The sequence below is a fragment of the Capricornis sumatraensis genome, chromosome 10 (assembly GCF_032405125.1).
Source record: "Capricornis sumatraensis isolate serow.1 chromosome 10, serow.2, whole genome shotgun sequence".
Taxonomy (NCBI): domain Eukaryota; kingdom Metazoa; phylum Chordata; class Mammalia; order Artiodactyla; family Bovidae; genus Capricornis; species Capricornis sumatraensis.
Window position 1 is genome coordinate 99,185,642 of NC_091078.1, and position 288,358 is coordinate 99,473,999.

Genomic DNA, 288,358 nt, shown 5'->3' on the forward strand with positions numbered 1-288,358 from the left:
GAAACGGTGGAAACAGTGTCAGACTTTACTTTTGGGGGCTCCCAAATCACTGCAGATGGTGACTGCAGTCATGAAATTAAAAGACGCTTACTCCTTGGAAGGAAAGTTATGACCAACCTAGATAGCATATTCAAAAGCAGAGACATTACTTTGCCAACAAAGGTCAGTCTGGTCAAGGCTATGGTTTTTCCAGTGGTCATGTATGGATGTGAGAGCTGGACTGTGAAGAAAGCTGAGCACCGAAGAATTGATGGTTTTGAACTGTGGTGTTGGAGAAGACTCTTGAGAGTCCATTGGACTGCAAAGAGATCCAAACAGTCCATCCTAAAGGAGACCAGTCCTGGGTGTTCATTGGAAGGACTGATGCTGAAGCGGAAACTCCAATACTTTGGCCACCTACTGTGAAGAGTTGACTCACTGCAAAAGACCCTGATGCTGGGAGGGATTGGGGGCAGGAGGAGAAGGGGACAACAGAGGATGAGATGGCTGGATGGCATCACCGACTCGACGGACGTGAGTTTGAGTGAACTCATCACCGGGAGTCGGTGATGGACAGGGAGGCCTGGCGTGCTGCGATTCATGGGGTCGCAAAGAGTCAGACACGACTGAGCGTCTGAACTGAAAAACTGTAAACAACTCAGATGTCTTAAAGATAGCATACACACCATGGAATGCATCTTAGTAATAAAAATGAACAGACTACTGATAAATGCAAAAACTTGGATGAAGTTCAAGGGCATTGTGCTGCGCAAAAAGAAAAAAAAAAAGCCAGTCCTAGAGGTTACATACCATATGATTCCATTTATGTAACATTCTTGAAAAGACAAAATTGTAGACACGGAGAACAGATTAGTTCTTGTCAGGGGCTAGGGATTGGGTGGTGATGTGGTAGGGGGTAGAGTGGTTATAAAAAGGCCACTGAGGAATCCTTATGCTCACTGTTCTGTATCTTGATCACGGTGGGGGACACACAATAAACCTACCCTTGTGACCAAATTGCACTCGACCAAACACATGCACACACACATACCAGTCCAACAAGTAAAACTGAGGAACTCTGAATAAGATCAGTGGATTCTATTAATATTATTATCCTGGTTGTGACATTTTACAGTACTTCTGCAAGATGTTACCACTGGGGGAATGGTACAAGATCCGTTTGTATTATTTCTCACAAATGCATGCAATTTGATTTTTTTAAAAAAGAAGGAAAAGGAAAAAGAACAGAGTACCAGAAGACTGTGAGAAAACATCAATGATCTAACATAAATGTAAGTGATATATCAGAAAGGGAGGGGAGTAACAAAAAGTGGGGCAGAAGAACTAAAGATTTAACAGTAGAGAGTTTTCCAAAATTGTTGAATGCTATCTCACAGATGCATGAATCTCATGAACCTAAGCAGGGTAAAAACAAAGAAAACCATATCCAGGGAGTGGGTATCCTCAGGGGAAATACCCTAGTCAACCACTGAAATACAGAGTCAAAGAGAAAACCTTAAAAGTAGCCAAAGGAAATAACATATCTTCAATGGAATAACTAAAAGAATGACGGCTAAAGTTCATCAGAAACAGTGAAAGCCAGAAATCAACAGAATGACATCTAAAATGTTGAAAGAAATTTGTCACCAAGATATCCATATCCAGTGAAAGTAGTGGGAGAACATTTTTTTTTTCAGATAAACAAAGGCTGACAAAACTTGACAGAATGTACTGCCAGCAGAAGCACTATAAGAAACACCAAAGAAAATTCTTTAGGGCAATGGGAAATCAGATCAAAAGTCAGATCTGCAGGAAGAATCAAGAACACACAAAATGGTAGGTATTTGGGTAAATAAAAAAGAGAATTTTTTTCTTTTTAAAGCAAAAATAGTAACCAATTTATGTGGGATTTATAACAAAATAATTTGACAGAAGGACAGGAGAGGATAGTTCTGTAAGAGTTCAGTCTGTCCACCGTCAAGTGATATAACGTTAACTCAAGGAAGATGATTATCGGTTAAGCTTGCACGTTGCAATTTAAGATACCCACGAAAAATAACAGAAGGAGTTATAATAAATACATTATCTATTAAATACTCATGACAACTAGGCAGAATGGGCATTACCACACAATTTCACAGGTAAATAAACTGAGGCTTGGAGAGGCGAAGGCTTTGCCTGCAGGCGCCAGATTGAAAACAGATGCACCAGAACTCAACCCAAGTTTTCAGACCCCTCAAACCCAATGTCCCCCCTCATCATTCTGAGGTTCAACAAGCTTTCTCAGTGCAGGACCAGACTATGAATATTTTAGGCTTTGTGGGCCACAGAGTCTCTGTCACAACTACGGAACTCTGCAAAAACAACCACAGAAAATTAATAAATGGCAGTGTTGTGATACAATTTTATTTATAAAAACAGGTGGAGGGCCAGATTTGGCCCACGGGTCACTGTTTCTCAGCCTTGTGCTACTGTCCAGAGGTTTTTGTTTTTTCTTTTTTGTGGCTCTGGCCCAGAGGATCGTTGTGACCGACAGTCCGAGCCCAGGGCCACCAGCATAGCGACAGGCTCCTTTTGATCTGTGGTTGTCACCTGTCTCCCCTGCCTGGCTCCCGTGGGCCCCACCCCGCCTTACGGCAAGTGGAAACCTTAGTTCCTTCTCATTCCGGAGAAACATCCAGCGAAAGCCTACTGCATCACATTTTGCTCCCTCACCCTTGCCAACCTTAAAGCCACAGTGCTCCCTCCAGCAGCAGCTCACTGCCTTCTCACTGTCTCCACGTGGCCTTTGCTTGAAGCTCCCTCTCCTGAGGGCCTCCAGTCCTTGGGTCAGCCCAGCTCATGACACGCAAGACTTTCAAACACACACACACACTGTATTTGCAAGAAGCTCATGTGTTCCAATAAAACCGCGTCACTTACCTTTATTGATTCTGTGGCAGCCCAGGCAACAAGTCTTAACTGACAGGCGGAGCAGGAAACCATCCAACGGCTGTCATTTTGTTCCCTTGGCAGAGAAATCCCAGGACTGTCATTTAGGGCGCTCAGCAGTTTCCAGTTTACAAAATATCCACAGACTATTTTCAGATTTCCCTTCCAGGACACCCACCCCACCCACTAGCTGGCATCACTGTGTCCATTTTGTAATTAAGGAAATGAAAACCTCTGCTGGGTTAACAAAGTGCTCAAGGTCACTGAGCCCACTCAGGACCAGAATCATTCATGCAAATATTTACTGAGCACCTACTGTGTGCCTGATGGTGTTCTGGGCCTGAGACACAACAGAGAGGAAAACAACTGTAAGTAAATAAAATAAGGCTACAAGAGTACCTGCCTTCACAAAGCTGACTTTCTGGAGGGAGAGACACATGATAAGATAAATATACAAGTTGTGTGGGTATTAGCTAGGGAGCAGGGCATACTGGGGGTGGAGTGGTGTTTTGTATAGAATGATCTGGGAGGACCTCACAGATTGGGGACCAAAGTGGGTGAGAGAACCAGAGATCTGGGGAAGAGCCTTCTTGGCAGAGTGACTCCAAGTCTCAGCTTGTGAGGCAGGCGTGTGCCCAGTGTGGCTGGGGAACAGCAAAGAACCCAGGGTTTCTGGAGCTGAGTGAGCTGGGGGCAGCATGCAGACATGGGGCTGGGCGTGTGTGGACCCATCCTGCAGAGATCTTGTCCTGTTCACTCCAGGTTCGCTTTGTTGAGCACCGCGGGGCACAGCTCGGCTCATCACAGGCTGACGGTAGCAGATGTCAGGGAGCTGGACCGTGCGGGGGACCCGGTGTTCCATCTTCACCTGGAATCTGTCCCTGAGCTCGTTCCTGCGAGGAGCAGCCTCCGACTCACATTCCTGGCTCTTGAGCTGAAAGATCGGCATGCAGATAAAAACAAGATGGGATCTGGAAGTGAAAAGCCACCCCCCAACCCCCACGCCTTGTCTCTGCTTCTCCCTGACCCCCAAGGTCATCCTCCGGGAGGCTCACATTTGTCATCACCCCAGACAGGCTCCAGTCCAAACCTCTGACCCCTGCCTCGGTCCAGCGCTGTGCCTCAGGTTGCCTGCCCCACCTGTGACCACGGAGCTCTCAGGGCCAGGACCTGAGTGAGCAGGGACTCCAACTATGCTGAGCTCTAGGGTCCTCCATCTCACCCGTCACTTGCCAGGTTCAATCTCTGCACAAAGTCAGTGCTCAACACACAGGAGAGCCCTGACTAATTACTATGCTTCCATCAATACAGATGATTCTCACCACAGGTGGGTACTGCCAGAGGAGGGGTCCCTGCAGTTGGACAGCTCTGGTGATGGGGTCACCTGAGCACAGGTGAGGATGGGGGCCTCCCTGTGTAACTGTCTACCCTGGCCCCAGCCTCTGGCCCTTCCCTGCCTGGCAGCAATGACTTGGATTAATCCTCAAGACAAAATTGCCCTCCCCACAATGCCCCCAGTCACCTGTGAGGCTAGTCCTCTGGCAAAAATAATTACCAGTTATTACTCCCCCCAAAAGGCTTTTGGCTTGGGTATGTGTGTGTGTTGCATGCTGGTATGTATGGTGTGGGGTGTGTGTGTGTAGTATGTGGTATAATGTGTGTGTGATATATAATGTGGTATATTTGGAATGTGTGTGAGGTGTGTATGTGTGTGTTGAGGCGTGTGTTTATGTGGTAAGTATGTGTTCTCTATGATCTGTGTGTCTGTTGGGGGGGGCGTATAAGAGTGTATAGTGTGTGTGTTTATGTGTGAAGAATATGTGTGTGGGAGGTGTATGTGTGTGTATGTTGAGGTGGTGTGTGTGAGGAGTATGTATATGGGGTGTGTGTGTGTGAGCTGGTGTGTGTGTGTATTGAGGTGGTATTTGTATGTGGTATGTGTGAGGAGTATTGTGTGGGGTGTGTGTGTGTGTGAGGTGGGGTGTGTGTGTTTATGTTGAGGTAGTGTGTGTGAAGAGTATGTGTGTGGGGGTGTGTGTTGTGGTGGTGTGTGTGTGGTGTGTGTGCGAGGTGGGGTGTGTGTGCGAGGTGGGGTGTGTGTGGTGTGTATGTGAGGTGGGGTGTATGTTTGGTATGTGTGGGGTGTGTGTGTATGCGGGGTGTGTGTGAGGTGGGGTGTGTGTTTATGTTGAGGTGGCGTGTGTGTGTGTGTGAGGTGGTGTATGTGTGAGGTGCTGTGTGTGTGTACGTGGGGTGTGTGGGGTGGGGTGTGTGTATATTGAGGTGGTGTGTGTGTGTGAGGTGGTGTATGTGAAGAGTATGTGGGTGTGTGTGTGAGGTGGTGTGTGTGTGAGGTGGTGTGTGTGTGTACATGGGGTGTGTGTGACATGGTGTGTGTGTGTGAGGTGGTGTGTATATGTTGAGGTGGTATGTGTGTGTGTGAGGTGGTGTGTTTGTGTGTGTGGGGGGTGTGTGAGGTGGTGTGTGTGTATTGAGATGGGGTGTGTGTATTGAGATGGTGTGTGTGTGAGGTGGGATGTGTGTGTGTGAGGTGGGGTGTGTGTGTGTGAGGTGGTGTGTGTGTGAGGTGGGGTGTGTGTTTATGTTGAGGTGGTGTGTGTGTGAGGTGGTGTGTGTGTGAGGTGGTGTGTGTGTGTACATGGGGTGTGTGTGACATGGTGTGTGTGAGGTGGTGTGTATATGTTGAGGTGGTATGTGTGTGTGTGAGGTGGTGTGTTTGTGTGTGTGGGGGGTGTGTGATGGTGTGTGTATATTAAGGTGGTGTGTGTGTGTGAGGTGGTATGTGTGTGTTGAGGTGGTATGTGTGTGTGAGGTAGGGTGTGTATATTGAGGTGGTGTGTGTGTTGAGGTGGTGTATGTGTGTGAGGTGGGGTGTGTATATTGAGGCGATATGTGTGTGTTGAGGTGGTGTGTGTGTGTGAAGTGGGGTGTGTGTGTTGAGGTGGTGTGTGTGTGTGAGGTGGGGTGTGTGTGTTGAGGTGGTGTGTTTGTGTGAGCTGGGGTGTATGTGTGAGGTGTGTGTGTGTGTGTGTGTGAGGTGGGGTATGTGTGGGTGGGGTGTGTGTGTGGGGTGTGTGTGTGTTGAGGTGGTGTGTGTGTGAGGTGCGGTGTGTGTGTGAGGTGGTGTGTGGGTGGGTGGGTGGGGTGTGTGTGAGGTGGGGTGTGTGTGTGAGGTGCGGTGTGTGTGTGAGGTGGGGTGTGTGTGTTGAGGTGGGGTGTGTGTGAGGTGTGGTGTGTGTGTGAGGTGGGGTGTGTGTGTTGAGGTGGTGTGTGTGTGAGGTGGGGTGTGTGTGTGAGGTGCGGTGTGTGTGTGAGGTGGGGTGTGTGTGTTGAGGTGGGGTGTGTGTTGAGGTGGGGTGTGTGTGAGGTGGGGTATGTGTGTGTGTGTGTGTTGAGGTGGGGTGTGTGTGAGGTGGGGTATGTGTGTGTGTGTGTGTTGAGGTGGTGTGTGTGAGGTGCGGTGTGTGTGTGAGGTGGGCTGTGTGTGGGTGGGGTGTGTGTGTGAGGTAGTGTGTGTGAGATGCGGTGTGTGTGTGAGGTGGGGTGTGTGTGGGTGGGGTGTGTGTGTGAGGTGGTGTGTGTGTATGGGGTGTGTGTGTGTTGAGGTGGGGTGTGTGTGTGAGGTGGGGTGTGTGTGGGTGGGGTGTGTGTGTGAGGTGGTGTGTGTGTATGGGGTGTGTGTGTGTTGAGGTGGGGTGTGTGTGTGAGGTGGGGTGTGTGTGTGTGGGGTGTGTGTGTTGAGGTGGGGTGTGTGTGTGAGGTGGGGTGTGTGTGTGAGGTGGGGTGTGTGTGTGAGGTGGGGTGTGTGTGAGGTGGGGTGTGTGTGTGAGGTGGGGTGTGTGTGTGAGGTGGGGTGTGTGTGTGAGGTGGGGTGTGTGTGAGGTGGGGTGTGTGTGTGAGGTGGGGTGTGTGTGTGAGATGCGGTGTGTGTGTGAGGTAGGGTGTGTGTGGGTGGGGTGTGTGAGGTGGTGTGTGTGTATGGGGTGTGTGTGTGTGAGGTGGGGTGTGTGTGTGAGGTGGGGTGTGTGTGGGTGGGGTGTGTGTGTGAGGTGGTGTGTGTGTATGGGGTGTGTGTGTGTTGAGGTGGGCTGTGTGTGTGAGGTGGGGTGTGTGTGAGGTGGGGTGTGTGTGTTGAGGTGGGGTGTGTGTGTGAGGTGGGGTGTGTGTGTGAGGTGGTGTGTTTGTGTGTGGGGGGGTGTGTGAGATGGTGTGTGTATATTAAGGTGGTGTGTGTGTGTTGAGGTGGGGTGTGTGTGTGTATGGGGTGTGTGTGTGTGTTGAGGTGGGGTGTGTGTGTGAGGTGGGGTGTGTGTGGGTGGGGTGTGTGTGTGAGGTGGTGTGTGTGTATGGGGTGTGTGTGTGTTGAGGTGGGGTGTGTGTGTGAGGTGGGGTGTGTGTGTGAGGTGGGGTGTGTGTGGGTGGGGTGTGTGTGTGAGGTGGTGTGTGTGTGTACATGGGGTGTGTGTGAGGTGGTGTGTGTACATGGGGTGTGTGTGAGGTGGGGTGTGTGTGTGAGGTGGGGTGTGTGTGTGAGGTGGGGTGTGTGTGTGAGGTGGTGTGTGTGTATGGGGGGTGTGTGTGTTGAGGTGGGGTGTGTGTGTGAGGTGGGGTGTGTGTGTGAGGTGGGGTGTGTGTGTGTGGGGTGTGTGTGTGAGGTGGTGTGTGTGTATGGGGGGTGTGTGTGTGAGGTGGGGTGTGTGTGGGTGGGGTGTGTGTGTGAGGTGGGGTGTGTGTGTGGGTGGGTGTGTGTGTGAGGTGGGGTGTGTGTGTGAGGTGGTGTGTGTGTATGGGGTGTGTGTGTATGAGGTGGTGTGTGTGTGAGGTGGGGTGTGTGTGGGTGGGGTGTGTGTGTGAGGTGGTGTGTGTGTATAGGGTGTGTGTGTGTTGAGGTGGGGTGTGTGTGTGAGGTGGGGTGTGTGTGTGAGGGTGGGGTGTGTGAGGTGGGGTGTGTGTGTGAGGTGGTGTGTGTATGGGGTGTGTGTGTGTTGAGGTGGGGTGTGTGTGTGACGTGGGGTGTGTGTGTGAGGTGGGGTGTGTGTGTATGGGGTGTGTGTGTGTGAGGTGGGGTGTGTGTACATGGGGCGTGTGTGAGGTGGGGGGCGGGTGCAAGTTTTCAGGACCAAAGCAAGAAGTGGAGCGTTTAGGGCTGTGTCACATTTCTACCCTGAAGAAACAGCCCTGACCCTTCAGAAAAAGGAATCTGAAGAATTTCCCAGGTTTCCGGCAGGGCAAGGGGAAACCTGCTTTCTTCTACCTTTTAATTAAAATGCCCCACTCCCTCCAAAACATCAAAATGCTCCAAACTGTCTCCATTAATCAACGTGTGAGCATCACGGAGGAAGGAGACTGGGGAGAACTGGAGACCAAAAAGCAGAACTCTGGAGTAAAAGTCGGCCGTTTATAAAGCGGCACAAAGCAGATCTGTGATTTCACACATTTCTGGAGCGAGGCCTGGAGTCCAGGACAGAGGGCAGGGCGGCACCGTCAGGCTGGGAGGTGATGAATGAGTTATTTCAGAGCCACAGCCTGCAGCTTTCACAGATTCAGAAGGCTCACGGTCCTTGCTCCGGGCAGGGGGTGCCTATAAATCCCTGTGTCAGCAGACAGCTGAGAGATTCAGAAGATAAGACAGACACCGACAACCAAGAGTCTGAAAACAGAAAAGATGGTTCAGGTGGTGCAGGCAGGTGGCTGCCCACTGAAGATCTGGGTTCCCTTCCCTCACGCAGACTTGCTGCTGGGGGAGGTGGCTGCCCATATTTCCCAGTGGGCAGAAGAGATGCATGCCACTTTAGATTCTGCCCCCAGAAACCTCCTTATGAAACTCCAGCTCTCTCTGACTATATCTGAGGGCTGGGTATCAATGTTCAGCCCTGAGAGCCAAGAGGTGAAGACAGAGGAGTCTCCTTCAGCATCCCCCTCCCCATCAAGCTGGAAAGGAACAGAGCGCCTCCCCTGCTGCCTTCTCCAGAGGGTTAGACTTACAGGGATGAGAACTGAAGTCTGCCGGGTGAGCCCACCATGGTTTAGGGGTTCATCTGCTACAGTTTCCCTGGTGGCTCAGATGGTAAAGAATCTGTCTGCAATGCAGGAGACCCAGGTTTGATCCCTGGGTCGGGTAGAACCCCTGGAGAAGGGAATGGCAACCCGCTCCAGTATCCTTGCCTGGAGAATCCCATGCAGAGGAGCCTGGTGGGCTACAGTCCACGGGATCGCAAGAGCCAGACACAACTGAGCGACTAATGCTGCTGTTATAGTTACATCAACAATTAACTGACAATTTAAAAAGAATATTGCTAAAGATGGCTGGTAGACAAGAAATTAGCAGATTGGGACTCCACCGGTGGTCCAGTGGCTGGGGCTCTGAGTTCCGGATGCAGGGGGCTTGGGTTCCATCCCTGGTCAGGGCACTAGCTCCTGAATGCTGCAGCTGAGACCCGGCTCAGCCAAATAAATAAAATATCTTTTAAAAAGATACTAGCAGACTACCAAGTTGTTAGTGCATAATTAAGGGGTTGCAGTGCAGGTAAGAACAATGTAACTGGTAACTGAGCTCTACTGCACTCACGAAAAGGGGAACTGACTCCTAAGATGGTAATTTTTGAAGGAGTTGAATACTGGCCAAAGCTTGTTATGCTCTTTCCAATACACCATATTGCTCTCCTGGTCCATACGGTTTCTAAGGGCAGGATCCCTGTGTTTTATCTTGGCAGTCTCAAGTGCTAATCGGTGAAATCACAGTGCTATACTTCAAAAGTCTCTCAGACCTAGTTAAAAACTAGATAAGATGTTCTGAAAATAATATGACACGTATGCTTTAGGAAAAATTTAAAGCAACAGGTAGGTCAGTGGTAAAGAATCTGCCCGCCAATGCAGGAGACTGGGTTTCGACCCCCTGGGTTGGGAAGATTCCCTCGAAGAGGAAATGGCAACACGTTCCAGGATTCTTGCCTGGGAAATCCCATGGAAAGAGAAGCCTGGTGGACCATGCCTGGTGGACCAAGCCTGGTGGACCATGGGGTTGCAATGAGTTGGACACAACTGAGAACATATGAAAAAAATGAAAAGATGTTAGTAATTGTTTAAACTCTTGCTGCTATAACAAAGTACCATAGACTGCAGGGCTGATAAATGACAGAAACGTATTCCTCACAGTTCTGGAGGCTGAAGCCTGACATCAGGGTGCCAGCTTGCTGGAGTTCTGTCGAGAACCCTCTTCGGGCTGAAGACTGCTGACTTATGTCTTCATGTGGCAGGATGCAGGGAGGAAGCAAGCTCTTCTGTGACTCTAATCCCACCCACAAGGCCCGCACCCTCATGACCTCACCCAGGCACCTCCAAAGCCCCACCTGCTAGGTACCGTTACCTTTGGAAGTACAGTCTCAACATATGCATTTCAGGGGACACAAACTTCCAGACCATAATAAAAATCCATTAACGTTAATTATTAATCAAAACTAAATTTCTAGTACTAGCAAGCTAACGTGTTATCTGACAACTAACAGGCAAAGTGATAACTGAGAATGGAGACGCTCGATGACGTCTGGCTTTTCAGCCTACTTCCTCGCGGTGGCTGCTCTGTGTCCTGCCCACAGACAGATACCCCTCGGGCACCCACCTCGCAAAGACCCACCGGCCCGGCCTGGCTCTGTTTCTCAAGAAGGGAAGGACGTGCCTTTTCCCTGATGAATGACATTCCAGGCTCAGAGAATGGTGTCACCTTTGGGGTGGCCCTGCCTCCCCAGCTGACCCCAGAGTATCCACTCTATCCACTCAACACTGACCCCTCCCCTCACAGGGTCTCAGGAAGAGGATTCCTGCCCAGGCCTGGTTCTCCTCCCAGTCCTGAGGGGAGCCCATGAGCATGCAGGTCCAGCGGGTGTGGCAGGCAAGTCCACCTCCGGGTGGGGCTGGGGCCAACCAGCCCTCAGCGATCCCAGAGGAGGCCTTCTGTGGTGGGAGGAAAGGATAGTCTGGGGAAGGGTGTTTTGGGATGCTGCGAGGCCAGGCAGCTCTCCCCATGCCCACGGGCCCAGGCCAGGTCTCCCCTGCTCCTGTCCGTGGGATTTTCCTCCTGGTATCCAGAGTGGAGCCAAGTTGACCCCCTGACTTCGAGGTTCCACTGATGGGGCTCAAAGGTGATGGCTCAGGACTTCCCTGGTGGTCCAGTCGTTAAGAATCTGCCTTTCAATGCAAGGGATGCTGGTTTGATCCCTGGTCAGGGAACTAAGACCCTGCATCAGACCCTAAGACTAAGACATGCTGCAGGACAACCAAGCCCAAGCATCACAATGAAGATCCTGTGTATCGCAGCCAAGACCTGACATGGCCAAATAAATCCATAACTATTAAAGGTGATGGGTCCCTGGGAGAGCTCAGGCCCGGGCTCAGAGAGAAAGCCGAGATCTGTCCCTGGGCACCAGGGAGGTGCTCGCCCAAATGTCCTGGGATCAGTGAGTGTGGGCTTGGCAGGTTCTTGACAACTAGAGAGAGAGTCAGAAATCAAGGCTGTGTTGGCAAACCCAGGAGGTTCAGGGCTGGTCTGTATCAAGGCCTGTGGGAAGCGGTGCAGCGGAGCAGGGTCGGACTCACGGCTCTGCCAGCCTCTTCTGTGGTAAGGCTCCCAGAACAGGGCCGAGCACACAGCTAGCCTTCAGAAAGCGGCAAATGTTCTTACTGCTGCTGGTACAAGGGCATCTCAGGCACACCCAGTGGGGTGTTCCACACAGGCTGGCTCTTTCAGAGGCCAGACAAGACCTGGAATCCAAGAGCAGAGCTGGAGGCGCACGGAGGTGAATCATGAGTGTCGGATTCCAGGCGCCTGACTCGGGCAGGCCTGGCCGCCACCTTCCCCCAGGGGCTTGTTACCCCTGCCTCCCCTCCGTCACGTGGGCAGACGTGATGGAGACCTGGCGTGAGGTCACCCATTCTGGACGATCGCTGGCCCCACCCTTGGATCCGGGGCCTCTGCCCACAGGACGGTCTTTCCCCAGCTGTTCCCCGCCGCCCACTCCCTGCCAGCACTGCTCACCCACCCACTCTGGGGATTCCCTCTTGTTCACGGCTGGCCACCCCGGATTCCGATCTCCAGACTCATCCGCTTGGAGGAGAGTTTCTGGCCACCCACCCTCTGAAAAGCCAGACAGGGATCAGCCCACGAAACAGATGTTTTCTCCTTGCTCGTCTCAGAGGGAGAAATGGCGGGGGTAGGGGGTGCAGACTCTTCTCATTTGGTCTACCCTGATGTCATCCACAGTTAAGAGCATTTACTTTCAGAGCTGAATTCTGTCTGGTGGTACCACCGGGCTTTTCCAGGGGTACCCCTGAGTGGAATGAACACAGAATGGGGTTGGAAATACTCCCATCACTCACTGTCGGGCCTCGAGCAAGCCTCGGCCTGGGTGAGTCATGGTCTTGTCATCTGCAGAAGGGGGATGACGGCTTCCGGTTTCACTTCATCACTGTCTCTAATGCAGTGGCGCTGCCCGGAGCCCCCCAGCCCAGGGTACCAGGGCAGCCCCGAGGTAGCTCGGCTTATCCTCACCCCATCCTGCGCTCATCCGCGTCTCTTGTGACTCGGCGTCTGTCTGGAGCCTTTCCTTGCCCCCCAGGCCGCCTGCTTCTCAAGCTTGGACTCGCACCCTCTCTCCTAGTGGTGGTCACCTTGAGCGCTCCCCCAGTCCCCCTCACGGGCAGGGGCGCCTAGCCCCAGCTCCCACACATGCTGGTTGCCGACGGCTCGGCTGTGCTCCTCTCCGGAAACCTACCCTGAGCCAGTGGGAGTCCCTCCATCCCAAGATGCCCAGAAAGTTATTAACTACCTCCCTCCACTCTGGGCTGGCCCACAGCCAGTGATGGACGGATCTGGGGTACAAAAGCCCAGCCTGCTTCAAGGAGCGCCTGTGGTGAGGTGAGTCAGGAGTGTCGGGCAGCATTCTGCAGGGCCGCATACACACACCAGAGCTCCAGTTTAGAATTCCTGGGACAGAAAGAACAAGCTGTATTTCCTCCCAAGACACCCCACTTCTTCCCTCCTGGAAGGCAGGTTGGAGAAAGCATGAGCCGTGAACAGGAAGGCAGAACGGGGGCTGAATCCTGGCTCGAGCGGTTACCAGCGGCGGGACGTAGGTAACTCGCTGTACTTTGCTAGGCTTCGGTTTCCTTCCTTAAAGACTGTGGGCCATGATTCTCACTTTGCAGCATTGCTGTGAGGCTTGAAGAGCAGCAGCAAAACCCTCTGCATGGTGCTTGGTGCACACAATGACCCTGGAGGCTTGTCTGCCTCCTTCCCTTCCCTCCTGGGAGGAGAAAGACCAAGAGGGCAGCAGGTGGTGGAGGCCGGGGCAGCAGGTGCAGGAACCAAGCCCTCTGGCCTGAGTGGTGGCGCAGCAGGAATGTCATCAGCCCAGGTGCATGGCTGTGTGCACTAGCAGCCTCCTAATTCCAACCTGGGCTCAGATCTGGAATCAAACCACCTAGAGATGAAAACCGAAGCCAACTTCAGATGCTCAGCTTTAGGTTTGGAGTCTATCCCGTCTGAGCACTGGCCTGCCAAGGGCCATGAGCGGCTTGCGAGGATCTCTGATAGACTTCTTCATGTGGCCTCACATCACCAGGCCATCTGCCCCCAGAAGTCTCAGGCCATCAATCAGGGAACCCTAAGCCAAGGCAGCACAGAGGCAACAAGAACAATGGCCACTCCATGCAGTCACGAGGCGTCCCTAGAGAGCCCCAAGCTTCCAGCCAACATCAGTCTAGTACTTCCAGCAAGACGGGCAATAAGGTGAGGGGACTGGTAGACATGGTGCGTGGCACAAGGCGATTTGCAGGCCAGAGGACCGGGGTTTGGATTTGGTTCTTCCACTTACTGTGGGGCCGTGGTAAAGAATCCACGTGCTGATGCAGGAGATGCAAGAGACTCGGGTTCGATCCCAAGGTTGGGAAGATGCCCTGGAGAAGGAAATGGCAACCCACTCCAGTATTCTTGCCTGGAAAATCCCATGGACAGAGGAGCCTGGCAGGCTACACTCCACCGGGTTGCAAAAGAGCTGGACATGACTTGGTGACTTAACAACAGCAACAACAAAAAGCTTCTACTTATTAGCTGTGCAAACTGAGCAAATCACTGAACTCAGAACCTGGGTTTCTTCATATTTATGACAGACACATTCTTTCCCTCTAGGGTTTTAGTGGAAATTAAATGACATAATGCAAGGGAACTTGTTCAGTCCAGGTTTTGACCTAATCAAGGCAGTTAATAAAGGACTGAGATCATTCCCCACCCCAGCGATCAGGTTCTTCTGTTCAATTGTTCCATTACACCAACTAGCTCAGTGATACCAACGAGCTCATTTGTTTTCAAAACTTTGTTCTCCTCTTGGAGAAGAAGTTCTTGGAAGCCATGCTGTTTAGTCCAGTGGTCTTGAAGCTTCACTCAGCCACTATTCTAGCCAGATTATGTGCTAATAAAGGGGTCCCTGCCCTCAGCTTACTGACAGACTCAAGATCACTTAGCTTACTTTAGGAGTAAGCAAGACAATGAGGCAAATGCGCTCACTCCCCTCCTTGAACCAAAGGTAGGTCCTCATGTTTGCTTGTAGTGAACCTGTGTTTGCTGGGACATGCCACAGGATTTGGTCCACTCAGGCCAGCTCTGGGAACATCTTAAATACCTGCTCCAGAGTTCTGGCCCCTGCCTTCCCTTCCAGTCCAAGTCCTTCCTGAATTTGCTTCGCTGTGCTTTGGTCCTGGACCAAATTCATCCCAGTTAAGCTGAAGGTCAGGGAGAGAAAGGACTAGTTAGACATTAAGGCTCAAATGAATCAATTAATCCAGTGGTTCTCAAACTTAGCTGGCCATTAGAATCACCTGTGGAACACCTGTGTCGGCTCCCCTTGCAGCTCAGACTGTAAAGAATCTGCCTGCAATTCAGGAGACCCAAGTTCCTGGGTTAGGAAGATCCCCTGGAGAAGGGAATGGCTACTCACTCCAGTACTCTTGCCCAGAGAATTCCATGGGCAGAAGAGCCTGGCGGGCTATGGTCCAAGGGGTCGCAAAGAGTTGGACACGACTGAACAACTAACAATCAACAATCAGTCAAGTGTGGAGATTCTATTAATAAGATCCCTGATGCCCAAGTGCACTTGAGATCAGTTATACCAGGATTTCTGGGCATGGGGACCAGGCAGAGTATTAAGCTTGAGCCAAGTGACTTAGCTGCTGTTTCTGAGTCAGTACTGTCTACCATGGTTGGTAAGTTTCCCATGCATCCCACTTTATAACAGTCCACATGGAGTCAGGCACATAGCCAGTGCTTCAGAGAATAACAGAATAACTCAGTGTGTTCCTGCTTAACTCCTAGAATTGGAATATGGTGACTATTCCAGGATCACACATTTGTCCCGAAGTCATACATGACAAACATTTTATTCCATTAAAAGAAAAGTCATCTGTTAACTGCTGAACTGCAGGGGACCACATTTGAGCCAACTTCAGAAAAAGGCGTCAGGGAACAAACACAGATTTTCAGCATCACAACATGTCTGGATTCTCCTCCCCTCCACATATTAAACAGTACTCAGTGGATTGAGGCCAGTTCTGTTAAGAGCACCTAACCTCTGACTTCACCAAAACCCAGGATCACCCTAACATACATCACACGGGGGTCTTCCTGGCAGCCAGCTGCTGTGGCTGGAGCACAGGAGGCAACACCCGGATGGCACCAGCCCCCCACCCCCACCGGCGGTGGGCTCGTTCTTCCTGACAACAGGCTCTGGGGGGCCACACCCAGGGCGGCACTGCCATCTGGGGCGCACATGAGCAGACGCCCTGTTAGCTGTGGTGGGCTCTGAGATGGGTTCCGGCCAGGCTGGAAGCAGCTTGGTTCCACTTCACTTCCCAGAAAACGTGACACCCTGAGGGGGCAGTCGGGAGGGGCTGCTCCCCATTCAGTGCCAAGCAGTGCTTCGCCCGAGGGCCTGAAGATCGGCATCAGAGCAGGCCGGGCAGGTGGGTCCAGCTGAGCCTGGGTGGAAACAGCCAGCCAGGCAGGGCTGAGGAGCCGGGGTGCAGGCCGCCAGACTAGCCCTGCTTGCCTCTTGATTCCCAGGGATTTCCTCTTCGTCTTCTTTTTGGCTGTGCCAGCCATGCAGGATCTTAGTTTCCCGACTAGGGATAGAACCGGGGTCCAGAGCAGTGAAAGTCCAAACCACCAGATGGCCAGGGAATTCCTCCAGGCGACTTCTGAAGACGCCAGTGTCCATGCCGCACGTGGATATCTGGGTCCAGCCTGCAGGCAGGAGACCCTCTGCCGTGAGGCTGAGGCTCCATCATCGATCAACAGTGACTGCTCGAGCTGCTCCTGAGCCCCCCGACATCCTCGGTGTAGCCTCACGCTCCTCAGACCCGCTGAAGGCAGTGCAGTTTCTGGGGTCCAGAGGCGCCCAGGCTGCTAGAGAAGCTTCACGTTCACACTTATCTGCTTCTCTTTTCACCTTCCTGCTCCCACCCGGCCAAATCTCTGGGGGCTTCACGTGGGGCTAGATGCTCCCCTCACCTGCAATGGCGGAGGTACGTGCTCCTCACCCCACTTCACTCATATTTCTCCTCTGCCCCTACCCGCCCTCACCCCAGCACCAGATCACACTGCAGAGTGCCCTGCGGATGCCAGCCGTCAGATTGCCAAGGCAGACATTCAAGACACTGGGCTTTTCCCTGAGCCGGGGCCCCAGACTCCTTCCTTCGCCCCAGACCTGGAGGAGGGGCCACAGCGGGCCTGTAGTCACTCCTGCACCAGGAAGTTGATGAGGGCGGTGCGCGGAGAGAGGAAGGCCTTCTTGATGCTTCGCCCCTGTAAGAGCCTGACACCCAACTCGCTCTGGAGAACCAGTTCGTGGACTTTGTCCTGGTCCTGGGCGACATTCTGAGGCACGGGGACTTTGCCGCAGGCTTTGTTGTTGATCTGAGAAGGCGAAGAGAGACAACCCATGAGGAAAGCCTGGGGGTGTAGGCAGCCTGACACTCACTGCCCCTAAAGGGTGTTGGTGTCTCTGTGTGGGGAGAGGGTGTGGGAGGAGAGAAAGAAAAGGTGGCACCCAGCTACCCAGAAGAGTGAAGTGCAGTGAGATGGGTGGGATTAATGCCTGAATACCGCAGAGAGGGCAGGGGCGCCACCCCGTGTTTCCTGAATACTGCCCCCATCACACTTTGGTGGGAATTATGTCAAAAACTCTCAGCATGAGATGGTTTAGGCTGTATTCAGGAGGAGAGGGATAATTGTGTTCCGGAAGATCACATCGAGTTCAGATCCGGCTATAGGGTGTTTCATGTGGACTAATTAATTTCTGCGGAACGTGGGCAACCTTCCTTCCTGATGACTGGCTCCAGAAAGGGGCGCTCACGTGTGACAACCTGGAAACAGGATTCATACCACCCTAAAATGGGCCGGTACAGTTCCAGATGTTCAAGCTGGATTTAGAAAAGGCAGAGGAACCAGAGATCAAATTGCCAACATCCGCTGGATCATCGAAAAAGCAAGAGGGTGCCAGAAAAACATCTACTTTTGCTCTATTGACTACGCCAAAACCTTTGACTGTGTGGATCACCACAAACTGTGGAAAATTCTGAAAGAGATGGGAATACCAGACCACCTGACATGCCTCCTGAAAAATCTGTATGCAGGTCAAGAAGCAACAGTTAGAACTGGACATGGAACAACAGACTGGTTCCAAATAGGAAAAGGAGTATGTCAAGGCTGTATATTGTCACCCTGCTTATTTAACTTTATGCAGAGTACATCATGAGAAATGCTGGGCTGGATGAAGCACAAGCTGGAATCAAGATGGCCGGGAGAAATATCAATAACGGATAATACCACTCTATGGCAGAAAATGAAGAAGAACTAAAGAGCCTCTTGATGAAAGTGAAAGAGGAGAGTGAAAAAGTTGGCTTAAAACTCAACATTCAGAAAACTAAGATCATGGCATCTGGTCCCATCACTTCATGGCAAATAGATGGGGAAACAGTGGAAACAGTGACAGACTTTATATTTTTTGGCTCCAAAATCACTGCAGATGGTGACTGCAGCCACGAAATTAAAAGATGCTTGCTCCTTGGAAGAAAAGCTATGACAAACCTAGACAGCATATTGAAAAGCAGAGACATTACTTTACTAACAAAGGTCCGTCTAGTCAAAGCTAAGGTTTCTCCAGTGGTCATATATGGATGTGAGAGTTGGACTCTAAAGAAAGCTGAGTGCCAAAGAATTGATGCTTTTGAACTGTGGTGTTGGAGAAGACTCTTGAGAGTCCCTTGGACTGCAAAGAGATCCAACCAGTCCATTCTAAAGGAAATCCGTCCTGAATATTCATTGGCAGGACTGATGCTGAAGCTACAATACTTTGGCCACCTGAGCAAAAAACTGACTCACTGGAAAAGACGCTGATGCTGGGCTAGATTGAAGGCAGTAGGAGAAGGGGACAACAGAGGATGAAATGGTTGGATGGCATCACTGACGCAATGGACATGAGTTTTGAGTAGGCTCTGGGAGTTGGTGATGGACAGGGAAGCCTGGTATGCTGTAGTCCATGGGGTCGCAAAGAGTTGGACATGACTGAGTGACTGAACTGAACAGTTCTAGACACCAGTGGCATTATTCACTGAATGTTGGTTCAATGATTTGATGTGAAGGTTAAATTTCACATCAAATATGAACTGATATTGTTGCTAAGGAAAGTGACATGTGATCCAGATGGCTTCTGAACAGCTTCCTCTGTCCCAGCAGCTCCTGTCAGAATGCTTACGTTTCTTTCCTGAATGCTCCAGTTTTTAACTTGGAAAATAAAGTCACTGTATTATGAAAAATTACCGGGAAGTACTTCTGAAGTTGCAACCAAAGCATATTATCCAGGATCCCACAGTCACCCATTTATCTTTTCAGATTTCTATAGAACTTAGTGGCATTTTTAGAGGCTGTATTGGCCTAGATTGCTGTGCTGGGCTGTGTGTGCTAAGACACTTCAGTTGTGTCCGATTCTGCGACCCCATGGACTAAGAGGTTCTTCCTGACTTGGATGGAACCCGCGTCTCTTCCATCGCCTGCATTGGCAGGAGGGTTCTTTACCACTAGCGCCACCTAGAGGACGGGATGGGAGGCGGGTTCTTTACTACTCACACCACCTAGACGACGGGATGGGAGACAAAGACGACATCACCTCAAACAGTGGCTGCTTGCCTTTAGGAAGGTCTCCAGGTCCCTAGCTGGTGGCCTTGCTAGCTTCAGCCCTTTGGTCTTGCCACCTCCACTTCACCACTCGGCCTGGGTCCAGGCCTCTGTGTTGTTCTCTAGGACTTTTCCAACAGCTACCTGGTGGACCCCTGGCCGCGAGTGCTGTCCCCCTACCCCTAAGCGCCCCATCCACTGCTCACTGACAGGAGCCCCACAGTGGCTCATGACAATAAAGACACTTGTTGTCTGAGCTCTCTCTCTGTCTCTGTGCCAGGCACCGCGCTCCACAAGCCACCTGAGAGACCCTGTCTATCCCCGTCACAGGCCCGTGAGGTAGGTCACTGCCATTCCATCCCCGATTCTCAGAGGGCCGAGCTGAGGGACAGGAATGTGAAGCCACAGACCAGGTCCCCACTGCAGCCAGCGCTGGAGATGGGATGACCCCCGGAGCCCCTCTTCCCTGCCAGCCCCCAGCTGCTCAGATGCAGTCCAGCCCTCTCTTGAGAGTGGCCCTGCCTCTCTCCAGCCCCTCCTCGGCTCCCGGTCCAGGGAGGGCTTCCCCCGCTGTGGCCCCTTCCCTCCACCAGGGAAAAGCTGCTCCTTTTTCAAAGCCAAGGTCACGTCCTCTTCCTCAGGACACGTTCCCCAACGCCCCAGCTGCCAGAGGCAGCGACGCCTATGCCAGCAGCGGTTACCATCTACCAAGCGAGCTACCAAGCCCCCCAAGGGACCAAGCCCTGTGCTGCCACTGTTTCCTCCTCGTGAGACGGGGCCTCGTCTGTGAAATGGGGAGAACAGCAGGCTGCTGGGCTGCTGTGCAGGATCAATGAGTTAGTATCTGGAAAGTTCTAAGGGCAGAGCCGGCTTCTTAGTCGATGCTCACTGCGTGTTAGTGGGTTTTGTCATTAGTGCCTCTAGAAGCAGGTTAAGCACTGCTGGCATGCTCCATTCAATTCTTGGCATAATCAGGTGAGGCAGACCCTGGATTTGCCTCCCATTTTCTAACCGAGGAAACTGAGGCTTAGAGAGATGAAGCATTTTGCAAAGTGAGGTGGTCCAAGTCCCAAGCTCTTATGTCTTAACCTGGAGGCTACACAAATTGTCAGTGTGCATGACAACGTGTGTGCCTCCCCAGACCGTTGCTCCTGGTGCCAGGCTCCACGGACATGAGGCGGTGCCTCTGGGCTCAGAGCACAGGGGCGCGGCTGAACTGAGTTGCGCTGGGTCACACGGTCTGTGCTGCAGCTTCTATTTCTGGCCTTGGCACTCAGTGAGATCACGCGGAGACAGGCCAGCAGGCCTCGACACCCCGACCCCGAGGTTGTTGAGCTGGGTGTGCTTGCAGGGAGCCCTATGCATTTTAAATCTTGAATTTTTATTTCAATGAACATCTAAGATTATTTTACCAATTATCAAAACTCAATTTCTTTTCCATGGTGGTTAATTTAAAATGGAAAGACATTTTCAGACTAGAACTTCAGCGTCTCAAGTTGGCATTTCTGGGACTTTCCTGGTGGTCCAGTGGTTCAGACTCTGCAGGGGCAGTTGGTTTGACCCCTGGTCAAGGGAACTAAGATCCCACAGGCTGCAGGGTGTGGCAAAAAAAAAAAAAAGTTGGCCTTTCTCAGCTGAGCTTGGAAGTATACAAGAGAATATACAAGCATACAAGAAGTGTATGAGTCCTTAGAAGTATACAAGAGAACTATTTCTTAGAAATGTTCATCAGATTAAAGAAATCGCCTCTCTGAGGCACAGGCTAGTTTTGAGGACTCTGGGAAGAAGCCTCGCCAGGCAGCCTCAGCTCCTCGCCCTCTGTGGGCAGGTGAGCAGGAGGCATTGAGGGACTGGGTGCCAGGGGAGAGGGTGAGGACAAAGAGTGGCTGACAAGGAGCCAGTCTCCTGGGGGCTTCTGTCCTTCCCAATGTGGACCTGCCTGCAGGGCCCAGGGTTGGCAGACGCAGCAGCAGGGGACTGGCAGGCCCGGCCACCCCTCAGCCTCTGGGTGACTTGTTTGTGGCACGTTCCACAGTTTGCAATCATTTTGTCTCTATTTATCTTTTCCACCAGGCTTTACGCTCCACCAGGGCAGGGACTCGGGTGGTTGTATTTGGGTTTGGGTCCCAAGAGTCTGCGTTAAGGTAGAGGAGGTAACTGGATAATGACTGAGGAATAAACAAATGTGGGCAAAGTGATGAGCTCTCTGAGCCTGTGTCCTTGGCTTAAAAAAAAAAAAACAATGAGGACAGTGATGCCTACCTTTCAGGGTGATGAGAGTTGGGATGTAAATCGGCTGGCCCACGTGTGGTTCAGACTAAAAGGTCTACCCCTTGTTTTCTTTCCCTCTTCAGCCACATCAGCATATTGAAGAGATACTCGTCACAATGGGTCTCAGATTAAGCAAACTAAAAGCATAAGGATAAACTAGAGCAGAATTACGTGCTCTACACTATAATCGACTACTTCTATGTACTTAAAATGATCCACGTTCCCCAACGCCCCAGCCTTCCTGAAATATATTTTGCAGAGTGAGGAATTCCATGCCCACCACCTCACTATCACTCTACCCTTTCCAAAAGCCAAGAGCAGTTGAATGAAACCTAGAGAGCCTGAAACACAATGGGAATGAAGACAGTTAGAACACCTAAGGCAGGACAGGTTGATTCTTTCCATGCTCTCAAAAGCTCGAGGGCCACAAGTTTTCTGCTCACAAGATTTTGGTATGTGGTGACCTCAAAACTGAAGGTGCTGGCAAAGCAAGACAGGCTGGAAGGTCGGGCAGAGAGTCGGGTGGGCTAGCAAGGCCTGGCGAGAAACCTCCAGACCCGGCCGTGTGTGTGTGTGAGAGTGTGTGTGTGTGTGTCAGATTCCCCCAGGTGTAGGGGGCCTCGGGAGGCACTCACCAGAACCGCCATCTGCACGACCTCAGGCTGCTGGAGGAACTGCGGGTCCACGGTGGGCCAGGCCTGAAGTAGCACGCTGGCATCCCAGGCGTAGTGGGCACACAGCTTCTGTGGCACCAGCGCCAGGCCTGCAACATGGAGACACGGAGGGTCACTGAGCACACACGGGCTCACAAGACCAGGTTGTACAGCATCTGTCCCGACATGGCCTGCCCTGGAGCCAGCTGAGGCCCCAGGGGCCCCACCATGGCTTTCCACAGCCCACCAGGGGCCCCCAGTTCCTTCGGCCTTGCTCATCATCCCAGCTTATTTATTAAATATATTTTGGCCATAGGAGGCTAGTTTTGGGGGAGAATGGATACAGTGCATATGTACGATTGAGTCCCTTCCCCATTCAACTGAAACCACCACAACATTGTTAATCAGTCAGACCCCCAAAACAAAAACTTTAACGTTTGGGGAAAAAAATTGTTTTTTGACTGCACCAAGCGGCGTGTGGGATCCCAGCTCCCTGGCCAGGGATCGAACCTGCATCCCCTGCACTGGAAGCGTCGAGTCTTAACCACTGGACCGCCAGAGAACTACCATCCCAGTTTACAGGTAGCTTTCTTTTTCTTTTTTTTCCAATGATACCCAGAGCCATAAAGACGGGTGAACACACTGTTCTTAAGTGTGCATTTGGAAAAGCAAGGCTGCTGACTTCCCTCGGTCTCTGCAGTCCCGCTGGTGAAGGAATCCTTTGTGCGGATCCCAAAGTAACGAGCTGTGTTCACTTCCTCTCTGGCCCAAGAATACTTGTGGTCTGAGAGGGCCTCCCACCCAGTCCTTTGACTCCTAGTCCACTGGGCCAACATGCTGAGAACAGCAGAGTGCTCCTTCTGGACCTACTCAGAGGGAGCTCAACTTCTCAGCTAAAACTTCCTCTCGTGAGAGGCTCCCGCCACTTCCAAATTGGAAAGAGCTGTCCTTGGCTCAGGGTGGGTCCAACCCGAGGAAGCTGGGAAGAATGAAAGCCTCTCCAGTCTTGAGTTCCCCAGTGCTTTGCGCTGCAGCCCCCACGGCCGAGGAGGCTCAGCACCCCAGAAATGCTCACGGCCAGTGGTCTGCGGTTTAGGGCTTCAACCAGGGCCTCTCTAGCAGGGAGGGTTCAGCCTCTGAGCCTCTGCTGATATCAGGAGTACAAAAGATGCCCCCAAATGTGAAGGAAGTACATGGGGCAGGAAAACCGATGCCTGGGCAATTGTGGCCTGGCACCTCACCGCCGCCTCCTGGTCCTCCCAGAGGCAGGCCTTGAGCGAGTGGGCACGTACATGTGGCCAGTGTGCCCATGTGGGGGCATTGCCATGGCAATGGCACAGCCCTCACACTGTGAGTGGTTTCTCCAGGGCTGGTAGAGGTGGCGTGGCCCTTGCATTCCACGGCCCCCACCCCCACCTCTTATTATCAGCCTTGAGACCAGCAGATACATTTGAAGTTTGAGTCTGGGACAGAGGAAAGGAATCCCACCAATGCCAGTCCTGAACACTGGGCTGTGAGTTAATAATGTTTTCTTTTCTTTGATGACAAAAGTGATGCATACTCCTTGCAGAAAATTTGCAAAAAGTCAACAAACAAACAAACAAACAAATAAATCATGTTCACATGGATAGCATCTATAAAACTTTTTATTTTGAAAGAAAGATAGTAATGTAATGTATTGAATGAATATTTGTATGATATTGTATCCACAGAATCAAGCCAAACCACCACCTGGATCACGCTAGAGACACAGTTTTGGATTCTCTTTTCTCCTATGTTTTAAACTAGTAATCAGCTTCATGGAAAATGATGACACACAATAGTATATATACTGTGGTCATAGTTTTGGCAAATGTTTACATAAACAGATAGAAAAGTTGAGGAAGAAAAACAGCAGAATGCGGGGGGCGTTCTGCACCTGGACTTCTCGCTCTTCAGATGGCCCCTCCGCCCCATTCTCGGCTCCTGCTCCTGCTGAAACCCCAGCAGCGGGCCTCAGACACCCTCACTCTGCCCTCCAGCAGCCCTTCCCTGTTTCCTGTCCCTCACCTGTCTTTGCTCCATTCTGGGTAACTGCGCGAGATCCGTTTCTCAGTTCTCTAACTTTCTTATCAGCTGTATCAGATGTACTGTTGAACTCATTCACAGTGTTTTATTTCCAAAGTTATGATTTTCAGTTCTTTTAAGTGCTGTGTTGTTTTCCTAATTTGCTGGACTTTTATAGCTTTTGTTAATCTTATCTTCAACTCATTCTTTTTTTTAACATATTAAACTTACTGTGCACTCTCTGACTGATAACACCAATGTCTGAAGTCTTTGCGGGTCTGACCCCTCTCTCCTTTTTTCTGTTGCCTCACTCATGCTGCCTTGTTTCCTGGTGAATTTTATGATTCTTGGCTGTGAGTTTGTATTGCTTGGAATTTACCACTGGAGTGTCTCTGACATGTCTAGGTTCTGGCTGAAAAAATGAATATTTGTTTCTGCCATATGACTGCAGATCTATGATCTAGGACCACTTTAAAATAAATTATTAGAAAAAAAAAAGAAAAACAGCAGAATAGCAGCAAGGATTATCCGTGGGAGATATAAGTATAGGCAATCTTTCTGTTAAAAAAAAATTATGGATTTTTCTACATGGAATACTCATGACTTTTGTAATTTGAAAAGATATTTATAAACAGTGTTCCCATACTGTGACATCAGTTCAAGAATTTTCTCCTGGTTTCTTTTTAAGGTTTCATTTTGTTTTCCATTTATTCATAATTTATCTATCTGTAATTTATTTTGTGTATAACACGGAAAAAAACACATTCTTAAAAAAAATACACAGCAGTTTTCCAAACTGACTCCACTGAATAAAGCGTCTCTTCCCTATTGGTTTGTGATTTTTGTTTTACAAAATACTATTCTAGAGATGGGCTTCCCTGCTGGCTCAGACGATAAACAATCTGCCTGCAATGCAGGAAACCTGAGTTCGATCCCAGGGTTGGGAAGATCCCCTGGAGAAGGGCAGGGAAACCCACTCCAGTATTCTTGCTGAAAGAATCCTCACGGACAGAGGAGCCTGGCAGGCTACAGTCCATGGGATCGCAAAGAGTCAGACACGACTGAGCGACTAATCACAGCACATTCTAGGGATGGTTGCAGAACTATTTACTGTGAAGATACTCAAAATGCCTGCGTGTGATGAGGTGACGAACAGGCCAGAATATGAATCAGCACACTGCCTCCTTCACTGAGAAAGTCCTGCTACCACAAATACGGGCGGTTTTACTGGAATGTGTGCTGAGTGACACGTGCGACGGGCCTGCTAAGCTCCTTACCTTGTCCTAAGCTCTGAGAGACCGTTCCCAGACCAGCCTCAGGTCTGTGGACTCTGAACGGCACTGGTGTCTGTTCTGTTGGCCGGCGCAGCTCAGTCCCTGTGCGGACGTTGCGCATTTGCCGAGCGGCCTGTGCTCTACTCTCTGGCACTCCTACTGCAACCCTGTGCTGCCAGATGACAGCCTGGGGGAAGGGAAGGCCCCTGGGGGCCTGAGAACCAAGTGGCATCGGAGATGTACTCCTGGGCCCCGTCTGGGCCCCGTGCCCTGGGCTTCCCCTGCTTCTAACGAACCTGCTCTGTTTCCAACAGATGTGCCTCTTGGCCGAAGCAGAAAGGAGCTTCCTGCTGGTTCCTCAGAAGGGTTCCTATTGAGACTCATATCTAAATACAGGACAGAGGTCACAGAGGGAGATAATCAGGCCTTTATTTTAGCTGGCTGGGCCAGCATGGCTTGTCCTGTGACCCAGCTGCCATGGGCAGCGTTCCAGAGCCTCCGTATGGCAGTTGCACAGGATGCCTGGGAGACGAAAGGACCCTGGACACAGATGATCTGCGCAGAAGCTGTTACAAATTCCACTTTAAAAAAAAAATGAGGAAGCCCAGCCTTCCTGGAGCAATCAGGATGCTTATTTATAGTGGTCGGCAGCCCCAGCCAGGGATTCCATATAGATGGGAGAGGGGCCCCCACCCCCCCATCCCTGCCCCCGTCCTGCTCAGCAGGGAGGAACAGAAACTCATGACCCCAGGCTCTATGCCATGTTTTTGCCTTCCTGCTCTCTTTAGGAAACTAAAAATACCAACTATTTGCATGGCAAATACAATGCTTTCTTTACGTGACACAGGTCAGGCCGGGAGCTGGTGTTTGGGAAGCACACAGAGAAAGTCTGAACATGGGCTGGGAAGCGGCAAGGCTCTGATACACAGACCATCGTTCGAGGCCAGCTGTCGCTCTCAGCCCACCCTCTTCCTGCCCCTCCCTGGAGAGCTGCTGTTGCTGACCTTCCTGTGCAAGAACCAAAAGGACCCTCTTCTCCCGCTCCGAGAGCTGGTGGGGTCGCCACGCCACCATGGCACCTGGAGCGAGAGCAGGTGGTCGTGGTGTCTGTGGATGGCAGGCCTCCCCTGATGACCAGTTTCACGCCTATCTCCACTCCACCCCAATCCTCATCACACACAGGGGAGGCCTGGAGCCTGGGTCCCCACCACGGCCCATCCAGCCCAGGTACTGCCAAGGAAATGGACAGGGAGAGACGCTGCTTCACACTAGCCTTTACCCACAGAAAGTGTTCTGGTGACACTGGCTCAGCAGTAAAGAATCCGCCTGCCGATGCAGGAGCCACAGGTTCGATTCCTGGGTTGGGAAGAGCTCCAGGAGAAGGAGGAAATGACAACCAACTCCAATTTTCTTGCCTGGGAAATCCCATGGCCCGAGCAGCCTGGTGGGTTATAGTCCATGGAGTCAGAAAAGAGTTGGATATGACTCAGTGGCTAAACAATGACAAAATAACATGGAAACAGCATGCATCAGTTCAGTTCAGTCGCTCAGTCGTGTCCGACTCTTTGCGACCCCATGAATCGCAGCACGCCAGGCCTCCCTGTCCATCACCAACTCCCAGAGTTCACTCACACTTACGTCCATCGAGTAAGTGATGCCATCTCATCCTCTGTCGTCCCCTTCTCCTCCTGCCCCCAATCCCTCCCAGCATCAGAGTCTTTTCCAATGAGTCAACTCTTCGCATGAGGTGGCCAAAGTACTGGAGTTTCAGCTTTAGCATCAGTCCTTCCAATGAACACCCAGGACTGATCTCCTTTAGGACGGACTGGTTGGATCTCCTTGCAGTCCAAGGGACTCTCAAGAGTCTTCTCCAACACCACAGTTCAAAAGCATCAATTCTTCGGCGCTCAGCTTTCTTCACAGTCCAACTCTCACATCCATACATGACCACTGGAAAAACCATAGCCTTGACTAGACGGACCTTTGTTGGCAAAGTAATGTCTCTGCTTTTCAATATGCTGTCTAGGTTGGTCATAACTTTCCTTCCAAGGAGTAAGCGTCTTTTAATTTCATGGCTGCAGTCACCATCTGCAGTGATTCTGGAGCCCCCCAAAATAAAGTCAGCCACTGCTTCCACTGTTTCCCCATCTATTTCCCATGAAGTAACGGGACCAGATGCCATGATCTTCGTTTTCTGAATGGTGAGCTTTAAGCCAACTTTTTCACTCTCCTCTTTCACTTTCATCAAGAGGCTTTTTCATGTATAAAACCATTGGAACATCAGCAGATATCTTACTGTCCCTTATAAGTATCACACACACACTTCTAGATGATTTGTGGATTTGCAGGTTTGTTTTTTGGTCTTTCTGAGTGGCTTGCAGAATCTTAATTCCTCAGCCAGGGACTGAACCTGTGCCCTTGGCAGTGAAAGCTTAGAGTCCTAACCACTGGACCGCCAGGAAAGTCCCAAGATTTGCAGTTTTGTTGAAATTAATGAATACAGCCTATATGCACAGCAAAACAATACAGCTACAGTATTTTACCACCATTTTTACAAAGAAAAAAATCCGTGGTGGTAGACTATACTTCAAGATCATGAGTTACTTGAGAAACTTAAGGGAGGCAATGAGTCACCATGCTGTGACCCTCATAATTAAGATGTTGATGGAAGACTCAGAGACAGCAAGAGGTAGAAGCAAGACGCAAAAACCAAGGTAGAAAAGTCACTGTTGAACTGCAAAAATGGCCAGAGAAACAGAAATGGGAGGTCTTATCACCACATTTTAAGTAGCTTATATTTGGCTAATTTTAAAGTAGCACACACACACACCCACACAAAAGACAAAGAGGAGAAATCACTCAAATGCCCATCAATAGATGACTGTTTAAAAACTGACAGAATATTCACTGGGTAAGACACCACGGAACAGGGTCAGCCTGTAAGTGTTGATATAGAACTGCGCTACACAGCACTCAATACGGTAAGGGAGAAAATTTTCACGTACGTGTATGGAGTTCTGACAATTCGACTGTCAGACTCAGCAGTGGAGGTGCTTGGGGAGAACAAATGAGCGTAGGGGTGAGGATGCGAGAGAACCCAGGACGCGCGCTTTGTAAGAGTTGAGGGTTTTACAGTATGTGTATAGACGTACTTTTCAAGGAAAACTCTAGGATTTGCTTTGCTTTAGGAAGCCCAGAGGGGAAGCCTTGTGTCCTTTGTCTGGAAACAGTGTCAGTGACTCCAAACATGCAAAATTTCCCTAACACCTTCGTGGACAGGACAATTTTCTATGATGGTAAACAAAAGATAACTGTAAATTCACATGTGGTCTCCTGACCTTCTCAGATCCAGAGCGTCAGGAAGGAAAAAAAGATTTCCTCATCCTGTTAACGTGCGCACACTGCCAAGACACTGGTTCCATTTCCCACTGAAGGTCTCCATCGACTCTTTAGATGATGGGTAGAGGGCATTATTAGGCTATCAAGTACTCTGGGTTTCTCTAAAGGTTTTCTTTTATCCAGAGCCACAATGGCCATTTTGCCCATGGACCCCGAATGGCCCTCAAAAGACAGATCTCAAATCTGCTGTCCTTTGGGGAGGATCTCTTCCATGAAAACCTGCTTTCCTGGGGAACTCTGGGAAATGGTAATTTCTGAACAACCCACCCTCACCGGCCACATTCCCACTGTAGTAACTGTGCAGTTACCTCAGATGCAGCAGGGAAGTCAGCTGTATGAAAGCTGTTTTTATTTATTTATGTGGCTGCGCTGGGTCTCAGTTGCAGCATGCGGGATTTTCTGTTGTTGCTGCTGCAGCACGCGGGTTCTTTATTTGAGGCGTGTGAACTCTTAGTTACATCATGCGGGATCCAGTTCCCTGACCAGGGATTGAACCCGGACTCCTTGCATTGGGAGCGTGGAGTCTTACCCACTAGACCACAGGGAAGTCCTGAAAGCTATGTTTATTTAGAATAAAGTCCCAGAGCCTTGAGAGAAGAGAGACTGACAGTGTGGGACGACGGCAATCATGTCCCCTCACAACGCGGTGCTTCTGCTTGCAGAGGACGCACTCCTGTAACACTGGCCCCTGCCGGACGCTGGGAGAGGCCGGAAGCGGTCAGGTCCCCACCGTCTGCAGAAGGCACCGGACAAAGACCCGCGAGCTAACGGCCAGGGTGCCGGGCCTGGGGTGCGGGACTCCTCACCTGACTGCGTCACGGCCCCGCTTCCCATTCGGAGGAGCCACACACTCACACACTCACGTGCAGAGCTACTGCTTCTGTAAATGCTTGAGGGATGGCCTTTCAAGGGAATGAACACAGACTGCAGTGCCCGCAGCTCGGAATGCCCTCCCCAGCTTTCCCACCAATGTCTAGAACAGAGTCCGGCACAAAATACACGCTCAATCAGTGTTCACGGAATGACTGAACGAGACCAGTTAGGAAAACTCAGATTCAATCTAGACCCACTCCTCCTTATAACACAGCTCACAAAACCCACTGGTGTCCTATGTGGGGAAAAACACAGAGCCAAATTTGAAACAGGCTAGTTTCTATCACACAGCTTTAGTGTGTGTCCTTCAGGAGAGCCTGCCACACAACCGAAAAACACACTAGCAGGGTACTACCGCAGTGTACACCTCTGGAAAGACCTGCCGGGAGGGGACAGGACCCTGGAGACAGCAGGCCCTCCTGCCACCCTCCCAATCCTGGCCCTAAAACAGAGACTGGAGGGGCACACAAGGAGGGCGCTTCTGAAAACCCTATTTACATCAGTCCCTCCTGGGAGAAATGAATGAAGGAGGCAGACAGATAATACAGGACTGAAATGATGCTAAGAGGGAGCGATATATGTATTCCAGGGTGAGAGTGAACACGTTTATTACAAATTAGATAAGCTTTGTTTTATAAGAAGAGAAGAGTAGGAAAGAATTAACAGTGTGCCACTTAAAAGACTTAATGTGATCACCAACTCTAAATGAAAGAGGCGTCTTTCCTGCCTACGGAGATAATGAAAGGGTGTTACAAGCTAATGTAATATGGCAGCAGCCTGGCAGGGCCTAATACCACCCTCCCTTTGGGGCATTCTGTCTATTCAGCAAAGAACGGGCGGATGTTCTTGTCCTGTGTGGTGTGTTCCAAAGCACAGAAGCAACTCAATTCACTTGGTGAAGGCAGTGAAACCCTCATTTCCGAACCTGACGAGGCACACTGAGGAAAAGCTGGTTTCTCCTAGGAGAATAATTGCAAAATTCTAAATAAAACACTAGCAGATAGAATTTATAGAATGTTAAAGGTTTACTACCCCATGGACAAGGTAAATTAATCCCTCAATAGCCTATTAGGCAATCCATTAATTGGACATAAGTCATATCATCAGGGCAAAGGGGAAAATTAAAAGCAAAGGCTACAAAACCTCAACAACTGAAGAATGGATGTTAAGTAAAATCTACCTCCCTTTCCTAAGGTGAGTTCTGGTAAACAAAGCTAGAGGGCCGCTTCCTTAGCATGACACGGAATATCTACCCTAACCAGCAGCAAGCCTCACAGGGAAACATGTTCCACTGAAATCTGGAAATGAGAGAAGACTGGCTGCCACCAGTATTCTTTAACATCACACGTGGTTTTCTAAGCAGTATATTAAACAAAGTAAACAGACACAAGAGCATAACCATTATAAAGGAGAAAACTTAGGCTTATTTGTTGGTCACAGACTCCTAGAAAATCCAAGAGGATTCTACCCCTAAATGAAGGAAGAGTGATTGATAGGGAATCTGGCTCAGCTCAGTTCAGTCGCTTAGTCGTGTCCGACTCTTTGAGACCCCATGAATCGCAGCACGCCAGGCCTCCCTGTCCATCACCATCTCCCGGAGTTCACTCAGACTCATGTCCACTGAGTCCGTGATGCCATCCAGCCATCTCATCCTCGGTCGTCCCCTTCTCCTCCTGCCCCCAATCCCTCTCAGTATCAGAGTCTTTTCCAATGAGTCAGCTCTTCGCATGAGGTGGCCAAAGTACTGGAGCTTCAGCTTTAGCATCATTCCTTCCAAGGAAATCCCAGGGCTGATCTCCTTCAGAATGGACTGGTTGGATCTCCTTGCAGTCCAAGGGACTCTCAAGAGTCTTCTCCAACACCACAGTTCAAAAGCATCAATTCTTCGGTGCTCAGCCTTCTTCACAGTCCAACTCTCACATCCATACATGACCACAGGAAAAACCATAGCCTTGACTAGACGGACCTTAGTCGGCAAAGTAATGTCTCTGCTTTTGAATCTGGTTACAAGTAAGTAAATAATTACTAAAATCATATGCCAGCTATTACAGTCAAAAATTATAAGAGAAAGAAAAGATTCCAGCTAGAAAAAATAAAATAAAATGAGCTATGGCAAGATGTTGGGAAAGACTGAAGGCAGGAGGAGAAGGAGATGACAGAGGATAAGATGGTTGGATGACATCACTGACTCAATGGACACGAGTTTGAGCAAGCTCCAGGAGCTGGTGATGGACAGGGAGGCCTGGCATGCTGCCATTCATGGGGTTGCAAATAGTTGGACCTGACTGAGCGACAGAACTGAACTGATGACGAGATGAAATATTTGAAAATAATCTCAAGAAATGTGCGGGATCCATATGAAGAAAATTACCAAACTTGACTGGGGGGTGAGGGAAATCTTGAGTAAGTGGAGAGATAGACCGTGTTCTGGGATGGAAGCTTAGATGTGGTAAAGATGTGAAGCTTTCCCAGGTTACTTCCAGGCTTAAGAAAATCTCAGTCAAATATCTCAAGGAGATTTTGGGAGAACTTAACAAAATTATATTTGAGTTCTACTGAGAAGAATAAACAGGTGAGAAGAGCTAAGATAACGATGAAAAAGAAACAAATACTACTTCTCAGAAACTCCCAGATAAAAGCATAGTGTAAGCACAGCATCCCTAGGCTGCTGCCTCCTGCAAGCGCCTTTAAAACATCCTCAGAAGTCAGAGGGAACCTCTGAACACAGGGTCTGGAGAACCGGGCCCAGCACAGCCATCACGTCCTCCTGCACTGCCCCTTCTCACTTCACTCGCATTTCCCCAGAGAGGTCCCCAGGGCCGACGCCACACACTGGGCCCCACGGCTGAGGACACGAGTCCCAAATCAGGCTCAACACGTGGCTGAAGCACACGCTGGTCGGTAGTAACAGGTCAAGTGAGGCCTCCGCCACCTACCTGCCCAGAGCTCCGAGGTTACGTGAGGGGCCATGGGGGCGGCCATCACCATCAGGGCACACAGAGCATCCTCGAACTCGGGGCTGTGGAGAGCAACTCTCTGCGAAGCTTGCTGGGGGAGAGAAGAGAACAGCGGTGTAACACACCGAGGCACGCGAGATGAGCCTGGGTGAGACAGGCCACGGAGGTCCCTGAAGTCCAGAGACAAGCAGGCGGGAAGAGACTCTTTTCACATCACTTTTGTTCTAGGCAAAGAACTTTCCCCGGTGAATCACAGTATTAAAAACAGCTGGAGCAGCAACAGCAGTTGTATTATTGTTCCATTTTATTTTTTTCTGGCTGTGCCGCACAACTTGCAGGATCTTAGTTTCCTTATGAGGGACTGAACCTGACGTGAGGCCCTCTGCAGTGGAAGCACGGGGCCCTAACCACTGGACCGCCAGGAAAGCCCCGAGCAGATATATCACTGTTGACTGAGCATTTAACCACGTCCTTGAGCTGATGCTACCTGGTTTGGGTCTTCCCACCCTTTGAGCGCAGTATTGTTAGCCCATCTGACAGATGAAGCAGCTAAGGGCTACGACAGAGGCAGAGCCCTGGACACACAGTCAAGCGAGAGATGGAGCCTAGATTAGAATGCAGGTCAGTCCTGATTCCTAACCACTGTGCTAGGTCCTGTATGTGCAGGACCAGCGGGAAGTGCAGAGACTCGCTCAAAGGTTCTGCACTGTGAAACTCCCAGGACTGGGGTCCTCCTGCCCCTCTCAAGGATCTCAGGGGTCCTACTGTTCTTTGCCAGTTCTTGCAAACACTCAGGTGTTTTCCTGAGGTGAGGCTGATCAGTTAACCTAGTCACACCCGTTCACCTGCCGCACACCAAACTCTGGAAATAAAACGTCCAGAAAGGCGTGGTCTCTGCCCTCTGGGAGCGGCAGGCCACCTCACCACGTGACTGGAAGCCACAACCCCCTTGGTCAGGAGCAAATGGGCACAGACTGGCCACTTACCGAGAGGGCACTGCTGAGTCCCATCAGCTGAGAAATCGCAGAGTTCAGCGAGAAGTCCTCTGTGAAATGGGCAGTCACCTATTGGTAAAAGTAGAATCGTTCACTTTGTTCAAAGTTCTGTTAAGCTTCTACACACACACAAAAAACCTGAATTATCCAAAAAATGTGGAATTAAATGCATGCCATAAAAGATACTTATAACTGTTTTCACGATCTCAAGTAGTCACTATAATGTTTTATCAGCACAAAGGATTTTAAAGTCAAAGTCAGTGTTGTTCTGCCACTCAAGACTGCTCCTTTTCCTCTATAGCTGCGACAGGGTTGGTTTCCCACAGCAGGTGCCTAAGAAAACACTGATCATTATCTGAAATGGAGGCGGGACCCACCTGATGGCCAAACAGCAAACAGGAGATGGGATAAAGGACGTCACTTCCCCACGGTCGCATGACCTTAATTCACATTGAAGATTACTGGTATATGGGGATAAGGTGAGTCTCACATTTTCAAATATAGAGTCAACTGTTAAGTCACTTCAGTCGTGTCCGACTCTGTGCAACCCCATAGACGGCAGCCCACCAGGCTCCCTCTTCCCTGGGATTCTCCAGGCAAGAACACTGGAGTGGGTTGCCATTTCCTTCTCCAGTGCATGAAAGTGAAAAGTGAAAGTAAAGTCGCTCAGTCCTGTCTGACTCTTAGCGACCCCATGGACTACAGCCCACCAAGCTCCTCCGTCCATGGGATTTTCCAGGCAAGAGTACTGGAGTGGGGTGCCATTGCCTTCTCCAATAGAGTCAACACAAGGACACAAATACTACTTGTCAGCTTTTTCTTATTGGCACGCTTTTCAATTTTGACCATGGGTAAGGATACAGAAAACGAACACATCCTTAAGATGTCAAGAGTTTCCAGCTTGTTGAAATAGCCCAATTCTATTATCTGACAGAACAGAAGAATTTGCCAAATTCAAAGAGAAAGTATGCGATACACAGACAATCATTCAAGCAGCACTCAGATGACTAAAGTCAATTCCATGAACTCTGTTTCTCTACAGCATGGTAGAGAGGATGGAAATAAAGCTGAAGAAGTGTCACTAAATGGGACCATGCTGGATCTGGGGCCACTGCAGTCCACTCAAACCAGAGGAAAAGCTCAGCTCCTTCAGTGTCCTCAGTTACTGGAGTCCGGAAAAGTGACCTCGGCTAACTTTCTAAGTTTGAATCAGCACATCTTAAAAAGAAAGAAAACATTCAGGCTAAGGGGAATTTGGGGTATCTGGTGCCCATTCAAAAGTGGCTTCAGACTTCCTAAGTGCTTTCTTTCAAAGACATATGACATTTCTCCACAAAGTTCTTAAAACGGTGAATGTCATGGTATTACAGCAGCCTTCCAGATGAAAAATTTACAGGGATGTTATCAATGGAGAATCTTTAAAAATGATTTAGACAATGATATGCTATTCTCTAAGAAGATAAGCCATTAATTTATTTGCAAAATTCATTCCACAATAACTTACACAAATACTGTGTAACAAAGTTTGAGTGCAAAAGTCTCCACTATGCTGAGTATCAGGGAACTCTCTGCTCAGTTCCTCATGGGCTGTGTGACCTTCACAGGGCATTTAACCGTTCTGTGCCTCAGTTCTGCCCACAGAAGCAAAGAGGAGGAGGCTAAAGATGAGGACAGTAAAGAACAGAGTCTTTTCAACCCCTTTCAACACTAAAACTCTATTTCTGTTTTTATAATATATATAGTGTGTCATCAGTATGACATTAAATTTGATTCTCTATCTGAAAATGAAAGTGTTAATTGCTCAGTCGTGTCCAACTCTTTGCAACCCCATGGACTATAGCCACCAGGCTTCTCTGTTCATGGGATTCTTCAGGCAAGAATACTGGAGTGGGTAGCCATTGCCTTCTTCAGGGGCTCTTCCTGACCCAGGGATCGAACCTGAGTCTCCTGCATTGCAGGCAGATTCTTTACTGTCTGCGCCCCCAGGGAAGCCCCAGGATGAGTTAAATATGGAAACATGGAAAGCGGGCAGCCTCCTCAGATCATCACTAGAGGGAGCTGTTTCCCAAGAGCGTCTCTTGCCCTTAGGGCGTGTGCACCGTTGCGCCTCCGTGGTGAAACACCCGAAGCCGCAGGATGCAATACTCAAGGGAAGCGGGTCCACCGTAATGAGACAGGAGGAAGACCCAGTGTGCCCACCCCCCAGGGCAGGCAGGCCACACAGACCACGAGAGCTCAGTCACAGAATCAACCAGTGTCCCGGGAAGGGTTCTGACCTGAGAGATGACCGAGTTCTTGTACTCCCACAGCCTCCTGGCCTCGGCTTTCTCCTTGTCGCTCAACAGCTGAGGCCTGGGCGCCTGCCCAGACGTCCTGGCCTCGATAAACCGAGTCACCAAGGACCATAGACGCTGCTGCCATCTCAGCACCCCGGGGAGCGCGTCGGCTGCGTGTGACGTTAGCGAACGAGAGAGAGAGACACGTGAGGATGTCTGGTCTGGTCACACCTAAGCGACAAAGCGCCTGTGAAGGAGGAGATGCTTCACGGGATCTCCCCGAGGGCAGGGAGAAGGGTCCTCCCTGGCTGCCAGTGCCTGGAACTCAGAGCAGGACTGACTCAGTCATTTCTTCTTAGGCCCCCATATTCTGAGCACAGGACGCCGAGGCTTACTCAAAGCGTTCCCGGCAACTGTCACCAGCCCAAAAGGAGCTTAGAAGTTTGGGCCAGGATGTGCAGGAGGGCATCGCCTCCTTGGTTAAGAAAGCCTACTGTGCTGTGACGAAAACATCCTGGGAACCAGCAGTGTGCGTGGAGACAGGGCTGACTTACACGGTGCAGGCTGACCTCTCACGTGGGCAGGCAGTACACAGAGGCAGCGCTGGCCCCGAGGCTGCGTTCAGAGCCACACTGCTACCCAGCCCGAGGATTTTAACACAAGCCCGGTCCTCGCAAGCTTCCTGTTTCATGTATTCCAGCATGCGCGCATGCTCAGTTGCTCAGTCGTGTGTGACTCTTTGCGACCCTGTGGACCGCAGCCCGCCAGGCTCCCCTGTCCATGAGATTCTCCAGGCAAGAATACTGGTGTGGGTTGCCATTTCCTCCTCCAAAGGATCTTGCTAACCCAGTTTTAGATGTAAACAACTCTGGAGGGAGGAATCCCCACGCCCCCCAACCCCGCCCCAACACCCCGACCATGGGGCTCTGCAGGCTGCTGTGGGTGACTGCAGAGGTCACAGGTAACGTCAGGGCCAGGCCCCACGTGGGGTTCTCTGGCCTGGTAAAGGGCAATGACACCATTCTAGGAAAAAACCTTACAGGTTACACCAAGAGGGGACTGACCTCTGTGGACCACAGTGGGCCCAGGCGTACCACAAAAACCAGCCTGGCTCAAGGACGTGTTCCCAAAGTGGGATCCTCGCAGAAGCTGCCGGAGAACAGCCAGTCTACGAAGGAGGCAGGCTCCCAGCCCTACCCTGGGGGCGGGGTCAGCAGGGCTGCAGTGGGGACCGGGGGTCTGCAGCCACAGCGCGCGCTCTCGGTGGTCTGGGCTCATTACGTCTGACCACGCTGGCCCAGGAACGGCCCAGGTTGTCGGGCAAACTGCTACCTGCTCCACAGGTGGGACCCCTGGGCCCTTCCCTGGACTCCCTGGGCGCGGAGGCGGGTCACGGAGGCGGCAGGCTGGGAGGAGAGGCTGACTTACTCTTCACATCCCACAAGATATCCTTCTCCGGAGGGGCGGCGAAGAGGATGTAGAGCCGGACGGTGTCGATGCCGTACTGCTCCACCACGTCCTCGGGCTCCACGCCGTTATGCTTGGATTTGCTCATCTTCTCCCAGCTCACCTCGAGCTTCTCCCCCGTGTTTGCGTGAACAGGATTGGAACCTGCACACCAGAGGGACGCGTCGGTAGGAGGGGATGCCCAGCCGGTTCTATCACAGCGTATCCAATCCGGAAACACTGAGGGAGCCGTTCAACGTGTCCACTTGAAGAATCCCACTAATTCACTTAGTGTGACGTGTTCTCTCCCTTTAGACATCATAACCGTGTTTTGGTTTTCAAATAAACGAGGCCCACCTCCCGCCACAAATCTGCCTCTCATGAACAGGTAGTACACTTGCCAGCTTTTTCTCAGCCACAAAACAAGACAAAGCAATGCCCTCTTTTTAAAATGTAAATCACTTATATACAAAAAGGACAGGAAAAAAGGATAAGGAGGACTCGCATACTGCTTTCTTCTTTATGGACTTGGGGCCTCCTCTGGCAGTTGGCAGCTGACCTGCCAGGGTCTCGGGGCAGCAGAGCGTGTTTGAGGTCATTTCACCCGGAGGGAGGTCCCCGTCCGTGTGAAGTCACCAGAAGGTGAGCTCCCCCATGAGCGGGGTCCACATGTGGGGTCAGCTCGCTGGGCTCACGTTACATGTGGGTCCTGCTGTGGAGCTGTTCCTTCTCTCCTCCCCGCTCCACACTCTCCGTCTGGATGGTGCTCACGGAGGAGGCCTTCCCTGGCCGTGTGTGGATGAGGTGGCCTTGCAGTCAAGCTCCAGCAGCTGGGACCAGGAAGGACACCTGACAAGGTTAAGCCTCCTTCTCTGCATTGGAACTGAGAGAGGGCGCTGGAGCCAGGGTTGGCGCTGTTGGGCACTGGAGCCGGGGGTCCCAAGGAGGTGAGGCAGGAGGTGGCCTTGCATCTGCCCAAGGTCACTCTGCACGCTGCAACTAGGGAGAGCGGGATCCAAGCCTGGCAGGGGAAGGAGAACGGAGCGGAGCAGGAAGCGGAACTAGAGGCTGGAGAGCGGCAGAGGAGACAGCAGCGGCCGCGGCGTCCTACACGCTGCCCCTCCCTGCAGCTGGGTTTGGGCGAAGGCCCTATGTCCTTGGGTGAAACCCGCCTTTGCGTGGATTTCTGTTCCTCCTAGCTAAATAATCCTTGGCTCCAAGAACAACCCGATGGGCCATTCTTACCTGTGAGGTCTACTTCCTCTCGCCGTAGATACTGTCCAGACGGTAGGCGGAATGTCTGCCCCTTGATGAGGCCTTGGGCCAGCAGTTTATGAAAAGGCTCTCTGAGGAAAGAAAACAGGAGAAGAAAACGGGTGGGGCGGGGACGGGAAGCATCCAGAGAGAGCGGTACAAACCTAACCAGCTGACGAGTACAGAGAACTGCTCTTTGTGAAAACTGGCTGACCGCTTGTCGACTCAACTTGCACAAATGGCTCCTTACACATAAACGCTAAGAAGACTAGGTCAAATCAGTGGAGATTTCCAGCGTGGTGAAGCGCCATGAGCACCAGGCCTCACAGCTGGAAGTCCTGGATTGGAATCTCTGTGTTGCTTCTCAATGAGCCAAGGCAAGTCACTTCTTTACTCTGCATCAGTCTGCTCACTGGTAAAACAGGGATTACAAAAACCTGCCTCAAAGGGTTGTTGGGAGGATTGAATGAAACAACTGCATGAAACTACTTGTAAATTTTAAAGGTATGTACAAACGTCAGTTGGGCTTCCCTGGTGGTTCAGCGGTAAAGAATCCACCTGAAGTGCAGGAGATCCAGGTTTGACCCCTGGGTCGGGGAGATCCCCTGGAAGCGGGCCTGGCAACCCACTCCAGTGTTCTTGCCTGGAGAATCCCAGAGGAGCCTGGCAGGCTAGAGCCCATAGGGTTGGAAGGAGTCAGACACGACTGAAGCGAGTGAGCGCACGCACACGCACAGACGTCAGTCATGCTGAGCCCGAAGTAATGAAAAGTGCAAGGTGATACAGAGAGGTCTACGCTGGGGTTTTATTCATGAAGATAATCCATTCCTTAACTTTCATACAGTGCCTGCTTAAATTCTTTTTAATATTTTTAAATCATGCAAATTATACATGACTATACCGTTTTTGTTCAAATTCAAACCCCTCTCCCCCTGTCTTCCCAGGCCTACTGCCCTCTGATGAGGCAGTGACTGTTAGTCCACACAGAGCTACTTCTTTTTTCTTTTGGTGGCACAGCCTGGCATGCAGGATCTTAGTTCCTCAACCAGGGATTGAACCCAGGCCCTGCCAGTGAAAGCACCGAGTCCAACCACTGGACCAGCAGGGAATTTCCCAGATTTTATTTCATTTTCAGCATCTATTCAGTACTTTATATGGGTGGATTATAATTTATTTATAGTACTTTTTTTTTTTTTTTAAAAAAAAGCAGTGTTAGTCACACCCTTACTGGCTGAATAGTGAACTGAAGACATTTTCTCTTAAGAGGACAAGCAGAGGTTTGACCCTCGAACTGAAATTATTTCAGATTTGAAATTGCTGTGCAGTTTTGAAGCACGTAAGAAAGAGCTACTCCACATTCAATTTGTGGAGACCTCTGCTGAGAGCACCTGTCCATATCTCACTCTTATAAAGCGCAGGGAGGAACATTTGAGTGAGGAGACAGACTGACATTCTCTGCCAACATCACCCGCAGCACAGCTCATCTATCAACATAAGAACCCTCGGGGGCTTCAAGCTCACTTACACGGAGTGGCTTTTTAGAGGCTCAAAGACCCGATAGATAGCCTCATCAACTCAACGGACATGGATCTGAGCAAACTCCAGGAGATAGTGAAGGACAAGGAAGCCTGGCGTGCTGCAGTCCATGGGTGACACGAAGGTGGACACGACTTTAGTGATCAAACAAATAACTCAAAGACCCAATAACCTCAAAGAGGCCAAGCAGAGCACAAACCCACCTCTAGTGATGGAGGCACAGGGTGCTGGCTTCGTTAATTAACAGAAGCTCATTTCACATGTGAGGCTAATACAGATGAACCCTGGTACAGAGAAAGAAGGCCTCTGGACAGGGCCCCTGATTTGTACACGGTGCAGCCCGTCACAGCAGCTGTGTGCACAGACGCTGTTTAAAGGAAATTCTCCAGTGAACTCAGAGGGATGGAGTGGAACAACGGGGATGACTGAAAATGAGGTGAAGGGCAGCTAGAAGAAAAGGACCCCTGGTCTCTGTGTTTTAAAATCCTGTTAGGAGCATGTGTATGTATGTGTGTGTGCACATGTGAGTTTGGTGGGGGGTGTGTATGTGTGTGTGTATGGGGGGGTATCTGCCAAGGTGTAAAACACCCAATATAATTAACATTAAATGGAAATTAGTCAAGTTACTCAGTGTCACAGGGCCTGTCCACCATGGGACCGTGTTAATTTGGAAGACGTACATGCAGAAAAATAGTCACCCCATTGTTCTGGCTCCAAAAGCTATCTTAATAATACGCTCTTTGAGTCACAAAACTGCCTTCCTTCCACCTCGCAGACATTCCACCAGCAATGTCACCACTGGCAGAATGACATCCTTCTGTACCACGTCCCAGGAAGATTCCCAGACAATGTGAGTGATATGAAAAATGATCTGAAAATACAGTACACTTGGATCTCAGGCTGCCTTTTAACCCAGAAGCACCTTTAAGGGGGAGCAATGGTGTCTGTGGTCCCCATTTCTCAGGAACACAGGCACAGAACCGCGAGGAACCTGGTGTCCTTGGGCCACACGAGCTGTATCCAGGGCAGGTTGGGGTTTGGATGCCCAAGACCCCAGATCTGCGTTTTCCTCAGGAAGCTCAAGGGCCTCTGCCTACAGACTGAGTGTGCAGCTCTCTGCCGCCAGCCCGTCTGCCCTCTGGGCCTCTCCCTCCACACCTAAATGCCCCTGGTCCTCAGAGAGGTCCCAGGGACACCTGGCTGTCCCCAGAACCGGCCACGCTCCCTAGGACTCGGCAGGAATGCCCATCTCGGCCTGAGTTCCTGGGGTAACCCGGACCCGGCCTTCACCACTGAGCGCAGGCACCCCCTTCTCTGGTGGGTGTCCCTGTCCCCTGCACGCAGCTCTGGACTCTCCTTCGGGTCCTGCCATGTCCAGCACGCTCGGCCATGAAGAGCACGCCCAGGCTGTGCACTGATTACAACATAAATACCCGTCTACCGCCGCCCTGCCCCCGTCGTGACAAGGGCTGTCGTCTTGTCCTTTCATCTGTCTCAGCGCTTAGCACTGTTTCAATGGACGACAGGCCCTTTAAACATGCTCGAAACACGGATGGTGGGTGAAAAAATACAAATGGACAGACAGACGGACGGCGGGACGGAGGGAGGGAGACGTGGATGTTTGGGGCTGCCAGCTCTTGAAGCCATCTGTGCCTTCCATCCAATCTGGGGTGGCACCTGGATTTTAACCTCATTACACAAAAGATACAACACAGTTTTAAAACAGGAGGAGAATATCATATGGTTACTTTTTACTGGGCGGACGAAGACAGTGGCTACAGAGCAAACTGAATGAGTGTCCTATGTGTGAGGGCGGCCTCCCCACACCCGGTGGGGCCTTCCCTGGGCATCAGTGGGCTCGACGGGGCTGACGTTTGCACACCCCCGGGGTGCACATTTTTGAGCACTAGCTTATCTTTTAGGAATCTTCCACAAATAATTTTACATGCTGCCGCCTCACACACAGAGACACACTGCAGCTTTCTTCCCGCTGGGCTCAGTGGCGGGAGGGTGAACTCGCTGTCACCGTCTTAGGCTCTAGTGTCCCTGCACACCAGTTTTTGCGGTTTTTCCTCTCCTTTCTCACTCTTGGTACATGGCTTTAGTCACTCTTAATAGAAATAAAAAATATGTCCTTGGGATGGAAGAAGGGAGGGCATAATTTGGATCCCAAAGGTAAAGGTTATCAGTAGGATGATCAAAATCAGTAGCTTTAAGCTTCCAGAACGGGCAGGGGCAGAAACAAGGAGCTTGGGTTTCATTCTTGCCGGTTATTAAGTGGTGCAATGCTGCCCTCTTCTGGGGATGGGCAGAATTACAACCTGCTGGAATTTTTTTTGTTTTTTTTTTTTCCGAACTAGGGGCAATACTAAAGAAGGTTCAAATACCATACAGTCGTGCTCATTTCACATACTAATAAGGTTATACTCAAAATCCTTCAAGCTAGGCTTCAGCAGTTCGTGAATGGAGAACTTCCATATGCACAAACTGGGTTTAGAAAAGGCAGAGGAATCAGAGATCAAGTTGCCAACATTCGCTGGATCAAAGGGAAAGCAAGGGAATTCTAGAAAAACATCTACTTCTGTTTCATTGATTATGCTAAAGCCTTTGACTGTGTGAACCATAACAAATGTGAGAAACTCTTAAAGATGGTAATATCAAGACCATCTTACCTGTCTCCTAAGAAACCTGTATGCTTGTCAGGAAGCAAGTTAGAACCCTGTATGGAACAACGGACTGGTTCAAGATTGAGAAAGGAGTACGGCAAGGCTGTTTACTGTTACCCTGTTTATTTAACTTATATGCAGAGCACATCATGCGAAATGCTGAGCTGGATGAGTTGCAAGCTGGAATCAAGACTGCCAGGAGAAATATAAACCACCTCAGATATGCAGACAATACCACTCTAATGGCAGAAAGCAAAGAGGAACTAAAGAGCCTCTTGATGAGGGTGAAAGAGGAGAATGAAAAAACCGGCTTAAAACTCAATATTAAAAACACTAAGATCATGGCATCCTGTCCCATCACTTCATGGCAAATAGAAGGGGAAAGGGCGGAAGCAGTGCCAGGTTTCCTCTTCTTGGGCTCGGAAATCCCTGTGGATGGTGACTGCAGCCATGGAATTAGAAGATGACTGCTCCTTGGAAGGAAAGCTATGACAAACACAGACAATGTATTAAAAAGCAAAGACATGATTTTGCTGACAAAGGTCCATATAGTTAAAGCTACAGTCGTTCCAGTAGTCATGTATGGATGTGAGAGCTGGACCATAAAGAAGGCTGAGCACCGAAGCATTGATGCTTTTGAACTGTGGTGCTACAGAAGACTCTTGAGAGTCCCTTGGACAGCAAGGAGATCAGACCAGTCAATCCTAAAGGAAATCAACCCTGAATACTCATTGGAAGGACTGATGCTGAAGCAGAAACTCCAATCATTTGGCAACCTGATCACTATGAAGAGCTGACTCACTGGAAGAGACCCTGATGCTGGGAGAGATTGAGGGCAGAAGGAGAAGAGGGCATCAGAGGATGAGATGGTTGGATGGTATCACTGATTCAACAGACACGAACTTGGGCAAACTCTGGAAGCTGGCGAGGGATGGGAAGGACTGGCATGCTGCAATCTGTGGGGTCGCAAAGAGTTGGACACGACTTGGCAACTGAGCAACAGTAACAACGCTAGCTGCGCTGCTCGGCTTCTCATTGCGTGGCTTCTCTTGTTGCTGAGCACAGGCCCTAGGGGGTGCGGGCTGCAGCAGTGGCAGCACGTGGGCTCAGCAGCTGTGGCTAAGGGCTTAGTTGCTCCACAACATGTGGGATCTTCTCAGATCAGGGATCACACCCATGTCACCTGCACTGGCAGGGGGATTCTTTACCACTGAGCCACCAGCAAAGCAAGCCCCTTTATTTTTAACTGGAAGATAACTGTTTCACAATATTGTGTTGGTTTCTGCCATGCAACGTGAATCAGCCATGAGTTTACATATATGCCTTCCCTCTTGAGTCTCCCTCCCACCCCTGGACCCCCATCTCAACCCTCAAGCTGTGGGACTCTGACCCTAACTCCAGCCTTTCTGCCTAAGGCTACACGCTTCTCTGGCCTCATCTTTTGTAACTCTCTGTCTTTTTTAAAAGTGAACTTCTAAATGAAGCAAAGTGCACATATTGAAAAGCTTGTAATTCCTACTGGTAAAACTTGAGGAATCTTCACAAGATAAACACACCGGCGTAATCAGTACCCAGGTCAACGATCAGAATGTGACCCACCTCCTGGAGGCCCCCTTCTCCCCTTCCCAGGCACCATCTCCCCACCACAGGCACCAGCCGCCTGGCTGCTAACACCATGGATCAATTTTGCCTGTTTCGAAACCACTTCTACCCCTTTCAGAATGAGGGAGTCTCGCAGCAGCACCCACACCGGAGGCCTTTCCCAGAAAGGCAGGCGATCCCTCTCAGACAGCAGAGCACCCAAAACAAGGCCTGCCAGTTAAATAAGTCTGAATTTCCGAAAGTTAGCAACAACGCAACTTGATGGTTGAGCCTCACGCGGGCTGCCTTCCCCCGGGGTTGAAGCACTGCAGTGGTGGCTGGAAGAGCCATCTAGGGCAGAGATGGCAAGACTGCCCTGGGGCCCCTGCCCCCATCACGGACCCACAGCTGCACGTCCTGGTGGACTTGGGCTGAGCCTCAGGATTCTTGGGACTACGTGCTCAGAAATCAGAGTTACCCTGTGACACCTATCATTTGTTTATTCTGCAGCTATTTACTGAGTGCTTACAACACATCAGGCATTTAGGGCAAGGCCAGCCTGCCTGCTGTCACTGAGCCAGACAGATGCCTGCCTACCCTCAAGGCTGGCAGGGGGGAGCAGAAAGTCCAGTCGGAGCTGAAGACCGACTCCTGCCACACCAAGTCCAAATTGCTCGCTCGGCCATGGAAGACTCCCATCCCTCCTTCCGCTTCCTTTCCTCTTTCTTACACACGTTCCCACAGGCGCTTCTGTGTCCTCACTCACTGTTCCCTGAAGCGCCATGGAAACTGCCCATCTGTCAGGACTCTACCCCTCCTTCCAGACTCCACTCAAACGCCAAATCCACTAGTAGGCGTCTCAGGCCCTCCTGGGCAAAATTAGTTGCTCTTTCTTCGGTGTGTCCGGTGTGGCTCCTAAAACTGCATTGGGCAGGTAGTAAATGCTACTGTGCATTCATGTGAGTTGCTTTGCTGCCTGCCTTCCCCGAGAGTGGGGAGTAGGAGGAGGCTTGAAGACCCCTCCGGCACCCAGTTCATCACAGATGCTCCGTTAAGGCAACTGGTTTGAGCTACGTCGAGTTTGTTTCCACGAATGAATAAACAAATCTGCCAGCAGCAGAGAAGGGGACAGTGTGGAGGGGACAAGAGATGAGGGAAGAAAGGGGATGAAGGGCGGGCACGGGATGCTACTGCTTCCAAGTAGGGCCAGGCCCTTTTTGCGGAGAGAGGCATGCTCAAAGATTTCAGACTCTGTCCACTTGAAGCCCCTGGGAAGATCAGCAGGGAACGAGCGTGGAAGGGGGACAAATTCCACAGGGGGGAAGGGGCCCCCAATTCCTGGAATCCTGCTCAGTCCCCAGTGATTCTCCCTCCACTCTTCCAGGGCCTCAGGGCTCTGGGAAGCCGGTTCTCATTCCATCCACCCTTAGGTGGAATTCAGCTCTGAATGAGGAGTCATGTTTGTATTTGAGCAACAACTCGGTACAGACCCCTCTTGCACTTAATCAAAAAGCTTACAGGAAAGTGGGTGGCCCAAGACACGCTCATAAATCACCAGCAAGGAGGAGGCGTGGAGTGTGATACAGAGAAGCAGGTGGCGTGGGCACGGTGGCCAAGGGGGGTCCTGCTGGAGTAGCCGTCACACCACACTGCCAAGCTCATGATTCAGATCCACAGCAGTGTAATTCGTGTACTTCCCATCTGTACATTCATCCACCAAAAGGTACCTGGGCACGAAACTGTATACACAACCGAGATATTCACGTGTCATAACGGCTCTGTATAGCAGGGAGCTTTATGATAAGAAAGTGAAAAGTCTGCCACTCCAAGCCACCAACAAATCCCTTCGGATTCCAAAGCCATCAAAGATGGAGGCGTTATGCAGGGCCTCGGCCTTGGGGAAGGCCTGGATGGGTTTCACGTTCATGAATACAAACTAGTGTTCTTTTTCTTGAGTCAGATTTCCTCTTACTCCTTCAATACCACCCTGAGGGTTGGACTACTTTCATATGCACCGAAGCACGGCTCTATGCAAGTAGAATGATGAAAAGTGATGGAATCGTCAAGTGTTTCCTTGACAGTCTGGACTACACTAACTCAGAAATTACAACTAATACCTGCTGGTCATGGAAAGACACCTTTGTCCAAAGAAGGAGAGAAGGAAGGAAGGGAGGGTGGATGTGAGGAAGGGAGGGAGGGAGAAAGGTTACTAATCATTAGGATTAACAAGGAATTTCAGAACACAGGCAGGCTATTTTATTAAGCATCCTTACAAAAATCACTGCATACAGGAATGTATTAATCACGACGTGGCTAAAAGAATCTCAGGATTCATCAGAGCCCTAACCAGTCACTGCAGGTGACACTGCCTGACTTATAAAACCCTGGATAACCTGCTCCCCTCTCTCCTGCCTGGTCAGTCGGCTGCTATGTAGATCTGGAAAGAAGAAAGCAGAAAGCTGCAGATCTCTGAAAACAGTTTCTAATTGGGACTTCTCAGACTAACTTCACCTTGCTCTTCGTCCCTGCCCTGCGTCCAGGGTCATCGTGCTCACATAATTGGCCTGTTTCTAAGCGTTGAGACGTGGCTGGTCTGAAAGTATCACTGTTTCCATTTCCTAGCAGCTAGCCAGGGGCCTGGAAGGAAGTCTTATTAATACCACAAGACTCAGGTAAAGTCTTTCTTTTTTTCCTTACCTTTTCCCACTAGGTCCATTTCTGGTGTGATTAGAAAAAGCTCCCTGGACCACGGATGGAGGCCTGCTGAGCTCACAATGGTCAGTAGCTGGCTGTCAGCAGGGGGAACAGCAGCTTCTGACGCCACCCCACCCTTTGATGACTGCAAACTGCAGACAGAACATCAATTCTGGGAATTTAGGGTCTCTCTGGGTTGTATGAGCAGCTGGGGCTGATGCTGACTCCCCTCCACCCCCCTACTCCCCCATGCTCACAAATCACATTTCACGCCCAGCATACTTCCCTGCTTCAGAATATAAACTGTAAATGACTTCGCTTTATTTTCTGCTATAGAGTCACACAGTCATTGGGAAAAAAAACATCTGGGGAAAAAACCATTAAGAAATAATAAAATCATCAATAAGCTCATCATCCAGAGAGAACTAGTGTTAACATGCTGACATAATTTTTTTTCTAGTCTTTTCTCTTGCTTTGTGTGTGTATCGGTGAATGTACATGTAAAGACAGAGAATCAAATTGTATCTACAAATTTCTGCCTTGTTTTTTTCACTTCTCATTACTTCAGACGTATTTCTCCTTGGTGTTCAACATCCTTTGTAATATATATAAAGAGTTGTATTAGGTCCTCCATAGAGATGGAGTATACTTTGCCCTTTCTCAGCATTTTGGGGCATTTAGGTTTGGGGTAATACTTGAAGTAATACTTACGTGAACGTTCTTGTGTATAAGTTTGTGTTTTAGGATAGATTTCTAGAAGTGTAATTAGTGTGCTCAAAACTATTTTTTTAAGGCACTATTTTAGGACTATTTTTAAAGCACTTCCTCTATACTGCTAAAATGCTTTTCACAAAGAATTGTTCCCAACTGTAGTGCATGAGAGACCCGCTCTCACTGGGATGCTGTATGGAAAACGCTTATTTTGTGTTCTTTTTGCTGCCAACAAGATAAACATTTTAGAGTATGTTTACTGATCACTTGCATTTCTTCTTTTGCAAATTTCCTGTTGACATAACTTCCAGCTTAATCACCAACCTGATGTTTCAGACACACAATAAAGGCACCAGCTGTCCTAAGGGCTGGCACTTCTAATCCAGAGGCCAGTTGCTTCTTATAAATGGTAAAGAGCCCTTCTGGAAATTCAAACTGCAGACCTAAATATGCAAGTGATGAAAGAAAGGGCCTGGGCTCTTCCAGGAAATAGGAAGATTATTAGAGCCACAGAAACCTTTGCTTTTGTATTTGAAGACATTTAACCAGAATCAGAGAGTGAAAAGGGTACTCAGAGGTGACTGAATCCCTAATCTATGAGGCCAGGGAGAACCACAGGGGTCAGAACTCTCATCTGCAGCACCAATCACAGGACCAAGTGAGCATGAAACAGGTTTCAGGACTCTCAGTCCAGACCTACTACCTGAGACAGCGGCCAAGTGACTGACTGAGAAATGAAAAGGGGACAACTGACGTCCCAAGTCCCTCCTGATATGATAGTGCTAACCAAAAGGCATACAGAAGTAGACAAGAAATTCCAGTTTATTCACATTTCAGGAAAAGGAGCTAATAAATAGAGACACACACGTGATTGACAGGTCTCAAAATTTCACCCTAGACCAGCTTGATAAAGTTGTTTGGGGGCTTTAAAATAAATGCTAATTGGAGAGTTCTGATTACTCATCACAGAAAGTGGATGATTTTCATTTCATCTGAGGCCAACTGGTTTACCGAAACACCTCCGCTAAAGAGCTAATGCTCAGAAATAAACAGTTTTCAGACGCTACTGTTGAACAGGAGCAGTGCTGACAAGTGTGCTGAGAAACAGCGATAAGATGACTTTCTGCATCTTCTTCAGAAAGGTCAGCTTTCTGAGGACTTAAAATAACTTTCCCTCTTTTAGGGAGAGTATAAAGGCATGGAATAGAATCGAACCATCTTGGGAAGAATTTTAAAAACATATATTGCATAGGTATATTTCTATTTATACCATGTAGTTGGCCCTTAAAGTTGATGGTAAGGCAAATTCCAGGTGGACCTCAGGCTTTGCAGATTCTCAATAGGTATTTAATAGAAACAAGTCACATCCAAAACAGTGTTTTAAAATTATGTCAGAATGCTACAAATCTTTTTCTGCTTGACTATGGTTTTAAAATGACGCAAACAAGTCGGAAAAGTAGCCAGGTCCTGTCCTACATCTTAAATCAGTTTAGCCATTGGGTAATTTATTGACTCATTCATTCCTGTTACAAATACTGGTTCCAAGGCTGAGAAATGTGCCCTGCTGCTAAGAAGCCAGAGATAATTTGTGGTCTTTGTTTCTAGACCTACATGCGTGCGTGCGTGCTCAGCCGTGTCCGACTCTTTGCGACCCCATGGACTGTAGCCCACCAGGCTCCTCTGTCTATGGGATTTCCCAGGCAAGAGTACTGGACGGGGCTGCCATTTCCTACTCCAGAGGATCTTCCCAAACCAGGGATCAAACACATATCTCTTGAATCTCCTGCACTGCCAGGCTGATTTTTTTTTCCCCACTGAGCCACCTGGGAAGCCCTAAACCAACATGAGAAGGAATTATTTTTCAGGTTGTACTTGATGTTTGAGCTTAGCCTTTCTCTATCCAACTTCCCCTATTCCAAGGAGAACATTCCCTTTCAAGAACACACATTTTACTCTGTTTATATCAATGGGGTTAAACTCAACTGATTGATTGAAACAAATATTCGCTGAGAATGTATAATGTCCATGAGACTGTGATAGTTAACAGGACACAGGTTCCATCCTCCAAGGTAGTCTAATCTAGTGAGGTGAAGAAGTTTCCACAAAGAAGAAATGCAAGGCAGAATGGCAAATGCTATAATCTAAGTTACAAGCATTGTAACTACAGTCAGCCCTCTTTATCTGTGGGTTCCACACTTGTGGATCCAACAAACCATCGATCCAAAAAAAAAAAAAAATTCCAGAAACTTCCAAAAAACAAAACTTGAATTTGGTGTACCCAGGCAATTTACATAGCATTTACACTGTATTAGGCATTATAAAATTATCTAGAGATGACGTAAAGCATTCAGGAGAGTGTAAGTTACATACAAATACTACACCATTTTGTATGAGGGATTTCAGCATCCACTGATTTTGGTATCAGTGGGGGTTCTGGAACTAATCCCTAATGGACGGACACCAAGGGATGGACTGTAATTTATAAATACTTCCCTGAGGATTAATGCTGTTAATGTGTTTAGTGGCCTTCTGATGCAGATGGGTTAATTTTTACACATGAACGTCTCTGGGACTAATGAGAATTATTTTAAGCATTTAATTTATATCCTAAATTAGCTTTCTGTAGACTTAATCCATGTGTGTATGAACAGAATGTGGGAACAGATCTGAGGACGGGGTAAAAAGGGAGGGAGCTTTCAAAGCACTTCATTTTAATGAAATTGGATTTTAGAGGTTCTGAAAGTGACTTAAGGTGACTGTTAAAATAAATTACACTATATCCATATGACAGGATACTATGTGTAAATTGTAAATGCTGATGTAGAGAGATCACCAAGATATATTATAAAATAAAAAAGCAAAAGACTATATATATATAATAAATGAAACACTTAAAAATGAGTATATCAACAGATACAAAATATTTTTCTGGAAGAAATCAAGAAAAACTGTTAACAGTTGAGAAGGGTAGAAGGTAGGCTGCAGGGAGGAAGATTTCAATGTTCACTTTCTATGCAGTGAAATTTAAAAATTTTCATTTTAGACATGTATTACTTTTTCATTATTTACTATTTTAATTGTTAACATCAATTAACTGGACAGAGAGATGACCAGATATATTTTCCCCTTTTCTTCTCTTCAATTAAAAAACATTCTAAAAGGTTGTTGCATGAAAAAAACAAAGCACAGAAACAACTGAAAAAAAAAAAATCTCAGGAATGGTGCTCCAGGCAGAGTAGCAGACAAAAGAACCTGAGTTATTGTCCTGATGAAAAACAAGTGAAAAAGCCAGATCAGACATAAAAAACACATTGTTTTAAGTGTGCTATTGAGTTGGCAAACTAAGAAACAAGGTTGAAATAAATCTATTTTTAGGTAAATAAGAACTAACAGTCCATTACTTAAAAAAAAAAAGAGACTCTAAAGTATTAATATTAATATATATTTCAGGTAAAAGGGAAATGATTTCAGATGTTCAATTCAGAGATGCAAGAAGGAAGAGTGAGAAAAGATTAATACGTATGTGGATCCAATGCAATTTCAGTTGAATGCCCAACAGATAACCTCTGTGGAATCTGACAAGCAGAATCTGAAATTTATATGGAAGAACAAAAGTCCAAATATATTAATAGTCAAGTTACTCCTAAATAAAAAGGACAAAATAGGAGGACTGCCTTACTAGATATTGAGACTTGTATAATTAAAATAAACAATGCCAGTAAATAACTATTAATGGCACAGAAAAAAGCATATAGACCAATGGACAAGAGAAAAAAAAAAAGACCCTATAAATAGGCTCTTGCATATTCACAAAAACTTGATTTATGATGGAAAGGGCACTGCAGATCAGTGGGGAAAATGATGGATTATTCCATTAAAGGTATTGAGATACTAAAAGCAGTCTCCATAAAGGAAAAGGTTATTAAAATTTACTACATTAAATTAAGAGTTTCTGCTCATCAAAAGACACCATAAAAATAAGACAAGCCAAGAGCCGGAAAGAAATACTGCAATACACACAGCATCCAGAATATTTACAGAATTCCTACAATCGATAAAAGACAGCCCAGAAGAAATAAGGGCAAGACACACAAACGGGGATTTAACAGAAGTGGAGACACAGAGGCTCATAAACAGAATGAAAACACGCTAAACTGCATTGTCTTTAAATTCAAATTTAACTCACAAAGTCATCCATTATATAACCACAAGTTTGACAAAAGTCTTACAGTTGGATAATACAGTCAGCCCTCTCTGTTTTACGATCCGTGGTGGGCTGAATCCAAGCATGTGGAACCCATGGATATCAAGGGCCGACCATGGCAACTGAGCATCTGCAGATTTGGTACCCTCAGCAGGTCCCAGAACCCGCCCTCCACGGAGATGCAGGGTTGGCAGCACTGTATGTTGTAGTGGTGAGGATGTCAAGTCATCAATAGGATGCTCACCTCTGGTAGTGCCAGTGTAGGTTTATATCGTCAATCTGAAAAACAGCCTGGCTTTCTTACTGAAGTTGATCACGTGAGTGATCCTACAATTCAGCAGTCCCACTCCAGGCACATATCTTAGAGAACTGCTCATGTGTGTATGTCAGGAAACATACATGGATGCTCCTAGCAGTTTTGTTCATAACTGCACAAAACAGCCCAAGGACTTTAATGGTACGGACATGAACTGAACTCTGTATTAGAAACTCTATTCCAGGTAATGTAATACCAGATGGCAATAAAACAGAAATGCAACTACTCTATGCAGCAAGATGGATGAAATTCCAAAAATGCTGAGCAAGGGAAGCAAGAGAGAACATGTGAAATATGATTCTATTTATACAAAGTTCAAAGACAGAAACAACACATATATCTTAAAATATTCATCACTGCCAATTATTAAAGAAATGCAAATCAAACTAAACTGAGGTAGCACCTCACACCAGCCAGAATGGCTATCATCAGAAGCCTACACACAGGACTTCCCTGATGGTCCTGCGGTAAAGAGCCCGCCTGCCAGTGCAGGAGACAGAGGCTTGATCCCTGGCCTGGGAAGATTCCACATGCCTTGGGGCAACTAAGCCCCTGCTCCGGAGCCCTCGAGCTACGACTACTGAATCCTGTGCACTCAAGAGTCCACTTTCTGAAATAAGAGAAGCCACCTCAGTGAGGAACCCAGACACTGCAACTAGAGAGTAGCCCCTGCTTGCCACAGCGAGAGAAAGCTCACACAGCAACGAAGACCCAGCACTGCCGTAAGTAAACAAATAAAATTTTAAAGGTCTACAAATAACAAACGTTGGGTGCAGAGAAAAGGTAACCCTCCTACACTGTTGGTGGGAATGTAAACCACTATGGAGACCGTAATTTGAAAAGATACACGCACACCCATGTTCACAGCAGACTGTTTACGTTAGCCAAGACACAGAAGGAATGCAAATGTCCATCAGGAGAGGAGGGGGTAAAGAAGATGTCACACAAATATACGATGGAATGTGACTCGGTCACAAGATAGAATGAAACAATGCCACTTTCAGCAATATGGATGGACCTAGAGATTATCACACTAAGCGTAGTAAATTGGACCGAGAAAGACAAATATATATCACTTATAGGTGGTATCTAAAAAGATGGTACAAATGAACTTATTTACAAACAGAAATAGAGTCACAAAGGTAGAGAACAAACTTGTGGTTATCAAAGTGGAAAGGTTGAGGGGAGGGATAAATTAGGAGTTTGGGACTAACATAGACACAATAATATATAGAAAATAAATAATCAACAAGGACCTACTGTATAGCACAGGGGTCTCTACTTGATACTCTGCAATCACCTATATGGGAAAAGAATCTGCAAAAGATGGTTTTACATAAATATATATATATCTATCTATGTACATATGAAACTGAATCACTTTGCTGTACACCTGACACTAACACAAGATTGTAAATCAACTGTGCCTCAATGCAAAACATAAATTAAGTCAAAATACATCAAGAAGCAACAAATTTAAGAAAAGCAAGAAAATGCATAATTCAAGATTCAGAAGTGGCATTGTGAGGGGAGAGGCAGAGGTGCAGGAACGGGGATGACCTGATTGCAGAGGGCATCCTGGGTATTCCAAGGGGCCTGTAAGACTCTGTTTCCGAATGTGACACGGGGGTGCATGGATGGTCATTTTATTTTTAAAACTGTACAATACATTAAATATACATATTATACACATTATATATATGCACACACATACACACACATATATACATATATATATGAGGTATTTCATGGGGAAGAAGCCCCCACACACATCTTTCTGAACACCACGGGGAACAGATTACAGACCAACAGGGAACGAATTTCTCAATGGATTTTTCCCTAGCTTTTAATCCATTATGCACTTTTATCAGAGTGATATATTGAGACAGGATTCAGTCAAGCTTGGAAAGAGCTGACATCGAAGGACCTGATGATAAACATGACCTCACACGAGAAGCTATAAAAAGCCACGTAACGTAATGAAAGCTCTCCGCTGTCTCCCAGGTGAAAATTCTCCGTTAGCAGAGATTTAACTCCATCTAACAGAGAAGAGCTGAAGGGAAGACCCTATGTGAGCAGGCAAACAGCACAGGCTGGGACTGACTCAACAACACGGGTGGACTTCCAACGGTCAAGGCTGACAGTGACCTCTAAAGCATACTTGAAAAATAAGAGTTCTTCTGCTACACATATATTCACCTTGCTCCAGAAGAGCTGACACCTGCTTTCAGCTGCTATTCAAGAAACCGAATTCTTTTGCAAAGCAGTGTAAATGCTTACCTGTGTTTGACCATTTTTTGATCGTGGCAAAAATGACTAAAGAATCTTGCATAGAACAAGTGCATGACAGCGTGCTCTTTCCCTCCAATGTACAAATCCACAGGCATCCAGTAATCTGCCAAGGCTGCGCTGAATGGGCTGGGAGGAAGAGAAATGGTCATTTATTAAAAAAAAAAAAACAACAAACCCTACTTTGTTACAACTGCATAAATTAGACAGACATTATAATTTGCATATTCCCTGAAATAAATTATGTAAAAAAAAACAGTGATTTTTTATTTTAAAATATAATGAGAAGCTTACATAAGAGAGGAGAAAAATGTCAGAGCAATATTAATTTATGAAATTTACAAGAACTGTTTTAGAAGCCATTGCTGACATATTTTAACAAGTGTGATTTTCACATAGAATGAGGACAAAAGGAATATATACCAGCAATAAAGGTATTTCTGTACAAGGCATATATTTGACTGTGGTTTTATTTTAATTTTTATTACCATAGACACTAAGATTTTTGAGTTCTTGCCAACAGAGGGCAACGTGGCACTTAAAATGGAGACTCTCACGCAGATACTAGGCCTTCATTCTAAAACAGGAATCCTGTCTTAAAAGTAGCCTCAAAATGCAGATCGTCAGCAAGAGCCTGTATATGCCTCTCAAAATGCCCTGAACATACGTAGAGTAATTAAAATAGCCCAACTCTCTCTCACCCAACAGGTATATTTTTGGTCAATGGAGGTCCTAAAAGAAAAGTTTCCTCAATTCTCAATCCTAATGGATGCCAGGGAGGAAAAGGTCACTCCCTCTGTTTCCTGGCTGGGGTTCTTGTCGGGTGCGGGGTTGGTGGGGGGTGGGAGGGAGAAACAGTGCTGGCTGGGGACAGATCTCTTCATCCCCAAGGTAAGGCCCTCTCTTGAGGTCATCCAGTGAGGCAAACCTTGGCCTGTGGAGGATCTGCGCGCCATGGTTTCTCGTATTTGTGAATTCTCCTCCCCACACCTCAAGTACATTTTCCCCCCAGCGTGGACCTTCACTCAAGCTCGGGCTGGAAGCAGGAGCCCGGGGCTCGGCAGGTGGGCCTGGCCAAAGACCATGTGTCTGCATCTTAATACAGCTTGGCTTTCTCTCCTGCAGCTACAATGTCAGAATTCTGGCAAAATTCTAAATAATGTTTCTATGTGAAAAATGGCTCCCCGGAGAAATGTGACTGCTCATGCAGGCGACAGAAAAGCAAGGGAAGTCAAGGATGGTGCTTGAAAGTAAGCTTGAAGTAAACAGGAGTGAGACAATGAAAGCAGCCATAGCTGGGATCCATGATCTATCCTGGAAACCACCCAGTGAGACCACAAGGCAGCATGGAAATGCACGGCAGCATTTTATGAGGGAAAGGATGTGGTGGGTGGGATTCCAAACCGGGGGCTGTGAAGGTCTCAGGATGTGTCTCACCACTCAGGGGCCCCTCATTAAGCCGGAGTCTCTGTCATCTGTAGGAAGGTTTTCCCTTGAAGCTCTGAGAGGTGGAGAGTCTGATTTCCCCTGCACTGTAAGGCTGCTCTTCCTAAATTATTGCTGCCGTTGTTGAGTCACTAAGTCTTTCCGACTCCTTGCAATCCCATGGATTGCAGCACGCCAAGCTTTCCTGTTTTTCACTGTCTCCTGGAGTTTATCCAAGTTCATGTCCATTGAATCGGTGATGCCATCCAACCATCTCATCCTCTGCTGCCCTCTTCTCTTCCTGACCTCAATCTTTCCCAGCATCAGGTCTTTTCCAATGAGCTGGCTCTTCGCATCAGGTGGCCAAAGTATCAGAGCTTCAGCTCCAGCATCAGTCCTTCCAATGAATATTAAGGGTTGATTTCCTTTAGGATTGACTGGTCTGCTCTCCTTGCTGTCCAAGGGACTTTCAAGAGTCTTCTCCAACACCACAGTTCAAAAGCATCAATTCTTCAGCGCTCAGCCTTCTTTCTGGTCCAACTCTCACAACCATACGTGAAATGGAAGGCAATAAAAGCTCCTTCGAAAAGGGACACCCAGAAGAGGGGCCTCTCTGTGGGTTGGCCGGGGTTGCCTGGTTGGTCCCAGCTGCAGCAATCCCTCTGTGTCCTTTCTGCCTCTGCCAGCTGCTGTTCACTCTGGCTTCTGCTCATTTCTGCACAGCCTCCACGTGAATCACGGAATAGCAGGACTGGGGCAGGCAGGAGAGGCCGTCTCCCTGGAAATACATTATCTCCCAACCAGCGAAGAAAACGGGGGTATTTTTATACCTGGCCTACAGGGTTTCAGTATAATGGTTCTCCCGTGGACAAGAGCGAGTTGGCAAGGTCTTTAAAGCACAGTGTCTGTGGTTTCCTGTGGTCTGCACCGGTTTGTTTTCATTTCCTTCTCTACCCATCTACCTATTGCTTTCTTTCCCTTATTTATTTTTGTCAAAGAAGCACATGCACATTGCTGGAAAAAAACGGTCCTGAAAGGTTTATAATGTAGAACAGTGGTGTCCAGCCCCATTCCTTCACTACCCTCCCCCCCACCTAGCCCCCACCCTCCACCTGTCACTTCGCCACTTTTAAACCTTTCAGATTAGCCACTTTTAAACCTTTCAGATGTTTTTCTTTTTGGCAATTATTTAAAAATATGTTTATATGCTTTGTTCATTTATCAGTTTGGGAAATTATCTAGTGACCGTATGTGCTAAGAGGTCATTGCTCTCAGCTCGCTGACTCTCTATCTTCTACCCTCCCTGTACACTTACATCATTATTTTCATTTAAGTTAATAACTTTACGTATTTATGATTGCAGGGCCAATGAGGGTATTACAAAAGCTCTTCCTTTCACTCTTTTTCATTTTTGCTATGCCTGGGATTTACTTGGCTCTGAAGAACTAATTTAATAATTGAACACACTCACTACAGGAGTGTGAGTTGACCCATGGGTTCCAGCTCTTTCATCTCTGGACCCACCGGGTGTTGATGGCAGCCTGTGCCCTCGGACCAGAGCAGGCATTGCCTCCTGACTTGGGACTCTCGGCGTTTCCCATCCTGACTGCTCAAGAATTTTCAAGCTCTGCTGGGGTCTGAGGCTCTTCAACCAAATCCTTCTGCCTTCATCCTTTTCTTTCATCGGCATCAGACCTATATCCCAGTCCAGGGCTTGCCTACCGACTCCTGCTCCCTCACCTCTTTATTCCCCAGAGGCACCTGCCCCCATTAATCTCTTGCCCATTGAATTCTATCTTGATGTTTGCTTCATGGAAGACCCAGACCAACACATGCTCATGAATTCAGCAGGGCTTTCTGTACCTCTGAGTATTCTGAGGGTCAGTGTATCTGAAGTAGTACCAAGCAGAATCCACAAAGGTATCCATCGTATCTGTCTCTCTTGTGGCTGCTCCTTTGCACCTAAGAAGGAAAGAAAGCGCATTGATTGGTTTCTTTTTAAGTATTAATGCATTTTCCACCAGCTTTTCAGAAAGCTATAACAATTAGTACGAATTCAAAATGTCACAAGAACAATCCCACATCATGAAAAGAACAATTCACGGTATGGGCTCTCTTTGTACTGCAGAGTACACAATGCTTTAAAGAAGCTTAAAAATGTAAATCTCCGACAGTTAAAAGCCCTATTCTCTGCTTGTCTGAGTTGAACATGGTAGAATATCCAACATGAGCCTTATCTCTTCATGCACTCACTTCTCTCTTAGGCAGGTCACGGCTGTCTCCAGCCAACGCCTACTCCTCTCGGATGCTCATGGGGCACGTCGATTTATGAAGAGAAGTTGAAAACCAAATGTAGTGAGATACTGCGCTGAAAAAGGAACTTGGCTTCTTAATTTTTTTTCTATCTCTATCTCTTGGGTGAGAGGAGCAGATATCCTCAGGGGGTGACCTCAGGAAGATAAGTCAACATGGAGACTCAAAGGGAGAAGTGTGCTGGAGCAACTCATAACAGTTTTTGAGGATTGACTCTTGAGATCTCTTCCCAACAGTGGGACGAGGGAGTGATGCCAAGGGGCCGTCTGAAGTTAGCCCTTGGAGGAAGTACCTGTACCATAGAAACAGGCCAACACTACAAATCAGAAGGCCCCCTCCAGTGATCTATTTAGCACACACTCACCAACACGCCACTGTCCAAAAGAAGGCTCCTTACAGAAGGTGAAGAGAGGCCCACAGTTCAAGACAGTGAACGGAGGAAGACGCGCGGTATGTGAAGGGTTGAAAAGAAAAAGCAGTGCTCATCCTAGGGATGTGATACGTGGAGAGGACTGAGGTTCCATAAGGGCCCAGCTACCAAACCAATTTTGAAATGTGTCAGTAGAATGATGGCCCAGCGGACTGGAGCCCTACGCCACCACTTCTGGGAAGGCAAGGGACAGTACCCTTAGCCAAGCCTGCCAAGGAAGGTGCTTGGCTCCCTTGAAGACCCCTCAAAGGCATGGATCAGGAGTGGATAGGGGTTGACAGCTATTAGCAGGGACCCTTTGTGGCTGTGAGAAGCCACAGCAGGAGAACACAGCTCAGACTCCAGGCTCTCCCTTCTGAAGCATAGAAGTGGGACCAGCCATGCCTCCCAATGCTGCCTTCTTGGCGGGATGAGTCCTTGGTGTGGGGGGGGGGGGGGGCGGTGTTGTTCTTGGAAAATTTGAGGAGGGGCATGATGCGTCCCAAAGAGGAAGTGATGAATCCTTTGCTAATTTAGCATGTAAGGGCTTCAGTCTGTTTTTAATTTTGAAAATAAAAGAAGGCATTTTAAAAAAATAAAAGAAGGGTTGCCTTTATGTGTTGCATATGTGAAGCAGTTGGTACTGGCTTTCCAAATATTACTGGAGGAAACAGTCACTCCCCACCTCCTGCTTATTAAATGGAAGTGGCTGAGCAGAAAACACAGGAACACACACCTGGCAGGGCTCTGGGCTCCTAGGGGCCTCATGCCTCTCAGTCAGGGCTCCCACTGGGAACAGTGGTGGTTCCAGGGACAGGGGCTTATTGGAGAGAGCCCTAAGGGACCCCTAATCCTGTTTCCTACCACCCAGGACTGCTCTAAGAATCTGATCTCAACAGTGCATGTCTAAACAAAAGCCAGGTCTCTCAGAACACATACTATTTGGGGGAAATAATTAGAAGATAAATGTCTCTTCTTCCTCACTGTTAGGGCACGCATACGATTTAGGAAGAAAACGCAGGACTCAACTAATAGAAGGGGCTGATATCTGACCAAAACTTGCCACGTTGATTTTTTAAATGGTCACGGTGGATTTGAAGATGACCAACACCTTTTATGGCTGACATTAAAAGCTGGATTATACAGAAGAGACTACTTGGTAAGTGGGCGGTATAGACAATGATGATGGTGGCAGTGTTATTACTGTTATTAGCTCCAACATTAATAAGACTAAAACTGGGTGGTGAGCACCGAGCCAAATGCTTCCCAGGCTTTATCTCGTTTAATCCCCAGGAACTCTGGGGATGATGAGGTAGGCACTACTGATGTTCCCACTTTGCAGACGGGTAACTAGGGTTCAGAGAGGTTGAGAAATCTGTTCAAGGTGTTGGAGCTCAAGGGTAACAAATCCACCTCTGCTGGGCTCTGGTGCCCACGGTTCTCACCTCTGGGCTGTCCCGCTCGGCCACACGGGCTCAGCAGCTCTCAGCCCTGCATGCTCATCAGATTCATCAGGGAGCCTTGACCAAGCCCACGCCTGGGGTCTGCTCTCCAGGAATCAGTAGACAAGGCAGATCTTATCCCCATCACCAAGGCCCTGGGCTGCAACAATGGGTGGGCAGAAGGCTGCCCATGTCTCCAACAGAGAAGTACTTTGCTACTGCTTATCAACAAAAAGGGTGTGCTATCTCTCCCCTACCTGGCCCAGAGCTTCCTACATTCCTGCAAGCCCCATCACAAACCTCAGAACTGCCTGAGTGAGCGCGTGGGTGAGCTGCTGGCGGGCCAGGGCAGAATGTCGCTGACCCTTCCAGCTACAGACTGACTGCTAGGAGCCACTGTGCAGGGCTCCATGTGCTCATTCTCATCTTCTGAGACCCCTGCCCGGGGTCATTTTCACTCCTGATAAGGACATCAATGCTCAGCGAGCTTCTGTGACTCTCCCAAGACCACGTAGCTAGTGAAGAGGCCGGGCCAGGACTTGAAGCCATGAGTGTTGCCTCGCCAGCCTGAGCCGTGCACTCACACTACTCTTCTGTCCCTCAGCCGTGTCTGACTCTGCGACCCCGTGGACTGCAGCACATCAGGCTTCCTTGTCCTTCGCTACCTCCCAGAGTTTGCTCAAACTCGTGTTCATTGAGTCGATGATGCCATCCAACTAGGTGGTTACCTAATTACTGACCTAGAGGTGGTAGTAAGAGGACTAAGTTATTTCAAAACTTTAAAACAACCCCATCATGATCTACAAGGCAGAGAAAAATGGCTTTTCCATACAAGGATGAAGGGAAATACTACACTTTGGTATCTGTTATTTACTTTTTAATCAGTTGGAATGGCATCCTAAAAAATCCCATGGGAGGGATTTCCCTAGAGGTCCAGTGATTAAGACTTCGCCTTCCAATGCAGTGGGGGGAGGGTTCGCTCCCTAGTCAGGAGCCAAGACCCCGACATGTCTCAGGGCCAAAAAATCAAAAAAGCAAAGCAGAAGCTATACTGTAAAAAATTCAATACAGATTTAAAAAATGATCCACATCAAAAGATCTTAAAAAAAAAAATGGGAGACATGCCAGTGAATTGACAGAAAACATAATCCTACTTCCAAAATGAGAATTAAGGAGATATGACATGTTTCAGGATATTAAAGAATGAGACCCCTGAGTACACTTGTCCTCGCAGCTACTAGTCTGCTGCTTGTGATAAATCTCCACTGTTACCACAGTCACTCTGTGGGAAAACTGCAAGGCATTTCCTCTTTTCTCTGAGAAGCTCTTTGGAATATATAATGAAGGAAAGTGGTCTTTTCCAAAGCTATGATGAAAATGTGTAGCTTTTCCATCAGTTGGATCAGCTGTTTCAGGGAAAGATGTGAATTGATATTGCTGCCTCCACCAGCCCAGAGGAGAGGAGAGGGCACCAATCACAGGGCTGGGCTCCAGATTCCAACCTCCTCTTTCTAAGGTTGCAAAAGACCTATGTTATTCTTTCCAACCAAGCGGAAGTCCGAGAGGAGAGTTAGCAGAAGGAGGGACGGGGGAGTCTGGCACTCCAGCAGGGGCTGTGCCGGGCAGGGTTGCGGCCGAGAGGTGTGGCTCCTTACCTAGGGCAGGAGCAGTTTACCCACTCGGAAGCTGACGCCAGTGGGGAGCCTCCCTTGCCGGTGAAAGAGGTGATGCTGGGCAAGGTCACGGGCAAGTCCTCCAAAGGCACGGGCACGGGCCCGCAGGCCGGACAGTGGACCATGGGGATGGGCGTGCCCCAGTACCGCTGCCTCGAGATCAGCCAGTCCTTCAGTTTATCACTCGTCACGTCACCGCCCACTCTCTCCCTCCGGGCTTTCTGAGTCAGGGCTAGAAATGCATCCTGCCGCTTCATACCTGTGAACTGAGAGGGGAAGGAGAGCGGTCAGAATGAGCTGCCACCCTGAGGCCACCACCCTGGACTGCCACTGTCTCGAAAGAAGCATCTGGGGAGAAGAGAGAGCTCTAAAAGGTAAAGCCAATTTTGGTCAACTGCCTCAAGGAACCAGTTTCCCTGGAGGAGGTCATTTTTCTCAAGCAGAAGATTCCCAAAATAAGGTATTAGCTATTCTGACAATGATACTGTTCAGGGATCAGGTTCAACTTGGAGTCAAGAAGCTTTTAGATCCTGAGAAAGAACATCATTTTGGACTTTCCTGGTGGTCCAGTGGCTAAGGCTCCATGCTCCCAATACAGGGGACCTGGGTTCAGCCTCTGGTCAGGGAATCAGATCCCACGTGTCGCAACTAAGAGTTCACAAGCTGTGAGGCGAAAATAAATAAATAGAAGTAAATAATAATAGTAATAAAAGAACATTATTTTGGTTTCATAGATTTAGAAACGAGGCTGCAAGTCTGTTAGGTGTGGGGATGAATGCAGTGGTAAATGGTAGGCTGTAACTTGCATCGAAAGGAAAATGCATCATGAAGCTCATGTGAAGACTGTGAGTTTAGAAGTAAATTCTTAGGCCCCACCAACCTCCGCAGAGCCGCTCAGTCTCTCCGTGCCATCTGGCGTCGTTTCAATGACTTCGGAGTAGGACAGGCCCAGGGTTTGGGCCAAGGCGGAATCCTCTAAGCTGGTGCTGGGAATTCCTGTTCAAGGCGAAGAAACACAAAATGACTTCTTTGCAAATGCCCAAATCACAAAAGGACTGCCAGCACTGACACTCAGCATTAGCTTTTGAAGGGACACTATCTTTTTCAGTCAGAGAAATTATCAAATCACATCACATTCACTGAGAAAAGGGAGAACAGTCTTGGGGAAACTCACCACCCTGACACAATGGTGTTCCATATGGACACTGCTTTCGGTTAAGTCTTATTCCTTTGTGTACTTTCTTTAAAAACAATTACTTGTAATTCTAAAATATACAATTTTGGGTGCTTTTGTCACTTAAACAGTGAATCACAAGCACCTGGGGAAGCCTGGTCTTTGAATTCCTTCAGTGACACAGGACAGTGGGGTGCTCTTGATCAGCAGGGCTGACTCTGCTGGCGTCTCCCAGCCCCCAAGAAACATCCACTAGGGCAGGAAGTGGGAAGCTGGCAACTGTGTTTCTCCATACTGCGCTTTGTTCCCAGAGGCAACAGTACATTCTGAATAGACATTTAGTCTTCAGCCCACATACACCCTTGAGGAGATAGAGCTGAGTGTAAGGAAATCGCTCATTCAGAGGATCAGGGCCTGCTGTTTCAGCTTCAGCTCTTCAGAAAAACAGGCTTTTCAGCTGTCAGTTCTGTAGGCCAGGGTTTCTCCACCTGGGCCCTATTTGACATTTTGAAGTTGGTTGTGGGGCTGTTCTGTGCAGTGTAGGAATTGAAGAGCTTCCCTGGTCTCTACCAGCAGAAATGTTACTACAGTTGCCAAACATCAGTTGATGCCCAAATCACCCCTGGTTGAGAACTCATGTTATAGAGTCAGCTGTCAAAACTGCTGACATCCTTGTGGACACAGCACGCCACACAGCAACTGAGAGAGAGAAAACTAAGGGTCATACACACGTCAGATCGCCACGAACAAGGAACGCTGCCCTACAAGGGTGATTTAATGTTTGGAGTGTGGGTTCTAAACCTCCTTGGAAAGATAGAAAACGCCATGGTATGACGGAAAGCTCTGTGGTGTTTGTTCCAGCTGAGATTATTGACAAAAAGCATCTAGTGAAGCAAATAAACTGTCAGAGTGGACTTGAAAGACCCTGAAGGGTGAGGACAGATGGCAAGCAATGGAGATTGCTGAGAAGTGGTCATGGACGAGGAGGGGGGATAGTCATTTACTCCATTCCTGTGGGGTCTGGGCTAACTCAGGGCAGTCTTCACATGGAGACGTGATCACAGGTTTACCTGACCGCATAAAGCTTGCGCTGGGCCACCGTGCTGCTCACGTGGGGCTCAGCAGAATGCAAACCATTTGTAACATGCCGGTAAGGTGGTGAAAACCCTACTTCATCTTGTTGACTTTCGTTTCTGTTATTCTTGGAGGGCAACAGACAATAACTTAGAAAATGTTAACTATGGAAGTATGCAAAATGAAGACAAGAGGAAAAATGATTTTCCACGCACACCCAAGAAAATCAGATTCCTCTTTTCCTTTTCCCTTTTCCTTCAGAACTCTCAATATTGTGCCAGTACTTTGATTCAAAACACCAAATGGGGCGGGGGCAGCGGGGGGCAGGGAAAGCCACATCAGCAAGAGGTTCCTTTACTGTTCAACTTGGCTGGCTATATTAATGAGTTTTACTCATTATAAGAAGCATTAAAGTAATAGAAGGAATTATGTCCCTTAAGCAACATATTTTCTAGGTTAAACTGTCAGATAAGAATGACGTGAATGGCTAAATATCTGTTTTCTGGGTTGGTGTTTCTTCAAATCACTTTGTCAAAAAAGGATCTGAGGACCATGAGGAAAAACATGGTTTCGATAAGCAACGCTATTTCTTCTGTGTGCTAGGAGATAGAGAGTGTGGCAGTAACTTTCTCTGCAGCTTCCAGCACACTGGTGAACCTTCTCTGCAGGTTCCAGCACACTGGTGACTGGCTGGAATCTACAGTAGGGAAGTTGTAAAAGAGAGATGCTCGGGTCCCCCGCAGGGCAGGTCTTGGATGGGATATGATTAGGTTCCATCCCCTGGTTCAACCCCAGACTTCCTGTTAGGTGAGGATAGTTTAGAACACTCAGCAATGAGTAAGGCCACCAACCAGGTACAACTTACAGCTCTACCAATGCCTTCGATTCTACTGCTGTTTCACGATCCCTTTCTTGCATGGCTCAAGTTCACCCCCTCCACTAAGTCTTCCCCCAAAAGTCAGCCCACATCAATCATGTGTGCTTTGAACCCCCATCTCAGAAGCTGCTGCTGCTTCTATGAGTTCTGAAATGGGATTCTTATCTGAGTGGTACTGTTCCCCACATTGTATAGCCAAGTCTCACCAACTATTTCCACTGGCAAAATCTGTGGGCCAGACATTTTTGATTATTCTCAGTAGCAAGTAGCAAGATGCGATATACTCAGTGTGTTTTCAAAATGTAATGCTTTAAATAAGAGACAATGAAATGAAGGGACCCTCATTTTTACAAAGAGGCAAAACAGATCACGGAATATACAGCCAGCTCTTCCAGGCCAGTATTTTGATCTTAAGCCTGCTAAAGACATTCTCCTGATTACATTTTACTAGCTACTTACCTATTTTTGCATCTAGAGAGCCCTCCAAGGCAGCTTTGGCCAAGATGACAACCGGGACTTCCTGCTGGGTGAGCATGTTCACGGCCGTCACGGGTGTCAGGCAATCTGAAAATGAGGGCGAACAATGGTGGAGGCCCGTCAGCTGGGGCTCTAACACCCTCTGCGTCTCAGAGGAGACAAGTGAGAAAAAGAAGCTTTAGAACCTCTGTGTTTTGTGCTAATTATCGTAGAATTTGTTCTTTGAAGGTATTAACAGATAATTCACACTAGTGGAGAATCAAAAGATTAAACAAATCTATGAACATATTCACTCGTGCTGCTCACCAAAGAAGTGAAAACGGCACTTTTGCTTTCCAGAAGGTGGAGGAAAGATGTTCCTACCACCTCCCTTATCCTTTTGAAAAGTACCTCATGTATACAGAAGAAAGAGAAAACCAACCATCTATCTACGGTGAAACTAAAAGATATCTGGAATTTCAAACCATAACACTCAAAAATGGAAGTGGATAGGAAAGGAGAGAACGACTGAGCAGAGATCCGATTTTCACACATACAAACACAAAACCACTCCTTCCCATGATCCATTTCTAAGGAGATACCAGAGGCTATGGTCCAGCAACAAGTGAAAGTGAAGTCGCTTAGTCATGTCCGACTCTTTGCGACCCCAGGGACTGTAACTTATCAGGCTCCTCCGACCATGGGATTTTCCAGGCAAGAATGCTGGAGTGGGCTGCCATTTCCTTCTCCAGGGGATCGTCCTGACCCAAGGATCGAACCTGGGTCTCCTGCGTTGCAGGCAGACGCTTTACCATCTGAGCCACCAGGGAAGCCCCGCGAAAGGAAGGGGTAAATCAAGAAAGAGGCAGACACGGAATCCAGGAAACAAACGGGGAATCCAGCCAAGAGAAGAGGGCAGGGGCATCTGCAGAGCAGAGGCAGACAGAACCCCCAGGATGGCAGATGCCGGGAGAAGGACCAGGTGACATGTGAATAGGACAGAAAGCCCTAGGAAGCATCGTCAGGGGAAAAAGGGGACGGGCAGATTATCTGACAGACCGGAATATGTAGAAAACTGGAAAGGAGTTTTAAAGAGCTTCTGGGAGGGCGTGGGAAGACGATCAGAAATTCAAAGAACACAAAACAAATGAAAAAAAGAGAGAGAGAACATCATGAACTTCAGGAAAAACAGAAAGTTATATAAAAAGGAAAATGTAATCAGAGTATATTTGGCTCAGATGACCAATATTTATGTGGTCATAACAAAACATTTAATTTGGAATTATCCAAACAGAAGATAATTGTCCAAACAGACCACAAATCTCTGGTCTATAGCAGAGAAACAGCTCGGGCACAGGCTGCCAGCTGACCCCGTCTCTGTCTTGCCCTCTGATTCAGCAGCAGAGTGTTTAGCTGAACACGTGGCTGCATAGCTAATGGCAGCGCTGCTCAGCCCCCCTCTACCAGGTACGGCCAGGGCGTGCGTGCATAAGAGCATGAGGACACGCTCGCAAAGGGAAGGAGCTGCCCTTCTTCCCCCACCCCTTCTCACCACAATGCAGATGACATGCAGGACACTCTAGAACACACAGATAAGGGCGACATCCTAGAGGGGCCAGGCAGGACAGAAGAGCAAGCCTCAGCCCGACCACCTCACAAAGCAGACTTGTCATACCCACTCTTTGCTTCATGTGTGCAAGAAACACACTTTTTTTCACTCACTAGTTTTCTAGGACTCTGTCAAGCCACCACACTTACATCTTAGGTAACATGTTCCCCAAATCATTAAAAGAGGTTGGGTGAGGAGGCTACAGTCATTGTTGTTGTTAGTACCCTCTGAAATTTCATGTAATATACATATGGTACTTAGATTTTTAAAAACACAAATTAATTTTTATAAAGAGAGATGGAAAGTGATCTTGAAGTATTACTTTTTACTTGCTACGTTGGGAAAACTTTTAGAAGGGTACCATCAAGGCTTCCCTGGTGGCTCAGTGGTAAAGAATTTGCCTGACAGTATAGGAGACGCAGGTCTGAGAAGGTCCCACACACTGTGGAGCCTCTAAGCCCGTGCGCCACAACTGCGGAGCCTGAGCTCTAGGGCCCAGGAGCTGTGAGCACTGAGCCCTCGAGCTGCAGCTACTGGGGTGTGCTCGAGAGTTCGTGCTCGGCAACAAGAGAAGCCACCGCAACCGAAAGAAGCCCTCACAGCAATGAAGACCCAGCACAGCCAAAAGATAGATAAATAAAATAAAATCAGAAGGGCACCGGCACTGTGAAGTCGTGCTGGAATTCGTAGGTCATTTGGATAAGACACTCTAAACTGATTTTGCCCTTTCAGAAACCAATACAAGCAACACGTGAAAAGAACCAAAAAAGGGTTCATAAACTTTGACCAAAAAAAAAAGAAATCACACTCCTGGGGATGTTTTCTTTCTTTTTTTTTTGGTTGGGCGGGGAGTTGTTTTCTAAGGAATTAATTCTACAGAGGCAAAGAATTGTCTCCCTAATAGCCCAAACATGAAAAAGGCCAAATATTCAACATGATAGGGAAGATTTAGAATATTATGGTACATTGAGTTGATAGAATATTATGCATGGATTAAAGACAAGCCTGCCTAAAAACTAAGAAATGTTTTCTGATATCATATTAAGTCAAAAATGAAAAAACAAAAGACAGGAGCAGTCTCATTTTTACAATGAGTGTGTGTGGGAACATGAATTTAAAAGATGTATGACCACATGTAAAAGAATAAATTAAACTTAATTTAAAAATGGATTAAAGACCTAAATATAAGATCTAAAACTATAAAAGTCTTAGAAGAAAACACAATCTTTGTGATCTTTGACTAGGCAATGGCATCTTAGATATGCCACCAAAAGCAAAAACAATAGAAGAAACAAGTATTAATAGATAAATGGGACTTCACCAAAATTTAAAACTTCCAAGCTTCAAAGGACACCATCAAGAAAGTGAAACGAATAGTCACAGAACTGGAGAACATTTTTGTAATCATATACCTGATAAGAAACTTGTATCTAGTATAAAGAACTATCAAAATTAAAGACTAAAAAGACAACTCAATTAAAAATTGAGCAGACGCTCTGAATAGATATTCCTCTACAGAAGATATGTAAATGGCCAATAAGCCATTTCAAAGCCACAGTGAGATAATGCTTCACACCCATCAGCATGACCATAACGAAAAAGACAGTGACAAGTGCTGGCAAAAATGTGGAGAAACTGGATCCCTTCGCCCTGCTTCTGAGGATGTAAAATAGAACACCTGCCTTGAGAAAGTCTGACGGTTCCTCAACCAGTTAAATACAGAGTTACTATTAACGTGAGACCCAACAACTCAATTCTTAGATACATACATGAAGAAGTGAAAGTGTATATCCACACAAGAATCTGTACCAAAGGTACGTAGCAGCTAGCTAGACAGTGGAGACCAAAATGTCTATCGGCTGATGAATGATAAATAAAATGTGGAATATATAATGAAGTATTATTCTGAAATAAAAAGGAATGAAGTACTAACACGTGCTACAACACTGGATGACCTTGAAAACATTACACTAAGTGAAAGACGCCAGTCACGAAAGAGCAAGTACCGTGTGAGTCCATTTACACGAAATGTCCAGAACAGGCAAATCTATGGAGAAAGAAAGTAGATTAGTGCTTTCCTGGGGCTGGGGAAATAGAAGGTATTGAGCATGATTGCTAGAGGGTATGGGATTTCTTTGGGTTGGGGGCTGGTGGTGATGAAAATGTCCTAAAATTGACAGCGGTGATAGTTGTACAACTCTGTGGATATACAAAAAAACCATTAAATTGTACACTTCAAATAGATGAACTTTATGGTATGTGAAATATATATCAATAAAATCATTATCAGAAAAATGTGAAAAAAAGTAAAGTATGGATTAAAGGGTTGGACTTTTTTCATTTTCCGACATAAAAGTCTATTGTGACTGTTTCTCAATTAGGGAAAAAGTTAACATTTGAATTTACATATGAGCAGATTTGTAATGAATGCCCTACAGCAATGTGCCTGCTGTACCCAGTCACAACCTATTTCTCAGAAAGAACGAAAGTTAAGATTTGAAGTTCTTGGTCAGGATTGGCGTTCTCCACATTTCTCATGAGCCGTGTGCCAGCAACGGAAAGCAGGAAGTCAGGGCGAAATCCCAAATAACTGAAGCAGTTCATACAGGGGTTAAATCACAGCTAAACGCCTTAGAAAACACAAAGGATTACTAACTTAACAGCCAGTAATTACAAAGGAAACATTCTAGGCAAGAAGCTGCCCTCTCTCTCAGGAACCCCACTGCAAACAAGGCAGGTCTTTCATGCCCCTTGGAAAAACAGACCAGAGACTTTTGTTTGGTGCTTAGCAGAGCGGTGCTGCCTGCAACTAGGTCCCCGGATCTCTGGAAACAGGGCCCCGTGGTCAAGTAAGTGTGAACAGAGTCGCCTGACGTTCCCCTGCAGACAGTCACAATCAGTCAGCACAGAGAAGATGCTGACAAGTCTGGAAGCAGAGAAACCTATTCACTTCTGCTTTATGCCAGGTTACCTGAGCTCAGAAGCTTTCCTCCGCACAGCATCTATTAACACCTGCTGAACTGAAAGGATGCTAGCAGGGACAGTTATGTTGAAGAACAAACTGTTACCCACAGGATTCTGTTCCTTGCCCTTTGTTCCACCCTCACGCTGATTCTGTGGAGACAGGGCAAGGCAATAGGGAGCCATAAATTATTCGATGTTTGGGGACCTCTCTCTAATGTGTCAATGACAGGGTTCCTAAGCCACTTATTACCCAGACCTCATTTACCCTTTCGGCAAAAAATGCATTGTGTAGATCACCGGTGACTCAGAGCTGAAATGCATGGTTCCAAAGCCCCAGGGTTTGCATATTTTAATAGCAAGAGTGTAAGAAAAAGACTCCAGGAAAAAACAGAACAGCGTCTAGAACTCTGACAATATTCCCCCTATTGATGCTTTCTATGGTTTCTAGTTCCTATCAAGTCACAGCTTATGTAACACGACTTAAGTCAGACGTAGTCAACTGAGAAGAGGAGATAACGCCAGTGATTATGGAAATACACTCGATTTCAAGATCTATACGGAGAGGGGCGTTACTTTCTGCTCTCTTAAAGGAATCTGTGCCAATTACAGGATGTTGGGCAAAAACAGTACATTTAGTCAAAAACATGAGCAACACAGTTGGCCAGGCCAAAAATCAGGGAGATGTCCGAGGAGTCTTCTAAATAAATAAATCGGAGAGCTGTCCTTGCCCCTCCATCCTGATGGCCCCTGTTTCAGGGTCCTCACCACCTCTCACCTCCCTACCGGGGAAGCCAGCTCTCCTGCCTCCACTCTAACACTCAAGCACCACCCTGTCCATACTCCTCCTCCTCAGAGCCCCTCAGGGCTCCTTCTGTACCCACCAGGCCCCCACACCACCTTGCCTGACAGCCCCATCACCTGCGCTGCTGAGAAAACTCAGCTCCCTTCAGTCACAGGATGGATCTGGGATCAGAACCTTGGTCATCTTGTGCCAAGTCAGGAGCCCACATGCAGACACCAACTCAGCAACCGTAGGAACTCGAGTGGGATAATTTAAGCTCGTGCAAGTGACAAATTCTATCACAACTGGGTGCTACCATGACTTGAAGTGGTCACCGCTTTAATAGTTATTTATCCTGAAAACCAGATATTTGAGGGAAAACCAAGGTACCTGTCTGAACGGAGCCAGTTGGCAATGGTAAATGACACCAGAGATAAGATGCTCAGGTTTAAAATGTGACCTTAGAGGCCAAAGGAGGCATGAATCCATATCCGTGCAGCAGTTTCAATTCACCTTCGGGAAAACCACGTTACACTTGACCGCTGTACTGGCCATGAATGACTGAGGCCACAGGTCAATATTCAGAGACCTGATGTGCAAATTAATCTAGAGACTTCGAATAAATTGGCATCTGCAAAAAGAATATTTCCACTATGAAAATTAGAATCGGAAAATTTAGAGCCAAGAGGAGCATTCCGTTTGGATTTATTTCAGAAATTACTAAAGAGGGGAGAACCAAGCAAATAAGCCATGCAGTGCCAAAAGGAAACCAACCAGGCCAAGTCAGATGTGCTGATACCAACATGACCCTGAAAACTGGCCCATGCTAAAATAGCCTCTTAATTTCTTACATGTGAAAATGTTTTGGGTTCATATCGTACCTTTCATGGCAGGAACTCTATCTTTGATAACTTATTAGCTAATTAATCCCCTACTGCTATTACTTCATTTTAATTTATGTCCCCAACTTAAGCATGGAGGGGGAATCGAAGGTCAGATTCACATTTTTTAGTTTTTCAATTTTAGATATTATTCCACTGCCGTAGCTCTCAAGAAATCTCAAAATGTTCATGAGAGTAAAAATGATGAGTTTTCCCTTTAAACCACGGAAAAGAATCCAATTTTTCTTTCGAATAAATGAAAAATAAAACTGAGAGAGAGCTATACTGGACTTCAGAAGCACACAATGAAATCTTAAAAGAGTCTTTTCTTTATTTCAATATACAACAAAAGAGATGAAACCAAGTGATATGTGTCCTGGGCGAGCGAATTACGTATGCATCTGGGTCTCCTCTGCTGCAGCCTCCCAGAAGGCAAAACTGTGAGTGGCCACCTACCCATCCCTGAGTGCTCAGCATGCAGCCAGCTCTCAGTAAGTATTAACTGATCTGAGTATTACTGTTGTTAACAATTATAAATCTTAAGCAGAGAGAAGCTGGGGCAACACTGTTTATCTTTCCAATCTGATCAGGGAGTCTTTCCTCCTGGCTATTTTATGCATTCCAATTATTTAAAAAAAAAACACAAAACTATACTACCATTCAAAAATTTTTATTAATCTACTAACTTAAACAGACCTGCAATAATTCAGACTGTGTGCCTTGGGTTGAAGTTTATATAGCCTATGAAAAGTGAAGTGGGCTGAGATTTTTACAGAAATATTTACATTTCTCCCGAGACCTACTTCTAATTTGCAGGGGAGTTCCTTTCGCCTGCCCAGGATCCATACCCTTTCCTGTGGTGAGAGCCTGAGTTTTACAGAGCTATCCCTTCCTCACAGATGACAGTCCTGGGGGCCTAGCAAGGAATAAGGTACCTGGCCTTCCTTCGGCCAACACAGAGGCCAGGGGTCCCCAGCTGTACCAATCGGACACGTTTCTCTGCAGGACAGATCTCACAGCAAGTGCCCCAAGTGTTGATGGCAAGGTGAGAGCAGATTCCCTCAGTCAGTGGTATTAAGACATCATTCATTCTTCCTGCCCCAACTCCCGTGGCTGCCTGTGCCAAGTCTTCCTCCAGGCTGGTTCTTCCCCACAGTTTTCCAGTATGTTCCCCTTTCCTCCGGGTGAGCCAGAGATGGACTCTGTGGCTTGCCGCCCTGGACTTCAGACTAATGCACAGGCGCTTCTCACCCTCGCTGACCAACACTTGCTATGCCAATTTGAGGTCAGCCTGATTCTCATTAAAGACCAGGACCCTGCTGGTCTGCTCAGATCACTCTGTGAATTCTTAAGAGACACTAAAATTAAGTTATTGAAAATGTTTCCTCTGTTTCTCACTGGCTTCCTTCCTGTCCCTGTCAGTACAGTTTTATTTGATGATGAGACTACAAATTAAGCACAAGATTCTATTCTTATCAGAAAAGGGCTTTGAATCTAGATTATATTTAAAGGGAAAGAGTTGAACTTTCAAACAAAAACTTAAAGAAGCGGAGAAACTCCTGACTCAAAGTAACTTATTTTCAAGTCTCTTTCTGATCCTCACGTTTTAAAATCGACACATAAAGTCACGCAAGGAGAGGAACAGATCACACAGGATGACATGTGTGAAAGGACTATGAACTCTGTGAAATGTAACGCCCCCGTCTTAACCTTAACTTGCCGACTCACCTTGGCCAGGGACGAGGGCCTTCCGAAAGGTTTCCTTCAAAGGGCTGTGCCCATGCAAGAGCCTGTGGCTGGGAGAGATGGCCACGTGGGAGGCACCATAAACGGCCTCGGGGGTGGCTGTGTAGGCGCTCAGCTTTTCTCCTGTGACTTGCCCATCAACCTGACAAGAGGCAGAGTCGTTTCATTTCTCAGTCCCCACTCTGGGCTGCCGTGCTCCCCAGCCCACATCCCCTGTTCCCACCCCTCCTCAATCCCAGGCAGCAGGGACAGCAGCGGCAGGCACGTGGGGGCCTGAGATGGTCCCAGGCAGGGGCAGACAGCAGGAGAGAGAAGAGGGCCACAGTTCCTCTTTCAGGAGGGCTCCCCAGGGCCTAACTCCAGGCCTACTTGGGGGTCCCCATCGAAGGATGTCAGAGCATGCCCAGAAAGAGGCTTTCCCCAGTTCCTGGCTCCTCTGTCCGTGAATCAATAATAACTGTCAGTTATTTGTCCTGGGAAAGGCGCTGTACTTTCCTCCAGGATTTATGTGATGAATACAGGCACCTACTTTTCTAAAAAGAGGTCTAAAGAGGCAGAAGGGGGTTTGTGAGCATTAACTGCGGCAGATGCTCCTGCTCAGTCACCTTTAACGTGAAGTCCAGATGGCAGCCCACACAGTCCCCAATCCAGTGGGCCTGCATGCCTTTTATGCCGTACCATTCCGGAAGGTCTGCCAGCGCGTCCTGCATGGCCTGTAGGAATGAAAGGAGATGGAGAAGTAGAAACTACAGACTGCTTAAGACAAAGCAAATGACTGGGGGCTCGCTAAGGCGGGAGAACTGGGGACACTGAGGCTCAGGAATTCACCCTTTTCTCCTTCACTGGCCAATCAGAGGGGCCCAGCAAAGGTTACACAGATGGGCCCATCATGACTCAACTTCACAAAATGGGCTTCACCCACTTCTCTATTCTCAGTGAGCCAAGGTTTCAGAGAAAGAAGAAAGTTAACGAGAAGAGGATGAGACGGTTGGATGGCATCACCGACTCAATGGACATGAAACTGAGCAAACTCTGGGAGATAGTAAAGGACAGGGAAGCCTGGCGTGTTGCAGTCCAGGGGTAGCAAAGAGTCAAACACCATTTAACCACTGAACAAGAACACGCCTATCTTTGACGGATGCGGTTGGGGCATTCTCCTCCCCAGTCTAGAACCTAAACAAAAGAAGCACGTGTTTATGAGTTTTTAGACTCTAAGATAAGCCATGGCTGTTCTCTAGCTCAGCTATAGAATATATAGAGCATTATAAGTTCATTGTAAAAATAAAAATTAGCGCAACAGAAATCATCACATTGATTTGTGTAACATTTGCTATTAGAGGCGCATATTTTTTTTTTTTTTTTTTGTATTCATAGGTAAGCTTTATTCCAATGTTTACATAAAAATGAGTTGATGTTGAACAGGAAAAGGTTTTTACAAAGGGTTAAAATTTATCAAACAACAGAACTTGGTCCTTCCCTTTAGTTTGAATTCAGTTGGCTGATGCATCGTTATTCATATCCACCCTCACTAATCATTATCACACACAGTATGGTACTTCATATTTCCCTGGAAGTCTCTTAAACTGCTTTCAGTTAAAAGAGAAGGGCAAGGATTTTATCGGCTCATACCCTACTCCACTGGAGGCAAAGATACATCCCTCAATTCTCTTGTTTAAATTGTGGTTGTTGGCAAAGTGTCCAAATGAAGAACTTAATGCTAACACACAAAGAACACAGTATAATCTATGTATAACAGTAACTTTGCTTCAAGTTTTTTTCATTAAGAATTATTTTTATTATCTCTCCACAAGGAAGTTATAAAAATACCTATAAAAACATTGAAAAGGCTCTTTAAAATCCTGGAATGAAAAATTCTGAAGTATAAATTATGATACATCTTCTATGACTTGCAAATAAAAAATAAAATAAATTCTACAAGTTGGAATTTCTGAATGATTTTGGCAGGAATTTACCAGAAGGACCCAGAACATCAAACCTTAACAATTTTCTATTTTCATCCCAAATGAGTTTTTGAAAAGCTACAGTCCACATACAAACTTGCTTCTGCCGTTAATGATGAAGTCAATCTGAAGGACAGAGATTTGTATGCTGGATGTGCCAGGTTCTTCCATGCAACTGACTGGTCTTCTCTTATTTTTTTCCATCATGTTTTAAATAAAAGTAAATATATATATATATGGTAAAAAAATTTAAATGGTACAAGAAGATTTAAAATAATTAGTAAATATCCTTTTCCCCCTTAACCTAGAAAATCTGATCTCTTCCAAATCATCAGTCACATGAATAATTTGCAAAGTGAAGTCAACCTTAGAGTCTCTTCATCTGAAAATTATTCTCAGGATTTCTGGAATGTGTTGATTCTCTCATATATTACCTCTGTTACAGAGGAAAGCCATGCAGTCTTCTTCTAAAAAAAAACTAACTACAAAAGCAACTCGCACGCTCTGCTTCGAGAGAGCAAGTCCAGGCAACACCTTGTACTCCGTGGATCTGGAGCTGGCTACAGGCAGAAGCTCTCATACCAACCAGAGACTCGGACGGGTGGCCAGAGCTCAGCCAAGCCCTTCCTGAATGCCTCGGATCCTCCGGGCCAGCTGCACATCCTTGGGGAAGAGTGTGACGCGGCCGGCGTGTAAGGAGAGGAGATAGGCATCCTCGAAGAGATGAACTAGAAACGCTTCTGCCGCCTCTTGTAGGGCCAACAGGGCCTGGGCTTGCCAATTGAAGTCCACACCACGAGTGAACTGAACACATATTTCTCTTGCCAGGCGGCAGAAGGGGGTCTTTCTTAACAGCAGGTGTGTGGTCTTCTGAAGAGTTCGGATCTCCTTCAGGATTCCACGTCCCCGGCGAGCAAGTGGACGGGAGGACGTGCCTAAGGACCGGGCCGGCCGGCGGGCGGCGGGAGCCGGGCTCACGGGGCGCCTCCTTGGTGTTTCGGGCTTGCGTCTCGGGCGGTGCGGGCCCATGGCGGGCGAGCAGGGCTGCAGCCCCGCGGCTCCTTCTAGATCTTCTGGGTCCTGGGACAGTGGCTGGGAGGGCCGGGGCGTCCCGGCCGCGTGCCCCGGCTGGGTGCTATTCGAATTGCCCTCACCCTAGAGGCGCATATTTTATTTTCATTGATATTTGTCTAATTTTAATCCATGTGTGTGTGCACGCGCACTAAGTCACTCAGTCGTGTCTGGTTCTTTGCGACCTCATGAAATGTAGCGTGCCAGGCTCCTCTGTCCATGGGGATTCTCCAGGCAAGAATACTGGAGTGGATTGCCATGCCTTCATCCGGGGGATTTTCCCAATCCAGGGGAGCTTCCCAATCCAGGGATGGAGCCCGCATCTCTTGCACTGGCAGGCGGGGTTCTTTGCCACTAGCGCCACCTACAGGAAAAGATGAGCCAGGACTAAAACCCAGACTGGCTGTTCAGTCTCTAAGTCGTGTTGCATTCTTTGCCACCCCATGCATCACGCCATGCTTCCCTGTCCTTCATTATCTCCCAGAGTTTGCTCAAACTCATGTCCATTGAGTTGATGATGTCATCCAACCATCTCATCCTCTGTCATCTCCTTCTCCTCCTGCCTTCAACCTTTCCCAGCATCTGAGTCTTTTCCAGTGAGTCAGCTCTTCCATCAGGTGGCCAAAGTACGGAAGCTTCAGCTTCAGCATCAGTTCTTCCAAAGAATATTCAGTTGCTTTCCTTTAGGAATGACTGGTTGGATCGCCTTGCTGTCCAAGGGACTCTCAAGACTCTTCTTCATCACCACAGTTTGAAAGCATCAGTTCTTCAGTGTTCAGCCTTCTTCATGGTCCAACTCTCACATCTGTATATGACTACTGGAAAAACCATAGCTTTGACTAGATGGACCTTTGTGAGCAAAGTGATGTCTCTGCTTTTTAATATGCTGTCTAGGTTTGTCACAGCTTTTCTTCCAAGGAGCAAGTGTCCTTTAATTTCATGGCTGCAGTCACCATCTGCAGTGATTTTGGAATCCCCAGAAAATAAAGTCTGTCATTGCTTCCATTTTTTCCCCATCTATATGCCATGATGTGATGGAACCAGATGTCATGATCTTCACTTTTTGAATGTTGAGTTTTAAGCCAGATTTTTCACTCTCCTCTTTCACCTTCATGAAGAGGCTCTTTAGTTCCTCTTCACTTTCTGCCATTAGGGTGGTGTCATATGCATATCTGAGGTTATTGATATTTCTCCGGTAATCTTGATTCCATCTTGTGGTTAATGCAACCTGGCATTTTGCATGATGTATTTTACATATAAGTTAAATAAGCAGGATGACAATACACAGCCTTGACGTACTCCTTTCCCAATTTGGAACCAGTCCATTGTTCCATGTTCAGTTCTAACTGTTGCTTTTTGACCTGCATACAGGTCTCTCAGGAGGCAGGTAAGGTAGTCTGGTAGTCCCAATCTCTTGAAGAATTCCTCAGTTTGTTGTGATCCTCCCAGACTTACTAACTGCATTCTTTCACCTACAGTGCAGAGACTCTTACTCAATCATGTGATAAACAACACAGAGCATCTCCTGAATTTGTTATCTATCTACCCATCCATTCTCATTTATTTGGGAGAGTCTGCAAGCTTCAGGATTCAGAAATTTATTTTGAGACATAAACTGTGTATTATGGACACCTGCAGGCTGACCAGAGATGTGTTCATTCATTAGTTTATTCCCCAGAATGTATTAATTCCTCACCCCTAAAGGACCTCATCCAGGCAATGGAGGCTTCAGTTCAGTTCAGTTCAGTTGCTCAGTCGTGTCCAACTCTTTGTGACCCCATGGTCCATAGCACGCCAGGCCTCCCTGTCCATCACCAACTCCCGGAGTTTGGGCATACACAAAAGCAGGATTGCCAGAGTCCCTAACATCAATTTTATTTTCTATTGCTTCTTCAATGAGAAATTTTAATACTGTTTCAACAGTGAACTGTATGTAGAAATAGTATTTTCTTCTCTATTGTTGAGTACTCATAAAACGCAACTAAACTTCGTGCTTAGCCAGAGGCTAGGATAATATGTTAACAGAATGAATGGAAGGTGGTAATAACTAGGATTTGTGAGAAGATTCTGGGTAATATTTTCTAGAAAAACACACAATAACCTGTATTCTATCATGTCAATCTTCTGGACTCGGTCGAAGAGTACCCCTAGCTTGCCGCAAGTAGGGAAAGCCTGTGTGCAGCCACAAAGACCCACTGCAGTCAACAAATAAAATTATAAATCATTTTAAAAAAATCACCCATAGTGAAGGCTGTAAGGCAGTATAAGATCGTGACTCACTGAAGAAACATTAAATTATATACATCTGTAATTTGTATGTACTGAGTTACATACAAATTCCTTAGAAACTATCACATACATGAAGGTGCGTTTGAACACATTTAGCTAAGGAGAACACTTACTGATTAAAAGAGCCTATTCCCACACTCTTTCAGATAAACTATAGTTTCTCCATATTTTCCCTTCCTGGCTGACATAAGTGGAACGTGAATTTGCAGAGCTACATATGCCTGAACAGTTTAAGAAAGCTACAAAAAAAAATATTAGAAACACAGTTTCTGTTACTGACACCACAGACTTGAAAACCTGAACAACTAATTTTTGCATAACCCAGAGGTTAATGGGATTTCTGGGATCTGATCTTCGATATATTATTCTAAAGATGCATGAGGGATAAAAATGAGTGAGTTGGTAAGAACTGTGATGTAAACTTCATCTAAAATAAGGCTTTCCTAGAAATTCTTTCAAAAGAAATCAGCTGCCATGGAAATTAGAGGATGGTATGCGGTATCTCAATTATGAGTGAATCATGTACCAAGGATTCCGTGTTCCCATCCACTTCCACTAGAATATGGCCATTGAGCTCCTTTATAGAAGACATTGTGTTTGGTGGAATAAGAAGGGCCAGGTGGGACTTTCCTGGTGGTCCAGTGGTTAAGATTCATGCTCCCAATACAGGCGGCCGTGGTTCGATCCCCAGATGGGGAACTGCTAAGATCTAGCATCCCGCATCCTGCACAGTGCAGGCAAAAAACAAAAATGAAAAAGGTGCCAGGAAGTCCAGGGGGCACAGGGACGTGTGGAAATGTGCCAGGATCAGTATTCAATCAGCAAAACCCAGGAAACTATGGGCCAAACAGCCCAATCCTTCACCGATAAACTGTAAGAAAGAGAAAGGGATAAAGAGGGAAACCTACAGATTAAAACACTCAGCACACATTATCAAATTTAAAAGACGAGGGTAGGAATAAACTGTATTATCCAGGGAGGCACATTTAGGTGATAAGCTATACAGAAAGGTTAAGGATGTGACTATTCTCAAAGTCAGGATAGTGCCGACTGTGGGGGTCTGGGGGGCTGTTACATTGAGATGAGGCACGTAGAGGGCTTGCAGAGTGCTGGCAAGATCCACTATCTTGATCTACAAGGGCAGCTGCTTTAAACTAATTCAGTAAACTACATATTTGTTTTATATGGTTATCTGTGTTTCATTTTATAATAAAAATGTAAAAGTAAAACAAAGACTTTCTCCCAAGTTTGGTATTACACAGGTCGCACCTCTTCTCTCATGCTGCTCCCAGAGAGTGCGGCACAGGGAAACGTCGGCCTGCGAGCTCAGTAATGCAAGGACAGGCTCTGGCTTTTCTATAAACCCCACAAGGGGCCTGGCCTAGAGCCTGGGACTGTGAACTTGAACTGGGCAAATGCTCATTAAATTCCCATTTAACTCCCTCCACTCCAGGGGGAGATTCAGAGAGCAGGACTATGTTCTAGAACCAGATCCCCAGGCCTCTAGGGAGGGAAGTAGTAACCTTAGTAGATCGCTTCCTACACAGCAGGCACTTTGACGTACGGGAGCTCATTTAAATCTTCACCATGGTCAAGGAGTGTTATCAAGGAGTATTATCTTCACCTCACCGATGAGAAAACAAGCCTGAGGAATTTCCTCTAAGTCCGCCCACAAGTACAGGGCGGAACTGTGGCAGCGCATCAGCAGCGACATGCAGCTGACCCCAAGTCCACACGCTTTCCTGCTGCTCAGCCTGCAGGGACTCCTCTCTAGCAGAGCTCCTTAAATCCAGCTTTCCCGCCTGTGTATTTCAGATAGTTTCGACTTATCATTCTCTAAGTTAAAAGAGGCGCTTCTTGGAGATCTGCCTGCTTCTATTAGCCTATTTATATTTGTATCTTTTTCCTGGAAAATAGGGCTGGGGTTGTGATCAAAGCTCCCTTTCTTAAGATGAGGACCCAGAGGCTCCCAGAGGTCTAACAATCTGCACAACATCACTGAGCTCCCTTGAGGGAGGCCAAAAGCTCATTCCTTAAGCCTCATTTAACTGCGGTTCACCTTCCTCAGAAACTTGCTCCCCAACTGCACGATGAACTTGTATTGTTTAAGCTGCCCAGCATCTGAAGTCTCTCCTTTCTGGGGAGGGTAGGGAGGGGAATCACAAGATGGGTGAGCGGCAGGGCCCCATCACCAACCAACTACGGAAGCTAGAAAGGGGGTGTTCTTCCCACCCTACTCTTCTCGCCTGTTGAAGTTAAACAAACAGTGTAACCCATCATGGGCTCAGCACAGTCAGAACACTGAGGGGGGACCCAGAGGCACAGGGTCAACTGGTTTAAATGCCACATCAGAACTGAGAGGCAGCGCAGACTTAGACAGACCATTCCTGGGACAAGATCTCAGCTGTGCTCTTGTTCTCCCTGACTCCTGCCCAGGCCTGTGTCTCCAGCTTCCCATCCAGCTATGAGGAACCTGATCCTCTTCTGATCAATTCTCTTTTGGCTTCAGTTAACCAGAGTAACTTCAGGTTGCTTCAACCAAGTTTCCTAACTGATAATGGACTTTAAAAGTTTCAACCTCTTTTTTAAAAGAAGTATTTATTTATTTGGCTGTGCTGGGTCTCAGCTGTGGCACATGGCATCTTCAAGTCCTTCTTGCAGTATGCAGGATTTTAATAGTGGCAAGTGGGATCTAGCTCTCTGACCAGGGATCGAACCTGGGACCCCAGCACTGGAAGCACAGAGCCTTAGCCAATGGACCACTAGGGAAGTCCGTCAACATCTTGATGTATGCTAGCTAAAACTGTACTGTCTTGATATCATTGTAGCAAAAGTGTTAAAATCATGAATATATTAATTATATATTAATATTAGAATAATAAGACGTAATGTTTATAAACTATTAAAAAGCCTTCTGATACAATTGTATATTTTAGAAAACTTTCCAATTTATGTAGCATTTAAGGGATCTTAAATGTCAGCAAGCATGTAACTAGGACTTTATGAACTCCAAATGACCCGCGGCTTTTCCTTTCCAAGGATCATTGAGATTTCATTTAACTTCCAAGCAAACCTACATGTGATCTCAGGAGATCGGATGTTCTTCCATCAGATAAAATCCATGTGACATGATCTGACAGTTGGCTCCATCTCCCACCCCATCCTTTCCTGCCACAGACAATTCGGACCTCACAGGGTCCATTTCTAACACCCTTCCTGGCCCCTCCCTTCCCCTGCAGTACTGAGCCGCAGTTTATAAACTTTCTCCTGGTGTTTTTCTTCCAGATTGAACTGTCAAGGCTAGAATACATCCTATGGAAGTGCTTTTGCTTAAAATATTCACAGCTCGATGAGGACAAAAGATTCAAATAGAATGAAATGTGAATGTTTTGATATGCTAATTGTGGCAGGGAAAAATGTACGCCTGCTTAAATCCCTACCAAATCTATGAATATTTTTAAAAATCAAAAGAAATGAAGAAAAAGAAAAGAAAAGAAACCACCCTCTGGAGAACAACTGAACCAGCCCTTTTTAGTCCCCGCTGTAAAATAAAGTCATTATTCAAGACTGATTTTTTGAGGAACAGGCCTCCAGAAAGCATCTGCCCAACGGCCTTCAACAAGCCCCCCTCAGTTCAGGCCAGGGCCCCATCAAATCTCCACCACAACAGGAACAGCCTGCTGAGCATTTGTGGTTGTTCAACGCAAAGAACTGGTTTTACCTGCTTGTTTGGCGTGTTTGTTCAGAGTATATCCTTTCTGTGGTGTTTTGCAATTATAGTGACAGGGGACAGCATTCATATCAAGTCTTTCCATTTGCCACTGGGCCATGCCTCCCCTCCCCACCTTGGCCAACCTAAATTTCCCTGGTGGCTCAGATGGCAAAGAATCTGCCTGCAATGTAGGGGACCTGGGTTTGATCCCTGGGTTGGGAAAATCCCCTGGAGAAGGAAACAGCAACCCACTCCAGGATTCTTGCCTGGAGAATTCCATGGTCAGAGGAGGCCTTCAAACAGTTGGACATGACTGAGAGACTAACACATTTTTTTTTTTAACTGGTTCCTAGAATCCAAAACTTGGGAAAATAGTAGGCTTTGAGACTCTTTACTAAAGTGCTACGAAATCCTTTTCCATATAAAATCTGAGGGACCCCAATATCTAAGAGTTGAAGGCTGAACCATTAGGAGGTTCCCTGCTATCTCCTCTTTCCCCTCTCCCTCCACTTGCCAGGCTTGGGCACAACTTGGAAACCATTCATTTATTCATCTCCCTTCATTTAATTCATGAAAAAGTGGCTCACTTGACCAAGTCAACAGCAGATCCCCAAATAATGGATGACCCAAATCTGACTGTTCTGGGACCATAGCACTCAAGTTTTCAGGCAACTGCCTGTAAATTTTAAAAAAAGAGAGAGACAGCTTCTTTCATATGCAAAACCTAGAAATGAACAATGTGAATGAGCACTTCACTTAATTTCTGCAAATAATTATTGTATTTAATACTCAGTTGAAGTCCAACTGTAAAGTGTCTCTGTGGTTACTATTTACCATATAGAGAAGTACTTCTATGTATGCCATGTGTAGAGGTAGCATGGTTTACAAGGGGCTTTATAATCATTTCATTAGGATAAGTCTGAAAACTGCTTCACCACACGTGAATGAAGGTGCTTTCAGAAGCTGAGAAAGCACTGTACCGTGTGAGCCCAAGTTTAAGAGCATGGACCACCAGCAGAGGCACTGAAGTACATACCCAACGGAAAAGGCTTTAGTCACAAGAAAACAGAATCAGGAATAAGAAAGAGGAAGACCAAAACTGCAACGCTGGGGGTAAGAACAGGATTAGCTATAGCATGACTAATCTGATCTTTCCTTCAGAGGCAGGAGTAAATCCATACTTCCCAAGAGAAGACAGGATGGGAGCTAAGGCATGAAGAACAAAGTACATCAAAACCATAAACAAAAATTCTAGAAGACATGCTTTAAACACATGACACATTTTAAAGACCTTGTTCAAAAAAAAAAAAAAAGGCTGGGCTTCCCTGGTGTAAAGAATCTGCCTGCCCATGCAGCAGAAAAAGTTCGATCCCTGGGTTGGGAAGACCCCCTGGAGGAGGAAATGGCAACCCACTCCGGTATTCTTGCTTGGAAAATCCCAAGGACAGAGAAGCATGGAGGGCTATAGTACGTGGGATTGCAAAGAGTTGGACAGGATTTAGTGACTACCCAACAACAACAAAAAGTTTAGGAAAACTGAGAAATACAGACCTTTTAAAACAAGTGGGTTTAATAGCCACTAAGGGGAAAGTTAAGACATGAGAACCATGAGAGCTGGATACAGATGTGAAAGGGGATTTAACGGTATTTAATTAAAATGGACATTTTAAAAAAGCTTAACACTCAGCCTTCTTCTGAATCAGTCTGATTTGATTAGCAATTATTTTTGAATTATAATTTGTCTATTTTTTTCCTAAAACTTATTGTTACCAAGATTTCTTTATTCTTTTTGTCTCTGGAATCATTTCAGTGCAGCTACTTGAAAGATACAGTACATATTTGAGTTGTAATAAAGAAAAGTCAATTCTGAAGCCAGTAAGATGTTTAAAAAACCTAGACGTTCCCTCTGGAACATTCTAGAGGAGTCAACTCTTTCACTTGCAAGTCTCGCGCTTCTGCTGTGGCACTGGCACGAAGTTATGCGGGAAGATGACACATTAAAAAGCCCTGGCATCACATTTATCTCGTTTACCTCCCTCCGATGGTCCTCCTTCAACCTTTCTTCTGCATTTCTAGCAAAATCCATCTGCTACAGCATCTCAGTGAAAACCATTCACTTACGAATACAGTTGTGCTATCCAAGGGTCTCAATTCCAGTGAAGGTACTGTTAACCCAGAAAGGAAACCATCAGGTCTAAGCAAAGTATGTGAAAGTGAACGTGCTTGTTGCTCACTCGTGTCCGACCTGGACTGTAGCCCCTACAGGCTCCTCCGTCCATGGGATTCTCCAGGCAAGAATACTGGGGTGGGTTGCCATTCCCTTCTCCAGGGGATCTTCCCAACCCAGGGATCGAATCAAGGCCTCCTGCACTTGTAGGCAGATTCATTACCACTGAGCTACTGGAGAAGGCACCCTGTAAATGATGGATGACTTGCCGACAAGATGTGGCTCACGGGCCTGCAGGGGCAAGAGGAAGAGGCATCCAGCAGCCCATGCTTACGTCCAGTGTGCATCTCAGCCGTGCGAAAAGGAGGAAGAGACCAAGTGCCACTACACAGTCTCCGAACAGCTGCACAGAAGGAAGTGCTCCCTGGGTGTCATCGCCAGGGGTCGTCCTGTGTGCCGCTCAGTGGGAGAGGATGTGATGAAGGAAACCAGGAAGCTGTGGTGCAGCCAGACTGACCAATCTCCTCTTACTCACGTATCAGCTCAGGCAATGCATCAGCCTTGGTTAATGTTTCTGTTCTCCTATGACTCAAGTAACCCCCTTTTTTGCTATTTGCTAACCAACAGCGAAAATGCTTTAAATTCTACTGACTTCTAAGAGATGGTGACTACAGGTTCTGAAATGTCACCACCATGCTCCTCACAGTGCAGATGATGGAGAACAAACTCTCTCAAGGACAAAGCCACCTGTCTCATGATGTAGCTTCTGATTCCCAGAGGCCGCTCACGTCACTTCACTACCCCTGGCTCCACAGGATAAAAGAGAGGCTGGGTTTCCCAGGTTGCCTCAGTGGTAAAGAATCCTCCTGCTAATGCAGGAGACTCAAGAGACACGGGTTTGATCTCTGGGTCAGGAAGATCCTCTGGAAGAGGAAATGGTAACCCACTCCAGTAGTCTTGCCTAGAAAATTCCATAGACAGAGCCTGGCAGGCTACAGTCTGGCGGGTGGTCAGAAAGAGTCGGACACCACTGAGTGACGAAGTACATACACAACTGTACCCCTCAGGAGGAGGAAGAAATTAAATCACTGTCCTGCAAACAGAGTATGGAACTCAGCCCAACTTGTGGCATGAGGCTACCTTTGCCTGAAAAGGTGGTTTTGTTCCAGGAAAAGGGAGTCTTGGGAGCAAGGCTAAAAGCTTTTATTGGTCTGATTAAGACAAACAAAATGGGGACAGATGTCTCAGGGGACATCCTGCAAGTCTGCCTGTTACCTTAAAACTTGTAGGAACATAAAACTATCCTTTTCCAAGACACTCAGGTCCAGAGATTTGGTGTAGACCAGTGCTGACCTAACCCTGCTATCAGGCTGCTTTGCATTTTCACACTTTTCAAAATAACAATAAGCATTATGGGGAGTTTAGAAAAGACAGAAAAGGATGGAGAAAAGATAACCGTTACCCCAAATCAACTTCAGCATCCAGGGAGATCACTCTTAATCTTGGCTCTACATCCTTCCATCCTAATTAATCCTGTCTTCTACTGATTCTGAGATGCATGTTTTCCCCACAAATCCTGAAATCTGGGCAGGCCTTACAATCAATGGTGTCTTTGATTGACAGCATTTTTTATTCTAGGTGGAGCATAAACTTTAAAAGCAATCATGTGTTAGAACTGATAGAATGCAGTGTGAGTGTGTGTAGTTGTGCATATGTTTTTACATAATTAAAATCATGCTGTTTCTATACTGTTTTTAAACAATGAGAGTTTTTGCATTTTACCACCGCTCACAACTCATTATAGCTCTGCTGCTGCTGCTGCTAAGTCACTTCAGTTGTGTCCAACTGTGTGTGACCCCATAGACCGCAGCTCACCAGGCTCCTCTGTCCTTGGGATTCTCCAGGCAAGAACACTGGAGTGGGTTGCCATCTCCTCCTCCAATGCATGCACACAAGCTCAGTCACTTCAGCTGTGTCCTACTTTGTGCGACCCTATGGACAGCAGCCCACCAGGCTCCTCTGTCCTTGGGATTCTCCAGGCAAGAATACTGGAGAGGGTTGCCATTTCCTTCTCCCTATTATAGCTCTAGAAAGGATTAAATCTCTCTATTTTGAATAAATCTGACACTTGGAGTCAGTTACCTTGGAATAGTAAGCAAAATATAGAGAGAAATGGAAAGATACTGGGGAAAATGGCCCGTTTCTATAAGAAAATGCTTACTTTGAAAAACAGAACAGAATAATGTAATATGGATATGTAGGTATCTCCTAATGACTGTCACTTCCTTCATAGCAGGGGCAGCCCCTGGTCCGGTCTCACTGTTCTCCAGGCAGCTGGGTTCAGAAAGCCCTGGGGTAAGGAAAGGGTGTTAGAGTAGAGAATGACATAAAACACAACACTTCTCAGTTCTGAGGCCAAAACACCAATTCCATCAGGAACAGACCAGCAAACCGCAACCCACTGCACTCTCTGCTGTCTGGCCATCTGTGCCCTCTCTTGGAGCTCCTGCAACATTGCTTAACTCGCCTTCCTTCCCACAACACCCGCCCTCTGCCTGTGGTTGCTGGAGACGCCTGGTTGCTCTGGAATCAGTGCTCAAGAGCAGGCAGACGGAGCAGGCAGACCAAGCACACGCCCAGGGCCAGGGACACTCGAGCTGGGTCCTGGCTTTCCTAGGCTTGGCGGCCCCAGGTATCAAATGAGAAGTGGGCTCAGGTGGTAATTTTCCGGGACTCCTCGGTCTGGCCAGCAGCGCCCCTGGGGAGCAGGAGGATGATGTGAGCTGCTTAAAATGAAGCAACACCACATCCCTTTGTGTTTAGACATCATATTGATTTTGTAATTTCCAGCAGCAGTAAAGGCAGGCATGAGGGGATTTTTGCTGGCTTTTATGTTTTTCAGGTCAGGGCTGGGATTAGAAAGCCTGGGAGACGAGGCCTAACGTGGAGAAGCCTGTATAATGTTCTCTTGGCTTTCTTCCAATGTTAAAATTCCAATGACTGCCTAAGCTAAAAGGGTTCACTGGTGATACCCACTAGTCCTCCAGGGATGGCCCCTAACGAGGTGCTACTCAATCTCTTTCCTCTTCCAATGGAGTCCAGGCTAGCACCTCAAGAACAAAGGACACCTTTATGTTCCAAAAGGACCTGGCCAGGGCATTCAGAAAGGCTACTAGGGAAGTTTAAGAGCAAGATGTGATATTAACTTTCTCTTCATTTTTTTTCTAATCAAATTTATAATTTATTTCATTGTCAGTATACAATAAGAAATACACTATTGACGTTATCTGTCCCATTTTCCCCTAGTAATCATTCCTAGACAAACCTAGACAGCATATTAAAAAGCAGAGACATTACTTTGCCAACAAAGGTCTGTCTAGTCAAAGCTATGGTTTTTCTAGTAGTCATGTATGGATGTGAGAGTTGGACCATGAAGAAGGCTGAGCACTGAAGAATTGATGCTTTTAAACTGTGGTGTTGGAGAAGACTCTTGAGAGTCCCTTGGACTGCATGGAAACCAAACCAAATCAACCCTGAATATTCACTGGAAGGACTGATGCTGAAGCTGAAGTTCCAATACTTGGCCACCTGATTCGAAGAGCTGACTCACTGGAAAAGACCCTGATGCTGGGAAAGACTGAAGGCAGGAGGAGAAGAGGGTAACAGAGGAGGAGATGGTTGGATGGCATCACCGACTCAATGGACATGAGTTTGAGCAAGCTCCGGGAGATGGTGAAGGACAGGGAAGCCTGGCGTGCTGCAGTCCACGGGGCTGCAAAGAGTTGGACGTGACTGAGCGACTGAACAACAACCAATCATTTTTCCTATCTCCGAAACAAAAATAATAAAGGGAACCTTCCTGCTTGCAGAGCACGTGTGCCAAGCTGGAGACTGCGCTTCCTTCCTTCAGCAGTTCTTGTTCATTCTCGCACAGGAGTGGTGTGCAGGCAGGCTGTCTTCAGTGGATGGGAGGGACACGGTGCAGGCAAGAACTCAGGGGTAGGAAATAAGGCGACCCTGGACCTGATCTCATGGTGAGGGACACTCCCGAGGCAGCAGGTAGGCACTGCGTCTAGGGGAGAGGAAATCTGCCTATTCTGTCATGAAATACAGTGGTTTCTGGATCCAGAGCTGGAACCCAGCCCTGGACCAACTCTGATGAGCTCTTCCAAGCAGAAGTGATCCCTAAGGCCTGCTAAGAGTCGGCCAGAGGCCTCCCAGCAGGTCTGCTGTCACTCCCAGCTGGTATTGAGGAGCCCGGTCCCTTGGCTGGGGCTGTGGGTGGGGAGGGGGTGGTGACAAGTCTCCTGACTCACCCCAGGCAGCCTCCTGCTCGCCGGCAAAGTGCTGGGGCACAGTCAGCCTCAAATCACTCTTTCCTTTTGTCTCTGTCCCCCTCTCCCACCTGTCTGCTCCCATCCCCACCCCAGAAAGACTTCCCTGTACCCCTTGGCACCAGCGAATGATCACCCTGAGGAGGGCTGAGAGGCTAGGATGGAAGGTGAAGAACAGAGTTCGGCTCATGGTGTAGGAGAGAAAAGATCCCGGAGAGGAGGTGAAACGGAGAACAGAAGGAAGTATGAGATATTATGTAAGGAGGAGCAGACTTTAACAATTAATGAGCTTTGTGAGACAGGGAGTCAAAACCAGATCCTGGGATAGGAGCAGTCTGCTGTTTCCAAAACAAATGACAGCCGGGGCCTGGAGGGGCACTCCGGCAGGAAGCCAGCTCCGAGGCTGCTCTGGGCGCCAGCGGAGGGGAATCCGGGCTGGGCGGCCCCTACTGCGCAGGCGCGGATCAACTGTTTCTTACAAGCAGGGAGGAAAGCGGCCACTCTCAGCCCTGACTGGCCACCGCAGAGCCTAACGAGGGTGATCGCGGTAACAGCTTTCAAGCCACTGGGCTTACCCCTGCCCCTCACAGTACATAAACCTCAGCATTAGAATCGTTACCTCTGGCCCCGGCCTGTGTCCTCACGGCTTTTTATCACAACAGCCCTGCAGAAAGGCCGACAGCTTGTGAAATGGTTCTCGCTTGTTCGTCTGGCTGCTCAGCCAACATCTCCTCGGTGCACGGGCCAACCACGGGAAGGCCCCGGTTGCACACACGGGAGGAGACATCGGGGCCAAGGATCTTTCTGGGCGGCAGGGTGGGGCGGAGGGGCCAAACCCCACTGACCAATCCCTCTGCAAAGTCTCGTGACAGCGTGTGAGGACTTGCGCGCTGCTCGGAGGAGGCATTTCCGGGCACCACCTGTGACCCGAGTCTCTGTTCTGGGGCTGGGAGAGGACCCGAGGGCAGGAGCAGGGAGCCAGGCAACAGCCCCCTTTCCAGGAGACGGCCAAGTGCTTTCACGGGGAACTCCAGGCCTTGGGATCAGAACAAGGGTACCCCAGGGTCCCTAATCCAGAGCACAGGGGACTCTTAAGAAGCCAGGGACACCAGGGGCCTAGACCCCTGTGCCCGTGCACCACTGCTCCTCCAGGGCAGCCTTTCTGCTCCAGTCTCCTCCTCCACACCCCCCACCCAGGGCTCCTGTCATAGCCTCGCTCCCCTCCCTCCCCTCCACACCTCTCCAACCCGAGTTTCCCTCTTTGCAGGGGCCGACAAGGCCAGGGAGCTCTGGGAAAGGTGTCTCTACTTTACCCCCAAGTGCGGTGTGAAGCCAAGGTGAGAGGCACAAAGCGGGCAGGGAAAGGGCTGGCTCATTACTGCCCACCCTCCCTGATCTCCTAAGGGCTCGGTGTTGCCCATCTCCTTCTTGCCAGCAGGAGCTCTACTTGGAAAGACTTGTGAAGTGTGAAGTTCCCTGCACGTCTGGAAGGCAACGAAACACTCCCTACAGACACGCTGCACGTCCCAGCTTTCACCACCATCTGGCGGTACCTCCTCCGACCCCTGGGCAGAGGGGGCTCCTCAGCTCCCCTGTGCTCTCCTGCAGTGTGACGGTGGTCCCAAGGGCCGTGACCTCTCATGTCTGTGAAGGCCTCCTGTCCTAGTCCCTGAGCTCCCAAAGAGCAGTGCGTGCTAAGCCGCTCAGTCGCCCCTGGTGCTTTGCGACCCCGTGGGCTGCAGCCCACCAGGCTCCTCTGACAATGGGATTTTTCAGGCAAGAATAACGGAGTGGGTTGTCTTGCCTTCTCCGGGGGATCTTCCCGACCCTGGCATTGAACCTGCGTCTCCTGCACCGGCAGGCGGATTCTTTACCACAGAGCCACCTGGGAAGCCCAAGGGGCAGGGACCTCAGCTTTTCTCACCTGTATTCTTAGCACCTAGGCAAGGCACTCAGTGACATCTGGGAGAGAAAGAATGAATCAGATGACCTGAGAAGTGGTACACACTGCTGGTGAAGAAGGTAAGCACCTGGACTGGAATCCCAGTGCTGTCACTTTACGACCAGTGTGAGCCTCTGTTTCCCCATCAGTAAAATGGGGGAATAATAAGAATAATGTGAACATTCAGTAAGATGAACGTGCAAGGAAAAGCCTGGGGACTGATCAGATCGGGGGCAAGCAGGCAGGAAGTGGGAGGTGATCACAGACTTGGTTCGTATTTAAGCAGTTGCCAGGTAACTCCTGGAAACTTAAGAGAACATCAGCACCAATTAGGTGTGGGTGTTGACTGAGCACCATCAGGGCATGGTCACGTCCACTTTAATGCCAAAGAGGAGCCATGTACAGTGTCCCAGCGTCTTGTCTGAGGACCTGCAGGGAGGCAGCCTCTGGGGGCTACAGGAGGCAGTGCAGAAGTCAAAACCGCAAATCCGTCAGAAAGGGCCAAATGGGGAGCCGTCTCTCCACCTGTCTCGTCTTCCCATGGGCACCCTGCTGTCAGGAACCGAAGCGCTCGTTCCACCAGGCTCTGAACCCCCTTTGCTTCCTGCTCGTAATCCCCACTCTGCCCTCCTCCCCTTGCTCCCGCCTCGTGGTGCTGCCCACCACAATCCTCCCACACATTCCTGCCAGGACTAATTCATGCTCTTCAGATACTCCTACTGCAAGTTTTCTTTTTTCACAGAACAAGCAGCTGAAATCACTTTTAATGTTTCATAAAGCAAACAATCCTGGGGAGGACTGGATGGGGGATCCATGGAGAAGCATCAAATACATCACAGAACAGCCTTGATAGAATATTTTTATATTTCAGATGTTTTATATTTTGATTTTCACATCAGGCATCATCTTTCTAATTGGGAAGTCACGAGAATGAAAAGAGGGATCCTCCAGCCATGCTCCCAAGCAGACCACCAGCTGCACACCATCGAGGCAGCCCTCAAGGCTGCACAGTCAGATGTACACACGGAGCTCTAAAGACAATGGCCGCGCACATTTTGGCCATCTCAGCGCCCATTCCCTGTTCCCTTCCCCCAACCATCTTGACTCCAGAAGCTGAAAAGCGCAGGGCTGCTTTCCTGGCCTTCCTTGCCTGCATGTAGCCACGTGACACAACAGGGGGTAACAGAACATCGGTGGAATCTGGCTGTGCACTTGGGGGAAAGGTCTTGCCTTCTGGTTACTAACATTGCCTCTGTCTTGAATGGAAACATGATGTCTGGTCTGTAGCAGCTATCTTGCAACCATGAGGTGACAGGCAGGAAGGAATGGCTGATGAGAACCATGGAAATGCCAACTCAGAGCCCTATCCTAGTTTGGTCCCAGCAACTGGGACTTCTTCTTTGGGAAGGAATCTCCCATTTATTAAGTCACCAGAACTTGGGTTTTCAGTTACTTGCAGCTAAAAGCATTACTGACTCAATATCTCATCCTTGTCTACATAGCAAGACCTCATCACTAACTCAACACTATTGCTGTCATATGAGGTTTTAAAGTAGATGTCCTGTCTCACTTGATCTTCTTTGAAGTTTTAGACACATTTATCCAAGAGTCATTTATTTCTACATCTCTACTCAAATGATTCATTGTCACTGCAAACTCAAAAGGGTTAGGACTGTGTCTCTTCCAGGACTCCCTATCCCAGGGAGTAGCTGTATCGTTCACTTCGTGTCTAGGTCAGGGGCTTTCTTCATGACACCATCTCCTACAGCCTTTCATTCAATATCACCAAGTTCTTAGGCTCTGCCATATGAATATTTTTCTAACCTACCCATCTATTCCCACTACCATCTAAGTTATGCATGCCTGGAGCACTGCAGTAACCTCCTAACTGGTCTCTCTGCATCCTCACCCTTTCCACGGTGAATTTATGAAAACACAAAGCTGAGCATGTCACTCCTTCCCTTAGGATGCTTTGATGGTTTCTCAGGACTCCCGTGATAAAGTACGGACTTCTTAAGGCACTGCCTGATCTGGCCCCTAACCATTTCTTCAGGTTGTCCAGCCCTATCTTGAGCTTCTCCCCTTGGCTCTCTTAGTTGCCGCTATACCGTCATTATTTCAGTTTCTTAAACGTGTCATACACATTTCTGTTTTAGAACTACCACTTGTTTTGTTCCCTATATAGAGTGACAGGGGTTCCCTTACAGCTTTATGGCTTAATTAACCCTTACGCATCCCTCTGCAGCTCAAACAATAATTTTCCATTTCAGATGTTCTACTTTTCTGTTCTAGATTTCCTTTTTTTTTTAAATGTTTCCATTTCTCTCCAGAGATTCCCCTGTCCACTCATCTGTTCACTCCTTATGACCATCTTTTCCTTTATCTCAGGATCTACTTCTCTTGCGCTGACTCCCTTTAGTATAGATCACAATTTCCTGGTTCTTTGCAAATCTAGCAATTTTTTACTACATGCTGGACATTGCAGATAAAACCAACCTTTCAGCGAGTCGGAACTATGCTGTTTCCCTTTTAAGGTGTTGAGTGTTGTTCTGAAAGTTACTTTTGAAACTGTCAGGCTTATTTTTAATTAAGGTGGGTCTATTTTGATTTTGTCCTTGGTCCTAAAGAGTCATGCACATTTGTAATATATAGCCTTTCTGGGGTCTCAACTGCGTACTTTCGGCTGAACTATAACTCCAAGTCTCAGCGCACTGTGCAGCCCCCTGATAGCTCTGCTCTCCTCTTAATCCCATAGTAATCATTTTCTATTAGGCCTTATGAAGTCTTGCTTTGTGCACATGTAGCCCTCAGTCAAGCATGTGCAGTGAACACAGATATCTGCTCACACTTAACCACTCCCACGCCACCTCCTCTGCTGATTTTCAGGGCAAACCAAGTGTTGACTTCTGATGTCAGCTTTTGCAGTTAATTCTTCCCTGGAGTTCATCAAGAAGCAGGCAAGTCACCATGGTAACTAACCACTTCTGCTGAACAGTTGAAAATTCACAGCTGACAATTTAAAGAATAATGCCACTCAGATTATTACATTTCCAATTAGAGGCAGAGGTCAAACAAAAGAGCTGATTAGGTGGCCTTTCCACCAGTGCCTATTAGAGTCATCTGACAGGTCCCTGAGGTGACCTGGCATGCCTGCTGGTGATGCAGTCTCCCCAGCTGCCAGCAGGTGGGGGCACCCACTGCCTGGGCTGTGATAGAAAGCTATGTCCTCAGCTTTCTTCCATTCAGCCTCTCAAGACTACTAGCGTGTTTAAAAGGAGCAAGGCATTATGTTAGCAAGTTCTAATGAGTAGTTTTCCAAAACCATATGCTACATTCTGGATAAATTAAAATGGGGAACATTTTCATTTAAGACATGTCTTTTGAGTGAAAGAACTAGAGGTCATATAACCATATGGCACTAGTATGGTGAACTGGAGAACTGTAGTTCTAATTCAGCAAAGTCTTGTAGTGATCAGAGGTTATTTATAACTTGTGCTTATTTTACGACATAAAAAGTACAGAACCGGATCTGACCCAAAGTCCACTTCAGTCCAGTACCCCATCTGTGATGTAGCAACCCGTGGGCTGCAATGGGAAGGTATAACCATCCCACGTATGGTGGCTGCCAGAGTAAGAACTATGGCACAGATCGTTCAGCAACTCTGCATGATGCCTTTACCTGTTCAGAGCCGGCTAACTTCCAGTCTTCTGCTGATACAAAGGTTATCAAACTGCCACAGGAAATCCCCCTGATTTGTTCTAATCACTTTTCTCTGGAATTTCAGGAAGTGATCACTCAATTCCATATCCTGAAACATGGTAGGCTCAAAGAATATCTTGCACAGAGTGGTTCTGGCATACCCAGAATAAGCTATTTCTCCCAGGCTATTGTTGATTTAGTAAGCAAGCCCCACCTTTCAATGGTTGGTCTTCCCTTGAATTTCTGAAAACATGAAGAGCCAGAGGCAACTTAAAGGGCACTTGGTCACACCCTCTCCTTCTGTTGATGAGGAAACTGAACTTCAGGGACTCACACTGGTTTACACTATTAATCGGAGACACGACAAGAGTTATAGAGTCCAGAGCTTTGCTTCCTGCCTCAGTTCACTTTAACCCTGGCCTTCCCGCATGAAGACAGCCATCCCCTCACTCCTTTAGGTGGTCTCCTCTGGACCCTCAGAAATGTCATTCTGTCTTTCTGGAGGTCTTACTAGAACTGCATACATGAAGATACTTTTTTCCTTTCTAGTTTTCTTGCTGATATAGCTGCAGGTAAAGATGAATGTTTTTCGGCCTTTAGGGCAGTACAGTGATTTGCTGAAAGGTCAGCAAACAATGGCCTACGATGACCTCCAGGTGCTATTCTTGATTTCCAACTGAAGGACTCGAATCCATCATGCTCTATGTGAGTGACCCTGAGGTCCATGTGCTTCCTGTCTGCACACCCATGGTTCTAACAGCTCTAACTAGAGTTCACCTCCAACAGTGAGGCTAATATTCAGAAGACCTGATCAAACATAAGCCTTAGTGGGGCGCCTCCAGGCTGACACTCACCTTTGCATAAGCAGTTGTCTTAATAAACCATTGTCTGAGGTACTTCTGTTCCACCTTTGCTCCAGAACGCCATGAACAGCCGTGTTCATCCACCTGCTCATTGGCAAGCACTGTTTGGTCCACTGGGTCCCAGTTAACCAAGGCCTGTTATAATTCATGAAACAAAATGAGGCAATCTGGTGAGTATACTGAATAGGATCATATGGAGGTCCCTCCCAGGTGAGACAGGCTACAAAGGCAGTATCTCTGCTCTGAGACTTAAGGGCATCTCCTTGGAGCATCATTTGGCAAGGAAGCTACTGGCAAGCTGAAAAGAAAGAATGTGAACTGCCCCCGTGCTTTCACCTTATCAGGACAGGCCTGGCAAGGGAGGCTGTATGCATGTGGCTAACTCAAGTTCAGAATCTGCTTGTATAAAAGGATGGACTTGCAGATTGGAAATTTTAGTAAATAGAAGAAAAGAAGAAAAAAAAGTGATACCCAGAACTTACCAGAATTGGGTTATTTTAGGGGAAACAATAGGTTTATCTTAATAGAAATGGCCAGTCCTTCCTGAGTGATTACCATGTGCCAGATGCTGTACCAAATGCTTCCTTAAGGTTGGCTCTTCTAATCCTCACGACAACCTTCTGAGGTAAGAATATGACTATCCTCAAGTTGCATGGGAGGAAATTAAAGAACAGAGAGATTAAATAACTTGCTTGAGGTCACATAGTCAGTAAGTAACAGAGACAGCAGGGTAGGAACTCAGGTCTCTAGGAATTGTAAACATTTTTGTGATAAAAAAAAAAAACTTTTGTTTAAATTAAGGTACAACACACAGAGTAATGTGAATAAATCTTCAATGTAGAGCTCGGTCTATTTCCACCACCACTCATCAAGACACGGAGCATTCCCAGCACCCCAGAAAACTCTGTTCCGCCTTCTCCCCATCAACATCGGCCCCCCGAAAGGTAACAATATTCTGAGATCTTTCTCCATAGATTTCTTTGGCTGATAGAACCTATAGTCTAAACCAGGATGAAGTTTCTCTCCACAGAGTTCTAATTTGTTTTTAGTTTCATTTAAAACACCCCTGCCATTTATACTCACTCCTTTTAAAAAAGCATTTGCCTTCATTTCTTTCTTTCTTTGGCTGTGCCAGCTCTTAGCTGCCACACGTGGGACCGCTGTGGCACGCAGGATCTTCAGTTGTGGCGTGTGGGATCGAGGTCCCTGACCAGGGATACACCCAGGCCCCCAGCATAGGGACCACTAGGGAAGTCCCCTGCAGTCACTCCTTATGATATTTAGGTAAGACTCAGAACAAAGAGGGCAATGAGTATGGAGACGTGTTTGGGCAGTAGAACGTATATATTGTGTTTTAAAATAGCAATAAACGATTCTAATAAGACGTTGTGCTGAATATTGCCGATTTGCCCCTCCAGTCCTCTTTCCACCATGTTCTGTGGTGGAAGTGGTCCCGTGTGCCCACATTAATCTGGACCCTTGCCCTCTGACTGGGTTCAACCAGTGAGAGGCCCCCAGCTCCTTCCCACGTGGCTCACGGGCTGACCTCGCCTGCTGCTCCAGCTACCGCTCTCCCAGTTCCAGGAATGGCTCCCCGTGTCACCCCTGCCACCCGAGGTGGGCAAAGGCTTCCTTCTGCTCCTAGTGCCAGGGGCTGGACCACCCCTTGTGGGCTTCCCCGAACTCTGCACAGAACTCGCCTTTTCATCACGTTTTCTTCAGTGACTGCTGTCAGGTGGGCCCGCTTTTCTTCTGCTGGGACCCTGACTGATCCAAAGGCATATCCAAAAATTACAGAAAAAGGAGGAATGCCGGAGAGGCTAACTTCTATGGGTTGTGATTTTACAACTAAAAAGTAATATGCTGCTGCTGCTGCTGCTAAGTGACTTCAGTCGTGTCCGATTCTGTGCAACCCCATAGACGGCAGCCCACCAGGCTCCCCCATCCCTGGGATTCTCCAGGCAAGAACACGGGAGTGGGTTGCCATTTCCTTCTCCAATGCATGAAAGTGAAAAGTCAAAGTGAAATCGCTCAGTCGTGTCCGACTCTTCACGACCCCATGGACTGCAGCCCACCAGGCTCCTCCGTCCACGGGATTTTCCAGGCAAGAGTACTGGAGTGGGGTGCCATTGCCTTCTCCAAAAAGTAATATACCCACTGCAAATTTTAAACATGTAAAGCATAGAGTAGGAATGGAAAAGACGTGGCATAGAGTGATTTTTCTCCCCTCTTTCTACAGTCCCCCAAATCCTTGAATCCATAGACAGAGAGAGACAAAATATAGGACAAATGATTGCAGACCTAAAAACTTGAGGTGAATAAGCCAAGGGAGGCTTACTTATCTTTTATCATTGCCCATATTATGGGTGAGGGGAAGGACACCACTTAAAAGATATAAAGAGAGGGCCAAGTACTGTTCAGTAACAAGGACAGCTCCTTCAAGAGCCCCCTGTCCCCCCAAACCCAAAACTAGTGCACAAGTAAAACAGCGCAAAATATGAAAGGGAGAGCAAAAGCCCTGTGTGCCTGCACCTCTGCCTCCTGTCCCCGCTGCAAACCTCAGGCGACGTGAAGAAGCAGACACTCAACCCTGTGGACTGCAAGAACAGGCCAGGACTTGATTTTCTCATCGACATTTCCCACACAGCCTGGCGGCTCTCAGACTCCAAGTTACAAATGCAGTGAGGGAGATGTGCTCCTAAGAGGTTTACACGTTATAATAAAACCCTGCTATCAAATGAAAGACAAATAGAAGCAAAACACAAAAGCAATTTTTCCCCCAGTGAAAGTCTTGGTGGGGAGAGGAAAAATACAAGAGGAAATAAAGTTTCTAATCAAAGATGCATTCAAATCAAAGGGACATGCCTGGTGGTCCAGTGGCTAAGCGTCTGTGCTCCCAACGCACTGGGGGCCTGGGTTCAGTCGCTGGTCGGGAAGCCTGACCCCACATACCCCAACTAAGAGCTGCTGCAGCCAAACAATAGTAATATAAAAAAAGATGCCTCTTGTAAGTACTCAGTCTCCTTTCGTCTCAGGACCATGATCCATCTCAAGCACAGTTACAGAGTTCAGAATTGGCCTTTCTGCAGGTGGTAAACCCACAGGTGGTCAAAATTCAGGGCCTATAGGGTCCAGGGTGCACAGCATCCACGGCCTCTTGAAGGCCTGGAGCTGACTTCCAAATCTTTCTCTGGGTCTCCTCTCTTACGTTAACAGTCTCTTACCTACAGCTTCCCTTCAAGCCATGGTCTGTCTTCTTTCATCTGGCATTCCTGGGTTTTCACATTTTGAACACTTACTTTGATGGATGCCCTGATTTTTAAGCAAGCACAGTCATGCTCCACAGAATACAGTTTATGGACAACTTCACTGACTGTGGTCCCTACCCTGGTTAATTACGGCCTCTATCACCTCCGAGGCCAACGCCATGCTCCTTACAGTCAACTAGTCTTATTAGCAAAACACAGCCTATCTCTATATTTTCCAATCAACTTTAAATCAATACTGAAATCAGTAAAACACCTGCAGAAACACTGGCCTCTAGGTGATTTTGCCCAATGCTTCTCTAACGTAAGTTATCCGGCAACATCACGGAATGAGCCGTCATCCTGAAGAAGAGAACCTCCCCAAGCTGATCAAGGCTTAAATGCCAAAGTTAACATTTTTCCGGTCTGCGGGATTTGTGGGAAGCTTTCAGAAAGCATTTTAGAAATGCACATTACCACATGATTCTACACAAGAAGCGACCATGTTCACAAACTCCAGTTTGTACAGACTGTGGTTTGTACAGATTCCAGATTGTGGACGCTGCACCGTTTTCTCCCCCTTCCCCTCCCCTTCTTGGCTGTCGAGCTCTTGGAGTCATGGGAGACCATGGGGTCCACTGGGGATTCTCAAGGCAATTTCATTCTGATGTTTTTAAAACTTAGTTTTAATTGGAGGATAACTGCTTTTCAATGTTGTGCTGGTTTCTGCCGTACAACAACATGAATCGGCCATAAGGATACATATATCCCCTCTCTCTTGAACCTCCTTCCCACCCCACTCCTGGCCTACCTCTCTAGGTTGTCACAGAGTCCTGGGCTGAGCTCCCTGCGTCATACAGCAACTTCCCACTAGCTGTCTGTTTTAAATATGGTGATGTATAGCATTGAAGCAGCCTGATTTTGAGTTTATCAGCCCTCTTTTCTGCGACACAGACACCCTGGTGCCTACCGCCCCAGCAGGCCTCCTGTGTCAAAGCTCGTCCTTTCTCATCTCATCCTGGCCTTCCTCTGGACCCTATCTCCGCTTGCTCCCTGGCCCTCACCCTCCTCACCGGCCGCCAGTCCTAACGGAGTACACCCTCCATCAGCATGCTTTTGGCTCCTGCCTGGCGGCAGCACCACTAGTAAGGCTCGGGCTGCTCCCCATCATTTCCCTGGCTTCTTTCCCCTCGAGCTCTCCTTCCGTATGACTGGAGACCTTTTCTGAGTATCCTGCCATGCAGCTTCAGGTTCCAAAGGCTGGTGAGATATGCTTTAGGGTATTGATTTTCTCAAGGACTATTAGCTTTTTTCTTGACAAAAGCTCACTTAATTAAGGAACACCACATAGATCTCATTAAAGGATCTAATTCTCAAAATCGATTTTGCTCTATTCCATCCAGAATGGGCCTGAATTTGGACTCGGTCCAGAATGGGGGGCGGGGGTGGGGGGGGGTGGTGGTGGTGGAAAGTTCCCAAGGCCGCCGCTTGTTGCTTGCACTACCTTCCAAAGACACCAGGGGGCAGACTGGGCGAGGCTGCCTGTTTGTGCCCTGCGTTTCTTTAAGTAGCTTAGGCTGGTGAATTAGCACTAGCAGCAGCTGCTGCTGAAATCAAGGGTCAAAGACAAATTCACAGATTAAGTGGCGCTCCACAGTTCCCTAGAACGTCCAAGTAGAACACGGCATTATTCTCTCTACTAGCTACATCCACGGAATTTCTCTTTTTTTAACCAGAGAGGTGATATTTAATGTTCTCCCAAAAAGAAGTCTGTATATTCATATTTTGGGCTGAAAATATTTTTGGTCCATGAGAGCAAGAACAGATTCGCTTCTGCAATGGAAATAAACATTCTGATGGACAGTCCTTCTTAAGAACAAGAATGAAACTCCAGCTCTGCTTTGTAATGCTCTGCTAAAATACTCTCCCTAAATGTCCATTTATACTTATAGCAGAACTGAATTTAAGGATTAAGGCTATCTTTCTTTTTTTTTTTAAAGGCTATGACAATGCCATTAGAGGAAAAGTATTAATATGTGAATTATTTTTTTGGCCAAATATGCTTTACAAAGTATGCTATATGCAGTTTTTTAAAATCAAATTAACTTTCTTATGCTAACTTCAAAGCTTATATTTTGAAATAAACCCCAGAAATAGAAAGTTAACTATATCAGTATGTTTTATGTTTTAAAGCCAATTTGAAAATGGCTATCCAATAAAAGGAAATCTATCTGGAAAAAAATACTTTGGATTAGAGATAACTCTGGTCTTCAAACAATGTACCAAGTGTGCATGTTTACATTCTATTTATGATTTTTTTTCTTAAGATCATGTCATTTAAGTGACTTAAAAGAACACATCAAAAAAATTTAAATCAATAACCAGCAATAAAAACAGTGTCTTTCTAAACGAATACCCATGAAACAATCTACACTGTTTTTCTGTTAACACCTTTCCATGTGCAGGTTGCCTCAGAATTAGCCAGGAGGCTTCAGGATTTTTTAACTTTTTGTTTTTCCAATTTAAATATCATAATGACCCTAGGTAACTACAGGCACCCACAGATGGGCACTTATTAAGGATGTACTCTGCGCCAGGCACCATTCCAGCCTCTCCACAAGCATTCACCAGTTTAATCCTCGCAACAAGCCTCTGAAGCAGGGAGGCTTGTGGGAGGCAGAACCACCACACCCCAAAGATGTCCATGTCCTATGTTGCTTGCAACCGGTGTTACCTACATGGCAAAAGGATCTTTGAAGATATATGATTAATGAAGGATTTGGAGATGGGGAGATTAACCGGGATTAACCAGATGGGCCCAAAGTAATGAAAAAAAGCTCTTATACGAGAAAGAGGAAGGCAGAAGAGTCAGAGTCTGAGTCTGAGGAGATATGACGATGGAAGCACAGTCAGAGAGATTTCAAGATGCTCTGGTTTTGAGGATGGAGAGGGGTCCAAACTCAAGGATGGGAGCAGCCTCCAGAAGCTGGACAAGGCAAGGAAAGAGATTTTCCTCTAGTGTCTTCAGAAAGCAGGCAGCTCTGCTAACATCTTGATTTGTATCCCAGTGAGACCTATTTCATGGACTTCTGACCTCAGAAACTGTAAAACAATGAATCTGCGTTGTTCTAAGTGACTCAGTTTGTGGTAATTTGTTACAGCAGCAGCATCAGGAAAGGAATATAGGCTGTTTCCATGACAGAAGGAGTCAGAGGGAAGACTGGACCAAATTCCCAGGGGTGTGGATATTAGGGGTGTGTGTGTGTGTGTGTGTGTGTGTGACCAAATTCCCAGGGGTGTGGATATTAGGGGTGTGTGTGTGTGTGTGTGTGTGTGTGTGTGTGTGTGTGTGTGACACTGATCTGGAAATCACTGGGGAGAAGAGAGCTATCTGGACCCAGGAGCACAGTTGTGCTCATGAAGTGGGGGACCCCTTGGAAACCCTTCCGTCTTTAGAAAAGTTACTCAGCTCCTAAGACGGGGCTTGTGACTGGCTTTGGCCCCAACCCAATATTGAAGAGGTTAAGCTTCCTACTTGGGTTTGATGTGCTTAGAACTGAAGCAGCACTAACAAAGAGTGTCCTATGCAGGAATCTTACAGCAAATATTCAATATATTCAGAGTCAGCTTAACTATGCAACACACAGATACAAAAAATCAAGTGTCTCATAAAGGGCCATCACACAGCCAAAGGCTCCATGCAAGAACTGTTTACACTGCTATGTTAACATGTTACCTCCTTCATATCACATCCACATAAAGAGTAACAAAGCAACTGAGGATAGTTAACACTGGCTAATCCAACTGATGCCGTGTACCACTGCTTACGCTCTAAAGAACAGGTTTACTTGTGTTTTACCTGCAGGATGGCCTCTGCTTTGCTGTGGCTTTTTCATGTGCTGGTAACTTTGATTTTTGTCTGTCTTTCCTGCTATTACTTCGGATACACAATGTGGCTTGTGATCTCTTAATCCCTCTGCTCGGACCCATGGGTGATTCCAGTGTGGAGACCTGACTGGCGTACAATTCTGATCCACCTGAGCAGGGAGGCTCTTCTGGGAAGGAGTCTGCCAGGCTGCTCGGTTAGCACCGAACCTACTGTTGAGAGTGGGAAGCGGACGATTTTCCCACCAATTCCCTTCCGACCCTTTTGCTTCTGAATATTGAATAATGCTGTTAAGAAAAATTATTCCAAACTTAGAAACAGGCAAAAGGGGTTGCTTCTTCAAGGCAAGCTGGAATTGGCTAGCAGAGCCACATCCCCCAGGGATTATCTGATTTTCTAGGGGTGTTTACCTTTGTTTGACTCCTTCTTCATTATTAAGTTATTTTAATAATGGTATGGAAAAACATCCCTAAGATGGTATGGAAAAAACATGAATGAATGCTTTGGCCAACCCAGTACAACTCCACTAGGGTGCCAAAGAAGAGGTTAGCCTACAGAAACCACAGAGCAACACCAGAGCTTTTTGTCTGAGCGTGACACAGATGGCTCCCAGGCGATGCCAATGCAAGTGATCTCTGAGTCACAGGAACGACTGTCCCCAAAATGAGGGTTATGCCTGGTAGGACACTAAGCAGTTTTGATTCTATCAGCAAACACATATCACATGCCTTTGACGCTATAAATCGTCCTTCCTCGAAATCTCATTTGAACCAGTCTTAACATACAGCTGGTTCTCTTGCTAATGAACGAGCTGAATGAAATCTTTGACACATGTTCATTTTATATTTGTATGGGAGTCATGTTTTTAACTTCTGAAAATTATTCTTTAACAACACAATGATACTTCCAACACAACAACAAGATCTGTTGCAGTCAGCACCCTGGACAGGTACTTTTGTCTCTCACCACTCCTCACCTAACCAGCTTCTGGGCACAGGAACAGCTATGGTGTGTCAATACAGTAAACTGACTCAAGAGGGTTTCAGAGAAGGCGATGGCACCCCACTCCAGTACTACTGCATGGAAAATCCCATGGACGGAGGAGCCTGGTGGGCTGCAGTCCATGGGGTCACGAAGAGTCAGACACAACTGAGTGACTTCACTTTCACTTTTCACTTTCATGCATTGGAGAAGGAAATGGCAACCCACTCCAGTGTTCTTGCCTGGAGAATCCCAGGGACGGGGTAGCCTGGTGGGCTGCCGTCTACGGGGTCACACAGAGTCGGACACGACTGAAGTGACTTAGCAGCAGCAGCAGCAAGAGGGTTTACAGTGGTTACAGATTAGTATGACTTGAATCTACAAAGTTCTCACTTTCAATGTATCCCAAATGTTAATGGGGACTGAATACTTAAAAAAAAATTAACGACATTGTATTTTAAACAACCAATATTTTTAAAATATCCTCAGTTTAAAGATGAGAGTGGGTTAGGGATTGTATACTTTGTACAGAGGTTCTCACTGTGGTTCATAAACCTCTGGAGTCCCGGAGACCACTACAAGGAGTTGGCAGGTCAAAACTATATTCGTGATAATAATAACACAAGGGTAAAACATTCATTCGAAGGGTAAAATAGACCCAAACATTTTAATATAACAAGGGTGCAAAAAGTTCACTGATATTTAGATTCAACATTGCAAATGACCTTTAAGAACCACCCATTTGTTGAGTTTTGGTATAGTATTAAAGGAGGACATTCATAATTATCTGAAGTGATTATAAAAATACTCCTCTTTTAGCAGGCTTTGTTTATTAGTTTTTCTGGTATTTGCCATTATAACTTTATGTAATAAAACTGTACTACTTTAAGTTTGATTACTGTCTTTAGACAATTCTGCTGGCCCTCTGCCATGTAATATGAGATACTGAGCATGGTCATACAGCCTTCCTCACACAAGACTCCTCTTCTAGTTTCTGCTGCCTTTATCCTTAGCTTTAATAGCTACATTTCAACTTAAAAAAAATATAGACATGAATGTCTAATTCTCCTTCTATGGCTCCTTGTTATGAAATATGTAGGGGTCATCTCTCACTTGCTTCTACTTCTCTTCCCCAATTCCACCTCCTGATTTTTGTTAGCTAGATTACTTTTTATGTTGTCAAGGTTTAAGAAAATTCACGTTATCCTGATTTTCTAAACTGAGCCTTCTACATGAGTTGCTCTAAAATTTTTTTAACTGAAAACATAATGAAATTGATACAGCTACTATGGAGAACAGTATGGAGATTCCTTAAAAAACGAGGAATAAAACCACCATATGACCCAGCAATCCCACTACTAGGCATACACCCTCAGGAAACCAAAACCGAAAAAGGCACACATGCCTCAGGGTTCACTGCAGCTCTGTTTACAATAGACACGGACATGGAAGCAACTTAGATGTCCATCGACAGATGAATGGATAAAGAATAAAGAAGCTGTGGTACACGTATACAATGGAATATTTTCAGCCGTAAAAAGGAACACATTTGAGTCAGTCCTAATGAGGTGGATGAACCTAGAATCTGTCATACAGAGTGAGGTAAGTCAGAAAGAGAAAAACAAATATCGTATACCAATGCATTATATATGGAATCTAGAAAGATGGTACTGTTGGACCTATTTGCAGAACAGCAACAGAGACACAGACGTAGAGAACAGACTTACGAACAAGGCTGAGGGGGGAGGAAGGAGAGGGTAGGGTGTATGAAGAGAGTAACATGGAAACATACATCACCATATATAAAACACACAGCCAACGGGAATTCGCTGTATGACTCAAGGAACTCAAACCGGCGCTCCGTAACAACCTAGAGCGGCGGGATGGGGAGGGAGGTGGGAGGGATGTTCAAATGGGAGGGGTAAACCCACGGCTGATTCATGCTGATGTTTGATAGAAACCAACATAATACTGTAAAGCAATTATCCATCAATTAAAAATTAAATAGGTTTTAAAAAAAGAAAGAAAAGGAGAGAAAACTGAACAAAAAACCCCCATAAAAACCATAATGATTAAAAGCATATTCTGTTATGATGGGAACGTTTTCTATCTAGACTGTCCAGCACTAGCTACCAGCATCTGAATGTGACTTGTATGACTGAGGACCTGAATTTTTAATACTGTTTTAATCTTAACTGCTTTAAATTTTAACAACCACATGTAGCCAATAGCCATCATCATATTGGACACTGCAGTTCTAGGCCACACGAGGATACTATTTCTCTCATGTCCCACCATCTAAGGCTTATCTTATCATGGGGTTTCCAGGTGACTCGTGGTAAAGAATCCACCTGCCAATGCAGGAGACGGAGGAGATGCAGGTTCAATCCCTGGGTGGGGAAGATCCCCCGGAGGAGGAAATGGCAACTCACTCCAGTATTCTTGCCTGGGAAATCCCATGGACAGAGGAGCCTGGTGGGCTATAGTCCAGGGGGTCACAAATGGATTGGACACAACTTAGTAACTAAACAATAACAACAACAAACTTTAACTTACCTCCTTTTGATAGGCCAGTCCAGCTTCATAGAGTTTAATAAAGAGATACTGAGTCCATTTGTAGTAATCCGGTAAACACGTCGTTATTTCCTGTCAAAGAGGGGTAAAATTATGTATGGGCCACTGTAAACATTCCCTCTCCCAACATATGGATCAGCTTTGCAATTCAATTTTGAAAAGCAATCACTCTGCAAAAGTATTTATCAATCTATAATATTTTTATCAATTTGTGAAGTAAGGAAAGAGGCAATTTATTCTGGGAAGAGAGATGTTATTGAAATGCCAACCTCCTGGGCAACCTTTCCCAGGGCCTGTTTAATGACGAGGAACTCGATTTAAGTCTTCTGCAGGGCCCCATGCATGCAAATAACAGCTGAATTACACTGCACAGACTCGAGTACTCCCTTTTCTGTCAGCAAAAACATATTTGGGGGCCACGGAGCTAATTCATAAATGTAGTTCATTTTGGAAGCAATCACAAAATTCAAGAGGAATATTTGCTAGCTTCGGTACGATCCTCACTGGAAAACAAACCTGTGTTTCTAGATACAACTGGGGCTTGATAGCTCTTTTAGACTCATTATATTCCATTTATCCCATTATGTGAATCACACTGGAGTCTACTTAGGCAGGCCCATTAGAAACATTATCAAATAGTGTTAATAAACTTAGTGAAAAACCACCTGGCTTGTATGTCCAAGCTTAAGTTAAATGTTCCCAAAATGTATTTTCTGTCCTGAGAACACATGTGCTATCGAATCTGTAAAATCAGGTTGTTAATTAACCAGCTGATAAGGTTTAATTAATTAATTAACCAGTAAGGTTTGGAGTTGAGGAAGTCAACCAAGCATAAAAACCTCTGCGTCGTCACTGTTTCCTTTCTAGGGCTCTTCTTTCACTGCCCAGGAGAGCTAACAGAGCAATGGATGTACGGCAGGGGACATTCCAGATGGTTCATCTGTCATGGACGACAGACAGAAGGCATACTTCTATCAAAAGAGCCGTCGATCCAGTCTTTCTCCAGATGAGTGAATAAGGAGAGATTCTAAAGCCCAGGAAAGGAGGGTAAAGGGCGGCAGGAGCTGAGCAAGGTGGCAGGTAAACTCCGACTGTCCCCCATGAGTGATGTTTCTCACGGAAGAGTCCTGGGTCCTTTTTTATGTTGTTTTGTAACAATAGCAGAGGAATAACTATCAGAAAACAAATAACTCTGATCACAGGTTCCACTCGCCCCTGCAAGGCAGGGAGTGAATAACCAGCCAGTCTAACAACTCCGCCCACACTGTAGCTCGCCCCTGCCAACGCCGGAGCCACATGCACACACAGGCTACACCGGCCCCTGAGGCACCATGGGCATCGAGTCTGAAGAGCATGGCACACGAAGCACTTCACCGACACAAGAATGAGGCCAGCACACTGCGGGTGGGTTTGCTCCCCCAAACCTCCAGGTTCATCCCCATCCCATCATATTCTCCTCACCAGCAAGCCCCTCCGCCCCCCCGCCACCCCCCACCCCGCAAGCTTAGGGCAGAACTAATTTTCCTGATAAGCAACTGAAGAACTTCCATTTCTAACAAAACCCAGGGCAGGGGCTATGTTTGGTCTGTTTCATTTTGCTCATCATGTATGCTCAGGTCTCGAAACAGCAAGGCACCCCCAAATTGATGTCGAACAAAAGTAAATAAATATAGGAATGTCAAATTAAATTTGTATCCCTCATGAGTTTCATAAACTGAACCCAAATTACCCAGGTCCACAAGATGAACTCCAACAGGAAACAGGGTCGGGGGAAGGGGAAGGCGGTGGAAATATTCCCAGACTTTGTTAGGGTGGATATGCTTTTTAAAACTATTATCCATTAGAGGTCTAAAGAAACAGGTGAAGCAAACATGACAAAATAGTGACAACTGTTACATCTAGTGACTGAGCTCTTTTCTCTGTTTTTTTTTTTTTGTATATTTGAATTTTTCAAAACAAATTATCATACATAATGAATATGTATGTAGGCATGTATATACATATATATTTCCTCAGCCCCTGGATCTGCTTTCATAGATAGAGAGTAAAAATTACACAGCCATGGAATAGCATGATAATCTTCCCTTAGGTTTGTGGTTTGGAAAACTGCTTTTATCTAAAATAGAAAAAAAAAAGATGATAGATCCAGTCAGTGGGGGGGAAAAAGAAGATCATTATTCAACCAAATATTAGGCTACTTTCAGTTAGATGGGTGACGCAGACTGCGCTGTCTTGGGAAGTGTCAGCTCCAAGGTGAGACAGGGGGTAGGAGGTATGGACCCCTCCTTCCATTCTGCCTTCAAGCTTCCATTCTGCCTTCAGCCTGTTTCATATATATTGCATTTCTACACATGTCATTTGAAGAAAAAAAATCACATCCACTGCTAACAGTACAGCCTGAAAACCACGGCTGCAGGACGGCCATTCTAACCCCAGCAGAACTGCTTCAACACACGGCTGCCTCACTGGCAATCCTGCGGTGCTGGCGCTTCTTGCCTAGAGGAGGCTGGGGGTGTCCTGGGGACAGGAGTGTCGCCCCCGCCCATTTGTTCCCACCTGCTGCACACAGGACCCAGCACGACCCTCAGCACCACCATTCCATGAAGAAATGCCCGGGCGGACATCCAGTCTCACAGGACCCATACTAAGCGTGCTGGCTGGGGGACACCCTGCTTGGAAATGCATTTCCTGAAACGCTCACAGAACCTTTCTGGAACCTCCCTCCCTCTGCTTTGTTGACTTGAAGGGAACAAAAAGCCAAGAAAATCCAAACAGTCACTTCTAGTCTTTTAATGACTCATCTCAGTAAAAATCATCAAAGGTATCTTTCTGAAATTAAACTGCTTAACAGCTTTACCTGTAGTCAACTAGCTAGAAAATGAGACTTCTTTCCCATGCTTTGGGAACTACTTATTTAAAACCCAGCCCTGCAGACAAAGGTCTTCTGGGGGGTCCGCATCCACAGAGATGTGAAAGGGCTCCCTGCCTCTTCCTGGAGCAGCGAGTTTCAATGGGGACACTTTTGCTCCCCAGGTAATGACTGGAGACAGGCAGCAAGTGACAACTGTGATGGGGACGTGTTAACGGCATCTGCTATTAACGGGTGGAGGCCAGGGATGCTGCCGAAACCCTACAAAGCACAAGACAGCCCCCTGAATGGAAATTACCCAGCCCCAAACGTCAGTAACGCCAAGGTGAGAAACCCTACTCTAACGGTTGCGATCTTCTTAGCTCGAGTCTGTAACCACAGATGGATTAAGAGGAACGAGCAAGCAGTTCTCTGGAGGGCGGTCCATAAAAGCCATCAGACGTCCCTGGCAAAAGTAGAAACGGGGCTAAGCTAGCTTAGGTTCCCCTCTCCCGCTGGGTGGCCCCATCTCCGCTGAGCACGTAGCGCAGCGCAGGTAGGGGTGCTGCTCGCTGTGGCCACCGGCCCGACCACTAATGCTGAGACCGGGCAGAGGGGAGGCCTGGCAAGCGTGGAGACCCGGCGGGCACGGGTCTGAAACTGTTAGGTGTGCGTGATGCTACTCACGGGGAAGGAGTGACTGACTTTACCATATAAAATTTAAATCACTCAATATGCCTCCGAGTAGCTGTCTGACTTGGGAAGATTGGTAAAAAATTCATGTAATAAATTTCCCGTTTTGAAGTTAGAGAGGCACCCGGTTGTTCCTGATGCAACATCAGTTTATCCCCACCTGTGAAAGAGATGTTGAACGGACAGATGTTTAAAGGTCACCCGCTGGAACCCAGCCGACAGCACCCAAATGCTCAGGCCCAGCCCTGCCTGTCCTCCGAAGGCGAGCCTCTATCTGGGGGCGGGGGTTCTTGCCCCAAGCTGTGGATGGCACCAACTCGGTTCTCCGCGAGACCACCGGGGCCCTCACACGTGGGCTGTTCCTGTGTCCCAAGTCCCTTTTCTCTCCTGTGCCTTTCTTGCTCTGCTTTCCAAATAAGCCCACTCCCATGCAAAACCATCCTTGTTTTTAAAACAAAAAGTCAGGCAATTCAAAGTTATAGCTCTAAAAGCAACTGCAATTCAGCCACACTCCACATATATCTATATAAAGATGTCAACTGTTATAACCCCCTGGGCTCTGCAAAGTGCAATCCAGCTGCCAAGAGACCAGATTTACGCATCTAGAATCTCATCAAGTCTCATTCCGCCACACTGCAGTTTTTACATTCAGTGATACCTGGCTTTTAGCATTAGAAATATTTCGCACATTCACAGCCAAACCCGAGGCCCAGCGGAGAAGGTGACCCTCCCTCAATACGAGCGAGGATCAAAACGTCCTCCCTTGAGGCCGGCCCCCCACACCTCAGTGACTGCACAGATCAATAACCCAGCCAGCCTTGCTGGGACCGCCCTGCACACAGTGATTCGACAATGGCCGGAGAAGCCCGAGTCCCAGAGGCCCACCTGGCTGTTTCGGAGAGGAAAACAGTGCTTGGCCTGTGACGGTGCCCGGCTCCTGTGGACCTCAGGCTGACCTTCCTTGTTCCAGGAAAAGAGGGAGAGAGAGAGTGGGCCGAGGGAAAGACAATCCACTCGGCAGCCGTGTGACTGGGTTCCAGTCCTTGCATCATCACCAGCATGTGGCGAGTCAAGCGTCCGTGTCCAGGGGAGAGGGGTGATGAGGCCCGCTGGAGGGGCCTCGGGACAAAAGTGATGATGCGTGTGAGGCCCACGCCAGGTGCAAGTGAGGGATCGATGGCGCTGCTCCCCTTGCTCGGCCCCGCGTGTGTCGTGAAGGAGTGAGGCCGGCCCGGTCACCACACCCCGCTCAGAGGGGCTGCTGGACGGGGCGGGAGGGAGGGCAGTGGGCTTGGGGCCGAAGAATCTGCGCTCACCATCCCTTACCAAACACTGGCTTTCGGACTGAAAAGAGATTGTGTTCGTGAGGGAGAGACCGAACCACGGGACCCAGACAGGGAAATGCACACAAGATTGCTCCCAGCCGCCTCCGGCGGCAACTCCCACCTCAGGGGGAGGCAGAGAGGTCGCCGCTGACCCCCCTGCAGCTCGGGCAGGACTCAGTTGGGTCTGCGTCTCTTGATCCCACTGCATTTTTGACAGTGATGGGTCCCAGATCACAGAACTACTAATGTCACTTGAGGCCACTGTGCATGTAATTTGCGTTGCAAACCTCACAGTGTTTAGGTCAGCTCTCAGGCTTTAAGAAAATGAAATAGACCAAACCAGAGGCAACATGTTCATCAAGTCAGTCACTGGACGGCCCCGTACACAGGAAAATAAACACAGTAGGAAGGGTGAGCAGCCGCCAGGTGTCAGTTTCTGGCGCAAGACATCGTCTTCCTGCTCCTCACTCTCACCAGAGCCTTCTGGCTCCAAAACAACCAACCTTGTAAACAGAGGGGATGTGGGAACTCACAATCCTCTCTGTGCATTTTTGTCACTTGCTCTTTACTGCAACGGATCAAAAGGAAATGGGTGGTAATGGCCTTGCCTTTTATTCCTTCCCACGATTTTGAGTTCTGAAGGGGAGGGGTTGTGAAAGCCCAGCACAGCTTAAAGGCTAGAGAAACCAATCTCAGCATTCATACTGTGCCGCTTAGGGGTAAATATACATCCTGCATCAGATGCTCCTCGCTGGTGGCGGTTCAAGGTTCCCGTCCACAGCTCAGTGCACCTGCCGAGCTGTGCAGAAGGAGGGGGTGGAGGGTGCTCACGAGAAAAATCTGCTGGAAGAGGACGACCCCCATGCGGGGGACCACCCCCTCTAAACTTAGTGGTGGCTCTCAAACTTCGTTGCACCTTGAAGAAGACCTTTAAAGCTTACTGGTGCCCGGGTCTCACCATACCCCCAAAACTTCATGTGCTGCCAGGGCTGAGAACTATTGCAAAGAGGTTCTTCCCAAATACATCCCCCTCCCAAACACTGCCTAAGTGTTTGGGCCTGTCTTCATGAACTAAATTTAATGAACTGGTCTTCGACAGAAGCTAAGGGCACAATTTAGTCCACACAAGATTTCTAACAAGCCCCTCCCCAGGCGCGAACAGTGTCCTGTGTTTAAAGGGTCTCCCCAGGACCCTGTCTGGATTCAAATCCTCCGTGTTCTGCAGCCCTGCCCCCACACAGATTCTCTCCATCCTTGCGGTCAGTCTCCACTCTGCCCTCACAAAACAAACAGAAGAAACAATAAGAAATACTCACTTGAAGCCCACCTCCATCCAACAGACAAGAAACCTGGGTAGGTAACTACGTGTGCTCTGTGATCAGCTGTTCAGAAATACCTGACTATCTGATAGCTTGACAGCTCAGCCGTCCTCCCAGAGGAGCCACGGCTCTGGAAGGGGTGCTGCAGAAAACCCAGAGTGGGCTGGCCCTCCCCTGCAGCTTCTCGGGAAAGGAGGGAGAGGATGGCTAACTTCTCACTTAGAGGCTCCTGAAGGGGCTTCAGGCCGGACAGGGGCAGAGAGCACGTAGGCGGGGTGCTCACTCAGCCCTGCCTCGGAGTCTTAACTAGCAAGTAACAGGACACGTTAGTACATGACTCTGTGCTCCCAAACTGCTCCTCCTGCCCTCTGCTCTCCTCCTCTCCCGTCCCACGTCTCTCGGTGGCTGGAGCTGCGAAGCAGGGGCCGTGAGAGCTGCTTCACAGGAGGAAACCCCACCTTGGGGGGAGGGAGTGGCCCGCACGAAGCAGCCCAGCACTGGGTGGCAGAAACAACTGGAACCCAGGACTCTGGGCTCAGAGGGGACCAGGCAGCAAGACAGCACCTTGGTTAGTACAGCCAGGCTGTGCCCGGACTGACTCAAATGTGTGCTCCAAGGAGGTCTGGGTAGATCAGGCAGAAGCAACAGGCCAGAGCACTCCTAGATAAAGGAATACCGTGGTGAATATTCCGTTAGGAATAACAACGCTCAGTTCCCAGGAGGCTCAGTGGTAAAGAATCTTCCTGCAGCGCAGGAGACGCAGGTTTGATCCTGGGTCAGGAAGATCCCCTGGAGAAGGAAATGGCAACTTGCTCCAGTATCCTTGCCTGGAAAATCCCAGGGACACAGAAGCCTGGTGGGCCACAGTCCATGAGGTCACAAAAGTCAGACACAACCGCGCATGCACGCACAAATATCCTGGGTCACAAAGGGGCATCCACACGGCCACCTGCAAAGGCCCCAGACAACGTGGTGTGTATCCATACGTCCAATTCCGACAACCCAGGCTCCAAAGGGAAGGATGTGGCCTAAACGCAGAGCCATCAGGGAATGTAACGCGGGAGGCTGGCTCACTGTCCACGATCCCTGGGCAAGAGGCCCACTCACTTTCTGAGTTGCTGTTCAGTTCAGTTCAGTTCAGTCGCTCAGTCGTGTCCAACTCTTTGAGACCCCATGAATTGCAGCACGCCAGGCCTCCCTGTCCCTCACCAACTCCTGGAGTTCACTCAAACTCACGTCCATTGAGTCGGCGATGCCATCCAGCCATCTCATCCTCTGTTGTCCCCTTCTCCTCCTGCCCCTAATCCCTCCCAGCATCAGGGTCTTTTCCAATGAGTCAACTCTTTGCATCAGGTGGCCAAAGTACTGGAGTTTCAGCTTCAGCATCAGTCCTTCCAATGAACCCCCAGGACTGCTCTTCTTTAGGATGGACTGGTTAGATCTCCTTGCAGTCCAAGGGACTCTCAAGAGTCTTCTCTAACATCACAGTTCAAAAGCATCAATTCTTCGGCGCTCAGCTTTCTTCACAGTCCAATTCTCACATCCATACACGACTACTGGAAAAACCATAGCCTTGACTAGACGGACCTTTGTTGGCAAAGTAATGTCTCTGCTTTTCAATATGCTGTCTAGGTTGGTCATAACTTTCCTTCCAAGGAGTAAGCATCTTTTAATTTCATGGCTGCAGTCACCATCTGCAGTGATTTTGGAGCCCCCAAAAATAAAGTCTGACATTGTTTCCACTGTTTCCCCATCTATTTCCCATGAAGTGATGGAACCAGATGCCATGATGTTCGTTTTCTGAATGGTGAGCTTTAAGGCGACTTTTTCACTCTCCTCTTTCACTTTCATCAAGAGGCTTTTTAGTTCCTCTTCACTTTCTGCCATAAGGGTGGTGTCATCTGCATATCTGAGGTTATTGATATTTCTCCCGGGAATCTTGATTCCAGCTTGTGCTTATTCCAGTCCAGCGTTTCTCATGATGTACTCTGTAGATAAGTTAAATAAGCAGAGTACAATATACAGCCTTGAGTTGCTGTTACAAGACTGTAAAGGGCCAGGTAGACACCCCTGCCTGTGAGTAACAAGCAAGAGCGGTACTGTTCTTGGCAAACAGCATACCGATGAGAGGACAACCGTGACGCCGGGGCCCACCCAGCTCCCCTCCCCATGGGGTGGGGGCGGATCCGTCTGCTGCCCAGGCCACAAGGGCACGAGAGAGTGGCCTAGAGCTCCACGCCAAGCATATCCCCATGTTTTAGGACCCAACAGACTTCTTGGCTCTATTATTTAAATCCCCAAGTTCTATCCACCTTCCTAAACAGGCTGTTGGCAGGGGAAGGGCAGTGGATGGAAGGAGTGAAGGACAGGCATGCTGAAGACTGGGGTCGCAGCACTGGACTCAGTCCGAGGGTCTGCTGTGGACTCGCCAGTGACCCTGGACAATAACTCATCTCTCTGGGCCTCACGTTTCTCATCTGGAAAATGGGATGCGTAACTGCTACAAGGATCCAGGAATCTGGAGAGGGTTAGCCTGCCTTTCCAACACTGGCCCAGTAGGTATACATGGCAGATGCTCAATAAATCTTCATTAAAGCAACAAATACATCAAAATTCAGGACATCAAGTGTCACCAGAGTAAAAAAAAAAAGAGAGAGAGAAAAAATTAAAGCTTTGAAAACAGAGCCCTTGTAAGTTTTCTTAAATGTAACAGGTTTTTAAAAGAGTAGAATGTCTTTTTCTCTTGGAACCAGTCTGGCTTATTCATATTAAATGTTGTCAAGTATGGGTTCACAAGAGAAATGTCACTCCAATTCACACTGAACAGAGTGTTCTAAGGAACCTGTGTGCAGAGACTTCAAACCTCTAAAGGCAAATGAAGAACCACATATATCTCCATTAGCGACTTCTACAAAATCAAAACCAAATGATGGCTTTTCAAAAGGAGACACGCTTGAGATTAGTTTCTCAGCTCCATGGTATAACACTGGTTCAGAATCCTGTGTTTCTCCCTCATTCAATGCATCAAGGAGAAAACATTCATGAAGGGTCTACAATTACCCTGTCCTTATCCTGAGAGACTTAACAACAACAACTGGCTATAGTGATAGAAGACGGAGGTTTAGAGAACAAAAAGAAGGGAATTTCCATCCAACTCCGGGCTCTCTTCGCTCACTCACTGATTGAGTTATGCCACAGACATTTATTGAGTCCTGCTCTTTGCTCACTCACTGATTGAATTATGCCACAGACATTTATTGAGTCTTGACTGCATATGGGCCCTGGGTCAGAGAATATGAAGATTCGAGCCACCTACATTAAACCTTTTCACAGTTTCTCTTTCCTTAAGCAGTTTCTCTGAACTGTCGTTCCCGTTCCTGTCTCATTCATTCCCGTTTGTCTCTGAGAGAAAAGAGGCAATCCATCACCCCCTCACCTCCCACAGGCATTCCAGAGCAGAGGCCTCTCCCCCGCCTCTCCTGCTGCTGATGCTTCTGCTAAGTCGCTCAGTCGTGTCCGACTCTGTGCGACCCCCTGGATGACAGCCCACCAGGCTCCTCCGTCCATGGGATTTTCCAGGCAAGAGGACTGGAGTGGGGTGCCACTGCCTTCTCCGCCCACCTCTCCTGGCTCTGCTTTATTCCATTCCATTTGCACCTCTCCCAACAACTCTTTGCCACCCACAGACCCAGCCAGGGGTCCCTGTCCCAGACCACGTGGCCACTGCTTCCTCCCCCTAAACTATCTGCTACTCCCTACCCACTGGAAAAGATCCTGATGCTGGGAAAGAGAAGGTAAAAGGAGAAGAGGGTGGCCTCCCCCTAAACTACCTGCTACTCCCTACCCACTGGAAAAGGTCCTGATGCTGGGAAAGAGAAGGTAAAAGGAGAAGAGGGTGGCAGAGGACGAGATGGCCGGATGGCATCACCGACTCAATGGACACGAGTTTGAGCAAACTCTGGGAGACGGTGAAGGATGGGGAAGCCTGGTGTGCTCCAATCCATAGAGTCGCGGAGTCGGACACGACTTAGTGACTGAACAGCAACGACTGCCCCCGCCCAGGCTGCTTCAGCCTCGCTGTCCCCCTCATCTCGGCCCCATCCTTTCATCCCTCTTCCTTCAACCATCTGTTCAATTCCATCCTGGCTGAGTTTCTGCCTGTGGCCTCCTTTACCTTCCTAGTTCTCCTCCTTTTTTGCAGAGCTGAGGGAACAGGTGTTAATATTAGGGTAATTAATTAATCATGAACCTAACATTTGTCTAAGAACTCATTTGTATGTAATTATGTTTCTTCATTTCAGGACTAACTTTAGCCTGAAAATGAGCATTTGATGAAAACTGAAAATGACAAATGCTAGACACTCTGCTTTTACAGAGCAAGTATTTCACTCTTAAAGGTCTTGTTTTTCAAATCTAGGGCTACAGCTGAATTTTCGTCATTTGAAAGGTTCATGTTCTACGTGCTCTCGAAGCCAATTTAGAGAAGGAGCGTTAAGGAAAAGGAAATCATGGTCTTTGCAGCTTTGAAGACAGCTCACACTGTCTTTCTGAACTGAAAGCAGGCTGACCAGTAGGCTCCTCTTTTGCTATTTTCCTGGCCATTATTTTTTGACCATTGTCATTTTTACGGTAACCCGAAAGCTGTCTCCTGCTACAAATGGCACAAGTTTCTGTAAACTATCCATAATTGGACAAGAAGCAACAATTTGCCTAATTGCTTGGTAACTGTTCTTTGCCAGCTGACAAGAATTTCATCAAGGCAGTCAGACAACAGGGACAGCTTTTCTATCTAGACAGCTGGGAATGGAAAACCCTCCATTCAACTACAGATGAGATGAATGGGTGTGTGTTGTAATTTGTTATCAGTCTACTTGGGCAGAAGCCAGTATTTCAACTATTCATACCAAACTAGCTCTCTATCATTGTTTCATTTTTCCTGGGAGGAAAAGAACATTAATTTAATCTGCAATACACTTGAAAATTTCAGGATCAACAGGGCAGCGTCCTCTGAAAGATGTTTTTGAGAAGTGAGTTCTCTAGGTTTCCTGAATAATGAGAAGGCTATTTGTTAGAGATGGGCATATGTCCAGACGAAGAGGAAATATCAATTCGTCAATTCCTTGGATGCAAAACAGTGACAGCGGTGTCCAAGATGAGCTGTTCTGCTGCTTGCGAGCTCTATATGCAACGAGTAGTAGAAACCCATCACAGCCTCAAAGATGTCATATGTGACACAATGTAGCCCAGTGATGTTTAAGGGAAGGACTAGGGGCAGAGAAGTGCAGATTAGAATCTCACAGGAAGAAGGGGGGGATTTAAAACTATATATGCCGTCTTCTTCTGGGAAGATGGAACAGATGCCCTTTTCCCTGTTCTTTCCACTAAGTACAGCTGCAAACCTTGAACGTTATATGTGTGTGTGTATGTATGTATAAAGCAAACACAGACTTAGATACATTGAGAAGAGAAGGTAGGCTAATTAGAGACCTCAGCACCTGAGGAATGACACAGTGGTGAGTTTCACAGATTTTCTTTATGCCTCATAAGTCCCAGAATTGGAGCTAATGAAGCCAGTAATCCAGAAATGCTAAGGCGTACAGACAAAAAATAAAAATAAAAAAGAAGAAAGGAAAGCCCGTTTCCTTTAGCCAAAGTACCATGAAAGGGACAGCCTAACAAGAGAGAAAATTTAGACAATTACTGCTCCATCCTACTCAACACCACAGGAAAAAATGACAGCCCTATCCCCCGCCAGGAAGTGGTTAGTGGACGGTCTAGACTTACAAGCCTGGGGGGCCAAGAACAAGGGAGCCCAGTCTCTCTGCATCAGGGCGGTGTCCGCGGAGGTGGAGGGGAGAATCGGGCTCTCCTACTCCTGCTGGACACCAAGCTTTTATATACAGGACAGAGAAATAACAAGGTCCTACTGCACAGCACAAAGAAACTACATTCAGTATCCTATGATAAACCATAATGGAAGAGAATATATATAAAAAAAGAAGGCATATATATATACATATATATATATATATATACACACATATATATATAATTGAATCACTTCTCTGTCAACAGAAACTAACACAACATTGTAAATCAACTTAAATAAAAATAAAATCCAAGTTAATATGGGGGGAGAAAAAGAAAAACCTTGCCAGTGTTAGTGGAGACTACAGGGGTGGGGGAAGGGAGTCTGGACTTCGACCCCAGCCAGCAGTAATGAGGTGGCCCTCCGTCTCTCTGATGGGCCAGTGTCAGAGGAGTTCAAACAGAGAGTCAGGGAGCTCATTCTTGCTCCATAAACACTAGGGAACAGGAAGGTCTGATGAGCCTCCGGGATGGTGACATGCAGGAAGGTGGCCTGCATGGTCACTGGGACATGCAGTGGGCATCCCAGTTGGCACCCACCCAAGGTCCACTTTGGCAAGGCCCAGCACCAACACGCACTGGGACAGAAGACTCTGCGCTTGAGACCCTCCTAGGCCCCATCCTATGTACTTCTTCATCTGGCTGTTCATCTTGATGCCCTTGGTAATAAGTTGGTACCAAGTAGCAGACTGCCTTCCTGAATTCTGTGAAATTCGTGAACTCTTGCTAGCAAATTAATCAAGGAGGGGTTGTGGAAACCTCTGACTTAGAGTCAGCTGGTCAGAAGCCGAGGTAACAACCTGGACTTGTGAGTGGAATAAGAAGTGAGGGCAGGGGGACTGGCCCGTAGGGCTAAGCGTGTAACCTGTGGGGTTGGACGCCATCTTCATGCAGACAGTATCAGAACTGAGTTACGTCAGAGGACACACATCTGGCGTCAGACGTGAGGCTGGGGTCGCAGAGTACTGAGAGTGTGGGGGACGCACAGGAGTGTGGTTTTCCTCTAGAAAAAGTTTAAAAGTGTTGAGTTTAAGAAGCTAGACACAAAAGAACACATATAGGTGAGTCCATTTATGCAACTGTGAGAAACTCTGGTGGGTGGTGAAGCTGGAAAGAAGCCAGGGATGGCCGTAAATGTCGGAGCAGCAGCTCCACGCGATGCTGGCAGTGGGGAGAGACGGAGCTGCGACTGGGAAAGGGCCCCCAGAGAGCTGCTGGGTGCTGCCAAGTTTCCTTTCTCAACCTAGGTGGTGCTTGGTTGCATTTCTGATAAAAGTGTTAAGCTTTATGTACATGCTTTATGCTCTAATCTATCCATGTCTAACATTTCACAAAGAAATAAGTTATAAAAATAATCTTATATTTGCAAAAACATTACCTATTTTTTAAAAAAATTGTGTTTTTATTATTCATTTATGCTCTACCACATGTCAGAAAAAACTAATGGTAGGTCTTATTGTGATTCCTAATAAGGTTTGGGAGTATGATCATTCCTAAGGTCCTGTTTTTCTGAACAGAAAAACAAAACCACAGACATACTGCATCAGGGTGGGACCCAGAAATCTGTGCTTTAACAAGCCCTCTTGGTGATTCTGAAGCTTGCCAATGTTAGAGAACCACTGGTCAAAGCACACGCATAAATTAACCTCGTTATTTTCATGGAGTAATAACATTATCATCAAGGCCTTGTGGATACCGCCTCCCAATGTGCGTAGAGCATCTCGTGTTGTACACTTACAGGCACCCGTCCGGTCAAAAGTTGTACTGGCTATCATGCAAAACTGACCTGTAAATCTGATTCAGCCATGGGGAAGAGGTTTTGCACTCTTATTTTCTAAACTATCTGAGGAGTGAGCTAATCTCTTTAACAACCATAAGAACCTGAGGCTCAGAGGGTAACAGATCATGCCCACCCTGTGTGAACAGCAGGGCCCATCACCAAAGCCCAGGCCTCTTGGATAAGTGTCCAAGATCTGATCTCCAAGAAGCATTTAACAAGCATTCAATTGGGAAATTCTATTCCATGAGCCAGACCGTGCATCCTTCATAGGGCTCCTGACCACAAATGGGCATGAGGATAAAACAAACTATTCCCTGTTGCCCCAGGACATCTCCTTTTCAGTTAGGGCTGAGGAGTCCAAGAACGCTATCCTGGCTGAAGCAACCAAAAGCTTTCCCTACCATGTTTTAGGCTGGCAAGTACTGAGCTGGCACAGCAGTGGATGGGGTTGGCTACACGTGTGTGAGGTATTGGTGATGAGACACGGCGACAATTCTGAACACTAACCCTTATGCATCAGCACCAAGCTTCCCCGAAACGAAAGCACTCGAGACAAACCGCCAGTTCATCTCGGGTAAAACAAAGGTATTGCCTCTTCCCTCCCGGTAACAGAAGAACATTTGGAAGAAGGTTAATTTTTTGATTTTGAGGGAGAGCAAGTGATCCGGAGCCAGAGCTCTACCGGACAAATGGCTTCCCTTCTGGAACGACCTGAAGGAGGACTCAGAGAGTTGAACACTCCGAGGCCCGGCTGCACGTTGTCAAGGCAACCAGAGCCCTGAGCTTTCACAACTGGCATCTTCCCAGCCAGGCTTTCAGGTGACCACTTGCCCTAAGTTCTTTTTGTTTTAAGCTACTCTTTAAATTCTTTTAAAATAAAAACTGTTAAAAATGTATCTTTCTATTATCCTAGAAGCCTCATTCTTTCCTGGAGTTTAATCCCTCCTGTCAAATGTCTAGTCCTCTCTGTACATCAAATTCCAAGGTAGTCAGGGCCTTGAGGCAGTAATAGTTTTCACTCTGTAATCATACAAAGCATGCTGTCTTTGAAAATGAACTCATGCGGCTATGGTCCAAAGAGCTTGTGTGTTTCGGATGAAAAGACAGTACTGGTTCCAAACCATGATAATGACAGGAGGGTGGGGAAGGAAAGGCTAAACAAAGGCCAGCAGAAGTGCAAACAAACCCCGGTAGAAAGAAGTACTGACATGACAACCAGGGAAACCTGCAAAATGTCTGGCATTCCCTGATTTTATGGCATTACTGTTAATTGTTGTACGTGTGATAATGGGAGCGTGAAGAAGGAACGAAGGGAGGGAGAAGGAAAGACAGAGCCTTCATCTTCTAGTGATAGATAATGACTCTTTTCAGGTGAGGTTATGGGATGTCTGGGGCTTGTGGCAAAATAATGCAGAGCAGAGGGGTATAGATGAAATAAGACTGGTCAAGTAGCAGCAGCTGTTGACAATGGGTGATGAGTCTTTGGGGGTTATCTATGGTAGTCTCACTTTTAGTGTAGGTTACAAATTTTTCATAATAATAAAATTATTTATAAAAAAAAAGGCAGGAGAGAGAAGACAAGAGGAAAAGGAAAGCAAGTAAGTCAAGGAAAATGGATGAGGGCAAGGAATAGAAAGAGGACAAGGCAAGGGGAGGAAGAGAGAAAGAGAGAGAAACAGAAGCACGAGACTCAGGTGCACAGTGGAGATGCCGTGAGCGCCTCAGCAGAATTTATGGAGGCTGGGCAGCAGGGATGGATAGAACTTGGAAAACGCCAAGGTCAGAAAAGCCAGTCCCAATGAAAATTCTGATAGAGCCACTTCTGACGTGTCCCTTCCACCACCCAGGGATAACCACACTTCGTCTTGGCCAACATAACCTTCAGGGAACCCAGCAGTGGGAGGGGGGCCCGTTTTGAACTCGGGTCAGTGCCTGGGGGCAGTAATCCCTGATTCCAATGGTGCTGCTGGGCAAACCCACCGGCCTTATTACCAGGCACCGACATGTATGGGAGACGGAATGTAGAAGCAAGGAAAGAAACCAAACCCAGGAACCTGACATTCAGTGACAGATGGGGCTTCCCTGGTGGCTCAGCGGTGAGGAGTCTGCCTGCCACCGCAGGAGCCGTGGGTTCGATCCATAACCCAGGAAGATCCTACAGGCCGCAGAGCAACTAAACCTGTGCGCCACGACTACTGAGCCTGTGTGCCACAGCCCGGGAGCTGCAACTACAGAGCCCGACCACCCTCGGGCCCGTGCCCTGAAACAGAAGTCACCGCGGCGAGAAGCTTGCTCACCGCAACGAGGGCAGCCCCCACTCGCCACAACTAGAGAAGAGCCCTCGAAGCAATGAAGACCCAGCACAGCCAAAAATAAGTACATGAAATTAAAATCCAATGAAAATGACTGCTCGTAAAATAAAAGCTTGTTAAGATCTCCACAGTAAGGAAACTCTGTAAAGAGTCAATTCTTGATTACTCCAGTAAAGGAGACAGGTTAATCCAAACATCATTGATGCCCAGTCCTGTGTTTCCATTTTGTTTTGATGTTACATTGATGGATGAGTGTTTGGGGATTGCTCAGCAAACACTAAACGAGTTAATAAAGCTCTGCTCTCACAGGTTCCACAGGCATTACTTTGAGTCCTATCTGGTTGGGACTTTTTTTCTCTCTCTCTCTTCATATGCTGGTTTTGAAGGGAACTCCTAGGAACTGCTCCCCAAACGATTATCCAGATGATTCCTGCTAAAAATCAGGCCCCAGAGCCTACTCCAATCAAAACACAGCTAAGGCCTGGTTCAGAACCAGCTTCAGGCACCAGAGCACGGGTGGGAAGGCACAGGGTCAAAGTCAGAGACAGGCGTGCCTCAGTGAGCCAAACCCCACAGCGTAGAAGCTAATGTCACATCCCAAGGAACTCACGGGGCCATCCCGAGCACCAGTGCACGATCACCAAGGCCACAACCGGAAGCCATGAAAACAGAACGCAGGCCACACCTTCTCCAGAAAGGCTGCCGATGAGTCCACAAAGTGCGTGCTCCACACACACAAAAACGTGTCTGATCTCTCTCACTGCACGGTTTGGAATTTTATCGCCTCTTTCCTCTTCCCGTAGGAGATGCTTAGCTATTCAAATTCGGCTTTCAGTTTCTTCCTTTCCAAATCAAGATGATGGAAGCTGTATGGGGAATAGCATCTGATAAAGTGAAACACAGTGCTGAGCGAAAGTGCACCATGTGATTATTGTTCTGGCTCACCAGAAAAGTATTGATCCCAGAAATGTATTCTTTTTTTTCTTTTAACTCAGAGAATTAAGCATTTGCTGTAAGAAAGATGAGAAGGCAGCTCCAGAGCTGGACCATTCCTACAGGGATTCCCCATCCAGGCAGAGGGAGGAAGGATGAGACCATGACCCAGGTTTTCCCCACCTGGGGGAGGAAGAGGAGGTTTCTGAGCCATCTGATTTTTTAAATATTCTGTTGACTGTCAACTAGCCATCTACTTAGTTCAGTTCAGTCGCTCAGTCATGTCCGACTCTTTGCAACCCCATGAACCGCAGCATGCCAGGCCTTCCTGTCCATCACCAACTCCTGGAGTTTACATAAACTCATGTTCATTGAGTCAGTGATGCCATCCAGCCATCTCATCCTCTGCCTTCCCCTCCTCCTCTTGCCCTCAATCTTTCCCAGCATCAGGGTCTTTTCAAATGAGTCAACTGTTCGCATCAGGTGGCCAAAATATTGGAGTTTCAGCTTTAACATCAGTCCTTCCAATGAACACCCAGGACTGATCTCCTTTAGGATGGACTGGTTGGATCTCCTTGCAGTGCAAGGGACTCTCAAGAGTCTTCTCCAACACCACGTTCAAAAGCATCAATACTTCAGCGCTCAGCTTTCTCTATAGTCCAACTCTGACGTCCATACATGCCACCTACTTAAGTGCCCAGTTTTTATGAGACATTAGGGTTGTTATTTGCACAGGGCACAGATCTACCCCACCAATTATAAACAAACTCTTCCTCTACCTCCTCACTCTGTGGCTCTGTATGATCCATCAGAATGTAAAGGTTTCATTAGAAAGCACTGGTGGATTTCTGGGAAAAAGGGTATCAAGAATGCATGCATCTAAAAGATTCTCAGAGAAAAGTTAGTATGTCTCACTATGATTATAAATTTTTTTTCTTTTTCCTTATATCTCTTCTGATTTTTGCTTTATGTATCTTTCTTTCTTTGTTGTTACGTGTCCTAATGGTTTACAATGTCTATCTTCTTCGTGAATTGTACCTTTTATCATGAAAAATATTCACCTTTGTTGCATTTTTAAAAAATAAATAGGCTAAAAAAAAGAAAAAGGACACATGTACCTAAAGTTGTTTCCAATACTCCCATTAAAATGACCATTTAGGGGGATTTCCCTGGTGGCTCAGTGGTAAAGAATCTGCCTGCCAATGCAGGAGACACAGTTCAGTTCCTAGGTCAGAAGATCCCACAGGTCTCAGAGCAACGAGGCCCATGTGGCACAACTACTGAGTCTGTGTTCCAGAGCCTGGGAGTCACAACTACTGACGCCCATGCTCCACAGCAAGAGAAGCCATCCCAACGAGTAGCCCCCGCACCGCCACAACGAGTAGTCCCCTCTCACTGCAAGTAGACAAAAAGTCTGCACAGCAACGAAGACCCAGCACAGCCAAAAACAAATAAAGACAGAAAAACGTGTTTATTTTACAAAATGATCAGGAGAATATAAAGATGGAGGCTGAAGGAACTGCACAGTACAGGAAATAACAGAGGTGCCACTGACATCCCAGAAACATCAAGGAAGTTCGGCCGAGGGATTAAGTTGAAGACAAACACCGTGCACCAAAGAGCACCTTCCCCTCTTAAAGACAGACTGGGTTCTTGAGAAGCAGGGCTCTGGCACCCCTAACTTGAAAGGGTGAGTCCAGAGGGGAGAATGGACTCTGGAGCAGATGGAAAGCCCACAAACTGGACACCCCAGGCTGCAGGGCCTTGGAAGCGGGTGAAGCTGTCATGCTCACGGGCACCTGTGACTGCAGCTCACACCCGGGTAAAGATCAGAGCAAAGAGAAAGACGCCCCGGGAGCTACGGGTCCCCTGAGCCTCGACAGAAATGAAGGAGGCAGAGAGAATGACCAGAGCTTCCACTCTGCTCCCTTCAGGCTGATGGATATCTGAACTGATACACGAGTCCACCTCACTCAGGAAACAGGCGGGAAAATCCACAAGGGATCCGAGAAAAGACTCTGAAACAAACAAGGAGAGTCCAGCATTTCAAACTTGTGAAAAGGTTTATTACAAGAAGCAAAAGATAAATTTTCAAGAGCATCGCTTTGTATTCTCAAGAAATTTTCTGAACATACGTGGTCTGTGAAATGAGATAAGATAGCAAAATAGGAAGAAAAGAAACGTATCTGGCCAAGAGTCTTGAGAAAGAGAATAGGAACTGAATGAGATGAGGAAAACTGAGAATTAATCTAAAAATACAATAGCAGAATTATTATTGGCATTAGAAACCACACAAAGCAGCCCTGATTCAATAGGAACTGAATCAGTGATGTGGAAAGCAAACAGGAGACGTGCTCCCAAAAGGTAGAGGAGAACAAAGGGACCAAAATCATGAGGGAGGGGGTGAAAAGGATGGCAGACAGTGAACAGAGCACACACTGAGTCGGTGTTCTTGAGAAAGAGTCTAGAAAGCTGCCAGAAGGCAAGACTCATACCGCAGATCAAAAGTGGGCACTAAGCAACAGGTGAATTAGAAGTGAAAGGACGGAAGATACACCCTGAGGGAAGTTTTAAAAAATTGTCTCTGGCAAAGGCAGGGACAAAAGGAGTCCAACAGCACCAAAACGAGAGCAGGAAGATCACTGTATTACAAAGGGACGATCTGGGCTGGCCTTAGACTTCTCTATCAGCAGACGATGGGCAGATGGTAGTGGTTCCATAAATCGACACGTGATAAAACTGCACAGAATTCCTCCTCCTCATACATACATACACAGGTACACACACTGTGTGTACATATAAAAACTGGTGAAGTCTGAAGAAGATTTGTACTCTAGTTAATAGCATTATGCCAATGTTAATTTCTTGGTTTTGATATTACACTGTAGTTGTGTAAAGTGATATCATTGGGAAAAGCTGGTGCAGGGTTCATAGGATCTCACTATACTATCTTGGCAACTTCCTGTGAGTCTATAATTTCTAAGACAGTAAATCAAGGATCAAGGTCTACTAAAGAAATTTGAAAGAAAAAAGAATGATATATACCCCCAATAAGTTGCTGCTCATAGGTGAAAGCAATGAAAAGTCATTCTCTGTTATGAAAACAGCATGCAATGTCAGAAGACTCAAAGCAAGAGCTAAAACACCTAAACATTTTTTCACAAATCTAGATTTTTCAAATGGGCAATCATGCTCTGTAAGGTCTACTGATGAGCACTGAAGCTAGCTGAGGGTCATTCAGTTTCAGTAATTGTTATGGATACAATTTTAAAACCAAAAGCAAAGATCTACGTTTCTATGTTAAGAAGTGATACGTGATGAGAAAAATTACAACAAGAAGAAATTAGGCCCCAAATCTCAGAATATACCCCCAAAGCCTCTGGAAAACAGATTTAGAAAATGGAAAGTGTATCTACCAGCTAATCTCCTTACCTTACATAGGAAGCAAAAGCATACATACTGTTCTATTTTTTATGTTGATATTGCTAAACACGTTTTTAAAAAAAAGACGTTTTAGAAGAATAAAGAATTGATATACTAGTTACAAAAATAAATACAAAAATAAATAAAAAATAAATAGCTTACACTTCACTGTTAAAGACTCTAGATTAGCCAAAAGATGGTTTCTTTCATATGCTTTGTCCATCTTTTAATTTTTTAAATGAACTGTATACATAAGTGGTACATCAAAAGAATTCAACAACTAAAGGATAAAAATGCTTTTAAATGGGCAGAATACACCAAGGAAACAAAAACACAAGATAGGAGGAATAGCACTGTCAAAATCAGACAATAAGGAAAAACCTCTGTTACCAGATAGTAAAGCCAATTATAAAGCAACTGTCACTAAAAATAGTTTAGTAATAACATAGTAATCAATGGATCAAATGAACAGAAACAGAACCTAAGTGTATAATAATAGTGTAAAAGATCATGACCATAATAGAGGTAGCCTTTCAAATCAGTGAGGAAAAGACTGTTTGAAGATAAAAGAAACAACTGGTTATTCAGAAAAAGTAGGAATTTCTTAGCTCAATTCCAGTTAAGTGCAAAAATTAAAAATTAATTGAGATATAAATGTATTTATCTGTCTGAAAGGCCTTTCCAAGAAAATATTTGTGTGCTAGTTTGACTCTTCGTGACATTATGGACTTGCAGCCTGCCAGGCTCCTCTGTCCATGGGATTCTCCAGGCAAGAATACTGCATTTGTTGCCATGCCCTCCTCCAGGGGATCTCCCCGACCCAGGGATTGAACCCATGCCTCTTAAGTCTCCAGCATCGGCAGGCAGGTTCTTTACCGCTAGCACCACCTGGGAAGCATGCAAGGCAAATGATAAATTGAGGGAAAATATTTGTAACAAAATAAAAATCACTAAGAGAAGGACAAACACCATCTACCTGTACAGACAAAAGACATGGTTAGATCATTCCCACACCTGCCTCCCCCAATTCAAACATTCATTAAAAGCACGAAAAAACTCACTATCACTAGTAATAAAAGAAGTACAGATGAAAATAACTAATAACTTGGGAGGGTAAATATGTACGACCTTTATGGAGGATAATTTGGCAACAGCAAAGTAACATAAGCAAATTATACCTTTAACTATCTTTAAATTCAAGTACCATAAGCTTTAAACTTGTTCATGGATTTTTTGAGGAGTCATACTAAGGAAACAAAATATGTGCACTAAGGTATCTGCTCCAAGTGTTGGGGGGTGAACACATCAGTCGTAAATTACCCAGACGACGTGCCCAGCCCTGCCGCTTGGGTGACCAGCAGTAAAACACCGTCACCAGAAGTGTCCACATTTTAGAGCTTTCTAGAGATCTCAAGGGAGAATTATGGGTGCCTGGCCCATGGGAATTGTTCAGTAACAATTAGACAGCGATAGCAGGAGTGGTGATATTCATCTACAACTCTGCACTTCCAGGCTCAAAATCCCTTATCTGAAATGCTTGTGGTCAAACTGTGCTTCAAAACTAGGAACTTTCTGGATATTAAGAGACAACAGTATATTTACCTATGTCTGGGGGAGCACCTGGTAATCAATACAGTACTATTCGTAGAGTAAAACATACATGGATATTCATTTAAAGTGAGATAAACATCAGTTTAGGTCAGGTTTTGAAGTCAAATCAATTATGAAAAACGTTCCACTTTTAGAGCTTTCTGGACTTCAGATTTTTACAAGAGGGATTGAGAACTTGTACTTACAAAGACAAACATTAGAATCTATCTAAATGTATGATAATGCACCTGCCAATGCAGGAGACGTAGGTTCAATCCCTGGGTCGGGAAGATACTCTGGAGTAGGAAATGGCAATTCACTTGAATATTCTTGCCTAGGAAATCCCATGGACAGAGGAGCCTGGAGGGCTATAGTCTGTGGGGTTGCCAGGGGTCAGACATGATTGAGTACACACACAAGGGGTAGGTTACATAAATTATGATATATTCATAAGATGGAAAACTATATAGCGATAAAAAGTCACTTTTCCCAAAGACTCTTTAATAAACTAGAAACATGTTCATGAACAGCGGGTTTAAAAAAAAAAGCAAAATAAAAAACATGATTTATGAATTCTATTTTGCAAAAGCAAATTACACAGATATTTATAATTCCAGAATAAAAGGCTACAAGGAGCCACACAATGATGTTGAATTAATCACACTGGCTCATGCTCTTTACACTTTTCTGTGTTTTCTAATCTTCTATGATAATCTGGAAAACAACCTATTAGTTTTTGAACCATTTATGGTTGCTGTTCCTGTGAAGGACTAGCCTAGTTCTCATCCTAGAGGGTTAAAACGCCCATCTCTGCCCTCAAGGAATCTACCGACGCGGCTCTGGAGAGCTCAGGGCATTGCTCAGTTCTCTCCACAGTGAATATGTTTCATTCTCTACCAGCACTTCCCCACCGGCTCCTCAGGACAACCTGAGTCAGGCACCAGGACTTCTTCACACCTCCACCAAACAAAACCCTGGTGACCTCGCAAGTTAGTGACAGAAATGGCATCAGTGCTGCAATAAGAACTTGATTCAGCCCATGAACTCATCTAAAGAAGCTGAAAAAAAAAAAAAGACAAAAGCCGGGACTGTTTAAATGTGTTTGATTTTCACTCCTTTTCACTGTACTCATCAAATTGCAATCTTAAAAAAATCGTGGGGGAGGAGAAGACGATCATATTTAAGTTTTTCCCAGGTGCTTCTCATTGAGTAAAAAGGATGTGAACTTGAACTTGACAGACTCAGCAATGAAAAGCATTTTGTGAAGTAAACAGGATGCTAAAAGTGATCACAGCATTGGTTCGTGGAGAGGACGAGCAGGAGTCCACCTTACCTAACAGGCCGCGCATCAGTGTCTACCCAGGGGTCTTTGGCCACTGCTTTCTTTTTTTTTCTTTTACATCTTTTTAAAAAAATTAATTTATTTTAATTGGAGGCTAATTACTGGCCACTGCTTTGAAGGGTTCAGCCGCATTTTGCCTGGGTGTTCCTAACACCCAAGTGGTCTTCACTGAACTCCTCCCACGCCTGGAATTCTCCAGGGGTTTAACACACAGTTTGAAAGCACTTTATACTAAAAGGCTATTTATCATGAACCTCAATTTCAAGTGGGACAAAAGAGATAAATGATCCATCGACCTATACCTAATCACCTAAAGGGACCACATGGGTTGATATTTAATCACTTACATAGATTTCAATAGTCTTTTTAAACTATTGTTGACAATAGGCGCAATCCTTGTGCAGAGCTTTTTCCACATACATAAATCACAGCCAACTGCGACGTTAAATAAGAAGTTAACTCTCTTAGCTTAATCCCTCAGAAAATTACTTGTCTTCAGACCAATTATCCACTGAGGATATTTCTTCATCTGTGGCGTGCTAATCCTCCCTGCCTGCTTTCTGCCACCCTCCTTTCCCTCCTCTCGACGAGAAGAGAAGGAAGAGAAAGTAAACGAGCACAGTCCCCTGTTCGCTCAGGACTGCGGTCGAAATAAAGACCTTCTGGGAGAGCGGTGACTTACCCTGTCCCAGCTGAAACACAGGCCCAGTTGATCAAGCTGTTTCCTCATGTGTCTAATATTACTGTGAAACAAAGGGAAGAGCGTTTGGATGTTAGAAACAGGAAAAGCCATAAGCAAATTACACTCTGAGATTGTGAAAAGGAGACTGGAAAAGTGTAGACGATTCAAAGAGCTTTAAGTGTTGTTTTGCTCTGGCCAAAAAGAAAAAAAGGAAATCACTAAGAACCAATGAAAATATCTGCTTAGTAGAAGACAGCTATTCTTTGGACGCTTGCAAAATCTACTAAAACCCATGACAGTCTTTGCTCCTGCGGACTGCCCTTTTCCCTGGGCATTCACAAAGGCAACCCTTTCGATTTGTGCCCTCCTGGCACATCCATATGCCTGGATCCTGAACAAATTTAGGCCAAGCATTCACAAATTTAAAAGCACCTTAAAAAAAAAACATAAAAATTTCAGAAATCCAGGAGAAATCACACAGGGCTTTGTCAAGCAAAACCTGAAAACTGAAACTCTAAAAACAACTGGAAAAGAGGAGAGAAGTATATAAACCAATTTTTAGCATGAAATAAGAAAATATTCTTTTTTCTATTCAATTTTTAATTAAAAACATTGTAACCTTTTTTATGGAAGTATAGTTTACAACGCTGTATTAGTTTTAGGTATATAGGAAAGTGATTCATTCATCCATACATATTTTTCAGATTATTTTCCATAATAGGTTATTACAAGACATTGAGTATAGTTCCCTGGGCTATACAATAGGTCCTTGTTGCTTATCTATTTTATATACAGTAATAAATATATGTTAATCCTAAACATCTAATTTATTCCCCCCGCCCTTCCCTGTAAAGGTATTCCCTGTAGCTCAAATGGTAAAGAATCTGCCTATAATGCAGGAGACCTAGGTTCTATCTCTGGGTTGGGAAAATCATCTGGAGAAGGGAATGGCAACCCACTCCAGTATTCTTGCCTGGAGAATCCCGTGGACAGAGGAGCCTGGAGGGCTACAGTCCATGGGGTCGCAGAGGAGGTCACAGAGAAGAGAAGGACACAACTGAATGACTACCACTACCACTGCTGCTGCTGCTGCTGCTGAGTCGCTTCAGTCGTGTCTGACTCTGTGCGACCCCGTAGACGGCAGCCCACCAGGCTCCACCGTCCCTGGGATTCTCCAGCAAGAACACTGGAGTGGGTGGCCATTTCCTTTTCCAATGAATGAGAGTGAAAAGTGAAAGTGAAGTCACTGAGTCGTGTCCAACTCTCAGCGACCCCATGGACTGCAGCCCACCAGGCTCCTCCGTCCATGGAGTTTCCAGGCAAGAGTACTGGAGCGGGGTGCCATTGCCTTCTCCGAACACTACCACTACTAAACCACAAATTTGTTTTCTATGTCTGTTTTTTAAACAAGTTCATTTGCATCATTATTTAAGATTCCACACATAAGTGATCTCATGATATTTGTCTTTCTCTAACTTACTTCTGTAAATATGATAATCTTCAGGGCCTCTTTTTTGATTTTGTAGGACTAATTCATTTCTACTGTGTACCCTTTGAGTTCAAACAGACTGAAAATATGAAAATATGAAAAACTATGAAGAAGTTCCCTAGGTGATCTCTGATTAGCTAACAATCAGTTCAGTTCAGTAGCTCAGTTGTGACCGGCTCTTTGCGACCCCATGGACTACTACAGCATGCCAGGCCTCCCTGTCCATCACCAACTCCTGGAGTTCATTCAAACTCACGTTCACTGAGTCAGTGATGCCATTCAATCATCTCATCTTCTGTCATCCCTTTCTCCTCCCACCTTCAATCTTCCCCAGCATCAGGGTCTTTTCAAATGAGTCAGTTCTTTGCATCAGGTGGCCGAAGTACTGGAGTTTCAGCTTCAACCTCAGTCTTTCCGATGGATATTCAGGACTGATTTCCTTTAGGATGGACTGGTTGGATCTCCTTGCAGTCCAAGGGACTCTCAAGAGTCTTCTCCAACACCACAGTTCAAAAACATCAATTCTTCGGCGCTCAGCTTTCTTCACAGTCCCACTCTCACATCCATACATGACTACTGGAAGAACCACAGCCTTGACTAGATGGGCCTTTGTTGACAAAGTAATGCACTGCTTTTTAATATGCTGTCTAGGTTGGCCATAAGTTTCCTTCCAAGGAGTAAGCATCTTTTAATTTTATGGCTGCAGTCACCATCTGCAGTGATTTTGGAGCCCCCCAAAATTAAAGTCTATCACTGTTTCCACTGTTTTCCCATCTATTGGCCATGAAGTGATGGGACCAGATGCCATGATCTTCATTTTCTGAATGTTGAGTTTTAAGCCAATTTTTTCACTCTCCTCTTTCAATTTCATCAAGAGGCTCTTTAGTTCTTTGCTTTCTGCCATAAGGGTGGTGTCATCTTCATATCTGAGGTTATTGATATTTCTCCTGGCAATCTTGATTTCAGCTTGTGCTTCATCCAGCCCAGCATTTCTCATGATATACTCTGCATATAAGTTAAATAAGCAGGGTGACAATATACAGCCTTGATGTACTCCTTTTCCTATTTGGAACCAGTCTGTTGTTCCATGTCCAGTTCTAACTGTTGCTTCCTGACCTGCATATAGGTTTCTCAAGAGGCAGGTTAGGTGGTCTGGTATTCCCGTCTCTTTCAGAATTTTGCACAGTTTATTGTGATCCACACAGTCAAAGGCTTTGGCGTTAGTCAATAAAGCAGAAATAGATGTTTTTCTGAAACTCTCTTGCTTTTTCAATGATCCAGCAGATGTTGGCAATTTGATCTCTGGTTCCTCTGCCTTTTCTAAAACCAGCCTGAACATCTGGAATTTCACAATTCATGTATTGCTGAAGCCTGGCTTGGAGAATTTTGAGCATTACTTTACTAGTGTGTGAGATGAGTGCAATTGTGTGGTAGTTTGAACATTCTTTGGCATTGCCTTTCTTTGGGATTGGAATGAAAACTGACCTTTTCCAGTTCTGTGGCCACTGCTGAGTTTTCCCAATTTGCTGGCATATTGAGTGCAGCACTTTCACAGCGTCATCTTTTACGATTTGAAGTAGCTCAACTGGAATTCCATCACCTCCACTAGCTTTGTTTGTAGTGATGTTTCCTAAGGCCCACTTGACTTCACATTCCAGGATGTCTAGACTCTAGGTGAGTGATCACACTATCTATTTCTGCTTTATTGATTATCTGGGTCATGAAGATCTTTTTTGTACAGTTCTTCTGTGTATTCTTGCCACCTCTTCTTAATATCTTTTGCTTCTGTTAGCTCCATACCATTTCTGTCCTTTATTGAACCCATTTTTGCATGAAATGTTCCCTTGGTATCTCTAATTTTTTTGAAGAGATCTCTAGTCTTTCCCATTCTGTTTTCTTCTATTTCTTTGCACTGATCACTGAGGAAGGCTTTCTTATCTCTCCTTGCCATTCTTTGGAACTGTGCATTCAAATGGGTATATCTTTCCTTTTTTCTTTTGCTTTTCGCTTCTCTTCTTTTCACAGCTATTTGTAAGGCCTCCCCAGACAGCCATTTTGCTTTTTTGCATTTCTTTTTCTTGGGGATGGTCTTGATCCCATAGTTCATCAGGTACTCTGTCTATCAGATCTAGGACCTTAAATCTATTTCTCACTTCCACTGTATAATAATAAGGGATTTTATTTAGGTCATACTTGAATGGTCTAGTGGTTTTCCCTACTTTCTTCAAGTAAGTCTGAATTTGGCAATAAGGAGTTCATGATCTGAGCCACAGTCAGCTCCCGGTCTTGTTTTTGCTGACTGTATAGAGCTTCTCCATCTTTGGCTGCAAAGAATATAATCAATCTGATTTCGGTGTTGACCATCTGGTGATGTCCATGTGTAGAGTCTTCTCTTGTGTTGTTGGAAGAGGGTGTTTGCTATGACCAGTGCATTCTCTTGGCAAAATTCTTTTAGCCTTTGCCCTGCTTCATTCTGTACTCCAAGGCCAAATTTGCCTGTTACTCCAGGTGTTTCTTGACTTCCTACTTTTGCATTCCAGTCCCCTATAATGAAAAGGACATCTTTTTTGGGTTTTAGTTCTAAAAGGTCTTGTAGGTTTTCATAGAACCTTTCAATTTCAGCTTCTTCAGAATTACTGGTCAGGGCACAGACTTAGATTACCATGATATTGAATGGTTTTCCTTGGAAACAAACGAAGATCTTTCTGTCATTTTTGAGACTGCATCCAAGTACTGCATTTTGGTGACTATGATGGCTACTCCATTTCTTCCAAGGGATTCTTGCCCACAGTAGTAGATACAATGGCCACCTGAGTTAAAGTCACCCATTCCAGTCCATTTTAGTTCATTGATTCCTAAAATGTTGACGTTCACTCTTGCCATCTCCTGTTTGACCACTTCCAATTTGCCTTGATTCATGGACCTAATATTCCAGGTTCCTATGCAATATTGCTCTTTACAGCATGGGACCTTGCTTCTATCACCAGTCACACCCACAACTGGGTGTTGTTTTTGCTTTGTAATAGCAGTTGACTAAGACAGTGTTTAATCCTTATTCTCCTTTACAGATAAATAACCTGAGGGGCAGAGAGGTTAAGTAATCTGCTCAAGGCGAATGGCTAGGAAGAAAGAAAGGCAGGATCTGTCCCTGTGTGGCCTGATTCAAGGGCCATCTTCTTTACTGCTATGCTCTGGTGGAGAAGCTGGCAAACTTGTTCTGTAAAGGGCCAGATGGTAAACGTTTCCAGCTCCACATGAGCCATGCGGTCTCTGCCTCAACTACTCAGTTCTGCCGCTGTGTCATGAAAGCAGTCATGAGCAATATATAAACAAATGGGTGTGGCTTGAGCTCTAAGAAAACTATTCATAAAATCTTTTGTGAAAGTTGCTCAGTCATGTCCAACTCTTTGTGACCCCATGGACTATACAATCCATGCAATTCTCCAGGCCAGAATATGGAGTGTGTAGCCTTTGCCTTCTCCAAGGGATCTTCCCAAACAGGAATTGAGCTGGGGTCTCCTGCATTACAGGATTCTTTACCCACTGAGCCACCAGGGCAGCCCCATTAGGCAGGGCCAAATTTGGCCCATAGAATTTGCCAATTAGTGTCCTGGGTGATATCAAATTTATACCATATTTGACCCTTTTTATTTGAATCATCATTTCCTCCTTTTTTCATCACTCCTATTGCTCCAGAATTAACCATAATTGGAAAAGTGGAAACCAGAAATGAGGAAGAAAGAAGAGAAGCAGATGGTGCAGAAGATGTTTCTTTGGGGCGAGATAAAGCAAAGGAAGGTGAAAGGCAACAATCTAGAGGCCTTGACCTGCCCTCTAAACCTCTGAGGGGTAGGGTGAGGAAGGGCTTTATCAAAGGAGCCCAGATCATCGTGTTGGGTTCTAGTACAGTTCCTCAAGGCTTTATCAGGAGGAAGAGGGATGGGCATTGCCTGAGCACATGGTAGCCTGAGGCCACAGGGGGCACTCAGACTATGTCCTCCTTGGAGAAAGCCACACCTAGAATAAAGTGGCCATATATTTCCTTGTGGACGATCTATGTTCCTCTTGCTTCAGAATGGTGAAGCCAAAAAAATTAAAAGAATTTGCAGAGAAAATTGCAATGTGGCATTTGGATATGGCTCAAACTATGGTCAAGAAGATGAAGAACACTGTAGAAGTTTAACAGATGTCATCCTTTCTTCCTCCTTTTTCCTTCCAAATGCAAATACTCAAAGGAAGAATAACTGTAAATAACAAAGCATCAAAATGAACACATGAATGAATAGCCAAACACTTTGTGTTATTTCTTAGATAAGAATACAGTGTGAGAAAAAGCAAATACCAATATAGACAATCCTTTTTTATTGCTTGGCAGACTGCAGTGTTTTGTTTCCTTTGCTTTCTATTTCTCATGCACAGGTTTAAAAAAAAAAGTTGTTTAAGGGTAATGTATACAAGTGCTTGAATATGCCTGTAAACACCTACCTCTGCGTCCAGCTTTCTGGATGTAGATTCCTCTCGATCGCCGCATTTTCGGCAGGCAATCCAAATGCATCCCAGCCCATAGGGTTGATAACCTAGCACCCAGAAAAGAAACATCAGTCAGGGCAGATTGCTAAAGTCTTTATCAGGATTCTCTGCTGGGCAGTGAGCAGGCATTCTCTCCTAACATGTCTCATCCCTTCCTGGATGATTTCAAGCTATGCTGTTGAAAGCCAGCTGGCTACCTAAGACGTGAGCACAGAAGGGAATTTAGAAAGTTATACACCAAGGTGCCAAGAGCAGTTATCTCTGAGTAGGTGTTTTCGTGACTATTTTTTACTTTCTTCTTCTTCTTCTTGTCTGTATTGTCTGTAAAGAACCCAAACGTTTTTTCTGAAATTAGAAAGTTTCTTTCAAAGTAGGTATATATAAAAATGTATACAGGCATTCCAAATGCTCACCTTATGTTAGATTTTCCAGTTAAGGAACTGTGCTGTCCCATAGGGTAGCCAGTAGCCACATATGGTTATATAAACTTAAATTAAAATGTAGTAAAATTTAAAATTCAGTCCCTCCATCACACTAGCCACCTTTCAAGTGTACAATAAGCCACTCTGAATCACTACCTGTAAGATACATCCATTTTCCAAAGAACCTCAGATCTTTGGAAAGGTCTGGGGATCCTCAGACCTTAGAGCTTGAAGAAGCTCTTGAGAGGCATCCTCCATCTCCATTTCCCCCTTTGACAGCCCAGGCCACTGGGGCCCAGAAAGAGGAAGCAGCCTCGCCAGGTGACACTAGGAGCAGGTACTTCAAGCCAGGACAGGCGTTCATTTCTGCAAATGGATGTCCAGTCACAGCTCAGCTGGCAGCTTCAACAGCAAGTTCTCTCAAGCTACCTTCTGTAGCTTGAACAGGATCAATGGCTTTAAACACAGCTGTGGCATCAAGGGGCAACCTCAGAAGACCTGCTTTGAATACTCAGACCCCTACCTTTCTCTGATGCCGATTTCAGCCACAACGCCACAGACACAACTTGTCCCAGAGCCAGATTTCCGAAACTTGCCTATAGGGGAGGATGGGCTGAGGAGGCTCTGGTATTTCTAGACACAGCCCTTAGCTGGCCTTCTTACTTCCTCTCAGGCTCCTGGTCTGTCCACTGCCACAAGCTGGGTTTATGTATTTGCAATCATGCAGGAACCAGAGCTTCTGTTCACACACATCTCCCAGAATAGTGACGGACACTCTGTTCATATCCTGTGCATATCCCGATGGGACATTTTCCACTAAAGAAACAGCTCTCGTTTTCTCTGATGTATTTATCTCTTTATGGCAGTGCTGGGTCTTTGTTGCTGCTCAGGCTTTTCTCTTGTCACAGCGAGCGGCAGGGGAGGAGCCACTTTTTGTTGCCGCGCTTGGGTTTCTCATGGCAGCGGCCTCTCTCGTTGTGCAGCACAGGTTCTAGGGTGTTCGGGCTTCAGCAGGTGCAGCTCCCCGGCTCTGGAGCACAGACTCAACAGCTGCGGTGCGTGGGCTTAGTCCTCCTTGGCACGTGGGACCTTTCCAACCCAGGGACTGAACCATGTCTTCTGCATCGGCAGGTGGATTCTTTACCACTGAGTCTCCCGGGAAGCCCTCATTTTCTAAGTAACATTTTCCTCTGATTATAGAAATAATGTTATTCACTGTCAAAAACCTTAATACATAGAGAAAAATATTCAGAAGAAAATAAACACCCTTAATTCTACCATATAACCATACATAACTGTTATTTGATAAATTTATATCTAATTTTTAAAAATTGAGATCATATTATTTCCGTGTCTGTTTTTTATCTCCTTTAAAAAAAAAAAAATCACCGTGTACCTAGGGTTTTCTCCCATTTTTCTGTCTTATTCAAGAACTTTCTGAGATGCAAATGAGTATCACCCATGGCCATCTCTGCTCCAGGTCCATAAGCACCTACAATTCAAAGTGTCCCAAACTGGATTCATACTCAAATCCCAATCACCAGATCCATCCTCTCCCTAGTCCCTCTGAACAGGTGGCAGTAAGACAACAGGCACGGCTCTCCCAGTAGCAGATGCCACTTGCCTTAAGGTCCTTCTTCCATTCTGTGCATTATTATTAAATATTTTAAGACTAGGCTATTGTTCTGATGGAGCAATTCCATCTCAAGAACAAAGACCATGCATCCCAGTTCAGAGCCGCTCTAACTCCTTCGGCCGATGGTGGTGCATAAGCTGTGTTCAACTCTGCAAGCCCATGGACTGTAGCCCTCCTGGCTCCTCTGTCCACGGGATTTCCCAGGCAAGAATACTGGAGGGGGTTGTCATTCCCTTCTCCACCCAGGGATCGAACCGAAGTTCCCTACATTGGTAGGCAGATTTCTTACCACTGAGCCACCAGGGAGGCCCCACACCTTTGGTTAGTGAGTGGGAAATGTCAAAAAAGGCTTGCTGCTCAGGAGGCTGTGTTTTTGGGGGAAGGATCCTAAACCCAAACCTGTCATTTCCTGGCAGTGGGCCCTGAGCCATATCAATTCTGCTGAGTCTCAACTATCAGCTGTGACTGAAAGCAGCCCCCTGAACTGTTGAGAATCACATGTTAAGGTGTGTGTGGCACACCCAGCACCAGGAAATGGCAGGGCTGGCTGCAAGGGGCAGCTGCTATCATTGGCTTGATCTTGCCAAAGGTTCCATCCCTGGTCAGGGAACTAAGATCCCACAAGTGTGAGGCATGGTCAAAAAAAATTCAAGAGATGACATGACTACCTCAGTCCCTGGATCCATTCTCCTGAGGTCAGTCAGAATAGGCTCCTCTTCTTTTCCTTAATTGATGCTTCTCAAATTACGAGCACAATACAGGCTTATTTTAACAAGTGAAAGGACACAGCACATGACACATAAAGGCAAAGCTGATCATCTCCCCACTCCACCCCACCCCTACTCTCAACCAGCCTTTGTGTCCTTCCCCGCCTTTCTCCTCACTAAACGCAGACACACAAGCATATGTACCCATATAGGAGCTGGCTGGTTTATTTTTAAGGAAATAGAACTTACTATATACCATTTTATAACCTGTTTTTTCTTTTCATTTAACATGCCATGGACATCTGCAAAAAATATGTAAGTATATACACGTGTGTGTATACATGTTTTTTTTTTTAATTTAACATTCCCCAGGAATATCTAATTCTATGTAGTTTTAGGAAGTTGTCAAACTATAACCCAGTCCAGTGGATCTTTCAGACCTGAGCTCTCCTTTCCTCTTGCTAAACGTGGCCAACCCAGAGTGTTTCATCTTTACAAACAGCGCCCCCACCCCGACCCCGTCTTCTAAGAATACACTCCTCCTCCAGCTTCAAAGCATCCTGCTGCGGACAGTCACAAAACCCACCCCTCTGGCCATGGAGGAAGCAGCTGGTGGAGTTGTCTGAGAAATACAGCTGGGTGTGTGGACACACACAGAAATGGGAGGTGGACAGAGAGGAGGGGTGCTCATCTGCTCAAGGACCTGGGCCCAATTCCCAGTGGGCCCTGTTCCTACTACATCTCCTCTGGTTCTGTGAGTTATACCAGGATCTGTCAAAACACACAAAACCTCCTTGTTTGGTTAAACTGGTCTCAGCTGGGTTACAGTCCCTGGGAGCCAAGAATTCCGACTAAAACATACCTTGTAGCATACAGCTTTCTCTGGAGCACTGCTTAACCCACAGATGGAAAATGTCTCCTGCACAGATTTTTCTCTCGTTTTAATTTCCAAGAGTTAAATAATAATAATAATGGAAACTCCCCTTTGGGGATTTGTGTTTGATTACTAGAAAGTTCTGCAACGCTTCCATGGACAACGCCAGAACGCAGCTTCCAGAAGTGCTTTAATTCTCCTGGGGCTGGAGGCAGTGCTACCTTGCTGGCAGAAATAATGTAGCTGTTGTGTAACCATGCTCCACAAGAAAGGGGAAAACTTAGTTATCACTTGGTTTCTTCACAGGGACTGCCAAAATGGCAGCAGTTCAATGTTTCTGCCCATTAACATGCTGCCAGGTTACCATCCATATTTTTAAACAAAGTCAATACAGAGACAGTAAAAAAAATCAGTCTGGATTTACATAATATACTTACTCATTTCTATTTTTGTTTTCAGATGAAATGAACATGAAAAGATATATTCTTAGCTCACATGTTACCCCAGCTGTCTACGAAAACAAAAATTTGAAAAATCTTAAAGCTTCTTAATTATTTCATAGTCTTACCGAAAAGTAACACTAAACAAATGTCTGCCCTGGAATACAGACTGTGGGGAGTCAGGATAGTCCTTTCCACCATGCTGGACACCAGAAGCAGTGTCGCTGTGAGCCAAGCCTGCAGGAGACAGGAAAGGGTCCCGCCCATTCTACACCGTGGATTTCCCAGACACCCAGTGACAGAGGGCAGAACTCACTCTTGTGCCGTAAGATGATTCACTATTGTCCAGAGGGAACAAAGTAAAGGCCTGCAACAAGGTTTTGAAATGCCAAAGACTGCCCCACTTCCCCAGGCAGCAGATTCTATTTGCTGGTCAAACTGTTGTTGTTTGGTCGCTAAGTCATGTCCGGACTCTGCGACCCCATGAACTGCAGCACGCCAGGCTTCCCTGTTCTTCACTATCTCCCAGAGTTTGCTCAAATTCATGTCCATTGAGTGGATGATGCCATCCAACCATCGCATCCTCTGTCGCTCCCTTCTCCTCCTGCCCTCAATCTCTCCCAGCATCAACAGGGTCAAACTGTTACAGTTCATTTATTGAAAAGACACCATGTCAGTGCTGCCTGTGCCCACCTTGTTCACCTCTTGGTCTCTTCTATACCGTCCAGATGAAATACCCCCATTCTGGATATATAATGCCCACTTTCTTGTCTGTGGTTTCGCTATGGGCCAAACCATCCAAAACATTCACTGGAGGAACTCTACACTTTCCTTTGGGGTTGTAAAATCCCTATTTTTTTCCTATCACCATAACCTGGTTTAATCCTTGGTTTAGTTCCACAAGTAACTATATCTATAGCTCACATATGCCAACTAGACAATTTAACCTAAAAAACAAACAAAAACAACCACCCCCCCCAACATCTGGATTTCTCTTTTAGCGCCACCTGAGCCCTCTCAACCCCCCAGATGTTAACCTCTTCTTGGATGAGTGCTTTCAGCAGAAAGGGGATCAAGAAGTCCTGGCAGCTATAACTTGAAAATGCATAAAATAAAAGCCATCACTTCCAGCTGTTCTTCTAACAAATGCTCTAACTATTTCAAATGGAGTGAGAAGCCAAGGGGGACAGGGGAAGCACCACAGAAATTAGATGAGTGGTACACTGACCCCACTTCTAGGCTAAGGAACAAAGGGAAGAAGCAGAGAGAACTGAACCCGAAGGCTGAGATCAGTAGCAGAAGCTTTTGAAATAGACAGGTCTGGCCAAACGGAGCTGGATTAATGGAGATGCTAAAGAAGGCAGAGAGAGAGAAATTCCCTGGCTGCTTCTTTCCTCTTACCCTACAATCTTGCCAAATTCTTCTTGTCCAAAACTATTCCGAGGTCAGCTCACACCAGAGCTTGGGAAACATGGCCTGCAGAGTTCTGGTTCTGCCCTTCTACCATACAAAGCAAATCAGGAGACGGATTTGACGGCAAACTGGTCAGAGACCAGCACAGGAGCACTTGCAGGACTGCAAAATTCACAGGAACTTGATATAAAAGGGGAGTTGGGGCCAGCTGCTGATGAGGGGCAAACACAGGGATCAGAGTCCTGGCAAGTTAGACCAGTGCTGGCTGGGAAGCGAGACCTGGAAGCTGGGGTGAGGCCAGCCTCTGGTGAGGACCCAGTCACGTGACAATGGCTCACCCGACAGGAACCTCCTGCCTCCCGTTGGGCAGAGTCGTGGGCAACTCAGGGGTGGCAGCTACAGGTGACAACGTACAGATGAGGCTCTGGAGGGACGTACCCTAGAAAATGACAGGGATCAGTGTCCAGAAGGGCCTGGGAGGGACTGAGTAATCAAGGGGGACTGCAGCCTTACTACTGTTATATTTCTCCTTTTTAAAAGGGAGAATATGAGTCGACTCGTTGGAAAAGACCTGATGCTGGGAAAGATTGAGGGCAGGAGGAGAAGGGGACGACAGAGGATGCGATGGTTGGATGGCATCACCAATTCAGCGGACATGGATCTGAGCAAACTCCGGGAGTAGTGGAGGACACAGGAGCGTGGTGTGCTGCAGTTCATGGGGTCACAAAGAGTTGGACTTGACTTAGTGACTGAACAACAGCAACAACATATGGACTTTTATGTACAATTTTAAAATACTTTTCTTAAGGGAGAAACGAACAGGCCAAAGTACAGCTCTTCCTCCAACACAGGAAGGAAGATCAAGCAGAGGTAAGAAGACTTTGGAAGTAGAAGGGAAGGAAGTGGGGCAGCCCGTTGCCCTCCCAAAGCCAGAAAAGTACCAATTCCCCAGGAATGACCAGCTTTCTTTCCCTTTCATCACAAAACAAAACTTTAAATTTGAAACCAATTTAGCTTCTAATTGAAAGCAACCATGGTTACTGCTTCTCACAAAAATTGCTATTTTCAGAGTGCTGTGGTTTTTCTGGAGGAGATGCAATGCTTCATTTCCAAGAAATGAGAAATGCAATATTTAATTTTGTTTAGCAAGTTTAATAACCCACCATTATTACAGGTTAGGGATAAAAAATCAAGCAAATGCTTCAGAGTAAAAGAATTCAAATGACAGTACCTAGGTCCCAAACAGAAGACCTCCTCTGGGAATGCGGAGGCAGACAAATCAGTCAGTTTTCCAATCAAAATACTAGACCTGCAATTCATTTTCCCTTTCAAATTACATCTGAGAGGATAAGCTCTGGAAATCCACTCTCTACTTTCAGATGCTACAGAGATTAGAAAATTTGAAAACAAAATGCCATGCGATGCACTCTCTGGGCACTTCATAAACACTTGCTGACTGATCAGCCAACTGAGAACTGATGAAATGTATGTCATGGTTCACTTGCTAAGAAACTCCTCTCCTTTCCTGATATTTGTGGGTAATTGCATTACGATCATGTGGCTGCCAGGCACCCAGCCACCTCCTCCACAGTGCACAGCAAAAAGGCCCAAGCAGAAAACTACTTGTGCAGTAGCCTGTGATGTTTTGCCTGAGACAAATCCAGCCCTCTGTGAGAGGGACTTGGCAGCTTGATGTTTTAATTGCCCTTCTTCTGGCCCAAAAGGTGCTGAGGAGACCAGCTGAGGTGGGAGGTGGGTAATTTTATTTTCTAACCATCTGTGCATATAACATATGAAAACACAAAAAATCACCATATGGTGCTAAGCTTCAAATATGTCATCAGACATTGTATGAGTTTAAGAAGAGGGACTGGGGCTTCCCTGGAGGCTCAGTGGTAAAGAACCTGCCTGCCAATGCAGGAGACATGGGTTAGATTCTGATTTAGGAAGATCCCACATGCAGCTGAGCCCACGTGCCACAGCTTCTGAGCCCCAGCTCTAGAGTCTGCAAACCGCACCTACTGAGGCCATGTGCTGCAATGGCTGAAGCCCGTGCGCCTAGTCTGTGTTTTGCAACAAGAGAAGTCATTGCAGTAAGAAGCCCACACCCCGCAACTAGACAGCAGCCCGCGCAGCCACAAAGACCCAGCACAGCCAAAAACTAAAAAAATAAACTTAGAAAAAGATTTAAAAAAAGAAGAAAATGACTGGAAGTGTGCTCTTTTCCAATTCCTGAAAGAGAATAATTTATCTCTGGCTTCAAGTGGCCCCTGGTTAAACATCCAAACCTCAGAACTGCCTTATTACTGCTATTATTAATTAGGTCACACTGGAAAATTGCATTATGGTTTTTAAAGAGTTTTCTCACTGATCCTTTCACATGAACCTTGCAACATATCTGAGGTGGAGGGTAGGCAGGTCATTGCCACTGACTAAAGCCACAGATTCCTGACCCACTCACCACCCCCCAAAACCACCACTCGCCACTCCCTTCTACTTGTCAAGTCCACAAGTAGTCTGCTTGTGTGTGCAAGGCCAGCTATGTTGACTGCAGCTTTCCCCCAAGAAGGCTGTGTGATTGTGGCCTCAGGTACATTTCCATGGACTACAATGAGAAGGGGGCCGCCAATAATCTGCTTCACTCTTGTCTCATTTCTCTCCTCTACACAACTTATTTGCTGCTATAGGAGGAAACCAACGTAAAAGCAACCTTGGACTTCCCAAATCATCACTCTCGTCCATTCTCAAACTCAGTCTACAACCTGTGGTCTGGCTAGGGTCACAAAATGCAAGGATAGACCAAAGACTGGGGAAAGATATTCGCACTGTATTTAACTAACAAAAAATATAATAATCCAGACTATGTAAAGAACTCCTACAATGTGGCAGCCTGGATGGGAGGGGTGTTTGGGGCAGAACGGGTACATGTATATGTATGGCTGAATCCCTTTGCTGTTCACCTGATACTATTACAACATTGTTTGTTAATTGGCCATATCCCAATACAAAATAGAAAGTAAAAAAAAAAAAAAAAAACTCCCACAGTATGAACAATAAGAACAATATGAAAAAGACAAACAACCCTGGTGAAACTTGGCAAAAAATGTGAGCAAGCCAATCAGAGAAGAAACTTAAATAGATACTAAACATGAGAAAATATCTCAGCTTCACTGGAAGCTGAGAGGTAAATTAAAAACACAATTAGATGTCATTTCCTATGTATCAAATTAGCAAGGATTAATCTAACATTAATAAGTATTATCAAGGAGGTAGGGCAGTAAGAAATACCATTCACTGCTGGCAGAAGTATAAACTGGCACCAAAATTTTGGAAAGCAATTTGTCAAGATGCATTTATGCTGAGGTTATACACACTCCGTGACCCAGTGATGCCACCTCTCCCACGAGCCAACAGCGAGCGGCAAGGATGTTCACTGAAACAGAAATTTATAATAACCTAAAAGTCTACTAATGTGAAAATGGGTAATTAAATATGTCATAATTACACAGTACTTATAATAGATGAACTCTAGAGACAGACTAAATCTTGAAACAAAGTAGTGAAAAACATGCAGAATATTAAGAGCTTTTACATAAAATTTAAAACACAAATACTACACACAAGTGTGGGTGTATCCATAAACAATCTATAGAAAGTATTACTCAGCCATTAAAAAGAATACATTTGAATCAGTTCTAATGAGGTGGATGAAACTGGAGCCAATTATACAGAGTGAAGTAAGCCAGAAAGAAAAATACCAATACAGTATACTAACGCATATAGATGGAACTTAGAAAGATGGTAACAATAACCCTGTATGCGAGACAGCAAAAGAGACACAGATGTATAGAACAGTCTTTTGGACTCTGTGGGAGAGGGAGAGGGTGGGATGATTTGGGAGAATGGCATTGAAACATGTATAATATCATATAAGAAACGAATCGCCAGTCTAGGTTCGATGCAGGATACAGGATGCTTGGGGCTGGTGCACTGGGATGACCCAGAGGGATGGTACGGGGAGGGAGGAGGGAGTGGGGGTTCAGGATTGGGAACACATGTACACCCGTGGCAAAACCAATACAATATTGTAAAGTAAAAAAATATAATTATAATAATAAAAGAAAAAAGAAAAAAAAAACCATGAAGGCAAAAATAATACAGTATCTTTTTAACTGAAGGATTGGAATCTGATTGCAGAGAGGCCCAACTGTGTCTGTAACATTAAAAGAAAAAGCTGAGGCCAGCAAGATTACACACTGGTATCTGTTACATCAGGACGGCAGGTCTGAGTATTCATGACAATGCGCTTCGGATGTCTGTGTTGGAAATGGGCATAATTTCTTACAGCATCATATTTAAACTTCAGGGTAGAGACTGCCTAGGGAAAGCGGATAGAGAAATAAAAGGGAAGGCAGTCTAGAGCAGAACATGAGGTAAGGTAGACAAAACTCTTGTAAAGCACAAACTAAAATGGACAAGAGGGGGGCGTGCAGGGAGGCTCAAGAGGAAGGGGAGACGCGTGTACACACGGGTGACTCACGCTGTTGTACAGAAGAAGCTAACACGACACCGCAGAGCAATTACACTCCAATGTAAAAGATCAATTTAAAATGTTAATAAATAAAATGGACACACACACACACAGAAGAAACTCAGAAGATCTGAACAGCCCTATATCCACTAAAGAAATAGAAATGTAATTTTAAAACTTCCCACAAAGAAAACTCTAGGTCAAGATAGCATCACTGGTGAATGCTATTCAACAATAAAGTTAGAAATAACACCGATAACACACAGTACTTTTAGAAAATGGGAAGAAGGAACAATTCCTAGCTTGTTTTATGAGGCCAGCATAACCCTGATATTAAATACAAAGACAGTACAAGAAAAAAAAAAAAACTTACAGGACAGCGGCCTTCAGGCACACAGGGATATTAACAAATGAATACAGCAATATAGACACAAAAATACATCATGACCAGATCAACTTTATCCTAGGAACACAAGGTTGGTTTGATATTAAAAAAAAACCAATCAACTTAAAACATCACATTAACAGATTAAAGGAGAAAAACCATGTATCGTCTCAATAGATACAGAAAAGGCGTAGTACAAAAATGAATATCCTTTCATGAGAAGAATTCTCAGCAAACTACGAATATAGGGACAGCCTCATTTCACTGTACTCTGCTTTACTGCACTGCACAGATACTGTGCTGTTTACAAATTGAAGGCTTCTGGCAATCCTGTGTTGAGCAAGTCGATAGGCACCACTTCCCAACAGTATTATTTTTTAATTAAGGTATGCACATTTTTTAAAAGACATAATGTTATTGTACACAACAGACCACAGTATAATGTAAAAATTACTTTTATATGCACCGGGACCAAAAAATTCACAGGATTCGCTTTATTGCAACATCTGCTTTATTGCAGTGGTCTGGGACTAAACCCACACTATGGCCAAGGTCTGCCCGTACAGGAGAACTTTCCAACTGGATAAGAGGACGCAAAGATGGAGCAGAGCAGGAAAACCCTGTGGAGTAAACTGGGAGGAAGAAACCAAGATGCAGGAGAAAAACCTGCAGAGCGGGATCTCGTGCCAAGAGCACAGTCTTTCAAGGAGCGGGGGGATATGGTCCATTGTATGACATGCCACTGAGGTGGGAAAGGATGAGGAAAGAGACACATCCAGGGAGGTCACAGGGGCCTTGAAGACTGCAGGCTTGGTGCAGAGGTCAGCCCACTTTTTACTTCCCATCTGCTGTTCTTAGTATGCCTCAGAATGACTCCCATACCTCCATTCAAGAATTATGCCAATCAGGGCTTCCCTGGTGGCTTAGTGATAAAGAATCCACCTGTTAATGCAGGAGACACAGGTTTGACTCCTGGTCCAGGAAGATCCCCTATGCCACGGAGCAACTAAGCCCATGCGCCACAACTACTGAGCCGGCACGCTGCAACGACTGAAACTGCGCGCCCGAGAGCCTGTGCTCCACAACAGGAGAAGCTCCTGCACCGAGAAGCTGGCGCGCAGTAACAGAGAGTAGCCCCTACACACTGCAACTAGAGAAGACCCACACGGTAATCAAAGACAAGCACAGCAAAGAACAGCAAATTTAGAAAAGAACTAAGCAAATCAACCAACTAATTAACAAGTTGGAGAAAAAGGCAAAGTTTACTAAATTTTTCCTAGGCTTACTGACAGACTTTGAACTTAAGATTCCAGTCCTACTCTATCGTACAGTAGGAAAGGCCAGTGTTTGGAACAAAGTTGGTGCCCAAGGACTATGTACCTAATGAATTAATCAATATACATGTCAGATCTTCTTATTCCAGATCAGATATTCCTTCCCTCCTTAGAGTCAGGATCGTTGAGATCTGACCTGCACCCAACCCTGCTCTATCCCTGGGACTGATCCTGACATTGGGAGAGAAGGATTTTTTAAAAAGCAGGAAGTTCGACAGGCTTTAACACTGTTGACCATCTGTGTGGACAGAGGTTTGCGTCTTTCCTATCACTATAACTTAGAAATGGCAGGGCAAATTTTTCACCATATTTGGCGGTTATTTTGGGGATGATCTGACTTAAATATGGGCTATGAAAATTAACAAGAAATTAATCTCAGGAGAACCCGCAGAATACTCTCCCGCTCCACAGACAGTTTATCATCTTAAAGAGAGCAACTGAAACAGGAATGCAGGGAACCCTAGGTGCCTGCTGGTCACTAAGATACCATAAACCAAATAACACAGGGTGATCTTAGGCACCAACCAAGTCACAGGATAGATGATACAAATAGCAGGCAATGTCTGGATGCTTCTCAAAAGGCAAATCCATGCAGTGGGCAGAAGAGAGTACAGAGTCATTTATTAAGTGAGTTAGATTAATTTCATTTATTATGTGACTTCCCAGAGCAGGGCTTCCCTGGTGGCTCAGACAGTAAAGAATCTTGTCTGCAACGTGGGAGACTCAGGTTCAACCCCTGGGTCAGGAAGATCCCCTCTAGAAGGGAATTTATACTGATCTGATTTACTTACAAAATAACCACTTGTTGCTGTTCAGTCAGTAAGTCATGTCCAACTCTTTTGAGACCCCATGGACGGCAGCACACTGGGCTTCCCTGTCCTTCACTATCTCCCAGAGTTTGCTCAAATTCCTGTCCACTGAGTCGGTGTTGCTATCTAACCATCTCATCCTCTGCAGCAACCTTCTCAATTTGCCCTCAATCTTTCCCAGCATCGGGGTCTTTGCATCCCAGTCAGCTCTTTGCATCAAGTGGCCCAACTGCTAGAGCTTCAGCTTCAGCATCAGTCCTTTCAATGAATATTCAGGGTTGATTTCCTTTAGTATTCACTGGTTTGATCTCCTTGCAGTCCAAGACTCTCAAGACTCTTCTCCAACACCACAGTTTGAAAGCATCAATTCTTCAGTACTCAGCCTTATTTACGGTCCAACTCTAACATCCATATGTGACTACTGGAAAAACTACAGCTTTGACTATATGGATCTTTGTTGGCAAAGAGCTCTGCTTTTTAATAAACTTTCTAGGATTGTCATAGCTTTCCTTCCAAGGAGCAATCATCTTAATTTTATGGCTTAAGTTACGTCCGCAGTGATTTGGAGATGTCCACTCTTTTTGGACGATTATTATTGGCCAGACACAGGTACTGTCTCATTTATCCTGAACAACAACCCAGAAGGGAAGAATAAATATTATCCCTATTTTAACGGATTCAATGTCTCGTGCAAGGTCATTCAGCAAGAACTAGGTGTAACGAGGGTCAAACCTGGGCTGCCCGATCCATGAGTCCAGCCTGACCTTGGGTTTCAGTTACTGGTAAAGGACTCCATTTTGTCTTTCGGGCTTGAACTGTCTGTAAGGGTCCCAGTAAGTCTGGGCCTGGGGTTCTGCCTGGAGCTTTGTCTTAATGTCTCATTCATCCAAGAGAATCAGAGTTCCACCTATACCCCCTCAACCATCTATCTGCTAATGTTCCACAAACACACAGTTTTGCTATAAAAGTTTAATCTGTAGCAACTGTCTGTACTCCGTAACTGTTCAAAATAAGTTGGCTCAAGTTTAAAAAAAAAAAAAAAAAAAAAAACAAGATTAAATCTAGTTGAAGTAGCAGTTAGATATTCTTCCTGACAAGAGCCAATTTATTCTGCACCACCTCTTTCCAATAAACACTGCAGAAGTGACGGAAAGCAATATCGGGGAAAAATAACACCTGGCAGAACCCAGGGAGACGGCCCTTGTAGAAGGCAAATCTCTGAATCTGACAGTAAAAGTCGTTAATTCTTCGAGGGACAGAGAGACTCAGTACCTTGACTTCCTTTTTAGGAATACTTCTTGCTGCCAGAGTCAGCTCGGCACAAATTTTCAAACCAATTGTGACAATGGATGCACTTAACACTTTAAAAGAAAATCTTCAGAAAGAACTGGGAGGCAGCAGATACCCTTTACACACACCCTGAGAGGTTAATAACAGCAACAGCCAGGGGGAGTGCAGGTCAATGTTTAACAATGGACTCTAGCAGAAAAAGCCCTGATTTGCAGGCTCTGCTGATTTCCATGATGTAAATACTCCCATCCTGGGTGGAATCCGAGCTACTAAGGTGACAAATAATTAACACAAAGCTGGGCAGAGGTGTGCATGGGTCTCAGGACCGGGTGCGGCAGGCTCCAGCCCTCTGCTGACGACGACAGTACTTACTGGTTCTGTGCTTACGTGCCAGCTACGCGCTAAGCGCTTCACAGTCATCATCTTTCAATCCTTGGGAAAGGCCAATGGGCAAGTACTATTTTACCCCCTTTTAATGGATGAGAGAAAACTAGGTCTTAGTTTAGAGAGGTAAATCAGTAATGAGTCAAAGGTTGGCTACTTACTAAGTGTTAAGAGCTAGAACCTGAGTGCTGGCCATTTGGTTGCTGGGTCCACGCTTTCCGCCCCTCTTTGATGCTGCCCCTCTCTAGAAGTTGCTCAAGAAGCTACTACGATCACTGAAACCTTGTCTTGCCGATGATATGCTGTCGAGGAGTTAAGTGCAGGCTCTGGGTAGCTGGCAGTGAAAGGGGTCTGACCCACACCAGCCATGGAAGTGTCCTTCTCTTCCTCTCCCAGGAAAGTTCACCTTGTCCATCAACACCCGCGTCAGATGGTCCCCTGTGAGGGAGTCTTTCCCAGCTCCTGCGGGGCTGTTACTTCCCCCTAGATTTTTGTGTTATGAAAATTTGACTTTTTCCATTATAAGATAAATATGTGCTCCTTAGAGAAGACAGAGAATATCAAGGAGAAAAATCTCATTGTGGCTCTGCCTCCTACTCACAGCATTTGCTCCTCTTTTGTTCTATTGGGCTCATTTCCCTCTCCAGTGCCTGTCTGTTGAGCGATATCAGCCCCACCACGTCGTGAACTCCCCCTGAGGTGGTATCAACATGGTACCCACGGGCATAAACCCTTCCACTGGATCAGCACCCCACCTCCCTCCCCAGAATAACACCCAATACACGGCTGCGCCTCCATTAATCTTGATGCTTCATTATGTCCTCCAATGCATCAGAGGAAACCCTAAGCTTCTCAAAGCTGCCCTAATCTTAACTGAGACTGGGTGTCTCCTTTGTCCTACATTCTTACTGTCCTGAGTGGGACAGGGAAGTGCCACCTCAGCAGGCACCGGGCCTTACCTGCATCCCTCTCATCTTCTGGAAGCGTGCAATGGTGTCGCTGATGGTGTACACGCGCACGTGGCCCATGTGCAGCTTGCCGGAGGGATAAGGGAACATGGAAAGCACGTAAAACTTGGGCTTTGATTTCTAAGAAAGGATGACAGAAAAATACAGCAAGTATTTATTAATCATTCACAGGGAACTAAGTTCGCATATAATATTTTGGCATTTTACTCAAGGTAATAATTTAACATTTTCATTTTAAAGCTTTCTTTAAAAAAAAAAAAATTCCCATAAGGTAAATGGACAAAAATGCCAAATACCAAAATTCAAAGCCCTGGGTTATCCTAAAGAATGTCCAAAATAATGCCAAACAACCTCCCGGTGCTAATTACCCCTACTTATTTTTAAATCTGCCTTTTTCTCTTTTAGAACAGCTATCTAGGACTTAAAGAACTACATGTTCTTCCAAACGAAGCTCTGACGTATGTGCCCATAAAATTCATGGAGACAATAGTGAATCAGACGTGGCAAGTCTAAAATGGAGCCCCTCCCTGAATCCCGGGGGGGCTGCACGCAGACTTGGGCTGAGCAGGGTCCCCAGGCGCGGGTTCAGGTCCCAGGTCTCTCTGCTGTACTGGGAGCTTCTCTTTCAACAGAAAAAGCTGAAATGGGAAGGCAATGAGACAATCTTAGCCAGGTTGCTGCTTCCCAGCGAGTGATCTACAGACAGCCTCAGGCCAGGGTTACATAACTCTCCAGCATCCAAAGGCGCACAGCTTCATCACCAGAAACAGGAAAAGGGTTCACGCACTGGAACACCACGGACATAGGGCAGGACGTCCTCACTGGATCGCCAGCCCCTGGGACCTTAGTTCTTATAATGGTGAATGTTGACACAAGTTTGTACACATGAGGGAAGAAGGCTGGAAAGGAGGTAGTCATTTAATTGATTCCTTATTGGGGACCTTAAGGAAGTGTTGTTCAAGGGCAAGGATCATGTTTTACCCATCTAACCCCACCCCAATCCCCACCTTCCTGGCTGACCCCCTAGTTTAACAAACTGTTGGGTAAATGACTGTCAGCCTTTGTGCTCTGAAGCCTGAGAACAGGCCTTTGGAGATCACTGATTACTAACGGGCAGTCTTCCCGGCACACTTCACTACCCTGTCCAGGTGGCAGGAGCGGCCCCCACACCCAGCCTTAAATCCTCGCACAGGGGAGAAGGGATGCCTCTGAAGAAAGGAAGAGAACAGGTAGCTGCTTCTGTTTAGTTGGCTAAGTGTCTGGATCCACTGATGTTATCACTACTTTTTTTCTCCTGTTTTCTCTTTCTGTTCTTATTGCCTTCTGAGAGCTCTGCAAGAGTTCTTCAAGGCTTTGCTTCTCCAAAATTAATGAAAACAAATGCAAAACAGAATATTCATGACCATTCTTTTGTGTGTGAGTGGGTATTGCGGGGGTGGGGGGGAGTGCTTTGTGCTAAGTATTTATTTGCATGACTGATAATTGACATCCAGCTGTAATCAGGGGAGCAGAAGAAACCAGAAAGTGAATTCTTTCCAAATCTCACTTGACCCCTTGCTTTAAACTTCCCTCAGCAAGGAAGGTGGACAAATCTGTCGTGTGGCAAGACAGACCAGAGTGGCACTTTTCTCTATACTCTGCTTTCTCTAGAAATGATCGACTGTGTGGCAAGTCAAGTTGCCTGAATGAAGGGAAGGGAAAAGTGAATGAATAACGAGTTTGCATAATAAACTTGGAAACCTGTAATACTAAAGTGACAGCTCCTATTGATTTCTAGAAATGGATGGAAAGCCCCACATTGATCATGCACTTTAATTGGAAACTGTGGAACCATAACTCAGGAAAGTCTCAGAAGCAAGAGAGACAACTTGAGATTCAGGAGTCACTGGGGATTCAGGACTTTCTTCTTTAAGAAGGCAAGTGATAGACGATCCTCTCAGCTTGTAAACAACTCCCTCAAAGGAAGTGCAAGACCTCATTCTGATACCTGGTACAGAATGAGAAATAAGCAGACTGTCCACTCGATTCCACCTTACTCGTTGACATAGATTAGGCCTACTGCTTCTCTTTGGGGAATTTTTAGGAACATAAGAAAACAGTTGTTACAGAGTTCTTTGGGACCTGAAAAAACAATAAAATATTTGATATACACTATTTCTAGTTTTTCATTTTAAAGTTTTTACATTAAATGCATTTTTATTATAATCACCTTGTTTTTATTATGATATATATTTTAAAAATTATGTTTATTTAACAATCTTACCCCAAACATTTTCTATATCTAGCTTCTTCATTAATATCTTTTTTTGTATGTCTCTCCAACAAAGATGAAACTTACGGCAAAACTGAGGAATTCATTACATATGAGCTAGTTCAGTTCAGTTCAGTCGCTCAGTCGTGTCCGACTCTTTGCGACCCCATGGACTGCAGCACACCAGGCTTCCGTGTCCATCACCAACTCCCGGAGTTTACTCAAACTCACGTCCATCGAGTTGGTGATGCCATCCAGCCATCTCATCCTCTGTCATCCCCTTCTCCTCCCGCCTTCAATCTTCCGCAGCATTAGGGTCTTTTCCAATAAGTCAGCTCTTCACATCAAGTGGCCAAAGTATTGGAGCCTCACCTTCAGCATCAGTCCTTCCAAACTTCAGGACTGATTTCCTTTAGGATGGACTGGTTAGATCTCCTTGCAGTCCAAGGGACTCTCAAGAGTCTTCTCCAACACCACAGTTCAAAAGCATCAATTCTTCAGCACTCAGCTTTCTTTATAGTCCAACTCTCACATCCATACATGACTACTGGAAAAACCATAGCTCTGACTAGATGGACCTTTGTCAGCAAAGTAATGTCTCTGCTTTTTAATATGCTGTCTAGGTTGGTCCCAGCTTTTCTTCCAAAGAGCAAGCGTCTTTTAATTTCATGGCTTCAGTCACCATCTGCAGTGATTTCGGAGTATTGAGTCCACAGAAGATACAGAAAAGTACTGCTAGCAAAAGTTTTTACTATTCATGGATATTTTTGTTTATTGCAGAAAAGGTGTTCGGCTCACTGCCTGTCCCTGCCTTCTGTTTCTCTGTGTGAACTAAGTCATTTTCCTCTGTGACAATGAAATGAATTCTGTTCTCTGAGGGTAGAAGGAAGGAATTTTGGGAGTTTATAATTGAGCAGGAACCTGATTGAAAGGGACATTTTCATAATTATATAAAAGTGTAAGAATTTAAGCCTTTAATAGAAATTAAGATTGGAAGTGATGGAAAATAGATGGTTTATATATAAGTGGGTCCTATTATTTTTGTCAGCTTCTGACATCAGAAGAAAGATAACTTCTGCCTCTTTCTGGATCATGCTCTGAAACTCTGGCTGAGACTAGCGAATGGAGGGAAGTGGACCACTCAGTGGAAGCTTGCAGCCTGGGATCTGGTCCAAGCTCTGCCACTAGCTGTGAAACCTCAGGCAAATTCCTTTGTTTTTCCGGGCTCAGTTCACAGTCTGTAAATCAAAGGTGAGAAAAAGGTTTCTGGTGAAAGCATGAGCTTAGGACTCAAATGTATCTGGATCTGGGTTGTGCCACAACTGAGACTGAGGACAGAGGGTGAGATGGTTGGATGGCATCACTGACTCAATGGACATGAGCTGGAGTACATTCCAAGAGATAGTGAAGGACAGGGGAGGCTGGCGTGCTGCAGTCCATGCGGTCACCAACAGTGAGACATGACTTAGGGACTGAACAACAAGTGAGTTATGCATCTCAACAACTGACCAAACTTCCCTCCCAGTTTTCCTACTCCAACATGAGGATACGACTATGCACCTTCAGAGCTGTTTCAGAATTTAAATGAGATAAGGAAAGGAAAGATGGTGCCTAACAAACTAAAATGCTCATTAAATGAAAGTTCTTTTTATAACGATGACTATGATGATGATGGTAAAATATTCAACTTCTAAAGACTCATTTCCAGTGGATTTCAAATGTAGCTACTACCAGAGTGAGGCTGATTATAGATATGCTTTAAAATCTACCAGCATCTAGTCATGGTCTCATTCCTGTCAAAGATACACCACACATTTTTATCTTCTTCTATCTTTCATTCATGGGGCTTCCCAGGGGGTGCTAGTGGTAAAGAACTCATCTGCCAATGCAGGAGACATAAGAGGTGTGGGTTTGATCCCTGGGTTGGGAAGATGCCCTGGAGGAGGGGATGGCAACCCACTCCAGGATTCTTGCCTGGAGAATTCCATGGACAGGAGAGCCTGGCAGGATACGGTCCACAGGGTTGCCAAGAGTCTGACAAGACTGAAGTAACTTAGCATGCATCTTTCATTTATATAACACTTCAGTTTGTAAAATGTGTTTAATCTTATTTTCTCCTTTGATTTTCAAAACAATTCTGTGGGATAAACAATGCAAAGAATCTGAGGATCAGAGAGGTTAAATGCTGCTGAGAGCACAGTGAATTTGGGAGCAGAGCCAGCTTACTGCCCAGGCTCCAGACTCCTTATCTAGCATTCTCTCTGCTTTACCCTTTTCCAATTCAAACCCTGACGGAATGCCACCGAGGGATCACCCAAAATGTTCCTAAAGCTATTTACCCAATTAGTCAAACATAGTTTATTTTGATCCATTTAATTTTTTAGAAAACCATACACTTAAGAATGCAATGTCACAAGAACAAAAAGCTACAACTTCAAAATGTTTGGAGGCCACTGAATCTAAACCAAAAGAAAAAAGAAAAAGAAGCTAATTTTATGTTCCTCATTCAGAATTAAACTTCTCCCTAAGGTCTGCTTCCAAAATATATTTAGCTACATTAGTCTGGTCATGTTGCCATGAAGAATTTTCATTTCCTAATGAGGTAAAAGTTAAACTTTCATTGTATAATTATGCATTTCATTTAAACCTTCCTTTTTATCATTTCACATATTACTTACATCTCTTTCAATACCAGATTTTCTTCATAACTAATGCAAAAAACCATCCTTCAGTTTAACACAAACAGCTACCCACCCCCCATTTTTCATAATGATCAATCTCATAGAAAGAATGAGTCTGACAAGAGAGGAGAATCAGGAAAGGTGATTCTAGCACACTGTGGTCTTGGGCAAATATATATTTACTCAACTGCTTGCCTTTGTCCTAATCTCTTTAATTGAACATAGTGGTCCATGCGGTTTTCCAGCCAAGAGTACTGGAGTAGGTTGCCGGTTCCTTCTCCACGGGATCTTCCCGACCCAGGGATCAAACCTGGATCTCCCGCATTGTAGGCAGACACTTTACCATCTGAGCTACCAGGGAAGCCCCAATCAAACATAAAGTTTATATTATTTGACTGGTAACTATTATGAAAGAATGGTCAGAATTTTAAGAGTAAAACTGTACTTAATAGTGGTGTACTCTAATCAAATTCAACATTTCATGTAACAAACCACAGCTTCCATACTGTGACCAATATTGAGAGGTAAGGGTTAACACATCTAAGATTGATTCCCACCAGGCCGGCCTCCCAGAGAAGGAGCTGACTTCTAGCAGAGTATGCCATGGAAACTGGTTACAGCCAAGTGCTTTAAGACAATTAATTCAGGTAGAGCGCTGAGCTGGTGCAGACAGGCTAGAAGCCAAGAGTCCACTAACTTACATACCCGTGACCATGAGGTTGGACCCCAGCTCCAGATTACACCAGGGAAGGGCTGGGACCTCCCAAACCAAGACGGCAGAGCAGGGTTGGAGGCCAAGATCATTCCAGGGCCAAGAGAGACCCTTCTCAGAACATGCCACTTTAAAGTCCACAGCCGAGAGGCCCACATGCCCCTCCTGGAGTCTCCTATCTGACTCTGCCAGATCCCTGCATGTCGCCCCACCGGGCAGAGGACCACAGAGAAGCTGACATCTGCTATAGCTCCTGTCTGGGTGAGCTCCCCCAGTAAATGCAGCTCTAGAATGCCCAGTGCGGCACCATCCGTATGCCCCTTACGTGAACGTCCACCTCACTAAGACTCCTCCAAGCACCATCCTGCTCTCATCCCAGGGACCCATCACCAGCATCCTGGGAAGCAGGTGGGCACTACTATTACCACTGCTTATTTTCAATTAAAAAAAAATTTTTGACGCCTAGAGAGATTTGGTTCTTTGGCTCAAGGTCACATACTCAATAACTTATTTGAATCCAGGCAATCTGACCCCAGTCCACGCCCTTCGCCCCTCTTCTCAACCCTTTCAGTGTCTCGTAGAATACTCACATCTGCTTCTGAAGCCTTGAAGGCCTGGTCCTTTATTCGCTGATGCCACCATTCCTCCACATCTTTTCTTGTCTGCAACGTATACTCCTTGGTCCACTCTCCCGTGGCACTGTAAATCCCTCGGGACCGTCCTGGAATCCCTCTCCTTCCCCACTTAACGACATCTGGCCCATCGTTTAGCTGCCTTTTCAGAAGACAGGCATATAAACCCAGTCTCTGCCAAGAAGGAGCCATTCTTCAAAAGATGGAAAGGGCCTGAAAGAGAGAGGGGAAAATACACATGTGAGCCACCCAGAACCTCCCGGAGCTCCTCCTTCCATTCAGCACAGCCAGCATTCACAGGCTTTCCTCTTATTTTGATGGTTTCTTTCCCTGAAAAGAATATTTTCCTGCAGTCAAGAAAAACACAAACTTTTTTAACAGAAAATATTAAAGATGTTCTATGCTCCCAAACAGCAAAGATACAAAAGCCCCATAGGAACAAAAGGAGATCACCACCTGGGCCAGCACCAGCCACAGGGTCACAGCTTGCATGGGGAGCAGCGGAGGCCTCTCCCTTGCCTTTAGGCCAGTCTAGGGTCTGTCTAGCAGGCTTCACATCCCATCATCCAGGCTTCCAAAGAGCTCTAAGCACATCTGGGCTTGGCCTTAGGCTCAAATATCAGAAGAGCTCTTGAACACAGGCCTCCCAGGAAGACTGAAGACTCTAAGCTATGATCAGCATCCTTCATACACACTACAAGTTAAATATACTCAGTAGGCTGAGCCAGGAAATAACCATTATTTAGAAGACTCTTATTCACTTACTTCATTCATTTACCACATATTTATTGAGGTCCACATACTATTCCAGGCACTGGGGATACAGCAGTGAACAAAAATAGAGTCCCTTCTTACATGGCACTTATACACTAGCAGAGAAAAACAGGTAAGAAACGAACAAATGGTGAGAGGGGCAGGGTGGTGTGAAGTGGGGCATTGGGATTGACATGTACACTACTATGTATAAAACAGATAACTAATCACAACAGACTATAGCACGGGAAACTCTGCTCAATGATGCTCTGTAGTAACTTAAATGAGAAGGAAATCCGTGAGGCTGATTCACTGCTGTACAGCAGAAACTAACACAACACTGTACAGCAAATATACCCACCCCACCCCCCCATCCGCCAAAAAAAGAAAGAAAGGACAAATGAATAGACAGCATGTGTAACAGTGATGAGTACTATGGTTTTTGGAAAACAATCCACAGGGCTCACCAAGACATCCAGCTGCGATTCAAAATTCAGCTTAAATGCTGCATTGGTTTCCTCCAACAGTGAATTCCAGAAATGACCTCATGGAAGAAGCTTCATGATTTATCATTATGTTAAAGCCTGAGGTGACAGTTCATCAAATATTCAAGAAGTATGACTAAACAGCCTAAACTTTCTGCCTCCCTACATAACAGCATTCGCTACAGTGCAGAAACAAATGAAAACAGATCTCTCAAAACCAGAGAGAAAATGAAGGAAAAAACTGGCACTCTTAAGCTGGAGCAGAGACATTACTTTGCCAGCAAAGGTCCATCTAGTCAAGGCTATGGTTTTTTCAGTAGTCATGTAGGGATGTGAGAGTTGGACTGTGAAGAAAGCTGAACGCCGAAGAATTGATGCTTTTGAACTGTAGTGTTGGAGAAGACTCTTGAGAGTCCCTTGGACTGCAAGGAAATCCAACCAGTCCATTCTTAAGGAGATCAGTCCTGGGTGTTCTTTGGAAGGAATGATGCTAAAGCTGAAACTCCAGTACTTTGGCCACCTCATGCGAAGAGTTGACTCACTGGAAAAGACTCTGATGCTGGGAGGGATTGGGGGCAGAAGGAGAAGGGGACGACAGAGGATGAGATGGCTGGATGGCATCACGGACTCGATGGACATGAGTTTGAGTGAACTCCGGGAATTGGTGATGGACAGGGAGGCCTGGCGTGCTGCGATTCATGGGGTCGCAGAGAGTCGGACACGACTGAACAACTGAACTGAACTGAACTGAACTGAAGCTGGCTTTAATTCTTGATCCTCTGAAAATTTTGTCCACATCCACTGGGGTCTAGTCTATTTAGCAAAGGTTCCAGGTCATAAATGCTGCCAAAAGGGTTCATTATAGACTTATATAAGCGAGTTTCACACATATAAAATGGCATCACAAGTGTTGACATTTTACAAGTGAGTCTGCAAAAGTTCTTGACATACCAATTCTCACTGTACTCAACCCCTCTTGCTTCTTTGTGGGTGGAACCAGAAACAGACCAAATAAAACAAACAAGCAAAACACCTCCCTTCCTATCCACTAGGGCTTCCCTGGTGGCTCAGAGGTTAAAGCAGCTGCCTGCAATGTGGGAGATCTGGGTTCGATCCCTGGCTGGGGAAGATCCCCAGGAGAAGGAAATGGCAACCCACTCCAGTATTCTTGCCTGGAGAATCCCATGGATGGAGGAGCCTGGTAGGCTACAGTCCACCAGGCCACAAAAAGTCGGACACGACTGAGTGACTTCACTTTCTTTCACTTTCACTTTCCTATCTAATGGGCTTGGCTATTTTAAAGTGTGTAGATTCGACTACTGATACCAGGGTAAACTATATAATTAGTTGACTATCAGCAATTTCATATGACCAACCTAATATATACAGACATTTTGTACAATTAAGGCAATTACATTTATTTTGAGGAGTTTGATTTCTACATAATTAGAACCATCATAGAGTCATGGACTTTATGGTTCTCTAGTTAAGTCAGTGTTTTTATATCTTTGCAAGATAAGGAATGTTAATTTAGCAAAGGGTACAGAGATACCTGCAATTTCTCTCTTAGACTGCATTCCTTAAGAACACATAAGGAGACACAGAAAGAATGGAAGAGGATGGAATTATAAAAATACAAAGCTGACCTGAACCACAGTCTTACAAGCTCTTTGTTTTGATGCTGGTTAACTCCACTCGTGTGTGCTCAGTTGTGTCAGACTCTTTGCAACCCCATGAACTGCAGCCCGCCAGGCCCCTTTGTCCACGGGATTTTCCAGGCAAGAATACTGGAGTGGGTTGCCATTTCCTTCTCCAGGGAACCTTCCCAATCCAAGGATCAAACCCAGGTTTCCTGTGTCTCCTGCAGTGGCAGCTGGATTCTTTACCACTGAGCTACCTGGGAAGTCCAGAGTAAATGCCACATAGATTAAAGAATTTTTAAAAATACCATAGAACAAGAAAAAAGAGAGTATGTGCTAATTCTGTACAAGGTGCAGGACATTCCATCCTAGCATAAAAGCAATCAAAGAATTCAAAAGGAAAAATATTAATAAAACTCTCTAAAAAATGTAAAAAACTTGCATATCAAAAACACCATGAACCTGGGAACTCCCCTGGAGGTCGCTATTAAGACTTCACAATTCCAATGCAGGGGGCACAGGTTTGATCTCTGGTTAGAATATCACACATGCTGAATAGTGCAGTCAAACAAACAAACAAAAGGCCATGAACAAAATTGGAAGCAAACAATAAGCTGAAAGAAAACTGCTAAAACTACAAAAAAAATTACCCTTCCCTATAAAGAATTCACATATAAAAAGAGAAACATCAAAAACCTAATTTTAAAAGTTGGCAAAGAAAAGAGGATATACAAATGACTTACAAATATAAGAAAAAAGAATGACTTTATAATGAAACAAAGAAATGCACATTAGAATAACAAGGAAACATGTTGCTTATCACATTGGCAAAAATTTGTTATGAAAAAAATGTGCACTTTTATACACTGCTGGAGGAATGTAAATTGATTCCACCTCCCTGGGGAGCAATGTGGTAATATATGTGTCAAGATCCTTTAAGAAAAGTCCACACCCTTAATGTTAGGGGAACCCCAAAAACTCAGGCCGACTCAGCACACAGTGCACTCAGGGTTAAGATTTACTGCAGCCCTGGAGTTCAGTTCAGTTCCCTTCTTTTACTTCCCAGGCCCTGCTATGGGCCACTCCACTACCAAAGCCCTGATGGACACTGCCTCTTGCTGATAAAGAGCAGTCATTTTATTCGAGCACCATGCCCCTACACTGAATATGAAAGGTGTGACTCATGTTCTGTGTTATGATCAACTTGGCCCTCTTCTTCCTTAGCTCTATCACATCCAGCTCCTTGCCTAGATGTTTGGAACCTTGTCTCTTCTACTACATCCTTCCAAAGCATCAATCCCCATTATTCCATTTCTCTTTAAGAATCAGCCCTGACCTCAACTTCACTTAGGGTTTAAGTTTTTTGAGAATGGTGGGGGTACCAGCATGTGACCATAGGAGAGGCCTGAGAACTGGACCCAAAATGACAATCATATAGGGATAGAGAAACCTAGGAGAAGAGTAGGAAAAGATAGGCAAAGAAACAGAGTATGTGGGGAAAGCACAGGACACAGCGTGCGCCCAAAAGAAAGTGTGCAAAAATGTACCTGGGAAATTAACAAGGAGCCAAGTTATGTGCAAACGAAACAACTAAATCTCTATGTGACTTTGGAGAAATTATTTCCTGTCCACAACACCAGCTTCTCCTTAAAATGAAGGGGTAAATCCAGATGATCTCTGAGGACCATCGAGCCCTAACATGCTGTGACAATCATCTGTGGGTCACGAGATGAGGTGGGCAAAGATTCAGGGACCAACTGGGGTAATGGAAGAGTGGAGAGAGGGACTTGAGTACAAAACTGAGTACATATACGTTTTTCCGGGAAAGGGCCCAGAGCTATCAACGGAGTCGGTGGCTCAAAGAGTCTTAAGATCTGGATCTCAGAGACTTTTCCAATTAGGAAACTGCACAGCTCCGAGATCACCGAACCCAGACCGCACTTTCCCTTCTGGCTCCCGGCAAGTCGAAATCTATCGATCTGGGGAGAGGGGAGATCAGGTCGCGTCTCGAGTCCCGCTGAGCCCGGGTCAGGGATTTACCTGCTCACAGGCTCTGGCCTGCGGCTCCTTACTCCTTGGTTCCCACCTTAGGCGAACACCGCCCGGACAGTCACCATGGGCGCCGCCATGTTGGCAGAACAACAACTTTATCGATAGTGGCCGCCAAAGACACAGACAGGCGGTAGCAGAGCCGAAGGAGGCGGAGCGCTGCCTGGTCCCGACTCCCGGCATTCCTTGAGGCCGGGGTCGCAGCACTACAGTCCCGGGTTCCGCTCTTCGGTCACTGGCACCGCCTCCTGGCTCCAAGCCCCGCCTTTGGACCCAGTACTCCACCGAGTCTGGTGGCTGCAAAACTCTGAACGCACAAGAATCAGATTCTTAATTGCAGCAGACGTGTGAAAGCCATCAGTTTAGTGCCCCTAGGCGGCACGTGGTGTAAAGACCACTGGAGGAAACCTGAGGCCACGGTTCGAAGTCCATCCTCCTCCTTTCTCAACTTCTTGATCCTTAATGGACCACGTGGTGGTTAAGACATCTTCCACCACATCCGTGGTCTAGCTCTGGGAGGGGAATTACCTGGCTAAAGCTGGAAATAAAGTGTTTTCCTCACTTGACACTTGGGCTGGGTGTCAGGAAAGCATGATACCTGACCACCCACTTTCCTAAAAGAGTTTATGTATGGTCAGTAGAAGACACTGTGTGCAAATATGCACCAGATAGTCCCCAGACCAGCAAACCACCCAGACGCTAGTCTCTTGCCAAATTCCAAGTCTTTAATAACAGTTTCCTGACAGTTCAAAATCCAAATATTTTGTCATTGTGTACACTTCAAACCAGCAAATACTTCACTTGCTAGGAATGTGGAATCTCAGCCCCTATCCCAGACCTGCTGAACTGGACTCTGCATTTTAACAAATCTCTAGGGAATTCTTAGGCACACTTAAGTTTGAGACTCACTGTCTTAGAATGTGAGAGTTAGAAACAATCTTGAGAACACTCTAGTCCAGCAGGCTCATTTTACCAAGCTGCAAGATCAAGCCAGTGAATCCTAAAGGAAATCAGCCCTGAATATTCATTGGAAGGAATGATCCTGAAGCCGAAGCTCCAATACTTTGGCCACCTGATACAAAGAGCTGCCTCATTGGATAAGACCCTGATGCTGGGAAAGATAGAAGGCAGGAGAAGGGGACAATGGAGGACTGAAGAATAAAACTGAGGCCCAATGGAGCTGTTTAGCTCAAGATCACAGCAAGCAAGTCAGTACAGTCACCCCAAGGTATCCCAGGACCCTTTGAGAATATAAAAATCCAAGGATGTTCAAGTCTCTCATTAAAATGGTATGATATTTGCATATAACCTATGCACATCCTCTTGTACACTTTAAAATCATCTCTAGATTATCTGTTAATACCTTATACAGTGAAAATACTATGTAAATATCAAACTGTGGGAAATTCAAGAGATGGGAATACCAAACCACCTGACCTGCCTCCTGAGAAACTTGTATGCAGGTCAAGAAGCAACAGTTAGAACCAGACATGGAACAATGGACTGGTTCAGAACTGGGAAAGGAGTAAGTCAAGGCTGTATATTGTCATCCTGCTTATTTAATTTACATGCAGAGTACATCATGCGAAATTGCAGGCTGGATGAAGCACAAGCTGGAATCAAGATTGCCAGGAGAAATATCAATAACTTCAGATATGCAGATGAAACGACCCTTATGGAAGAAAGTGAAGAGGAACTACAGAGCCTCTTGATGAAAGTGAAGAGAAGAGTGAAAAAGCTAGCTTAAGGCTCAACATTCAAGAAACTAAGATCACGGCATCCGGTCCCAGCATTTCATGGCAAATAGATGGGGAAACAATGGAAACAGTGACAGACTTTCTTTTCTTGGGCTCCAAAATCACTGCAGATGGTGACTGAAGCCATGAAATTAAAAGACACTTGCTCCTTGGAAGAAAATCTATGACCAACCTAGACAGCATATTAAAAAGCAGAGACATTACTTTGCCAACAAAGGTCTGTCTAGTCAAAGCTATGGTTTTTCCAATAGTCATGTATGGATGTGAGAGTTGGACCACAAAGAAAGCTGAACGCCAGAGGATCTATGCTTTTAAACTGTGGTGTTGGAGAAGACTCTTGAGAGTCCCTTACCCTTCAAGGGGATCAAACCAGTCAATCCTAAAGGAAATCAGTCCTGAATATTCATTGGAAGGACTGAAGCTGAAGGTGAGGCTCCAATAGTTTGGCCACCTGATGAGAAGAGCTGACTCATTAGAAAAGACCCTGATGCTGGGAAAGATTGAAGACAGGAGGAGAAGGGGACAACAGAGGATGAGATGGTTGGATGGCATCACCAACTCGATGGACATGAGTTTGAGCAAGCTCCAGGAGATGAGGAAGGACAGGGAAGCCTGGTGTGCTGCAGTCCATGGGGCCGCAAAAAGTTGGACACAACTGAGCAACTGATCAACAATAACAATGTAAATGCTATGTAAATTGGTGCCAGTGTGCTTTCTGGAACTTTCTGGAATTGGGAGGCGGGGATATTTCTCATCTGTGGTTGGTTGAATCCACTGATGTAGAATCACGGATCCAGACGGTTCAGTGTAAAAGTTCTGGTATTCAAAATTGGGTCTCTAACACCTGCTAAAATAATGCCCTTCCCAAAGTGCAGAATGAAGGATCATTAGCTAAGACAACTTCCAGGCCAACCTCTCATTTCGAAGATAAGGATGCACTGAGGTCCAGAGATTGGATACAGCTTAAGATCACACAGGCAGCTGATGGCAGAACATCAGAAGCACTGACTCTCACATTAACATACCACACAGAGTAACATACCCTTCAAGGGTGTCATGCTGTATGCACATATAACTCGCATGCCCTTTCCCTAATTTACCCAAAACACTAAATTCCAAGTGGCCTCACCTTTATTTTGATTCAAAATCTCTCTTTCCTCCTATGAATTAAAGTAAATGCTGACATTTCTAGGAGGTTATTTCAAATACAGTTTTTCTAACATTTCACTTGCTTTACTGGAAAATTGCTATTTTTACATCAAACAAGACAGTAGCATGAAAGTAAATTTCTTCCACTCTTAAAGAGCTTGCTACAAAGATCCATTATTAAGTGAAACACACAAGCTGCTGGGCTGTGTAAAAACTTATCCCACTTTCAATTCTGCAAAAAGGAAAGGGAATAAAGGAAATACATGTGTCGGTATATGCATGGAAAGAAATCTAGAAGAGTATGTCTCATACTATTTATTTCCTGTGATGATCTCTAGGAACAGTGTTTCCACAGGTCTTTCTCTACAAGAGTTTTCTATGTTCCTTTTGCTTTTTCTATTAGCTTGTGTGGTAGGCTGAATAGTGGTCCCCAAGGATATCTAGGTCCTAATCCTTAAAACCTGTGAATATTATTGTATATGGCAAAAGAGACTTCACAGTGTGATTAAATTAAATATCTTGGAGTTGAGATTAAATGTTACTTTTCTTCCGACTTATTAACTCGTGTATCCTTTAATGGCCGGCATGCGACCTTCAGCTGGAACCATCTCCCACCCCCATGTTTTCCCCTCCAGCTTCCCTGCATGCTTCTCTGGGAGTCTCACCTGCCTTGATTTTTGCTCTAACAGCCAGGCCCTGCATCAGGACATGGGTGGACAAGGATAAAGAAAACAGGCTTCCCTGACCTCAGGGAGACTCTCATAGGAAACTGTCTCTCTAGTTCTCTCCGCCTGGGCCCCCTGCCTCTCCTGCCATCCGTGCGCCTTTCATGTTATGGCGTCTGATCCTCCAAGTTTCTCTTCCTCCTCCTCCTCCTCCTCCTCCCCCTTCTTTCTCTCTTCACAGCCACCCTCTTGGATGGTCTCTTTCTGGTCCCTTCCACACCACCTCCTCACCCTTTACCCTCCTCACCTTGCCCCGCCTACCCTGTTGAAACCTACCAAATTTCAGACATTCTGAATTCATTCAAGCACTGTTCAAAAAATTTTAATGACCAAAACCCTGAGTTCTTTGTGGACTCCTTTAACATCTTTGAGTTTTATCTGAATCGCTGCCCAGCTTTACTCCTCTACCCTTGGTTCATTTTCCCTGCCTCTTGCACCTTGCTCTGCACTCTCTTTGTTTAATACAAAAGCCTGTGTGTCAGAAATTTCTAGGAATAGAGGGGTCTCCATTTCTTCAATTGTTTCTTCCCTTAGTGTAAAAATAAGTCTTTTCCCCTGTTTACCTCACTAGGGAAAGTAAACTCACTAGAAATGACTTCGAGATGCAAGAGTAATAAATAATTCCAACTTGACATTTATTCCCATGCGTTTGTGACCTTTTAAAAAATGAATCCTGGGGCAGCCATGGAAATGCTTATCTGAGCTGTCATGTTTCAGACATTGATTCAGATCTTCCAGGCACAACTTTCAGGCCTCCATTATGGAAAGGCAGGCAAGATTCTTGCTACTTTATAGATGGTTTTGCAATAAAAATGCCCCAGCTGTGATAGTCAAATCACTGAAGGTATAGATAGGCTTATTACCTATGATTTTTCCCTCTTATCTATTCCTCCCCATTTTCTGGTCACTGCTTCTGGACTTCCCTTTAAAAACCAAAACAAAACCCTCTAAATCTGTCTTAAGAACTTGACCTCACCCCACATACCGTAGGTCTGAGGTCTGGCTTAATCCAATCCAGCCATTCCACCCCCTGACCACAGAGATGGTTGAGGCAAGCATCTTATCTCAACTAGACTGACCAGAGGAAAGCCCAGGACTTCTGCGGGGAACACTAGAACCCAGATTCTTTTCCCTGCTGTGTGGAAATTAAAATCTCAGGAGTTGCAGCAGCCATCCCAGAACCAGCTAGATGAGTCTGCTAAGAATCAAGGCAGGAAGCTGAGAGACAAATTGGGTCCTGGTGCTACTGACGGATCTGCCATCAAGCCCTACCTGAAGCCAACTGCCTCAGAATCCTCTTTCCAACTAGGCCTCAACTTATAGACTTCTGTGTCTATCTCTGCATGACCCAATCACGCCAAGAATCCTGCAAAGTCAGGCTGGCCAGACTCCCTCTGCCCTTCATCATCCTCCACCAGCTCCCAAGAGATGTCTGATCATCCTGGCCTGCCTTCAGCAAGAATCCTGTTAGGCTGGCTTAGCCAGGCTCTCCCCTTACCCTTGATGTTTCCTATTAGTAATTTCCCATCCACTGACCCTCATTCTGCTCCTTGGCTATAAACTTCCACTTTTCCTTATCATATTCAGAGCTAAGCCTGATCTTTCTCCCCTCCCACAAAACCCCACTGCAGCAGTCCCTATACCTACAGCAAAAGTCCTTCTGAATAAAGTCTGCCTCACTATTTTAACTAGTGTCATGAATAACTTTTTTCTTTAGTGGTTCTTGCTGACATGAAAGTTAAGCCTAGGGGCTTCCCTGGTGGTCCAGTGGTTTAACAATCTGCCTGCCGGTGCAGGGGACACAGGTTCGATACCTGTCCAGGAAGATGGAACATGCTGTAGGGCAGCTAAGCCTGTGTGCCACAACCACTGAGCCTGCATGCCTAGAGCCCATGCTCCGCAACAAGAGAAGCCACCGAAATGAGAAGCCCCTGCAACACAACGAGAGAAGAGCCGTGGCTCACTGCAACTAGCAGTGATCAACAGCCTCAGACATGCGGATGATACCATTCTAAAGGCAGAAAGCGCAGAGGAACGAAAGAGCCTCTTGATAAGGGTGAAGGAGGAGGATGAATGAGCCGGCTTAAGACTATATGATAAAAAAACTAAGATCATGATGTCTGCCCCCATTACTGCATGGCAAACAGAAGGGGAAAAGATGGAAGTAGTGACAGATATCTTCTTCTTGGGCTCCAAAATCACTGCAGACGGTGACCGCAGCCATGAAATCAGAGGATGACTGCTTCTTGGCAGGAAGGCGATGACAAACCTAGACAGTGTGTTGAAAAGCAGAGACATTACTCTGAGAACAAAGGTTCATATAGTCAAGGCTATGGTCCTCCCAGTGGTCAACCACGGTTGTGAGAGCTGGACCATAAAGAAGGCAGAATGCCAAAAAATTGATGCCGTTGAACTATGGTGCTGGAGAAGACTCCTGAGAGTCCCTTGGACAACAAGGAGATCAAACCAGTCTATCTTAAGGGAGATCAATCCTGAATATTCACTGGAAGGAATGATGCTGAAGCTGAAGCTCCAGTATTTTGGTCATCTGATGTGAACAGATGACTCAATGGAAAAGTCCTTGATGCCGGGAAAGACTGAGGGGAGAAGGAGAAGAGGGCGTCAGAGAATGAGATGGCTGGATGGCATCACCAATGCAATGAACATGAACTTGGGCAAACCCTGGGAGATGGTGAGGGACAGGGAGGCCTGGCGTGCTGCAGGCCATGGGGTCGCAGAGGCAGACACGACTGGGTGCCTGAACAACACTGCAACTAGAGGAAACCTGTTTGCAGCAGCAAAGACCCAGTGCAGCCATAAATAATAAAATTAAGAAAGAAAGTTAAGCCCAGCACTGACGGGTCAAAAAACTCATAATGATCTTTGCAAAGCCAGCATCCTAGACGTCTGTAGGTGGGAGAAGATTCATTTCTGAAGAGCCGTCTTGGTCTTGAGTGACCTAGAGTATAATCAGTACATATTCCCCTAGGTGCCTGATATTAAAAAGTACCCCTTAGATAGTATATTCAAAAGCAGAGACATTACTTTGCCGACTAAGGTCCGTCTAGTCAAGGCTATGGTTTTTCCTGTGGTCATGTATGGATGTGAGAGTTGGACTGTGAAGAAGGCTGAGCACCAAAGAATTGATGCTTTTGAACTGTGGTGTTGGAGAAGACTCTTGAGAGTCCCTTGGACTGCAAGGAGATCCAACCAGTTCATTCTGAAGGCGATCAACCCTGGGATTTCTTTGGAAGGAATGATGCTAAAGCTGAAACTCCAGTACTTTGGCCACCTCATGAGAAGAGTTGACTCACTGGAAAAGACTCTGATGCTGGGAGGGATTGGGGGCAGGAGGAGAAGGGGACGACCAAGGATGAGATGGCTGGATGGCATCACGGACTCGATGGACGTGAGTCTGAGTGAACTCCGGGAGATGGTGATGAACAGGGAGGTCTGGAGTGCTGCGATTCATGGGGTCGCAAAGAGTCAGACACGACTGAGCGACTGAACTGAACTGAACCCCTTTGGGCCTACTTTCCAGGATATAAAGTTTGCTGAAAAAGATTTCTTTTGTTGAGTTTTAAAATTTTATGTTCTCCCTCTACCCCATGCCTTAGCTGTTCTTGAGTATATATGAAAAAACCCACTTGGAGTGATTTATACCACAATAATCTTTGGATGCTGAGACCAACCTTGGGATTAAGCTTTTAATCTGTTCATTATAGGGAAGGAAAAAATAGTTTCCATTGCTGCAAATCTCCTTAGGCCTTGTGATTGCTTCTAGAAAAAGATAATCCTACTTGAAGAAATACTAAATGTACAAGACAGTATTGAGTTACATTTGACCTGAAGAGATTCAGAATTCTTATTATTAGGAAGATGCCCTGGAGAAGGGCATGGCAACCTACTCCAGTATTCTTGCTTGGAGAATCCCAGGTAGAGAAGAGCCTGGCAAGCCACAATCCATGGGGTTGCAAGAGTGGGACATGACTGAGCAACTAAACCACCACCACCAACAGGCTGAGAGTGGGCTTTGGTTTACTCATATGTATTTGCAAATGTGTAAAATGTATTTTGTTCATCTTTTGGTGATATCTGCAATTTTAATGTATCTGGATGCTCAGTTGCTCAGTTGTGTCCAACTCTTTGGGACCCCATGGACTGTAGGCCCCCAGGCTCCTCTGCCCATGGGATTTCCCAAACAAGAATACTGGAGTGGATTGCCATTTCCTCCTCCAGAGGATCTTCCTGACCCAGGGACTGAACCCTTCTCTCTCCTGTATTGCAAGTGGATTCTGTACCCATTGAGCCAACTCAATTTTAATAAATAAAAGTTAATAAGGTCTCCTAGATCCTACATCTCTGCTATTAATTTGGCAGTTAGTCAGGCCATCTTCTGACAACACTTGTAGAGGTAATTAGCCTTGAATTTATGTGTGTCTTTTCTTCCAAAGTAGACAATAAATTAAGTCAATGAGTATGCTCCTCTGATCCTTGATGAGCAGCACAGTTTTGTACACAGAGGACAGCAAGTTGTGTGTCAGTCCCAAAGATCTAGTTAAGTGTGTGACAGCCCAAATTGTAGAGCACACAAACAGGGAAAGCACAGGCTTCAGTTCCCTACTCTGCCCAATCTGTGAGGTGTAGGAGTCATGAACAGAAAGAATCTAACAAGTGCCGGTTACACAGAGGGAGCTTAAGAACTGGTGGCCTGGTATTAGCAGTAACCATAACGTAACTGTCCCTTACGGTCCTGCAGTGGCTGGAAGGACTTGCTGGTATGTTCTTCACCCGACAGTGGCTTCCCAATGCATGCATGCTTAGTCTGTAAGTCGTGTCCAATTCTTTGCGACCTCATGGACTATAGCCTGCCAGGCTCTTCTGTCCATGGGATTCTCCAGGCAAGAATACTGGAGAGGATTACCATGCCCTCCTCCAGGGGATCTTCCTGACCCAGGGATCCAACCTGCGTCTCTTGCGTCTCCTGCATTGGCACGTGGGCTCTTCACCACTGAGCCACCTGGGACTTCCCAGTGGCTGGTGGTAAACACACCCTAAGTAGAGAGGATGATGGTAAAAAATCTGTGCTTTTCTTCTTGGTTCCCTTTCAGAACAACCAGGCTGTGTATCTGAGGAGCACTCTGGAGTTCTTTCTATTAATAATCTCCTCCCTTTTTTCTCCCTCTTCATTCCCTGTGGTCCTTATTACCCGCCTTGTCCCTTCTCCTCCCCTACAGAGTTTCTAAGTCTTTAAGACAAACCAGCCTTTTTCTTACAATGTTGGTTGCTTTCATAGCAGTTCGTATTCTTATGCTGAGTGACTTCCTTCCCACCAGGGTAGAAGATGAAAATAAAGAGGGGAAAGGGACCAAAAATCTCGCATGGCCAAACAGTAACAATGATAAAATCATCATCATCATTGTCATCCGAATTCTGTACCTGGAACCCAGGGTGAAGGATGAAGGAAGGGGGAGATGGGGAGAAGAGTTACGTTCAGTTCAAGTGCTTGGACGTGGGAGGAGAAGGAAGGAAGAGAAAAAAGGGAAACAGAAACAGACTCACAGAGTAGAGAACAGATTTGGGGTTGCCAAGGAGGAAGCAGAGCAGAGGAGGGATGGATGGGGAGTTTGGAGTTAGCAGATGCCAACTATTACATACAGAATGGATAAATCACAAGGTCCTACTGTATAGCATGGGGAACCATATTCAATATCTTGAGACAAGCCATGATGGAAAAGAATATAAAACATAATGCACTGGCCTCTCCTTTGGGGTCGGCCCACCCACACACCTCGAAGGTGTACTTTCCTTTTCTTGCCTAATAAAACTCTGAGCTGTAACCGAGCTGTAACACTGGTCCGCCATTTCAAGTGGTGAGACAGAAACGAGGAAATCACACACTCTCCCGACATATCTGATGCCGTGACCTGGATGGAACCTGTCTGAAGCAATCTTAGCTCAGCACCCCCACGAGGTGGAGGCCAAGCACAGCAGAAGCCAAACTTGGTGAAAGCTCACACTGTAGAAGCTGAATGTGATGGAAATGTATCACGGTAGAAGTGACCAAGAAGCCTGTGTGCTGGAAACCAGGACAGCAAAAACAAACTCTGCAGAAAGCTCATGCAGCTCAGTCTCAGATTTCAGAAGACCTCTGGTTAAGCAGTCAAGGTACCAGAGCACGACTCCTGGATTCACCATTCATGAGTCAAGCCGTGGAAGAAAGCAGAAGAGGACACTCAATACACCTGTGAGCCCCTGGGAGATCTCAGATACCTATTCAGGACTACAAATGAGTGTCATTCTAATGAACATCCCCTAAAATTAAGTGTCTGGGGATAAGCTTTCTTAGGACAGCTCTAAAGAGCCAACACAGCTTGGCAGAGGTTGTACTCCAAAATAGACAGGAGATACATCTCCTGATCACTGAACAAGGAGGGATTTGAGCCATCTTGAATGAGACATGTTGTTTCTGCATAAATACCTCTAGCTAAGTTGAAGAAAGTCTCACAGTCCTCAAGAAAAACATTCAGATCCTACAGGATCTCAAAGAACAAGCTGGAGAATCCTCAGGGTGGCTACAATCTCTCTTTGGGGGTTCTTTCTCCTAGCGAAGGGGGATTTGGAGTTGGCTAATGCTCCTACTAACCCCTGTTTTCACTATGTTGACACTGCTTATGGTTGCTCCATGTATTAAAATTGTTTAACCCATTTTGTCTCTGCCCAGATCAATAAGATACAAAATGCAGTGCTAGTTCAACAAGGATATATAAAACTACACTCAGTCGCAGAAAGCATCACTCACCCTTAGATGGACACAGCTATAAAGACTCTGAGGTTTGAGACTAGCAAGAGGGGGAGGCCCAATGCCCCTTGCTGTCCCAGCTCAACAGGAAGTAACCAGAGAGACCTCAATGTGCCTATTCCCAAAGAATGGGGCCTCCTATCTCCTGAGGGGGGAATGTTAGGTAGTTAGAATAGGAAAAAAGAGTCCAAAATGGCAGTGACTAAAAGACAAAGAAAGGGAAAAGCCCACGAGAATGGAACAAAAGAAAATCCACAGACCTGAGAAAATCCGCAGAGTTGAGAACTTCAGGTGAAACAAACACGCCCCCTTCTTGGCTAGCCCAATTTGCATAGGGCAGGCTCAGCAGGGAGGAGACAAAAAGAGGAAGCCAAGTCGGACTGAGGCCTCTCTCCTTTGGGGTCGGCCCCCTCACATCTTGAGGGTATACTTTCCTTTACTTGCCTAATAAAACTCTGAGCTGTAACTGAGCTGTACACTGGTCTGCCATTTCAAGTCTTTGCTGCAGTGAGACAGAACCGAGGAAATTACACACTCTTGTGACATGTCTAAATGCTGAATACCTGAAATGTGTCCAGTTTTTTGCTATGAATAAAGATTTTATGAACATTTTTTAAAACTGTGTCTATATATAACTGAATCACTTTGCTGAACAGCAGAAATTAACACAACTATGCTAACTAACACAACTAAGTCAACTATGTGTATGCATGTGCTCGGCTGTGTCTGACTCTTTGTGACCCCATGGACTGTAGCCCACCAGGCTGCTCTGTCCATGGGATTTTCCCAGCAAGTCTTCTGGAATGGGCTGCCATTTCCTCCTCCAGGGAAGTAAAAGTCACTCAGTAGTGTCTGACTCTTTGCAACCCCATGGACTGTGTAGCCTGTCAGACTCCTCTGTCCATGGAATTCTCAAGTGGGTAGCAATTCCCTTTCTCCAGGACATCTTCCCAATCCAGGAATCGAACCTAGGTCTCCCACATTGCAGGTGAATTCTTTACCGTCTGAGTCACCAGAGAACCCCAAGCCAACTATACTTCAATTTTTTAAAAATCTAAAAAAAAAGGGGGGGGTGGAGGAGAGAAGAGGAGAGGGAATAGAAGGAAGAGGAGATAGACAGGAAAGAGAAAGAGGAGGAGAAGTTGGATGAGGGAGAGAAGGAGAAGGTTGAGAAGGAGGAGACTGAGGAGGAGGAGGAGCACACTGAAGAGGACGTGGAAGCCTTGGGTTGAGAAGCAGGCAGTGAGATTCTGTCCTCGACTCTCAGCCCAGGGGGGCAAATGCCATTTTAGAGTCTGCAAAGGGCTAAAAACAGAAGATGACAGTGCAGTTTATGAGTCAACTGGACTATTCTGCAGCCATTTAAATCTGGACCACCCCGTTCCCAGAAAGAGGTGGAGGATGCTGACAGGCAGTGAGGCTGCCCCCTCCAGAAGGTGTGGGTGGGACAGGTAAAGAAACTTTTCTAGTGTGTAGATCCCATGAAAGTATAGGCCACTTAGTCTGATAAAGTGCAAAGAGGCATCTATTCAACACTTTTCTTCTGATTCAGTCTGCACCTCATCTTCAAGGGATGAAACAGGGACACTGACCAGGTTAGTTAAACCTCTGTTCTCAGACATCTACATGCATGTGAATCACCCAGGGATAAGTCTGGGGGAATGGAGGGCTGACAGTGCATTTCTAGCAGGCTCCCAGAAGATGCCGGTGCAGCCAGCCCAGACTGCAGGGTAAGAAGTAAAGATCTGAACAATAGCTTTGGTGTGACGAAGTCTCTTGCAACATGAAAGTGACACAGATGTAAGACAAGATACATGACCACTGATTTATTTCCTAATACTTAACTTTTTGCTTCCCAGGTGGCTCAGTGGTAAAGAATCACCTGCCAGTGCAGGAGATGCAGGAGACATGGGTTTGATCCCTGGGTCGGGAAGATGCCCTGGAGGAGGGCATGGCAACCCACTCCAGTATTGCTGCCTGGAGAATCCCATGGACTGAGGGACCTGGTGAACTACAGTCCATAGGGTCACAAAGAGTCAGACATGACTGAGTGACTGAGCATGCACACAGTTACTTAGTCTTTAAATCTGGGGAGCAAAGTCCCATCTGAACAAGTGGGAAGCGTAAATAATCAAACCTTAATAAATAGGAAGGAAGGAAGATGAAAATGAATTACTTCTAAGGCGATACAGTAAAAGACAATAAGAATTAACAGAATTTTGCCAACTAGAGATTGGTCTTTTTGAACTTACTTGAATAAATACATCTAAATCAATTTGAAATTAGCTAACTGTTCATCAAATGGAAGCTGCCAAAGTGCTTGGAATAGATTTTTTTTTAAGAGTGCTTAACATCTCTCCACCTGAGTCTTGTTTACATGTTAAATTTGCTCAGCAGATTCAAGGGCAGAGACTAATCCCTATCAAAATAGCCACATTTCCTTCTGAGTTGAACTAATCACGTGTGAACAGTTCAGTTTCACCCATCAAACATCTGAACATTCTATACACACTGAGTGTCACCTTAGGTCCTGGAGAGGAAGAAAGGCAAGGCACTGAACACGTGTGCTCAGGAGCTTGGGTTGTAGTGGTGGAGATGGACAGTGGAGCCCCCCCTTTCCATTGTCTCTAATGATGAGCAGCACAGAGACTAAGGCACACAGAGGAGGGACACATCTCAGCCCAGACAGGAAGGAGAGTGCACGGCAGGGAGGGATAAACCAGGAAAGGCATCCTGGAGGAGGTGATCTGAGCTCCGTCCTGCTTGTGTGACTGAAAGACAGCTTCTGGATGTTCATTCTTCAAGTCCGCACAACTGGATTCAGGAAGATGGGTAGCCCTCTGGCCTCCCTAGTCATGAGTTGCTGGCTAGCAAGTCTTCAGTTCCTCAGCTTCTTTGCCATCCCATACCCCACCTCTCCCCACAGCCAATAGGGGGCAGAGGCAGTGGTCCTGAGCAAAAAGAATCTCCAGGAATTACACTAATGTACGCAGTAGCATCTCATTAGCATCTCTGCCAGCAGAAAGCACGTGAATAATTCATTGGTTCTGCTCTAGAGTGCTCCAAACTCCCTCATAGTAAGGGGAAGCTTCAGGAGCTGGGGGAGAGGGGGCTGTGATGAAGCAGCAGCTCCCAGGCTGGAAGGTGTTCACTCATGGACCCACAGTGTTTCTCTGATGGAAGAGAACAAAATGATGTGGAAGAGACCAAATGCTTTCCCTTCACCCAAGAAGGAGACCCCTTTTCTCCTAGAAAGGAGACCCTCTAAAAGAGTGGAAACTGATCACGGTGACCTACTTTCAAAACAGAATAAAGATTCACTGCCAGGAAACTCTCAATAACCCCAGATCAACCCTCTCCAAGGCTCCAGGTGTGCTGTACAGACAGCGATTCATGGCCAAATTAGGACAAGTTCTGCAACACAGAGACCCTGAAAGCACTGTTTGATAAACAGTTTTCCTAAACATCATTGACCGTGGAAATATTTTTGTAATAGCTGACCAAATATCCAGGCACTGTGCCCAGCCAGGTTGACACACAACATAAACCATCACACGGCCCCATTTAGCAGCATCTCTCTCTATCTGCCGTCAGCTGAGCTCGATTGGAGCTGGGGACCAAACCTTCCCTGCTGGCTTACTCCCCTGTGAACTGCCTGTGGTTAGTTAGTGCTGCCTATAGCTGGGAGCTCAGCTGGACTCCTGGGATGGAGGTGGGGGACCTGGTTTCTCTCTATATGGGCTTCCTCCAGCACGATGACTGGACTGAAAAGCAGGTACTCTGGGGCTTCCGAGGTGGCTCAGTGGTAAAGAATCTGCCAGCCAATGCAGGAGACATGGGTTCAATCCCTCGTCCGGGATTGCTGCAGAGCAACTGAGCCCGTGCTCTACAACTACCAAGCCTGTGTTCTAGAGTCTGGGAGCCGCAACGACCAAGGCGTATGCACCCCAGAGCCCTTGCACAGAAACAAGAGTAGCCACTGCAGCGAGAAACCCACGCATTGCAACAAGAGAGTAGCCCCTGCTTGCTGCAACTAGAGAAAGGCTGTGTGCAGCAACAAGGGCCCAGAACAGCCAAAAATGAATCCTAAACATTACTTCAAAAAGCAGGTGTTCCAGGACTTGTTACAACCCCTCCTCTGGTCCAGTTCTTTACATTTATCCCACGTGCCAAACACACTAACCACCCCCCTGCCCCACCCAAAGTCTCACCCTTTCACCACATCTGACTTGAAGATCAGGAGCTTAACAAAACAAGGATGAATTTTGACTTCAAAGAAGACAGCCACAAAGTAGTCTTTACAGCCCACTGAGAAGTCAGGTGGAATGTCCCTTCCCCTTGAATCTGGGGACAGGGACCTCTAGTTACTATGTGGACAAATGGCAGGTGACAAAGTGATGCTGGGGGCTTCCCAGGTGGCGCTAGTGGTAAAGAACCTACTGCCAACGCAGGAGATGAAAGAGAAGCGGGTTCGATCCTGGCTCAGGAAGATCCCCTGAGGGAGGGCATGGCAACCTACTCCAGTATTGACCTGGAGAATCCCATGGTCAGAGGAGCCTGGCGGGCTGCAGTCCATAGGGTCATATGAAGTCAGATACAACTGAAGAGACTTAGCATGTATGGGCCAGTTTCCAGGCCTGGGCTTTAAGAGACTGGTGCTTTTTGTTTTCTGTGTCTTGGAACACCTGCTCTGGATCCTGAGCTGTCATGAAATCCAATTACCCTGAAACAATCCTGCTGGAGCGGCGAGAGTAGATGTTCCAGTGAACAGGCTTCCAACCACCACCAACAAGGGTCGGGGGTGAGAGAAGCCATCTTGGACCCTCCAGACCAGCCAGGACACCAGCTGAGTGGCGCTGAGTAACCTTAGGGGTAGACCTGCCCAAATTTCTGACTCACAAATTTTGTATTACAATCATTGTTGTTTTAAGCCATAGGAATAGGTAACAGGAACAAACAGTATTTAATGTCTCTTAGTTCGGTAGTTTATACCTCTTGGCTTTATGTTTAATAGCAGAAAGCTCTTTTCCAATAAAATCTCATATAGAACCCTCATATGTAGGGATCCAAGGAGTTATTTTGCTAGAAGTAAAGTTCCCTCACGGAGAATGCAATAGCACCCCACTCCAGTACTCCTGCCTGGAAAATCCCATGGACGGAGAAGCCTGGAAGGCTGCAGTCCATGGGGTCGCTGAGGGTCGGACATGACTGAGTGACTTCACTTTCACTTTTCACTTTCATGCATTGGAGAAGGACATGGCAACCCACTCTAGTGTTCTTGCCTGGAGAATCCCAGGGACGGGGGAGCCTGGTGGGCTGCCATCTCTGGGGTCGCACAGAGTCGGACACGACTGAAGTGACTTAGCAGCAGCAAAGTTCCCTCAACCTTTGCATCCCTGCCCCATGGCTAACATCCCTCTGGAAAAGGTGTTCAATTTAAGACTGCAAACTAGTCCTAATCCTTGTTTTACAAAGACTGCAACTCAAGGTCCAAGGGATAAACGGCTTGCTTTATGTAAGTAGTTCTCAAACTGCGGTCCCTGGGCCAGCAGCATCAACACCATCTGGAAACGTGTCAGAAATGCAAATTCCCAGGCCACACCCCAGATCTACCAAATTGGGGCCCAGCCTTCTGTGTTTTAAAAAGCTCTCCAGGGGATTCAGATGCGCAACAGAGTTTGGGAACCACTACTCTCTACCACAGAGTGAGGTAATACCCCAGCAAAACTTTGACTTGATCCGTCCTAAGTCTGACCCCCAGACACATCTTAGCTTTGTGACTGTGAGTGAGATATTAATGTCTCAGCCTCAGTTTCCCTCTCTGGAAAGAGAACAGAGTAGTGACTACTGTAGACAACCTCCTCCATTCTTCTTCTCTCCTCTGATGCTCCCTCTGGGTCTTACCCAGAAGGACTCTAAGCCCCAGGCTGATGTGGTGACCCTGAGCTCTGCTAGTAGAGTGGGTGGCTGCCATTTCCTGACTCTGGGTTGTGGAGTTCCCTTCTAAGCAACCTTGACTAATTCGAAAAGAGCTGGGGGCAGGGCTTACCTGGTGGTTCAACGGTTAAGAAGCTGCCTTGCAATGAAGAGAAATGAGTTCAGTCCCTGGTCTGGGAGGATTCCACATGCTGCAGAGCAACTCTAGAGCCCTCAAGCTGCAACTACTGAGCCCACCCGCTGCAAATACTGAAGCCTGAGTGCTTAGAATCTGTGCTCTGCAACAAGACAAGCCACCGCAAGGAGAAGCCCGTGTCCAACAAAGAGGAGCTCCCACTTGCTGCAACTAGAAAAAAGCCCACGCAGCCATGAAGACCCACCACGGCCAAAAATAAAGTAAATAAATCTTTTCTTTTTTTTAGAAAAGAGCAGGGGAAGCAAGGGATATGCAACCAGTGAGATTCAATTTCTGGTGAATGGCTTCACCATAATTTCTGAAAGAAGTCTCTGGCACATGAGTTCAAGTTCACCCCTCTACCCACCTAGTCCATCCCTGAAACCCCGTCTCTCCCTCTAGTCTTTATGCCTCTGTCTATATCACAGCCCAAGAGCCCACTGCCCCTCCCAGGCTACCCCCACTCCCACTCCCGGACCTCCCTGCAAGAGGAAGCAAGCCAGACCTCAGCTGGTTCCGCCTCTAATGATTATTTTCTTCATTTGCCTGTTTTTCCTTCTTTCTCACCATCATGTCAATACCAGAAGGAGGAGGTTGTCAGGGCAACCCAGTGCAGGCGAGACGTTCACCCTTGACCACACCTGAAGTCTGGTTACAAACACCCACTGAGTTCTTGGCTGCCCTCTGCTTCCTTGAAGCAAAAACGTAAAAATTTTGACATTTTCTGGTTTTCTCCTCTTTTCTGTCTCTCTGATCATCTTAATCAATCCCCTCCCCCCACTTCAAGTCAGCCTGACCTGTGCACATTCTCCTGGATTTACTACATTTAACTCCTGTTTCTGCTAACAAGCCTTGATATCTTCTCCCTGACTCAGTACATTGAGACCCTCCGGTACCCTGTTTGATGGGTGTTGCCCATGTCACCACACCTCACAAGCTGGTCAGGGAGGAATGAGATGTAGCCCAGCACCAGGAGGGCCAGGGGCCTGTGGCACATACACGTGTGTTGGCTGGAGGTATTAGTGCTTTATTAACTCCAGTCTCCCTGGCTGGTATTCTCTCCATTACAAAACCAGAATGTCGGTGCTCAGAGCTGCTGCAGTTGTGTAATGATACCATTTAAAATGAAGGAACGGAGAGAAACACACCAGAATACAGACAGTGAATAAGTCTAGGAGATGAGATAATCATTTGTATACTTTGCTATATTTTCTGATTTTTTTGAAAATCATACAAAAATGATTTTTTGAAAATCATCAAAAAATGATTTTTTTGAAAATGAGCATACATTACTTTTTAAATATATTTATTACTCTTCTAGCTCCTTATCCATCAGAGGCCAGACAGAATGAAAACCACAATCACAGAAAACTAACCCAACTGATCATATGGATGACAGCCTTGTCTAACGCAATCAAACTATGAGCCATATCATGCAGGGCCACCCAAGACAGATGGGTCATGGTGGAAAGTCCTGACAAAACACAGTCCACTGGAGAAGAGAATAGCAAACGACTTCAGCATTCTTGCCTTGAGAACCCCATGAACAGTATGAAAAGATATGACAATGAAAGGTGAATTCCCCAGGTCGGTAGCTGTCCAATATGCTACTAGAGAAGAGCAAAGAAATAGCTCCAGAAGGAATGAAGAGGCTGAGCCAAAGTGGAAACAACCCCCAGTTAAGGATGTATCTGGTGGTGAAAGGAACATCCGATTCTGTAAAGAACAATATTGCATAGGAACATGGAATGTTAGGTCCATGAATCAAGGCCAATTGGAAGTGGTCAAACAGGAGATAGCAAGACTGACATTTTAGGAATCAATGAACTAAAATGGATTGGAATGGGCAAATTTAATTCAGATGACCATTATATCTACTACTGTGGGCAAGAATCCCTTAGAAGAAATGAAGTAGCCCTCATAATCAATAAAAGAGTCTGAAATGAAGTACTTGCGTGCAGTCTCAAAAATGACAGAATGATCTCTATTCTTTTCCAAGGCAAACCATTCAATATCACAGTAATCCCAGTCTATGCCCCTACAAGTAATGCTGAAGAAGCTGAAGTTGAATGGTTCTATGGACCTACAAGACCTTCTAGAATTAACACCCCAAACAGATGTCCTTTTCATTATAGGGTACTGGAATGCAAAAGTAGGAAGTCAAGACATACCTGGAATAAAGGTAAGTTTGGCCTTAGAATACAAAATGAAGCAGGGGAAAGGTTAACAGAGTTTTGCCAAGAGAATACACTGGTCATAGCAAATACCCTCTTCCAACAACACAAGAGAAGACTCTACACAAAGACATCACTTCAGTTCAGTCGCTCAGTTGTGTCCGACCCTTTGCGACCCCATGAATGGCAGCACGCCAGGCCTCCCTGTCCATCACCAACTCCCGGAGTTCACTCAGACTCACGTCCATCAAGTCAGTGATGCCATCCAGCCATCTCATCCTTTGTCGTCCCCTTCTCCTTCTGCCCCCAATCCCTCCCAGCATCAGAGTCTTTTCCAATGAGTCAACTCTTCACATGAGGTGGCCAAAGTACTGGAGTTTCAGCTTTAGCATCATTCCTTCCAAAGAAATCCCAGGGCTGATAGCCTTCAGAATGGACTGGTTGGATCTCCTTGCAGTCCAAGGGACTCTCAAGAGTCTTCTCCAACACCACAGTTCAAAAGCATCAATTCTTTGGTGCTCTGCCTTCTTCACAGTCCAACTCTCACATCCATACATGACCACAGGAAAAACCATAGCCTTGACTAGACGGACCTTACTCGGCAAAGTAATGTCTCTGCTTTTGAATATACTATCTAGGTTGGTCATAACTTTTCTTCCAAGGAGTAAGCGTCTTTTAATTTCATGGCTGCAATCACCATCTGAAGTGATTTTGGAGCCCCCCAAAATAAAGTCTGACACTGTTTCCACTGTTTCCCCACCTATTTCCCATGAAGTGATGGGACCTGATGCCATGATCTTTGTTTTCTGAATGTTGAGCTTTAAGCCAATTTTTTCGCTCTCCTCTTTCACTTTCATCAAGAGGCTTTTTAGTTCCTCTTCACTTTCTACCATAAGGGTGGTGTCATCTTCATATCTGAGGTTATTGATATTTCTCCTGGCAATCTTGATTCCAGCTTGTGTTTCTTCCAGTTCAGCGTTTCTCATGATGTACTCTGCATCTAAGTTAAATAAGCAGGGTGACAATATACAGCCTTGACGGACTCCTTTTCCTATTTGGAACCAGTCTGTTGTTCCATGTCCAGTTCTAACTGTTGCTTCCTGGCCTGCATACGGATTTCTCAAGAGGCAGGTCAGGTGGTCTGGTATTCCCATCTCTTTCAGAATTTTCCACAGTTTATTGTGATCCACACAGTCAAAGGCTTTGGCATAGTCAATAAAGCAGAAATAGATGTTTTTTCTGGAACTCTCTTGCTTTTTCCATGATCCAGCGGATGTTGGCAATTTGATCTCTGGTTCCTCTGCCTTTTCTAAAACCAGCTTGAACATCTGGAAGTTCACAATTCATGTATTGCTGAAGCCTGGCTTGGAGAATTTTGAGCATTACTTTACTAGCATGTGAGATGAGTACAGTTGTGTGGTAGTTTGAGCATTCTTTGGCATTGCCTTTCTTTGGAATTGGAATGAAAACTGACCTTTTCCAGTCCTGTGGCCACTGCTGAGTTTTCCAAATTTGCTGGCATATTGAGTGCAGCACTTTCACAGCATCATCTTTCAGGATTTGAAATAGCTCAACTGGAATTCCATCACCTCCACTAGCTTTGTTCCTAGTGATGCTTTCTAAGGCCCACTTGACTTCACATCCCAGGATGTCTGGCTCTAGATTAGTGATCACATCATCATGATTATCTGGGTCGTGAAGATCTTTTTTGTATAGTTCTTCTGTGTATTCTTGCCACCTCTTCTTAATATCTTCTGCTTCTGTTAGGTCCATACCATTTCTATCCTTTATCAAGCCAATCTTTGTATGAAATGTTCCCTTGGTATCTCTAATTTTCTTGAAGAGATCTCTAGTCTTTTCCATTCTGTTCTTTTCCTCTATTTCTTTCCATTGGTCACTGAAGAAGGCTTTTTTATCTCTTCTTGCCATTTTCTGGAACTCTGCATTCAGATGCGTATATCTTTCCTTTTCTCCTTTGTTTTTCACCTCTCTTCTTTTCACAGCTATTTGTAAGGCCTCCCCAGACAGCCATTTTGCTTTTTTGCATTTCTTTTCCATGGGGATGGTCTTGATCCCTGTCTCCTGTACAATGTCATGAACCTCATTCCATAGTTCATCAGGCACTCTATCTATCAGATCTAGACCCTTAAATCTATTTCTCACTTCCACTGTATAGTCATAAGGGATTTGATTTATGTCATACCTGAATGGTCTAGCGCTTTTCCCTACTTTCTTCAATTTGAGTCTGAATTTGGTAATAAGGAGTTTATGATCTGAGCCACAGTCAGCTCCCAGTCTTGTTTTTGTTGACTGTATAGAGCTTCTCCATCTTTGGCTGCAAAGAATATAATCAATCTGATTTTGGTGTTGACCATCTGATGATGTCCATGTGTAGAGTCTTCTCTTGTGTTGTTGGAAGAGGGTGTTTGCTATGACCAGTGCATTTTCTTGGCAAAACTCTATTAGTCTTTGTCCTGCTTCATTCCGCATTCCAAGGCCAAATTTGCCTGTTACTCCAGGTGTTTCTTGACTTCCTACTTTTGCTTTCCAGTCCCCTATAATGAAAAGGACATCTTTTTTGGGTGTTAGTTCTAAAAGGTCTTGTAGGTCTTCATAGAACCGTTCAACTTCAGCTTCTTCAGCATTACTGGTTGGGGCATAGACGTGGATAACTGTGATATTGAATGGTTTGCCTTTGAGACGAACAGAGATCATTCTGTCGTTCTTGAAATTGCATCCAAGTACTGCATTTCGGACTCTTTTGTTGACCATGATGGCTACTCCATTTCTTCTGAGGGATTCCTGCCCACAATAGTAGATATAATGGTCATCTGAGTTAAAGTCACCCATTCCAGTCCATTTTAGTTCGCCGATTCCTAGAATGTCAACGTTCACTCTTGCCATCTCTTGTTTGACCACTTCCAATTTGCCTTGATTCATGGACCTGACATTCGAGGTTCCTATGCAATATTGCTCTTTACAGCATCGGACCTTGCTTCCATCACCAGTCACATCCACAGCTGGTTATTGCCCGAAATCAGTCAGGTTATATTATATTCTTTGCAGCTGAAGATGGAGAAACTCTATACAATCAGCAAAAGCAAGACCAAGAGCTGACTGTGGCTCAGATCATGAACTCCTTATTGCAAAATTAAGACTTAAACTGAAGAAAGTAGGGAAAACCACTAGGTCATTCAGGTATGAACTAGATCAAATCTGTTACAATTATACAGCAGAAGTGACAAATAGATACAACAGATTAGATCTGATAGAGTGCCTGAAGAACTATGGGTGAAGATTCATAACACGTACAGGAGGCAGTGATCAAAACCATCCCCAAGAAAAAGAAAGGCAAAATGGTTTTCTGAGGAGGCCTTACAAATAGCTGAGAAAAGAAGAGAAGCGAAAGGCAAAGGAGAAATGGAAAGATATACCCATTTGAATGCAGAATTCCAAAGAACAGCAAGCAGAGATACGAAAGCCTTCCTAAGTGAACATTTCAAAGAAATAGAGGAAAACAACTGAATGGGAAAGACTGAGATCTCTTCAAGAAAATTAGAGATACCAAGGGAACATTTCATGCAAAGATGGGCACAATAAAGGACAGAAATTGCATGGACATAACAGCAGCAGAAGATATTAAGAAGAGGTGGAAAGAATACACAGAAGAACTTACAAAAAAGATCTTGATGACCTGGATAACCACAAAAGTGTGATCACTCATCTAGAGCCCGACATCCTGGAATGCAAACCCAAGTGGTCCTTAGGAAGCATTACTATGAACAAAGCTAGTGGAGGTAATGGAATTCCAGCTGAGCTGTGAAAGGGCTGCACTCAATATGCCAGCAAATTTGGAAAACTCAGCAATGGTCACAAGACTAGAAAAGGTCAGTTTTCATTCCAATCCCAAAGAAAGGCAATGCCAAAGAATGTTCAAACTACCACACAACTGCACTCATCTCACACCCTAGCAAAGTAATGGTCAAAATTCCCCAAGCAAGGCTTCAACAGTATGTGAACTGAGAACTCCCAGATGTTCAAGCTGGATTTAGAAAAGGCAGAGGAAACAGAGATCAAATTGCCTGTTAGATCACAGGCTTCCCTAGTTGCTCAGATGGTAAAGAGTCAGTTTGCAATGTGGGAGACCAGGGTTCGATCCCTGGGTTGGGAAGATCCCCTGAAGGAGGGCATGGCAACACACTCCAGTATTCTTGCCTGGAAAATCCCCATGGACAAAGGAGCCTGGCTGGCTGCAGCCCACAGGGTCTCAAAGAGTTGGACACAACTGAGCGACAAAGCAAGAATGCATGCTGGGTCACAGAAAAAGCAAGAGAATTCCACACAAACATCTACTTCTGCTTCATTGATTACATTAAAGCCTTTGACTGTGTGGATCACAACAAACTGCAGAAAATTCAAGAGATGGGAATACCAGACCACCTTACCTGCCTCCTAAGAAACCCGTATGCAGGTCAAAAAGCAACAGTTAGAACCCGACGTGGAACAATGGACTGGTTCAAAATTGGGAAAGGAGTATGTCAAGGCTGTATATTGTCACCCTGCTTATTTACCTTACATGCAGAGTACATCATGTGAAATGCTGGGCTGGATGAAGCACAAACTGGAATCAAGATTGCCGGGAGAAGTATCACTAAACTCAGATATGCAGATGACACCACCCTTATGGCAGAAAGCAAAGAGGAACTAAAGAGCCTCTTGATGAAAGTGAAAGAGGAGATTGAAAGAGCTGGCTTCAAATGCAACATGAAAAAACAAAGATCATGGCATCTGGTCCCATCACTTCATGACAAATGGATGGGGAAACAATGGAAACAGTGACAGGTTTTCTTTTCTTGGGCTCCAAAATCACTGCAGATGGTAACTTCAGCCATGAGATTAAAAGACGCTTGTTCCTTGAAAGAAAAGCCATGACAAACCTAGACAACGTATTAAAAAGCAGAGACATTACTTTGCCAACAAAGATCCATCTAGTCAAAGCTATGGTTTTTCCAGTAGTCATGTATGGATGTGAGAGGTGGGCCATAAACAAGGCTGAATGCTGAAAGACTGATGCTTTTGAACTATGGTGTTGGAGAAGACTCTTGAGAGTCCTTTGGATAGCAAGGAAATCAAACCAGTCAATCCTAAAGGAAATCAGTCCTGAATATTCACTGGAAGGACTGATGCTGAAGCTGAAGCTCCAATACTTTGGCCATCTGATGAGAAGAGCTGACTCACTGGAAAAGATCCTGATTCTGGGAAAGACTGAAGGCAGGAGAAGGGGATGACAGAGGATGAGATGGTTGGATGGCATCACCAACTCAATGAACATGAGTTTGAGCAAGCTCCAGGAGATGGTGAAGGACAGGGAAGCCTGGTGTGCTGCAGTCCATGGGGTCTCAAAGAGTCAGAGATGAGTGAGCAATTGAACAACAACTTTTCTAACTTTTTGAAATAATTACAGGTTTAGAAGAAATTGCAAAATAGTATAGAAAGTTCTCATGTACCCTCTACTCAGGCTATATTACTACTACCATAAAAATGAAAACTAAAAAAGAAAAAAAAATACTCCTATACACACAAGAGCCAGTCTGAGAGTTTCCAAAGGCCAAATCTGAGATAATTTGAGAAACAAATAACTACAGTAATGGATTATAACCCACAGGGGGAAAGATACATGAGTTCATACTACAGTAAATAAATACTTGAACAAGTAAATAAGAAGGAGATGGGACAGTTCTTCACAGTAGATTTCCAATTAATAAATGTATAAGGAATGATAGAAATAGGAAATCAGCAATAGAAGCACTGTAATAATTGCTGTCCAAAACTATTATGAATGGATGCTAAATCAATGGGCAAAAGAATGACAAAGAGGATATTTGCAGTCTCAGGGTATCTCAAGATAATCATTAATCACAAAGGGAAAAGTAGTAACTAAGCAGATCAGTTCAGTTCAGTCGCTCAGTCATGTCCAACTCCTTGTGACCCCATGGACTGCAGCACACCAGCCCTCCCTGTCCATCAATAACTCCTAGAACTTACTCAAACTCATTGACTCCGTTGAGTCGATGATGCCATCCAACCATCTCATCCTCTGTTGTCCCCTTCTCCTCCCACCTTCAATCTTTCCCAGTATCAGGGTCTTTTGAAATGAGTCAGCTCTTCATATCAAGTGGCCAAAGTATTGGAGTTTCAGCTTCAACATCAGTCCTTCCAATGAACACCCAGGACTGATCTCCTTTAGGACGGACTGGTTGGATCTCTATGAAGTCCAAGGGACTCTCAAGAGTCTTCTCCAACGCCACAATTCAAAAACATTTATTCTTCGGGGCTGTTTTCTTTATAGTCCAACTCTCACATGCATACATGACTACTGGAAAAACCATAGCTTTGACTAGAGGGACCTTTGTTGGCAAAGTAATGTCTCTGCTTGCTGTCTAGGTTGATCATAGCTTTTCTTCCAAGGAGCAAGCGGCTTTTAATTTTATGGCTGCAGTCACCATCTGCAGTGATTTTGGAGCCTAAAAAAATAAAGTCTCTCACTGTTTACGGATCTCTTTGCCATGAAGTGTGGGACCAGATGCCAAGATCTTAGTTTTTTAGATCTGAAAACTCAACTGAATCTTGAGTTTTAAGCCAATTCTTTCACTCTCCTTTTTCACTCTCTTCAAGAGGTTCTTCAGTTCCTCTTCACTTTCTGCCATAAGGGTGGCATCATCTGCATCTGAGGTTATCTGACTTCTGCATCTGTCATCCGAGGTTATTGATATTTCTCCCAGTAATCTTGATTCCAGCTTGTCCTTCATGCAGCCTGGCATTTCACATGATGTACAGAGATCAAACTGCCAGCATCTGCTGGATCACCAAAAAAGCAAGACAGTTCCAGAGAAACATCTATTTCCGCTTTCTTGACTATGCCAAAGCCTTTGACTGTGTGGATCACAATAAACTGTGGAAAGTTCTAAAAGATATGGGAATACCAGACCGCCTGACATGCCTCCTGAGAAACCTGTATGCGGGTCAGGAAGCAACAGTTAGAACTGGACATGGAACAACAGACTGGTTCCGAATAGGAAAAGGAGTATGTCAAAGCTGTATATTATCACTCTGCTTATTTAACTTATATGCAGAGTACATCATGAGAAACACTGGGCTGGAAGAAGCACAAGCTGGAATCAAGATTGACAGGAGAAATATCAACAACCTCAGGTATGCAGATGACACCACCCTTATGGCAGAAAGTGAAGAAGAGAACTAAAAAGCCTCTTGATGAAAGTGAAAGATGAGAGTGAAAAAGTTGACTTAAAGCTCAACATTCAGAAAACGAAGATCATAGCATCTGGTCCCATCACTTCATGGCAAGTAGATGGGGAAACAGTGAAAACAGGGGCTGACTTTATTTTTTTGGGCTCCAAAATCACTGCAGATGGTGATTGCAGCCATGAAATTAAAAGACACTTACTCCTTGGAACGAAAGTTATGACCAACCTAGACAGCATATTAAAAAGCAGAGACATTACTTTGTCAACAAAGGCCCATCTAGTCAAGGCTATCGTTTTTCCAAGAGTCATGTATGGATGTGAGAGTTGGACTATAAAGAAAGCTGAGTGCCAAAGAATTGATGCTTTTGAACTGTGGTGTTGGAGAAGACTCTTGAGAGTCCCTTGGACTTCATGGAGATCCAACCAGTCCATCCTAAAGGAGATCAGTCCTGGGTGTTCATTGGAAGGACTGATGTTGAAGCTGAAACTCCAATACTTTGGCCACCTGATATGAAGAGCTGACTCATTTGAAAAGACCCTGATGCTGGGAAAGATTGAGGGTAGGAGGAGAAGGGGACAACAGAGGATGAGATGGTTGGATGGCATCACGGACTCAATGGACACGGGTTTGGATGGACTCCGGGAGTTGGTGATGGACAGGGAGGCCTGGCATGCTGCGGTTCATGAGGTCACAAAGAGTTGGACATGACTCGGCAACTGAACTGAACTGAACTCTGTATATAAGTTAAATAAGCAGGGTGACAATATACAGCCTTGACGTACTCCTTTCCTGATCTGGAACTAGTTCCAACCAGTGTGGAATCCATATTCCACGTACCATGGTAACTGAACACATGCCCACAACCTTAATCAAGAGGTCAAAGACAACATCACCAGTATAACAAGACATGTTGATATCATGGATCCTCAATATGATTCAAAATATCCAAAATGCATTACCTCAATCTAACCATGAAAAAACCTCAAACCCAAATTGAAAGACAATCTACAAAATGTCTGCACAGTACTATTCAGAAGTGGCAAGGTCAAAAAAGACAAGGAAAGACTGAGAAACTGTCCCCAAAATAAAGAAGACACAACAATTAAATGCAATGTGGGATCCTGTGCAGAGTCAAAACTATAAAAGGAGATTAGTGGAAAAACTAATGAGTGTATCAATCAGGATTCTTGGTTGTAAGCAACATAAATTGACAAGATTTATTGGAAAACCATGGGTGTGGTGGAGGAAGCCAGATTTGAACCTAGGCAGACTGGCTTCGTAAGTCCAGCTCCTAACCACTGCATTTTGCTTCCTTTTGACAAATAAACAAGTCTTTAACTGAGACTTTCTGCATTCCAGTTACCAGAGACACAAATTAAACAAAGAAGTGGTCCTTGAACTCAATTAATCACAATCACGTTGGTCTCCCCCGTCGACAGCACAGTACCAGACTCCGGGCAGTTGCATAATAAATGGCAATCAAATGAATCAATGAACCAAGTTGGTAGCTGGCCTCCAAGATGGCCCCCCACGATCCCCACTTCCTGATATTGACTCTTCAGGCAGTTCACTCCCATACTGAATAGCATCGTTCACATGGCTAGAAACTAAAATCTGCTAAGAGCTGTGTGAGGGAACAATTTTGGAAGCAGATCCTTAAGTCCTGGTCAAGCCTTCAGATGACTGCAGTCCTGGCTGGCATCTTGATTTCAACCACTTAGGTGAACTGTTCCTAAATTACTGATGACTCAAACTGTGTGATAATACTTATTATTGTTTTAGGTAGCTAAGTACCGGGGCAGTTTGTTACCCAGCAATAAATAACTAACACAGTCGGAGAACGAATCAAATGTCATATCTATTTTTTCCCTGCTGTGTCTCATGCTTACCACAGCACGGTCACGAAATTTGATGTTAACATGCCTGCATCACCTGATTTCCTGAGGGCAGAAATGGCCTGGGACCAAGGGGAAATCCACTCAGCACCCATGCAAGGGAAGCTCAGAAATGTGGGAGAATTACCAGACGGGGGAAACCTTTGACCAACAGGGACTGGGAGCCAATGGGAAAATGCTTCTTTCTCCCCGACCCACGCAAGGTCTTCCTATGGCTCCTCGGTTCAACGTGAACCCAGTAGCCAGGAACACTCGGTGATGGCCAATTCCATGACACATTCTTGTCAGCTTCACTCCCCATTCCTCATTCCAGCTCCCTGGAATCAAGTTCCTCAATAAAATACTTGCATGGAAACCTCTGTCTTAGACTCTGCTTTCTCAGGAACCAGGCCAAGATAAGCATCACAACATTCAAATAAAATGTATTTATAGGGGCAGAGACTGCAATAAAAAGCACCAGTATGATGGTTCTGGCTGTGTTAGAGTTGGGGAGAGAAGATCACGGGTGATTTCTCTTCTTTTCTCTATTTTAAACTATTTCTTAATGATGTTTTATTTTTATAATTAAGAAAAAGAAAAAATTTCGAAAAGAAATTAAGAAAAAGAAAAAAATCTCATTTCGAAAGAGAAAAAAATAAGTTTAATGAAAAAAAAGAAAGTTTTTACTCCACTGAAATGGTAAACAGCCTATTCAAGTGTTTTTAGAATATAATCACAACTACGTAAAACAGATTTAAATATTAAAAATTGGACGTAATTGACCAAAAAATGATTCTTGTTTTGAAAGTCATTGCTGGAAATGGTACTGAACTAGATAGAAAAACTGACAAGATGTCAGGAGGAGACCTCTACTCAGGTGCTAATTGTCTTCCTTAAGGGGCAGGGGCAAGAGACAAGTGCTGGGAAGGCTTGCCGCTTGCTTGGTAGGGGGAATACAGGGAGTGGAGTTAATTGGTTAGAGCGATGCTAAGGAGAATCTATCTGTCCTCTCTACCCTGCTGGTTGCTGAGTTTGGCATGGAGTGTTTTCAGGTCCAATTTTGGCATTTTCTTCCACTTAAAATGTCTCTATTAATACTGACATATTTAAACATCCCAGGAACCTTTGAAGCTCTTCTTTGAGAAAATCTCTTCAGCTCTTACAGGGTCTTGTCAGTGGCCAAGGTTAGGCCTGGGGGTCTCTGGGTGGATGGGGTAGGAGATAGAGGTTCTGGTGGGAGACAACCTAGGGGTTCCGATGGGTAGAAACAATCATGGCAGTCTCTGGGGAAGGAAAAAAGCACTGGAGCCTGGAGAAGGCCGGGGTAGACCGAAGGAGGTCAGAAGCCGGCATGTCCCCTTTGGGTTGTTTTGGAACCTTGCTGTTGTTTGTCGTTTGGTCACTCAGTCACATCCGACTCTGCGACCCCATGGAGTGTAGCCCACCAGGCTCCTCTGTCCATGAGATTTCCCAGGCAAGAATACGTGAGTGGGCTGCCATTTCCTTCTCCAGGGGATCTTCCCAACCCAGGAACTGAACGTGAGTCTCTTGTGTTTCTTGCATTGGCCAGGCGTATTCTTCACCACTGAGCCACCTGGCAGGCCCTCTAGAGACCTAACAGCCCTCCATTTGAGACTGGTCCTGCTGGGTGATGCACTTGAGCTGTCAGCTCCAGCTAAGAAGGGTGGCAGAGATCAGGACATTTCAAGCTCCAAATCTCTTCCCTGCCTGCATTTTTTTTTTTTTTTGGCTGTGCTGCGAGATTTGCAGAATCTCAGTTCCCTGACCAGGGACTGAACCAGGCGAAAGCAGCGAAAGCCTGGAATCCTAACCACCAGGCCACCTGGGAACTCCCTATCTACATTTTCTAGCAATGTTCCCAGAGTCACCCAAATGTGTCAAGCTGGCTTTTCACGTGCTGATGTGGGAATTACCCACAGAGAATCCCTGGTATTTTTCCAACTCATTGGAAAAGACCCAATGCTGGGAAAGAGTGAAGGCAAAAGGAGAAGGGGGCAACAGAGCATGAGATGGTTGGATGGTATCACCAACTCAATGGACAGGAGTTTGAGCAAACTCTGGGAGATAGTGACGCACAGGGAAGCCTGGCATGCTGCAGTCCATGGGATTGCAGAGTCAGACATGACTTAGCGACTGAACAACAATAATCCCTGGTGTTCCAGGAAGTCAGATGACAGAGTTTGGGACAGCATGGTGGGTACTCTCTGGGTTTCTTCACTTGTGTGTGTAGCATGGAGGAGTCAGTCAGATTCCCCAGATGGTAAAATGTCAGTTTCAGAACAGAGTCCCCAAGGGGTCAGGTTTGCCTGCAGCACAATGCCCCACACACATACCCTGGCCTTTAGAGTCTTTAAATGCACTTTCTCAGTGTCCTGGAGGAGGCTGAGGCATGGATCCACCTTATTACTCCCATTTTAGAGAGGAAGAAACTGAGGCCAGAAGGAGTCAAGGGATTAGAAACACAATAATTATGTGCTGGAGCTCAAACCTGCCAACTTCTCTGGCCCCCACACTTAGTGGTATTTTCATTATACCCACAGTCCAGCAGTTCTCAAATCCTCCCATTTCAGAACCCCATTATCCTCTTAAAAATTAGTGAAGACTTCCAAGAGCTTTTGAAAGCTCCTTAAGGGCAGGGATCAGCTTTCTCAGTTACATGTGCCTACCCTGTCCCCATGGAATACACACACAGTAGGCAGTTAGTTCTTCAGAGAGGATGAATGGAAAACGGAAGGAAAGACAACCCCAGATCCAACCTGCCTGTGGCATTACCTACCCCACCATCACACCAGCTCATCCTCTGGGTGCCCCTGCCTGCCATGAGCACTGCCCTTCACAAATGTTCCACACTGATCTACAAACAGCTAGGGCCTGGAAGCAGGGAGGAGCTGCAGACAGTCAAATCAGCATTAGAGACCATGCAACATTTATAAGCACATACTGTATGCCAGGCACTGTTCTATCGTTTTATGTCGATGGTATATAACCCTATTTCTCAGCTGGTATTATTTTCACAAATGAGGGAAACTGAGGCACAGAGAAGTTAAATTACCCGTCCACAGTTATAAAATGAGTAAATGAGGGTCTAGGTCTGCTCCAGACTCTGCCGGCTTAACCATTCCTCGGTGCTGCCTCTCAGAGTAGGAAAGAATAATCTGGAAGGGGCTGCAACAAGACAGGGGCACCTAAAGGGAGATGATGAGGGCTTAGAGAGGGAAAAACAGCCCAGGAAGCAGCACCCAGTCCACACTCAGCCTTGCATCACATATAAATATATCCAAGTCCAGAGGTGTGCAAGTCATGTTTCACAACCAGCTCTGTGGAGTGGCAAAGGCTGATTTGGAAACACTTGCTCATTTCCATGGTGCAAACATTCTCCCCCCATGGCTGATTTCAAGAGGCCCATGGTTTAAAATCACTTTACAGAATTCATGAATATTTAACCATGGGCTCTTGTGAGCCTGTATGGTGCAGCTCCAACACACCAGCATACAAGCCAGCCCTGCAGCACTGACCTGGACCCTAGACACTCAGCAACACGCAGGACACTACCTGAATGGCTGGCATGAGACAGGCTATTAAGGGCATTACAGAGACGGTGACACAGCACCGCCGAACACATAAAAAATTTTGCCAGGGCCACAGATCTATGAAGACACCGAACAGGGACTCAAATCCAGGCCTCTGCGCCTGCACTGTCCAGGATGGTAGCCATGAATCACAGGTGATTATTGAAAGCTTGACATGGGGCTGGTCCAAACTGAGATATTGCTGCAAGTGTAAAGTAGAGATTTTAAAGACTTCGTAAGAGGAAAAAAGGACTGTAAGATATCCCATTTATATATTTATATTGACTATATGCTGAAATGATAATTTGGGGTATGCTTGATTAAATAAAGTACATTTTTGAAATTGATTTTCTTTCTTCTCTAATGTAGTTCCTGGAAAATTTAAAGTTACAGATTTAGCTCACATTATACTTCTTAGCATGACTGCACTCTTGGTCTAGTACTCTCTGCGCAAAGCACCAGGCGTTTCCCATATTCCCTGCATGTGCTCAGTTGCGTCTGACTCTTTGAGACCCCATGGACTGTAGCCCACCATGCTCCTCTGTCCATGGAATTCTCCAGGCAAGAATACTGGAGACTGTTGCCATTTCCTCCTCCCAGTGAATCTTCCCAACCAAGGGATCAATCCCCCGTTCCTACTGTCTCCTGCACTGGCAAATGGATTCTTTACCACTGCACCACCTGGGAAGCCTTCTCATACCCAGAGATTCCCAAATCCTTATAAGTTCCTGCGTAAGCACAAGTGTGTGCATGCATGCACACACACACACACACACACACACACAATTCCACTTGCACAGGAGAACTCACACTCTCTGTCCCCACCCCAACACTCACCACTTACCCGCAGAGCCACCCAAGGAAACAGGCTCGGGGCCACAAAGATACACAACCCCTGAGACCTGCCCACAGAGCTTCTGCCTGAGGACCTCCCCTTCTCCCCCTCTGCTGGACTTGAGGGAAACTGCTATTCTAGACCCTCTGCTGGGGGTGCCTCCCACCCACTGATCAGCGGTGCTCTGTCTGGCAAAGTAGTGGGCAAGTGGCAGGGAGCACCTTTACCTGTAGCATCCGTCTCTTTGAGGGGTTCTTCTGAGAGAAGAAAGTTTGCCTCTGTGCTGAAATATCACCCCCTGTGAATTTGTGCAGCAGGGTGAGCCCTTGAGGATCAGCATCAATGGCTGCTGTGTCCAAGATGAAGGTGGCTTCTATTTGGACCCGGCTTTTCCCAAGCTATTCTTCTTCTTGAAGTTTCTGGCTTGAATTTTCCCGATAGTAGGTGCCCATGACAGAGGTGACCATATCAGAAGCCCACTGCTGCCTGCTTCACAGTGAATTTGCACACTGCAAAGCAGGAAAATCAACACATTTTCTTTGAGGCTCCTCTCTACTTCACCCACCAGCACACTTGTTCGACGCGCTGCTGGCTGTGCTCTGGCCTCACCACACTCACTGCCTCAATAACTTTCAGGGCTATTTCCAAGCTCACAGTCGGTGAGCATCTCCAAAGGGTTTTCTTCTTCTTCGCTTAAGCAGAAAAACAGCAGACCGTCTGGTTCAAGTGACACTAATCTGACAATCAGATGGCGGTAATTATCCAAATATAGCCTTCAGATTCCATAAACAGTCACTGTCACAGCCCCCATGGCGGCCCAGCAGGACCCACCTTCCAGAGGTCTCGGCAGCCCCTGGCATTCATCACAACAACCAGTGAGGGTTTATAAAGGCGCCTCACGAAAAACAGGTAGGCTCTGGAGATGTAGCCTTCCTGCTGATAACTGCTTAATCAGACGGAATACTGCCTGTTGGATTCAAATCAGGTGAGCTTCTGTACACACAGCTGACTACAGAGGCTCTGGGCTGAGGGCGGGAAGGACAATGACAGAAGATTCTAGAACCTGTCTCACTACAGGATGAAGCCTAGCTTACGAGAAGGGAGGTGAGGTTCTTGTCTCTCACTGCCATCAACAGGTTTTGAGACCTGGACACACAGAGGTCCCGCGAGGCCTTGGTTCTGTCCTCAGTAAAACAAGATGGTGGTGAGTTGGCCTTCCTCAGAATCCGCAGTATCACGGCTGCATACAGCAGAAAATGGCAGTTCAAATTCGTTTGTCATTTGTTATCTCACACAAAAGGCAGAAGAGCAAGCACCTCAGGCAAGGGACAACCGGCAGCTCCATACCATCGGAGGTCCAGCTTCCTTCTCTGCAAGGGAGCTGTAGCCCCTCTGGACGAACATTGCCCACTCACACTGTTCACAGGAAACAGCGCCTATCTCTCCTTGTGGAGAGAAGGAAAGCTTTCCCAGAGGCTCCGCCCAGAGACGTCTCCTCACATCTCATTGGAGGAACTTGGTCATATGCCAACTCCTGAACCAATCATTGGTTAGGAACATAGAACTACCTGGATTAGCTAGGAACCAATCTGGACTTAACTCTGAGTCACCTTACTCTGAGTGATTGGAAGGGGAAGATGGCACCTACGAAGTACAGAGGTTCTGTTCATAAGGGGAAAGATGCGGATTAGATCCGAAATGGGCCACCTGCAGTGTCTGCCGTAGATACCACTTACATTTAAATGGCAAACAGAACAGATCCTGTCCCCTTCCCATCTGACCTCCTTCCTCCATTTCTCCCGTCTTCCTTTTTATCCTTTTAATCTCTATTCCAGTTATAACTGGAGGGAATATAAACCAAATCAAACTGGCTTAAGACTTTAAAAAAATTACTGGCTTATGTAACTGAAAAGTTGAAGAGGAGATTGGCCCAGCTTGATCCAAGGATTTGAGTGGTATCATCAAGGAGGGCCAGACTTTTCCATCTCTTCATTGTCAGCTCTGTGCCAGCTTATTTCTCAGGCTAACTCTCTCTATTTATTAGCTAATGTGGCCTTTGGTGACTCAAAACTTCGACAATCCCCAACTCAAGGCTCTGGAAAGACAATGTTCCAGTTAATAGTTATGAAATCACTCTTGAAGGTTAGTGACATAAAACAACTGTTTCTTATGCTTATGGAGTCTAGGGACCAGGGATTCAGGTAGGGCATGGCAGGAATGGCTGTTCTCTGTTCCACAGGGTTGGTGTCTCAGCTGGTATCTTAGTCTGCTTGGGTTGCCATAACAAAATATCATGGATTGGGTGACTTAAACAACAGAAATTTATTTTCTCACAGTCTGGAGCTGGCACCAGCACAGTCATGTTCTGGTGTAGGTTTCTTCCTGGATTGCAGACAACTGCCTTATTGCTATGTACTCACAGGTTACGTAGTGAGAGCGTGAGACAGTTCTCTGTAAGAGCACTAATCCCATCATGAGGCCATCACCTCCATGACCTCATCTGACCCTAATAACTTCCCAAAGGTACCATCTCCAAATACCATCATGTTAGGGATTCACAAATATTCACATACATAAAGAGCTGAGCGCCGAAGAATTGATACTTTTAAACTGTGGTGTTGGAGAAGACTCTTGAGAGTCCCTTGAACTGCAAGGAGATCAAAGCAGTCAATCCTAAAGGAATTCAGTCTTGAATATTCATTGGAAGCACTGATGCTTGAAGCTGAAGCTCCAATACTTTGGCCACCAGATGCAAAGAACTGACTCATTGGAAAAGACCCTGATGCTGGGAAAGATTGAAGACAGGAGGAGAAGGGGACGACAGAGGATGAGATGGTTGGATGGCATCACCAACTCAATGGGTATGAGTTTGAGCAAGCTCTGGGAGTTGGTGATGGACAGGGAAGCCTGGTGTGCTGCGGTCCATGGGGTCGAAAAGAGTCAAACACAACTGAGCGACTGAACTGAACTGTGGGACTCACATATGAATCTGGAGGTACAACATACAGTCCATAATAGCCAGTGAGACTCAAGTGACTAGAGGCTGGTTTCGTCTAAGACTTTTTCACTCCATGTCTGGCACAAGGGGTGTGATGACTCAAATGACTAAGGGCTCATATTCCCTCCCTTCCTCTCCTCTCTTCTCTGGTCTGGAAGCTCAAGGCTCTAAGAGCAAGTGTTTCCACAAAGACAGTAACCACATCATCTTTTAAGCTGAACCCTTCAATGTCACCTGGTATTACTTACATCATATTCCGTGCTCAAAGCAGTCACAATCCTGCCCAAATTCAAGGAGAACGTCACAGGCTACAATTTAAAGGCTGGAAATATCAAAGAATTTGTGGTCATGATTTAAAATAACCACAAGGGGTTCCTCTCTCTCCCAGAGTCCATGGGAGAGGACACTGATTGGTCTTGCTGGTGTCCTAGGATCACCTCTGGACCAATTACCACCAGCACATGGATGTGGTGTCTGTCCTAAGTGGCCAGTCCTGGGTATAAGCTCCAACTTGTGTCATTTGATGGATGTATGACCTTGAAAAGAAAGGGCTCTGCTGAGGAGCACATGTAGGCCCAGCAGGAACCTTGGAGGTCATGGCTACGGTCTATAATCCTTAAAATGATAAATGTATAGAATCTTTCCCACCATTTCACGTTAGTAGGAATCGAGAAAGAAGGATAGCTCAAGGTAAATAACATGAAAATTGTGCCCAAGCAGACGCCTGGTGAGACCTTGGCTCCACCTCTGCTGCCCTTCCCTGCCTTTCTGCTCATCTGCACCCGAGCTGGCCTTCAAGGCACAGCTTCAGCTCATTCTCTCTCCTGACACCACCGCTGATGACCCCAGACCATGGTGGTTTCCTTCTTCCCTGAGCAAACGCGCTGCCCATCATAGTCCATTCCTATTCTCTGCACTTGTCTTCTCCCTCCCATCTCTCCCAGAGCCCACCTGCGAACTTGGCATCTCCACCCCCAGGAAGGATCCGCCCCTGGGGCAGGAGGAGTTTAAGGAATTCCAGGGATTTGCTGCCTGTTACTCTGGTTGCCACTTCAGTTCTGATGACCAGGTTCCTAACTCGTCCCCACAACCGTGATGACAGCCGATATTTCCAGCCTCTGTCTACACGCTTTTACATGGGTATTCCCATTTCATAGTGAAAGCAATTCTAACATCTCCTTCCCATTTCACAGAGGCAGCGGGAGCACAGAGAAGGTAAGCAGCCTGCCCCCTTTCAGAGGAGAGAACACAGATCCACCTCTTCATGTGGAAGTGGCGAGCTCTTGGAAGACCGCGTTGCATCGATTTTAGAAAACACAATCTCCCACACCACGCTCTCCTTAAAAATTACCTTTTACTTTCAAATAATTGTGAAGATTTGAAAAGACAGTACTGAAAATTCCTGTGTGCTCTTCCCCCAGGTCTCTCTGTTGTTACGTTAACGTCTTACATAACTGTCAGTTATTTATCACGGCACATACAATCACTAGGTCTCCATGACATCCTCTGGTCTGGGCAGCTTCTCTCTCTCTCCTTATCTTTCACAACCAAGTTACTTGGGAAGAGGACTGGGTCAGGCATACGCTCTCTCTCTTTGTTTGTCTTTGTTGAATTTGTTACAATATTTCTCTGCTTTATATTTTAGTTTCCTGGTTGTGAATCATGTGGGATCGTAGCTCGCCTGCCAGAAATCAAACCTACACCCCCTGCCTTGGACGGTGAAGTCTTAACCCCTGGACCACCAGGGAAATCCCATACTCTCATTTTGATAAACACACAAATCTCACATCCTGCCTTAAGGATGTATGAAATTTTTAAAGTAAATAAAATTCCATGACCACAAAGTCACTCTCATATTGCATGTTTTCCCTACTGCACATGACCATATAGAGACTGTGATTTTGTCACCCCAGAGATCTGGGCCCTCTGTTTTCTATGGAAAACTACAAAGTGCCTAATCGGAGCCTCACTTTCTACATTTTGATAATAAAGGGGTGGCAGTGGGGTGGGCCAGAGGATCTCCCAGCTCTGCCTCAGCCCTAAAATTGATCCTAGAAAATCAATTTTATGAACTTAAAATAGATTTTTCCCACCCTTAATCTTTAGTCAAGTTTCTACGTTGATTTTAAGGTAACTAAACAATAGTAACTAAGTTTATTTTAAAGCCTGAGACCCAAATTGTCGGTCTCTGGACATTCTTCTCACTCTCCCTTTTCCCCACCAGGCTCATGGCTTGGAGGGTGGGGTGACCCTGAGGGGTGATCTGCCTCAGCACTCAGCAGAGCGGCCAGCCTCGGTCAGCACTCAGAACGTGTGATGATGAACAAACCCACTTGCAGACGGATGGCTCCATTTGCCTTCTTGTTGCTCTAAGTTCATTAACTTAAGAAAAATTTATTAATTTTATTTAATTTTTGGTTGCACTAAGTCTTCATTGCCGTGCGCCTGTTTTCTGCAGTTGCAGTGAGCAGCGGCTCCTCTCTGTTGCCTTGTACAGGCTTCTCCTTGTGGTGGCTTCTCTTGTTGGGGAACATGGGCTCTAGGGCACATAGAATCAGTAGTTGTGGCATACAGGCTTAGTTGCGCCACAGCATGTGGAATCTTCTTAGACCAGGGATCGAACCTGTGTTACTGCACTGGTAAGGTGGATTCTGTAATGCTGAGCCACCTAGGAAGCTCCTCCATCTACTTTAGAGCAAGACAATTAGGCCCAGCGTTTGGAAGTGAGGCTTGGAGGTTCACTGCAGCACCAGCTTTGATTCCAGTGGCTCACCCCACCCTGCCCTCCCTGACACTGGAGGATGCCATGTGGAAGTCACTGGACAGCAAGAGGCCACTCAGTTATTCTGGAAACCTAACCTTCCTCCAATTCTACAGCCCCTGACCAAATCGCCTGTCAACCACACCCTGAAACTGCTGACCCTCCCTTGACTGCCAGGCACGTGGGGACACCATACTTCTGAATTCTCCATCCTAGAGGAATGCGCATTTCTGTCTCTCTCTTTTAAAGAGAGAAACCCATTTTCTTTCAAGTTGGATCCAATAGTTTAAGAACAAAAATCTATTGAACATTTTTTTCCCCACTTTGGTCTCTTGGTAAGATGGATTTGGGTTTTGATTCTGTCAAGATGAGAAATTTGCCTTGTTCTGTAAGATCAGAGATTGGAAGGGCTTCTCTTTTCTTTCCCTTTCTTTCATTTCTTTTAAGCCCTCAAAGGCAGGGGCTGACAAGGAAGCTGCATCTGACTGAGAACTCCCCAGCACACACCTCGGCACAGCCAGCCGAGCTCCATTGCCCAGGAGCCCGTTGCCAAGGCTCTGGGTTTTGGCGGCAGATCATACACAGCAAATGCGAGGCTGTGCCACACGTGTCCTCATCCGTGAGGACGCCTGTCAGATAAGAGGATGCCCCCTCTCAGTCAAGCACTGCCGCTCCAAAGGCCTGCCTTGTCTAATGACAGGAACCCGTGGAGATCCCGTCTCTACAGTGCCTTGTGACCTAGAGCAGGTCACTGAGCCTCTCAGACCTGAGACTTGGCTGGAAAATAAGGGGCTTAGACAGATGAGTCTTGTGACATAGTGGTCCTTGTCCCACTGATGCCAATACAGCAGAATGGCCGCTGTGCTCAGGGTCCCACATTAACCCAATTCGGTTCACTCTGGAATAAAACATTAAGTGTTTCTCCCCAAGTTTAAGTAACATGAAGCTTTTCTTTATCCTTTTTGTTGTTGTTGTTGTTAGATGTGTGTGTGTGTGTGTGTGTGTGTGTGTGTGTGGCAGTAGCTACAAAAATGACACTGTGCAATTTAAATAGAGTGAATGTGGAAATGAAAGAGCGTCTTAGAGGCAGGGCAGGAGTGAAAGATACATTTTCAAACACAGCAAAGGTGACTGATGGGTGGGTTGTTTGCTTGCTGGCATCTCCTCTTTCTCTACCACTGGGTTCTCTTTTGAGGAACCCTATTTTGCCCTCTGGAGATACTGTGCAGGGACAATCAGTTAAGCTTCCCTGCCTACTGAGATGAGAATCCAGCAAGTGTCCCAGACGAGGCTGGTTAACTCTGCTTCCCAGGAAGATGGAGAGGGTACCCAGTACCAAGCCCAGGGGCCAGTGGAAAGGGCTCCCCGCAGGGCCTGGTTGCCCGAAGAGCGTCTCCGTTCTTCCCTGCCATCGAGATGCTCCTATCTTCCCGAGACCCAGATGTTCCGCTTTGTCTTCAACTTGGTGTCACCCCATGTCCTTCCACTGAATCCCAACTTTCATTTAAGTTAGTCAGAATCAATCTGTTGCTTGCAATCAAGAATTCTAAATCTAATAGACATTTGATTTCTCCTCTCCTTTCAACGTTTCCTAAAAGCACAAAGAAAGAAGAAAAGAAAGATGTAACAAAGGACGGAAGGGAAATATCAATGTTTTTAAGATGTGTTTTAGCCACAGAGCCTTTTTTCTCTAATTAAATCTAATGTGGGGACTTCCCTGGCTAAGACTCCATGCTCCCAACGCAGGGGGCCTGGGTTCAATCCTTGGCTGGGAACTAGGATACCACACCTAAAACCTGATAGCCAAATAAATATAAAATATCGAATGTGGATCACCCAAGACAGATGAGAGCAGAGTTCCTTGTCCTCCTCAGACCTGTTCTGTCTCAGCTTCCCCAGATCTGCTCCCTCAGAATCTAGAAATCTCAGCCACCATTTCCTCTGTTAATACCTGTGAGATGTTAAGGTTCGTTGGGGAGAGGGGAGCAAGGAGAGTGGGGGAACAGGAGCATTCATGGAACCCTGCCCGTGCCCCGGGCGCAGCGGGGAGCTTCAGACATGCTGTTCTAGTTAATGCGACGAGCCTGTAAGGGGGGCTCTGCTGTCATCTCTTTGCAGAGGAGGAAACTCAGCGATCCAGCAACTGGCTGGAAGGCACACAGATGTAGGTGACAGAGCTGAGATGTGAACCCAGGCCTCTCGCGACGTAACAGAGGGAGGCGGCCTCCCATTCAGCAGTGTTACAGGGTATACAGCGTGCCTCTCCCGCTCCTCTCATGTCCGCACCACCGGCAGCTCCTGCCCCCAGAGCCTCTGCCTCACCCAAGTCCTTCTATCAGTGGAAGTAGTCGAATAAAATAAACTAAAACTCAATAAAGTGTTGAACACAAGAGCAACGATTCTATGGAAAGAGTACAATTTAAAGGTTAAGACACAGGGTCTGGATCAGATGGCCAGTTGGGTGAATCCCAACTTTGCTGCTTACCAGCTGTGTGACTTCGGGCAAGTCATTTTCCTCACCTGGAAAATAGGAGATGATAATATTTCCTATCATGATAGGCAGGCTAATGGCCTCAAAGATGCCTACATCCTAATTCCCTAATCCCTGAACCTGTGAATATGTTACATCGTACAAGGAAGGAGAAATAAGGCTGCTGATCAGCTGGACTTTACAGAGATTATTCTGGATGACCTGGGTGAGGCCAACGTCATCACAAGAGTCCTTACATGTGGAAGAGGGAGGCAAGAGAATCAGTGTCACAGGAATGAGATGTGAGAGAGACTTGACCAACATTGCTGGCTTTGAAGATGCCAGGGGACCAGGGCCAAGGAGTGCAGGCAGCTTCCAGAAGCTGGAAAAGGCAAGAGAATGACTTCTCCTGAGAGCCTCCAGCAAGGAATGCGGTTCTGGGCACATCCTGATTAGGCCCAGTGCAACTCATCTCAGGCTTCTGACCTATGGAGCTATAAGAAGATAAATGTGTTAAGACAGTAAATTTATGCTAATTTGTTACAGCAGCAAGAAAAAACTAATACACACCACTGAGAGGGTTGGGAGGGTTATTGGTGATTCTGCTGGACGTGTAGGACCGCAGGGAAGCTGTGTTTCCTCATTGGCTGGTGTGCAGAGCTGGGAGCTGTTGAGAGTGGTGCTGAGCTGTGCCCTGTTTCTTCTTCTTTCTAAAATATTTATTTATTTGGCTGCACCAAGTCTTAGCTGCAGCCTGCAGGGTCTTTTAGTTGAGGTATGCACACTCTTAGTTGTTGCAGGGATCAAACCAGGCCCCCTGCATTGGGAGCAGAGTCTTAGCCACTGAGGCACCAGGGAAGTCCCCAGTGTGCCCTGTTTCTTCTGATCATGCCTGTCCACTAGTCCATCACTGCACCTTCATGCCTTAATTAGGCTGGAATGTTTCTTTATACTGACACAGCTGATGAGTCCCTTCATCGTGCTGAATTCCAAATTGCCCTTGAAGTAGCTTGTGCGATGTGAGCCTTCTGATTAGCATCTTTCTGAGCTCCAAAATGAAGTAATCAGAGCGGAGGACAGACCTTATTCTGTGCCCTGGAATGGAGGCGAGGGCAGGGGATCTCTCCATTGCAATTTTCTAATAAGGCTTGAAGAGCTTTTAAAGAACTGGCTCGTCTCACTCTGCAGGCCTGTGGTCATCCTCCCCGCTTCCCCTCCCTTTTGAAACACAAGTTCTCAGACTTACCCTTCCAGGTTCCGAATGCAGCTGCCTTTAGTCCCTACTTCATCCAGGCCCCTCCTCTTCTGACACTGTACTTTGTTCTAGAGATTAGGAAAGTGATTATCACCCAGCTGTGAGTCACAGCCGGCCTGCCCCTGAAATCTAGATCGGCCTGACTCAGACTCCCCCAGTGCATGACCTCTGGAGCCCAAAGCCCCGCAAAGATTTCTGAGGATTCTCAAGTGGCGTCTGATTCTCCTGTGGCCTTGTCTTCCAAGCAGAAGGTTTATAAGAAAGCTAATGAAGCTTAAATTCCGGGGCTGCTCCCTTGTGGGAGCCACTAGCAAAGTGTTCATGTGGTCATATGCTTTGGTAAAATTCGCAAAAGTTTGATATTTTTATTTTATTTTTTTTTAAGGGCATCTCACCAAACTATATGAGCTCCAGATTCCATGAAATGTGGATACGCTCCTGCACCTAGCCAAGGTATTCCTGGATGTGGTAGACCTCTCTACCGTGTGTGAGAGTGTGTGTGTGTGTGTGTGTGTGTGTGTGTGTGTGTGTGTGTGTGTGTGTTTGGGAGTGATGCTGGTGGGAATGGGAAGAAAGAGGTTACAACTAGCCACACTAGGTGTCTGCATTCTTAGATGTTCCCTGGGGCCACCAGCATAGCCCATCTGCTTCTACTACTTTCACCCCAAAGGACCCATCCTCTGCTTAGCGCTGCCTCATTTCTTTTTCCTTCTTCTTCTCAGGAGCACAATAAATTTCTTTTACTGTCTCAGCTGTAGCCACTACTTTTGACTTTTCACCTTGTAACATCCCTGCTCTGCCCTCAAATGTTGATCATGCTATTTACCCAGGCTGGCTCTCCTAAGAGGATTTAGAAAACCTGCGGTTAAGAGAGTGTATGTTTTTACACCACAACATGGTTATTACAGGAAAGTACTGGGCTTTTCTTTTTTAGGGCTTGGGGTGAGCATACCCAAGGGCTTGGGGGATAGCACCATCATGGCGGGGGGGTACGGGGGAGGTGCAAGCAGAGGTAATTGGGAAAAGCAGGGTTGGCCAAAAGCTTTAGTTTTTTTTTTAAAAGGTTAGCCGAGATGCTGGTCCTAGACCTTTCTTCCCCACCCTTTGGAGAACCTCAGGACTTACAGCCTGCTGAACAACATTAAGGTAAAGGGACCACTGCTTCCTTTGTGCCTCGTTGGACCCTGACAGCTGCTCTTTTAATATTTTATTGCATGTTTTTGTCTATGCATTTGTCTCCGCCTTCACGATCGTAAATCCTTGATGCCAGGAAAATATGTCAGTCTTTCTCCTTCTCCCCATTTTGCATAGGACCTGGCATATCTCCTGAAATTTTCTTACTTATGAAATAGTGATAATATTCGCAGTTATCCCATTGAGTAATCATATAGATTGAATGAGGATATCATCTAAAGTTTTTAGCATAAAGTTTGTCACAGTGTAAATACTCAAAAGGTATCGCTTGTTAATATTATTGGATGAATGAATGAATGAGGTACTTTGGTTTAATTCATCAGCATAAGATTTTACATAGGCTTGAAATTTCTTTTGCATCTTTTTTCTTATATATAGAACTAAAAGAAATGGCATGGTAAAAGAAAAGGAAGGTAATAAAATGGAGATCACAACTGTTTAATTATACCTATTAACAGAAATATGCAGGTCAGGAAGCAACAGTTAGAACTGGACATGGAACAACAGGCTGGTTCCAAATAGGGAAAGGAGTACGTCAAGGCTGTATATTGTCACCCTGCTTATTTAACTTCTATGCAGAGTACATCATGAGAAACGCTGGGCTGGAAGAAGCACAAGCTGGAATCAAGATTCCCGGGAGAAATATCAATCACCTCAGATATGCAGATGACACCACCCTTATGGCAGAAAGTGAAGAGGAACTAAAAAGCCTCCTGATGGAAGTGAAAGAGGAGAGTGAAAAAGTTGGCTTAAAGCTCAACATTCAGAAAATGAAGATCATGGCATCTGGTTCCATCACTTCATGGCAAGTAGATGGCGAAACAGTGGAAACAGTGTCAGACTTTTTTTGGGGGGGCTCCAAAATCATTGCAGATGGTGATTGCAGCCATGAAATTAAAAGACGCTTACTCCTTGGAAGGAAAGTTATGACCAACCTAGATAGCATATTCAAAAGCAGAGACATTACTTTGCCAACAAAGGCCCATCTAGTCAAGGCTATGGTTTTTCCAGTGGTCATGTATGGATATGAGAGGTGGACTGTGAAGAAGGCTGAGCACTGAAGAATTGATGCTTTTGAACTATGGTGTTGGAGAAGACTCTTGAGAGTCCCTTGGACTGCAAGGAGATCCAACCAGTCCACCCTAAAGGAGATCAGTCCTGGGGGTTCATTGGAAGGACTGATGCTGAAGCTGAAACTCCAATACTTTGGCCACCTGATATGAAGGGTTGACTCATTGGAAAAGACCCTGATGCTGGGAGGGATTTGGGGCAGGAGAAGGGGATGACAGAGGATGAGATGGCTGGATGGTATCACCGACTCGATGGACATGAGTTTGAGCAAACTCTGGGAGATGGTGAAGGACAGGGAAGCCTGGCGGGCTGCAGACAACGGGGTCACAAAAAGTCGGACATGATTGAGCAACTGAACAACAGCACAGACCTTACAGACATGACTAACAGGACACTAAACGATTGAAATCATCCAATCCACCTCTTCAAAGGAATATTTTTCTGCAGCATGAAGAGCATCTTGAGTCTCATTCCACCCTCCAATCAGAGGAGAAAGGGAGATAAAGGGCTAAAAAAAAGTCAGAAGCACCACGAGGCAGCCACAGAGAGAAGGTGAGGAGACAGGGAACCAAACAGGTACATCTCAGTGAAGTGTGGAGGCCCCCTGCAGATCTGCGCTCCCGTCTTCCCCTCTGTGCATAGATGGGGTGAATTCAGAGCTCCCTCACACAGCCTCGGGCCCACGAAGCAACTAGAAAGGACTGACAGAAATCGTCGACCCACTTGCTTGAGTGTTGGGAGGGAAAAGTCATTTGAAGGGCACTTTTCAGATACAGATCACCTCCAAAAGGCACCACTGGAGTGAGTGCATGTTATCAGAAAAGCCGCCTACATGCCTCAAGAAAATAAAGAGATTTCCAGGCTGATGATTTTAGATAAGAATTGATCTTTGACTTTACAAGCAGTTGCAAATTCTGCTCAAATCAAAAGGCCACCTGATTGCCTGTGAAAACCTAGATTTTAGTTGGAGAAAAAGGAATTTTAAAAAGTCTTGATTTTAAAAAAATTCACACTAAGAAGGCAATGTGTTTAGTCCTAGTTTACAATGAATTCCTTTTGGTTACAAAGCATCCTCATTATCTAGAATGTATGAGGACTTTTAAGGCCCATCTCAGTTCAGTTCAGTCGCTCAGTTGTGTCCGACTCTTTGCAACCCCATGAATCACAGCACGCCAGGCCTCCCTGTCCATCACCAACTCCCGGAGTTTACTCAAACTCATGTCCGTCGAGTCAGTGATGCCATCCAGCCATCTCATCCTCGGTTGTCCCCTTCTCCTCCTGCCGCAAATTCCTCCCAGCATCAGGGTCTTTTCCAATGAGTCAACCCTTCATATCAGGTGGCCAAAGTATTCCGAGTTTCAACTTCAGCATCAGTCCTTCCAATGAACCCCCAGGACTGATCTCCTTTAGGATGGACTGGTTGGATCTCCTTGCAGTCCAAGGGACTCTCAAGAGTCTTCTCCAACACCACAGTTCAAAAGCATCAATTCTTCGGTGCTCAGCTTTCTTCACAGTCCAGCTCTCACATCCATACATGGTCACTGGAAAAACCATAGCCTTGACTAGATGGGCCTTTGTTGGCAAAGTAATGTCTCTGCTTTTGAATATGCTATCTAGGTTGGTCATAACTTTCCTTCCAAGGAGTAAGTGTCTTTTAATTTCGTGGCATCTACACCATTCCAATTATCAAAATGTGTGTGCCCTGAAAACCGTTACACGGGAGTAGTCAATATGCTAGTATAGACTCTGCCTGGAAAATGACTCATGGTCCCACTATTTCAAAATTATGTTGGCTGCTTTGGAAAAGTGCGGCGTCACATACCTTAACACTAGAGCTAGAAATGCCTTCCTGGGTCTTAGGGCTGGGCTTCCCTGGTAGCTCAGCTGGTAGAGAATCTGCCTGCAATGCAGGAGACCTGGGTTCAATTCCTGGATTAGTACGATCCCCTGGAGAAGGGATAGGCTACCTACTCCAGTATTCTTGGGCTTCCCTGGTGGCTCAGATGGTAAAGAATCCACCTGCAATGCAGGAGACCTGGGGTCTTAGGTCTCTGCCCAATTCCTCTGCCTCCTGGAAGCTCTCTGACATCTAAAGCTAGTGACTGTTTAAGTTTGTTCTGGAAGGCCCCCGGGAGTCAGGATTTCACAGTCTCTGGTTTTTAGTACCCAATCACTATTCCAACCATGATGTTCTTTCCAGAGAGCTTGACTTTCTCCAGCTGCACCTTAAGCACAGGTCCAGCGAACGCAGTAATGAACAATCAACGTGGTGCTTAAGCACGCTCTTCCCCCAGGGTTGAGGCATCTCTGGTGTGCTTGTGATTCTCTGCCTCTCGCTTCTTCTGTTCTCCCCCTGCCCTGTGTACCCCAAGACTGGTCCTGAGGACAGCAGCGCCAGGGGGTCCCTTACCTTCTGGGTTCTGACTGGGGTGACCGATGTGAGGTGCTGGCAGAGACCTGCACTGGGGAGGAGAGACGAGAGGTCCTCCCTATTGGCACTGCTCCGGCCCTGGCCGTGGCCCCTCTTCAGCCCCTTCTTCACCTGTCCCTTCGTCAGCTCCTCTCCCCACTTTACAGGTCCATGGTAGCAGCAGCCCCCACACAAGCGCATTGTAAATGGTTTCCAGACAAAGTCAACTTCATCATCATCCAGCCCCTTCCTTTTCCTCTAACAGCTACATCCAAGATATTAGGAAATCCCATCAGCTTGTCTTTGAAAATGTACCTAGGATCCAGCCTCTAGACCGCCAGCAGCCTCTAAACCGGTTTTCCTGCATCCACCTTTGCCCCTGCCCCCGAGTCTGTTCGCCACTCAGCAGCCAGAGTGATTCTTTAACACAGAGGCAGGATCCCTCCCGGGGGCCTTTGCTCTTCCTGATGCCCCCGCTGGGCTCCCTCCACTCATCCAGATTTCTTCTTTGCTTTCTCCATAGCGGCTCCCTCCCACCCTCTGCGGCACTCGGCCTGTCGCTGCTTCTGCGCACTGGAATGTCAGTCACAACTGTGTTCCCAAGCAGTGCCCAGCACACAGTGGACACTCAGCAAACGTGAAAGAATGGATGGACTCATCTTCTTCCCGCTGCTTTGGCAGAGTTCTTTTTGTCCAGAATCAGGACCTGGTGGGTGCATTTGGATCACTACCTGTGTGGTGGAAGTGTGAGTACAGGGCTCACGTGAGCTCCTAATGGAAGTGGGGGCCGGTGGTAGTGAAGGCCCAAAGGATAGTTCAAATTTTAAACATTTTTTATCTTTTGGCAATGCCATAACAGCATGGAGGATCTCAGTTTCCACAACAGGAACTGAAACCCTGTCCCCTGCATTGGGAGCTTGGACTATTAAGCACCGGACTGCCAGTGAAGTCCCTCCATTTTTAAATGGGTGTGGAAAAATTAGACTTGGAATTTCAGAGTCTTAAAAACGAAAGAAACTAGGGCTGAAATATACTTAATGTTCACATTATTACACAATCGTTATTCTGCAAGCCTCCTTCTAGAAATGTGGTATCCTTATAATTTCCTACTTCCTGTAACGATACAAGAGCTTTGATGCAACAGCTGCTTACTGCCTGCTCCCAACGCACACACGGATGGTGAGGGTGCAGTGCAAAGTGGGAAACAGTGGGAGGGGAGAGCAGGAGAGGGGCGTCCCGGGGGCCTCAGGCTTTCACAGTCAGACAGGGGGGCCGGGAGGCCGGGAGGAAGCCGCTGGCCAGTGCGGAGTTTTGCGGAAGAGGGAAGGGGGTGGGCTGGGCCTTGCAGATGGGAGTGGTGTGTGCCCGGTGGGAGGGTATACTTTTGTCCTAAGTCAAAGGGAGAAGTGGGACATGAGTGGGGTGGAGACCACCTGCCCTAGAAACGGGGGGCGTGTGGGGAGGTGAGGAGACAGGCTGAGACAGGGTAAGGAAGGGCTTCCCTGCTGGGTAGGAGTCTGCCTTCAGCCTTGGCGTCCTGAGCCTCACCCCTCTGCACCCAGCGTGTGGATGGGGCCCTGGCTGAGGGCTGGTGCTGGTCTGGTTGCCGTGGATGCAGCAGTGAGCAGGCACCTCCCTCTCCACCCTCACCTCTCCCTGGAGCCCAGCCTAGGCTCTGAGATGACTAATGAAGACAGAGCCCGCCTACCGCCTCTCTGGCTCCCTGACTTAGTAACCCTTTGCTTGGACAGAATGACAGTGAATGAGCCTGAAGGATTTAAATTATTAGCTCACTTTCAGGCCAAAGGGAGCTTCAGGTGTCACACAGGTAGCCGCAGTCACCCAGGACCAAGCGAGCCATTTGTGATTCTACAGCTCTGGGTTTGAATCCAGACTCTGCCACCCAGTGGCGGTGTGGCCCCGATGTGGCTGAGGCCTGGTCTTGGCTTCTCCTGGGCTCATTTCCGTGTCTGTACAAGAGAAATCCTAGACCTGCCTCGTGCTGTGTGCATTCTGTGAGAGAGCGCACAGGAAAGTCTCGGCACGGTGCCTGCCCGGCCCGTGCCTGGGGCTGTGGACAGGCCTCTAGCAGGAGACGCTGACATCTCTCTGACGAGAGGGACACAGCCCAGTCGCCAGCCCGGAGGGGGCCGGGCTCAGTTTCCAGCAGATGCGCGTTAGTGCTGCTGGCCTAGTTCTCCGCAGCAGAGGCGCCTCTAGACTCTTAACCTCGGTCTGCTGCTTTGATTGTGCAAAGTGTTCCAGCATCTCCCATTTCCTCTCAGCCGCTCAGGGGCACAGATGAAGGAGGCAGCCCTGCCCAGCCCAGGTGTCACTGGGCTGTGAGCGCTGAGGACATGTGGCCCTGGCCAAGGCTGGCAGTATGGCGTCAGCTTCCCTGAGCATCCTTGTCACTCAGAGCACGGGCTTCCAAGAGCCCAGCCTGCTGGAGACTGTGCCCAGGAGTCTCATCCTCCTCTGGTCCTCCTGGGGCTGGAGTTGGGCCCTAATTCTTTCCTGGGCTCACCTCCCCCATAAATATCTTCCAGAGGAGAGGGCAGGCAGCACAGAGGCTCCTCTCTCTGGGTCTCCTGCTGTCTGGGCACCATGGCAACAAATGCACCTTCTGCAAACAGGGCTCTTTCACTGCCTGATTCTGAGCGGCACTGCTGCCCCCGCCCTGGGCAGGTGGACCCCACGAGGCACCGCAACTGTTTCAGCAAACCCCCCCTTTCAGGTGCCGAAAACTGGGCTGCTGGTCACTTTCAGGGTCACCCTGCCTGCAGGATGCCCCGTGGAGGTCTTTCCACAAATTCCCTACTCGTGCGTGTGAGTTAAGTTGCTTCAGATGTATCTGACTCTTCGCAACCCTATGGACTGTGCCAGGTTCCTCTCTTCATGGGATTCTCCACCTGGGAAGCCCAGGGATCCTAGGCAGGTTTTTTTTTTTAACAACTCTGCACCTCAATTTTCTCATCTGTAGAGTGGAAGACATAAAAATAGCTTTCTTTCTAGTACTGGAGAGGATTAAATGATGTAATAGCAGGAAGTATTATCAGTAGAGGGACTCCCCGGTGGTGCCAGTGGTAAAGAATCCACCTGCCAATGCATGAGACGCAGGAGACTTGGGTTCAATCCCTGGATGGGGAAGCTCCCCTGGAGAAGGAAGAAATGGCTACCTACTGAAGTATTCTTGCCTGGAAGATTCCATGGACAGAGGAGCCTGGTGGGCTACAGTCTGGGGTCACAAAAGAATCGGACACGATTGAGCACACACCCATAGATATTCTCACTAGTGTGTGGAAAATTGGTCCCAGTACATAGCTAATGCTTCATAGGTATTGACTGCAGGTTTAATAATTTTGGTGTGCTAAAGTAAAATCAACCCTGAATATTCATTGGAAGGACTGATGCTGAAGCTCCAATACTTTTGGCTATCTGATGTGAAGAATTGACTCATTGGAAAAGACCCTGATACTGGGGAAGATTGAAGGCAGGAGGAGAAAGGGGCAACAGAGGATGAGATAGTTGGATGGCATCATCGACTCAACGGACATGAGTTTGAGCAAGCTCTGGAAGTTGGTGATAGACAAGGAAGCCTGGCATGCCGCAGTCCACAGGGTTGCGAAGAATGACACAATTGAGTGACTCGACAACAACAAAGTTAAAAAAAAAAAAAGGAAAAAACAGAATATTTTGTGTAAGCTATTACTCTGTGTATGCCCAGCAAAACAGCTGGAAGCAGATACTCAAAAATGCCAGTCATGGTTATCTGTGGCTGGTGGGCTTGTGGATGACTTCTGGTTTCTTTCAGATATTTTTCTATAATTTCCAACTTTTCCAAAATGAACTTATATAAAATGACTTTTGAAATTAGATATTCCCTTAGATAGCCAAAAGGGAAGCCCAAGAATACTGGCGTGGGTAGCCTATCCCTTCTCCAGCAGATCTTTCTGACCCAGGAATCAAATGGGGTCTCCTGCATTGCAGGCGGATTCTTCACCAACTGAACTATCAGGGAAGCCTGGATATTCCAAAAACTTGTTTGAAAACCTCCTGGGATCTCTAGTGACTTCTCTAGAGTCACTCCTCTAGAAAACCACCTCTTCCCAAATATGATTTTGGAATCTAAGGAGACACCCCTGCTGTTTCCAATTGCTTGGGAATAGAAGGAAACCTGCCAAGACATTTCAGCTGGAGTTGTGGAGGCTACATTTCCACAGTGTCTTGCTTGTACACCCAACTAGGAAATGAGACATCTTGCATTTTGAGTAAGTCTATCCCATTAATCACGGGGCTACTCACAGCCTATCTCACGGAGTGACTGGTGTAATTACAGCCTCCATCTGCAAGGATGATGCCTGCAGTCAAGAGCAGTGTGTGTGAAGCCGGCCAGAGTCTTCCTGGAGCTTGTGGTAATATGATTGCTTCCCTGAGCCTTGGAAGCCAAAGGTGAGGAGGTCTGGGTGGTCCCCAGATTTTAGAAGGAGGCGGAAGTCTCCTGAGACAGCTCCTTTGACAAAGTCTCCTTTGACAGCTCCTGAGAAGATCTTCCCAGACTCTCCCATATGTGAGTAAATGTGGGGTTGGCCAGAATATCAGAGAAGGATTTCCGCAGTCCAGGAATTTCCTTAAGGACAGATTACTCAAATCTGACAAGTGATTTACCAGCCAGGCTCTGCGTCTTTTTCGCAATTGAAAGCAGTCTGTATCCATCAAAAGGTTATGATGAGAAGTACCTAGAAGTACATTCACACACTTCACTCCAACATGTGCAAATCCTAGAGCCTGCAGGAATGGGTGGAAAGACAACCGACAAAACATGTCCATTCCCAGGCACTGGGTCACCTGCCCTGGCTGCTCCCTGTTCTCCGTGGTAACTGTTGGCTCCCTGTGGCTCTTTGGGCAGCCCCAGGAACTGATCTGGCCTGAGAGTCATAGGAAACTGCACTCTCCTCCCTCGTGGTGCCCACAGTGTTAAGGAAACATGACTTCAACACAGCTCAGAGAAAACTTTTACAGTAGTTTATACAAGGTATAGGATTCCCAGGTGGCTCAGTGGTAAAGAATGAGCCTGCCAATGCAGGAGATGCAGGTCAGGAAGGTCCCCGGGAGGAGAAAATGGCAACCCACTCCAGGATTCTTGCCTGGGAAATCCCAAGGACGAGGAGACTGGTGGGTTACAGTCCATGGGGTTGCAAAGAGTTGGATACAACATAGCAGTTGAGCACGCATGCATGCAATTCAAATTATGCCCCTGCCTATAAATAGTCACATGAAACCAAAACACCGAAACCTTCTCCATCCAGCCCTCTCCCATCACCATAACTAATCCTCGTCCTCCAGTAAAAACAGTGGTTGTCAAGACAGATAGAATGAGCAACTGGATGGTTCTCACTGAGGGTTTTCTCAGCCCTCCGATTTACCTGTGGTTTCTGAGATTATGAGACATACATACAACAGGCAACGGGTAGCCCTCTAACTGTCCCCAGTGGATCCTGCTGCCAGCAATGACCCTTAAATCCTTCCTCATCCTCCCCGCCCCCAGCATCCGACCTCAAAATAGGACAAGCATCAAAGAAAACTGCCTGAACCATGTGAGACAAACAGGGGAGAGATGGAGGTTTGGAAGGAAATCTACCCTATCGCATTCCGATTCCAAAGAAGAAAAGAAAAAGCCTGAAAAAAGGGAGAGGATGAAGGAACTCGACCAAAGATGCCCCTAACCCCGGGACATAGAAAAACAGGATATTCAAAGAAGGGATTGGCCATCTTAAATGCTCACCACGGAGTAGCGGCTACTGCCTCTGGGAGGTGGCAGTGCATTGACAGTGACCCTGGGCCGTTGCTGGTGGGTGCCTGGCAGTCAGGAGGGGAACAGAGCGGGAGGGTGGGACTGTTTCTCAGTGCTTCCCGCCAGTGACAACCTTCAGGGTTGCCACTTCGCTTATGCCTCATGCGTCCTGCAGAACTTCAACTGTGGCCAACTCAGAACCACACCAGGAAGGTGATTTTGGAAAACAGAGCTCCTAGAGTAAACAAGTGGACAATAGAACAACCCAGTAGAGGTTGCCAAGCCAAATGGGGCTTAGCCCACTGAGGATGTCAGCTCTCTGAAAGGAATGCAGGCTGTTGGAAAATGGAAAAGTGAGATCAGAGAGAGAACCAGAGGCCAAGGCAGGCTTGAAGCCCTCCACCCCTGCAGCTGTGTTCCTAGTGTAGCTCACGCTGATTTTCATATGGGAGTCGTCTCTTTAAGTCCGGGCTGTGCTCGGTCGCTCAGATGATAAACTCAGAGTCCCTAGGGCCAGGCTTGCAGTAAGTCATCTACAGCGGCTGTTGTTGTTTAGTTGCTCAGTCGTGTCCGACTCTTTGTGACCCCGTGGGCTGTAGCCCACCAGGCCTCTCTGTCCATGGGATTTCCCAGGCAAGAATCCTGGAGTTGGCTGCCATTTCCTTCTCCAGGAGATTTTCCCAACCCAGGCACTGAACCTGCGTCTCCTGCACTGGAGGTGGGTTCTCTATCACTGAGCCTCCAGCAAAGCCCCATCTACAACGGTAGCCATTGCTAAACTATCAAACTTACTAGGTCTATTTTGTATCCCACTATTGGAGAGGGCTGGATGAAGCACAGACGTATGGACAAACTGTTCATAAGGGTCCTCTGGCATGATTAGGGCTTTATGTAAAGATCAGAACCTCCAAAGCATTTGAGCCAAAGCATACATTTCCTGATGTATGGATTTTCTTACCCAGAGCAATGACCCATCAGAGTATCAAGAAGCTAAGGGGTTTATCTTTGGAACAGATTTCTCCATGTTCTGTTGGTGACTATTTAACTGTAGTTGACATAAGAAGAGAAAAAGCAGGTGTCAGCTAATGTGTGGGTGTTTTCTTACACAAGCATTGTTACACATTTACGTTCCTGAAAAAGGGAAGTAAAAGTCATATTAGCCATGTTTAGGGCACAGAGGACAAATGCTTGTTTATTTTTAAAAGGTGCAATGGATTAAAATAACTCATCACTGGTCAGCATGACTTGGATGGAGCCACGTTCTGAATTGTACTGTAATTAAATCTGTATCTCTAAGTGAGATAAAGCAGTTGAGACAGAAATCTGACTTCCATGCCTCAGGCTGGGTCGTAGGAAACAGCTATTAAAAATATGGCATTTTGCATTAAAAAAAGAATGAAATAATGCCATTTGCAGCAACATGGATGAACCTAGAGATTATCAGCTAAGTGAAAGCGGAAAGAGAAAGGCAAATACCATATGATGTCACTTATATGTGGAATCCAAAATATGGCACAGATGGGACTTATCTACGAAAAAGACTCACAGACATCGAGAAGAGACTTGTGGTTGCCAAGGAAGGTGGGGGGAGGGGGGAGATGGATTAGGAGGTTGGGCTTAGCAGATGCACACTATTATACAAATAGAATGGATAAACAACAGGGCAGAACTATATTCAATATCCTGTGATAAACCATAATGGAAAGAATATGAAAAAGAATGTATATATATGTATACCTGAAGCACTTTGCTGTGCAGCAGAAATGAACACAACATTGTAAATCAACTATACTTGAACAAATAAAATTTTTTTAAATCTGGCATTGTACCATTCAATAATAAAAAGACAAACAACGCAATACAAAAATAGGCACAAGGCCTGAACAAACATTTCACCAATGAAGACACAAAAATGTCCAATAAGCACATGAAAAGATGCTCAGCATTATCAATCATCAGGGAAATGCAAAGTAAAAGTGCAGCAATGCTCGACAATGAGACTACCAGAATGACTAAAACACAGCAAATAACAACAAAAACTGACAATACTAAGTGCTGACAAGGATGTGGAACAACTGGAACTCCACACACTGCTGATAGGAACGCAAAGTGGTGCAGCCACTCTGGGAAACAGCAGGGCCGTCTCTTTTCCAGTTAAACTTAGTATATGATTCTGCCATCCCACTCCTAGATATTTACCTGTGAGAAATGAAAACGCATGCCCACACAAAGATGTGTGTGTGAGAGTTCATAGGAGCTTTATGTATCGTAATCACTCCAAAGCGGAAGCAACCAGTGGTGGTGCTGGTGGTGGTTGTTTAGCCCCTAAGTCATGTCCAACTCTTTGTGACCCCATGGACTGTAGCCCATCAGGCTCCTCTGTCCATGGGATTTCCCAGGCCAGAATACTGGAGCGGGTTGCCATTTCCCTCTCCAGGGGATCTTCATGAACCAGGGATCGAACCTAGGTCTCCAGCATTGGCAGGTGGATTCTTTACCACTGAGCCACCAGAAGCCCCTAGTCAACGACAGATGGATAAACCAATTGTAGAATATGTACACAATGGCACACTACTCAGCAATAAAAAGGAACAAAATAGCAATGCATGTAACACAGATGAATCTCAAAAACCCTTATGCTTGGAAAAGCTCAAATCAACTTTTTGGCCAACCCAATGTTATATGAGAATATTTAAGGGAAATTTTAGAGAAGAGTACACTATAATGGCAGAGAGCAGACAAGTGGTTGCGTAAGGCTGGTGGAAGGGAGCAACTGCACAGGGGCAGGAGGGATTTCTCAGGGTGAGGGAATGGTTCTGGTCTGTGTTGTGATGATAGCTACTTGTTTGTATACAGCTCCCCAAAGTCTTCAAAGTGTACACTTCAGACGGGTGAACTTTACTATATGCAAAGGATATATTGATGCAAATGTGAGCACTGAGCTCTGATGTGACAGCCTCGGGGAGAGGCAGCAGTTGAAGATTAGGAGTGGAGTGGCAGGTGCACGGCACAGCTCGTCTGTGCGATGCCCGAGCACAGTAATTGATCCTCCAAGATCGAGCCCATCACTTGTAACTGGGAACATAGTGCAGCCAAGTTCTGTTCCAGGAGGGGCTGTTAGCAGCAAATCCATAGGGGTTTTTATTTTCCATTATATTAATTTAGTGCTTTTTTATTGTAATATTGACTTTTATTATAGCTACAAAAGGAAGTGAGGACAGGCTTCCCTGGAGGCCGAGTGGTAAGTAATTTGCTGCCATGCAGGAGACACAGGTTCTGTCCCTAATCTGGGAATATCCCACATGCCTCGGAGGAACTAAGCCCATGCACCTCAACTGCAGTCTGTGCCCCACAGCCCGGGAACCACAACTAACGAAGCCTGTGTCCCCTAGAGCTGTGCAAGAGAAGCCACCACAATGAGAAGCCTGTGCGCTGCAACTAGAGTGGCCCCCGCTCACCAAAACTGGAGAAGAGCCCACGCAGCAGCAAAGACAGCACAGCCAAAATGAAACAAATACATTTATTTTCTTAAGAAAGAAAGTGAGGCTAGGTATCACTGTGTATCACATAAGCAGATCAGGAGCAGTGAGGACTTCATTCGAGAAAGTATACGTGAAGCAGAGTTCACAGAGGAGCTATTATTGTTTGCCTGTGGTTGATGTGGTCAGCATGGCAGGGTGAGGCCAGGCTTCTCGCAGAAGAGAAGCAGCTGAGAGCTGGGAACAGGATTAGAGCAGTGAATCCCCAGCCTTTGAGCCCCAGTGACTTCTCTTTAGAACCGATATTTTACGATGCCCTTTTTGCTAATCCTAGCCCTAACCCTTCCACCAACAGCTTCTCAGCTTCTGATCTGGTTTCCTGCTCCTGGAGCCCAGAGCTGGGTGATGGTCCACCCAGCTCCCACCCTCATTCAGATCGCTTCTATCTCACTCTCCCTCTCACTCTCCATCTGGTTCCCAAAGAGGAACTGCTGCACTTCAAAGTTAATCCAGGACAAGAAGAGCCAAATGTGTCTCAGGATGCTGAGAGATCCCAGGAAAACCGAGGGGAGCAGGGCGAGTCCTCAGCTCTCCTCCACAGCTCAGGCACAGGGACTCCATGTCACTAGGGCTGGGCCCCAGTGTCCAAAGGGGCCTGAAATCAGCCATGTGTGGGTGTCTTGCTCTTCCTTTTGAGCCCCTGTGTCTACCACCGCCTTTTATAGAAACAGAGTCAGCAATCATTCCAGGACCTTCTACGTGCCAGACTCTGCCCCGGGAGCTGAGGACTCTGAGACCAAGAGGGACAGTCCCCACCCTCCAGGCACTCACAGTCTGATTGGAAGAGACAAGCAGTTGCTGGTGATCACCACGTGGAAACCAGAGCAAAGGTTTAGAGAAGCCGTGCTGGGAACACAGAGGGAGAAAGCTGTCTCTGCACGCTATTTTTTTAAAACGGAAAATTACTTTCTATTTATTTACCATTAAGAATTTTTTAAGCATCTCAGTGTGACGGGGCTCCAAATTATTGGGCTGCCCAGCGGGCTCTCACGCCTCGGGTCAGCCTGGACAAGGCCTTCTCTGAAGGCACGCTTCTCCCTCTGCACCCACTCCGGCCCCCGCCCCCACCTTCTGCAGCTTTCCTTGGTGCAGCCCTCTGAACCAGGCATTCTGAACCCGATTCTGGGGCTGGTGGTGGTTTAGTCACTAAGTCGTGTCCAACTCTTTACGACCCCATGGACTGTAGCCTGCCAGGCTCTTCTGTCCATGGGATTTTCCAGGAAAGAATACTTGAGTGGGTAGTCATTTCCTTCTCCAGGGGATCTTCCTGACCCAGGGATCGAACCCGGGTATCCTGCATTGCAGGCAGATTTTTTATTGACTGAGCCACCAGAGGCTACAGCTTTTGCAAATCAGGCCTTTGTAGATTGGGGATCATGTTCTGTAGCTTGACAGAGGGAAGATCAACCAAGAGGTAAATTTGGGCAGGTCTGGACTCATGAGGAGCAGATGGAGAGAAGGGAGTGAAGTGGGAAGCAGAGCAGGGCGGGGGAGGGCCGAGGCTGGGAGAAGCTCTGAGCTTCATCCAGGTGGTTTATGATGGCGGTCTCTGTGGTCACAGCAGGGGACATGTCCTGGGGCTTACTGGGATCACTAGTATGTTCCCAACCTCTGCTGAGTGCCTCCTGCGTACCAGGCTGTGTGTCAAGGGTTTTCCTTGCGCCAAGCTCCTACCTTCCCAGGAGGCCCTCGAGTCCAGTGTGAATCCAAGGAGAGCGGTTGTGAGTGAAACCTGAGGTTGCCTTTCAATTTCCAATATGATAAGAGCAACATGTAGGACATAGGATTATGATTCTTAATATAAATAATTATGCAAGCAAGAAGTTATGAATAGGGCTTTCCATATCCAGTGGTGGTCCAGTGGTTAAGATGCCACCTGTAAATGCAGAGGACACGGGTTCCATCTCTGGTCCTGGAAGATCTAACATGCTGCAGGGCAACTAAGCCCGTGCACCACAACTAGTGAGCGCTTGTGCCTAGAACCTGTGCTCTGAGACAAAAGAAGCCACTGCGATGGCAAGCCTGCATACGACAATGAAGAGTAACCCCTAATAGCCACAACTAGAGAAAGCCCATGGGCAGCGATGAATCAAAAATAGAGCAAATCACAACCAAAAATAATCAGATGTAATTAAATAATCAAAAATAAATAAATAAAAAATTTAAAGAAATTATGTTAAATTATTTTTTTAAAAAAGACCCACAATGGGCTAATGAGCATATGCTAATGAGCATATGGAAGTATGCTCAGCTTCCTTAAGTAATCCACTATGAAAACTAAAATTAGTTTTCTGTCTTCATTTATCAAAGCATTTTTAAAGAAAACTCTGGTTTGGTGAAGTTTTGATAAAATGGGCAGGCGAGTAATGGCTGGTGGATACATATACTGATCAACTGTGCCACCTTGTCCGTGTGTATCAGAAATCTCACACGTGGTTCTGTGTGGTGCTCAGCTGTGTTCAACTCTTTGTGACCCTATGGACTGTAGCCCGCCAGGCTCCTCTGTCCATGGAACTTTCCAAGCAAGAATACTGGAGTGGGTTGCCAATTGTGACTCCACTTTTACATAGTGCTAGCCTAGTAAGTCCATTTTAGAAGGAGACAGATAAGGATCTGTATGCAAGGATGCTTGTTATATATATATATACACACACACAAGACAAGAATTGGAAATTATCTTAGTGCCCAGCAATAGGGAAACTGATCAAATAATGCATGGATCTCACATACATTCACACACACACACTTTCCCACACAGAGAATCTGTGAGCTTCATTTTGTTCTTAAAAAGAATATTTATATATTTTCTGCTTTGTCTCTCTTTCTACCCATGCAGAGAACAAAAGGCTGGCAAGAAATGACTAAAATATATTTATCTTGGGACAGTAGGACTATGGGCTGTTTGCTTCTTTCTGTCTGTAAAATTTTCCATAATGACTTTGAATTGGTTCATTATCTGAAAAAAGTATTTTAAAAAATCTGTGACATATTCTTGCCAAAAACAAATTGAATGAGCCCTAACTCCCACTTTGAATGAAAGAGAAACAAGTGAAATGAAACCACGAACAATCTAACAACATCCAGAAGGTGGAACCGTCTATAAAGAAACTGACTGTCCTCTCTGAGAGTTGCTATGATAAGGGACAGAAAATTGGGGGACCATTCTAAATGAACGAAAGCTTAACATGTGTAGCCACCGAATGCTGTGCCCAAATTCTTACTGGGTCCTGACTTAGAGTCAGGTCTAAAACGTACTGTGGAGACAGTTGGGGAAAAGGGGAATATGAACCTGTGTTTTGATCCTCAGTTGGGCAAACTGCAGATGTGCTGCCCAGCTGGCAAATACTTGATTGGCAAGAGCTCCACCCTGAGAATCACCGCCCATAATAGACACACTCAGAGAGCACATCACAGTATGTTCTCAAATTGAAGAGAAGCCTGCACAACTTCAAAATAGCGCATTTCTCTTCATTTTACATAAAATGCCTCTTAGAAAGCTGTCTAAAGTCGGTTTTGACAACTAAACCTTCAGTAAGTACATCTTATTAAATATCAACATTTTGGTCTATGGTACAGCAATTCCCCCATGACTCCCAATCCAGTGGGGACTCGAAAGATGCTGCAGGAAGGAGACCACCGAGCTCTGTCCACCTACTTCGCATGGGGTGTCTGATATTCCCCAGGCCAACCTTGAGCCCAGGGGAGGTGCGGATACATCAACTTCTTTTTTTATAATAAATTTATTTATTTTAATTGGAGGTTAATTACTTTACGATATTGTATTGGTTTTGCTATACATCAACATGCTAATTAACAAAAGGAAGGAAACTCTTGGGGCTTCCCCAGGTGGCTCAGTGGAAAAGAATCTGCCTGCCGATGCGGGAGACACAAGTTCTGTCCCTGGGTTGGAAAGGTCCCCTGGAGGAGGAAATGGCAACCCACTCTAGTATTCTTGCCTGGATAATCCTGTGGACAGAGGAGCCTGGTGGAATATAGTCCACAGGGTCGCAAAGAGTCAGACACGACTTAGCAACTAAACAATAACAACAAGGAAACTTCACAAGTGGCCACCTGTACCTCACTGGATTCTGTTACTTGGTTCAAAAGCTTCGGTTTGTGGGTGGAGGGACAAAAACATCTAACTGCTAATAGTGGTCTCTGAAGCTTATACAGCAGCCAACAATTTGTAGAATTTTTTTACAGAGATATCACATTTAAAAGACCCCAAAGTGCCCAAGCGGGCAACTGTTCCTTTCAGTCTTGGAGTGCGTCCTGGCTGACGAGAACTTCTGCTAGTCTCTTTGTCTCTCTTTGGTGCAGGGGTGGGAGTGAGTGGGGAACCCACACGTCTGTGTGGTGGGTGAAGTAGGGGATTGTTATCTCCATTCTATAGACTTTTTATAATATAAATTTAAAAACATACAATGTAAAATATACATTTCTATATAAGAATATGTGTTTGCTACTAATATATACAAAATATGGAAAATTGACACTCAGAGAGGTGCCCACTTCCAGGCAAAATGCCACCTGGCTAGCCTTTGGGGCCAGCAAAGTTCAGTTTATTGCTCTGCAGAAAAAGGGGAGAGTCGAGTGTACCAAATTTATATGATCTGGGGGGGCCTGGTTTAAGGTGGATCTTCAACTGCAGGGAGCTGACTGGAACTGGACTAACTTCCTGATAAAACAGTCGAGGATTGGGAAACATAAAGACAGGAACATTTTGAATGAAGCTTAAGAGTAAACAGTCATTAGCTAAGCCCAGCAGAGAGACTCATTGTTCTGGGAAAGGGGCTAAAATTTACTCTGAAGAAGGCCAGCAGAGAGACTCATTGTTCTGGGAAAGGGGTTAAAATTTACTCTGATGAAGGCTAGTTGAGTGATGAATAAAAATTCATATAAATGGATTTTCAGGAAGTTGATAAGACAGATAATACAATTATTTGTAACTTTATGTTCCTGGGAAGGAATTTTCTGCAGGCAGCGGAGGGTTCATTTTTAACATACACAGCCTTAGAACTTCATATTAAGCTGTGGGGCTGCAGGTGGCTCCTGCTCTGAGGGTGGTTGATTGGCTCAGGTCTGCTGGAACTTGACCCATGTCTTCAGATCAGCCCTGGCCCTTTCCTCAAACCACAGTGCCTGTCTTCACCACTGTGGTGCTGAGTTCACCTTGCTCAGACTTTGCCGAAAAGCCCCTTGGACAGAGGATATGTAAGGATCTATAAGCCCCAGGGATCCTGTTAAATAATGTCCCCTTAAAATTCAGCTCTACTCAGACCTTCCTTGGAAATCAGGTCTTTGTGGATATAACTGGTTAAGGTGAGGCCATATTAGATTAGAGTGGGCCCTGAATCCAAGGCTGGTGTGCTGCAGTCCATGGGGTTGCAAAGAGTCAGACACCACTTAGTGACTGAACAACAGCAAGCCTGGCACATAGTGCCTAATACATGATACTCTTCACTGTTGGGAAAAAAAGAAGGGATCCTTTAAGAAAGTGTCCCCCAAACCATCAATTCTGGAAAAGCTTCAAAATACAGTACCGCTCCCCACTGTGTCCCTCAAGCTTCCCCTCCGGAGTGGGCAGCCCTGTGCCCCGTCCGTGCTGCCCAGGCACCAACAGCACGGGGAGGAGGGCAGCGCTCATTCTCCTCCCCCGCAGAAGGCAGGCGGGCACAAAGACAGCCTTTCCCTCAGCACAGGAGCACTTAGAAATCTGGGCCACTTCAGAAACCGCCCAGCAGGAACCAGCAGCTGTTTTGGAGGCCTGCGTGGAGCTCTGACTTAACCCAGCAGCCTGAAAATAGCCTGGTCCTTTTCCCCACGAAAAATGAGTTTTCATGGTAATTAATTTGGCAGATGATGATCAGGCATCCCCTGGGAGAACACGATAGTGACTCCTGTTGGAAACCAAGAAATGTAGGATGCAAAGTCCTGTCCTCCAGGGAGCCATTGGTGAGACCGATAACTAGGGCTTGAATGCTGCAGTTTCCAAAGTGCACCCTTACTTATCCTCATCCATCTTCTCCAGCTTGCAGGTGAGAACGCTGAGGCTCAGAGAGGCTGAGGGGTTTGCCCTCGCCTCGGGGACTGTCACCCAAGACGGGCAGCTAGAAGCAGACTCAGTTCCAAGGGCCATGTTCTTCCTCTGGGGACATCCATGCACAGCCCCATGGAGAGACGGAGGAGGGGAGGTGGCTGGAGGCAGTGGGAGCCCAGGGCCAAAGTTCCAAACGGATCCTTGAGTGGGAGCGAAGGGAGCCTCTTGACGGTCCCATCAGAGCAGCAAGATGGAAACCCGAGGGAGGGCGCCCAGCACCTGCGGGGCAGGCGTGGGGACCGGAGAGGACAGAGCTCAGATATAGGCTTTGGACTCTGACTCCAACGATGTTTTAATTAGCAGTGAAAGGTGGAATATACAACCCACCTCCCATGCCTTTAGAGCTGTCAGAAGTCCCAATCTGTTCCCACAAAGCTATCATAGGGTAGGTTGTGGGGTGGGGGAAATTAAGAATCCTAAGGCTGAGTCCCAGCCCTAGAGATTCTGACTTCACACCAGTTGGGTGTGGTCTGGGCTGTCAGAGCTCACAGAGGGCAGCCAAGGTGGCAAATCCCTGCTATCGAGCCCTCCCACTCTTCATAACCCCATGCTGGTGCTTCTCCTCCTTCTCTCCTCCTTTAAAAAGTTATAGAGGTCTCCAGGGGTTGTAGGCAGGACAAGGAGTCAACAATCGACCAGCAGCCCTCTACCCAGGTCTGGGTGAGGAGAAACAGCCTAAGAGACCTTGTGTAGGTGTATCTTGTGTGTGTGTGTACATTTAGGAATGGTTTACATGTGGTAGTACTGACCCTTTGAAGTTTACAGTTTTATAGCAGGTTTGACAGAGGCATGTGATCCCATAACCATCAGCCACAATCAAGAAACAGAATAGTTCTATCACCACAAAATCACCTCGAGGGACACTTGAATGTAGGTCCCGCAGCCCAACAGAGGGTAGAGTTTCAAAACCTGATCTGCCCAACTCTCTGCCCCTCTCAAAGTAGCACGTCTCCACTGAGTGTGCTCAGTACGCTCAGTTGTGTCCAACTCTTCACGACCCCGTGGGCTGTAGCCCACCAGGTTCCTCTGCCCGTGGGATTTTTCAGGCAAGAATACTTGAGTGGGTTGCCATTTCCTCCTTCAGGGGATCTTCCCAACCCCAGGATCGAACCCAAATCCCTTCTTTCTCCTGCATTGGCAGTCAGATTCTTTACCACTGCACCACCTGGGAAGCTTGTGTCTCTGGTACCTTCTCCTAATTTCTGGTCCAGGCAATTTTCCTGATAGTTGGAAGCAATTATTCCCCCACAAACCAGCTCAGCCTCATTAGAGCCTCTGTTGAAAAAGGCAGGTTGCTAATGTTACTTTTCTTGCTTCTCCTGAGACCAATTTTCCCGACCTGTACAGCCCCCACAGTCAATATCTCCTACGATCGCTCAAACAACTTCTGGTGAGAGAAAAAAATTTACCTGTATCCCCACAGCTATTCCCAGCTCCTGGGACATCATTTAATTGGCTTGGCGGTCACAGGAGCCTCTTCCAATTAGGGTCCCCTACCAGGAGCTGCCGTCTGCACTGGGGTCAATCCAGACCCAGTTTTGGAGGACAGTTGCCCACTCTTTGAAGTAGCATCGGTTCCTTAGCAGCTGGCTGGCTCCTTTCCAAAGGCAGAGGCCCCAGAGGCCGGAGCTCATCTGCACCCCCAAGTCAATTACTTGGGAATCAGGATGGAATGAAACAGGGCAAGAATTTCCCACTCCTTCCCCTTTCCAGAGCAGCCACCATAAAGGATAGAACGGGGCTTCCAAGGCAGGGACAGGCCTTCCAGATCTTACCTTTCCGACTGTGGAAGACCGGCCCACGTAGGCACCCAGCAGCATGTCAACTCCATCACCCTCTCCCCTGTGATGCTCACATCGTGTGAGGCTCGCCTCAGGGTCCAAGCCAGGAGAGGGCCCAGGGACAAGCTGGGTGGCAGGCACACGATGAACAGGGAGCAGTGCCTGCGTGGAAGCGTCTTTAACAAAACGCTCCCTTGTAAGGAGGACCTGGGAAAACATGGAGAGGCCAGGGTGGGACTTAGGCTACATGGAGGGAGGACCTGGGAACACATGGAGAGGCCAGGGTGGGACTTAGGCTACATGGTGAAGACAATGACACTCCAGCTCAAATGATTCCTCCCTGACAAACCACTCCTCTAAAAGTCTAAAGTTATGTCTGTTGTGCCCCTGGGACCCTGATTTGCATGCCTCTGGACCTTGGAATGACTTCGTTCCAGAAGTCATTCTGGAGGCAAAGCCTCCCAGACAGACCAGAGCTGGGGGCCTTCAAGGGGAGCTGGGCAGCTTCTCTGGATCCGTGTGTGTGTGTGTGTGTGTGTATGTGTGTGTGCGTGCGTGCGAGCGAGCGCACGCTCAGTCACTAAGTCTAATCAGACTTTTCACTGCTCCATGGACTGGAGCCCACCAGGCTCCTCTGTCCATGTGATTTTCCAGGCAAGAATACTAGAGTGGATTATCATTTCCTCCTCCAGGGATCTTCCAGACCCAAGGATCAAACCTGTGTCTCCTATTCCACTCCCAACAGACTTGTTTCATTTTGCTTTGTTCTCTGGTTATGTTTCCTTTTTTTTAAGACTATTTTTAAAGGAGTTTTAGGTTCACAGCAAAACTAAGGGAGAAGGTACAGAGATCTCCCTCTGCCACCACTTATACACAGCCTCCCCCATTATCAACATCGGCACCACCACCCGGCCCCGAGGGGTAGTTTTGTTACAACTGTCGAAGTCCATAGTTTACCCTGGGGCTTGCTCTTGGGGTTGCATCTTCCCTGGGTTTGGACAAATGTATAAACGCCATATATCTACCATGACACGTTTCTATAGAGTAGTTTCACCCTCCAGAACTTTCTCTGTGCTCCACCTAATCCATCCCCCCAGTCCCCGCTCTCCCTCCGGTTCCTGGCAACCGCTGATCTTTTTATTGTCTCCATAGTTCTGCCTTTTCCAAAATGTGATTCAGTTGGAACCCTACAGTGCGTATAGCCTTTTCAGACTGGCTTCTCTCACTTAGTAATAGGTACTTAAGTTTCCTTCATGTCTTTTCATAGCTTGATAGCTCATTTCTTTTCAGCAATGAATAATACTTTGTCTGGATGTACCAAAGTTTATTTATCCATTCACCAACTGAAGGACGTCTTGGTTGCCTCTAAGTTTTAGCAATTATGATTAAAGCTGCTATAAACATCTCAGGTTTTAGCGTGCACCCAACATACTTGTTTTTCACTGGAGTGGGAAGAGAGAGCCCCTGCAAAGTCCCCCTTCCTGGCCCTGCCCTGGGGCCCATCGAGACCGTGGCAGGATGCCTGGATCCTGCAGCCCCTCCACGGACACCTCCTTGCTGATGAAAATACCCGTGCCCTCATTCAGCCTGAGGCAGTCTAATTACCTCCTGCTTTAGAGAATTCTCAAGTCAGAAGCACGGAATACTAGCTAAAATCCCTGTGCCGTCTGTCTACCTCTGCTTGGAAGGCAGGCAGCACCCAGGGACCACCGAGCTCCCTCGGTTTCCTGGGTCTGCACTCAGGCTGCTGTTCCTCTGTAAAGCCTGCCCGCCCAAGCCATGCATGCTCCTCAACAGCTCAGATGACACCTTGTCCCCAGAGCTTGTCCCCAGGTGCTCCACTGGGAAGCCATGCCTCCTCTCCTCACACTTTTTAAAGATCATCTAATTTAAGAACTCTTTCAGAGTTATGAAGGAGTTCAAAGATAGCAGCAAGAGCCCCCATATACTCTTCGCCCAGTGTGCCCTGATGCTAATATCTTAGGTTACCATGGCGCATCTGCCAAAATGAAGAAAGTGACGCTGGTACACCCTGTGAACTAAACGTCACAGTTTGTTCGGATTTTATTCGGTTTTTCCCTAAAATCCTTTTTCTGACTCAGGATCTCTCTAGGATACATGCTACACCTAGCTGCCATTTCTCTTTAGGCCCCCCCTGATGTGTGACAGTTCCTCGATCTTTCCTTTTCTTTTTTTTTTTTTTTATAATCCTGACCCTTTGGAGGAGAGCCGGTTGGGCATTTTGCAGAAAGTCTGTCTGGGTTTCGGTCTGTCTGATGTTTTTTCCCCATACTTAGGTGGGGCTTTGGGTTTCTGGGATGGAGGCCCAGAGGTGCTGTGTTCCCACAGACTCATCATCACACCGTGCTCTTTATCAATTATGGCCGCATTCTCCTCTTTTCCTGCCTCTTTCGTCCAATCCATCCTTCACAGAGTGGGTCACAAGAAGCACCCACACCTTATGTAGATGCCTGTGTGGATGCCATGTACCAGACACTGTGCTGGCCTAGAGGTTCCTAAGATGGCACCAGAGAATAATAATTACAATACCAAATGCCCACGCCTGGGTCCTCGGGCCTTAGGGACCTAAGAGAATCCAGGAGCAGGGATGGTCTCCCATCACTGGGTGAGGTCTCAGGTCTCTCTCTGGCTCTCTGTGGTTCTTCTGGCTGCTGGTGGCACCTGCTGACGGGATGCTCTCTGCATAGGTAGTGGGTATGGCCCTCCAGAGGTGTGTTCTGCCTCAGTTCGGCCCTCTATGTCACTGAGGATGCCTTCAGAGAGGGACAGTGTGGCTTCCGTTCCAAGGGGGAAGAAATAACACCCCTTCCTTCTCCCCTGACAAACACAGGGTTCAGTTAGGAACAGCTATGTTCGAGCAGAGTGAGGGGCTGCAGGAGGTAGATATGGGTCAGGCGGCAGTGGGTGGGACCGGATAAATCCCTTTAGTTCTCTGGGCAAGAAAAGACGTCTGTCATGCCTCCTCCCTCTACTAACTCGAAATAAAGGTCATAAGGCGCAGAATTTATGTGCATGCTGAAATTATAATAACTTCCTCATTGCCTGGTTGCCACGGTGGCTCTGCATACGTTTGTCGAAAGTAAATCTCCCTCCTTCCCACTGCTTTGTCTCCCCACCGTGAAGCCCAGCTCGGTTGGCAGGTCCCCTTCATTTCTCACGTCTTCCCAGCACCTCTCCTCCCAGTGACCCAAAGGCTGGGGTGCCCTCATTCTCGGTGGCTCTTCCACATGCCCACAGAGCCCCTCTGACCATGTTGAGACCTCTTGTTTTTCAAAAGCTCATTGTGTAAAGATGGTGGATGCATTTCCTTCTGAGAGAGGAAAGCAGCGCTCAGCATCCCGCCTCCCTCACACCTAGGGTTCCTCAGCTGCAGACACTTCAGCTGGCATGCCCAAGAAGCAACAAGAATGGCACAGCCCATCAAAGAGACTGAGGGGCATTCTGAACCGGACAGATGCCATGGTCCAGCCCACAGATCAGCCCACAGCATAACTTCATTCTTGATGGGTGAGTCTGCCTTACATGCGTCCTTTGGCCACACCCCAGACACAGGGTGCTGGAGAAGCTTCTACTGGCTGAAGAGCCCGCTGGGCACATCCCCTCCCGACATTATTCAGTGGTGTCATGTCAACAGCTTGAAACAGGCCAAGGTGGGAGTGATTACACCATAGCAGTCAGCAAATGCCACAACCCAGGGCTCCTATTCTGCTCAGAGCTGGAGACCAGTTAAATATACAACAGTCCACCCCTGCCTTGAGGCCAGATTTCCCATAGTAACAAATGAGCACCACAACCTTTTTCTAAGAAACCAGTTGTGGGGGGCGGGGGGGAATCCCCTCTCCTCAAATGCTCCACAGAAACTGCCTTCTTCCCGAAGATTCTCTAACTCCATGGGTCCTTCTTCCTAGACGCGCCTCCTTGGGTAAGCTCCAGGTCTTCACTGGCCCTCTGGTCCCCCACCCATGAAACTGGGACAGTACTACTTACCCCACAGTCAGGGGGCATCTAATGGGGCTTCAGAATGGGCCTTTGCCACTGTAGTAAGTGACCTCCAGGCAGTGTGGAGTCTATGCCTCTCTCTTCTGGAGAGAGAAGCTTTTCTTCTTCCCCAGCAGCAGCACCGCAGATGGGGCCCTTTGTCTGCAGCATGAAATTCCACTTCTCCTTCAAGGCCTAGACCGGAAGTCACTCCCTTCACGCAGCCTTCTCTGATTCCCCGGCTGCAGCTCATTCCTTTCCCTATAGCTCTTGGTTCCTCCATTTCTAGGTTTATTGCAAGGTGCTTTGCCTTGGATGTTTCCATACACAAGCCCTTAGGAGAGGCATCGGGTCTTGACCATCCTTGGAACCCTTGGAAGCATCTAAGATGCAGTAACCCTGAGGTTCCTACACTTTAATGAGAAGAAAAATCACTCAGAGAACCTGCTAGTCTGGTAGACACCTAGACCACTGCCAGAGACTCTGATTCATTAGGTCTGGCATAGGGCCCAGAAACCTGTATTCTCAACAAATACTCCAGATTCAGACACAGGTGGTGTGCAGACTTAACACCCCTCAAAATGCCCATGAAATAAACACAGGAGGACTCTGAGACCCCGGGGGGGGGCAGGTAACTTATCCAAAATCACACAGCCAGAGAGCGATAAAGGCAAGATTTCAGACCCAGTTCCAGGCAGAGGTGCACATACTCTGTACAAATTCTTCAGGAAGGGGAACACACCATGTGGGCCACTTGTGCAGCTCCAGACTCTAAGGTTGTGTCTGTGGCCATTATGGGCTTTCTTCCTATAAAGGAGCTAAAAGATTTCAGGAAAACATGTGCACATGGGCACACACACCCCTTCAAACAGCTGTTTCTCAGAGGGTCTGTCCCAGCAGATGGCCCTCCTCCTACTCAGTCTTACCCCTCAGCTGCATTGGGAAGGTGTCAGATTAATTGCCAGATGTGGCTGGCACACCTCTGATGAAGAATCAGTCATCTGCCCCAACACTGAGAAAAGCAGAGACCTCAAGGTCCAGCTCTGCCTTCCCCTTCAAGTCCCCAGCGAGTTAGCTTCCATAAGGGGCCAGGTGTGGAAATAAGTGAAAACCGCCATGATGAGAACAAACCAAGGCTCTTTGTTCAGAGTTTGCTGTACAGCAAGGGAGTCAGCACCATCACTTGCCTTTGGCAGAGACTCAAAGGCAAACAGAGTGGGAAAGCTTTGTAGCGGATAAAGGGAAGGGTCAATCAAGGTGTGCCCTGATTGGAGTCCGTGGAGCTGGAGGCAGGCAAACCAGAAAGGGGAATGGCATCCTATGTGATTGGCTAGGGGAGAGTGTTTGGCCTTCTGTGATTGGTCCTAAGTTGGAAGGGGGGACACACAATAGGGAAGCTGGCTGTTTCTGACTGTGATGTCCCAGTCATTTTGGGTAGAATGTTACAAGGCTTGTGGGCTGGCTTCCTGAGCTGGTGGTAGCAGATTGTGGGTCAGGGTTCTCTTTTCGTATGTAGTCTGGCCCTCTGCATTTGTTCATTTAGTTTCTCACAGCAGTTCCATCCCCAGCCTGTTTCCTCAGCCATTCAGCCCTGTCCTTACCTCTGGTAAAATAATCCAATGGCAGAGTTTTCTTAACAGTGAGATGCTTCCCCCTGCCCTGACCCCTGAAGTCCCCAGCGCCCAGAGGACAGAGCTGAGTGGACGTCAAGCAGAAATGCCACCTCTCTGGGGGCTCAGTGGGGAGCGCATGTCCCAGTACATCATCAGTGACATCGACGGAGGAGTATCCACCTTCTGATTCACCAAGAGCCCCTGTGACCCACCCCACCCCATTTCCTCTAGTCCTGTTCAGACACAGTCAATGACCTTTAAGCTTTCACTCTGGGGCCTCTGAAGAGGGAAATTTTGCACAAAGGGCCTCTTGACATCACTGATTGTGGAGTAAACAGATTTCTGAGGGACATTCCACCCTCCCACTTCTTTACATGGACAGTTCTCCGTGTGGTTCATGCAAGGAACCTGGGAGTCATCTGTCAAAGTCCCTCCCACCCTCAGTTCAGTCTTTTCCCAAATCCTATCAATTCTACTTCCGGAATCTTTCTTGATTCTGTCCAGTGCCCGGCTCTCTCATTCCTACCAACCCCGTCCTAATCCAAACCTGCAGAGTCTGTCACCTCACTTTGCAAAAAGCTCCCTAGAGTCTCCTGAGTTAATGTAAATGAGCCAAAGCTAGCAAACTCCTGTTTTAAAAAGAGATACAGAAGGTATTTTTTACAAAGAAAAACGTAAGGGTTAATGTTCTCCTCCAGGCTTAAGAAGGAAACCTCACGAGTACTTCTCAGTTTTAGAAAATAAAGATACCATTTCAAATCTTACTACCAGGGCATTCAGTTTGAACAAAAGACATTTTAGAGGTTAAAAGGTAGTGGTAAGGCAAAGCAGCCATCTCCAAAATCCAGGCCTCTTACAGAAGACCTTTTCAGAAACAGCATTTGCAAAAACAGGTTTAAGATGTAAGATAGTATCTGCTTTTCTACAGTTGTTGGGAAGAAGGCAACATCTATCTCTCTTTCTTTCTTTCTTTTCTTTCTGTCTCTTTTAGGAATTATCTCCTTTCTACATTTAAAAAAAATTTTATATTACAGTTGATTAACAATGTTGTGCTTCAGGTGTCCAACAAAATGATTCAGTTACAAGTATCTATACATACATGCGTCTATTCTTTTTCAAATTCTTTTCCCAATTAGGTTGTTACAGAATATTGAGCAGAGTTCTCTGTGCTGAAAACATTTTTCTTTTGTAGCGTGATGAAAATTCTTTCCCTAGCAGTTAGAAGGGCTAGCAGATTCAAGATCGAGCCCTAGAACTTGACTAGTAGGTAGAAAGAGTTTGCCTGAGTAGTGCACGACTTGTGAAAAAACAAACGGCAGAAGAACGTTGACCAGTGGAACTTGGTGCAGACCTGGAGTGTTGCCTCTGTGTTCGGCTTCCCTTCTTCCCCTGCAGCTCGCTCCCTGCTCAGCAACCAGAGGGTTCTTGCGAACGTGACCATGTCCTTCTTCTGCTTAAACACATCCCTTGCCTGGGGGACCCACTGCTTGTTAAGCAACGACTTTGCCCCGCTGGGGATGACGAGGCTCTGTTCATCCTGCCCCCTCCAGTCCCTGCCTCCCCAGCAGACCTTCCTATCACTGTCCCCCTCACTAACCGGGCACCAGCCCCACTGGTCTTCCTTCTGATCCCAGAAACTCCAAGTTCCATCCTGCCTTGAGGCCTCCCATACGGTGACCCTGTACCTGGCCTGCTCCCATTCACCTGTCAGGTCTCAGCTCAAATGATTTATCTCAAAGGAGCCAGCTCAGACTCATTGCCCTTGGACTCATCCCCACCCTACCAGAAAACAAAAACAAATGATATCTTTCTGTTAAATTCTTTCATGGCTCCCTAAACATTCATAACACGTGTTCCAATTTAAACGTGTATGGCACCCCACTCCAGTACACTTGCCTGGAAAATCCCATGGATGGAGGTGCCTTGGTGGGCTGCAGTCCATTGGGTCATGAAGAGTTGGACACGACTGAGTGACTTCCCTTTCACTTTTCACTTTCATGCATTGGAGAAGGAGATGGCAACCCACTCCAGTGTTCTTGCCTGGAGAATCCCCAGGACGGGTGAGCCTGGTGGGCTACCGTCTATGGGGTCACACAGAGTCGGACATGACTGAAGTGACATAGCAGCAGCAGCAACATATAACAGGGGGCTTCCCTAGTGGCTCAGATGGTGAATAACCCACCTGCAATACAGAAGACCAGGGTTCGATCCTTGGGTTGGGAAGATCCCCTGGAGAAGGGAATAGCAACCCAGTATTCTTGCTGGGAGAATCCCTGCTGGGCTACAGTCCATGGGCTCACAAAGAGTCAGACATGACTGAGCAACTAACACTAACATATAATAGATATTTAATTTATTTCTTTATTTCATATGACTCCTCTCTGAACTGTAAAGTCCATGAAGGCTAGAGCGATATCTGAGTCTTTTCAACACTGTATCCTCATCAATAGGACCCAATAAAAATACTAACAGCTAACATTTACGAAATGCTTATAATGTACCTGGCCCCATTCTGAGGGCCCTAAGAAAATCAACATTCAACAATATTTACTGAACAATGATTACTGAGCTAGGCTTGGACATAGGTGCTGGTGATACACCAGAGAACGAAACAGACGAAAGTCACTACTTCAAGGAGTTGATGTTCTAGTGGAGGAAACAGAAAAGGAATAAGATAAATAAGAAAATGACATGACACAGTATAAGGTGCTAAGTCCTAAGGAGAAAGACAGTACAAGGAAGAAGGCTGAGCAAACACATGAGATGCATATTCTCCATGTTTCATAGATGAGGAAACTGAGTTAGAAAGAAATCAAGGGACTTGTTCAAAATGCAACCCTTTGGCTATTAAGTGGCCGATTCAAAATTTAAACCCAAGTTCTGACATCACATGACTAACTACTGTACCCTCCTGCCTCTCAAAATAGGAACTCAGTAAGATTAGATGGAAGAGTGAAGGAATGAGCCCAGGGGTCACCGGTGCTATTCAGAGACCAAGCATGCACACCTGGAGGGACCATTGTGGTTTAGACAACTGGGTTTCAGACTATGCTTCTTAGAGACTGAAGGTCCACAGAGACCCTCCAGGGGCCACTGCAGGAAAGAGGGAGCTGGCAGCCCAGGACACAAGGCTCCCAGCTCCTCTCCTGCCTCTAGCCAGGGCAGTTCTTTCATCTGTCATATACTGGGCCTCCAGGTGACTTGCCTCTTGAAGAAAGAATAAATGTTTTAAAAAGATGTTTTGAAAACATCTCTTCTAGACAAACCATAATGAAGGCAACTAGCATAGTCAAAGTTAATGTTAGAGCTGGCCAGGGCTTTTAGACACAGCTAGCCCAATCCCTTCATTTTACTGAAGCGGAGAATGAGGTCACAAACAGTGACATGACTTCCCCAGAGTCATGCAGCCAGTGACAGAGTGAGCACCAGGGCTCCAAGCCCCTTCCCTCTGTATCGTCACTGTTGACAAAGAGGACTGGGCAGCAGAGAGGAGAACGGGGCTGGCACTGGCCCCACTGAGACTCCTGTCTGGTGCTGGTTAACAGTCACCAGGCCCATTTTGTCTTCTCCCTGGGCGTGTGGCTAGACTACATTTCCCAGTATTCCTTACACATACATTTCCCACCCTCCCTTGAGGTTAAGTCTGACCTGTGGCTGAGTTTTTGCCAATAGAAAGAGAGCAGACGTGAGAAGCATCATTTTCAGGCCTGGTCCATAAAACAAACCCACATGGGGTCATCCATGTCCTTTCTCCATTCACTGCCTTGACTTGGCGGAAGCCACCTGTTGAAAGTGACAAAACCATAGGATGGAGACAGCCTGGGTCCCTAAATCACCACTCGCAGGGGCGCTGCTGCCAATCAGGAGCATTTGTTTAGGCTTGGGTGGATGAAACATAAATTCCTATCATGTTTGAGCCACTGTGTATTGTTAGGATTGCTTGTTCCAACATCTAGCATGACCTTAACTAACCAGCTAGGATCTTCAATCAACAGCCCTGAGGATCTCTTTTCTGCTTTTTAAGATGAGGATTACATTACCCATCTGCAGGATTATTGGAGGATGATGTGGAACTCCCAGCATGAGGTCCACATTAATACTGGACAACGGAGATAAGCCATTAAGAGGTACACTGACATGTCCACTCTGCTATATTTAAAACAGATAACCAACAAGGTCTTACTGTAGAGCACGGGGAACTCGGTGCTATGTGGCAGCCTGGATGGGTGGGGGAGAATGGGATACATGTATGTGTATGACCGAGTCACTTTGCTCTCTACCTGAAACCATGACAACACTGCTAATCGGCTCTGTGTGCCTGCATGCTCAGTCATGTCCAGCTCTTTGCAACCCAGTGGACTGCAGCCCACCAGACTCCTCTGTCCAAGAACACTGGAGTGGGTTGCCATTTCCCACCCCAAGGAATCTTCCCAACCCAGAGACTGAACCTGCGTCTCCTGCATCTCCGACATTGGCAGGTGGGTTCCTTCCCACTGCACCACCTGGGAAGCCCCATTAATTGGATATACTCCAGTCTAAAATAAAAAGTTCTAAAAAATAAAAATAAAACCCTTTGTGATAGGGGAAAATAAAGATAATTGCTGCCGGAGCTGCCAGATATTCAGAACACACTCCAGAAAGACTGAGAGAGGAGGAGAGGAGCAGAACCGGCTCTGATAAAAAGGATATCTTAAAAATTGATGGGTTGTGATTGCATTCGAGCCTAGCAGAAAAATGGAAACAAAAACCCAAACAGTGAAATACAGTAGTTGAATCCCAGGCTTCGGAGTTGGACGGAACTAAATCGAAGTCCCTGCTTTCCCACTTAGAAAGTGGTATGACTTTGACAAATCTTCTAACATCTTGGAGTTTCGATTTCCTCCTGAAGACATCAACTAACCCTGGGGGAGGGAATCCAACGGTGTTAATGAGGACCCTTGGTTGCAGATAACAGAATCTGCTCCAGCTGAGAAAGTTATTAAGGAGAATAGAAAACCTACAGAATCATTACAGGGCCTGAGGAAACTGGCTCTAGGCTGAGCTCTCAGGAACAACTGCCAAAACCACAGTCCCAAACAGGACCACCAATAGAAACACTCATCTACATAATCAGGAAACTGCAGGGTCAGGAAGTGGCCACTACAGTTGTTAACTTGAGAACCATGCCACCTCTAGCCCAACTTGTGCCAGGAAAATGGAGCCTTGGACGCTGCTTCTCTGCTCAAGTAACTCAGTAGTACATCAAAGTCTCACAGGAGAACATCTGAAAACAAGCTTTTAGGGGGTCTGGAAAATGCCAAGCTTTCTAGTCTTTGCAGCGGAGGAAGATATTTTGGGAAAAAGTTGGATAGAGTGTTGAGTGAGCCAATACTTCTATGGAAAAGAAAGCAGTGTTTGGCACATAGAAGGTGCTCAGTGCATTTTAACTAGTTGTTAAGGGCCTAAACTCTGCCTGGGTTCAAATCCTGGCACTATTGGTGTGTCACGTTAGCAACCTCCTTTCCATGACTCTATTTCAGCTTACGTATCACACCGTTAGGCCTATTTCAGTTTACTCATCACAAAATAAGCATGTTATCATAGGTCATATATCTTGTGTTTTATAATTTTATTGATTTATTTTTGGCTGTGCTGGGTCTTCACTGCTGGGCAGGCTTTTCTCTGGTTGTGGCAAGCAAGGACTACTCTCTAGTTGTGGTGGTGGAATTCCCCAGGGAAGAATACCAGAGTGGGTAGCCATTCTCTTCTCCAAGGAATTTTCCTGACCCAGGATCAAACCCGGGTCTCCAGCATTGCAGGTGGATTCTTTACCATCTAAGCCAGCATGGACTATAACTATAATTGTTATAGCTTTCTAATGGAATGACCCTTTTATCATTATAAAGCATCCACATGTAACTTTTGTTGTTCAGTTGCTAAGTTGTGTCTGACTCTTTGCGACCCCATGGACTACAGTACACCAGGCTTCTCTTCCTTCACTATCTCCTGGATTCTGCTCAAACTCATGTCCATTGAGTCGGTGATGCCATCCAACCATCTCATCCTCTGTCACTCCCTTGTTCTCCTGCCCTCAATCTTTCCCAGCATCCGGGTCTTTCCAGTGAGTTGTCTCTTCACATCAGGTGGCCAAAGTATTCACCTCTAGTTACATTTCTGTTTTAAAGTCTATATTTTGCCTGATATTTGCATAGCCATTCCAGCTTTCGTATGGTTGCTGCCTGCATGGTATATCTCTTGCCATTCTTGTACTTTCAACCAACCTACATCTTCAAATCCAAAGTGCCGTCTCAGAAAGTAGATAACAAGTGGTAGGGTGGGAATGAAATGGGCTTTGGAGTTAGGTCTCAGTCCTAAGATTTTAACCCTCCCCCTGGAAACTCTGTACCTTTTGCTCTGCTTCTTAACTTGGGTGAGACCAAGTCCTATCACCTGCAAAATGGAAATAATACCTACTCCCTGATAGCTCAGTTGGTAAAGAATCCACCTGCAAAGCAGGAGACCCCTGTTCGATTCCTGGGTGGAGAAGATCCGCTGGAGAAGGAATAGGCTACCCAGTATTCTTGGGCTTCCCTTTGCTCAGCTGGTAAAGAACCCTCCTGCAATGCGGGAGACCTGGGTTTGATCCCTGGGTTGGGAGGATCCCCTGGAGAAGGGAAAGGCTACCTACTCCAGTATTCTGGCCTGGAAAATTCCATGGACTATATAATCCATGGGGTCACAAAGAGTCAGACACGACTGAGCGACTTTCACTTCGCTTCAGTATTGTGAAGAGTGAGATGATATACACGAGGCTCATGTCAACACTCCTGCTTCATTAAAGAGAATCAACAAACACTTAAGGGAAATGACAATTGGAATGACAGAGTCATTCCAAGCTGCAAACCCAGCTTGACAAGACAAGATGAGAGTTTCCTTTGTGGACATGAAAATTGTGTTGTTCCAACAAAACCTGGCAAACTCCTCCTTGGATGTGTTGACAACATTTTTACCACCTAGACATCCTCTAAGAATTTGAACATGTCTAGCTTTTAATTGCCTGCCCACCCACACAGAAGCTGTTTAGAGCATTAATCTGGGCTGTTTAGTACTTTCTGATTGCAACTCTACCAAGGTAAACAGAACCACAGCTCTTTGTTGAACTGAGAGAAGACTTTAAATTTCTTGTTCTCTGGTAGGAATGCCTCAAAAACTTATCATCAAAGAGCCCATCCACTTCATAATTACAAGGGGTATACAAAACCACAAGAAGAGATCAAAGTACACAACATGAGGTTGGAAGTAAAAGAAGAGGGGAGGGAGAATACAAGAGAAGGGGGTAATGGGGGAAACAGTTAGTTAATGGGTTCAATGGCAATGCCATCGTAAATAAGAGGAGTGCTGAGGAGCAACATGCACATTGTACGTCTCCTGTGCGTTAGCCACAGTATTAGAGTGACGTGGAATCAAGAAGATTTTCAGTCTGAGTTGGTGCCACCCATGCAGGGTAGCTAAGACACCATTTACAGCCACTTTGGAAACTCTTTCTGAGACAGAAAAAGTCAAATTCACCTTGCCACAATTATACCAGAGGTATGATTGTCATGCTCAAAGCAGGAAGACATTTTTCTCATATTGAGACTGAACCTACCATTGAAGGGAAAAAGGTCAGTGCTTGCCTTGGTGAGGTTGCTTGCTTCTAGGGTGACTTAGTGGGGATGCTGGCTACAGCTACCATGGGTGAGATTGGCTACAGCTACCATGGGGAGATTGGAATAGAATTGGAGAATCCACCGTCATCCCTACCAAAGGAGCCAGAGAACACTAATTAGCTTCCAGCTAAAGCCCAGGTGCCCATGTTCATAAGACACAACAATAGATGGAGGGTGGCGAAGGCGTTCTCTTTCGGCATTCATCAGGGGCAGCACCGAGTGTGCCTTCCTTTCTCTCGTCCGTGGACTACCACAGAAGGCTAGCTCTCTCACAATTATTTTGGAGGAGCTCCATGTGCTGGACAAACATGCCTGCTAAGTTACCTGCTTCTCCCTTCTCAACTTGTCGTGAAGTGGTAACCATCGCATAATGCGATGATGATGGGGGGTGGTACCATCGCATCATGTTGTTTTACAGTTTTCCTTATCCCTGCCCCCTCTCCTCTCCCCCCTCTCACTGTCCTGGGCTATACAATTCTCAAACAATTCATGTCCATTTTTGGATTGGGGTATTTGTTGTTGCTGTTAAGTTGTACGAGCTGTTTGTATATTTTGGAAATAAAGCCCTTGTCAGTCTCATCGTTTCTGAATATCTTCTTCCATCCCGTAGGCTGTCTTTTTGCTCTGTTTATGGTTTCTCTTGCTGTGCAACAGCTTGTAAGCTTGATTAGGTCTCATTTGCTTATTTTTGTTTTAATTTTTATTGCCTTGGGAGACTGACCTAAGAAAACATTGGTATGATTTATGTCAGAGACTGTTTGCCTATGTTCTCTTCTAAGAGTTTTATGGTATCATGTCTTACGTTTAAGTCTTTAAGTCATTTGGAGTTTATTTTTCTATATGGTGAGAGGATGTGTTCTAAATTCATTGATTTACATGCAGCCTAAATAGACATTTCTCCAAAAATGCCCAATAGATACGTGAAAAGATGCTCAACAGTGCTAATTATTAGAGAAAAGCAAATCAAAACTATAGTGAGGAACAATCTCATACCAGTCAAAATGGCCAGCATTAAAAAGTCTCCAGATAACAAATACTGAGAAGGTGCAGAGAAAAGGGAACCCTCCTACGCTGTTGGGAATGTAAGTTGCAGCCACTATGGAGAATAGTATGGCAGATCCTCAAAAACCTAAAAATAGAATTTCCATGTGATCCAGAAATCCCACCCCTGGGTATAAATGCAGACAACACTCTAATTCAACAAGATACACACATCCCTATGTGTGTATAGGGACACAGAGCAGCACTATTCACAACAGCCAAGACATGCAAACAACCTAAATGTCCACCGACAGATGAATGGACACAGAAGGGGCGGAACACATATACAATGGAGTACTACTCGGTCACATAAAAAGGATGCAATAACGCCATTTGCAGCAACATGGGCGCAACTAGAGTTTATCATACCTTAAGTGAGGGAAGCCAGAAAGAGAAAGGCAAGCACCATATGATATTACATGTGGAGTCTAAAATATGACACAAACGAATCTGTCTATCAAAGATTAAAAAGAACCATGGACATGGAGAACAGACTGGTGGCTGCAGAGTGGGAGAGAGTTGGGTGCAGGATGGAGCGGGAGGGCGGCCGGGGTTAGCAGATGTGCACTTTCATATGTGGGATGGACAGATAACCAGGCCCTGCTGTGCAACGCAGAGAACCATAGTCAGTATCCTATGATGAACCATAATGGAACGAATATGAAAAAAAATTCCTCACTGTTTAGCTGAGTCACTTTGCTGTGCAACAGAAATTAACACAATATTATAAATCAAGTATAACTAAAAGCTACTCTTTGAAAAGAAACAAACAAAAAAACCCAATTAATGTCAATGGTTCAGTGTTTGCTTCAGGCTCTGCTTTCCAGAGGACCTCAGCTAAGAAACCCTTCTCGTTATTTGGTCTCATGGTCAGCCAGGTATTTGATCAAGTCCAGACTATCCAAATCCTTAAAGCATCTGGAAGTGACTGTCCTTCCTGCTACACTGAGAACAGTTTGCGCTCAATCGTAGTACTGGTCACATAAAATGAAAAAGGAAATAAAATAAAAAAAGGAAACGAGGCAAGGAAAGAGTCAAAGCAACATAAAATTTTACAGCTGCATTCTGAAACCTTGCTCTCTGAGTAGATCCTTGTATTTTCCCATTTTGCCAGTTTACAGCAACAAAACTGAGACACAGATGTTTTATAACTTAAGCGATTGAACTGGAACTCTTCTTCCATTTTCTGAATGCTCATTCCCCTCCTGGTACCTCTCAGGACCGTGTTTTAAATCCTCACTCCAGTAAACTGTTGGGAAAGAGCTTAGGGTTCTCCTCACACGTAGTCCGCATGGGTTTGAGCAGAACTTCAAGGGCTAGTACTGGGTACCAGTAAGCTGGCCACCACCCATGCCCAGCCCTTCTTCTCTTCAAAGAGCTGATTTTTTTTTTTTCTTTTCAGTAAAAAGCATATTCTTTAACAAATCCTCTTCTACTGAACCATCATTTCCCCTCCCCCCATCTGGAGGATCTGGGTTGCTGTGGGATTATGTTTAGAGTGATGAAATAGATTTCAGGGGACTTGAGACATTACTGTAATTTCAGAGTTCATAAAATAATCCATGAGCTGAAGTTTTGCCTGGAGTTTCCTCAGTGGGGGACACGATGCTGTGTCAACTCTTGGCCTACCAGGGCTCCCTCAGATCCGGGGACCAGGGTGTTTGCAAGCTTGTGGAAGAGCTCACAAAACTGAAACCCAGTTCTCTCTGTGACGGTATTTCCTCTTTGACGAGGAGATTAGCGAGCTGCTCTTTGCTACTGCTTTTCCTCTTTGATCACCCCCATTGACTTCTTGATCCTTGATCCTTCTGCCCTTTGATCATCACATGGATTTCTTCCTTTCGAGTGTCTGCACTGGGTCTTTGTTGCAGCGTGCAGGCTTAGTTGCCCTGCAGCATGTGTGATCTTAGTTCCCCAACCAGGGATAGAACTGGCAGCATGGAGTCTTAACCACTGGACCACCAGGGAGGTTCCATCATCATCTCATCATAAGTGGTGAGTTTGGGGGTGCATCATAAATCCACCCCAGTACTCTTGCCTGGAGAATCCCATGGCTGGAGGAGCCTGGTGGGCTACAGTCCATGGGGTTGCGAAGAGTTGGACATGACTGAGCAACTTCACTTTCATGCATTGGAGAAGGAAATGGCAACCCACTCCAGTGTTCTTGCCTGGAGAATCCCAGGGACGGGGGAGTCTGGTGGCTGCCATGGGGTCGCACAGAGTCGGACACGACTGAAGCAACTTAGAAGCAGCAGCAGCAGCATAAATACTTCCCACGTTTTCTGGCTTCCTGGTACCTTTTAAACACCATCTCTAACTCGAGGAAATAACTATCCTTTGCTGGGTATTTTTCTACATCAGTTTAGGTACCAGCCTATGTGTGTGCAGTGTGTCCTCAGTTGCTCAGCCGTGTCCAATTTCCATGGACTATAGCCCAACAGGCTCCTCTGTCTATGGAATTTTCCAGGCAAGAATGGAGTGGGTTGCCATTTCCTTCTCCAGGGGATCTTCCCAACTCAGGAATCAAACCCAAGTCTCCTGCATCTCCTGCACTGGCAGGTGGATTCTCTACCCCTGAGCCACCTGGGAAGCTGCCTATAGTGCCCAGTTATTCAATCCAACAGTAATGTGGGTGTTGCTGAGGCTAACCTCAACAATTAGTTGATGCTAAGTAAAGGAAATTATCATTGATCACGTGGGAAAGCCTCATCTGATCAGTTGAAAGGCCTTAAGAGCAAAACAAGTTTCCCTGAGGAAGAAACACTCCTGCCTCAAGACTGCTTATCTTAGCTTTCCTGCCAGAAAGCTTCCAGCCTGCTGGGTGCCCTGAGGGCTTCAGAATCGCCAGCTCCTCAATCACAGAAAACAATTCCTTAAGATAAAGGAATTGGAGAACAGAACCCAGAGAAACCAGCTCCCCAGCTCCTCAGCTGCTGGGGCACAGGCACATGACCTACAAGTCTACTCAGACTCATCTATACGTCTGAGATACGATTTCAGAAATCATATCTCAGCGAAAGACGCTCTACCCAGAACCTTCTGCAGGGTGGTGTCAGAGGCATCTAGCTTTTGGGGTCAGCACTGGGGACAAGGTCACTTCCTGGGGAGAAGTTAGCCTCAGAGGGGTGGAGCAGACTAGGGGAGGGCTCCTCTCATTCCAGAGGCAGAGATGAGCTCATCAAGTCAGCCCTGCAGTGTGATTCTGGGAGCTTAGCTGCGAGCTTGATTCTCCATCCTCCCAGCACTTCTATGAGCTATGGTAATGCGGGTTTTAAAAAATAATTTTATTTATTTATTATTTTTGGCTGTGCTGATCCTTCATTGCTGCTCGGCTTTTCTCTAGTTTCAGAGCAGGGGCTTCTCTCTGAAGGGGCTACTCTCCATACATGGGCTTCTCACTGGGGAGGCTTCTCTTGTGGAGCATGGGCTAGCGGGCTTCAGTAGTTGTGGTGTGTGGGCTCAGCAGTCTGTGGCTGCCAGGCTTTAAAGCACAGGCTCAATAGTTGTGGCACATGAGCTTAGCTGTTCCACAGAATGTGGGATCCTCCTGGATCAAGGACTGAACCCATGTCTCCTGCCCAGGCGTCTGGAGTCTTTACCACTGAGCTACCTGGTAATGTGTTTTTAACAAATGCTTTCCCTACTTAGAGTCAGTCTCACCATCAGTCACCAGACTTATCCAGAAACTGGGACTAGAAGTTGTTGCCAGTTACAGACCCTGGGTAGGAATGAGGGGTTGGTTATCTGACCCAGTTGGAAGGGATGGCTGTGAAGAGCCAGTTGGCAATAAGGAAGGGGACTGAGCAGTCCAAGGGGTGAGTCTGGAAAACAGTGTTTTCCTGGGGCACCTTGAAGAGCCCGTTGAAGGCAAAGCTCAGAGGAATCTAACGGGACTGCCATCAAATGGTATGAAGAGCATGAGGAATTCAAAGCCAGAAGGGTCAACTGGCTGCCCCAGATGCTTCTGTCAGAACAGTAAACCCTTCCATCCCTGACTGCTCCAGGACCTGGAATCCCTCACCCACAGAAGCTACTTGGCTGGGTACCTCTAAATCCCACCAAGTTCCCCTCACTGCTGGCTGACACCACCACTCACTCTATCAGAAGACGTCAGAACCCAACAGTCAAAGGAGGCCAGATATAAAGTTAAACCTGGGAAGAAAAGGCATCTGCAAACAAAGATGTGTAAGAACCTGCTAATTTGTGCCAGAAAGAAGCATGGAGGCAAGTGAGAGGGTTGATTCTGATGATGCTGGGCCAGAGGTGGGGACATGGTGTAGATAGAGCTGCATCTGTCAGCTGGAGAGCTCCAACCAGAGAAAAGTGAAAGTGAGGTCACTCAGTCGTGTCCAACTCTTGGCGACCCCATGGACTGTAGCTTGCCAGGCTCCTCTGTCCGTGGGATTCACCAGGCAAGAAATGCTGGAGAGCCCTTGTTTAAAAGACTATATCGCACTGTCTAGTGCTCAAGATCCGGTCACTCATTCCCTAATCACATCCCTTGCAAGTGCCCTGAAGACACTCTTTGCCAAAGTCTTGAGAATTACATGAATAAGGAAAGAAGGGGAATCTTTGAAATGTGGTGTTGAACTCTTGCCTGTAGTTTAGATGTGCTTGCGGGAGAGACTGTGCTAAAATGGCCTGATGTCAGTGGTAGGTGAAGGGATATGGAGGTGGCTGAGGACAAGAGGTGGCACCAGCTTCCAGAAGGTGCTTGGGGTCACAGCAATCAGCAGACAGGCTGGGGTAGCGCTCAGAATCGTCTGACCACTTTTAGAGCTTTTAGGCATAGCCAGGTGTTCATGGAGTCCTTAGGACTAAAATAGGATGGCAGCTAACTATGATGCCACTTGATCTTATACCCCTGAACCTCTAGTTTGGCCAACGGGAGCTTAGCTACAGCCACCAGAGCAGTTGCCAGATCCGAGTTATTCAGAAGACCAGAATTTCTAGATAATGTAACAACATCACAAGTATGCACATGACATCTTATATTTAGCCTGGGATAAACTGGCCTCTTCTAGGTACAAAGTCCCACAAATCCTCTTGCCGGAAAATGTGTCTTCATCCCCAGTTTGAAGAGGCTCTTCCCACCTTGCCAGAGTCCTGTAATGCCACCTAGAGAAGCTATTTTAACAGAAACCCAAGTGTCTCCAGGCTGCCCTTACTCCCTGCCATCAACGCTTTCCCAAAGGGACTCGTGTCCATTTCTCAGGGTAACTATGTTCTGGGGAGAGGGAGCTCATCAGAACATTTGAGGAGAATCGGACGTTTGCTCTGAGGGACCCGGGACTCCATGATGGTACCCAAAAGAACCAGTCCACCACAGTCAGCCCCCTGATATCTTACACAGTTAGATCTTAGCACATAATGGCTCATTTCCCAGGTCAGTAAGAGGAAGAATCCCCACACTGACTCTCTGACCTTGGATTAAAGGCAAATGTAGTGAGAAGGAGGGAACCCCTAGAGCGCCTCTTGCATCCCCAAATTATAAACAATAAGGGACATCCCCCTGTCCCTGCAAAGATGATCTGGTCCTGCCCCTCCTGTTTCCCCAGTTTGCCAGCAGCAAAGACCATTTCTGCACATCTGACACCTGACATGGTACTTACTTCGAGTACCCAAGGGGCAGGTTGTTTATAATCCTTATAATCTTGGAGGGGCAATGGCTTGTCCTGAGGTAGTACGGGCCCACTCTATATTTGAATTCACCTTGCATGGCTGCTGTGTTTCTTCCAGCAACGACATCTGGAGACTTGGTGAAGGCACTACTCTGCCACTGCGGTATTCCACACCACACGCATCTCAGCGGCAATTTTTTTCAGAATGAAAGACCAGAGGGAGCGAGATGAAAAAACACAGCATCCACTGGTCTTCGAGGAGGTTAGAATGTTTAAGGGAGTCGGTAACGAGTCAGTGGCGTTTATGCTTTTACTTCTTTCCCAATCACAGGGACTGTCCTGTGCATGGAAAATCAGATGCAATGTAAGATGAAGGATAAATGAGTTGATGCTGTGTCTGGGCTCTTCTCACCCTTGGGATGGGTTCCCAGGTGGCTCAGTGGTAGAGAATCTGCTTACCAAAAGTCACAAGAAACGTGGGTTCCATCCCTGGGTCGGGGAGAACCCCTGGAAAAGGAAATGGCAGCTCACTCCAGTATTCTTGCCTGGGAAATCCCATGGACAGAGGAAGGAGCTTGGCGGGCTAAGTCTATGAGGTCGTAAAGAGTTAGATACGATTGAGCACGCACACAGGCACCCTTGGGACAATATAAAATAACATTTTGCTATCAGCAAGTGACTTACCTTCAGATGCTCGGTCATCTTGATTTTCCCAGCAGGTGAGAAATTGTACCTGGAGTGGGTACAGCTGGTGTCCTGCCATCGAGCTCTTCTTCTCCTGGCCAGTGCAGCCAGCCCCCAGCTGCTGCCTCTGGGGGCAACCACGTCATGGCTGCTCCCTCCTCCAGAGAATCGTCCTCAGTGAAGGGAGCTACCTGACCCAGAAGAGCCTGGGAGGTTCTGCCCTCCTGCAGAAGCAGCCAGCAGCCGGCAGGGACTGGACTGGGTGTCCAAGGGCCAAAGGCCTGAACTCCAGATGGAAAGACCCATGCCTCTGAGCTCCCCATAGGATCGGGCCAAACTAGACCCAAGTTCAACCTCCATGTTTGCCCAGCCTCTTCCCTGCTCCATCCTGATTCCCTCACTCCCCTACAGGTTTACCTGGGAGCAGTCTCCCAGTAAACTCCTGTCTTGGGCTGTGTTTCTGGGGAACCTGACCAAAGGCCGTGCCTCTGGGGCTGTCAGAGGAGGGAGACTCCACAGGGAACAGGACTGGCTCCTTGCGGCTCTGCCTGGCCCATGCTGTGGGCTTGTGGGCAGGCTCTGGGAACTCCACTGGGCTGATAAGCAGACCGAGAGGCCCAAAGGAAGCCCAGCATAACCCCGGCCCTGCCAGGCTCTCCTGTGTACCCCACTCACAGCACTGCATGGCTCCAGAGGAGCAAGGCAAGCTCATTAAGAGCCATCTGTGCCGCCTTCCAGCACAGCCAGTAATTTCACAACATGGCAGCTCCCATGTCCCTGAGCACCTCGAGTGAGCTCTATGAATCACTTGCAAGACTGGCAAGATGTGCCAAAGGGCATCCTTGTTATATTCAGCTGGGGCTGTTTCTAAAGGATGTAAGGTTGGGAAGAAAAAATTAAAGTTTCATAGTTGCAACTTGTGCAGTGTAACATAAAGAGGTGAAACCCAGGAGCCACAGCAACCTGGCCGGGATGGTCCTGTTCTCCAGGTGGCTCCAGGGAAGACAGGAGGGGAAGGCCGAGGAGCTCAGTGTGGTCCCCAAGAGGCATGGAGGCAGGGAATGCTCCCCATGTAATCGTTGGACGGTAGGGGCTGCAGGGGAACTGAGGGGACTGGCATTAAGGGTCCAGAGACACTCATTCAGGTTCTGGCTGTGATCTTCACTAACTCCAGGCAGACCTTGGAGATATTATGGATTGTATTCCAGACCACAGCAGTAAAGCGGGTATCACAATAAAGCAGTCACAAGAATGTTTTTGGTTTCCCAGGGCACAGGGAAGGTATGTTTACATTATACTGTGGTCTATCAAGTGTCCAATAGCACTGTCTAAAAAAGAACGTAGATACCTTAATTAAAGAATATTTTATTGCTAAAAAACGTTAACCATCATATGAGCCTTTCACAAGCAACGGTGGTAACATAAACACTGCTAACCACAGATCACTATAACAAATAAAACCATAGTGAAAAAGTCTGAAATGTTGTGAGAATTACCAAAATGAGACCAAGAAACATGAAGTTAGCAAACGCCACTGGGAAACCACGCTGATAGGCTTGCTTGACACAGGGTTGCCACGAATGTCAATTTGTAAAAACAAAACCACAGGCCCCCCCCCCAAATCAAATGCATTATCTTTGACGTGCAATAAATTACAATAAAACGAGGTCTGCCTGTACATTTTCTTGAACCAGTTACCCTCTTTCTTTCCACTTGCTTTTCCTTTCCTGTAAAACCCAGCTCACAAGGTCTCCAGGGAGTGGCATGTGAGAGAACTGATAAACTGAAGTGCTGGGCAGAACAGCAGTTGCTGCTGCTGCTGCTAAGTCACTTCAGTCGTGTCCAACTCTGTGCAACCCCATAGACAGCAGCCCACCAGGCTCCCCTGTCCCTGGGATTCTCCAGGCAAGAACACTGGAGTGGGTTGCCATTTCCTTCTCCAATGCATGAAAGTGAAAAGTGAAAGTGAAGCTTTAGGGAGAGACTAAAAGAGGACCCACAGAGCCTCTGGTATTTCCTCTCCCTCCTGGGCAGGGAGGCCAGGCAAACTCGCACAGAGCCCTTGGGGAGGAAAGCTGTCGGTGCAAAATGCTTTCCAGCCATAACTTCAATCACCATGTCACTTCATTGTCCCTAGTTCCTCTGAGGGTGTATTTTAAGGGTGTTTAATTGACACTGCCTGTTTCCGTGTGGGCAGCTACAGGCCCAGACAGGACAGATTGGAGCTGATCTATACTTTGATGGTGGAAAAGATTAATTCTGGGCCTGCTTAACTGTCAAGATCCTCCTCTGTGACCACACAGAGATACACGGCATCCCAGCCCAGAGTGGACGCCCACCCAGGTCTGCACCTCCAGAGTGCTTTGGTTGTATACTTCTCTTCCCCAAGACGGCTGTTCAAGAAGAGATTTTTGCTTGTTTTGCATATAGTCAGTAAAGGGAAATGTGTTTGTATTTCTCAAGTCCTGTGAACCACCTCAGGGAAACACACTTGAGCCCTCATTTCTTTTGGTGAATTCTCAAAGAAAAGTCCTTTACTTCACTAGCAAGCACATGTTCAGCCTCTTCTGGGTACCCAGCCTCATGCCAGGAACGTGGGCAGGGTTTCAACACATGGCAGCCCTCTAGCTCGCATTCACGTGTCATTAGGGCCCCCCTGGTGGCTCAGACAGTAAGGAACTTGCCTGCAGTGCGGGTGGCACGGGTCTGATCCCTGGGTCGGGAAGATCCTCTCGAGATGGGAATGGCCACCCACTCCAGTACTCTTGCCTGGAGAATTCCATGGACAGAGGAGCCTGGAGGGCTGCAGTTCATAGAGTTGCAAAGAATCGGACACAACTGAGCGATTCTAGCACACAAGGGCAAAGAAAACTGGACCTGGAGTCAAGGGCCCCTGCACTGTGCAGAATCTTACTGTTACTCACCCTGTGACTTAGTCTCCTCATCTCTATTTATTTTTTTTAAATATAAATTTGTTTATTTTAATTGGAGGTTAATTACTTTGCAATATTGTATTGGTTTTGCCCTACATCAACATGAATCCACCACAGGTATACACGTGTTCCCCATCCTGAACCCCCCTCCCTCCTCCCTCCCCATACCATCCCTCTGGGTCATCCCAGTGCACCAGCCCCAAGCATCCAGTATCATGCATCGAACCTGGGACTGGCTATTCGTTTCATATATGATATTATACATGTTTCAATGCCATTCTCCCAAATCATCCCACCCTCGCCCTCTCCCACAGAGTCCAAAAGACTGTTCTATACATCTGTGTCTCTTTTGCTGTCTTGCATACAGGGTTATTGTTACCATCTTTCTAAATTCCATATATGTGCGTTAGTATACTGTATTGGTGTTTTTCTTTCTGGCTTACTTCACTCTGTATAATCGGCTCCATTTTCATCCACCTCATTAGAACTGATTCAAATGTATTCTTTTTAATGGCTGAGTAATACTCCATTGTGTATATGTACCACGATTGGGTATGAGGATGAAATGAGAAAAGGGAACAGTTTATGGCAATGTAACTGTGGAGTATTAGAGCTAGAAGAGAACTTTAACTGTGGCAGCTAGTTCCTCCAAAATGTTCCCCCCACCATCCCCTGACAAGTGAGCCAAGTCTCTCAGAACTCACATCTGCCAGTATTCACTCTCTTAGACCACACAGAGCCTTGAGACTTCCCTGAAGGTCCAGGGGCTAAGACTGCACTTCCCAGTGCAGGGGGCCTAGGTTTGATCTCTGGTCAGGGAACTAGATCCCACATGCCACAACTTAAAAAAAAAAAAAAGAAAGACCCCACAGCTGCAACTAAAATATAGTGCATACTGCATGTAGGTGGAAGATCCTATAGGCTGCAACTAAGACCCAGCACAACCAAATCAATAAATAAACAAAAATATATTTTTAAGAAGATCACAAGGAGGCTTGAGGCTTCCAAGACTGGGTCTCTTGGGTAGTTTACTTCTGGGATACTTGCCCTTAGGACCCAGCTCCCATGCTGTGCAAAGCCCCCAGGTCCCACAGAGAAGCCAGCAGAGGCGCTCTGCCTGCCGCCAGCTGAGCTCTCAGCCACCCACTAGAATCAACTATCAGCTGTGAGAGTGAGCCGTCTCCATGGCCAGCCCAGTCGAGCCTTCTGATGATTCCAGCCAACGTCTGAAGGCAACTGTATGAGACCCTCAAGTGGGAACTGCTCAAGTCAACCCACACAACGGCAAATGGCAAGAAACTGTTCTTCAAGCTACTGGATTGTAGAGCATTCTATTATACAGCAGTAGAAAACCAGAAGGAAAATCGATTTCAGCAGTTATTAAAACTGGGGATACATGGGCTCCTTTGAGAAGAATAACAGTACTCATTACATTCTAGGGCTGACGCCAAGTGGTTTACTTAAGTAAATAAGATTAAATACGAATCTTATATATATATAAGATTAAATACGAATCCACATAATCAGGGGTCCCCAAGCCCCAGGCCGTGGACCACCCAGCAGGAGGTGAGCGGTAGGCGAGAGAGAGGAGCTTCAGCTGCTGGTCCCCACTGCTGCCCATCACGTGCCTACCACCTGAACCATCCTCCTCTCACCCTCACTCCCGTCCATGGAAAACTGTCTTCCACCAATCCACTCCCTGGTGACAAAAACATTCAGGGACCGCTGCTCATAATGACCCTCTGTGGTGGGCTCTATTATCATCATCCTCATTTTACGGATGACAGAACAGAGGCTTAGAGAGGTTGTGTGATGAAAACTGAGGCTTCTTTCCCCAGAGAAACGTCCTCATGCTCCAACACTGATAACTGACATTTCCCTGTTTAAGGAGCTCTGATGAACATAACGTACTGCCTTAGTTCAAGGGAAGCCTTTCTCAAGTTGGCACAGAAAAGCCCATACGAGCCAAAAGCTGGTGAGCCACCCTAAGTAAAAGGGAACCTCACATGTCCTTATAGACGGCAGCTCCCCAAGCAGAATATTTATGACTGTGTGTGTGTGGCTGTGTGTGTGTGTGACTGTGTGTATATGTCTAAGGAATTAAACTATAAAAGTGCTAGAAGACAGTAATGTCTGTTACAGCTGGAATTTGAGAGACTCAAGAAAGAAAACAGATGAAACTAAGCTGATCTGACAAAGTGAAACAAGATCACAGAGGCTTTCATCTCCTAAGGAGATGACAAAAACAGTAAGAAAAAAAGAAAGAAAGTGAAGACAGCGAAAGTCGTTCAGTCATGTCCGACTCTTTGCGACCCCGTGGACCATATAGTCCATGAAATTCTCCAGGCCAGAATACTGGAGCGGGTAGCCTTTCCCTTCTCCTGGGGATCTTCCCGACACAGGAACCGAACCAAGGTCTCCTGCATTGCAGGCAGATTCTTTACTAACTGAGCAATCATAAACAAACCAGAAAATTTTACCAGTAGGAGCCAGACAAGGACATAATCTAATGACATAAGAATTCAAGAAGTGGTGACAAAGGGTAAAAAATAACTCGGAATATGATGGAGTGCAGCCTCCCTCCCACATGTAGCCCTGGTGAGTCAACAGGATCCTGAGATTTCTACTTATAGACCTATTCTGGAGAGAATGTGACATTTTCTTTTCCTCTTCTGTTTGGGTGGGGGGTGGGAGGGAGAGTAAGAGTAGTGGAAGCAGCCACCGAGAGGAGAAGGGAGGTTCTTTCTCAGACGGAAGCAAGGGCTTCAGGACTGCACAGTGATTGGAACACCCCTACCCCATGCTCTCGGGTTACAGAAAGGTAGATGGAAGATGGAAGACTTGGGGGAAATTTCCCACAGAATATATTCTGTGTGGATACTGCTGTCCACATTCAAACTATGAAAACAGACACTGGTACACAGAAAGAAAGAGAGGACAAAGCATGCCACAGATAAGCTGAAGAACATATTCTAAAATAAAGCACAACTTGGGGGATTTCCCTGGAGGTCTAGGGGTTAGGACTCCAAATTCCAATGTGGGGGCTGTGGGTTCCATTCCTGGTCAGGGACTAAGATGCCACATGCCGTGCAGTGCAGTCAAAAAGAAGAAAACTCCAGAGAGAATCTAAACTTTAAAAAATTAAAGAAAGAAAAGAAAACACAACTCAAAAAACAGAACATGAGTGCTGCTTCTCATGCACTCGATGAATTCAGTGGCATAAGAACTGAAACGTGAGTTGACGAAATCAATAGACTAGCGTTAAACTAGATCTTTGAGAATTAAGAAAACAAATCTAGGACCAAAAAATGCCATAAAAGAGTTGATTAAAATATTACAACTGTAAGAAATAGAAGGCTCAAAATCAAATTGCCATCATAAAAGAACTTATAATAATCATGACAATGCAAAGGAAAAATACAAAGATATTAATGGAATTAGAACGAAGAGAATAGATATTATGAATGACAAGCCAACATGAAGAGAATCAGAATGACTGAGAAGAGAAGCAAACAATTTTAGCATTCTGAGACAAAGTGTCTTAACACAATAAACACACTCACTCTCTCTCTCTCTCACACTCTCTCTCTCTCTCACACACACACAGTCTCCCCTACAGCAATGAAACAGTCTTCAAGAAAGTAAAGGAAACCATCCATGATTTGAAAATTAGTAGATATACCAGTCCTTGAAGGTAAATAAAAACCAAAAAGCACTTCTCAGCCTGAGGTCATCTTTAGAGAATTTCTTCACATAGAAGCAAACTGGGGTGAGGGATGGATGGGAAAGGAGAATAAGATTTCGATGTGAATAGTGATATAGACACAGAGCAGCGAACCTGGCATCAGTCCAGGACTGAGATGGGGTCACACCCTGAAAACGAGGTGAAGGAGAAGACATTCTGCCTATCAGAGGCTGACTGCAAGAAACAGGGACCTAGGACCAGTTCTGCTGGAGGAGAAAAGGCTTCTCCTGAGATTTCAAGGCCACTGGCCAACACTCATACGGACTTGTACTGAAATACACCAAAAAATTCCAAGGTAAGAGTTTAATTTAGAGGGACCCAGGTCTTTAGTGCCTAAAACTCGTGACAGAAGCAAGCATGTACCTCCAACCCAGGTCTCTTAAAACTCCTACAGGCAAAGTTCCATCATATATGAGCTCATAATATAAAACCAGAAAATACCCCAATAACAAGCCATCGTAATGAGTAAGACTTGGCAGGGGAAAAATGTTACTCATAAAGACTAGATATTAGAAATCTCAAACTGAAAATATTTTAATATGATTATGTCAGTAACAGAATTTAAAAGAAGCAAGAAACTATACAAGTGAGCAGCAAATGTACTATAAAAGAACCAAATAAGACTTCTTCTAAAAATGAAGGCTACAATAGAAGTGAAAATATCTATGATAGATTTGAAAAGCAAAACAGACACATCAGAAATAAGAATCAGTGAACTCAAATATAAATCTAAGAACTGACACACAAAACAGCTCAGAGAGGATGGAAAACTCTGGTTAAGAAAATTACAGAATGGAGTGATAGAAGTTCAACATACATTTAATCCGGGTTAGAAAAGTAGATAATAGAAAGAATGGGGGAGAGGCAATAATTAAAGAAAGTAATTAGCCTCCAATTAAAATAAATAAGTTTATATTTAAAAGATAAAATAAAAAAAGAAAGAAATAGTAGCTGAGAATTTTTGCAGAATCCAGTGAAGATATGAATCCTCACACTTAGAAAAGTGAGAGTCACTCAGTCATGTCCAGCTCTTTGCGACCCCATGGGTTATACAGTTCATGGAATCCTCTAAGCCAGGGTACTGGAGTGGGTAGCCGTTCCCTTCTCCAGGGGATCTTCCCAACCCAGGGATCAAACCCAGGTCTCCCGCATTGCAGGCAGATTCTTTACCAGCTGAGCCACAAGGGAAGCCCAAGGACAGTGGAATGGGTAGCCTATCCCTTCTCCAGCAGATCTTCTCCACCCAGGAATCAAACGAGGGTCTCCTACATTGCAGGCAGATTCTTTACCAACTGAGCTATCAGGGGAAGTTAAATTCCTAAACAGAATAAACCATAAAAAGGCCACGTCCAAGACACATCATAGTGAAAAGACAGAATGCCAAAAACAAAAATAAGATCTTAGAAGAAGTCTGAAAGAAAAGATAGATTACCCACAAGAATATAAAGATCAACATCTGACTTGTCAAATATGGAAGTCAGAAGATAGTGGGATCAAATTTTCAATGTGCTGATAGAAATAACTGTCAACTAGATGTATAAACCCAACAAAACTATACTTCTAGAATGAGTGAAAACAGACGAGAGGTGATTGTCACCACAGGGGCAGGGGCAGTAAATGACAGCAGCCTCTCAGAGAATTATGCCACCATTTGAAAAATAGAAAGAAGATATGACCACTGTCAGGTAACCTAGAAAAATGCTTAGAAGAATGAGAAACAGGACCTACATGTGCTTGTTAAATATGCCTACCTAGAATAACAGAATAGAAGGAAATAAATTTCAATGGCAGGACTCCCATAGTGGTACAGTGGATAGGAATCTGCCTGCCAATGCAGGGGACACAGGTTCAATACCTGCTTCGGGAAGATTCCACATGCCTCGGGGCAATGAAGCCCATGGGCCACGACTACTGAGTCTGCATGCTGTAGCTGCTGAAGCCTGTGCACCAAGAGCTCGTGCTCCACAACAAGAGAAGCCCGTGCCCTGTAACGATGGACAGCACCTGCCTGCTCCAATTAGAAAAGGCCCAGGCACAGTAACAAAGACCCAGTGCAACCCAAAATAAAATCCATTAATTTTTTTAAAACTTCAGTAGTATTAGTCACGCTATTAAGAGTGTGGGATTTTGAGTTATTTTAAAATCTTTCTGAAATGGGAGTATTATTTTTATAGAAAACTCAAATTTCCCCAGGTCTTACCAAATGAGAGAAGTTAAGTTGAGGTCACAGTAGCAGCAATGAGTCGTATTGGCTTTGACCTCTAACAGATTGGTGGACTGACAGTGATTGCTTGAAGAACTACACTGTGACGTATATTCTGAAGCCCCACAGAAGTTCAAGGGCACAGAATGCTGAAATCAATTCATCCTGTCTGCCATGGGAGCAGAATCAGAGCAACAGCACATGAACTTTGTGTTTGTCATTCTAGACCTAAAGATTCCAATCTGCCTATGGCTTATTTTTTTTTAATTAAGATAAAATTAGCACACAGCAAGGAGCAATGATCTTAGGTGTTCAGCTCGATAGGTTTTGACAATTGTCTACATCCTTGAAACCACCACCACAAGCCAGATATAGAACATTTTCATCATCTGGAAAGTTCCCTCATGTTCCACCCAGTCACCTTCTCCACCCTCAACTTCATTCTGAATCCTCTCACCATAGATTAGTTTTTAGCTGTTCTCAAATTGCACAGAAATGAATGTGTTCTCTGGCTCAGCATAATGCCTATGGGCTTCATTCATCATAACATATATACTATTAGTCCATTCTTTTAAATTGCTGGCTGTATTTCATTTCATGGAAAATTTGTTCATTCATTCTCAACTTGATGGTCATTTGGGTTGTTTTCAGCTTAAGGATATTTATAAAGTTGCTTATGAACATTCATATCCAAATCTTTTGTGGATGTGTGTTTTCATTTTCTCGGGTAAGAATGGAACTATGGAGTCATAGGGTAGGTGTCATATATGTTTAACTTCATAAGAACCTGTCAAACAAATTTCTGAAGTGGTTATACCATTTTGCATTCCCACCCTCAGTTGTTCCACTTTAAATGGTTTTTCATAGCAATAAGAATTACAGAACTTAGGGCTGTGAGCTTGCAATTAAGAAGTAACATATTGGAATTAACAGAGAGCACTGCTGCGATGACCTGGATAAAGTACAAAGCAGGAAGAGGAGGTAAATTATACTGTTGAAATCTCAGCCTGTTCCACTAATGTTCCAGCTACTGTGAACCCAAAAGCCTCTTCTTCCTCTTTTGACTCCCTGTATGAATTCCTCGTGGGCTTCCCTGGAGGCTGAGTGGTAAAGAACCCACCTGCCAACGCAGGAGACATGGGTTTGATCTCTGGGTAGGCAAGATTCCCTGGAGGAGGAAATGGCAACCCTCTCCAGTATTCTTGCCTGGGAAATCCCACGGACAGAGGAGCCTGGTGGGCTATAGTCCAAGGGGTCACGAAAAGCTGGACGTATCTTAGTGGCTGAGCAAGGTTGTTCATCGTAGTTTCAACTGTTATTCCCTTGATGACTAAAACACTGGAGACTTTTATCATATGCTTAATGGCCAGTTGTATAGCTCTTTTGTTAAGTGTTCCTGTGTGTTATTTATTGAGTATCAGAATGAGCTCATCTTTAAAAGGAAGCATATGGGAACTCCCCTGGGGGCTGGGGGCTGGCTTCTGTATCAAGCTTATTTCATTGTCATCATCGCCACAGAAATTGCCATGACTGTCAGGCTTTCTTACCTCTGGTGACCAGGTGCTCTTTCCTCCATTTACTGAGCTCCTGAGCTCTCTGCCTTGGGGCCTCTCTGACTCTGCCTTGAGATACTGCCGTCTTGAATTCTGCTCACCATCCAGCCACACGCTCCTGGTTGCTTGGTTACGATCTCGCAGGCCCAGCTCTGGCTGGTCCAGCCCTGCCTCACCTCCTGGCCTCTCCTGCCTGAGAGCCGGGCATCTGGAAGTGTCTGCTCTGGAAAAACTGGGGTTCAATGGTATTGATTCCACACCCATTAGGAGCAGCTTCTAAGAGACAGGGTGATCGAGTTGTCTGGCTGTTGGGCTTGTTTTTCCCCTGAGTTAAGTATTTTGTGGGTACTTTTTTTCCCAAATGGAAAAAAGAAAAAGAAAACTATTTGCCACTACTCTTAAGTGGGAAAGAGAAAAAGCTGGCAATGAGAGCAAATGGAACTTTCACGTTCTCCTTTCACAAAAGCCTGTCGTCTCTGTAGCCCACTGGCACTGTTCCCGGTGTCCTCTGTATGCATTACTTCTTAATTAAGATCAATATTTTAGTTGTGGAGGAATCTTAATCATGGGAATAGAACTTTTATCTCTCTGGCTGTGTCTTACCAAGACAAGTCAATAGCACCATCTCCCGCTGGGCAGTTTCTGAGTGAATGCGTGAAAATAAGTTAATAACAAGGACTTTTCCCTCCATGGACCCAGGTGCCAGGCATATCCAGGCTGGAAAGACAGTGGACACAGGTGGCAGAGTACCAAGGACCAAAGCTGAGAAGGTTGTTGCAAGTTTACTTGGTGACCTGTATCCAGGCTACACGAGGGTGTCGGGTGGTGGTGTGACCTGCACTTAGACTCAGCTGTGTCATGGACTGACCATACCTAGGGCTGGTTCTTACTGTCCCCCATGCTGTTTACACTTCTATAGAAAGGGAATAGCAATGCCTGCCTTACGCATTAATAAAGCCAACAAGGAAACATTCAGCCCTGTGCTAAGGGGGCGGGAAAACACTTGAACAGCACAGAGGCAGTCTCTGGAGCTAGCCTCCTGGTTGAGGAGTCAGACATTAGAATCAGGAAATAAATAAAGTGTGATGAGCTTTATGATGGGCAAGTACAGAGAATTCTGAGAGCCTGGAGGAAGGATACTTAAAGCAGGCACGAAGGGTCGGGAAAGACTTTCACAGGAGGTAGCATCTAAGTGGTCCCCCAAAGAGACGGGGAATTAATCAGGCAAGGAAATAAGAGAAGAGATTTCTGTATTGGGAAGAGCATTTACAGAGGAAAGACCTCAGTAACAGAAAATGCAGAGCAAGTTCAGGAAAGTAAAGGACTTTCAGATGAATGGGCTTGGAAGGCATAGAGGATAGAGAAAAGAAGCTGGGAAGAGCTGGGGTTATAAGACACCATGGAGACAACTCACTCCTACTATGTACTGTTCAAATTCCAGACCCAAAGAATCCACGAGCATAATAATAAATGGTTGATATATGCCCCTGAGTTTGGGGGTAATATGTTATGAAGCAATGGTAATAATGTAATATTATTTTAATGAAGTTCAGTGACATTAGAGTAATGGAAAAGTGATGCTTACAAAGCGATGTCTATCCCTGCTCCTCTGTCCCAAGCGTTCATACTGTTATCCCAAAGGGGTGTCACTCTTAAGCTTCGTGTAGACAAGAATTTTAATCTTAATGTCTATTTCTTTCAGAGATATCAGGGAATCCAACTGAAGCCACAGCAACTCTAAAGTCTCCTATTCTCTACTCTCTAGCACGTAAGGCTCCTAGTGTTTTTTCACTGTTCTGCTCCAACTTAACTCTCTCATCCATGCTGTCTTTCCCCACCATCTTGGTCCCTTGAACTCTTCCCTATGAATGCATTTCCAGGCAAGGTGCTCCTTTCACACTGCACAGACCTCCCATGCTAAGCAGCCTTAGGATTGCCTTTCTTTTGGTAATCAGCCCATATACTTTTTCTTTCAATCGTTGAAGCTGGAGAAAGAGAAAAAGTGACCTAAGAAGAAACAAAATCTGAATTGTCCCAAATCTATAAGACAATTGAATTCACAAATAAGAAAAAAAAAGTTCATTACAAGAACACTCCAGGCTCACTGGTCAATGCTATCAAAAATTTAAGGAAGGGATAATATGAATCTCACATAACCTCTTTCAAAAAATAGAGAAGGAGGGATTTTACTTTATGAAGCATATCTCTAATATCGAAATCCAACAAACCCATTACATAAGAAACACAGGGACTCCCCTGATGGTCCAGTGGCTAAGACTTGTGCTCCCAACGCCAGGGGGCCTGGGTTTGATCCCTGGTCAGGTAAGTAGATCCCACGTGCCGCAGCTAAGAGTTCACATGCTGCAACTGAAAGAACCTGCATGCTACAACTAAGACTCAGTGCAGCCAAACAAATAAATACTTTTCAAACAAAGAAAGAAGTGCAGACCAATATTCCTTATGAACCTAGACACAAAAATCCTTAACAACAACAAAAAAATAGTAAGTCAAATTTAACAATGTTTCTAGGGTAATGGTTCATGACAAAGTGCCGTTTATTGCAAGAATGCAAGACATTTCACATTCAAAAGGTAATCAGCATATATATTGATATTAGTTATCTATTGCTACATAAAGAAATCACTTCCAAAAACTCAGCATACTAAAGCAATGAACATTTATCATCTCACCATTTCTTTGGGTGAGGAATCGTGCTGCTATTTAACTGGGTTTTCAGGCACAGGGTCTCTCATGACGCTGATGTCAAGGGGTAAGTCTGGATAGTGGTCTCATCTGAAGACTTAAATGAGGGTGACCCTGCTTCAAGATCACTCATGTGGTTCTCAGTAAGATTCAGTTTCTCATGGGCTATTGGACTGAAGCCCGCAGTTCTCTGGCTAATGGCCAAAGGCTTCCCTCAGTTCCATGCCAAGTGGACCTCTTGCTCCACAGAGCAGCTCACAATATGGCACCTGGCTTTCCTCAGAGCAAGTGAATGAGGGAAATCACCCACGATAGAAGTCACAGTCTTTTTATACCTGGATTACTGGGGACCATGTTAGAGGCTGCAAACCACACTGAAGTTCAACCGATTTAAAAATCAGAATAAAGGAAAAAAATATGATCATTTCATTAATGAAGAAAAAGTGTCTGACAAAATTCAACATCCATTCATAATAAAAAAATTTTCAGGAAATTATTGATGGAAGATAACTTTCTCAACCTGATAAAAGACATGTGTGTAAAACCTAAAGATAACATCATACTTAATGATGAAAGAATGAGTCCTTTCCTTCTAAGAACATGAACAAGGCAAGGATGTTCGCTCTGAACACTTCTATTCCCCATGGTCCTAGAGGTCACAGCAAGTTCAATAAAGCAAGAAAAATAAATAAAAGGTATAAATAAAGGACAGGAAGAAGTAAAACTATCTCTGTGTGTAGATAATATGCTTATGTACATAGAATATCCTTTAGGAATTTTTTAAAATTACTAAAACTAATAGATGAGTTTAGCAAGCTTACAGAACACAGTGCTAATATATAAAAATCAATATTATTTGACACAAACAGTTGGAAGAAAAAATGTTAAGGTATCATTTATAAAACATCAAAAATATGATATTTATGAACAAGTTAATGACAGATATGCAAAACCTCTGCTAAAAAACCCCCTAAATGCAGAGCCAATGAAAGATTAATGGACTAAAGGAGGAAGGTAATCACATGATCATTTCCATAGAGGCAGAAAAGGTCATGTAACAAATTTCAACTCTTATTTATGCTCAAAAACCTATTTTCGGTTCAGTTCAGTCACGCAGTCGTGTCCGACTCTTTGTGACCCTGTGGGCTGCAGAACACCAGCCTTCCCTGTCCATCACCAACTCCCGGAGCTTACTCAAACTCATGTCCATCTGCATATTCCCATCTCTTTAAGAAAACCTATTTTAGAAAAAAACTAAAAAAGGAACCCCTTAAATACAGCTGCCAAAAACACATGAGTTCAGTTACTTAAGGTCAGATGAGAAACTACTCTAAAACAGAGTGGCTTAAAACCACAGCAATTTATGCTATTTATGACTCCGTGGGTGTGAAGTTGGGCAGTGTTCACAACTGGCTGTTTTTTCCACTCCATCTGGCACTGGCTGGGGTCACTCACTCACCTGCATTCAGAGGGTGGCTGGGCCAGGCGAGAAGGTCCCAGAAGGCTTCACTCACATCTGGCCCCTCAGGCCCCTCCCCTGGTCTCTCCCTCTCCATGTGGCCTCTCATCAGCCAGCAATGTAGCCCAAGTCATTTACAGCACAGCACAGCCTCCCAAAGGCATAGCAACACTTCCAGCATATTCTGTTGGCCAGAACAAGTCACAGGCTAGCCCAGAATCACCTGGAAGGGAAAACAAATCGCAGCTCTTGATGGAAGGTCATGACAGACACAGTGGAAAGAATTGATGGTGACCGTCTTTGAAGGCTATCTGCCACAATCAATGAACGAAAAGATGAACAGACAAATGACTCATAACCTTCCTTCCAGTTCTCACTCTGGTTAAAGAAATGAGGAAACTAAACCAAACATTCTTGCTTCTTTTTAGCCTATCTTTCTTTAAGCAGAACATAAACCTGGTGACAGGATTTTTTATGTATTTCCTGGTCTGTATAAGCTCCAGTACGATGTTAGCTTCACATAAAATGGCTGACAACTTTTAGCATCTTCTTCAGTGTCCTTTTGGTTCCACCTGCCCCCTCCTGCCTTCTTCTCTCATTCAGTTTCTTATCATTCTCTTCAAATTCAAACCTAAGACTGCTGCTGCTGCTGCTAAGTTGCTTCAGTTGTGTCCGACTCTGTGCGACCCCATAGACGGCAGCCCACCAGGCTCCGCCATCCCTGGGATTCTCCAGGCAAGAACACTGGAGTGGGTGGCCATTTCCTTCTCCAGTGCATGAAAATGAAAAATGAAAGTGAAGTCGCTCAGTCGTGTCCAACTCTTCACGACCCCATGGACTGCAGCCTACCAGGCGCCTCCATCCATGGGATTTTCCAGGCAAGAGTACTGGAGTGGGGTGCCATTGCCTTCTCCAAAACCTAAGACTCAGTTCAGTTCAGTTCAGTCGCTCACTCATGTCCGACTCTTTGTGACCCCATGAATTGCAGCACGCCAGGCCTCCCTATCCATCACCAACTCCTGGAGTTCACTCAAACTCATGTCCATCGAGTCAGTGATGCCATCCAGCCATCTCATCCTCTGTCGTCCCCTTCTCCTCCTGCCCCCAATCCCTCCCAGCATCAGGGTCTTTCCCAATGAGTCATCTATTCGCATGAGGTGGCCAAAGTATTGGAGTTTCAGCTTCAGCATCAGTCCTTCCAATGAACACCCAGGACTGATCTCCTTTAGGATGGACTGGTTGGATCTCCTTGCAGTCCAAGGGACTGTCAAGAGTCTTCTCCAACACCACAGTTCAAAAGCATCAATTCTTCGGTGCTCAGCTTTCTTCACAGTCCAACTCTTACATCCATACAAGACTATTGGAAAAACCATAGCCTTGACTAGATGGACCTTTGTTGGCAAAGTAATATCTCTGCTGTTTAATATGCTATCTAGGTTGGTCATAACTTTCCTTCCAAGGAGTAAGCGTCTTTTAATTTCACGGCTGCAATCACCATCTGCAGTGATTTTGGAGCCTAAAAGAAATAAAGTCTGACACTGTTTCCACTGTTTCGCCATCTATTTGCCATGAAATGATGGGACCAGATGCCATGATCTTCGTTTTCTGAATGTTGAGCTTTAAGCCAACTTTTTCACTCTCTTCTTTCACTTTCATCAAGAGGCTTTTGAGTTCCTCTTCACTTTCTGCCATAAGGGTGGTGTCATCTGCATATCTGAGGTTATTGATATGTCTCCCAGGAATCTTGATTCCAGCTTGTGCTTCTTCCAGCCCAGCGTTTCTCATGATGTACTCTGCATAGAAGTTAAATAAGCAGGATGACAATATACAGCCTTGACGTACTCCTTTTCCTATTTGTAACCAGCCTGTTGTTCCATGTCCAGTTCTAACTGTTGCTTCCTGACCTGCATATAGGTTTCTCAACAGGCAGGTCTAGTGGTCTGGTATTCCCATCTCTTTCAGAATTTTCCATGTAAGGAGGCTATACTCACTTTGCCCACCTTACAGGACCCAAAGAAATGAGACTCTAGCAGTAAAAGGTCACCAGTCTGGTGAAATTGTTTTTCAGAATTGGAACCGTCCCAAACAGCCCTAAAGTTTTATACCCTTGGCAGATCCAAGTCCTCCATTCAGAAGGCAAGTTCTAGTCCTGAACTGAATTAGCCTATGGATTGTTGAGTCTTCAGCCTCAACAGTCATTCTGATTTGACTTGAATCCCCTGACCAACTTTTCATGGCTCTGTAGCAGGCTTCCCAGGTGGCACTAGTGGTAAAGAATCCGCCTGCCAATGCAGGAGGCTTAAGAGACTCAGGTTCCATCCCTGGGTTACGAAGATCCCCTGGAGGAAGCACTGGCAACCCTCTCCAGTATTCTTGCCTGGAGAGTCCCATGGAGAGAGGAGTCTGGAGGGCTGTAGTCCATAGGGTCACAAAGAGCTAGACACAACAGAAGCGACTTAGCACACACGTAGCCTGGAGGAGAGCATGGCAATGCACTCCAGTATTCTTGCCTGGAGAATCCCCATGGACAGAGGAGCCTGGCGGGCCCGTCCGTTCATCCACAGGGTCACAAAGAGTCACGCGACTGAGCAGCTAAGCACAGCACACAGAACAGCTAAAATATAGTCGAGTTTTTGTGCTATCCAATAAACCCAAAGCCCCACTCTGAGTAACAAGTCAGGTGCACATAATACAAACAGCCTAACAAGAGGGGAGTCTGGGAGAGGCATGGCCCTTTCTTTCATATAAAAGAACACAGCCCATTCCAGGAAGCCAGTGACTCAAACCCATTCTAGAAAACAATGCAGCATTCTGTCCATGTATAGGATTTTTCTTCCTTAAAAGGTGGTGTATGAAAAGGAACAAATTAGCAATATTTCCTGGAATGTGGAGCCCAAACAATGTCTCGATGTTTCTTTATTCTGGACATCCTGGAGAAAGTCTCTCAGCACTGGAGGAGAGGAAGAGAGCGCCCTGCGAGTGCTTGCCCACAGCATTCCAGCAAATGCTCGAGACTGGCAGTGCTGATTGTAGGTATTATTTTGAAGACAATGTGTGTGTGCGTGTGTGTGTATGCATGTGACCTGGTGCCCATTGTTTTAATAAAGTCCTTATTCCTTTCTCTTTTAGAAAAGAGAAATAATACATCATTTGAGAGGTTGAAGAAACATTTGCAACACACTCTCACTAACAAATGAGTAAACAGAGGCCAGAGAAGTTGAGTAACTCTCCTGAGGTCACAGAGCTAATTGGAAGCAGGGCAACAACTGAGCTGTGTCTCCAGTCTTCTAGTTAGAGAGTCTGTGCATCACTTAAATAGGTGGGCACTTACTAACATATCACTTTATACTCAAGTACAGGGAATTTGATCAAAAGTAGCTTAAGTGTGCAGAATCTAGACTGATGCTATTCAGTACAGTAGGCAGTGCACATGTGGCTTCTGACGGCTTGAACTGGGGCTAGAGACCCTGAGAAAACCAGGTTTTAGTTGTGTTTTACTTTAATTAATTTAAAAGTGAATGTAAAGGCCACTACTTGATCCAGAACTTCCCTGGCAGTCCAGCGCTTCAGACTCTGCACTTCCATTGCAGGGAGCATGGTCAGGGAACTAGATGCCACATGCCACGTGGTATGGCCAAAAACCCTCCAAACAAAAAACCAAACAAAAACCCCACTATTTGACTCAGCTACTGGGAAACTCTAAGCCTGTTTGAAACAACTGGGGTATGTGTATCCATGTAAATCTTATGAAATATAAAATACACATCAAGTATTTCCAATGAAAATAGAGTGGTTGAATTGAGATATACTCTAAGTATAAGAGATATACTGGATTTCAAAAACAGTATAAACAGTGCAAACTATATCATTAGTAATTTTTCTGTTGACATGTGAAATAATCTTTTAGATATACTGGCTTAAATACTTTTACTTAAATATTTATTATTATTATTATACTTAATTTACTATTATTATTACACTTAAATATTTATTATTATTATTTAAATACTTAAGTACTTTACTTTTTAAATATTAAAAACTAAAATAAACATTAAAATATTAAAATTACATATGTGGCTTGTATTATATTTCTATTGGACAGTCTAGAGTCAGACTGTCCACAATGACATCTCTGTTACGCTGTATCACCAGGTCTGTATCCTTGGGAAAATTATTGGGTAGTTATGAGGAGCAACTGTCTTCTCAGAAGAATGAAAAAGAGAAAGGTATAAGGATTTCTTTCCCCTTTCTTTTTCTGTTTCTGGACATCACTGTGATGACTGCCACTTTCAGATGATCGGGAGAAACATGGCCAATACACAAAGCACACAACGGCCACTCAAGGGCTAGCTGAGCAAACGACATAAGTAAAATTTCCTGGTATGCAGTTGGGTTTAAGAATCTATCATTCCCTCTCTTGCTCCTTTGCCCCCGAATCCTGAACACTCTTTTCCAGCCATCTCCACTTGTCTGCTCGTGAGAAACACATCTAAGCAGATGCAATCCACGGCAGTCACATGTGTTCTATGCATATGATTTGCCAAAATTTGCATGTACTTGGCTTCTGTCTGCAGAATCTGGTCTCTGGCTATTTGATTTTACTGCTGAAATTAAGATATACAGGAGAGTATATTCACTCTGCCTCCCTCCATCGATCTTGCTACTCTTCCCTCCCAGCTGGCACTGTTGCACTGGCAAGTGGGGTGTCGGAGGTTTCTGAGGGGTGAAGAGATGCTTGATGAGGGGGCAACGGGTGAGGAATGGGATGCTTTGCTTTTATAACACGAGGAACAACATGAGGGTAAAGGGTCCTGATCAGGCTGAGGACAAGGGTATCCTTGTGACGTAGCTGGACTCTGCTGACCTGGGCCTAGAAATTGGTTCCAACCCAAAGCTTTGAGCTGGTAGGGTCTGAGGGAGGTGGGGTGATAGCCTAAGGGGAAAATGATGGCATATAACAGAGCTAGGAATTCAATAGGAGTTACGGCCAGATGCAGGCAGGAGAAATGTGAGTGTCCGAAGAATGCCCAGAGATGTTTCAGAGACAGCAGGATGCCCATGATAAATAGGATGGATTTTCAAGATGATTGTAATAATATTTAATAAAATGACAAGTTGATGCCAGCACATTCAAGGATTTGGGGATGGGGGCAGGTTGATCTGTTAGTTACAGAGAGTCTCCCAAGCTATGGATTCTGGCCGAGCTGGTGACATCCTCCTCCTAAACACAGCAGCCCACCCATCACTCTCATCCATCCTCTCTGGGACCACCGAGGACCTTCCTTTCCCACCATGGTTGTAGCAAAAGACAGCCTCAGGCTGTCTCACCACAATCCAGGAGTCAGGCAGAGAACCTGGGATGGGCATGGAGTTTGGAACAGCTCATTTAGACCCACAGCATGTGTGGTCTTGCGCACAAACAAAAACAGCTGCATTTTATCAAGTCATACCCAGACAGCATGATGTCCTAGGCAGAGTTTGCATTACTCCAGATACAAACACCATGAACTTCACACTTTGCCTTGCCAGCCTGCGAGGTGCCAGACAGATGCCTGCCTGATGCTAAAGATGGTCACCACGAGCCCAAACACTCCTGTGCTTGGCTTACGCTTTCTGTCTGGCAGATAGAAAATGCTTACTGCAAATCCACCCTCTCAAGGAGGCTGAAGACCCCTTAGGTGACATTTTAAAGTGATTGTGCTCTGAAGTGTAGCTCTGAATGAGTGTGTGTGTGTCTTGGAGGAGAGGTTCACAAAACTTATTTTCAGCTCCTGTAGTTAGTTCCCAAACACCAGTACTCTAAAAACTGCACAAGAATCACCTTGCAAGGTGTTAAAAAATATGGATGCCAGATTTTCAGCCCCAGGGATTTTGATTCCACATGTCTTGGGTAAGGCCAGGCATCTAAGTTGCTAGGATTTTAATACGCAGCCACGGCTGAAACTCACTGACTTGGATCATTGCAGAAAGACAAAGATCTATACTTGAGTCTGCTGCCCTCAGATTATCAATTGCAACTGGGCAAGGAACTCTGGAAACAAGGTCCTACATAAAGAAGGGTTATATCTCCATCCAATGTGCAGATTTTTGTCAGGAGGCGACAAATTGAGTTAAGGTTCCAGTAAAGCAGATAGCGGGGCTTCCTAGGTGGCTCAGTGGTAGAGAATTTGCCTGCCAATGCAGAAGCTGCAGGAGACGTGGGTTCGATCCCAGGGATGGGAAGATCTCCTGGGGGAGGAAAATGCAACCCACTCCAGGACAGAGGAGCCTGGCGGGCTATAGACCATGGGGTCACAAAGTCAGATACGACTGAGCACGCGTGCGTGCAAAGCAGGTTGCACAAGGAGGCATACCTAATCATCTGCCCTATTTGGGACATAACCATTAGTCTTCCTTCCTGTAGGACTTTTGATATAAGGAGAGCTTATCTGCCCACCTCATCCCCAGCCACTAGGACAGCTCGTTTTTCCTTAACTGTAATGAAGACAATTAAAAAAGAAGCCCGTGGTGCAGGAAGGTTTGTTTATATTTTGTGTACACAAGCCTTGTCAAAACAGGTACCAGGCATTCTAAGAAAGACCTAGAATTTATGTCAAACTCCTTATTAAAGTAGAAGAGGAGAAACAAAGTCTCTACGTTGTGTGTTTCTTAAAACTGTCAGGCCTCCCCGCTGTCACCTGGGTTGTCACCATGCTTGATTAGAAGGTTGCCCACTTCTGCTACTGCTCAGCCCAGTTTAATTAACACCTTCCCCTCAGTCCCAAACATCCCTTTAAACCACTCTGCTCTGCCCAGATAGACTTTTACACCTGTCTTAGCAATTCTGGGAGAGATGTTTTGAAGTGCCTTTTCAAAATCCCTTGTTAATGATCTGGTAATTATTGTGGTGACTTTTTATTAAAGTGTGAAGCGCTTAGCTGGCTCTAAGCTAAGAGAATCCCCCAGGTACCTGCAAGGAGAGACGCAAGAAGGGACAAAGGGGAAAAACACCCTGAGTCTAGGTCTGTCCCTAAGTTACAGGGGCAGCTGAATCAGGCCAGAGAAGACGCCCTGCCTGAGGCTGTCAAGCCCACCCGGAGCTCTTACTGGCAGATGAGAACTCTCCAAGTCCTGGGAACAGCCTGACTATAGAATGTGGGGAAACTTACACAAATGACGCTCAAATTCCCAGTAGTCTCCTGGTGGCAACACCATGTCCCATGGCTGGCTGCAGGGAGGAGCCACATCCTGCATACGGACTAGGTACTGTCCTTGGTGCCCCAGCCCACATCCATTTTAAGTCAGGGCTCCAGCCCAGAGAGGCCCGGGGAGAGTTATCGATGCTTGCCTTCCTGTCCTTCAGATCTCAGCTGCCAGTGCGCGCCAAGTGTGGTCCAGTTGTGCTGGACGCTCCCCGCATCCCAAAGCCCAGTGTGCCACCCACCTCCCTACCTGTGCTCCCCAACATCCTGCCGCCACTTGACAGAATAAAAGGAGCACCCCAGGGGCTGAAACAGGATTTGGGGTCTCTCACAGCCTCACGACTCCTCACAATGGAAGAGACTGCAACACATAACTAAGCGTCCTAAACAGCCCAAATTCTCGCGACATCTGAGTGCATCCTTCATCCCCCTCTCCCCACAAGAGGAAGACAGCCCCAGTGGAGGAGCAACGTGCCAGCCCCGAGGACGCACGTGACTGTGGGATCTTGAGGAGCAGAGGACGTCATCTCGTTTTACCAATGAGCGCTGGAACCAGGGACGGTGGCGTGACGGGCTCAGGAAGGAAGGCTCACCAGCCAGCAACGGGGGGACCAGAACCAGGCCCCTGGCGCTGCTGCACCTCCCGTGACTTTTCTGTCAGTGCCCACTATGAGTCCAGGGGGACTTCATAGCTTCATGTGCTGCCAGGGTCCCCCTTCCTAAGCCAGCAGAGAGCAAGGGCCTGGGTTGGGGGGCAGGGCCAGTTGTGCCCCCGGCCTTCTCTGACATGCCCTTTGTACAGTGCTAACTGAGGACAGCTGCCAATGGGTTGGCTGGTCCATGACATGACTGCATGGGCCCTGGACTCCAACCTCTGCTGGCCCAGCCCTGCTCCCCATCCTGGCACCTCCTCTGGCCTGGGTACCATGGAAGCTGCCCTGGTTAGTGGCTGGAAATCATCTTCCCAAACCATGGAAACAGCTGGATCTCTTTAGCTAAGCAAACCCAGCTGACAGGCTGGGATCCCTTTCTCTGCTTCTCTGGGGCAACTGGGAGGCAGATGCCCCCCGTATAAACATTATAACTTTTTCTATCTCCAGGAACAATACTAGAATAATATGTGACAAGATGGAGAAAACACTGTTCACCAACATTCCTCTTAGGGACAGTATTCTGTGCATTCAAAAGAAATGCTCCAAGTCAGTGGTTCTCAAAGTGTGGCCCCCAGACCAGTGGCCTCAGCATCCCCTGGAAACCACCCGAGACCTTGTTAGAGATGCAGATTCTTGGTCTCCACTTCTGCCCTACTGCATCAGAACTGCCAGAGTGAACCCTCCAGGGCATTCGGCGCAGTTAAGGTCTGGGAAGCTGATTTTGGTGGAGATGGGGAAGCTCCAGAACATGCCCCAGTGGCAAAAACCAGGGCTCAGTGGCCTTGTAAGGAGGAAGGGTCTGGCTCCCTGCGTGGTTCAGGGCAGGGGAAGTCCCGGGATAGACTGGGAGGCAGGAGCTGGGAAGAACTGTATTGCTCTTCACAAAAGAAGGAAAGGACTTTCAAGGTTCCCTGTGGAAAACTAGAGGGGAGGAGAATGAAGACAGTGAGGCTGGATGCAAGAGAGAGACCCCCATAACAGGAAGAGTCTTCAGATCGTCAGTGGAATCACAAGCCTCATGCAACATGCCCTCTCCTCCGCAAAGCATTGGTGAAGGTTATACAAACAACCAAAGTTCTGGGGGTTCTACACTCTGGACATCATGAGATGCGCTAAACTCTGCATGGTGGTCTCAATGCCACACTCAACAGAAACTTCTCTGCAAAGTGACTTGTCGTGGCTGCATACTCTTTCCTAAGGAGGACATCTCTGTATTTCCTTAGTCATCCACTCACTGGGGGGCATCTGGTTGGCTTCCAATTTTTCACTAAGGTAAACAATATATGATAAATGTCTTGGAGGTGCAAACTTTCTCTTTATTCATGATTATGACCTTGGAACACAGATTCACAAATGTTGAGCAATTTGCTTCAAATGCTAAGTACTACACAAAACAGAAATTTCCCCTGAGATTAAGCAGGGGAGGGAGTGGTGCTCAGAACACTTATGAATATGATTAAGGAAAGAAAAAAGTATCTTCTTCTTTTGAGAGAATTATAGAGGTTTCAAGAGTAGAGCCGGGTATTCTGGGGACTATGAGAAACGGAAGAAGAGGGGCTTCCCAGTAAGATTAAAGCAATGCTAGAGTTGAGGGTGTTTTGAGTGATAACAAGAAGGCTGACAGATAGCTGCTGCATGTATCTGGTTGCAGGGGTCAGACAGGCATCTCTTGCCAGCTCCCAGTCTCACAACTGTGCTTTTAAGGTCACAGTCTGGTCAGAACAGGGGCAGTGCAGGTTTCAAGTCCCACTAGATCTAGGGTCGCAAGTGATGACGTCAGGCCTTCCATTATCTCTAAGCTCCTGCTGTCGGTTACTCCTTCCTACTATAAACAGGCTTTCCATGCGCAGGGAGAGGAAGAATGGGCAGGAGGTGGAGGAAGGAGTGGACAGATGTACAGACGACTCCAACCTTCCTTCATCCCAGCCAGAGATGCCACAGGAAAGAGCCTTCTCTTCCCTAGCTCCGTGTATCAAATTCCAACGAAGGTCTCTAACGGACTGGCTTGGGTCACAGGCTGGCACCCTGGGCAAATCATTGTGGTTAGGAGGTTTGGGGCACTATGATTGGCAAGGCCTGGGTCACATGTCCATCACTGAAACCAGGGACCAAGTACCAGGAGCACCACCAAAGCCATATGAATTTAGGGAGCAGCAGATACCCAAAAGAAAAGGATGAAAGTGAGAAACAAAACCACAGATATTCACTATCTGTGTTCCCTCACACTATGGCGGCTACTGCTGATCGATTATAATATTTCCCCCTTGAACCCGGCTTCAGCCTCAGAAACCTTCTTAACACAGCATCCAGGCGGTGATTTCCAGCTAATCCAATCTAGTTTACAAGATAAAAGTGATTTGCCATTTTGGAGCTTAAAACAAGAAGGCAGGTCATTGATGAACAAGAAGCTACAGTGAACTGGATTTAAGGAAAAGTATCCGGGCTTCCCAGGTGGCTCACTGGGTAAAGAATCTGCCTGCCAATTCAGGAGCTGCAGGAGACCAGGGCTCAGTGCCTGGGTCAGGAAGATGCCCTGGAGGAGGTCATGGCAACCCACTCCAGTATTTTTGCCTGGGAAATCCCACGGACAGAAGAGCTTGGCAGGCTATGGTGCATGGGGCCACAGAGTCGGACATGACTCAGCACACACGCACACAAGCCAGAAGAACCCTAATGGGTCCCTTCTGGAAGACTGCAGGCATCAGTCTCTGTGACAGAGAGATGGCTGGGTGCTAGCGGGGTGTAGAACATTGTAAGACTGTCTCCCTACGGGAGGCCAAACGTGGTTTTTTTCCATTACTGTTACTGAAAAAAATGAATTGCAAGTGGGCAGTGCAGAAAATCTCTAAGCCGGCCTGTGTGGCGCACCCAGCTCTGGGTGGCCCTGGCACACAGCTTCAAGCAGGCAGTCACCTGGGGATTCTGATTCCATCTGAGGGACAGCAGGAGTTTGGCCAACACCCCAGGCGCCAGGAAGAAGCAGGACCCGCCGGTCCCAGTGGCCTCACGTGGACACTGGGTTCAAAGTTCCTGCCTATTCCATAGACTCCTTCAGGACTAGAGACTGGGGCTGGCTCAGCCTGTGCTTCCAGCTCACATCCAGGTCTCCTGGGGCCTGAACCAGGTTCTCAGCCGAGCCGGAAGGAATGAGGTTTAATTGCATCAGGATGGAAGCTTGCCAAGTGAGCTGACACTTTCAGCCCATGCAATCAATCCTCCATCCTGTAAATAGAGTGAGAAGTGTGATTCCGGCAATTATAAAGCCCATCATTTTCCTCTTCTCTTAAGTAAATTAGAAAGGCTCTTTGCTCTCACTTTGCAACCGGACCTCATTTTTAAAGTGCAGCTGTAAAAGCACTGCAACAGACTGTACTTAAGAGAGGTGCCACGTTTGATGGCCTGTTGGCCCAAGATCTTGGCTTCCAGCCCTGGTTCTACTGTCAACCAGACTGTGACCTTTAATGAGGCCAGCATCCATCTTTGGGCTTCAGTTTCCCCACTTATAAAATAAGGAGCTTGGACTGGGCGGCCTCTTTGCTCCCTTCCAACTCTCATGGCCACTGGAATCCAAGTGTGCTTGATAACGAGGGATGGCTCTGTGTAGACAGGAATATATTATAGCTTCTTTTAAGGCAGGAGCTATCCTTCTCTTTATTTACCACATACAATGACGAATCCCTGCAGGTGCAAATACACCCGCTTCCAAAGCAGTGTAAGGACAGAGGAGGAGCAGTCTGCACATGTTTCTGGAACCCAAAGTGCTAGCTACACTCACTAAATGCTATTTTGCAATAAGAATCTCATTTAATCCTTATAAGAGAGTGGCTCCTAGGCCCATTTAACTGACAAGAAAACTGAGACACAGTGAAGAAGTGCGTCCAGCCCAGGTCTGCCCAGCTCTGAAGGCCAGGTTCACAGTCACAACTCTCTCAGATCCCCAAATCTGGGGACTTTGGTAGAAAAAGAATAGGTAGACCTAGAGGCCTCCTCAACAGGACGGGAATACCAGGCAGGACACCTGAGTGACAGGGCATGCCTAGGTGAGTGGCAGTTGTCCCCAAGCATGTGGGCCAGCAGATCCAGCAGGAAGAGGGGCGGTTAGAAGGCATGAGAGACCTGGACAAATATATTCCATTGTTCCTGGCTCTCTCTAAATGGGCTCTGGCTTCCTCCATCTCCTCCCTACCTCTGGAAATGGAATGCCAATGATTTCACTTGAAGGGAGTGTTTGGTGCTATTTAGAAACAGCATAAAGTAAATTTTTATGATGCTGGTTGATGGGGGAACATTCAGCTGCCTTGGCTCTGATGACCCAGCTCTGTCTCCCACGTTTGCCATACTGAAACCCTCAGAACTCACCATTCTAAATGCTAAATGACATTTTAACTTCTTATAAGATGGATATAAGAACCACAAAATGTCATTTGCCTTAAGGGTTGTCTTTTCAAAAGAAATTACGTTAAGTAGCCCCAAAGTTTTAGAAATGTACATCACCATAATACTTTAAAAAAATGTTTTAAAAGGTAGTTTCAGTCAGTTTGTCTGACAGATGCTCACCCTGGAACTAAGTGCTTACTGACAATTTTTTTTCTTTTCACAGAAACTAGTCTGCTGTCCCCATCAATGGGGTTTAGTCAAGACCTCTTGAATACTTGGCCAAGTAGCTTGTGAATACATTATCTTAGAAACCATCAACGTCAAACCTGAAGGCTCTCAGGTATCTTGGGAGCTCCAGGCTGGATGTCCACCCAGCAGTCACTCAGCACTTACTGAGCACCTACTTTGTACCACATGGCCTGGTAATCCTGGTAGAAGAGCAATGGGCATGGGGAATCCAGGGCTCCATCCATAAGGATGCACTGGATTGGGAAAACATCCAGAATTTTTGAATTGATAGAATATACGAACTGGGGCTAAGTGCAGCCTAGATATAATTGCAACATTAAAGAGATGCAGATGGCTCATCTTTTGCCAGCTGCCCAGACATCCTGCATCTGCTTCTTCATCATTAAAACAGGACAGTAACTTCCAGCTTGCAAGGTTGCCGGTGACAGTGGAGGCCATTTAGCAGGGCCGTGATTAAGAATACAGTTGTTAGACAAGGTTTGAATCTTGGTTCCACTGCTATGATTTCATACAAGTGACTTAATCACCCCAGCCTTGGTTTACCTCCTATGCGCAATGCCACTGGGAAAGACTGAGGGCAGGAGGAGAAGGGGGAGATGGGGGACGAGATGGTTGGATGGCATCACTGACTCAATGGACTTGAGTTTGAACAAACTCCGAGAGAGAGTGAAGGACAGGGAAGCCTAGCGTGCTGCAGTCCATGACATCACAAAGAGTCAGACACAACTGAGAGACGGAACAACAGCGACAAAATGAGCACAGTGATCTCTTCCTCAGGAGCATATGGTGGGGATGAATTTCAAGTGCTCAACACAGTGCCTGGAGCACACTGTCTGTCAAGGGACATTTATCATCTGAGGAAGGTACCAATGACAGGCCAAGCCCAGAAGAGGAGCTCACTTGGCAGAATTTCTCTCCCCTTCCAGATTTTTCACCTCAGCACCATTTGCGTCCTCCCAGTTCTCTCTTAGACACTCTCCATCTCCCTATAACAGCAACAGCTTCTTATTTCCTCAAAAAGTCTTTGTTGAAATCTTACCAGAAGCCCAGCATGATGTTTGGCTCTCTGAATAGAAAAGAAATACCAGCAGTGGCCCTGCCCACCATGAGCACAGGGTATCCACAAGCAAACAATGAACACACCAGACAGAACTGTCTTAGTAACAGCTTGAGCTGGCAACAGCAGCCTCGTCCCAAGGCAGCCCACGATTAATTGCCAAATGAATTGTGTGGGCAATAACTGCTGCCAGAAGTGAGTGGAGGGAAATCTCTCTTCTGACCACAGTGGTCGGGAAGGATAAAGATCCACATCCTGGAGATCTGGCTGAGCCACTCAGGGAGGTCACAAAGCAGTCTGGAAGCAGAGGACACAGGACTGGTCTAACCACCCAACATCAGGGGCTCCCAGCCCTCCCCCAGTGACTGGTACAAAGGCCCAGCTCTTCAGAAGCAGTTCTGTGATCTGTCAAGTTTCCCATCTGAGGAATAGGATATCTCAGGGAGAAAGGCATGAAAAGAATTCTTTCCCCATTTCTTAGCGCCACCCCCACCCTTCCGCCTCTGCCAACACACACACCAACCCAAATACCACAACCTTCACCAGTGATTCTGATGTAGCTGAACCCTCATTTTAAGCCCCTCTTTCTTCTGTCCTATTTTTATGATTCTTTTGTGGTTCTTGCTTCTCAGTCTACAGCGTGTGGTAATAATATCTTCTTCATTCCACCCACGTAATAAGAGAGAACTAACGAATTACTGTACCTGTGGCACTCTGAGGTCGTTAGATGAAAGGAATTCAATAACCCAGAGAGATCTTTTTGTTAAGCATAACTTCAATAGGCAGCCTAAGGAAAAATTAGCTGACCCCTGGGAGGGGCACAGGAAATGAAAAAATGAAACAACTGGGCATCACTACTAATTATTTTCTTTGAAATCCTCATGATTGTTTTCTAACAACACAGTCCATGTACAAAAACCTTGCTATTTGTGTTTTATAGATAAAACAGAGATTTATAAAAATGACAAGACTTGAGCAGATGGAAGGAGTGTCATCTGCCTTTCTTCCTTAGAAGGGAAGTCTGGGCTCATCTGGGATGTTCCTCCCAGTCACTCAGCTTGCCCTGGCTCATGCCCCTAAATACTGCTGGGCATCTGGGTTTGAGTTCAGTTCAGCCTTCCAGGCCAAATTCTGCCTGGCCATGTGGTTCCCTACGAGACCTGGCTCCTCCGCCGGTTCCGGGCAGGGCAGGGCAGGGCAGAGCCAGGGGTGGCTCCTGGCCTGCAGGCTGGGGACGGCTGTGTGAGTCTTGTTGCTGTGGAACTGGTATAGCTCTGTCCATCTCAAGTCCCTGGCTACTGCCCACATCCTGCCTGCTGGGGCGGCCCGGTCTACTGAATTCACTCACTCATTCGTCAGCTAGTCACTGAACCTCTACTATGGGCCATGCAGTGTTTCATTGAACGAAACAGATAAAAGCCTTGCTTTGGGGGATCAGGCATTCCAAAGAAGGGAGACACGAACAAAGAACAACACACAGTGTTTCAGCTGAGGATAAGTACCAGGAAGACAGGGAACAATGCACCAGGGGATGGGGAGGGATGGGGATGCTGGTAATGGGTGCTGTTTTACAGGAATGGTCTGGCAAGGCCCCTCTGGGGAATCTGATATCTCAGCAGAAATCTGAAGGAAGGGAGGGAGCAAGAAAGACAGCTACCAGAAAGAACAACATCCCAGGCAGGGGAAACAGCTTGGGCAAAGGCTCTAATTCTAGATGTGCTTGCTGTGTTCCAGCAAGGAAGCTGGTAGACCTGGAACAGAGCCAGCGAGGGGAAGGGAAACTGGTAAAAGATGGATCAGAGAAGGGACCAGAAGCCACAATTAACCGCAATTAACTACAGCCTCTGCCTATAGCTTGGCAGAGTTCTTAACCAGCAGGCTAACTCAGTCAGCAACTGTGGGTTGAGTACCCTTTGCTCCTGGGTAGACTCCCAGATCCCCACTGGGCTGAAGGGAAGAGCACAAAGCGATAATGGCTGCACAAGACAGTGGGACTTTAATTTCCTTTCTTTCCCAGAGTATTAGTGGTACATTTAGAGAATATGAAGACAGCAGAAGAGAATAATGATGCTGAGAAGTTGAGAATCAGGTAGCCAGGTTTCTACCGGTTTCCTCCACTGTTTTCCAATCTTTGTCTAATGCTGTTATGTTTCTAATATACGTATATCTTTAAAAAGAAACTTGGGACTTCCCTGGCAGTCCAGTGGTTAAGACTGTTCTTCCACCACAGCGGGTGGAAGCTCAGGTCTGATCCCTGGTTAGGGAACTAAGATTCCACATGACATGGGGCACAGCCAAAAAAAAAATGTTTAAAAAATTTTTTGTGAATAAAATAAAAAGAAACTCAACCAAAAGTTTTTATCAATATAAAAGAAAATTATGCCATATAGTCATTTAACTTATGCACAGACTTTGGAACCCAACCTCCGTAAGACAAGACACAACCAGTTTTTTAGAAAGCACAAACTCTGAGTCAATGGAGACCAGACTGACATCCTGGCTTTGTCACCAGCTTCTCTGAGGCCTCAGGTAAATTAGTCACCCTCTCTGAGCCTTAGTTTTTTCACTGCAAAATAGGTATCACTATGGGATTGCTGAAAAGAGTAGAGATGATGTGTAAAACACCTGGCATGTGGAAAGTACTCAATAACTGGTGGCTTGTCAGAGCTATTAGCAAACAGGCAAATTTGTCCAATCAACAAACAGACTAAAAACAGCAAAACATAAATTCTCAGAAAGAAAAAAAAAACCACCACAGGCCCTCTCTCCCCTGTTCGGTGCTTCTTCTGTCTTCGGTAACACACCAGCACACAAAACTGAAAACAATTTTATCTTATCTTCCCCAATTCCAATTGCCCCCAAAGAAAGCAAATCATTCTAGGACTGCATGGCTGTCCCTCTGAATGAGGGCACAGTGCTGGAGTCCATAGCGTAAAATGGAAAGGGGGTAGCATCGGCTTCCCAGGGTGCAGGGCAATGGTGGCACAGCTTTGCACTTAACTGCTTGGCGCCACAACTGGTTCTGTGTCTTCTCCCTCTGCTCACACAAAGCCAGAGTTCCTACCTCTTGGTCAAACCCTAGAGAGCATCCCTCGCTACCAAAGGCAGTGGACTTAAAACCCACCCCTTGAAAACTGGGTGACTCTCAGCCTTCAGGATTACCTGAGGCCCCTGTTCTTAGGCTGTTCACCAGCCACATGGCTCAGATTAAAACAGCTCTGCCAGATTAGACAGAAGATTCTGTACCTGACATGCAAGCTTAAAAGGAAAACTAACTTTTAATAAAAGCACGAAAGTTTACATTGTCCTTTCTGAAAGCTTGCTTCTCAGCAGAAAAGTGATGAAGGTTTAAACAAAAGGAGAGTCCCGGCTCCTTGGGGAAATTAATCATTTTTGTAGAAATCAAAGATCATTCCAGCTAGCCTGCACTGAACTGATAGGAGCTACATCTTTTCAGCCACCACATAAGCACCTTTGTGGACGGATGGACAGACACTGGGTTGAGCGCACTGATCACACCAACCCTGCAAGGCAGGTACCACTGACCCCAGTGTTGAGATGGGGAAGCCAAGGCCAATTAGAATAATAGCTTGCCCCGCTAGAAATAAGCCAGGTAGGTTTGGGACCTATATTTTAGAGCTGTTTTTACATCTTCCTCAACCTGGTTTGACTCATTGTTAGATACAATGGATAAGTCTGCCAGAAATGTAATCAGCCACCAAGCCTAGCAATGTTCTGTTTAGGAAAGGAAGTTTAGGGGGAGTGTCATTTCGCTGAGGGCCTGTTTCTGCTCTCCACACTCCCTTCCTCTCAGACTCAGGAATAGCCGGTGTTCCGAGGGCACAGTGGCTTCAAACCACAGGGTCATTCTCTTGAAGGGGCATCACGGAATTTTTCTTAACAAGTGTAAAAGGCTAAATTGCTTTAAAAAAAAGTGTTTTTTTTTAACATATAAATCTGATCTTGGCAGTTATTCTTGACAGGCTTTCCTCCACTTAATGCCCTAACGGGGATGAATCTTCCCTTGAAAATGTTCTACATACGAATCTTTCATAAATACCGTGCTCATCGGACCTGCCAGATAGGGCTTGTTTCCTGGGAACCCCAGAACCGCTGCGGGGCTCACATTCCCACCAGAACCCCTGCACCTCAACTCCACAGAGTTCTTGGAATTTTCCTTGGGGTCTGCTTGCTGTGAGAATACCAAGTGGATCTATTGTGTTGGAGGCACATTAAAAACCAGCCGAACTCTCCAGACTTGTGGAGACACGGTGGCCAGGAGTTCCGGTTCTGGCTCCTGCGGTGACCTGAGGACGCCTCAGTTTTACCTCTGTGAAAGGAGCGGGGTCCGGAGAGCACTAAGGTGAGACACCACACGGCCGCCTCAGGCGTGACAAAGACTGGTCGCCGGGCCCTTGAGCCTCCCTCAAGAGAACGGAATTCTCTCAGAGCGCCTTCTCCGCTTGGAGCTGGACTCCGGCGGTGTGGCCCTGCCGCCAGGGCGCGTCCGCAAGCTCCGCCAGCCCTGCCAACCCCCACCGCGACCATCCGATGTTCTCCATAGACGCCGCGGCCGCGCCCCTGCGCAAGCCTCGGAGGCCTAACCCCGCACGCGCCTGCACCCTTCTCGCCCGCCAGCCACGCCCCCGACCACGCCCCCGCCCCCGCCGCGGCGCGTGCAACCCCGCCCTCCCCGGAGTCTCCGAGCGGCGCGCGCGCGGGCGGTGGGCGGGGCGAGACGGGGCGGAGCGCGCGGGAGGCGGAGCCGAGCCGGGGATTCCTGCTCCCCGCGAGCGCCCGGCCCAGCAGAGCTGCCCGGCCGTCCGAGGGCCCCCGCGCAGGGGGCGGCGGGGAACCCCAGACGCCGCCGGGCCGGGAGGGAGCCCCACGCCAAGCGAGCCGCCGCCCCCGCCTCCGCGCCGCCCCCGCGCGGGCCTGACTGGGGGTCCGACGCGTCTTCACTCCGCCCGCCGCCAGCCCCCGCGATCCCGCCGTCCGCTCGCCTACCCGTCTCCCGCGCGCCATGCAGCCACCGCCAGCCCCGCGCGCGTAGGCGCCCGCCGCAGGCCATGCTGCCCCTGCTTGCCGCGCTGCTGGCCGCCGCCTGCCCGCTGCCGCCCGCCCGCGGCGGGGCTGTGGACGCGCCGGGCCTCCTCGGGGCGCCCCTCAACGCCTCGGTCAACGCGTCGACCTCAGACGAGCCGGCCGCCCCGCGGTTGCTGGCCTCGGCTGCGCCCGGGGCCCCCGAGCGCCCGGAGGAGGAGGCGGCGGCGCCGTGCAACATCAGCGTGCAGCGGCAGATGCTGAGCTCGTTGCTCGTGCGCTGGGGCCGCCCGCGGGGCTTTCAGTGCGACCTGCTGCTCTTCTCCACCAACGCGCACGGCCGCGCCTTCTTCGCCGCCGCCTTCCACCGTGTCGGGCCGCCGCTGCTCATCGAGCACCTGGGGCTGGCGGCGGGCGGCGCGCAGCAGGACCTGCGCCTCTGCGTGGGCTGCGGCTGGGTGCGCGGCCGCCGCCCCGGCCGCCTCCGGCCCACCGGCGCCACCGCCGGGGCGCCCACCGCTCTGCCCGCCTACCCCGCGACTGAGCCCCCCGGGCCGCTGTGGCTGCAGGGCGAGCCACTGCATTTCTGCTGCCTGGACTTCAGCCTGGAGGAGCTGCAGGGCGAGCCGGGCTGGCGGCTGAACCGCAAGCCCATCGAGTCCACGCTGGTGGCCTGCTTCATGACCCTGGTCATCGTCGTGTGGAGCGTGGCCGCCCTCATCTGGCCGGTGCCCATCATCGCCGGCTTCCTGCCCAACGGCATGGAGCAGCGCCGGACCACCGCCAGCGCCGCCGCCGCCGCCCCCGCCGCCGTGCCCGCGGGGACCACCGCCGCCGCCGCCGCCGCGGCAGCCGCTGCGGCCGCCGCCGCGGCCGTCACCTCGGGGACGGCGACCAAGTGACCCGCCCCGCTCCTTTCCGTGTCCGTCCCGTGTCTGCGCTCTCGGTGCCTTTCCCGCCGGGAGACGCGGCCGGTGTGCTTCGTGCTGTAGTGACCGTTAGTTCTTCGGGGGAGGGGACCGCCGAAGAGGCCCCAGCGTGTGGGAAAAGCCAGGTTTGTGCCCCGCTTCTGGCTCCGAAAAGCTGCAAGCCCTTGCCCTGCAGGGTGGGATCCGCAGCTTGGAAGACGGAGAGGAGGGAAATGGGGCCCCTTCCCCTTATTTGCGCACCCTGCCCTCCTCCCTCCCCGCACCCACGTGCCCTATATTCAAGGCAGAAAACGACCAAATCCTGTGTATTTGTTTTATATATTTAATAACTGTTTTAAATGAAAGTTTTAGTAAAAAAAAAAAAGTTAAATTGCTATTGCTGTAGTCAGAGAAGCTCTTTGTATCTGAACATAGTATTTGAAATTTGTTTTTTAATTTATTTAAAAGGGGGGCATGGGAATGATTTAACATCGATATATTGTTACCGCTGAAAATGAACTTTATGAACCTTTTTCCAAGTCGATCTATCCAGTGACGTGGCCAGATGGGCGTTTCTTCTTGTACTCTGTGTTTTTTTTGGCTTTTAATACAGACATTTTCCTCCAGAGATGCGTATGTGCCTTTTCTTTATTTGATTTGGAAAAGGAATCCAAGAATTACGAGATGATCCGTTGAAACGTGAGAAAGGGAATCTCCAAAAAGTTAGAGAAGGGCTAACTCTATCTCCCTTACCTGTCTGGGAGAGATGGGAGATGGAAACCAAATTACTGACCCTAATGCCCCCGCCCCATGTAGTTTCCCCCTTGCACCACACTGCCCTCTCCTGAAACAACATCCCTACCCCCTCAGCCTCACTACCACTTGTCATGGTGGCATACAGAGTTTTATGTGACTTATCTTTTTACCCACTTCTGGTAAGCCCCACAAAACACCCAGTAAAGTGCTGAAATGGTAAAATCAGTAGGTCCTCTGAGACAAGTGTCTTTCATGAAAATGATTCATTTTAAAAGGCATGTAGATTTCCTTTTCATATGTGTAACCTTTAGTATATGAACACGTTTCAAAAGCTGGTTTTAAAACGGGGTATTTTGGCATTAAGATTTTTTCTCAAGTAAAGTCTTATGGACTAATAAACACCTTTAAAAAATTATTAAAGCTACTTTCCCTTTCTCCATCCCCTCCCCACTTGTGCGTGAATACGTGCTCTAGAGCATTCCGTTCTGATGAATAGCAGGTACTGTTCTTGATAGTTCTCAAAGTAAGGTCCCTGGGACAGAAGCATCAGTAGCACCTGGGAATTTGTTAGAAATGTAAAACTGGGGCCCTGTCCAGGAACTACAGATGCAGAAGCTCTGGGGTGGGGCCCCACAATCTGTTGTCTCTCCCCGCTCAGTTCCAACCACCAGGATCTCACAGTCCCCAGTCTAGCTTTGAAAACCCCTACACGGGTGCTGACATGTAGTCATTTCTGCCACCCCCGGGAATGGGCCAGGGTCCAAGGGTATTTTGAGGAGGATGCGGATTTACTGTGGTTCTCTGGTGGCATGGCTGCGGCTCACCCAGGACAAATAAGGGACTCTCTCCACCTCTCACTCAGCATTTTCTGGTGTTCCAACTGTCTGAGTGTTGCCAGAACTGTTTCCTTAAAGACTAAAGGACTGGGGTTAGCTAATGTGCTGGGGAGGACCCATTATTTTTTGTGCTTTCATGGGCCAGTGATGAAGGTCAAAATACTTAGCATCCTGATAACACCCTAAGGCCTCAGTTTGACCCTTCATACAAATTGTCTCCCAGAAAGCTTTTTTGGCACTTGAGGAAATAACCTGCTTGGGGAGGGGTACCCACCAGGACCCAATTTGCACTGTGACCAGAGTCCTTCCTGGGCTCCTGGGAAGTTCCGTCAGACTTCCTGAGGCAGGGGCAGGGCAGAGCAAGATTGATGACCCCCCTGGCTCTCTACTTCACCCTGGGTCTGACCCTGGACTGCAGGTTTGAACCTTGTTCAGAACCTAAAAGAGCCCCCTCCTAGTGGCTGTGCCTCGGAGTCTTGTCCCTGCAGTTTTCTCAGCAGTCTGAAGCTCCACACGGTTCTATCCCAGAGGATACACTTGTGAATTCCACCCCACCTCTCAGGCTTCCTTGTAAGTCCCACTCTGGACTTAAATCATGACTCACACTGTATAATGGTCTAGAATTGTGATCTTTCTCATTATAGTTAGGACCTTGGAATCTTATTTCAGAATATTCTATGGTCATAGGACTACCTTGGCTGGAGTTAAATTCCATATTCACTGGTTCTTTTGGTAAAAAGATGCTGAGTTTTTTCCTAAAAGCGTTATCATTAATATCCTGCCTCTCCTCCTGTGTTCCTAGATAACTCTGCAGCCTCTTTAGGAGGACTACAATGGCAATATGGAGACTTCCCTGGTGGTTCAGGCGGTGAAGCATCTGCCCACAATGTGGGAGACCAGGGTTCGATCCCTGGGTCAGGAAGATCCCCTGGAGAAGGAAATGGCAACCCACTCCAGTACTCTTGCCTGGAAAATCCCATGGACACAGTCCACAGGGTTGCAAAGAGTCGGACACGACTGAGCGACTTCACTTTCACAATGGCAGTAGTTATTATTATCACCATCATAAATAAATTATTAACTTATTTTGGATTAGAGAGGGAGAAGTAGAAGGGAAAACAGTAACTAAGAGGAGAGAAGTGAATTTACCCCTTGAGCCACCAGGAAAGCCCAAATTTAAAACATCAGCTTTAATTTTGCACAGCAGAGAAAACCACAAACAAGATGAAAAGACACCTACAGAATGGGAGAAAATATTTGCAAATGATGCAACCGACCAGGGCTTAATTTCCAAAATATGCAAACAGTTCATACAACTCAACAACAGAAAACCCCACAAATAACCCAACTGAAAAATGGGCAGAAGACGTAATCAGACATCTTTCCAAAGAAGACATACAAATGGCCAAAAGGCACGTGAAAATATTCTCAAAGTGGCTAATTACTATCGAAATGCAAATCAAAACTACGATGAGGTATCACCTCACACCAGTCAGAATGGCTATCATTTAAAAGTCTGCAAATTCAAACCTGGTGCTCGGTGACAATGTAGAGGGGTGGGATGGGGTGGAGGTGGGGGGTAGGCTCAAGAGGGAGGGGACATATGTATACCTGTGGCTGATTCATGTTGATGTATGGCAGAAACCAACCCAACATTCTAAAGCAATTATCCTCCAATTAAAAATAAATATATTTTTTAAAAGTCTGCAAGTAACAAATGCTGGAGAAGGCATGGAGAGAAGGGAACCCTCCTACACTGTTGGTGGGAATGTAAGTTGGTACAGCCACTATGGAAAACAGTATGGCAGTTCCTCAGAAAACTGAAAATAGAGTTGCCATGGGATCCAGCAATCACACTGGTGGGGCTTTATCTGGAGAAAGCTCTCATTCAAAAAGGCACATGCACCCTTGTGTTCACAGCAGCACTATTCACAATAGCCAAGACATGGAAGCAACTTAAGTGTCCTGCAACAGATGAATGGAGAAAGATGTGGTGCGTATATATAATACTGCTCGGCCAAAAAAAAAGAAAGAAAGAAAGAATGCCATTTACATGGACCTAGAGATGACTATACTGAGTGAAGTAAGTCAGAGAAAGAAAGACAAACACCATGTCACTTCTGTGGAATCTAAAATGTGACACCAATGAACTTATCTACGAAACAGAAACAGACTCACATACACAGAGAGCAGACCTGTGGCCGCCAAGGGGGCGCGGGGGGCCGAAGATGGCAGGGGGCACTGTGGGGCTGGCAGGAGCAAACTATTATACATAGGACGGGCAGACAGCAAGGCTTTACTTGACAGCACAGGGAACTCTACTCAACATCCTGTGATAAACCGTAATGGAAAAGAACATAGAAAAGAGAGAGAGAGAGAGAGAGAGAGTGTGTGTGTGTGTGTGTGTGTGTGTGTAACAATCACTTTGCTGTACAGCAGAAATTAACACAACATTGTAAGTCAACTATAATTTAATAAAAAGATTTTTTAAAAATCAGCTTTAAGAATAGAAAGGCTATCCCCCACCTCATCGTCCCCTCCCCTTCCCCTCACACACAGTGAAAGACCCCACACAAAAGCACAAAGGACAGGAAAGTGGAGTGGATGACCTGGAGCCATCGCCTGCAGCAGGCGAGGAACCGCCACAGGAAGGATGCGCACTGACAGGGCGCCCGAGGGCAAGAGCTGGGAACAGCTTCTGCTCGCCTCCCTCTTCTAAGTGCTACCCCTGAGTGGACAGCCCCATCAACTCCCGCTCTGCTCTGAACAGTTTGCTCTTTTTGGCCCCAGAAGGCTAGAATCACTGATTTCCAAACCGTGTCTCCCCTAGACCGAGAGGCATAGCCCGTGGTGCCAACTCCGGATTGTCACCATGTCCCTGCAGTGGTTAACACGGCTCAGAAACGACACTCTGCCACACAGCATCATCCTTGTACTCTGGCTTGAACGTGAATGCTATCTATCCATTGTAGAAGTATTGGGAATGATGACACACAGGCACAGAGGGAAAGGAGAATGCATCTTTCTACTACCCAAAGGCTAGCCCTGCCAGAGTTTTGGTGCACATACTTCTAGTCTATTTCAACACACGTGTATGTGTCCATGAGTAGTTGTTTACACTAAAAATGAAATTGTTCTGCACCTAACTGTTCTGAAAACTTCTCTTTATTATACAAGTGAGAAAATAGAGAACTGAGAAAATACCCTTCCTAAGATAAAGGAATCAATGGCAGCAACAACAGCAGAACAGTCAGTGACCGTGGCTCATTTTTATCAATAAACGTTCATGCATGTATTCTACGTATATTAACCCCAGCAGGCACCTGCTTCCCAGCCCTGCTGCCTCCACTCAGGGGCTCTTGAGGGGCCCCTCCCTCTGCGGAGGGTTATGGAAGGCTTCTCAGGGTAGTGAGCGTTTAAAAGGCTGTATTCTCGATCTGGGTCAGATGTCCAGCTCCAACAGGATATTGAAACCTATCTGAGGACCAAAGGCTTGATGAAGATTTTTGGCAGAGAGTGGGCTGGGGAGGTCTTCTATCTTTCCCATCGCAAGTCAATCATCTCCAACACAAATCAAAGCCAGCCCAAACTTTCTACTCTTCCTGGAGAAACATCTCTACTCTTGAGGTTTCAGATGAGGTTGATAAGGAACAGAACACAACTTTAGAGGGTGAACAATGAGATTCCTCTCTTCCAGTCATAACCACGGAGCTGGCTTGTATTGTCTGGTTTTATTTGATGTCTTGGTGTGAAATGGACTCTGAGATTCAATAATCAGAAAGGATATTGCTCCTATATAATGCTGCCCCTAAAGCTGTCACAACTCCACACAGCCATGTAGCAGCTGCATTCAGAAACCTCTGCTGTCAGGGGCAGGGATTAAAGACAGAACCTCCCCAGAGAGAGGAAGGAGATGGGGCCAGAGGTGGGAGGAATTCACCAAGGACAGGAACTATCGCAGAGTCAAAATATATTCAGCACCAATCACAATAAATGGACAGTGTTAAGACCTTCTAGGAGTGATCCTGTCTAGGACTGGGGTCCCTGGAAGTGGAGTCTGAGATGGGAAGACTCCTACAAGGGGTTGATTGAGGGGTGCTCTCAGGGGGAAGAGAGTGGGGGAAGCAGGATGGGGCCAGGGAAGGAGCAAAGCAAGGATGTGGTGTCAGCTGGAGTCAGCTTCAGCCGACCGCACGAGGGTCTCTGGAGAGGGAATTGCACCACTTGATGCCAAAGGCTGGGCTTCTGCACTCCCATTTCAATCACTGGCCAGGGTTGGGGCCGGGGGGGAAGGGGCTGCATGGCCTCCCCGGCAGCTCCCATTTAACTTGGCCCAGGTCTCCATAGACAGAGGGAGCTGGGAGATATTAGAAGCCAGCACACTTCCAGCAGGTCTTCCCTGGTGGCTCAGACGGTAAACAATCTGCCTGCAATGCAGGAGACCCAGGTTTGATCCCTGGGTGGGGAAGATCCCCTGGAGAAGGGAATGGCAACCCACTCCAGTACTCTTGGCTGGAGAATCCCATGGACTGAGGAGCTGCTGGGCTACAGGATCGCGTACAGGCCGGTAAAGGGGATCTGGGTGGGACACCCTCAGAATTCCCTGCCAACCTTGCCTCACTCTTGAGTTCCATTCCCAGTAGTGGCGAGTGGGGAATAAAGCTGAAAGGCACCAGGTGAAGTTTATTTTTTTTCTTTAATTTAAACAAAAGGTTCTTCATTTCTCTGTGGCTGTGCTGGGTCTTTGTTGTTGCAGAGCAGCTTTCTCTAGTTGTGGCGAGTGGGGGCTACTGTCATTGCAGTGGCTTTTCTTGTGCAGAGTGCAGGCTCTGGGTGCGCGGGCTTCCGTAGTTGCAGTGCAGCAGTTTTGCTCCCCGGCATGCAGGATCTTCCTGAACCAGGGATCGAACCCGTGTCCCCTGCATTGGCAGGCAGATTCTCATCTGCTGAACCACCAGGGAAGTCCCAACACCGAGTGAACTTTAAACTCTCCATCCCACCCAGGAGCTGACCCCCAAGCCTTTGGCCTGTCTCAGATGACGTCCAGCTAGCTGGCCTTGCCTCTGGGTGTCCTGCACTTGTGCGGACTGAAGTGCAGCCGGCTCTGGTGTGCTGAGGCTCCCTGATGAAGTCTGAAGTCCTGCCATTCATCTGTGTTCAAAGCCGTAGCTCCCCAACGCTTACGTTATAAGAGAAGTCCCACAGTATTAGTACCAGCATTAGATACAGTGTTAGCATCCCTGAGACTTCCAGCAGCCTGGAAGTAAGTAACACGAGACAGGGCGCTGGGCCACCTGCTTAGAGTACTAGCCTTGCCATTAATGAGTTGCTTGGCCTTGGTTTCCCTGTCTATAGTACAAGGCTGTTGGATGAGGAGATGCCTCGGTCCTTCCAGGCCTGCAGTATCATGTTCTTTTTTCCCCTTTCTATCTCCCAAGCTAGTCAGAACACACCAGCTACAAAGACACACCCTTCACGCATTTCTTCAGGCAGACAGAAACAGAGGCCAAGCCCACTCGTTTTTCTGGGTGACTTGAAGCAGAAAAGTATAGTATAAATAAGAGAAGAGGGATTTTATTAGAGTGATTTTTCACCACGGGATTATCTACACTGGCTGCTTGTGTGGATCTAATAATCTATAAAATTATGATTTTACTTTCCTCTATTCAAATGCCCAGAGCCATGGAATAAAGGTTTTTCAAGTCAATGAAGCAAACAAAAAGTGAGAA

General features: G+C 46.5%; 3 protein-coding genes across 4 annotated transcripts; 1 reads left to right on the forward strand and 2 right to left on the reverse strand.

The window, feature by feature from the left end:
- Positions 1-15,402: 15,402 nt before the first annotated feature.
- LARS2 (leucyl-tRNA synthetase 2, mitochondrial) lies at positions 15,403-157,935 on the reverse strand. The gene is made up of 20 exons (XM_068982310.1): positions 157,702-157,935; positions 151,459-151,587; positions 136,230-136,321; positions 130,256-130,316; positions 106,123-106,212; positions 95,446-95,589; positions 74,021-74,128; positions 73,398-73,557; positions 65,438-65,542; positions 62,734-62,849; positions 61,836-62,119; positions 57,880-57,978; positions 54,583-54,720; positions 38,586-38,686; positions 37,323-37,505; positions 35,895-36,064; positions 33,610-33,687; positions 32,603-32,714; positions 22,057-22,184; positions 15,403-16,891 (listed from the first exon to the last, which is right to left on the reverse strand). Exons 1-20 carry the CDS (start codon positions 157,933-157,935, stop codon positions 16,712-16,714), a joined length of 2,712 nt encoding a protein of 903 aa, XP_068838411.1. The 3' UTR covers positions 15,403-16,711.
- LOC138087865 (histone H3-like centromeric protein A) lies at positions 75,989-76,405 on the reverse strand. Of its 2 annotated transcripts, XM_068983193.1 has the most exons (2): positions 76,202-76,405; positions 75,989-76,123 (listed from the first exon to the last, which is right to left on the reverse strand). In XM_068983193.1, the coding sequence occupies exons 1-2, from the start codon at positions 76,403-76,405 to the stop codon at positions 75,989-75,991; spliced, it is 339 nt and encodes a 112-aa protein (XP_068839294.1). The 2 variants fall into 2 exon arrangements, with proteins under 2 accessions (XP_068839294.1, XP_068839293.1); XM_068983192.1 differs by having other exon boundaries at positions 75,989-76,405.
- A 122,220-nt stretch (positions 157,936-280,155) lies between the features above and the next one.
- TMEM158 (transmembrane protein 158) lies at positions 280,156-281,031 on the forward strand. Its single transcript, XM_068981626.1, has one exon. It carries the CDS (start codon positions 280,156-280,158, stop codon positions 281,029-281,031), a length of 876 nt encoding a protein of 291 aa, XP_068837727.1.
- Positions 281,032-288,358: the final 7,327 nt, after the last annotated feature.

Bases quoted from the DNA above. Each gene is read 5' to 3' on its own strand.
- LOC138087865 (XM_068983192.1), bottom strand. From the start codon at position 76,405: ATGGGCCCGCACCGCCCGAGACGCAAGCCCGAAACACCAAGGAGGCGC.
- LARS2 (XM_068982310.1), bottom strand. From the start codon at position 157,935: ATGGCTCCTTCTTGGCAGAGACTGGGTTTATATGCCTGTCTTCTGAAA. The intron at 65,543-73,397 runs GTGAGTCGGCAA...CCTCATTTTCAG, and splicing joins GGCCCTCGTCCCTGGCCAAG to ATTGCCTGACACCCGTGACG. The intron at 32,715-33,609 runs GTAAGTGGCCAG...TCTCTCCCCCAG, and splicing joins GACTCAGCAGTGCCCTCTCG to CAAGCTTCGCAGAGAGTTGC.
- TMEM158 (XM_068981626.1), top strand. From the start codon at position 280,156: ATGCTGCCCCTGCTTGCCGCGCTGCTGGCCGCCGCCTGCCCGCTGCCG.